Here is a 287095-nt window from a genome sequence, read left to right on the forward strand (position 1 = left end):
TTTAAACAGCTTGGGTCCTTGAATTATTGAGAGGGCGACATGTCTTTAGTTAATTATTTATCTTTGTTCAAAAAGTCCCCATAACCATCATCATGCTGCCATTAGCTCATGATGAATCATCATCATGAAGACTTCCATCATTATCATTATCATTATCACCAGCACCACTATCATCTACATCATCATCATCCTCATCACCATCATACTGCCATTATTATTACCACCACAATCATTATTATCATCATCGTCTTCAGCACAGAAACATCATCATCATCATCATCTAAGTCATCTTCACTCTCATCATCAAAACTACCACTGTATTCCATCATCATCATCATCATCATCATAATTAGCATCAAAACTCCCACCTCAACCATCTTCACTCTCAGCAGCAGCAGCAGTCTTGATCCTCTTCATCATAACATCATCAGCAGCCGCGTTTTTACTCTTTTTACTGTTTCTACTGGCTCCGTTTACATCTTCATCATCCTGCTGCCCCTTTCTCAGTCATCAGCATCATCATCGTCATCGTCATCATCATCATCATCATCATCATCATCATCATCAACAACAACAACAACAGCAGCATCAAAACTATCACCACAACCTTTTTCATCATCATCATTTCAGTCACTATCACCATTGTTAACCCTTCATCACCGTTTCCTACATCAAACCCACAGAGTTCACCCCACCCACCCGTTGCCTATGCATTCCTCCTGTGCACCCTGACCCGGTGCGCAGTCCCTGTAGACCCGGGTGTGTTGACGATCCGCAACCCTAACCTCATCCTCCTTTCCCCGACCATCGGCTTCACAGCCCGCGCGGTCCACAGCCCGGTTCGACTGGGTTGTACCCCTGCAGCTTTGGGTACATGTCACACTCACCGTTTTCCGCCGAGGCTCTCCCTCCAGCAGAAACGGAGCTTCGCTCTGCTCAGCCTGCGCCGGTCAAGATCCCCTGTTTACGCACGTACGCTATTCCTCAGCGGAGAAGACTGTGCGCTGGATGGATAAATGCTTAATTGGAGCGGCGCTGAAGGCGTCTCCCGGACAGGCGAAGGGCTCTGCGGTGTCGCACACACCTGAGAGAGACCCCCGGTGACCGACAGATTCCTCGGCGGTCTCTCCGTCAGCTTAACGATCAGTTTCCGTTTCTCTCCCGCTCGCCCTCCGCCTGATCTAGCCCTGACAGGTTTTTCTGCTCCTTCTTTACGCACGCATGCACCGATCTGTAAATTACACCACCCGCTGCAATTAACGGAACTGTCAAAGTGATTGCAGCTCTCGCTTCACACTTCTTACACTCACCGACTGTCTCGTGTCACGCACACGGCTCAAATGTGACAACCGGAGCAACTAATACAATTGTAATAAAAATGCATAGACATTCATATTCATAACAATGGAAATACACACGTTGTTTGTGTCTTCTCACCGCTTCGGTGCTGTGGAAGAAGCCCAGGAGATCCGTTCATTCATTCACTCACTCATCCCTCTATCTGTTCATCCTTCCCTCCGCTTCGTCCCTCATTCAGCAGCTGAATAAACGTCTCTCCTCTGAAGCGGCGGCGACACACAGCACTTCACCCGCTGGCTCTCTCTCTCTCTCTCTCTCTCTCTCTCTCTCTCTCTCTCTCTCTCTCTCTCACTGGCAAGCAAGAAGATTCTCCCTCCTCTTTCTCTCTCTTTTTCTTCTGCAAAAAAGGGAAGACAGAGAGGAGGAGAGAGATGTGAGACTGAGGGGGAAAAAAAGAGATGGAGGCTGAGGAAGGATGAGCTGATGTGAGCGGGAGTGGGGGGGGGGGGGGGGTAAGCACAGAGCTAGACAGTCGCTATTACTGTGTGTGTTTGTCCCAGTGTGTAAGTGTTTGTTGGGGGACACGGGATGGATGTGAACCAAAGGAGCATGCACTCCCAGCAGCGTCTCCCCAGCACAGTCACAGAGGAGAAGAGAAGAGAAGAGAAGAGAAGAGAAGAGAAGAGAAGAGAAGAGAAGAGAGGAGGCAACAGAATTAGAAGGAGATTTGCTGAGATGAAAAGCAGTGAATGGGGGCAAGAGAAAAGTTTGTGCCTTTCACAAGTTCAGGGCTGCAACCACCAATGATTATTTTCTCAGTGAATAGATTCACTGTTTAGTCAAAAAAAACAAAAAAAACAGTGAGAGTCAACTTTAGATTAGATTTCTCCTATGACGAGTCCAAAAGCCAAACATATGAACTCACAATGATGTAGAATACAGACAGTCAGCAAATTCTCACATTACAGAAGCTGGAATGTTTGGAATTTTTGTCGATGACCGACCAAAGTGGCTTCCTTTTAGAGAGAGTCAAGGAGCCGACCTCGAAGCACAACATCCCTCGTTTGGACCTTTTGTTCCTCATCTCTCTGCAGTTATCTGATTAAGGCATAAAAATGCCCCAAAATAATTGCAAAACAGTTGCAGATTCATTTTCTGTCAATCAACGAATCGTTTCCACTCTGAAGTTAGCAACAAGTTGTTCGCGCCTACATTTCCTGAGAAAACCCCGAAAAAAGGTCAAAGGTCAGAAGGGGAAGGGGTTAAAATTCAGCATACACAAACAGTATCTATTACTTGAACTGTGAGTGTGTTTTTCCCAAGACCCTAAAATGTGGTGTTAGGAATTTACTTGCAGATTGATATAGGAGCTGTTCCACCTCACCTCACCTCTCTACAGAGGAGGAGCCTACAATGAAAGGAGATGAGATGAGCGGGTGAGCAGGCGAGAGTTGGATTAGGGGAGAGAACGGCAGGGAGAACAATGGAAAAGTGGACAGGGAGAGACGAAACAGCAGCGGGGGAGAGGAGGGAGGGCCAGGGAGGAGAAATGAGAAAGGGAGGAGGGAGAATGGAAGGCGACATGAGGGATGGGTGGGGTGGGTGCTGCGAAGAGGGGAGAAGGAGCGGGAGAAGGGAGAGGAGTGCTGGAGTTAGTGTAAATAATGAGAGAGGGGAGAGGAGTGGTTTTACATTATCTGTCTTTTCGACACAGTTGATCAGAGTTCTGTCTCAGCATGAAGCATGGCCCTTACACTGCAAGCTAATTCACACCCTAAGGGGACATAACACATTCACACACACACACACACACACATATATATATATATATATATACACAAACACACACAAGCATGCACACACTAACACTGAACAATTCCAGCCGAACTTCTTACGTACGCTGAGAGAACACAGCTTCACACCCACAACCACCCACATCCAAATGCATTCCGGCTAAATGCACAAGTGCAAATTCATAGCTGGACAAACATGCGCACTTGCACACACGCATGCACACGCAACATGACAAACTACGCATGAATGAACAAGACACATAAGAACATGTGCAGACGTAAAGATGCCAGCACGTCCACCAACGCCTGCACACACGCTGTTCTAGCTCGAAGTCCAGAAATGAACATCCCGGAGTATTCTGTGAATGGCTGTGCATGAAATATTAAAGCGCTTTGTTAATGAATAAGATGGTGGGCTGTGTTTGCACATGGGGAAATATTCTCCTTCAGAATAATTACAAAGGCAAAAAATACTACATTCTCTTTCATCTTCTGTGGTATTTAAAGGATCATTTTCAGCCGCAGATTAATACACATTCAGAGAGGACGGTGCATTAAACTACAATGCCTATGATCACAGTAATGAAGGATCATGTAAGGCGGTACAGTGTTGGGAGGCGGAGCTCTATGAACTGATTCTTTTACTGTGAGAAAAACATAGACCATCATCAGACCTACTGCTGGAAATAAAATCTGATCCTCTACCAGTCTTAACATGTTGGATATCATCAACCTATAATGTTCAGTATCCCAACATTTGTTTCTATTTTTACACTTTCGATGCATTCTTTGTCAATTTTTTTTAATGATTTCCTTTCCTTTCCCCTTTTCATTGACCTGTGGTAATGGCATAATCTTGTTGTCTTCAGTCAAAACTGTCGTGTGTGTAACAACATCTACTGTAAACTAGCGCTGTCATGTAGTTTACACTACTGTCTATGGCATAATTTGGCATTGTTGCAAGCTCCACAACAGATTTCTCCAACAACAAAAAGCTCTTGCCCTTAGATTTTGGAAGGTCAACACCAGAATCTCTTTTGTGTTTTTTTGTTCTTACAGTTCTGCAGTCAAACATACAGAGACCCTACCTCAATATGCCATCATGCTAATTCGGATAGTGAGTTAGAGGAGAAACAGGTAATACACCCGAAACGTACGACAAATGTGCAATAAAAACAAACTTGATAAAAAAAATAAATAAAAATGCATGAACATTATCAAAAGTCATTTTGAAAAGAATGAGAAATACTGTACTGGGATGTGTGTGTGTGTGTGTGTGGGGGGGGGGGGGGGGGGGCAGTGTTTCCTTTAAACGCTGAATGCTACAAATGGTTGATTAAGCATTGAGATAACTCACATCGTTCAGCTGGAGCCGTCAACTTGCTGCAGGGTGAGTCCCAGATGATTGGAATGTACAGGTGAATGTAAAGGTGATACATAAGCATATAGCAGAGGACGAGAGGGCTCATCTCACTGTCAATCATTCAGTCGACTGATAAATACTTGTCAAATAAAAAGTGAAACAGCACACCGAGCCAGATTCCAGGTCCCAGTTTCTTTTCACGTCACTTTAAATCCACCACACACCATCCCTTGCTCCCTAACTGACTCTTCTGTATTTCCTCCTCTCCCAGCTCAGCATCACAGCTTCATGGATTCAGTGCCTATTAACCCTCCCCCATCACCTCGTAGTGCTTGTGTGTGTCTGCCTGCGTCGCTACTATATATTCCCAAACAAACCACAATGATATCTTCAGAGAAAGCTACATGTCTACCCAGTTTCTATGGCAATGAGAGACTAAGCAGAGCCTTCTGTCTTACTACTGTAATATAGCTGAAAACCATGAATATACCACAGTGTATAGGCGTCTTTGAAAGCAGCAGTGTGAGCCGTTTCTGCCTGGAGGATAATCGCTGTTTTCCATGAAATATTAAGTTAATTCTTCAGCGTCACACTTGAACTGAAAACATTGGTTACACTTCTGTTCATTACATATTATTGGAATGAGTCCTGTCTATGTTTCACGTGATGTAAAACATAAATAGTTTGGTTCTGCAAAAACCTAAATATACAGCATCCATCCACACACTCTATTTCAGAGGAGGCAAAATTTTCTAGAAAGCATTTCTCATTTCAATATTCCTACAGAATTACCCTTCTTGTTTCTCCAGGCTAACAAACTAGCTCTAATTAGAGACGCATTGAACATGAGCGATGTAACACTCCGTTTGCCCTTTAAGCTGTCTTGCTGCTGATGCCCACAGCCCAGCTTTGCATTTCAGCAGCGAGTAAAAACAGCCTTTTATCTGAACTCATCACATTGGTGAGGTACATTACATACATACAACAGCCATATGCTATATGGTGCTGTTGGCCTAAGATTCTTTAGGGGGGAATAAATGTACGTTATTTTTCTCCAATTTGCGTGAATTAGTATCATTTCATTAATCTGTATTGACCGATTCTTGAGAAATGAGAATGTCTGACTAATTTTGAGTTGATGCCTGTTAGATGATACCAAGAGGACAGCAGTTTTGCCAACGTGTAAGAAGATATGTAATAAAGCCTGAAGTCTGAAATATTATATCAACAAAGCCCCGATGGAAAAATCAAAGATCAGGGGAAAAAAAAAAGAAAAAGAAATTAAGGTTACCTTTAGTACCACGGCTGCATGCTGTGACACCTGTACTGCATTTTTCAGCTGAGACACTTCTTAATAACCATAGTTTTCAAGCTGCCTTTGGTCTGACTCCCTGGATGAACAATACATGCTGCTCTCTGTCATCTATTTCACAGACTTTGGCAGACTATCAGTTGGCTCGACACAAAAGCCGGTTAAAAACTAGGCTAGTTCTTCTTCACACTGATTTGGCGCATGTTTCTGTTCCCTATACCGGCCCCCTTTGTGGGTGATATAAGCTTCTCTAAACTGGCTGCATTCAGTGTACTCAACTGTAAGCACCCGTGTAGTAACTTCCTGCTGCATTGTATTCCGATATTTAACATGCGTTTCTCATTCAACATTCATTTGCTCTGGTGTATGTGGGATCATTTTGAACATTACTGTGACAGACAAATGCACCAGTAGAGCAGAAAACTGTGGCTGTATTGTGTTCAGCTGTAGTGTAAATAGTAGTGCTTAAAGATATAGTTTGACATTTTTGGGAACTACACTTATTTGTTTTCTTGCCCAGAGTTACTTGAGGAGATTGATAGAACTCTAATGTCAGCATGGTAAATATAAATCTGCCCACAGCAGCCAGTTAGTTAAAGGTTAGCATGGCATCTGGAAACAGGAGCAAACCTCTAGTCTGGCTCTGTCCAAAGGTAACACAATCCATAAAAAGTACCTTTAAAGCCCACTGACTAACATATAACATGTCATTTTTTTAAGTGGTACAAAAATTGAATTGTAAAACCAACGAGTTGTGCCTTTACAGACCCTTGCTGTATAACTGAATCACAGCTTTTCTGAAACTGCAGTTTGGGACTCAGAATGGGTTGCTGTTTTTTCCTCCATCCTCACCCAAGACGCATGTTAATGCCAGCTGTGAACCAGGCCTACGTCATTTGATGTAGGACTAGTGTTGAAATCTTTCTTTCCTCTGACAAGTGAAAATCTATCAGAGGGTTCTGGTAACTCTTCCTTTTTCCTGTGCAAATAAAGGAGTGCTTCAAGCAACTAGCTTATATTTCTTCAAATAAAAGCCATGTTAAAGTAATAATTGACATTTTGTGAAATACTAACACTTGCTTGTTGCCGAGAGTTACCTGAGGGGATTGATACTGTCGTTGTCCACTGTCATGGCTGTATGGTATGAAAATGAAGCGACCACTAGCAGCCGGTTAGCTTAACTTAGCAAAAAAAATAAAAGAATTGGGGGTAAAAGCTAGAATGACTCTGTTTGGTGGTGACAAAATACACCTATGACAGCAGCTAAAACACATTTTTATATTCAATTTATTTTTTAAAAAAGTGTGTATTTACAACAGATGTAGTTTACACTGCTAAACAGTTGCTAGCTGGATAACTGAGACACAGCCAGATACAAGAGTGACCATATACCTTCTTGTCTAACTCTTGGCAAGAAAGTAGATGTCAAACTATTCCTTTAAAGCCAAAATGAACAATAGCCTATTGACCTTGCTGGCTATTCTTTCTTGCAACAGCTTACATATATTTCATAATGACCGTCTAAAAAACATGCTTCTTCTTTCATTCTTCAATAACATCACTTTCACTTCTTGGAATATTCCCATGCTTTCCCAATAGTATCATAAAATATAAAGGCAAAATTCAACCACAAATACTAGCATAGACTGATATTAGTTTGTAGTAGGGTGTTGTTGGAAAGGAACAAGTGTTATTAGAGAAACTACCTTTGGTAAATAAAGGCTAATAGAGGCCAAATTCCCCAAATCCCATTTCAGAATTCTCCCATGTATTCAGCAAGACAGCTCAAATATTGGACATGATTAGACAGTAACCCACTAATCAAGCCATTCTGCTTTATCTCCACCCTTATAAAGCATTGTTGGCTCCTGATTATTCATGAGCCACCTCAGACTCATTGTGTCAGGCCACCGAAGCAATTGTAAGTCATGCTGAATATGGTCCATAGGGGAGATGTGAAACAGCGCTAAATGATGATGAGGAGGATTGCGAGCAAATGAGCCTTGATAATTTGAAAGGGAAAAGATGAGCGTCTCAGCCGCACTACGCTATTTCTCTCTCACACCCGCTGAAATATGCAGGATAATACTGTTCTTGTCTGCTTGTACACACACTCGCACTCATGTCCAGACACATGAAACCACATTCAGAATCCCAGAAACACACACACCCACTGCTTGATTGTTTTCTGTCCACTTATATATAGTGCTAATGGCCACACAAGCGCATCAAAGCATCTGTGGCTGTGGTGTTCTGGCTGTTAGGTGTGTTGTCAATCACAACAAAAATCGATTGCTAAGTGCTTACGTGTCTCTGGGACCAACTGTTATGTGCACCCATACTCACATGCACCCCATGTACAGTAACATTCAAGACTGTGTGCATTCACTGAAACAAACACACAACACACACACACACACACACACACACATTTTTAGCAGATGCATACATTCAAACGGGGTTATTACACACACTAAAGATTCAGATGAGATGCGGACCACCTCCATCAGTCTGCTGGGTTATTGATCAGCGTTGAAATGGAGCTGCTGATTAATCAGGAGGCAGAAACCAATCAGATCCTTGACAGATACACACACACACACACACACACACACGCACACGCACACGCCCGCACACATATAGAATCCCTGTGTATCCTCCCAGGTGTCATTGTGATTTGTGAAAATGAAAATGCACACCGTAGGCCAGATGATGCCTGCATAACCAAAGGTGGCACTGCGCTGTCATCTGCAACTGTCAACAACAAAATGAGAAGTGTTTTTTTTTTTATAATCAATCCTCTATCTGTGACGTAAACCGTCACTACAGCCACGATGAAGTATTTCCTGTCTAACCGTGTCTAAGCTTTCTCTGCACTTCTGCATTTTGTTGCATAATTCTACCCTACATATGAAAAGGGGGGGGGGGGGTTGCTGCAAATGAAACGAGTCATGGTGGGAAGTTCCACTCTACAGTCATCAATGTAACTGTGAGAACATTTGCCAGTTTTGCACAATTCACATGAATTGTTGCAACTCCACCCGAAAAAAAAATCTCAAATCAAACCCAATCATTGTATTTATTTCACCACATATGTCTGGAAGAGATACACACACACATGCGCGTATTAATATCTTCTATTCACACATGTCTGCATGCACCTGTGCTCTTTCTCTCTGTGTGTCTCATACACACCTTCACACGGTTCAATATAACCTGGGGTGTTACACAAAAAATGGTCCAAAAGAGCAATTCATCACCTCTGTCTCCTCTGTTTCTTCTCCCCTCGAGCAACACTGACCTTTCACTGTGATTCATATCACTACACACAAACAAGCATACACACACACACACACACAAACACACACTAATACACGCACATAGACATGTGTAATCCTACAGACACACACATCTTGCATTTTTACATACATGTCTTATATCAACACCTCAATCCGGTGCTTTGTGCTTTATAATTTCCTAGAACTGAAATGTATCCTTGAGTTGATGGAGATGTCCCGCAGCAGCCTGCAGCAGAGACTGGACCCACACTGATATAGCTGCGTTGAATAATATAGTGGGTTTTTAAGGAACAGATGTAAGATGAAAAATACATTGGGTTATTGGCAATGTGTTCCGGTTCCTTTCCTTGTAATGATGGCCATCTATCACAGTCTTTATTTTATTATTTTTTATGCAGATTTGTATTGTTATGCTAATGTTACAGTTACTTATCCCATTTCTGTTCTGCTGACTGGGACTTCCTGGAGCCAGCAGTCAGTGGAAGTTCCCATTAGCATTCAATGGTTTGTTAATGTAATTGTGCCGCTCCCTCAGTACAGTGTTTTACAGCACTTTTCTAACTTTGCTAAAAGTTCAATCAGAGAGAGGCAAAAGTTGTACACACTGTGAAATTGCCAAGTTTAGTTGCTAATGAATTACCCCATTTTACGTCCCCAAACACCACGCAAGTAAAGTCCCAATGTGAAATCACATTCGCCCTAAAAATCTAACTTACTTCTTGATTTTCAGCTCATTATTGTTTCTGGTTAGGCTCTGATGATTTTTGTTATCACCTGACTGAGTCCAACAAGCAGCTTGTTTCTATCAAACAACATCAATTAAACAGGGGAAATGACGCCATCAGCCAGCAAGCTCTACATGAACTAGTTCAGTCAACAACCCAGATACACAAAGGGGGAGGAAAGGATGGGGGGAGAGAGAGAGAAAAGGGAGATGGAATTGAAACTGCAAGGAATGGAGGCAGAGAGAGAGCATGGAGGATAACGGCTGAGGGAAGGGGGGGAAGGGGGGAAGGGGGGGGGACAAACAGAGAAAGGCACAGATGGACCAAAAATGATGGAGGCACAAGGGCAAGGAAATAGAGGAAGAGAGGCTGAAAGAACAAAGGAGGGAAGTGCAGAGAGCTGCATGAAGGTGAAATGAGAGAGATGGGCGAGAGGATTGAGGCAATGAGGGAGACAAATCTACTAATGCAGATACCATGTACTCTCATCTGGGCTGAAAATGCGGCTCGTTTTGGACCGTGTTGTGCCTCTCCATCCAATTTCCTGCTTCTCATCACTGTCAAAACAAAACAAATAAAATCTTTAAGGAGGATGGATTACCCACTCCTCATGAAAAAGATGGAAAGGAAAACAGTGGCATGGAGCAGAGCCACTGAAAGGGTCACCTGACCTAATAATTGTTAAAAAATATATATATATAAACATCATGTGCCATGAAACAGTGACTGTGACAGCAGGTTGACAGGTGACCTAAGGGCACTCTGATTATACAAAAGTAAAATATTATTTATGGCAACAATCACATATGCTATGTCCACAATCAAAGGAATATTACCTTTTTTTATTCATACACATATTACATGTTCTCTATCTACGTATCTTTGTAGAGAATACTTAATTTCATCACTTTTATCCAAAAAACACTCCCTAAGTAATAGATTGCACAGATTTACATGTGCTTGCACCTACCTATGTTGATAAAAGACTTCAGCGTCACAGTATTTTATGATTTAATTGGCCACAAGCACTGGCTGTATAATGCATGACACTGTGCTGTATGGTGTCTTTACCACCATAACTAAGTGAGCCATGAAAATATCTTTTGCTGCAGGCAAAACTTTACAGTAGTGAACATAAACTGATTAGCCAACAAAAACTACATTTATCGCAGACAATTAAAGCAGTGTGTGATAATGCTTATAGTGGGGTAATAGCTAAAGCTTACTTAATGATCTGTTATTTAGTTCCAGTAAAGTGTGAATAATTAAAAACCTGAACTTGTGCACATCTATATTTCAGGATGTACTGAATCAAAGGTGAAAGGTTTAAGACAGCGGACATTCCATTCATATCATGATCTTGTTTTTCCTGTCTGAACCAGTCAAAAAAAAACTACAACTATTCATTAACTATCATTACACAATATAATGACAAGCATGTAGCTACAAGTATACACACCTTAAAGTTCACATATGGCGTACATGTGTTGCAGACCAGCATATATATACATCTACAGTAGCTCTCTGAGCACAAACGCACCACTCCAACCACATGAAAACAGCCCAACTATAATTGATAATATAGAGGGTTAAAAGAAGGCTGGACAAGAGTGTGTGTGGCTTGTATGCTATCTGAGAAGATAGCGAACAGACATGGGTGGGAGTGGGAGTCCTAGCCAAGCCAGACTCATAGTAAAAGACTTCATAATCTACTTTTATAAAGGAGTAGTTTGACATTTTGGTAAATATGCGTAGTTGCTTTCTTGCTGAGCGTTAGATGTGAAGATGGATACCACTCTTATGCTTGTCCGCTAAATGTGAAGCTATGGCCAAGATACAGTTAGCTTAGCTTGTAGCTTAAAGTTTGAGATGAGGAAACAGCTAGACTGGCTCTGTCCCACCTACAAGTACCTCTAAAGCTCAGTCATTAAAATGTTATATCTCTTCCTTTAATCTGTAAAATAACAGATAAAAGATGTTATTTCTGTAAAATAACTAAATAATACCAGTAATTTGCTATTTGTTTCTTGGCAGGGAGCAGTGACTTCTCCATAGCTGCTAATTTTTACACTTCAGTTCCTGAACTAAACAAACAAGATATAACATAATAATTAATGAGCTTTAAAAGTGCAAGTAGGTGGATTGTTTTGACCTTTGAATGGAGCCAGGCTAGCTGCTTCCCCCTGGTCCCAGTCTTTACGCTAAGCTAAGCAGACTGTAGCTTCATATTTAGTGCACAGCAGAGCATGTTTCCCAAAATGTAAAAACTATTCCTTTAACAGTTTGGGCATTTTCAAGCTAGCTCTGAGCTAGTTTCTTGAAATGTGACTTTAAGGAGAGTTTCCTCGATCCTCTGACAGATGTTTCATGTGTCAAGAGAAAGATGAAATGTCCTGTTGAGCTGGACATTTCTGTATTTTTATCCACAAAGCCAGCAACCCCCTTTTAAGGCCCAAACTTAAGTTTAAGAAGAGCTGGGTTATAAGACCAGTAGGCTACACAGGGGTGGAGTGCAGTGAATTAGAAAGCCGCCATATGTCAGCCTTGTGATCACAGAGTTAGTTATACAACGAGGGAGCGGTTCGTATATAATGAGCATGTACTGAGAGCACTGATGAAAGGGCTGGAGTTGAATGAGCAGGCTGAAGGAGTGTATTCACTCTGATGTAGGTTATGTTTTTCTCTTTCCGTGTTCCTGTCTCTTTCACTTAAGACAGTCCTCTGACTTGTGTCTCTCAGATTCTTCTTTATTCTAAGTCAATCTTCCAAAAGCCTTACGTTTACTGCCACCCTTTGTGTTCTTCTATTACCTTCTCTTACTTCCATCTCTCTGTGCACTCTCAGACACCTCTCTCTTCTCCTGGTCCGCCTTCACTTTACATCATCTGTTGCTTTTTCTCTGTCTGCATCTCTCCCTCTCCATGTCTGGAACACACTGTCTGTATTTCAGATGTGCTTGTCATCTTTTTTAGAAACCAAATCATCCTGTTTTTTTCACACCATCCCTCCTTGCTCCTCCCAAAGCTCTCCCACTTCAAATAATTCAAAACCTGCCCTGCATCTTACTCAGCTCCCGCAACAACTGACTGAACCTGGGTCTGCAGAGAGGGGGAAAATATTTGAAAGGACAGTGAGTGAAGCTGCGGCAGTGGCGGCTCACAGGCAGTGTCCTGGCATTGAATTGGAAGGAACATTTCGGGAACCGCTTGGAAACACTGCTGGATTTGCTCTCAAACAGCCACACACACACACACACACACAGACACACACACATACAGTACACAGACACACACACACACACACACACACACACACACTGAGTGGTGGTTTGGAGACAGTGTGGGAGTGCATACGCCTCCGTTTCCCAAAATAACCGCCAGATGAGGGGCAGGGAGGCAGGGCGAGGTTGGTACAGGGAGATATAAATGGATGTTAATTGTATGGCTCCTTCAGATTACACAAACACACACCCTGTCCATGTAAGTGTGTGACAATGATCCTGCTTGTACATGAAAGTGTGTAAGATCAGGTTTTCTCACTCACACACCTCTCATGGATGGTAGTTTTATGGATCTTTAATTCTACAAAGTTGGTGGATAAATGGAGGTGCGCACACACACACACACACACACACACACACAACATACAGATTAAAATGGATAATAATTGTATGGTTCTCAAACTGGACCCAAATCCCACCAAAAGGAGAATTCCAATGTATTATTTCTATAATCCTTCCCAAAATAGAGTTCAAAAGAAGCGAGTCTCAACAGTCATCGTCAAGAGCTGCTCCATTCAGACATCAGTGTATGAAAAGCTGAGTGTACGGACTCTGCTTTGCATGTTTGTCTAAGCTTAGAAACTCACATTACTTCTCTTTGGATGCACTGAAATTAGAAGAAGCTGCATAACACCACCTCGAATGTGTCACAGTTTCCAAAAAAAAAAGAAAAACGTCTGATATAGTAAGTGTCACTTACTGACATTGCAACATGGATTAATGTTGTTTCTTATCAAAAGATCTTAAATCTTAATTCATGAGAAGGGAGAGAGAAGAGTGACGTAGAGGAGGAGAGGAGGAATAGAGGCAGAGCTGGATATAAATGTTAGATAATTACATGGCTGGGTCTCCTGCACTGATGTGAAGAAAGTGCAAGAAAGCAAAGAAGAACAATCAGCAGAGCATATACAGAGCCATGCACCCTATATACAGTACTGCTCTATCGTAAGGATTTTGTATAAATAATAAAGGAGATGGAACATGTCTATCACACAAGCAGTACTCTGTCAAAAACATTACTTCTGCAGTATCATCTTTTCAGGAAATAAAAGCTTTCACAATGCAATTTTCATGCATCCGACCCTGATGTTATGAAAATATTTTTACATGTTGCAAATGATGTTATTAAAGTAATCGAAATTAGACTTTAGGGCTTTTTCCACTTATTTTCCCTTAAGTAACTGTAAAACAATGTGTGACATGAGACAGGAGATGACGCAGTGTGACCAAAGAGGAACACAACTCAGCTGAAGTCACAGCAGCTCAGTTTGTGGTCCTGCCTCCCCACCTGCTGCTCATGCAAGGTATGACAACCAACAGCGTGCTGGGATTGTCCTCTCCTTACTTGTGTCCCAGGACGAAGGAAAGAAGAGAAAAGGAGAGAAGAACAAGAACTCAATGTTGGTGCGCTTCCTCCTTAATGCTTAACATTTCTTACCACATAAATAAATCTATTAAAATCACGTCACTGGATGACTATTTCGTACCATGTTTAGTAAGAGACAGTATAATCTGTGTGTGTGTGTTTACACTTGCAGGACTACTGCCTGGTGTCCCACCCTCTACTTATCAGAGGCCCAACGTCTGCCAAAAGCAAATCTCACAGAACTGTTGTGCAACACAGGTTCTGCCTTTCCTGTCTGTTTACTTTTGATTCATCTTTGGTTCTTATTTTTTATGCTGTCTGCAAATCCTTTCCAGAAAGAAAAAAAAGAATCCTTCAGAAAAAAGATTACACTTATTAAGAAATACTTGTACTTGGGTATTTCCACTTTATGTTACTTTTCTACTTCACAACACTTACGGAGGCAAATATGGCACTCTCTACTCATTATATTTATTTGACAGCTAAAGCTACTAGTAAATTTGCAGCTTATGCAGATTTAGTATTCACATACAAAATACCCATCCATTCATCCATCTAATAGCTATACTACCGCTTATCCTTAGGACGCGGGGGTAAATGTATTAAAGAAGCAATATAAAGGAGCATAAAAAGATTATACAAGTACTAAATTCTACCATTGGATAAAGTGAATGTACCTTTACGTAAGTGTAATGTTGGAAACAGGACATAAACTTCTAATGCAGTATTATCAATCTGTTGTATATTACCACTTTTACTTAAGTATAGTGTCTGAATCGCACCTCCAACAGAAATCAAAACATATAGAAACAATATTTGGTTGATGTACATGTATGTCAAGTCTGAAATCCTGCTGCCCCTCTACCAAGCACATTACGGTAAACCGGTAAGACAAACAAAGCCCCAGCCCAGTCCTAGCTCGCAACAGTGACGTCAGCGCGCAGCGGCGATACAGTGACGCGCGGCGATTGGGTGAGCGCGGAGCTAAACTGTATGTACAGTAAAAAGACAAGACACCGACAATAATAACAACAGCTGCGGCCGCATGAGGCTAACTAAAGACACACTCGCACTTTTCGGGCTCACACGATAAAGATTTCGGGTAAGGAAACATGTCAATAATCTTTATTTTCACATTCGGTGTTAGCCAAGACAGCCCCGCAGCAGCTGCCGCCCTGTAGGAAGTTTCTTTTGTCCTCTTCAGTCAACAACAACACAACAAGCGAGTCAGTTGTGTTGACCGGAGAAGAAGGTGTGCTGGCTGCTTTAGTAGCAGTGTAACAACAAGTCGATAGTGATATCAAATACGAGTCTGTGTTGTCAAAACAAATCGGTTTATCTCGCGGGTCGCTACACTGTGAATACCTTTGGACTGGCTTATATCAGGGGCAGCATAATGAAATAGATAGCCTGCTGGGTGTGTTAGATAGGGGCAGCACCAGCGATACAACGGATGATGCCATTTTATGATTCTTGAATAATTAGCTTATGTGCGGTTTGACAGTAAATCAGTAGCACAGTTGTCATATAGCCCGTTTTTTGCATCTTACTCTATGGTAGGTTCCTTTTTATAGAGATGTATTGGAACTGATGTTGTTTTGGTCATCATTTGTATAAACAACATGCTTTATGTCTGTTTTCTAGTTCTCAGACTGGTCAACACTACTACTAACCAACGGTGGTGTTAATAACATTGAAACTCATTAACATTGACTTGTGTACAGTATGTGCATCAATGTATGGACATTTGTCTGGAGGTTTTAGTGAATCCCTGTTTAAAATCTTCTCTCTCCAGATGTCACAATGGCTGCAAACTTCACCATTTCAGACAGTGAGTCAGAGCCATCGGAGGAGGTAGACGAAGGAGAAATGAGCCAATCACTAACTGGGCAAGAGCAGGAGCTTTCTCAACGCCACACCCTCACCTTGCCTGAACTCCGAGGGGCAGGTAGGAACACTGAGTTGAGAAGGACTCCAAGTACTTATTGCTTCATTACTTCGTGTACTTTTCTTAGCATTTAGATTAATCAAAACTGGTCCTGTCTTTATTTTCTGCCCCAGTTTCTTTTTCTGTAAAAGCTGCTGCTGTGTGGATCCTAGTGTTGCACAAAAATGGATCATTGTTTCAAACCAAAGCAGCAGGCATTCATCACTTCCTCCAACTTTTCTGCTTTTTTTCCCACGTTTTGGTCATGCCTCTTCTTGGCTTTGTCTCTTAGGACTCACTTTGCAGAAATTTGAAATCTGACTGTTCTCACATATGTTTTACTGGAGTGTACTTTGGGACTTTAAAATGAGATCCCGTTGTTAGTTGAAATGTAAGCTCTATTCAATGCAGTAAAGACGGATGTTATTTGTATTCTATCTGCAGAGTTTGATGTTTTTGAATGCACCATTCTAATGATGGGTGGTGATAGGTGATTACTAGGAATTCCTCTGTTCCTGCTTTATTTCCCTATTGCTCCCATTCCTGGTGCTTTATGTTGATCTAATCCCAACCCCTGTTACCTTTCTCTCTCTCCCAACGTAGCGACCGGTCGAACGAGGCTGAACTCAGAGTCCCACACTTCCACTGTCTCCAGAGACGAAGAGTTCCAGGCCAGGGGGGAGGAGGAAGCCGGCACGCCCACCGAAGGAGCTCCATTCAGGGGACGGTCCAAGTCAGCTCCCCCTGCACTGTGGGCGGCCAAGAAATACGGCCAGAAGCTCAGAAGGATGAGCGACGAATTTGACAGCCTGCTAGACAAAGGGGTGAGAAGGAGGGGTCAGGGGATGGAGGAAGGGTTTAAAAGCATTAAAAAAAAGGAGAGAGATCACAGATTGTCTAGTTTCAGTTTATTTGGCATGCTTGGGTGTTGGTAGTAATGGAAAAGGATCGAGTTATGCCAGGATGTTCTCTGTGCTGGGATGACCTAATTCCAATTGGGAAAACAGGAACCAAAACTTGCCTTTACGCAGTTGAACCGATTGTTTTTTTTTTTTTTTAACATAACACTATGTCTTTATTTCGTGCAGGAGATGAGGAAGGTGAAGAGCGCTGGGACAGCCAAACAGATGCACCACTCTAAAAGCTGGTGGAGCTACCTCTTTAGTCACCAGGAGACAGAAGGAGAAAACAACCACCATGAAAACCACACTCACCGCACTGAGTAGGCACTGAGAGCAGAAATAAGGGTGACGGAGGGATCGATGGGAGCGAGAAGAAAGAAATGGGGAAGCCGAGAGAACAACTGTGATGAGAACAATGAGACCTGCTCTGAGCGGGAAGGTTGGTTTGATCAAACAGAGAAAGAACCAAACATAAAGGCATGGCTAACACTGAGGTCCAAGCCTCTAGCCTTGTCATTTTTACACATCATCGGTAACTACGTTTATATACATTTTTTGTATTTTTTTTGGTTGTTATGGAAACACTGTAGGGCACTGTGAAATGGTGAGAGTTTTGGCCATCTGTGTCCCATAAAATAGGATACAAGGATGGACCAAGAGAGGAGAGATGATCTCTTTAAAACACAATGAAAGAATATAATAAGGGGATTTAAAATGTGACCACTCAGTTAACAGATGCTTATCATTTCAGTTGTCTCTCACATCAACACTATGCAATATACTGTAGATGGAGAGATAAATGTACTGGAAACAAAACACCTGACTATTTCGGCCACCTTGAATGCTGTTACAACTTCCTTCCTTCCTCATTTTCTTGAGGAAATCACAGATGTCAGTGTGTTGCTAATGTTTGCTTTGCTCCAAATGTTTGAGCTTAAATTGCACAAACTCACGGAGTATTGTGTGCCAAAATAATCTTCAGGCAACAGAGGAGAGAGAGTATAAAAAAAGGAAGGATTTTTTAAAGTATTCAATTTGGGGCATTTATCCAGCTTCCTGTTCTGCTACCTGCAGGCCAGTACCATTGAAACCACTGTACTCGACTATCATTAACTGCTTTATATCTCAAATTCATCAAAAGAACAATCTTGTACAAGGACAATCTCTGACGATGCAGAAATAATATCTTTTGTACAACTTCAGGGTTAGATTATATCTGAAGAAAATGACATAAACATACATATTAAAAAAAAAAAAAGCACAAACCAATATGAATCTATGTTTTTAAAGCCTTGGATGAGCAAAAAGTAAAACAGACTTTGTAATTTTTATGTGTAAATATTTTGTTAATATTTTATCAAATGGCATTGAATGGGGTTATAAGCAACATGGTTTAGCCAGAATTAAATTTTACGAGTTCCTATTTTACAAGGTTACCATGCTATTTAATAAGTGGACAACCTAGCAATAGGCAGTGTACAATCCATGGCTGTTGTGGTAAATGTTATGTGGATATTTAAAGATGTGGGGATGGGGATGGACTAACTGCTGTACAAGGAGCCAACACACTAGCCTTTGGCCCCATTTACTCAGCACCTGGTGCATGCAGAGGATGGATTTAGAGAGTCCACACAGGTGGAAATTACTAAAAAGGATTTCAACTTGATTTTTCCAAACTACTCGCAGAGGTCGCTCGGGAAAATCAGTTCTCAGTCCTGTAAAGTTTATATACACGTTTGTTTAAATGTGTCCTTAATCTGCATTGAGGTGTGAATAAAATGGGATCTCAATCTATCAAGCCAGAGGTGTAGGAGTGCTGATCTAATGCTAGATTTGCTATTTATGTTATATTCAGGCTTTTGAAGATTGCTTGGCACATACTTTACACAATATGACTTTTATGGAAGTTATTATTATTCATATTAAATTGTTATAAACTAAGATCGGCACTTCTCCTCAGCTTGGTGAATATGATTAGGCTAGTTGTGATTTGTTTATCAATATGTGATTATTGGAAAATTGTAAAAGGTTTGTTCTACTTGTGTCTTATACTCTTCCTCTCGGTTGAGTTGTGAAGTGCTCGGGTGTGCAGGTCGAGGGCTGCGTTTGTATTGTCTGTAAACGAAACTTTATTGCATCTTTTTTATAGCTTTTGCTAAACCTGGCTAAGGACAATTTTGAATCAGAGAATTCCAGACAATCTGAATGACACCACCCTTTTCTAAGTCTACCACGTGTTTTGTAACATGATTGCATTGACTGAAATGTTTTGGCAACCCTTTAAAAATGAACTAGTATCTGGTATAAACCTGACATAATTAGTACAGTTAGACTATGCTGTAAAATTTAAAGAGTGACTCCACTGTTTTATGATATCAGACATCAACAGGGAAATCAGGAATGAGTGTTTAAGTAATTGTGCTGCCACAACAAATAGTGCTTTACATTTTAACAGGTCACTCCTAGTAGATCTACCTATCCTATGACACAAGTAGTAGAGTTGAGTCAGCTGGCAGGGAATATGTGCATGGTGTTGTGAGCTTGGGATCAGATATGAATGCTTTACTCTCTCTTGAAAATATCGTTCAGCTAGAATTTAAAAGAGTATAATATTGTTATGAACTGCCTTGAACATGCTGTAACCTGTGATGTGACACCGCATAGCCAGCCTTGTGTGTTTACCCAATTACCGCCTTAAACTTTACAGCTCGCTGTCACAGATTACGCTCAAGAAGAAGCACAATAATGCCGAGGTGCGTACACTGTCACAACTGCAAGAAAGAACGTTAACACTGCTAAGACAGATTTTGGCTTGAAATGCTGTTTCAGTAGAAGTCATATGACCAGTGATGGTTTTTTGACTTTTAAACATTTGTGACAGTGAACACACCCCAGAGGAAAAACCTGCCTGGGCACCTGGAGTTTTGCAACCATCCTTAGTATTACTTGAATCTGGAGATGTGTGTGGAGAAAATTTAATTTTAATATTTCCTTTTTTTTTTTGTTAAGTTCCTTTTCATTTTTTAATGACTTTTGTAAATGTATTTTCTCTACAGCTGTCAAACTTCTGGTATACGCTGTGCTGAATAAATAATTTTAAGAGTGGTTTTAAAGTGAATCTCTTGTGTAATTCTTAAAAATACTCCAGTACAGAGGAAGCCTTGAAAAGTTTTAAGTCATAGTTTGTTCATTGCAAATTGTGGTAATTTATTATCAGTTCAAATGGAAAAGCCATAACAATAATTTGTATTATGAAACAGCATGAAGCAACAGACTGAAGAATATGGAACAGGTCTTGTAAAGATGGCACACTGACTGATTTGTAAACAGAAAAATACTATTTGGGTGTTAGACAGCAAACCTAAACCTAGCTACTGCCTTAATGGCTCTAAGTGTTTCATGGCATATGGGGCACAATCAACAAGGCAACTAATTGGCCAGTGTTCTAGATGTTAACTGAGGTCTCAGATATCTCATTACATACATCTACCTGAATCCTCAACACATTAACCCAGTGTATTTGTTATGTGAGATTGAATTAACTAAGCTGCATGTTCAAAGCTGCAGCAATGAGAAAAAACACCATGGAAGACAGCTAGTGATTCATCAAGCCACTTCTGAGGGATCCCAGCAGTACTTGTGCCCACAGTCTAAGGCTGACAGTCTGTCCATGTCTGTGTCACTCAGTGTGAAGTCAAAAAGTCTGGCGTTGTCCTTTATTCTGTCTGGATTTGAGGACTTTGGGAGCACTGGGACACCCTGCTGCACAGCCCAGCGCAGCAGGACCTGGAGGTGAACAGAAAACTTAAATGTTTTCCAAGTGTTGTGCACATTTTTATTTATTTATTTTGAACACTGAATAAGTGAGGCTGGCTAAAATAAGGCATAAATCCAAATGCTTTGTATATGTGTTTACCTGTGCAGGTGTGCGTTCACAGTTCTTTGCCAACTCCATAACCACTGGATCAGTAACCAGTTCTCCTTTCCCTAAAGAGGAGTAGGCTTGGAAACACACTCTGTACTCCTCACACACTCTCCTCAGCTCTGTCTGGCATAGCCGTGGGTGAAATTCTACCTGAAGAAAAAAAGCACACACACCGTCTGCATTAGCTTTTTCAAAAACCAAGTGCACAACACTCTTTTTTTTTTTTGCATTTGTGTACAATTTTATATATATCATATGTTCAACTCCCTATGTATCTATCCCTCTCTCACTCTCCTGCATTATACCTGTAGCACTGCAGGAGGGATTTTGCAGCTCTGTACCAGTTCTCTCATGTGTGCTGGTGTGTAGTTGGACACTCCTATGGCCCTCAGCTTCCCCTGGGCATGCAGCTCCTCCAGCGTGGCCCAACTCTGAGCTCGGTTGCCTGGGAATCAAATATTAATCACAATGTCATCATCACTGTTATACAAACACATTGTAGAGGAGGAATGTGAGAAGGCAGCTTGAATCTTATCTCTTAACTTGTGGAGCATTTATTTATAGAACACTCAACATCTGGCCAAAGCAAAGAGTTCGTTTGTAAAATAAATGTACTTACATTCCATGCATACACCAATTATATTTTTGGTGCATAAAGGAAAACTTGATTTATCTGAATTCTTTACCTGGGTTGCGTTGATCAGCCACTACCAGACCCTGCGTGCCAGGCCAGTGGATCAGATAGAGGTCAATGTAATCCAAGTCCAGCTGCGACAGGCTGGTGAGGGCTCCTTCCAAGGCTTTCTCGCCCTGATCCTTTGGGCCCAGCTTGCTGCATTGGGCAGAGAAAGTAAAGCTGTTGAGGGGAAGAATTTGCATGTATACTGTGCCACTAAGAGTCAAACATGAGCTTCAGCACCTCCATGTGGTTACTGAGAAAAAAATCATGTGATGTGGGTATGACACCCCAGCCCCTACAGGCATGCATTGTTCATTTTACTCAGCTCTAACAGTCAATAAAGAAAGATTTTTTAGGTACATTACGATATTGCAAGCGTGTCACACAGAACAAACAGTCCATTGTTATGTTCATCTTCCAGCTTCATTCAAAATAACATGCATGTTCATAGAGGTGCTGGAACAAAATACTCTGCCTTGTGTACTGTAATGCTCCAAAGGTCAATTATTTAAGAACAATCAGTGCTCTTTCAGAAGGCATATAAGCCCATATACATCACCTGGTTATGAATACATCCTCTCTACTCAAGCCATATTTGGGCAGGAGCTCTCTCAGGGCTCGACCCAACTCAGCTTCATTCTTGTAAACGGCTGCACTGTCAAAGGCACGGTAACCAGCAGCCAAGGCAGCATCCACAGCCCGGTAGACATCCTCAGGACCACACAACTTGTAGGTTCCCAAACCCAGAAGGGGCATTTGAACCCCCGTATTTAGTAGTACGGAAGGGTTGGGGGGAGATGAGGAGGACATCCCGTCTGAAAGGAACCTATTTTCTGTCTTAAGTCTATCCAAAACTGTTAAAAGGGGGGAGAGAGTTGAGTGAATCAGAATCAGGAAACGTTATTGACTCCTGCAGGGAAATTGTTTTTTGAGAAGTTAATGACCGATTTCCATGAATATGGTTTGGGACTGGGTGGACATGTTGACAGGTTGCACAGATTTCTGTAGGTTTTCCATTACCCTTCTCCTCGGGATCATTACAGAGGAAGGTAGATATTGGTAGCAAATGAGTACTTTGGTGCGTCAATGTGCAGTGTTAACGTTCAAACGTGTTACAAAGATGCAGTGTTAACAAGATGGGGCATGAAGTGCAATGTTATGGTATATGGAACGTAACATGTTTCATTTATAGAACTTTGGTCGTTACAATGAAGCACAAACATTGTTACAACAATGCAGTTTTAGGACAGAACGCCACAACGTAATAAATAATATATGCAAATGCAAATATTGCAGTTTTAGAACATTAGAACGTCGCACAAACACTGCAGTACTTGAACGCTGGAACGTCACAGTGTTGTGGAAAGACATAGAACTTTATATCACAATGAAGCCCAAACATTGTTACGGTGAACTTCACAATGATGCAGTTTCAGAACGTAACGTTATTTTCGCAAATGGCGTTCTATAATATTGCACTGATAAAAGTTTTTAACGTCACACTGCATTATAAACATTGTTATAGTGATGCTGTTTAAGAAAATGTACATGTTACTGTATATGAGAACCAGCACTCACCTTCTGGGTCCGAGTTGAATTCTTTTTAAGACGTAGGGTACATAAGGAAAAAAATGTTAATGAAAGTAAAATGTAATGAGTTAAAAATAAATGTAACCTTAACTAACTTTAACTGTTGTATAACGATGACTGTTTACAACTTCTGGCTTCTACCACACGTGGTCAGTCAGCTGAGAGTCATGTGACAGTTTGGGCGGTTTTCGCCGTCACCATAGTGACACCTGCTCTGACGCTGCTGATTGGAAGAAGATCTGGCTAATCAAAGAAGCCCAAGCGACCAGAAGGCGGGAACTTGCTCCATCCCGCGAATCTCGGGCGAGTCAGGTGTTGGATTGACACGGTTTTAACTGTTGACGTACTGCTGGAGGGTGAAGTTAGCCTGCTGGACAACATAGCAAATACAGCGCTCGCCATTTTCTGTAGCCATTACGGTAATTTTGAGAGAGAGAGAGAGAGAGAGAGAGAGAGAGAGAGAGAGAGAGAGAGAGAGAGAGAGAGAGAGAGAGAGAGAGAGAGAGAGAGAGAGAGAGAGAGAGAGAGAGAGAGAGAGAGAGAGAGCGAGCGAGAGAGAGAGAGAGAGAGAGAGAGCGCGAGAGAGAGAGAGATAGAGAGAGCGTGAGCAAGAGAGATAGAGATAGAGAGAGCTTCACTAAAAACTCAGTCGCTATCACAGGAGTAAAGATTAAGATTAAACAGCAAATTAATTGTTTTCCTTGCAAGACAGCTAGCTAAACTAACTGAACATTTTCCATTGTAAAGTAGACATGTATGCTAACATGTTGTATTCTTACTTTCTAAGCCAATCAAACCACCACTGCATCAAGTGATTCATTTGTTTATTTTCTGATTTTCTTGGCCAAATCTTTAGGTCAGCCATGACACTGCAGGCCTTCTCCTTCCCTTTCCCTGAAACTCGATTCTTCAAAGCTGGTAGTTTTATCTACAAGTTCAAGATTCGAGGGGGCAGCAGCTACAGGCAAGACTTCACAACTCTCTATTTGTACTTGAAGTCAATTCTTTCTTTTCCCACTGTTGCCCCTTTTTGGAAGAGCAAAATGTATAATATGAGAGCAAGGTATGACCACTGACAAATTAAACTAACCAAACAGGATTAGTGGAAGTGGTGGGCTAGAAAATAAATATTGTATCTGTAGTTGCATATCTTGATGATCTTTCTTTATCATAGTTTATAAGCCAAAATTAAATCATGTAGTTGGTCGTGCTCTTCACCTGTGACCAAATCTGAGATAATTCAAAGTGAAAAATCTACAAGACCTAAAGTACCTTGCAAAAAAGGAAAATAGTTTGAGACCGAACTTGAAACAGGGACTAGACTCTAGATAAGAGCAACAAAAGATGTGAGTAATTATCTTTCTGGCATTCTTGTTTTCTTAGATTTCCTTTTCTTTTTCATATTTTATTTTATTTTTTTCTTGAAAGCAGCGAGCACAAGCTCAAAATCCATATACACCATATACCAGCAAGAGAAAGACTATTGATCATTGTTGCATCCACTCACTGGTTCCTTCCATTCTCCCTTTCCCTTTTCGCCTCAAGATCCAATGCGAAAGCAGTGCAAAACGATCCTCAGTCTCAAAAGCATTGGGCTATAGCTGAAGCATTGATCTTTTCTCTCCTTTTTAACTCCATTCTTTTAATGCTATTGCCTAAAATGGCTACTATTAAATGTTCTGATGTGTGTTACCTAACTTTGTCTTGATATTTTGTTTCATCTGCAAGAAAAGGATTTTATGCGCCTCGGGATGTGTCTGCCTTTATTCAGGGATAAGAGCCCTGACTGATCCTTGAATGTCTTCAAGTATTTTTCCTTGTGACTGAAGAAGGCTCTTTTTATCTTACTATATCAAATGTTTTTGACACTCAAGGCTCAGCAGCATTTCAGCGTTATCGACTTACAGTTTGATATTTGTACTCAACAGTCGAGACTTTTAATGCATGCACTGCAGCAGGAAAAGTGCCTATATACTGTAATCAGTTTTACAGCATTTGAAAAATGTTATAAAAACTGGAACTGCTAATATAATGTGTTTAATATTTGTCATAAGTGGAGAGGAGGTGGTTGGAAATGGCTTCAATCAGGAACTGGAGGTAATTATGAATACAGCTCACCTACTTAGTCACTCTGTCAGCATTCACATTTGTTGTGTTGATTCACCGTTTTATTTGTCAAATTAATTTTCTATTTTCACAGTAAATTGATTCATTCTGACCTCTCATTATTTACATTGCTCATTCTCCCTTTATTTTCCCCCTCTTCAACTTTCTTTTTCTTCTCTGTTTTCAGGACATCATCAGAACTGTTCTCGGCAACCTGGACAATCTCCAGCCCTTCTCAAGTACCCGCTTCAATATCTTCCCTTGTATCCCTCACTGTGACCAGTTTATTCGCCATCAGCGTATTTATTCATCTGTCAGCTTTCTACGTATTCCACTATTCATCCCCATATCTATATCTCTCCACCACACTCTGAGCTTCCATTACTGTTATACATGGGAATGAGGTCCGCGAACACTACTTCATACTTTTGTATGATCTTCAAATCCCTATACTGCATATCACATACTGATCATCTACTTGCACACTTGCCATGTTAAAATTGCTTTTTTTGTATAAGTTGACTGTATTTTGTTAACTGTAGCTACCAGATAACAAGCGGTGGGAGGGACTACCTAAGGTGATGTGCAAACATGGTGAGAAGAAGCTGAAAGCCTACCCTTTTATTCTTATCCTCTACCTGGAGAAAAACATGCTGAATGGTGAGGGAAAACACACCGCGTATGCAGTTGCTGTGATGACACAGTATTCACCAAAATACATGCGGTACTTGCAAAGCGTTACATTTTATCAGTACAAAGACACACATAACTTATCCACTTATTATTGCTCTCATTGTCCTTGTAAACAAACAGAAGCAGATGTGGTTGTGGACACAGGCACACGTGATAACGGATACGTACTGTAATGATGAGGGTTACAGATTGAAACTTTAAATCTATGAACACCGACAAAGCCACACAGTATATCTGAGCTCTGTAGGTGCTATACAGTCGACCTGACCACTCTCCTACAGTGAGTAGGGTTAAAGAACCTGCTCCAACAAAATCCAGTTTATCTGAGCATCAGTATTGCTCCATATAGACAAAGATTCAAGCATAAATAGCTCTATGTCATATAAAACAGATAGTGTGATCTTTGGTAGATAACACAAACAGACACACAGCCTAATGCACCAGATGCAATGATGTCTCACATGTACTACATTTCACATTATCTTGTTTCAGGAAAACAAGCAGAAGAAACACTAAATCCAGTGAGTGTTTGTTCTATTACTCTGTTAAAAAAGTGACAGATTGCAACATTGTTTAACTTCTACTATAAAACCCTTGTCTGATATAGTACTGTATGTCCCCAGCTTACTGAAAGAAAAAAAATGTTGTGTTATTGCCAAAAAGTCAGTACAAAACAGTCTTTGCTAAGCTAAAAAAAATTGTCTTGATATCTTGTCACATAGACTGTAGTGTGTCTACTTGTATTGCATTGCATCATATTGTATGGTGTACTTGATATTTTACCACAGCTCTATATGTCCACTTCTGTATGTATATCTAAAATGCAATGTATACCCTACAATATAATACAGTGTAATATAATATAAGCAGACACTAGGACTAAAGAAATGACCATAGTGTTTGTTCTCAGGAGAAAGAGAGAGTGCAGCACTCCTCTGATTCTGAGCCCCAGTCAAAGCGCTTTAAGACAGATTCACCACTAGAGGAGGCCATACTAAAGGACTTGATGATGGACTTGGAGGCTGAAAACAAGGTTTCAATGGCGTGGTGAGTGCTCTCTGTACGACTGTAGAGCTGATAGCATTCACCTACATTTTCTCTGTTTTTGTCTCATTAACTTTAAGAGAACATTTTTTGGTTCTTGTAATGTTCCATGAAACCACAAATCTGCTTGCAAACACATATACTGAGTAAATTTAAATCAAACAAAATCTTCCTGTGGCAGGTTTTATATTTCCCAAAAAACTTTATTGCAGTTTCAGAGCTGCACAGTGAAGCAAAACTCTAATGTTTAGTCAAAAAATATCCACCCTGTGTTAATACTTTGTGATTGTGTTTGCAAGTGTGTACCTCTTAAAATGCTTATGATAGGTATGAGTTAATATATTGAGTAAGTAAGTAAAGATTATTTATATAGCACCTTTTACAGGCAAAAAAAAAGCACAAAGGTGCTTTACGTCATTAAAAAGTACAAAAGTTCAAGTCGAAGTAATAGGACAATAAAAAGCAATACAATAAATAAAAAGCAATAAAAAAAAAGGAGGACGTATTCAGACAGAATAACCAAAAGCCAGTCTGAATAAAAATGTTTTCAACTGCTTCAAGATTATGTCACATACTAATATACTCATCTCTATACTAGCGTTGTTTAATGTGACCATGAGATGATACAAGTTTGTCAACCTTCAGAGATTTTTTTATACTCTATAGTGTGGTAGGTATCCGTTTTATATCTGGGGGTGTCAGCACATCGTGGGACTGCTTTATGACTGTATTTGATTTTTGTGTGATTTTTAAATTAGAAAACTTCTAAAACAGACTATTTTGTCAATTACTGTATTGATTTTCCTGAAAATGTGTAATATCATTATATATATCGACACAGCAATATGATTTTACGTGTACCATGATAGAATTTTGGATTTTATCCATATCACCCACATTTATATTCTCAAGTACAACGTTCAACACAACAGAGAGGCTGCTAATTGAAGTCTGTAGACAGGCTGCAATAAGTGTAGGAGCCACAAAACTGCCTCCCTCAGCATGAATGACAGAAACAGTGTCTTTGTATCATCATATCATCACCACGGATGATACAGTGTGTAATGTACTGTGTATTGACATAGGTAGGCAGCTGTCATTGCTTTTTTTTATATTCCTCTTCAGTGTGAACAGCAGGTATTGTTGTAAGGGTGTTGATGTGTCACTTAAGGTGATGGGAGAAAGTAGAGGAAGCTTGTTCACACTGGCATCATGCACGTTCGCACACACACCTGTACACACATTTTGTAGAGATGAAAATAAGTGTTCTTGTCCCTAAAACCACTAAACAATCCATTCTGACAACCCATCTGATTCACACACACACACACACACACGCCCCAGTGACTCTTTCAGTTATGAAACAGACAAGAGGAAAACGGGCGCCACCTCAATCACTCTGACAGTCAGATCAGTAGGGCGAAAATTATTATTTAAAATGCACACACACACACACTCACAGTCCCACACACACACACACATACAGAAACTTGTCTTCCACTTAGTTTGTATTTAACTTACATAAACAGAATTGTCTCCTTTATTTAAAGCTTGGGGAACACACACACTCAAATGCACAAACTGAGTAAACATCCCGAAAAAAGCAGGGCCTCGAGCATCATTAGTTCACAGGAAATCAAGTTTCACTGAGCAGTTCTCATTGGATTACATTCACCACATTGACCATTACATTAACATGTCCTTACAAAGGTGCTACAGATCAACACGCAGTGGTATGAGTTCAGAAACCAAGTTCCTGAACCACAATGACTGTGACTGTGACTGTGACTGTGTGTGTACGTGTGTGTGTGTGTGTGTGTGTGTATGTGTCTACATGATGCCCGGGAGAGACAGATGGTTTGTTTTTGTGTTAAACCTGCTGGAAAAATGGGAACAGAAAAGAACGAGTCACAAAAAAAACAAGTGTGGACGTAAGACGGACAAAAAGAAACAGCTTTTTGTTCTTTCTCTGTTCTGCTCGCTTTTCACTGTCATTGAATATGCAGTTAATAACAAAATGTAAAGGTAATACATAATTTTAAATATGGATGGAAATTTCAAGTTAAAGGAATTTTGAAGGGCTGTTGATTGGTAAGGTTGTAGAGGGAGGTTAGTTGGAAATGGTTGTATGCTCAGTTCCTTTGCTTGATGAAAATTGACAACTTCTTCTCAGCAGAACTCAACCTTCTGGGCTTCTTCTCCAGAAGAGAAATCTTGCCCACATGTTAGTCCTGCTCTTGGTCCATTCTGGTGTGCTGGCTGTCATGAAGAGCCCTGAGGAGGCAGGTGCTTCTTTGGCCAGCCCTCACTCTGTGCTTTTGCCTCCTGCTGAGCCAAAAATGTCTCCACTGACCTCAAGGCTTTTTCTCTCTCCTTTATGAGAGTTTTCTGTAACTTTCCCTACTTTCAGGCAGGCTTTCAAAGCTACAGATTGATTCCCTTCTGGTCTGCAGCCTTGGCAGGGCCCTTTTCTGTGGAGCGTTTCGTTCAGTGGTGTAAAGGGCCTCCTTCTCCCTCTCACAGGTCTTCAGCCTTATGGTCCAGCACACCATTCATTGTAGGTTTTTGGAGCTGAAGCTCTGAGGGCTGTAGCCTGTTTCTGGCTCTCTGCAGCCATAGGTCAGGCGTGGGAGATGTGGTTTGGTCAGTTTCAACAAAATACATGAATCATTACACTGATTTTTTTTAATGCTCCAACTAAGTAAGTGCATGTGTTTTAAGCAGTCTTGGGTTGTAGAAGCACAGCTGAGTCACAGTTTCAATGTTCTCAAAGGCATTTTTGACAACTAATTAACCAGTCGGCAGTTCCCCCTCTTCTCATACCCTGACCTGATGTAGATTATTGCATTCGAGTCAGTTGAAAGAAATAATATCTAAGTCACTGGTATATGCAGTTCCATCTGTCTGTCAGCACTGTCAGATTGTCAATATTTTTGACAACATGTAGCTCTTGCAGCTGTGGTGGCTGAATGCACCTCTGATAAGTCACTTTGGACAGTGTCAGCTAAATGTATGTATTGTAATGCATTCCATAGGGTGCATATCTTCATACAATTCTTGTACCAAAAAATATCAAAGAGTAAAGTAAAAAGTTGAACTGTTGTCACAGTCATGCACTTACACTTGTCAGCAATGAGAATCGTTGGTGGTGCCTGCAAAATCAGGCATTTTAGTTTACCAGCATGTAGCTAAAGGCCATGCACTATGATGCACGACACCCACCAACTTGAATATAAAAAAGACATTGACAGACAAGTTTTGATTTTGATACCATATCATTATATCCTTGTATAATCTTTTATATTACAATTCTGATATAGAGAGTAGTGTAAATGCTGTCTAAGTCCAAGAAGCAGGATAAATAGGACTTTAGGTTATTTTAGGTTATATAGGTTCTCTGATGATTACTACAGAACATTATTTTCAAGGAAAATTGTTCAATTCAATGCAAAAGTAATTGTTCTGTTAATGCAACTTGGTCATGTCCAACTTTCAGCAGGCTGCACATGGACAATCCACATGCTGAGGGAGAGGTCAAAGACGATCCTGGACTTGCTGACAAGGTGATACTTGCTCATTCACGTCAGTCTTTTACTCATAACATTTAACTGGTTAACTGGTTTGTCACTCCCTCAAATGTCAAATGAAGATTTCAGCCCACAGTTCTTTCCAATTAATTGAATCCAACAAGTCATCTTCCACTTTCAATCTCCTAACACCCTTTCGTTTCCCTTCTATCACATGTACTAACACACACACACACACACACACACACACACACACACACACACACACACACACACACACACACACACACACACAGACGCACACTTGTAGCATCTCTGCCTTTATTGCAGCCCCAGGCTAACATTAGTGCAGACAGGTAGGATAACAAGTGTGATTAAGGTTAATAATAGCATTACATCAGACAAAGAGTCAGACAGAAAGTGTACGTTTGTGTGTGTGTGTGTGTGTGTGTGTGTGTGTGTGTGTGTGTGTGTGTGTGTGTGTGTGTGTGTGTGTGTGTGTGAGTGATAGAGAGTGTGTGTGTTTCTGCTGATGCGCTTCAGCAAGTCTCTTCCCCCTCTCTCTCTTCTTGTCCATGGTCCTTCATCTCATCTCATCCATTTTTTTAACACTTGTCCACTCTGACATTTCTTTCCACCGTCTCTAGCTTTGCCCCCCCCCCCCCCACACACACACACGTTTCAAGTGGAAAAAATGATTTAAACTAATTATGTCAGCCCATTGAGTTATTTCTTTTCTTTTCTACACTGAGAAGGAAGTGTCAATACAAGTCTACAAAGCTTTAAAAAGGATTACGTTTGAATATTGCAGTGATCTCAAGGTGATTTTTAAGAGAATATCATTCTTGCACAAACAAGTTCAGGAGAAAAATTGTATACATTTTTATAAATTAAGTAAAGTAAGCTATAAGCAAGCTAGCTAACTCTGCGAATTGGATAAAAACTCAGAACAGAAAAGTTCTTGTTTTTAGCTAGCTCATATGCAAAAAAAAAGGTCTTACATATGCATTTCATTTCTACAACCCTAAAGCTTACTGGTCCCAAGTAAAAAGTCAGCATCCATGCAAGTTGATGATCAATGATAAATATGCAGAGGAGCAGCATTGTTTTTGTATTTTGCTGTAGGGTTACTTAACCCTACTATTATAGGACAGAATAAGAAATATGTAATATCAGATGTTTTTCTCTCAAGCAAAATGTCATTTAGATGTTCATTATAGATTATTATAGATTAGAAACCCATAAAAGAGTTACTTGGATAAACTTGGAGGACGAGGAAAAATTGATAAGCTTAGTGGTAAATGTCCCGAAACCAATACAAAGCAGGACAGAGTCGCTAATGTTAGCCTAAACTGAAAAGAGGCATCCAGGACTGGTGCGTCACCGGCTTCCATGAAGTAGAAGTGTCATGTCTTTTTCTATGGAAACCTGTGGCCCCACATAATAATACAGTTAATTAATGATATGACAACTCTTTGCTTTGGATGTAAAGCTAGGTTTCTACCGCAGTTAGTTAGCTAGTTAACCAGGCGTTGCTCTGTCATCATTTGATTTCTTTTAACTCTCTTCAACAGAAAGGGACGGAGGGGTTTGACAAACCCCAGCTGAAATCAGGTGTTGACATGATCAGAGGAAGTGGGACTCCAGGTGAAGTGCAGCCTGGGACATCACAGGACATGAGAGAGGAGGAGGGAGAAAATGCAGACCCAAGGAGGTCTGGGATTCTGACTCGACTGGCCAGGTCAGTATGACAGCACAGTGAGCAGTGAGCAGGTATACTGGTCCTCACCACCGGTAAATAATATTTCACTTTCATGCTACAAACATAAAGCAGATGAGTAAACCTGCACACAGCAGGGGTAAGACTCAGACCTGTGGAGGTGTTTGAGATGTCATCATCTTATCTGTAGATTTAATTGACTTTTACACCCACAGGAGAAACAACAAGAGCTCATTAGTGCTGCAAATCTGCAAGAAAAAAAAGTTGCCAAAGATGATAAAGGATTGGGGAAACCCAGCTAATATGTGCACAAAGATTACAATATTCCTGTGAAATGTCTGTTCAGACAAGCTGAGACACCAGACGTCCTCAGGCAAAACAAAGACTGACAAAAGTAACTCAACATTGAAGGAACATGTCAAACAATCTTACAAATGTAGTCTTATTATGGTAACAATGATTTACAGTAGCAGTTTTATGGAATGAGACCAAGGAGCACAGAGCTGCAGTAATCATGTGCGACTGCAACAGACTTTTAAAGTTTCTCTGTCTCTCTCTTTGCAGCTATATCTTCCCCTTCTCCTTGTTCTTCAGAGACCCCTGAGAGTTGTGTCAGAGAGACAGGAGGGTCTCACTGGTTCCAGTGGTGAAGCCTCACTGGGGTTTGTTTGGTTTCTTCTCTGAGCATAAACATGTGTTTTGATTTCTCCAGGAACAAAATTTTATAGATTTGTTAGTTTTCTTCATCCACGACTGATTGTCTGTCAGTAGAGGTTTTTCTATATCCCTAAGGTTTCTTGTTGTACTCTGATCACACTCGTCGGATTTTTCCCATTACACTGATTTGTTCTAAAATAGGAACTATTGCTACAGAGATGGAGAATCTTTTTTACAGCATCTTTTTGTTGTAGCTTAATAAATAAATTTTCTTCCCCCATTGTTTCTTTTCCTTTCATGCCGAATGTCCGTGAGTGAGTGAGTGAGTGAGTGAGTGAGTGAGTGAGTGAGTGAGTGAGTGAGTGAGTGAGTGAGTGAGTGAGTGAGTTACAACACTGGTCAGCCAAATGCCACATTACTGAGTCAAGTTTCCCCATTGGCCTTTGCTCTGTCAAGATGAATTGATGCAAACAGTCTCTATCAGGAGGATGTTTCCAGCCTGCAGTGGACAAACTGTAGCTACTTTCCATAAAAGAGAGTTGCCAGCATTGTCCCATGAGCAACAGGCACACCTCTCTCTGTGTCTACTCTGTTCAGTGAGTGGCAGAGGCAGAACTGCTGTTTGTTACCCAGACGGAGGCTGTGCGCTGTGTGAGAGACAAAATAAAAAAGATATTCTGTCGCTTCTGTCATCAGTAAATATAGCAGACACCACTGCACAGACTTTATCTTCAATTTATGTGTTTGGATATTGATGTGATTTTGATTTTGTTAGACAACATCGTGGTTATAAAATCAGAATTTTTGCAGTGCAGAGCAGCAGCTCTTTGATTGATTTTTTGTAATTTTTTGTATCATTCTTTTTCATACTAACAACACAACAGCAGCAACAGCTTCTCGTAAAATCTGCTACTTACATGATTTGTGTGCCCGTCTTCTCTCACTTTTCTTTCACACTTTTTTTTTTTTACATTCATAATTATAATGTAAATGTGAATAAGCTCAGTTAAACTGAAATGGCGACATCCCCATGTGGAGACTGTCAGAGTTCACAAGAACACATTCCCAGGCTTTATTCTGGTAATTGTTGTAGACAATGGCAACTCTTTCTTAATATTTCCACTCCTTTGCAAGCGTGTGTGTGTGTGTGTGTGTGTGTGTGTGTGTGTGTGCCCACTGTGTGTCCTCACACCTTGAGCTTCAGTGACTATCACCTTGTGGAAACTCCACTTTCCTCCTGTCAGTCTAAATTAGCTAAGTGTTGTGTGTGTGTGTGTGTGTGTGTGTGTGTGTGTGTGTGTGTGTGTGTGTACGTGCGCATCTCGAGTCTTATGAATTGACTGACTGACTGACTTTAAATGCACACAAATGCACATTTTTAAACGGGATGTCTGTTACCTTTCACAAATATAAAAAAAAAACATACGTAAAACAAAAAAATTAAATGATGTGTTTGATTAACTTGAAGAAAAAGATGTACGTACAGCGTGTGTGCGTGTGCCTGCATGCACGTGTCCATGCTTTCATGCATGTGTTTGTATATGGGGGTAAATGGGTCAACTGGACTCAAACATCATCCTAGAAACAGGAAAACTTTGCCTAATCCTCTCCTTACATTGTCATAGAACCCAAAATAACACACACATCATTTATCATACACTCACATCTACTTACACACTCTGACCACACACACAATATCCTGTCAGACATAATGATACACACAGCATTTGAAATAACAGACACACACAGTTGTGCCATCCCTAATTTTGAACTCAAACACACATCATACACTACTATACAGAGAGACACATTCTTCATATACTTTCATTCTCTCTCTCACACACACACACACACACACACACACACACACACAGATGTACGTACACACACACACTGGGATTAGAATAACAGGGCAGAAGTGGAAGCGGACACATTAATGATATTATAGTTATTCAAGACGCCACAGTTTCCACGGCAGCCGAGAGCGACGGGGCCACTGAGCGATACAAACATCAGTCACCCCGCTGAGTCACACTGCAGTAATGTGTGTGTGTGTGTGTGTGTGTGTGTGTGTGTGTATTTCTACTACAAGAGAGTCTCCAGTTTAACAAAGTTCATTCATGTCTCTCTCTCCCGATGAGGTGCTGTGGCCCATTCAGATGTATAGTATCTTTACCTCTCTCTCTCTCTCTCTGGTTGGCATGGAATCAGAGGAAACACACACTGCGGCCTTCCATGCAACTTACAGTCAACACACTAATAGTTTTGTGTATTTGTGTGTGTGTAGGTGGGGGGGTTTAGCTGATGATGTCACACATTCCGTTTTCCATTGACACAACTGGATTGGGAATGTTTGGGGTAGAGGGGCCGTAAGATGATAATTGTGTTTTCGTTAGAAGGTGTGTGTGTGTGTGTGTTTGAGAGCAAGAGAGAGAGAGAGTGTGGGTATGAATGAATGTGCAGCACTGGAAGCCTGCTGAAAATGCTCCCAAATACATCTATATGGTTGAATAAAGGCTCAGTTATTTCCCAAAATGGCTAGACACTGTGGATTTTAGCAGACGTTACTCAAACACAAGTGAACTGTCCATTTGTTGGGGACTATTTTCAGCTGTGGATTAATACACATTTGGTGCTCTAATGAGTATACATCAGCAAAGAGGTGTATTCAGTCAAAATAAACTATACAGTGTGTGTTAATGGTAATGAAGGAACATGTCACCCAGTGTAACAGTGTGGCTCTCTGATGTGTTTTTAATAGCTGTGGAGCTCTGACACAGAGGTTGAATCTATATGAAGCTCTGACTACACAGACAGGATTAATAGTGAATTAGAGGAATTCATTGTGTGTTTTGTGGAATTTGTTGACAATAAGTCTGTAACTGTAACTGAGTCTTCAAATCTGAAGTGAAAAAAAGCTGCCTGAATAATTAGACTATTCCACCTTTTTACAAATCAAATCAACTTATCTCAAGAATCTCCAAAAGTCAAGACGATTTTTATTTGAGTCTACTGCAGTGACCTACCTTTTTTTTTCCTGTTTCAAAAGACAGACACTCATTTGTAGAGAGTTATTGTGGAAACAGCTCAACATATTTCACTTCCCAAGCAGATTTCTGCACTTACATTTTAACAAGATTTTTTAGTCAAATACAGAGAAATGATTTGATTTCTGCAGGAACGGTCTTGTGCTGGCCCATGAAGACCTGCTGAGTTTGATTCAGGATAGAGGACAAATAGAAAAACATCCACTGAAACGAGGATTACTGCATCTGGAGTCCAAACCAAAGTAGCTGAGGATGAAACAAAGTGAGTTTGAATCATGTGCTCTGGTTCACCTCCAGCTGTTTTGTCGATTGTGATCGTATCGTTTAATGAGTTTCTTGACTTCTTGAATCAGTTTTGATTAATAAGTTCTGTGAAAGACAGAGAGTTAGGTCGTTTATTTTAATGGCCCAGTGTCAGTGGGCTTCAGCGTCTCAGTGGGCTCTGCAGGCCCACAACAGCAGTGACTCCCAACATAGCCCAAACTCTTTAGGAAGACATGGAAAAAGCCAAAAAGTAACCTAAGGGGAGGAACTTTATATAGAGCCCCCCCCCCCTCCTCTGATGGCTGGATAGCTGCTCCAGCAACTAAGACATTTGTTCCTTCACCCAGTTTCATGTGGAGACCCACCAAACGAGAACAAAGGAAACCCATTTTGGGTCTTTGGCAACACTTTTAAAGAAGTAAAACATATGAGGAGTGACAGAGACACTCATCAGTGGTCTGATCTGACCCTCGAGACGCGTCACTGAAGCTTACAGATACTGCGGCAACAAATAATCGAATTAAAAGAATGTCTTTACCCGCTGCAGTTTGGAGAGGGCGGTTGCTAAGCTGACATCCTCTGTTCAAGACAAAGAAGAGGAGAAGCAGAGCCAGGCGTTCCCCAAATATACCCACCATGTGCCAGCACACACAACACACACACACACACACACACCAAGACCTACAATATCTTCTGACCCGACCCTGCCCTTCCTCCTGCAGCCACAAATGGAAAACCCAGGCAGACTTTGTATGTGTGTTTGCGTGTGTGTGTGTGTGTGTGTGTGTGTGTGTGTGTGTGTGTGTGTGTGTGCGTGTGCGTGTGCGTGTGTGTGTGTGTCCGTCCGTGTGTGTGTGTGTGTGTGAGGTCTCCCATTCAGTTTAGTTTATTAGTTAACTTGTAGTGTGTATCAACTGGCAGCCGAGGCCTAGAATATTAGTTTGTGTGCGTGCATGTGTGCTTTTATGCAAACATGTGTGCGTCTCCATGCACGTGCATGCGTGTGAGGTAAAGCTGTGTGTGTTCTTACTATTGTGGCGGTGTGTTGATGGAAAACCTATCTAGTTTTCCTCTGTGTCACAGCAGCGGTCCCCCTGAAGGTTTAAAACAGAGCGCGAGGATGGATGGGGAGGGTGGAGGGAGGCAGAGATGTGAACACAGTCCAGGGGAAAGTACAAAGAAGTTTCAGGCCATTTGAATATTTCTGGAGAATTTCACGTGTTTTGTTGCACAGGTAGAAGGAGTGGAGAAGAAGACAAAGAGGAACCTGTTGAAAAAAAAAAAAAAAAAAAAAGATTCAGATACTCAGCTCTCTGATTGTGGGTGTGTCCAGAGCTATAAGTGCCTTACCTGTGTTACTTATAGCCCTGCATGAGGCTCAGAGGAGACACACTCACACACACCTGTCAGTCCACACACCTGCCCTGCACTCCAGAAGCTGCACTCTCCACTCTACGTCTTCAGGTAAGACCCAGCTCACTTTTACAGCTGGATTAAACTTCAGTTGGTGGAATAGACCTTAAAAGTCTGTGATTTGTCTGCAGGATTGTTGCTTTCTTACAGATTTAAGGGGATGTTTTTTTTTGCATTTTAAAAAAAAAAATTGCACAAGTCAGATTAAGTTGAAATGTTGAGGATTTGAGGGAGTATTTCACACGTCTTTGCATTGTAATTCTGCAGACTTGTATGCTTTTTTATCAGCTGCACAAAGACAACACATTTGTTAACTGTTGATAGTAAAATGTTGCAGTTTGTGGAGAGAGTTTTTCAGGGTTTAGAGGGTTCTATTTTAAAATAACACATTTCTTTCTTACTTTAATGAGGTTTTTTTGTAAAACTAAGAATAAAAACTTTCAGAATATATGTTTAAATATATCAGACAAGACAAAATGCATCAACTTCTTCTTTGGTCTTTTTATAATGTATTTTCCTCTGTTAAGGCTTTATTTATTTAATGCAAAAAGGATGCTTGCACTTGATGCGGAGAGTCCAAACAGCAATTATATAACATCAATTTTAAGTTTTATTGTTTGTATTATATAAGATAAACTGGTCTGCTGCAACTTCCAGGTCAGTACCTGAATTATTCAAACAATGTCAGTTGAATTTAAGACAATGGAGGATGATTTGGAGTTTTAGAAAGGGTGTACGATGTTTTTTTCATGTTTGGAGGTAGTTTTAAATAAAGATCTTTTAGCAGTTTTGAATGGTTCAAAAGATGCATGATCCCAAATCTTTAAGCGCCAGCTCGTGACACTGATGTGAGGATGGCCAGTGTGTTGACTTTGTGTCATAATATCTTATTACACACTCTTTAAATGATGAACAGGCAGCACTGACAACAGGATTTTGAGAATGCGTTTGTGTGTGTGTACAGATTTTTGTTACAAGCACTTGAAGGGTCTTAACTTTTCCAGGGTGTACATATTCTGTAGGCTGTTTTGGTGGTCTTGAACGCCAGCCCTCCCACTGTCACCTCCCAAAGTGGCGTGTAGTGAATTACAACCCACTCTCCTCAAAGACAAACCAAACCTTCAGGCGTGGAAACCCCACATGAGAGGAAAAAGCCGGGCATTTCCCCTGCCCCACTAGCTGACACGGGGGGTTAATGGCCTCACGCACACACACACACACACAGTCCTGACCCGTTAATTTGCTCGTACTAGCAGCGTTAATGGCGTCCCCAGGGCTCTTCCACCATCACCACAACGGCGAGTCCCAGCACTCCCGCCGGAGGGAAACGGAGATGGAAAGAGCCGCCAATTTAGAGGGCAAGGGTCAGGATCCCCAAATTCCCAGGAAAATATGACTTTATTGTTGACACACGTGTTGGAGTGTGAGTGTGTGTGTGTGTGTATGGGGGGGGGGCACGTGAGCACGTGCATGCATGAACACCCATGCCTGCATGTGTGCACGTAGGACATATAAACATGATCATGTGGAAAACACAGACACACACAGGATCCTTCACACCGTCTCTATTCTAAGACTTTTATTCATGGTGATACACTGATTGTGGGAGTTTTCTCATGTGCACAGCTACGTGTACATTCATACGAGTCAGAGCTAAAATTGTGTACATACGTGTGTCAGCAGGTAGCTGTTAAATGAGGCAGATTGAGAAGGTAAAGACGGTATTGTTTTTATTCACATTCGTTCTTACTCAACTGAGTGACACACAGGCAGACCTGCAGGATGGGAAATCACCTTGCGTGGATAAAGGAGGGGGCTCTGGGCAACACAGCAGCAGGTGATCACCCCAGGTTGAGACATGAGTTTGGATCTACAACCTTGAACCATTCATCACAGGCTGTATATGTCCATGAACGTATGACAGCAGTTAAACCGAAAATGATTTTCATTTTTTCAAAGTCTAACGAGGCGTTTGGTTTGTGTGTTTTCTGTTTAGACCCCTCCAGGCTGCCGTCCAGATGTCTCTGCGCATGACCTCGCACCTCTGTCTGCTGGTCCTACCAGTGATGTCGCTGCTGCTGCTCCTCTCTCCAATTGGATGGAGCTACGAAGGCCTCACCCCTGGCTGTCACCTTTACCGTGAGTTACACATGCACAGTGCACAGTTTTAAAAATCACTCACAGTGTCCCCCATTGGCAGGAAAGAAACAGGCTTTATGGGTAATGTGGTCTTGAGAACAGTATCTTCACCAGTTCTTCCGGTTGGGACTAATAACCTTGATGCTGCTGTTTATATGAAAGGATGTGTGAGAAATGACGACAGTGATGTTCCACTCATCCACCCTCGCTCATCCCTCTGTCGTTTCCCTCATCTCCAGCCTTCAACGTGACCATCCGCAGTGACCGCCGCAGCACGTGTAAAGGCACCCATCTGGTCTACGCCTGCGTGGGCTACTGCGAGTCCAGCGCCTTCCCGTCCAGATACTCCGTCCTGGTGGCCTCCAACTTCACCCACAACATCACCTCCGCCTCACAATGCTGCACCATCAGCAAGGACGCCAAGGTGAGGAGCGGAGGGAGGCTGCTGCGCATGAACTACAGCATTCAGTTTCTATTTGTTTTTGTTCACGTTCGCGTGCATCTTGTGTCCCCTCAGGTCAAAGTTCGCCTGGACTGCCCTCGTGGCCGTCACCATGACGAAATCGAGATCCTGACGGCAAAGGCGTGTCGCTGCGACATGTGCCGCAAGTCCCGCTACTGACACATCAGCACAGTAAAGCTGTGTGGCAACTGTTGACCGGGATAAGAACCAAACTACAGTTTAAATGACAGAAATACAAGAGTTTCATTGATGCACCAGTAACTATCTACTTTTTCTATCTGCAGTTTGTCGACCTGTTTTGAATGTTGAGGAAAAATTCACTTGAACTTATTTGATTGAAAACAAATTGGCCTTCCCACCATGCTCCTGTCAAAACCAGGGAGTCCTTCATTTGTTTTCTTTAAGAATGAAAAGAAGCTTTAGAGAAAATGATGGAAAGATAGAAACATCTCTGTAGGACTAATTAAATAATGTGACTGAAATTTTCTACTAAAACCAAGTGAACTTCCTTCAGGCAGAGTGAAATTAGCTCTGGACCCGACACGCGGTACTTTAAAATTGAAATGCAAAATTCAAACTATTGGATGTGCACAAAGACGTGCTGTTTGCGCAATTGTGTGCGTCTTTGCGTGTCTGTCTGTCTGTGTGTGTGTGTGTATGTTTGCATGTTTCCTTGTGTGTGCTTGTGTAAAATGTGGCGTAAGGGTTGCTCTTCTAGAAAACTTGATTGACACGCATTTGTGTTAAAGGCAGTATAAACCATTCTGTCACACAAACTGAACCTTTTCTATATTTTGCTTCGAGGCTTGGCAAACATTTGATTTACTGTAAGCAGCTAGAAATAAAAACACACTTAGTGACTCAGTAGCAACAGAGACTTATAATCAAACTCACTGGTTTCACCTTTTCTTCTATACTTTGAAATACATCAAAATGAACGAGAATAATACAGTTCAGTCATCTCTTCATTGACTCATATTAAACAGAAAAGTCAATATATTGTCAACATTTGGAATCAACATAAAGGTCATACAAATAAATAGTTTCATTCTTTGCAATAACCACTAATCACAGACAAGAGACTAAAGAATGTACAAATTTTATTTATATTTATGAATTTGAACTGAAAGACATTTTGTAAATAATATCTATTGATAAAACCAAAGAATGTTCAATATCAATGAAATGAAAAGAGAAAGAATGCACTGTACAGTTTGTGATGAAATTGTGTTTCAATAAATTTCTGATCTGCAGCTGTTAGTGGTTTGTGTGGGCCTTTCCTTTACTTCTCACTGCACACACATGACAAACATGAACCTTAAACCCATTTAAAGCCTTAAATCTTATAACTTACATTGTGGCGACTTGAATTTTGTCCCCAAAAGGGAGGAGAGTCCCTGCAGTGTCACTGACATTACTTACAACAGCAGTACACACACACACACACACACACACACACACACACACACACACACACACACACACACACACACACACACACACACAGTGTGTGTACTGCTGGTGGAGGATTTGTCAAGCATCCTCTGCTGGCTAGCAATGAGCAGTTATCAGTTATTACTTTTTCACAGTCTGATGAGAATGGATAGAGTCAAATACCGTGTGTTAGTTTCAACACACAGTGGATGATACACAGCACGGCCCTGCTGGGCCACAAATAAGCTGTGGGTCCCAGTTGACCACGACTAGCATTTTTCTGTGAATAATATTGTGTATGTGCCCCGTCATCTTCAAGTACACAAATTACACAGATTTTTCAAAGTAATTTGCATTATGTGAGGACAATATAAACTTATGCCACTATTATATAGTATTAATTTTGTGTCACAGTAAAGCTTTGAGCCTTAAGATTAATACAGGACTCGATTAAAAAAGGGCCATTTGTCATTTCAAATTCAGTTGAAATTGTAATGTTTTGGTGAATATGAGGGCCTGGGGCCCCAGGCAGCTGTTGGTAATTTGGCCATGTTAAGCAGATACAGTACAAATAGTTGAAACTCAGAATGTATGTAACACTAACCTTTCTGATTTTAGATTATAATCAAAGCTACAGTTGATATACATAATAATAATAATAGTTTTACACATATGTCTCTAAATGTTTTTAAATTCAGTGTTAACATTACAAAGGCAAAAGAATCACAGAAGTCTTATTCTAATATTCTGATCCTTATTTTTATTTCATTCATTTCTCCTTTCCTACAGACATATGCTGTATATTGACACACACACATGTTCTTCAGTCTACAGGGGGGATAACTTTTAGTCAAGTATCCTTCATCCAAGGCCTTTTCTAAATAATCTTCTTGCTAACACGTCTCGCTGTCATAACCCCTCAGGAAGTCCCCCACCTCCTCAAATACCTTGATTCCATCTTTTTAACCTGTGTCATTCATGTCAGTGACACACTTTAACACTGTCTGCTGAAAGTGCTGCTCTGTCCCTCAGAAGGTCTCACACTCTGTGTCCTGTGTGGAGCAGATGGCACAGTGGCAGTGCAGGGCCATGGGATAGTGGTAGAGAGGGGACACATTGGGCTGGCAGCCCGGCAGCCGGGCGGTCATGTGGCGGGTACGGCTGTACGTACACACACGGTGGTGTCGCTGGATGTAGGGGGGATCCGGCACTGGTTTCTGCAGGGTTCACACACACACACACACACACACACACACACACACACACACACACACACACACACATACACACACACACACGCAACACTGGTTACAGGTATGACCTTTGACTAGAACTTCTTTCCAATTTACCAACAAAAACTTTTGTCAGTGAATGCAACAACGTTTCTGATATTTGTGTTACAGTGTCAGCACACAGAAAGTCTAAGACTGAGAAAATAAAATAAAAGAAGCAGATAAAAAGCTACATGTGTCTTTTAAAACGCGCCAAATGGATTTAAGCTCTCAGGCAAGAAAAGTCCGATCACAGACTGAATAATGCTCCTCTTTTCTTTCCTAGCTGACATCACGCTTAAAACTTTGAAGGTAATAAACTAAAAGAAGTCTGTGGGATCACAGCAGCTGATGGCACGCTTAATGTGGTGGAGGAGTGCAACCTGAGTGTAACCACTCAGGTTGCACTGACATTGTTAACGGCAGAAACAGCGCAGCATCTAACTCTCACAAACTGTTCTTATCAAAGTCTCTCTTTCTCTTTGTGATAAAAAAAAGAACAAAGTTGCTTCTCAGACCATTTGTCCACATTTTGTGAGCATGTGTTGATTAAATTTGAGCATGACATTTTCTGAAAATATTAACTCAAGGTCCACGTACTGACTTTCCCCTGAGCTTTCACTGCCAGAGCACTCTCTTCTGAGGAAGATTATGAGATGTGGTTGAAAGCCGCAGGAGGAATTAGCCAGTGGGCCTTGAGTTTTCATTTTTTGTTAAATGAGCAAACTCTATCCACCATGGCAGACTGTGTGATGCAGTTAAAGGCTCAGGAAAGAAAGGTAATGAGTGGAGCATGACTTAAGATTTTCTTTTACTATCGTGCAAAGACCATGAGATGCAGTAGAAAAAGCCCTGGAAAAAAGAGTAGTAAGTGTACCTTGAGAGGGTTGGGGGTTTTGTTTGTTTTGTTTGATCAGTCGTTTGACCTCCTGCCATGTGACTGAGTGATCTCTCCTGTCAAAGTCTTTAGAGGAGAAGGAGCTCTGATTCTCTGAGTTCCTGACCCACTAAACTTGGTTTTTCAATCACTCTGAGGTAAAAAATTTGAATCTCTGCGAAGTAGAACAAGTTCAGTAAAAGTTCACTAACCCACCCAACTTGGAGGGATTTGAGCATCTTTAATGACAGTGACATATGGGTCAGAGCTGAGAGTGGGTCATCAGCCTTCTTATGGTTTGGAGTGAATCCTGGGTCATTAATCATTCATTTAAACTTTCATGATTCCAGTATTATGGAAGCTTTCAGAAATAGCAGAGGGAAAAAAAAAGTGGGTCTCCTTCATCGGCTAAATGTAACAGATGAAATGCCTCTTTACTGAGTGTGTGAGCGTGTGTGTGTGTGCGCGTTACCTCCCAGGTGTGGCAGCGCCCCCAGCAGGCCTCGGTGGTGATGCGTAGTCCCTTGCAGCCAGGCTTCTGGGCCACAAAGGAGAACTCTCGCACCGCGCACCCTCGGAAACCGTGGAGTGTGGTTGTCACGGTAACACACACCACAGCTGCCTTGGCAACCAGGAGGAGGAAGAAAGAGAGGGACAGAGGGCGGAGATGCATGCTGGGTATGGTGTCAGAGAGTGAAATAAAGAGAGTAACTTTTACTTTTTATTGTTCAAGTTTTTATGTGCCATTATACTTCAGCTACAAGTGACCTGCCTCAGTGTGACACAGTAAACGTTAACATTGTTAGTGAGGAAACAAAGGTCTTATTTATTAAAGACAATGAATGTTATCATCAATGAATCATTGGGCCTGAAAGTAACTCAGTTCCTGTGTATTAATAACCAAAACACACTTAAATATTCAATTTGGTCTCTTAAAGTAGATAAATGTTTACTTATAGGTCATTTATTTCCAACAGTTCACATCTGTAGGAAGTGCTCAGTATCCAACACAGTCTGACATTCAGCATAACTCACGCCTCCCTCTAGTGTCTGTTTGAGCTACTGCAGCCGACAGCACCACTGACCTGTGCACTGCAGAAAGTATTCATTGGCAAATTTAATAGAATCGCAAATTTAATTTAATTTAAACAAATGAATTTAGAATTTCAATGCAGAACTATGTTAAATGTCAAATCTGACGTGGCGGTTATTTAATTTCACTCGCATGAAAAGCAGCAGTTTCTCTCCTTTTCTTTGAATCAGAATCGAGAGTCATTTCCCTGATGCTGCTGGAGACATCTGCTTAATTATTCTGCACATTTTTCAAGCAAACCCTCTTAGACTGTACTGAAACAACTGGAATCACAGAATGTTTCACTTGTTATAGAAATATAACAGAAATAAAAACATGACGTGGGATACTTACATAAGCACTAAAGCCACAGTGTGTTCTCTGGGAGTACAACGGCTATGGGCTATGAAACTACACTATCTGTGATGTAAAATAGTCCACTAACATAATTATGTACATGCTTTGTTCCTGAATCACCTCAAAGTCTCTTTAAATAATTTTTAGTCAAAGTCTAAAGCTACATACCCGCCCTGACTAACTTAATAGATGTTTAAAAAACACCTCTCACCTTTTCAGCTGAAGATCTTGCAGAGATTTGAGCTGCTGGACTCCTGTGTCTCTCTACCCAGACAACAACCAGTGACTGGAACCAATCTGTCCTTGTTGTTGTTTTTAGAAGGCCATTAGGGCGGACGGACACTCTGACATCATAGCAATTACAATGAAATACCATTAGAGACCCCAATTCCGAAATAATGGATACTCCCTGGAAAATACTGATGCTTGTCTATGTTTTCTTAACCTCAGCTTGTATCTCTCTGTGTGCGAGTGAGAGTGTGAGAGTGTGTGTGTGTGTGTGTGTGTGTGTGTGTGTGTGTGTGTGTAGTTCTTTATCCAACTAGTCTACTCCCAATGATGTCAGCAATGTCAGTGCTCAATCTGACAGTTATTCTGACAAAGGATTGGTCATTTGAATATAAAAACTTTTACTGGACAATTTAAAACATTTGAAACTATAGTTACATATATACAGTACATTGACCATGTACTGTATATATGTATAATTTCAAAGTTAATTTCAAAATGAAGGGAATAAACCAGATGATGTGATCCTCTCCTCTCCTGTTACATGGGCATTCTTGTTCTTAAAGTCCCAGTGTTTCTGCATGTTTTAACCCACTTACTAAAAGGAACTTCTACTATATCGCAGCTAACCATTGAACAAACCTTGCTATTATGTTTTTGCCAATCTTCAGTGCAATCATTGTTTTCTTCCATTCATTGCTGCATCATACTGTAATACAATGAAATCTTCCAAATATGCAGATTAACTGCGTCACAAAGCAACAGTACGGTCACTCTGAGCAGACTTTGCAGGTTTGATGCCAATTGTGATGGATTACACAACAATAATCAGTTATATGGAAATTAATTAAAGTCAGTGGTTGCCTCAAAAAAAAAAAAAAAAACTAAACATAGCATTTGAAGCAGTTTGGTGAGTATTGTTCCCCTTTTGTATAGTCTTCAAAATACATGTGTTAAGAGATTAAACCTGCATGAATTCATCTTTCGACCATTTGGAAGCAAAACAAGATGAAAACATCACACTTACATACCATCTCTTTATAAAGTTGATATGGCTAACATGAAAGCAAACAGTTGACCGTGCACACATCCAGCAACAAAGCTTTCAGGAAGAGTTGAGTTTCTGGACACCTGATGAAAGTAACTCCAAAATTCACGCTTGTTTTAGCTCTGTTTTGGTCTCGGCCGACACCTGAGAGAAATAGCAGGCTCTTTAGCCGCCAACGTTTCACTACGGTCACCAGCTAGCTGCTAACTTTATCCAGCGTGTAGCTCGGTGCTGGGCAGGCGCTCTAGTTGGTTCATCAGAGCTTTTTTTTGCTGATAAAAGCTGCCTGCAACCGGAAATGTGGTGTGATAACAGTGCAGTCTGGGGGCTTAATGACAAAACAAGGAGCTAAAAGAGGACAGAAAGTCATAAAAAACATTGATTACTGCAGCTTTAAGTTATGAACATCATGACTCATGATGACCAATTATCAGTGAGAGGAGTTGGAGTTATTCTCAGCCACAGAGACAAAAAGGATGACACACAAAAAAAAACCAGCACAGACTCCAGGAGTGTTTCTCAAAGTGAAGTTTCATTTTTAGCACATAGTTTTTTTTTTTCTCCATTCTACACCCCCCTGTAATGTCACGTACAGTAGTAAGCCTCTCTACATTCAAACCCCCCCCACCGCTGTGTTGGTCCCCAAAATATACATCTTCTTCTTCTGCATCGTCTTTATCATCTTCTCTAAGGTTTTTCTTCAACACAACAAACACAGACCATTGGGCAGACAGTGCAAATCTAGAAATTCAGTGAAATTGCTACGTAATGCGGTTGTAGGTTTCGGTAACATTATATTTTCATTCTGTTACTGTTGCTCTGACTTATTGCCATTCTATCGTGTCTAACTCTATGTATTTTCTTTCCTCTGTCATTCTCCTCCTCTGTTTTCATCTTTACCTGCTGCTTTCATCGCAGTCACACCTCCACTCTGATTTAAAGCATTTGTTTAAACTCGGCTGAAAGCGGCCGCAGAGAGGAGACGTGACGGTGAATGAGAGCAGCGCTGGATGGCTGTCTGTGAGGCGATACCGGAGCTCTCTACGAACACTCTCTCTTCCCCTCGCTTCCTGTTCCCGGAGCAGTTCTAGAACGGATGACGGGATTCTAGAACTGAGGAATATTATTGATCGATATCATTGAGAATTCTAGAACAGTGGGAGCTGAGGTTCTTTTTTCCCCGAGTCAGCTGACTGACTGACAATAACAATCAAGAGGGTTTGTGAATAAGCTAGCCAAAACAAAATCATAAAGAAAGCTGAGTTTTATGACAGCGAGGTCAAGTTTTGTCTCTTTTCGGTTGTGTTTTTGAGTATGTTTTTTTTTTTTTTTTGCCTGAATCAAAACAACGTTTGAAATCCAACTAAACAGGAAGGTTTGTTTGTTTTGATCTGCAGCCACATGGTGTCTGCAGGTGAAGGTATTGAGGTGTTCACTGCTTTGAGGCCACTATTACACCTAATCCATCAATGCATACCCAATTATTGCACATCTACTCTCCTGTTCTGTGCAGAAAAAAAAAAACAACTAGAGAAAAATTACAGCACTGTGGTACTTTGGGAAAAGAGAGGCATATGTCAGTGGTTCCAAACCTTGGGGTCAGGACCCGACAGGGTGTCATAAGATTAATCTGATGGGTCACAAGTTAATTAAAAGGAGAAGAAAACAAAACAGTTTTATTGTAGTAAGTAATTTATGTTCCTGATTTTCCTCAAATGTTTTTCTCTTTTGTATTTTTGAAGTTGAGTGCCCAACTGGAATGCACTGTTTTTGTTCGAAGGGGTCAAATAGCTAGGAGCCTGTAGAATAAGTGTTAATAATCTTTACTCAGGCTCCGATTTCTAGCTTTCAATCATATGCCACAGCCTTCATCAGCAGATGGAGTTTGCTCAGTTGTCATGGAGATGTCTCATTCTGAACACCAGATACAACATGACCACTGAGCTATGTCCAGGACAGCCGAGCAGCTCCATCCCCTGATGAAGACCATGACATTTGAATGTAAACTTCTGAAAAAGATCAGTGAACCTTGACCTTTCTCGTGATATTTTGTCTGACTGACAAATGTTTTGGAAGTCGTAAACTGGATGTTGGATTCAACACCTGCAATTGAAATGCAATGCAACGCTGCAGAGACAGATGAGGTGTGACCACAGCCCGAACACCAAGCCTGAAACATAAACAACACTCATTAACTCAATGAAACTTAAAGTGCCAAATCTGAGAGCTGCAAGTTCAATGGATTTCAAAACCTTGTTGACTTAGGCGTGATTTGAAGTGAGTGTTTTGAAAAACTGCTGGTCTGAAGAGTTTCTGAATGTTTGGTTACGAAGCAGCCGACAAGTATCTCTGCATCTCAAGCGTCAAAAAAACAATCGATTTGTTTTACGATACATTCGGATTCAAACCCTGTCCTTCAGGAAGGAGAGAAGGAGAGAGAGAGAAAAAGAAGCAAAGAGAGAATAGTTTTCTCTCGTTCTCAATCACTCTATCTACGCACATCTCCTGCTCACTGATTCACTCACTGGTTGCACACCAACACACACACGCACGCAGGCACACGCACGCACGCACACACGCACGCATGCACACACGCACAACCTGACCATCATTTTCAAATAAGGTTACATTTCCTGATCAAATAGAAAATAAATAGCATCAGTATCAGTTTTCCACAAAATGAACAAGATCATACAAAAACCAAGAAAATAAACAACATAATTACAAAGCAAAATCATTTTTCATCAAATAAATTTACACAGAAAGTACCTTTAAGACAATGTGAATATCAAGGACGCAACAGGAGTAAAAACAAGAGTGGGGGGGTAAACATTTGAGTGTGACACCCACTTCTTGTTTAACCCCCTTAAAAACACACAGATTATCCTGAAAGAATGAAAATATTGCTAAAATAATTTTTTTTTCTGTTTTTTTTTCACCTTCTCTTTATCCCATCGCTCTATCATAATAATCAGACAAGAATAAACAGATTTTTGTTGGTTCACACCGAAAAAAAAATGTATCATCGTCATGGTCGCCATCTAGCAGCGTCAGGTCTGCTGAGCCTAAAGGAACAGACGCTCTGGGTTCAGAAATCCAGCTGGACTGTGGTGCTTTTCTTTTGGTTTGAGACACATGTGGTGCGCTTCATTCATCCTCTGGTAACCTCTGTGTTGGGTGTGGGCGTACTGATCAGCTTGGTTTCATTTTTGGTTGTAGGCTGGGGGGCTCTCAACTTCAACTTGATAAAATCAAAGAAAGGCTTGTTGTGTGCCTCAAAATCAAAATTAAAGGTACCCTATGGAGTTTTTAGTGGAGCTATGGAGTGGTGTTGTTATGAGTGGGTCCTCCTTTTGTTTCTATCACACAGGAGCATGCCGGAAATTTGCTTTGGAAATGCATTCAACGCATTTGTTAGGCCTCAAGGATACACACAATGTAACACTGAATGTTTGTTTACAAGAAAACTCCACAGTGCACCTTTAATAAAAAGAATTTTAAAAAATTACATAGTAATGACCTTTAAACGTGGAATGTTTTTGGATTTTTACACAGTACCCCTTTAAGGTCCACCCAACCATGACACCAAAATCCAGAATTTCAAAATAAAAGAAAACCAGCCACCACAAATCCGGCTCATTCCTTCCCCTCTTTAAGATCTGTTAAAGGGGAATTCCGCTGAATTTCAGCACTCACATTATGGCGTCATACAGTTAACATGTGATGTGAATTCAGAATTCGAGCCGGCCTTCCCCTTTATGGTATCTGCTACACTAGTGTTTCTCCCATAATACACAACAGAAATATCCAGAGACATATGTATATATATAAAAACATTATCATCATCATCATTATCAGTAGTACTTAGAGTAGAGTAGTAGTAGTAGAGTAACAAGTAAGAAGAAGGAACATTATTGTACTTTATATCATTATCATCTTCATCAGTGGTTATTTAACCTTGAGGGACTTTAGGCTCGTCCTTTCGTGGAACCCGACAGAATGGGAGAGGAGTTAGCGCCAGAACCAGCTGTGTGAGTGAATACATATGTATGTATGTATGTATGTATGTATGTATGTATGTATGTATATGCGAGTATGGGCGTGTGGGTTTGTGTGAAATATTTTGCTGCATCAATCGGTTGTTGGTGTGTGAGATTTGTTTGACCTGGATCAATCTCTGTAGCTCTGTCTTCTCATATTTACACTAAATATGTGCCTGGATTTGTGTGTGTGTGTGTGTGTGTGTGTGTGTGTGTGTGTGCGTGTGTGTGTGTGTGTGTGTAATTTTGTGTGTGCGTGAGGGTTTGTGGGTCTGGTCTGTGTGGCAATAATTTTGGGACATTTGTGTGAAATTGCTTCTTTTGTTTATTAATGTATTGTGCTATCCACGCATGAAATAAGCATCTGTGACCAAAAGATAAATACGAGGCACAGTACAGACTCGGTTGGTTAAATGTTAAGACAAGTTAGACACATGTTAAACTCGGTTAGTGTTGCACCAAAAGAGAAATTTCATCTCTTATTATGAGGCAGGTTTGAAGCAGGCCAGCTACCGATTTTTGGTACTGACCTGCAGTTTAATAAACCAGCCTTTACTTTAAAATGCCAGTCTGCACTTTTGGACGATATTCATCTTCTGATCTGCAACGTAATGTGTGTACAGCAAAAAGTGAACCAGTTTCACACAACTCCGTAAGGAAAAAGGTACATTTTTTTATCTTGGATCACTGAGTTTGTTCGCTTTTTTCAAATTTTTTTTTTTCATAAAAAGCTCCCTCCTCGATGATACAAGATAGATGAAGATGTTTTGTACCTTTCTCTGTCTCCCAACACTTTCGCCATCAGCTTCTTGTCTTCTCCCTGTCCCCTAACCCCTGTGTTATTCAATCGCTGCAGAGCGGCACCTAGGTGGCGCTCTCCCCGGCTCCAGAGGAGGCCCCGCTGGGTTTGGGCTCGGGCTGGTCGGAGTGAGCCGTCTGCGGGGACGAAGGGGTCGGCGGGTCCCCTCTCTCGCCTCGCTCCTGGAGGTTGCGCTGGTTCCTGGCGGCCTCGGTGAGCATCTGCATCCGGCGCTCCTGGTGCTCCTCCAGGCCTCGCCAGAGGTCTGCACGCTCCCTCTCTCGCTTCAGCTCCCTGGAGGGGCAGGTCGAAGAGAAGGAGAGAGGGATGAAGAGAAAAGGATTGAAAGACCTGATGAACAACCTAATGATGCATCCAATGACTCGTGGGGAAAAAAAATGTATATTTCTCGCCCTCGTCGAGCAGCAGTTGTAGTGGTTGTAAAGACTGTTCAAATAAGAAATGGAGGATAAGGAGAAAGAGAATGGTTTGAGAAGAGATAAAGGTAGAATAATGGAAATGTTATGATTCTTACTACAGCCCTTTAAATTCCATGAAACTGTTCCTTTAAAAGGAGAGGTTTAACATTTTGGCACATTTTTTGCTATTTTTTCCCTATACAGAAAGATGTCAAAATGACAATTTTCAGTTTTTAAATGCTGGAACTTTTTCTTAGCAAACAACAGCAGGGCTCAGTGGCGTCTGCTTTGCCAGGTTTGACACCATTATGCCTTTGGAGCAGTGATGTAACACTCACAGGAGGCTTTTTTCTGAATTATAAGTACTTTTACTTTTGATACCTTCAGCTCGTAACAACATTGTCATCACTGTCAGACAGTTATTTCTTATTAACAATTTTAGTTAAATAGTGGCATTCATGTCAACTTGAAGCTCGTGGGTCATGGAACAACACCCTGAGACATTGAGACATATTGAGCCAGATTTACTGGGGTACCTATGTACCTATGAAAAGCTAAAGTCAGGGAACAAATGTCTCTTGTGCACAGTAAACACCACAGACTATACATGAAGGACTGTAACATGATCGCACTGTTGGATACATATGGGGTAAATCCCTCTGCCCACAGGTGGGTATATACTGTATACCTGTATACTTGAGTATACACATCAGAGGCTAGCTTCTTCCCCAGCCTTTATGCTAAGCTAGGCTGAACACATCCTGTCTCCACCTTCATACTTTATACACACACACACACACACACACACACCGAAAACTGATAGGAATCTCCTAATTTCACTTAGAAAGAAAACACATACAACTTTTTTTTCTCAAAATGCTGAACGTGTCCTTTATATTTCGTTCCCCAGTACTACCCGATACCTCGAGTTTGAAACGGGGAAATGAATAAAGTGGAATCATGATGTGGTCTGTGTTCAAAAGATGACCTAAGCGATACATGCTTACAATGAGAAATATAATGTGATGGATAATGGAACAAACAACCATGACTTAAGAACCTTCTATTTCTTCCTCTTGTTGTCACTGTTGTATCCAGTGACACAAACACACACACACACACACGCACACACACACACACACACACACACACACACACACACAAAGAGAGTGAGTCATGCTCACTTCTGTTTCTCCACTTTGTAGGAGGCAGTGAGGTCATCAAACAGCTTGCTGTTCATCTCCATGAAGGTCTTCAGCACGTTGTAGATCAGAGACACGATGGTCCTGGAGGGACGGAGATAGAACATAATTAATCTGGCCGATCATCTGTCCCGTGGGATTGTGGGTTAGGAGACAGAAAAGCCTGTGTTTTTGGGGGGAGGCTGAACCACTGGCAACCGTATGTGTTGCCTGAATAATAACACATTCATGTATCCCTGGTAGGTTATAAGCCTGTTAGTTGATACGAGGCTTGTAAAGAGTTTGAAGCAGCTGTGAAGCTAAATGGTAAATAGTCTTCCTAAGTATTAGCAGTGGAAGAGAGTAACTAAGTATTTCCATTTCCATGCTACTTTATACTTGTAAAGTACCATAAAATATCACTTGCTTTTAAGTAAATAATGTACTCCAATACATTTATTCAACAGCTATAGTTCGCGCTGCTTTGCAGATAAAGATTTTACTTCCAAAAATATGATCAGTTATAACACAATGATGTTAATCATACAAGTCAGCAGTGTATAAAATAGACACAATTTGCTCCACTTTAACAAGATGCAACATTAGACGGTTGCTAACATGTTAATGCATCAGTAATAATAATCTAACAGGATGCTATTTATTACAATATAACACTCTGGAAGGGACCATTCTCTATAATGAGTGTTAGTGACACTCAAGTATAGTTTGCTGGTAAATGTAATGGAGTATTCTTTTATTATAATAATGATAATTCCATCACTGAGTGTTAGCATGAGCCACCACAATGAATGACCTACAAGGGGAACATGGGTGTTTTTGGTGTCTGTGAGCTAAATAGATTATTTATTGCCTCCAAAATTGGTGCACGTTGCAATGGGACCAAACTGCACAGCTCCACTCTGACTGCGGGGGGCCAGATGACTTTTTTTGGATGCTGCTTTTTTTTTTTTTTTTTCCCCTCACATAAGGTGACCGACAGGCCAATCAAAAACTTGGTGCATTCTTCCTCACTGGTCCCAGTTTGAGCTTTCAGAGGCGTTTTAAGGCATCTGCCAAATGAGATAAGGGTCAGTGCCATGGCTTTTATCCTGATTGGAGCTCCCCATAAAACACATCTCTCCCTCTGATTGGACAGATGAGCGACTGGGAGCGCTTTCAAATGCAGTCATTTTCCATCAAAACAGTGATAGAGCTCAAGGTTACACCCAATTCGACCAAAAGCTAAAAACAAACACTATTAATGGACTTAAGAGTTGCATTCATTTGTGCGTGTTTGTGTTCGTTTGTGCCACTGACTGGTTCCAGTGCTCCTTGGAGACTCTGTAGAGGGTGGCGAATACCAGCGGCAGGATGACTTGACAGTTCTCCTCTATCAGACTGAGGATGTACTCGTTGTTCCAGAAGTAAAGTGCCCGCTCCGCAACCTGAACCACACACACACACACACACACACACACACACACACACACACACACACACACACACACACACACACACACACACACACACACACACACACACACACACACACAGAGAAGAGTTGACTCTCATTTATTGGTACTGACTACTGTTTGCAGCATGGTTTGAATGCAGAAAGGGGGTGTGGTGTTAACCTGGAAGTGAGGGCTGGAGATACAGGCTGCGATCTGTTTGAAGAGCGGCTCCTGGACTCTAATGAACTGAGACGGCTCAATCACATCCAAGATCTCCTCGATCTCCCCCAGGAACATCACCTAAACACACATACACAACAACACACACATTTTATACACAAAATACAAAAAGGTTAAGATGCTCGCAGCAAAGTGTTGGTTTTTTTTAATCTGCCGTCTCACCTCTTTCTGCGTGCAGGTTTTTGGCCAGTACTTGAGCAGCCCTCTGATGATCTGCAGAGAGAATATGAAACACATGAATATAAATAAACACCGCAGCCATTAGCTCAGCAGGGTAGCTGGCTGGCTGGCATCCATCTGCACCATCTCCATTAACTCATACTCTGGCTAGAGCATTATCAAGTATGCTGTTAACTTTGCACTGAGTCTCATTCTTACTGTGCTGATATTGGTCAATGAGTTGAATGACCAACAGTTTACATTGGTGAACTATTTACAGGACTATATTGATTATAATGTTTGATGTTCATGTGACTGGCAATAATATTAAAAATAATGTCAGTTTTTCACAACATGAGTCTTAATTTTGTAGTTTAGTCCATCATTTCTATCTGTAATGACAGCACTACACTTATTAAAATAATTGCTGACTGCTCAGGAAAACTATATATTTTAGATCAAAGTTGAATCAGCGAGCCTTTAAACTGTGATGGATGTTCACAGCAGAGTGTGGGCAAAAGTTTAACTGTTCGAGTGAATGAATATAAGTCCAATATTCTCTCTGATCTGGTCTCCACCACTATGTTCACCAGCGAGTGTTTTAACCGTGTCCGTCTGCTGGTCAGGTGGTGTGTACAGTGGATTTATCAGAGCTTTTCCACTGAAAACAATGGCAAATGTAACAAACCAGAATTGATGAGCAAGTGTTGTAAGTATAGTAAGGTAGCAAATCAGTCTTACATATTCAGTGACTGTAGCATCTTTCTCCATAAACTGCACCACACAGTAGGCCAGCTGTAAGGACAGAGGAGACCATGTTAGAACACACACACCAATGCAACAGCACACACACACACACACACACACACACACACACACACACACACACACACACACACACACACACACACACACACACACACACACACACACACACACACACACACCCTGAAGCTGTCAAGAAGACAATGGGGATCTCAGCACTTATCCCTCAGGATTATACATTGCTAAAGATCGGAAAGACAAGTTTTCCAAAGGGAGATGTGTGTGTCACAAGTGTGTCTATGTGTGTGTGTGTATGTGTGTGTGTGTGTCTAGTCTACATCAAGGTCTTGTCTCCTATTATATGATCTGCATTCATTTCCCATTATTCAGCAAGTGTGTACGTGTGTATGTGTGTGTGTGTGTGTGTGTGTGTGTGTGTGTGTGTGTGTGTGTGTGTGGTGTGTGTGTGTGTGTGTGTGTGTGTGTGTGTGTGTGAGCGCGTACATGTGCCTGTGTGTGTTTTGCGGTTGCCCCCTCCACCCAGGCCGGTTGCCGTGGCAAGTGGGCACCGTGGCGACGGAGACTGTGTGTGTGTGTGTTTACTTCGGAAGGAGTGATGTCACACACACAAAGTCCCTTAAGGGCAATGTGAGATAGAGTTTAGACCTCTTGTCTCTGCCTCTGTCTTTTCTCTTCGGTCCTATTTATACCTTTGCCTTGCTCACATTATTAATGTGCGGGTCTATTTTACAGCTTTCACATAAGTTCATTCGAATGTCAATAAAATAAATGTGTGCTGGATTGAGCAGTTTTTTCTGCGTACTGTCAGATTGTTGATGGTTGTTCTGTATCTTTTTGTAGGACGATCAGTTTTTTCTTTCTTTTCTTTTCTTTTTTTTGTTGTTTCTTTCTTGGTCTCATTCTTGACCTGTAGCTCCATTGTCTGTCTCTGTGTCTGTCTGGCTTTCACATCATCCGAAGCTTTCATCTTTTTTATTTGCCCTGTCTAATCCCCTTTCCTTAGTACAGTGTACCTTTCTTGTTTGTCTGCTCCATCCCTAACTTTCCCGTCCTTCACTCACACCACAACATGCTTACAGACGCACAGGGAAGGAGGGAGCGGAGGCTAAAAAAAGGGACTGGTGAAAGCAGGGATGTCAGGCTTGAATAAAAAGAAAAGCAGGAAAAAGAGAAGGATTAAAATGAAGGTGCTGAGCGGTCAGACTATTTAAAGCATTAGCGAGGCTTTAGAGGAATCGCTTGGGGTAAATATGATGTTGGATTCTGTTGTCAGGCTGGGCTTTGTGGGTGCAGCAGGCCGTTGTTGGGATAAGGATTATGGACATTGTAGTCTTTCAAAGGCTGAGGTTTTACCAATATTGATTTGTCAAGGCTACAGGTCAAATTAGGCTTTGTATTGGGGGGATGAAGTCACTCTAGAGAGTTGGCCTCGCCTGGGAATTTGTGATGACCTGCACATTAAAAAGTAACCTTGCCAGGATTTTACAGGTTCGTTCTATAACTTTGTCAGACACTGTATAAACGTGGTTATTCACAGTTTTATTTGAAGTCAAAATGAAATTTGAATTCTCCTCACTGGAGCACATCACAGATCCCGTGTGGCCTGATACAAAGCGTTACAGATGACTGTTAGCAATTGAAGACATCTGTTCCTTTACATCACTCAGCATTAGGAAGGACCCCTCATGCTGTATGTCACTCAGATAGTAAAAGCTAACAAGCTACGATAACTAGGTTTCACATAGACAGTGAAAGATACTTAGCTTAGCTTGGTATCATTAGCACTGAGTCCCACTCAACATGCTTTTTGTTGGGAGCAGAGTCTGCCGCTAGCCTTTGTTTCAATTGTTTCTATGATAATTTATAACCCAGACGTTCAGGAGTTTTTTGACGGTAATCTGAATCATCCAGAGTTAGGGACCAGGGGATTAGAACTAGTAGAAACACTGATTAAGTTTCATGCTAGAAACCAGTGATTCACTGACGCAGTTCAAAGACACAGGACCTCTCCAGTGGCTGGGAGCTGAGCTGCCTAACATCTCCTCAGCTTTTTTCTCTGATAACTTCAGATCCAGACGTCTGATGTCTAAAATCCTTCATCTGGTTATGATACATAGTTAAAGATGTCCAAGGTGTAAAAAGTATATCTCAAAAATGTAACTTAAAGCTTAATAAAAGTCAATTTTGAGCTTCTGGTGGGATATAACAACGCCAACGCATGCGTGTCAGGGATATGTCGTCATTGACAGCTGCCCAAATGAAAAGGAAGCGTTACCATGATTAAAATCACAAATACAAAAGTGCTAAAATCACAAATGGAACCGAGACATGGATAAAAACGTCAGCGAGGTTGTGTGACCGTTCGAACTGAAGTGATATCATAAACTGCACCAATCAAATTAGAGTATGAACATCATCAGTCACAAAAAATGACACCCCTGGAAAACACTAACGTACGGGGTGCTTTCACAGCAGAGAAAAACAAGGATGTGTTCACCGGGTTCTTAGAAAAGATGAATTTATTTGGAGCCATGATGTGTAACCATGTTGTGTCTACGTACTATAGCTGAAACAGCTGTTATTACAGTTCACTGACCTGACTGCACATGAGAGAGCCCTTACAGCCCTTACTACAGGAGGGATGACTCAAATGTATTTCACAGTGTTGAGAAAGCTTCAAGATTATTAAAAAGGTGCTGCTGTGATATTATATTTTGATATTCAGATCTAGAACTGGGTCACTCCTGCGCAGCCACACCTACCGAGTGCAAAACTGCTGTCCACTCGCGCCGTTTCCCCCGTGACCCCGTCAAACTGAGTGTGTGTTTGAGCGTGTGAATAATGTATGTGTGTGAACCGCAGGGAGAGAGACGGGGAGGAGAAATGTAGGGCACGGTGATGCTGAGACCCAGAATACACAAACACAACCACCCACTCCACCACCCATAAACACACACACACACACACACACACACACACACACACACACACACACACACACACAGACCAATTTGTGGAGAACAAACTGTACCTTCTGCATAATCAAATAATGTGTGACACAAATAAAATGCACAGGCACATACACACACACACACACACACACACACACACGCACACGCACACACACAACAGACTGACTACCATCTGTGTCATCAAATATTTTGATAGCCCAAACACACATAGTCATACACAAAGCACAAACCAAAGGCACACACTCAATTCAAAGGTGAGTGTGTCTCTCTCTGCAGTGTTATCTGTGACTCAACTCTGCCTCCTAGTGGCAGATTTCACACATTGGAAAAAGACACTACCACTGCTGCGGTGCACTTAGGGCTTGATTCCTATGTTTCCTCCTTAAACATGCACGTTGTATTCCAGCCAAATGTTCGTAGACACCGCTAACCGTTACATAAAACACAAACTCTTAACAGGAGATTTTGGTGACGCCTCGGGTTACTGCTAGAAGAAAATACAGGCTCAGAGGTACAGAAAAGGAGCCAGTAGAGCCAATCAGATCCTACGGCAGGTGGTGGATTCTCTACGGCCTACAGTAAAGCATGTTTCAGTCAGGAGAAGAACTGCACACTAAGCTTAAAAGGATGTAAAGTTAATAATCTGGGTTTGATTTAATAGTTTTAGTTTAACAAGATACAAATATAATTTCAGTGGCTCTTGCATCCTGAAAAACACTAGCAAGAGGTTCTTAGATTTGAGATGGCGGAAATGATGTCAGGATAGATACAGCATCAAACTACATCAACAAATTTTTCTGCTGTGTATTTTTTTTTTTTTGTCGTGTCACATTAAACATAAATGGGGGTCAAAAACAATTGGCAAGTTTTCATGGCCAAAGGCTACCAAAGGAAACAGTCTAATGTGTGAACTAAGAACTTTAAATGTTGATGTATTAAGGATTAAATCACCGACCTGTGCATGGAAGATCGAAAGGGACTTTGCCGTGTGTAGCGGGATGAGGACCCGAACCAGGAACTGCTTATGTTCGGCCTTCAGAGGCAGAGCGAAGCCATTAATGATGCTGGAGAGGAGATGAGAGGATGGTTAAAGTTACAGTCACAGTTCGCTTTCATGTTTGCTTTCTTTCAGGCAGAAACAACAATGCGAAGTGTTCCACTCCTGTCACGTTGTCTCTCTTTCAGTTAGAATCTGTCATAAACATGAGACATGATTCAGAGAGTCCTGAGTCATTTCATTATTAATTAACCTTTCAATAATTTTGAGGTCAATCAATGAAACCTTTCCCACAAAGAGACTTAATCAAATTGCTTGTTTTTGTTACAAAAAACAGTCCCACTTAAATTGATTAGCAGAATGGTTGTTGATGAATTTTTGATCAGTCGACCAATCGATTAATCAATAAATAGTTTTAGCAGGTGATCCAGATCAGCCGTTAGACAATCAAATATGAAAGAAAACGTTATGTCATGGCACTAGAAGTCTATTGTAACTTCACGACTAATAATGTAATCCTCTGTGGTGAAGTTGGTATTTAACTCTACAGAGAACAGTACAATCTATTTACATCACATATTACTCCAAAAACTGCCAGTTCACATCTGCTTTGGTCTGTGTGGTGGAGTCTATTCTTGTACTGAGTTCATTTCCTAGTGACTGGACAAATGCGTGGTCTGCTCTGCTCACTACTCCACTGACACAGCGGCAGTTCAGCCTGCAGATAGAAAAGTGTGAGCGGCGGGAAGAGTGGGAACTAAACTTGGAAAGTATGACACTTATCGAGCAGCGCTCGGAGCTGTTTGTCAGTTTGATATCAGTGTCTTTGCATCAGTCAGTCTGAGACAAGACTGTCTGTCTGCGTCTGCCTTCGTTTTCTAACAGCAGCTTTGTCTGTTTATTCCTTCAATAATGTCTCACTCCTGTTGTTCCTCTAATCTGTCTCTCTGCCTCCCTCTCACCCTTTTTCTGAATACCTCTGTCTTCTTGCTCTCTCTCTCTCTCTTTCCCTCTTTCTGTACAACGCATCCTCCGTGTGTGGGAGGAGCTATAAATACCTCTGTTACCACCAACATGAATACAAACCTCTCTCTCTCCTCTCCTGCTCTCCCTCTTTCCTCCACTTCTGACTCACTGACTGTTCACTTGCTCATCCTCCCTCCATCTCTTATCCCTCTTTCCTCACCTTGGATTCATCCTCTCCTCTACCTTCCTCCCTCTTTTCTCCATTAACCTCTAATTCTCAAACCTCAAAACTCCCTTTTTGATCCTTAACAGGTGAGATTGTGGTGATGATGGGTTTGAATGAATGAATTTATTCTTAAAGTGATGAATTTCTTCATCCTTTAAGAATAAAGACAAAACACTCCAGAGTTTTGGTTTATGTTTGACATAAATACAGATTATTGATTGCATTTCTGTCTTATTAGTGTCGAATACTTGGCTCCGCAAACATTATCCAGGTAACATCACACAGCTGTCACTGACCGTGTGGGCTCAGAAATCATCATGCTCATGTAAAGTAGCTACATCTGATGGTTTCTCCTTTCCTCTGTGATGCTACCTATCCCATCTATACATGGTGGCTATCTGTGCAATAGTAAGCTAATTTAATTTATTTACACAATGCAACAGTCGTGTTTACAATGCTATAGTTATAGTATATAATAGGTCACCACTATAGACTGTGTTTGTACATATTTCCCTATAACTGCATTTCCATCTTTATGTTTGCTGTGAGAAACGCTGGTTTCAGTGTCAGAAACAAGTTGTAACCACAGGGAGACACAGGATTCCTTTGTGGGATCAGACAAGAGAAAATATATATAATATGTATATATATATATATTTAAAAAAAATATGTGATATGACATGATGTATTAATATGATCATGAAAGCTACTGGGGTTAAAGTCATGTAGTGTAGCATCATCCTGAATTTGCTGTCACAAGTTTTCACACTTGGAGACGTTTGTAACTGACCAACAAACTTCAGAGCAGCAAACATGATATAGTGGAAAGAATTGAAGAGAGTTAATACAACCATCAATAACTCAAGATTGAGGCTAACCATCAACTTAGTGCACAATTACATAAACCAGCGACTGCATATTAAGCTAGCGTCGCTGTAGAAACCGTTTCATTGCCGTCATTCTCCCAGACACAGAATATTTTCTTGGATCAATTTGTCAATTTCTTGGCGAGACTGAGCAATCAACACAATGTCCTTGAGATAAAAAAAGCGAATATATAGAAAGAATGCAAACAAGTGCACAGACACAATAACTAGCCTTTGCTTTAGCTTCACTAAGATAGCGAGACAGCCGGCTAATTAGCCTCTACATGCACCCCTTCATCAAATAAGATGTAAACAAGACAATGTTCCAATATCCCTTCACCGTTTCGCATGTAGACCGAGTGAGAGAAACAAACTAGATAAAATTACCTTGTTTATACCCAGACTCCATTTTCTCCCTCCCCCTTTTTCTCTTTATTACTGTCATCTTTCCATTCTTGTTCTCATTGATTTGTGTGTGAGCTCAAGCAGAGAGCAAGACGTGTTTATCAGTTGGACTTCCTGCCTTGATCTCTCTTCAGTTCTATCTTCCTCATATTTCTCTTACTGGCCGCAGAGACAACAAACTACACAAACGTCTGAGTCATCTTTCATTTATGTCTTTAACCCGCCTCTTGTTTCTGTCTCTATTTCCCTGCCACCTCCCTCCACCTTTCACTCATTCCCTCCCCTCCTCATCTTTTAATTCTCACTCCAATGGGCTCCACACAGGTGTCCTCACTTGATACGAATAAGGAAGCGATGATGATGGATGAAAAATGAAAATGAATACACAGTGGTTATGCTTTTCCTGTCGTTTTTCATAGTTGTTTAATTCACTGGGTTACTAGCTGTCTGGTGAATAGGAGCAGCTGGCCACATACAGCTGCTGTACGTGTACAAGCCCGTGAGTGCCTATTATTCAATTTTACTCTAAATGCATTTGTCAGGCCATGATATATTACAAAATGTGCGTGTCTGTGTGTGTGTGTGTGTGTGTGTGTGTGTACAAACCTGCCAAGGATTTCCAGCAGCTCTGCGACTCCATTGAAGTGCTCAGTTTCATATATGAACCTGAAATCAGAAACAGCATACACACACACACACACACACACACACACACACACACACACACACACACACACACACACACACACACACACACAAAGAGTGACGTTCAATGATGCATCAGACTAGGCAGCAGTTCCAACTTTCACAATAGTAAAAGCAACTAAAACATATTCTTTGCATAAAGTGAATCCATGCTTCAAAATGTCCTGATGTCCGCCTTTCCTAAAGAACTGATCAATTTCCTGCCATCTCCTGTGTAATCTCTGTGATGCTATCACGTCAGACAAACGAAAGAAAAAGAAGCACAATATGAGCTAATGAAATATGCTTGCCTTGCAGCTGTGAGGAGGCACAAACAATTACACTAAAAGCAGTTAAGTGAAGCAGAAACAGAGCTTGTTGCAGCGTCGCGCTTGAATTATATTGCAAACACAACAAAAGACACCAATTCAGCCGCACTTGGTGAAGGGGAAGAGATGAAACGTGATTGTACATCACAGCACTTTTGTTAGAATTTGATGAGATTTGTGTCACTACACAATGATTCATCTCGCAGCATAAGATGCAGGATGAAGATGCGGGGCTGTCAGAGCAAATGTGCACAGTCATGGTTGTGCATGTCTGTCCATGTGCATAAGACTGCTTTTTTTTTTTTACAAAATACCCCTTTTAGATGCAACGTGTACCATTTGGTGTTCCTACATTTTCCATTAGCCCTTGTCCTTCCTGCTGCTCATTTCTTTTTTCTTACCAGAAAGAACTTCAAATATCAGGAAGTAAAACTTATAAACTAAAATTAAGGAACTCTTGTAGGAACCAAAAGTTCTTTCAGCGCACCTTTTTCTTTGTTTCTATTGTGTCTGAAGCCCCACAAAGATTAGATAAATTGGACGGATGGCACACTGAAAAGGCAAATGCTATTTTGGAAAAGATTAGCTCCTCACCAAGCTGTCAGCCTCAACAGCCGATGATAGCCCTCAGTAACAACTGGTTTAAAGTCGCAAATTGTGTGTCGTTTAGCTTTTATGCAGGTGATATAAAAATACATCGAAAAGGTAGCAGAGGCAGTTTTTCTCCCTGTTAATGGTCTTTCTTTGTTGACTAATCTTTGATGTTAAAATGCTGTATGTACAGCGCCTTTAAGTCCTGTGCGTTGGATGGGTAGATCGCAGCCTGTTACCTGAGGAAGATGTTGTTGATCTGTTTGCGGATGTAGGCTCGGAGGCCCAGTAGTTTTCCATAGACACGGTGCAGGATGGTCTTTAGGTACTCCCTCTCCCTGGGGTCCTCACTGTCAAACAGCTCCAGCAGCTACACACAAATAAGATAATTACACACACACAAATACAGTATGTTTGTACAGTATGTCTGCACTTGTGCCTGCATTCATTCGCTAACCTCCTCACTATAACACCCAGCTCCTCCCACACTGATTTCAATATCTGAATAAACTCTTATTTTTCTTTCTCTTGTGAGAACATTTCATCATCAGAAATATATTTTTACTACCCACACAACAAAATTAATATTACATGAACTGTTTTTTCCTCATAATATCTATAACAAGAACTGTGACATCTTTAAGTCAGTTTTTTATGCATGCCCCCAAACCTAGATACCAAAACTTAAGAGCACTTGAAGAGTACAAGTAGGTGTGTTTCAAAAAATAACCTCATTTATTTATATCTTCCCATTTATTCAGATTTTAGAAACACCTTAGAGCTTTGAATCTGACAGCATTTTTCAGCAGACAAACAATATTTTTCAAGGAGGGAAAGGAGAGAGGATTACCTGCAAGACAAACTTCTGGTCGACATAGCGTTTGGCCATGGAGGGCTGGAAGTCCGGGCTCTCCAGGAAACGCAGAAAGAACTCGTACACGAGCTGGCAGAGGCAAAAACAGCAAAAGATTAGACATCTTGTGTCTCTGTGCTTGTCTTAATCATTAGTTAAGCAATTCTGAAAAATAAATCTACAGTGTATGCTTCCTATTTGCTTTGTACACATAATTCCCTATAACCGGATGAAGCTAATGGAATAAAACATATTAATTAGTAAGGTATAGTAAGACGGGGTTATTTTACCTCTGGTAGCTGTTTCCCCATGTTTTCAGGCTTAATGCTAAGCTAAGCTAACAGGCTGCACCCTGTGGCTTTATATTGATTGGACAGTTGTGAGAGTGATACCAATCTTCTCATCCAACTCTCTGCAAGAAGTCGAACAAGTGTATTTCTCAAAATGGTGCATTTTGTTTTTTAAAGCTGCTCTGGGCAACATAGCATGATTCATTCATGACTGCTACCAATGGCAACAAGAGGTGACTTCATGGAAAAATCTGAGCTCTAGAAGCCAGAAATCTTCATCTACTTATGGAGTTTACAGACAGTGACGCTTTATACCAACAGAGTGAGAAAAGGAATTGATTTGGTTTCATGAGACAGAGTGGACTTTACGCTTATGTATCGACTCATCTCTTCCTGAAGGTGCAGAAGTGACTGTACGCCACACCCAAATGTCATCTGGGACAGTCTGTTTAGAAGTGCTCCATTTTGTGATTCAGGCTGATGAAACTGTTGTGTTTTGCTAAAATCTCGCTTTAAACAGCTGCTTTAACCGATCCAAACGACCTCACTGTGTGTTTATGTGCTGATAAATGCTGAACGCTGCATTAGGAGCAACACCTGGTGGGAGCTGTGTGCATTATGGCACTGTCCGCCCTCCTAAATATAGTATATAACTTACAGTAGGGCCCATTTTTCATGGTACTTATACTGACACTGCATTGTGTTTCGCTTAAATAACAAAGCAAGTGCATCACAATAATTCCCAGAAAGGCCAAAGTCAACACATTTTGCTTAACATATCCTTTCCAAGAGCGACTGCCCTTTTCTCCCTTTACCTCAGCGAATTATGAAATTATGTAAATACGGTCATAATCTTATCATGAATTTGTGTATACGTGATGTGATGTACCTGCAGATGCGGCCAGGAGGCCTCCAGTGTTGGCTCATCTTCCTCAGGGTCAAACTCTGGATTCTCGCTGGGCGGGAGAGTCCGGAAGATATTTACCGAGATCTGGAAAACCACAACCAAGGAGGAGGAGGAGGGAAGGAAAGTAATGGGAACAGGAGGATGAAAAATAGGGTGGAAAAGATGAATGTGTGTGTGTGTGTGTGTGTGTGTGTGGGGGGGGGGTGAAATTAAAACAGGTCAGAGAGAAAAGTGAAGTGAAAAAGGAAGGGGTGGAGAGATGGAAAGAGACATTAGAACATGTCATTCCACTAATTTAAGGATAGACAAGACCTGTATTATAGGGGAAGTAAAGTGGTGCAATCAGCTGGATCAAGTTAATAAAATAGGTGTGTTAGGTGGCAGTGTTGCACTACATAGCAGGTGAAACTGTCCAGTCAAAATAAGAAACTGTTGCATCAGGTAAAAAAAAACCCAAAAAAAACATTATTTTGAAATTGTGGTTTTCACTAACTGTTTTTGGTTTCTGCGCTGTCATACACAAGTTAAGCTATTGTCGGCCATGTTTGATGCTGCTCACAGACTGTGTTATGAGAACAGCTAATAAGTTATGCAGCCTGACTGCTCGCTACGTCATGATTAATTCAACTAATGCATTTCCACTGTTTAAACGATATGGCAAAAAGCAAACATGTTAAATCCCAATGCCCCCTTTTATTCAGCAGCATTTCTCACTGTCCACCTCATATGTCTGTATTAATTAAACTTCTCACTGCAGGAGGATATTGGCTCATTTCCTATGACCATGTAAACCTCAGTTTGATTTACAAAAGGTTCAAATCTTTCTGCAACTCTTTCCTTTCGCTACGGTTAATACACCGTGTAAATACTCTCTTAACCCATCCCCACTCCTCACCCATCCTATCATGTTTCCATGCTCATTCTTTCAGAGCTTCCTAACTCACTTTCCCTCCCATCCTCCAGTCTGCCTCTCACCCTTTAGCATTCCTTTCATTATTCCACGCACAGTATCTCTTTTGTTTCTAATGTTCATGAGGTTTCATGTTCAGATTACACTGACACTTAAAGCTGCAAATAGGCCTATGCTTTTGTTGTTTTTATCCATGCTAGCCAGCGGTGGCATTGTTCGTCTGTCAGTCGGTTGGTTGGTCCAGCACTTGTGCACTACATATGTAAGTGTGACAGCAAGGTGAAAATAGTAAACAATATACCCTCTAAACATCAGCGTTGTTGTTGTGGTCATGATAGCATGCTGATGTTAGCATTTAGCTCAAAGCACTGCAGTGCCAAAGTATAGCCTCACAGAACCAATAGCACAGCTACACAGTCCTTCCTGTTTGGAGGAAAAGAACTACTGTTGTGTTTTGGTTGGTATGAATTATAGTCAATATATAACATAGTATAGAATGTAGGCCCTAATTTCCCTCTCTTTCCGCTATATTACATTCATTCTGTGGTGCTGCACTTTAGCTATGCATTTACAGTACTATCCACTAGCTCCATTATTGGTCACCTAATAATTTAAGCTTTTTTTTTAAGCTTGTGGCCACACATTAAACCAGATTCTCCTTCCTCCCCATCCTCTGTCTTATCAGCATTTTCATATCCTCTGGGTATCGTCGCTCCATAGCATAAGCTATATCCTTCTTTTCTCAATCCCTCCTTCCTCTCCTCTTCTGTATATCCTCTGGGATCTGTGGTGCTCTCTGTTGGTGTCCACACTCTCTACCACACACTCCACTCTGTCTTCCCTTTCCATCCCTCTCTTTCTCACCATCTGTGCAGCCCGTTGCTTCTGAGCACTCTTTGCAAACACTCTGTCTCTCCTTTCCTACCTTTATCTATCCATCCCTACGTTCCTCTCTCTTCTCCTCTCCTTTGTCACCGCCTTTGTTTATAGCCTCTGGAGACTCCATCACAGCTCCTCAGCTGTATACCACACTGTCTACCTTCTCTCTTTTCCTCCTTCATCCTTCCCTCCCTGCCCACCTCCTCTCTTCATCTCTTCTTGCTATGGGGTCGAGCCACCAGGTGTTGCATTTGATGAGGATTGATTCACCTGTGGAAATGTATATCTGGCTTTCTATATTCCTTCTCCCTCCATCCATTTAGCTATTGATCCACTTGCTCATCTACCACGACCGTTGTTTGTCACTGTCTGTGTTCAGATGTTCAGTTTTTGTTTTTTGGCATCTGGATACTTAGCATTTACCCATTTGTCTTTCATCAATCGTCCCAACCCCTACCCAGCCCTCTCCTCCCCTCCTACCATCTTTATAGCCTCTGGGTAGAGAGGCTCTATGAGGACTCCTCTGCTCGTGGCCACACTCTCCACCAGCTCGTTGAGCGCTGCACGTTTGATCTCCTTCCCCTTCAGGTCGGCCACGCAGTCCAGGAAATCAAACAGCACGCAGCACTGCTGCAGCTTCTTACAGAACAGGTCGTGTAACTCTGCCACCGGGGCATCTGGATGATTGAGAGGTAGGATGAAAGAAAGAGAGAGAGAGAGAGAGAGAAAGAATTAGACAAGGAGGTTAAAAGGGCAGAAAAAGGCAATACAGCTCAGCAAAATCCGATGGCGTTCCTGAAAGGAGCTTTGTGTTTGGTAGTGAATCGTTTGACAAAGAGAGAGAGTGAGAAAGCAAGCTGGAGTATACAGAGACGTATTCTACAGGCTAGGTCTTCTCTCAAAGGTAATGAGGGAAAGAGAATAGACTATAACTCTACAAACACATTTGTAAACACCGACACACACAGAGGCTACCATCCATACACACACACACACACACACACACACACACACACACACACACACACACACACACACACACACACCTTCCTCCAGAGGGCTGTGCTGTATCTCAGTCCTATTACCTGTCAGATTCGTTCTCCAGACCTGTTCATCACAATGAAACAACCTGCTGCCGGCCGTCAGATTAAAACCTTGTACCTCTGAAAACTCCACTTTTCACAGATGTAGAGAAAGTGGCTGAAACCCATGGATTACTGGACAAGTACAATGAGCTTTAAATTGATGCCACGAGCCTAAAGGGGCGTGGAACTCATCAGCTCAGCCTGTAAGAGCATCATGCAAAAAAGTTGTTGTTTTCAAAAATGAAATAAACACCATAATAGACAGTTACAGGTTTTGACAGCAGCCAAATGGGAATGCTTGGTTCTTCTTCTGGGTAACCAAAGGATTGATGACTCAATTGCTAAATATAGCAGTGAAATATCCAAGATTTTAGATCCTTGTATGATTGAGATGTATGTGAAGCTGGTAACATATTATATAATATATGCTCTATATTTAGATAAATGATATAAAAATACACAAAAAAAGAGCTTGAACACCTTTGGCCATCATGTTAGTGTTTTGAAGGTGCACACCACGCATTTAGAGAGACCTGGTAGCAAAGAACACTCAGACCAGCCATAACCAGTGGAAAAATCCTGCACGTAAACTGAAAAACAGCAATGATTGGCACAGCACTGACAGCTAAATCCAGCCTCTACCTAACAAATTTACTGTAGGTAAAGCTGGGATTCAACAGTATCCTCCAGTCTGCATGTCAAAGTCTCCTTGAACAAGACGGTGAACCCCTGAACCGCCCCTGATCATCAGTGTGTGTCAGATAGAAAATGTGCTGTGTTGAATGTGTGTAAATGGGTGAATGTGTCTTGTAGTGTAAAGCGCATTCAGTGGTCGATAAGACTAGAAAAACATTATATAAGTGCAGTTCATTTACCATTAATAAGAACACCTTGTGGGTTCAGCGGGCATTTTCACAACCTAACATCCCAAACGTTGGTCTTAGTAATGCTGTGTAACTGATGTATATGGCAGGGCAGAAGTTAATGATGTATTAACCATAAATAAAGCCATTAGTTACAACTTTTAAACCCTTTAAAGGGCTGCCTTGTTTTTCTTTATAGCACTGGAAATGTTCATAATAAACAGTTTTAAGTGGGAAATAAAGAGTCTTTGCAGCTCTAGGTCTGTACACGAAACCCCTGTTGAGGTTTAGACAGAGTTTTTTCAGATGATGAAGCCATTTGCTCATATTTTCAGTGAAAAGTATGAGGGCTGCTTTAGGCTGTATAGGTGGACCTTGTAACTCAGTGCAGTTCTAGCCTTGTGCAAATAATCTCCCTCTGTCAGAGCAAGACAATGGAGCTTTACCAAGAGGATACAATGGCTGCATGGGAAGCAGTCTAGACTAACTGTGCAGTTGGAAGGCGGATGATCCAAGGCTCCCTCAAACACACACACATACACAAACATAGCAGGAGCGGATTAGATTTAACCCTTCTTAACCCCTAGGTGGGAATCTCAGGAGGGGTAAGGAGGTGGGGGGGGGGGGGGACGACTGACTGGTGATGCAATACCTGTCAAAGCTAACCTCCCTTTTCACTCTTATACATGTGGACACTTGCATCAGGGCTTACTGCATAATAATTATACATTGTATATTTGGACATTAAAAAAGCTTTAAGACATGTTATCTGGTAGTCGTTGTCAATGTTAATTGAATGTAATGTAAGTGATTTAATGTGTTAAATATAGATTTTGCTACGCCTTTCTTAAGAGGAATAAGTATTCTTACATGGTGCCGAAAGGCTCAAAGTAGAAGCAAACGAACAAAAGACGAGGACTGCCCTTTGCTCGATGTGTCGAGGCGCAGGACACACGCTCTTTTGAGACCATTGAAAGTGGCTTTTCTTCTACCAATTATGACTAACAATGCTACTAGATGGTGATGTAGCAAAGATTATAATCCTCATGTTTTGACCAGTTCATGACATGACCTGCATAAACTTTTCTTTGATTTCCTTTAAGCCCATTTTAAACCCAGTGTTGACGTCCATGAGCCGCTTCATCGAGTTGCGCTGAGCAATAAAATCATGCAAACTTTTTGGTCACGCAGTCATCAAAGAGTTCACACGATTTTCTGAGTGAAAAGTTAAAGAGGGTGAACCATTTCTCCTGACTTTGCGGGGAGAATAAATGTGAGTCTAAAATGTGCAAGGTGACCACAAACCCCCTCTGTAATCATGTCTTCTGGCTGTTGAGATAGCTGCAGCCTCAATCTTTTCATCCTCCTCACCCTCCATCACTCCTCACTCTCTTTCTATCATTTTCTCCATTCTCTCTCTACCACTCTATTTTCCCTTTCCCTCCCTTGCTTTGCCCCTTCCTAATCTACTCCTTCACATCACTTCGTCCTCTCCTGATTTCTCAAAGCCCCCCCCCCCTTTTTCTCTGTCTTCTGCCCTCCCTCCCTCCTGTTCTCCATCTGTAGACAGACTGTGAAGGTGAAATCTAATCCATTTTTAATGGAGAGTAATTGTATGAAGATGTGCCGTGCTGGGACTGAGAAAGAAGAACAGAGCGAGGTGAAAAGAAAAAGGGACAGAAAAACTGCATATGAGCACTGTGTGGAGAAAGAGAGCGAGATAGGAGGTGAGAAAAAGGAGAGGGCCGATGAAGGGAATGAAGGGACTTGCTGGGTCATGTGAGAGCAAGTGTGAGAGAGTGAAGGGAGAGAAAATGAAAGACACAGACTCACATTATGAGACAGTGGAGAAACCAAACTGAGGTAATACTGAGTGAAGTGAATTTCAGGTTTCCTTTTGGCTGCACTATCATTAGGTCAACGCAGGTCGCTCCAGACTCATTCATTCAAAGCAGATTTTAATATCATGTCAGTGCAGTGATTACAATATTAACTAAGAGCTTAATCACACTGAGCGAGTCACTGATGACTGAGCTATTTTCATGTTTCTGACAATCCAAATTAGTATTTGGAATAACTGCCGAGCTGTGACCATAAAACTTAAAATGCGACATTATATGCGCGCAGTTAAATTTTACGTCTTTATTTATTTACTTTTATGAACTCCGAAAGTCCCTTGAGATTTAACATGGCTCACCATTACCAAAGTTACATGACCACAATTATAAAAGCATGTAAAAACAGTTAGGTACAGCAGGCATACAACACACAGGGCAGCCTAAGAAAAGCAATTACATTCGTCATTTAATTTATTATAAACACTAATCAGTGCTAACACAAAGTGGCTGGAGCTGTGTATTATTGCTAATGTTCTTCGATGACAAGTGTGTAAATAAACACACACACCTAAAAAGTATAATTTATTACGCTGTTTTTTTCTTTTAAAAGCTGCGCTAATCAGTTTTTGACTCAATATCTTTATTAACAATTAATCTAAAGGTCACTCTTACTGACAAACTCACAGGGAATGACCACCCGACACTGCAGTCCCCTTCCATTCTACAGAGCGTTTTAGCTTCTTTCAGCTAATTGCTTTGGTTTTATGGCCCTCAACTTTAAAGTTTACTGTCAGTTCACCGGCACCTCTCTCATCTGTTTTGAGTGAAAAAGCTCTGATAAACCCATTGCACACTACGTGTCCAGCACCAAACAACAGACAGCCAAAGTTATTCACTAGCTAACTTTGAGACCAATTAGCTAAAGCAGCTAAAAGGAGAGCGAACAGGGGACTTACATTCACCATGTGGAGAGAAACATGACTCGCAATGAGTGGTGATGTTAATCCATGTCTGCTGCAGATGTAAACTGTAAACTGCTCGCTAACACATTCCCCACATCAAGTGTAGAAGGTGATACTATATGAATTTTGTGTTTAGAGCTGGAACTTCTGCCCCCAAGGGCAAATATATTAAAGTTGAATATATGAATGCTACTTAATACTTTAATGTAACTAGCAGATTTCATGATAAGATATACAAGAAAAAAATAAGTTAGAAAATAGTAATATCTTCACTCAAGCAATTTGTTATGTAGATGATATTGTGTAATTCTTGTGAAGTATTAAAAAGTCAACAAGTATGTTTTGCTCACAGAAGGCCAAAGATAACTCCAACCTGCATGTCAAGTTATGTCAACCTCATTTTATACTGTATAACGTAGATACAGTGTATCGTTGGGAGCTCCCCTCTCCACAGAGGGCTGGGGGTGCAGTAGAAGGTGGAAGTGGGCAAAAAGCAATTAAGAAATGTCATGCAACATAACATGACAAAAAAGAGGTAAGTCCAACAAAACGGGGCTAATAAAAAGTCTGAAAGAAGTCCTTCACATTGTTTAAAGACCAATGGGACACAGGTCACAAATGCAGTCCAGAAAGCTTCTTTTCACTTTAACTTTTATAGATACATAAGTGGATCTGAGGAGTGCTGTATGATGTCATTTGCTAGTAAATAACAAAATATTAAATTGGCAGATTTTAAGTGGAGTCTGGTGAGAAAAGATCTTCCCCTGAATGAACTGTTTCAGATTAACAGGCTACTTTTCTTTCAAAACGTCAAATAATTGAGATTTGAAATGACAAAATATTGCATTTATACCATTTATAAAAACCATCAATGTGTTTTTTTATTAGTTTTCTTTTCCAATTTTGATACTCTGTGGCACTCAGCCCCAAGCCCATTGGTTCCTAATAATGATGTAAACCTTTGAAAATGTATCAAGTATATATTTCCATTATTTTTTTATTTTTTTATTTTTTTTTTTTTTAAAAAGGATCAGTAATTTCCTAAAACAGCTAGGCACTAACTCCTCACAAGCGATACTTGAACAGGAGTAAATAGTGCATTTGTTGGGACTATTTTCAGCCGTAAATTAATATACATTTGGTACTATAAGTGAGTATTTACAGCAGCAGGACAGTGTATGTTTATGACTATATTCACAGTAATGAAGGGACATGTGATTTTAATAGTTAGGCTCAATGGCACAGAGGAATAATCGATATCAGGCTTTGGATACACAGACAATACTTAGTTTTGATCTTTCAATGGGATTTGTTGACCAATCAGAAAAATATAGAATATCTCCAGACTCATCCTTTAAACAGACAGAAAAGGAAAAGATAGAAGATGATGAAAAAAACAAAAAGACGACCTTTAACACAGAGAGGGAGAAGACAGCATGTGATGTAGAAAAGATGGTGAGAGTGAGAGGAGAGCAGAGGGGTGGATGGATTTGGTAAAAGGAGCAGCAACATATACAACTGAGCGGTGCCAAGCAGCCTGCATCAAAACACACACACACACACACACACACACACACACACACACACACACACACACACACACAGCTGCACAACTCTAAATATAGTCCTGCTGGAAAGAGACACGGAGAGGAGAGGGAGAATCTGGGGAGGAAAGAGGAGGGAGGAGAGGGGAGCGGTATAGGGTTAAAAGATGACATCATGCCCCTCCATCACGAGGAACCTCCCTTCTTTTCCTCCCTTGCTCCCTCTCTTCACCCCCTCCATCTCCTCCACCCATCCATCTCTCCGAGGCTTTTTTTTTTTTTTTTTTAATGAGCAAGCACCGCTCTAGTCTTTAAATAACAGTTATTCTGTTTGGGGCCGAGTGTGTGACTGAGCGAGAGACAGAAAGAGAGGAGGACAGCTTCTGTTTTAGCTACCATCCAAGCCGCCTCTGCACCTCTGTCATTAAGCACACACTGATGCTCAATGCACAGATACAGTGACGCAGAGAGGGAGATGGGAGGGGAGGGGAAAGGGGAGAAAGAGGCAGATAAAGAAAAGAAAGACACAGTTATAAATAGTAGAAGGAGCTACAGCAGCCATCAGAAGTGAGACGCCATGCAGCGTAAAAGTCAGGGCAATATAAATATCACCTTAAGGGGTTTAAGTCACACGCTGTGAGTCCATCTCGAAATAATCTAATCCTCCTGAAAACACACGATCTATCCACCACACGACAAACTGTCTAGGAAACATGTACAACCCATTATCCATCACCCTGCTCATAAACAGCACGATTAGAAAGAGGGATGAGGAGGGATGTTATCGTGTGTGATTGACTACCTCCTCCTCCTGTCGCCCCATCTTCAGATTTTCAAGAAGACTGAGGAGTAAACAGCAATTTACCTGCTGAGAAAGAACAGGACGAATCATCCTGCTGCTTTAAATTAGAGCAGGAAATTCTTGGAAGTAGTCACTTGGTGATGGTACTGAGAATAGGTAATGAGACCGGGCCGGGGATTAGCATATGACATGTAAATAGAGCTGTACGTTACTGATAATCAAGTCTATCCTGCCGACAGAGCAGGAGAGAAAACGAGCACATTTTTGGACAGGTTTGTGTTCTGTGCTGAGGATGTGGTGTTTTATTCCGCTCAGTGAGCTTGTCTGTCTGTCAGCGGGAGATCTCACCAAATTATGAACAGATTTTCATGACATTTGGCGCACGGATCGGTCCCGCACCAATTCATTATATTTTCATACTTATCTGGATGTGGATATTTCCGCTTTACTTGAGTTTACTTCTACAGGATGTTTGTAAGGGTCAAATTAACCTCAAATAAAATTTTTGGGATGAGACAAAATATTGGGCGATTAGTGATTATTGCAAAACTCAGAATTACATTCAGTGACAATGTTTTTATGGTTATTTTGTCAATACCAACTACATACGACAACTACAGAGTGGTTCTGGTTAAGGAAACATTCTGGATGTGGCACATAAACAATGGTTAAGGTTAAAGCTGCACTTATCAATATTTTATTATAACAATAGATCAAATGACTGTGTGTAATGTGAAACGGGTGAAATTATCAAAAGGAACCTGCAGTTCCGTAGTTATATATCTCAGGAGTTAGTGGAGACCAATACAGAGCTGAGTGAATATTGGATTAATAATTATCAGATGGAAAAAACATGACTGAGAATGAATGAAAGGCCCAATCCCAATGTCCCCCCTCACAGACCCACAGACCTGGAGGCGCGGTCACGGTACATTCGTGAGCCGTCCCGCTGTCAAACCATCCAGGGCATGAGGGGCTCCTCTTGCAGACATTTTGAGCCCTTTATGCACACTTTCCCTAAGTCCGCATTTCTGCAGACTTTGCCCGAGGAAATTACCCAAAGTTCATAGCGTTGTGACATTAAACACGGGCAAACAACGACCATAAAACGCAAGAAGTAATAAGATAGAAGAACGGTTAACAAACAAGCATGAAAGGAACGAACCCTAATGTTAACATCACAGGAAAAATGACAGTATGAAGACAGAGCTCACTGTGATTCAGAGCCAGAACTGTGTGAGTTATTTGTCCTATGATGCCATGATGATGAATTCCAAATATCCAAATTGGATCAGATCTGTGTAAATAAACAACTTTTTGCTAACAAGTTCGCCATATTAACTTTATAAAGATGAAATGGCCGGAAAAAATCAGTTAATACAGCTTAAACTCAAGGTCCACTGTCTGTCTATCAATGCTTTCAACTGCATCTCATCGTCCTCATCACCAAATTGAAGCTTGGCTCAGTTGTCTTCACGTCACCCGAGTGTGGAAGTTCTGTCATGTGATGGCAACGTGAGGAAAACATAATATAACTTCACTTCGCGAATGAAAACTGGGAGATTTGGTTGACAGCTTAAAAAAAAAAAAAAAAAAGTTGAAGTGTTTTTTCTTGAAGATTATTCTGTGACAGACAGAGACTGAATTTCAAAATGCTGCAGGATGTTTGCAGGGTCAATATCAATTGCACATAAAATTACAGGAATGATGTTCTCGGATTCAGTGTTGATGGACAATTGTGCTTACTGGCAAGCTTCTAGTTTTAAAGAATGTGACAATTATCTTTTTCTCCTATTTTTCAGGCCAAAAACACTGCGATGAAATTCTGATTAGCATAAAATAAGACATAATTATAAAGCCACTCTCCTCAATTTTTGATCCTCCCTATTGAGGAGCGCCACAAACCGTGAGTTTTATTCCAAATTAAGATGTCGACCATCTGAAAAATAGAAACGATTGAAGTTAAGCTCGTGAATGAATAACAATGAAAGTGACAGCAACTATATCTGAGGACCTTTGCTTAAAAACAGCACTGTACTTAGATGGCAGTGAATTTCAAAAACATGGCAGAAAGTTTTTATAGGGTGCGTAGACAGAAAAGTCTGAGACAAAGGCTGCAAGAGAAGCTAAGTCATGGGAAAAGATTAAGTGGCGCACTAAACCCATCTTTAAATAATCCCATGTTACTAATTATACACATTTCCAACACACAGCATAATGAACAGAGACCAGCTGGGCGTTACAGGCTGTGGTTCAGATCTATTGTCTGGGCTGTTTTTGTCGCTGACTCTACCTATAATCAGCTGAATCACTATCAATGAATAGATTTTCCATTAATATCAATAAAATCTGAGCATTTTATCTGAAAGTCCAGAGTCTCCTTGACCGCAGGGTGGCTTTCAGGAATTTAAGATATTAAAATTCTCCTTCGAAAGCAATATTTGCCGTGTGAGATGTAAACACAAATTGGAGACAGTGAGTAAACAAATATGGGAGACGCTTATCCCAGCTGGAGACATCCTCAACATTTGATTAGCAGCTTTGTACCCCTCACTTGTTGAATAATAATCTGTTGATTTGCTCTAGTGTATACATCAGACATGGTGCTTTTCCACGCTGTGCTATGTGTCACAAACAGGGAAATGTGATAAATGGAGAGAAAAAAAAAAAGAATCGCACATTTTCTTGATTAAGCATGTTTTGTTTTGTTTTTTAAGATGGTTCTGATTTATTGCAACTGGTAAAAAAAAAAAAAAAAAAAAAAACACCCTGTCCAGCAAATATCATTTCAATATCCCATCTAAAACAAGTCTTCCTGCACAAATTCCATCAAGACTGAGTCACAACGCGTCACCTCTGCATGTCCTGTATTTGATTGTCTTTGTTTTCTCAGCTTTGCACTGCCTCAGAACCACAAGAGCATATTTAATAGTGAACATCTGCGAAGATGAAACTTGCTGGTGATTGAATCAGAGAGCTTATTTGCCCAAGCTTCAGTCTACTCCTTCAAGAATCATCTCTTTCTTCGGTGACACAGCAGCAGCGATTGTGATGATTGCATCGCTGGCCGTTTCATTACACTCTCTCCTCAGCAATATCCCAATATCCTCTGCCTTTATTTTTTTTTCTTTTTCTTTTTTATCTCTCCTCCTCCCACTGCTCCTCCTCCACCTGTCAACATAATGTTCAGTCATTTCCTCTTTCCTCATCCACTCCATTTCTTTCATCACGCGCCTCACTTTCTCCCCCACTCTCCCGCTTAATTGATCTGAGACAGTCAGAGCAAAAACTACTTTGTGCCTTCTGTAACCTAACACCAGGCCCATCCACCCAGCCTCTCCCTTACACACACACACACACACACACACACTCATTCAATCTCTCACATACAATCTGTGTGAGAAGGTGGCTGTTTTACAGTAAACAGCACGTTTGAAACTGGGCGTGCCTGACATTCATTATTATATCATAATGTGAACAAACACATGCTGGACAAATAAAAATAAAAAAAACACACAGATTAATATGCGGGATAGCTCATGGGAGGTTCAGTTACATGTTGCATTGACAAAATGTCCTTTGTGACAAATAACAGCATCTAAGGAAATGAGAGCAATGATATCTAAGCAGGAAAATACACCTGAAATACACCAGGGTCTCTGTCAGACACAATAACATCAGTTTTTTACCATGTGCTTCACCATGTCTGCAGTGTTTCACTGTTGCATCATAGAGTACACTATAAAAGTTTTATCTTTTGACATCATTACTCACTGTTCTTCAGGAGGAAATTTTAGTTTTAAAATCAAGACAGTCTAATGTGGAAGGTTTGCAAAGTGTAGGTACAGTACTGCTGTATAACGGACATTACTGGACTTTATGACTCTCCTCTACTAGTGCTACAGTTACACTGAGCACTGACCGCTATCCCATAATCACTAATTGGCATAAGTTCACTTTTACCATCATTTTACTGTAACAGAAAACAGTTAGCACTTGAAACCAACTCCTCAAAGATTTTCTTTTTATCAAATTAAAGCATGGTCTTATCACAAAGTGGCACAGCAAAATTCATTCTTGCATCTTCACACATCACTACAGCTTTCAAAGCTAAGTAGCTTGCTAGCTAGGTTGTTTTGCTTGCTAACTGTTGCTGCCAGTTAGCAAGCGAACATCAGTGCAATGAACAGCACAATGTATCTGATGTGCAACAACAGCTTCCTCTACTTCAGCAGTACTTAAGCAGTACCCCCCCCCCCCCCAAAAAAAGGTCAGCAACATACCTGAACTCGACACAAAACACTCACAGATTTTGCTCCTTGTGATGGCCGTACCCACAAGCACACAATTTAAATAGATTACGGTAATATTCATCCAGTCTCACCACACTTACAAACATGCAAACTCAAACAGGTTTCACATACAGCCCCACAGCATTATCACAGGTTTCTTTGCAGTCACTTTAAGTTACATAAAACACAGTTTGTTTGGTTTAGAACTTGGTTTATTGTAATATTTTTGACCCCACACCGTGCTCTAAATGAGGCACGCACAGTCGGTTTACATTGTTCTGTCATTACCAGTTCGAATAAGCTGAATTAATTCAATTGTTTGTCTTTGAGTTACCGTGTCTGCTGTGTCAGTCCTCCTTCCTGGTTTGGCCAAAAGAGGTGGCTGAGGGTGGAGCCCACTTAAAAACAGAGGCCAGAGAAATGGAGCAGACCAAAGGCTGCATCAGCATTTGGGGGGGGGGGTTGTTTCTGGCTATTAGGTTTAGTTATTGCCTGTGTTGTTTTCCCCCTTTTTGTTTTCTAATGAGCTGATCAGCCACTATATGTATCCCCTCTGTCTCATTCTGTTAGGTCAGTTAGTTGAGTTGAGTTTCTGTTTCGTTAGCAGTATTTTTTGAGTATCTTTCTGTCTGGTTGCCCTCTTTTAAGGGCCCAGTTATTTACTGAAGTTGCTTATTTTCATTCATTTGTATGTTTGGACATTTTGGGTAAAATAAAACCCTTCTTTTGAAAAGGGAACCTGTGCTCGCTTGTCTTTTGACCCTAACACAAATCTATCCAGTGCGGTGACATTGACATTTAAAAGCTTTCTTCACCACCTCCTTGTACCTTTACAAGGCTGGTGCTGTATGTCCTTAACCTTATAGTCCATTCTCTCTCCATTCGGTCTTTAAGATTTCATAATGTGCATGTCTGACGGCATGTTTTGCTTCTAATCCCTTCTTTGTTAGTGAGTACATTATGAAACACAAGCAGCAGTGTATTTTTGTTCTTTTGAGAACAGCACTGGGAGCATTTTAAATGCATTTCCTTTTATTTCATAGAAACAGAAGGATTGCAAATGCAGCCTCTGACGTGGTAAACAGCATCCAGTGTGCTGATAGCATAATCAGGCAAATGTTTAGGTGTAATACTCCAAGAAAGCCTGGTTACAAAAAGATGGACTACTTGCTGCTCTGCAATGCAGATCCTTATTTCTTGTTTTAAAAGGGAGTATGAGCTCATAAACTGATACTTTACATAACCATTTACCTTAAATGTGTTTTAATTCTTCCTATTATCCCACCCTGCCTCAACTCACCATCTGTTACCCTGTGCAACAAAGCCTTATTCACCTACATTCTCCACAGTGCTTGTCTTCTAACTGCAGGGTGTTTCGTGGTTCTTACAGAACATCTTAAATGATGACGCCAACCAGCAGGATGGGTTTTGTGCAGGTACAGGAGATTCAACACTCTCTAAGCTCACACAACATCCTTAAGGTCCTGACAGAGTTATCTGAAGCCACTCAGCAGCCCTTTGAGGAGCCGCTGCTGCTCGCAGCCACTGATGGAAATGTCAAGGACAGGGAACATCATACGTGGCTATTTTCTTATTGATATTTGTATTTGCATGGTTCAAATAGCAATTAGAAATGCTAGTTTGCAGGAAGGGTGTTTGCATAAAACATCTATCTATTAATTACTTGATGGGGGGTGCTTTCCTAGTAATGATTTTTTGTTGAGCTGTTCCGAGGATTCAGCACCCAGATAAACGAACTGGAGCTGCGTGTTGATTCATTTTCAAAACAGCAATTAGGCCTGCTGCTGCTCTGCAGCTCTGCTGCTTTCACATTGGTGTGGGAGATAATAATAAACAAGTAGGTATCAATTTTTGATGAGAAGAAATCCAACACCACATATGACTGTAAGGAACAGCTGTGGTAAAAATTGGACTCTTTAATTTTTTTGGCTTCATCCGCTCCTATTTTCCAGATCAGATTTTTTCTTTTAACTAGGACGACAAAACTAGAGCCTCTCGTGACACACAGTCTACAGGAATAGTTATAGTATGATCAGCTTGTGACTTCCAAATAAGGAGGCATGTTTGCTAATGTACCATTTGCTGAAACCCTTCACTGTCATCAAAAATGCAACGTGAGCTTAGCAGCAGTGTTCAGCAGTGAAGGCTGGCACAACGTGCTGCTGGCCTGAGCTGAGCAGGAAGTCTGTTTTGTGTATTTCTTGTGCTCCCGCTGAGGTAGCTGCTGGCAACAACCATGTTCCTCAAGACAGACCAGAAAATTTCCCACGACCATCCTGCTCCTGTACGTACATGCTTTAACATACACATACTGAGGCCTTGATAAATACTTTAGGACTACAACATTTTTAGTAAGATTTGATCCTCCCTCAGCTCAGAATAGAATCACTGACCTACTGAATAGTTAAACCCTCAAAGGTCAAACCTGTTCCCAACCTACATCGATTACCAGGGAAATGATCACATATATCTACCTGCAGTAAAGGTGTTTTACTCCCAGTGAATGTACTTATATGTCAGCCAACTCTTTCTTTCTGCTTTCTACTCACTATGCTGATATTTCTACACACAGCAACACTGCCTCTACTGTGATGTTTCTATGGTAATAATACCTGTCATCATGACACCTACATTTTTACCTCTGGTGATGATGTTTCTGTCCTTGACACACCACCTAGATGACTCACATTTAGTGTAAGTCACATCAAAATGCAAGTGGTCAGACAAAGCTGATAGTATGCTGGTTGCAGTGCATGCTGCGTGTATATGTAGCATGGATTAACCAGATAAGAATAAGATGCATTTTGCATTTTAACTTGCATTGTAGGCAACGTGGGGAGAGCAGCAGAGGAAGAGGAGGAGGAAAAGTCTACAAATTAGCTAAAAGGGGAATTGACAGAATCTATCTCAAGGTCAGAAGAAAGGAACCGCATGCAGCAGGACCCTGTGTTGACTGATAGAGGTAGTTCAACAATCATCCTGTAACACATTTGTGCAACTTCTCTTTGGTGTGGTAAAAGGGCATAAATTACAGTCATAAGTTTGTTTATCCGCTGACTTGATGTCGGGCAGGAATGTGACCTTAGCCTGGTTAGCCTGCCAGCAGCAGCACAACACCCGTGACCAGGAAGCCTGACTGGTGTCTGTACCCCCAGGGGAGAGCATCGCAGCTGGGGAGGAGCGCTGAGCTAACAGCCTGCTCTCTGGTCAGACAGAGCGCCGCAGTGTAACCGAAGACATGGAGGAGGACAACGAGGAGGAAGCCAAGGACCAACTTAATAATCAGCTCTGATGAGGCTCTTATATGATGGGCTATGATAGATAATGGAGTTTACATTACTCAGGCAAATTCATGTGATTATGAAAGAACGGCTCACATCATGGCTGAGTTTTTTCAACACTACCAACGTGCAATTTCTGCAAAGTATAACCCGTGACTTGGCTTCAACAGTAGCTCAAGTTTGTCCTCTGCCTTTAAAGCCTTTATTTTTGCTTACTTGCAGTCTGTGTCTGATTCTGCGCTAATGGAAACAGAAAGGAGATGATGACAGCCAGTTAGCGCTACTGGGCTAATTTCCAGAACCATTAACTCCCAGCCCCGTCTTTACTGGACACCACCATCCTTGAGTATTTTATTATTCAAAGTGATGATTAAAGTGTAGAGAGAGCAGAAAAGGGAATGCTTCCACCGTGTCTGAAAAGATTTTTGGTGCCCATCTGGTGATCCTCTAACTGTGTGACAGCAGATATTAAATATTTTAATTTGCCTGGGTCCCAGAGAAACAAGCCCTGGCGCCTCGGTGCGACTTAATCAACTTCTTATTTGGGGCTTTTCTGAAACATTTCACTGCTAATAGTGACAAAACCAGTGACCAGTCTCAAGTTTTTATGAGAATTTAAACTAAAATGTTTCAGTATCCAAAGAAGCTTTTACTAGAAGGCTGTTGTGTTTTTATGAAACAGACCCTGAAGTGAAAACTCACTATAAATTCTGTTTCAAACAAGTATATCCATTTATATAGACCTAAACTGTCCCCTGCAGGACAGTGCAGCCACTTTGAAGTCCAGAACTGGTCCAAGAACACAATGAGCACAGAGGAGTGAGTTGTCTGTGTATGTGTGTGTTCGTGGACGTGCATGAACACACACTGCAGCCCCGTGGCCAAACATGAATACACTGTAAAAGGGATTACGGGGACCCTTTATCCTTCACCCTTCTGCTGTGGATTAATTGGTTGCCTTGACTATCCCTGCTGCTTCTTTATTGGTCAGTTCAGTGTTTACTGGAGCATCACAAGGGGAGTATAGTCATCTCACCTCGAGATCGACCTATCCGTCTCTGTGTTCTCATGTTGCTATAGATATCTCTGAACATTTTGTTTACTGAAAAAAATCCTTTAAATATCAGCGGTTCATCTGCAGCACGTTTCTGCAGTGTCTCTGACGCCGTAACCGAGCGCTAGAGGAATATTAGCGACGGTGGTTCAGTTACCAAGATGTGACTCTCTCAGAGGTCGGGCTCAGTTACAGAACAGCAGCCCTAAAACTGCAAGCAAAAATCGCTGCCTGGCTCGATGACTCTTCAGCAGGGCAGCTGCTTTCATCACTGCGCACGGTGTGAGCAGACTGCTGCGCAACCATGGAGTTTCAATTATTTTCACATATAATAACCCTGCTTACAATTAAAGTTAAATGATTACATACTACTTCATGGGTTTAGGCCATTTTTCAACCCCACGCATTGATTAAAAACTCTAATTAAAACTCTTTGAATAGTTTCATCTTAAACAAGAAAAACAAGGATGAGAGAGTTTATCTTTAGGAGATACATGTAGGACATCAATGTTAGACAATTTTGCATAAGGTCATATTATACCAGGTCTCTTTTTCATCCAGTGCTGCCGTTAAAAAAGTTCTCACTGTCTTCATTACCTGAGTGTATCAGCTATGACGTGGTTTAGGTTAGGGAATGACTGTGTCTAAGGTAAATAAACTATGGTTAAGGTATCTTTAGAATTAGGCAACTAGAAGACTTGGTTTAGGTTTGGGAAAGATTGTGGTTATGTTTAATAGAAAGATGAAAGTTAACAGCAAACTCATCTGCCTCGCTACAGAGAGGAGACTCTACTTCCTGCACAGGCACTGGAGGGATACTGGTCTGCATTTAGCAGAGGAATTAACCAATGAAAAGTTTTGCTTTTGTTCTTCAAAACTTCTTTAAACCTTCCTCACACACTCGCACTACAAAAAAAAAGTCCCAGTGTGCCTTGTCCTGTTGTTCCTACTACAAACGGTTATTTTTAAAAGTCGGTATATTTCACACGCTACCGATGACAGATCTGCACAGATGCAGGCTATGACCGCATCGGTGGTCGATTGAGGATATTGTTGATGGGGAAATCAGTATGTCAGGATTAGGTAACAGCTACAGAGGCTGTGCTGAAAGCTTTACAAGATATTATAGCACATGCATAATACACGATGGATGCACTAAACTTCTGCAAAGGAACTGACCGATGAACTGGCCTTTCTCAAAGACTTAAACCAGTCGGCTAAAAAAATCCTCCAGCACTCACTGAGCGACATGAAAGGAAAATCCACCTCCACTGCTCTTTCACTGTTAGAAAATAACTTATGATGTTCAGTTCAGTCTAAATTGACTTAAACCTGCGTCATGTATTTATACTACATTAGACAACTCACAACATTTTTTTCCATGGGAGATTTTTCAGGCGCAGAAAAACATCTGGTTGTTCAAGGTACAAAAGATTTGTTTTTTGCACACACTGTTGATGACAGCAGTTGTGATTGCATTGCATTGTGGTCAACTGAGGCTAAGAATCAGAATGTCTCCCTGTTCTCTGATGGATTTCTTGCTTTTTTGATTGTTGATATTCAAAATATTGACACACTTACTCTGAGACTAATATCTATGTAAAAGTATGTTGACTGTTGATCATTTTAAATATCCTCTGTTATTAATCTGCACTGGCTAGCCATGTGATACAGCACCAAACTACAAAATGGATCCATAAAAAGGCAGTGTTCACCCCGGCGGCTGTTTTTTGACAGTGTTTCAGGGTGGATTTTACACTGCTGCTGCTTACCAGCTTTTTCTTTCAACTGTTACACGCCATGTCTTTCTGTGTTTCATATTTCAGGCTGAAACTGGGAGCCAGAATCGAAAGAGATGTGCCATTGTTAACAGGAGTAGTACTTCAAATTAACAATGGGAATGTGATTCCCTGGAGGACAAAACACCCACAAGTCTGTCTACACTTGGCCTACATACTGCCCGTTACAGTCTTTCCCACACCAGGCTTTTCTCCTGCGCCGGTGCTGCAGGATCTTACTATCAGTTCCTCCTGGGGATCCAGAAACAGTGCCGCAGCAGTGCAGCAGCCATGTGATAACTGGGACTTGTGTCTAAGAAGGTTACGGCTAGTATGCACACAGAAGTCTGAACCAAAGGTGCTGTAAAGACACAATGGAAACCCTCCATCTCCATCTCCTCGCTCTCGGGCCTGAGAGGAAGTGAACACCGCGGAAATGAGGTGTGAAAACAGATAAGGGCATATGCACAGACACACCCACCTCGCATCCTCTCAGCACAGAGGGTTAATGGGAAGCAATTGCAGGCTACATGAGAGGGGGAGTAACCTTATAAAGAGGGGTCAGAGGCATATGTGACGACTGACAATGTGCCCTTGTATTACACACATGGGTAACATAGACAAGGAAAGAAGACGTACAAGGTGAGGAGGAGGTGCAGATGAAGAATATAGAAATAGAAACTATATAAAAATCATAGGAACATGAAGGGATAGGTCTTGTTGACTGCGTGACCCAAAAGAAAAGGCAAAAAAAAAATATTGATATGGACACTATACTCACTGGCTAATCAGTCTTTCTGAGGTCAAAGCAACTGTTTAACTTTTACCAAACAGGGACAACTGCGGCCGCACGAGGCACTTACATGATAATGGCAAATGCTAACACGTAGCGTAACAGTAGCACATGTACAGAAAGGGCCATAATGTCAGTGAACCGACTCAGAAATGTCTGTTGCACAATGACATCGAGCTTAAGTTTGTTTTGTTCTGAAAGTTGCTCAAATGTATCCAGAGCCGAAGGTGAATGACGTCTGAAAAATTCTTGTTTTGTCAGTCAACAATCCAAAACTTTAAAATATTCAATTTACATGATATAAATCAGATCGTCACATCTGAGAAGCTGAGTCCAGAAAACATTTGGTATTTTTGCTTGATCCGTTTCTCTAAATCCGTTACTAAAATTGCTACCGGTTAGTTTTTTGTCAATCAGCTAATTGATTAATCATCTAATCATTTCAGCTCTTGTTTATTAATTTTGCTCCTCCTATCCACTTTCTCTAATGGTATCACGCCAAACCCCACCCAGGCCTGTCTGCGCAGGTGGAGCAGGTAGGTGTATAGGAACTGCAGATGGTGCTATATTTGAAAGAGAAAGCCAATGGGTCCTAGATCTTTGGATGCTTTCATATTGAGAGGACTCTGAACAAGCTCACATATCAGCACAGATCAAAGTGGCCTCTGTGTGGTAACAACAGCTCTGGGATTAGAGCTATGGCAACAACAGACCTGCAAATGGTGCAGCTCTGACTGCCTGCATGTGCATGTTATTTCTTTCCTTCCAAAGCCACAATTTGAACAAATGGGTTTTTAATTTGGTGCATTTTTGTTTTCAGGTTCGATTTATGAAGGAAACTCAGAAGCATGCTCCACAAGCTGTGTCCTGTCAGGGGGAAAGGCCTCCTGATGATGGGATGATGTGTTCCTCATCAACCACTCAAGGAGACAAGCAGATGTTGGATGGTACTGTGTTTTAATGAGTTTGTAAGTAGGTGGTCAACGCCAAGCTCGTTGACTCTGAATACATGAATTTGAACTTGAAACCCAGTCCAGTCCCAGACCCCTGTGTAAGTCTTTCAAAAAATACACAATATTTCAATCAACTACACTACAACACAAAAAATACTGTCTACGTTGTAAACGCTTTTGTGGACCCTGCACCTTGAAATGATGCATGTTGAGTTGATGGTTGTTTGTAAAATTTGAACAGAATTATCAGAACGAGAAATCTGAGATCATCGCCTTGGACAGTGGGAAACTAGGAGGGACATTTCAACTTCCTTTAAGAGTTAATTGGACTAAATGCAAAGTAATCAATCAGATTATTCAATAATGAAAACAAGTGAAGAATATTCCAACAACCGGCAGGTTCCTATCAGTCCAATAAATCAAAGGCATTGCTGTCACCTCTGTCAGTCAGATAGTCAGAGGACAGAGAGGATGTGTATCAGTGGACACCTAACAATAGGAAAAGACCTTCTCCTCAGCACTGATTAAATGGGTATATTATGTGAGTGAGTTGATGGCAACCTTATTGGACTCTCCACCCTCATGGTGTTTCTATATTACTGGCTGGATGGCTGCCACAGTAAATCAGTGTCTCACCTTTGAGCAGGGGCAGAGGGGTGAGCTCCACCTGGGAGCTCTGGTAGCGGAACTGGGACGAGCTGTGGGACCTCCTCTGCCGGGCTCTGCGCATGGACCTGCGCGGGAAGCCGTCCACCTTCTCCGCGGACGGCACCGAGAAGCTGGTGGTCGGCGAAGACGGGCTGGACGGAGGCAGCTTGGTCGTCTCCATGATGGCTGTATAGATGGCGGTGGCGGTGCGCTGGAGGTGGTGGTGGTGTTGATGGAGGTGGTGCGTGCCTTTGCGCGTAAGAGTGCGTAAGAGAGGCGTTTAAGAGGATGTAGGGGTGAATGGATGGGAGGAGAGGATGGAGGAGTGGGTGGCTTTCTGAATCACAGATGGATTATCAATTGATCAGAATGAATAGACGCTCCAGGGGGTTGTGGTGGTGGTGGAGGAAGAGGAGGAAGAGGGAGCAGGTGGAGAGGGGTGAGAGATAAAGGGGAGGGGGGAGGGAGAAAGGTGCAGAGGCGGAGGAGAGGTGAGGAGATTGGATATTTTCTGGTTGTCCAGTCCCGTGCTGTGCGCCTCGCTGTCTCTATCAGAGCCGGACTGGAAATGGCAGCAGCAGCAGCATCAGCAACATCCCCGGTTCTTCTGGTTTTCACGCACAGATGAGAAATCGCTTGTGTATCATCCCCGTGGAGGAGTAGCCCTGTACAGCTACCAGATGATGCTCAGACAGGCGCGTCTCCTCACACACACACTCTCACACACACACACACACACTCCCTCTCTCTCTCTCTCTCCCTCTCTCTCTCTCTCTCTCTCTCTGCTGCTGCTGCACTATTGGCGTCACACACAGACTAAGTCATGGGCCTAAATCAGGATATATATTTCTATAATTGATCATACAGCTGAAGAAAAATCACTGCAATCAAGCACCGATTAACCTCCTCCTGTTTATCCACATCAAAAACAAACACAGGGACTCCAGGTCAGTTTATAGCTTATTCTCCTCGATGAAGCTCCTTATCAATAAAATCAGTGATCGGTCCTGGCGGTGGATGATGATATCATAAAATCATCAATCTGGGCCCACCTCGGCTGCCGCATCACTGTTGTCCTTCTCGCTCGTTTTAACGGATCTTCTTTCGACCGTCAAAACGGCCGCACCTGCTTCTTATTATTATTATTTTATTCTTCTTATTTATTTTTTCTCGGACGTTGATAATGTCGATCTCGTCGCGGTTGATGCCCCTCCACACAGCCTCCTCCTCTTCCTGCCGTCCTCCAACCGTATCAGGGCGGGGAAACAAACGGTCCCTCACCGCGCGGACATGTGCAGGTCCTCCGCCAGCGGCCGATGCAACACCGAGCCCCCGCCGCTCCGCGCCGTCTCTCCCTCCGCGGTGGGAACAAGAAAGAAGGCAAAAATGAAAGAGAGGAGCCGCTCCTCCTCGTAGCGGCAGCCCGGAGTGAAAAGACTGAAGGCCTGTGTTATACAATAGCACCTCGTCTATGTCTGTCAGACTGACGCGTTTTGCTCCTGTCCCCCTTCTTGGTTCCCGTTATCCGGTCGTCCTACGGCGCCTCAGAGAGCTGCGTAAAGAGGCTCGCAGTGAGTCAGGAAGGCACAGGAAATGAGGCATCCTTGCTTTCAAAATAAAATAAAGGATAGCGAAAATAAAAGTGTTGTGATGTATAGAAACTGACGCATGGTCAACTTAAAGTAGGTAAACATGAGATACATGGGTCCAAGACGGTGGTCTATAAATATGCACAAGACTGTAAAGGTCTTAGACTACATTTATATACAGTCCCTTCAAAACCAGACTCAAGAGAAAGTTTCCAGTGTGTCCCAGTTGGTAATCCAGCATTGAATCAGACTAATTAAAAGGAAACAAATTAAACAGACAAACATTTGCTTATCAGCCTGAATCACAAATTATCTTCCTTTTACAGCTAGTCATGCTACTCGTACAAATACAACTTTGGTGATATTAAAAATGCCCAAACAATGTTTTCAGACAATAGTAAGTAAGCACTCTGTCCAGGGAAATTTGGATATGCTCTCTAATTCCTCTGACCTCTATGAGCTTAAAGTATCCCTGGGCAGGTTGGTAAACATGGGCTTGCAGTGTAGAGTTCAAAATGAAAAGATTTGGTTGGAGTTATGAGTGTCCTTCCTTTTACAATACTTCTTGTATCACCTCACTATCAGAATGTACAAAGCTATTTATGAAAACAGCTCTTTTCTTTTCACTGTCCAGTTATTCATTCTTCACCTTAAGGCAGATTCTGCATCTAACTGCATGCAGTCATATAACAACAAAGCACCAGCACCTGTAGAACTATATCTCAAGAGACAAATAAAGACAGAGAAAGATTTGTTGATCTGAATTCTTAGGTGCTCCCCCTGTATTGACTGATAAGGGGTCAAGGTCATCTGCCTGTTTGTTATGTTTTCTATATAAGTGATTTGCCACTCTTTGCCATGCCTAGTTGTTTCAGTGAAAAATGTTCCAAAGCAGGTCCATCAGTAAGGGTTTTATTTTGAAAACTGTGACCGGATGTTCTCTAATCTCACTCTGTCTGCCTTGAAACGGTTCCTTAGCCTAAAGGTGGTGCAAGGAGAGAGAGGAATGAGGCTCCTCACTGCGGATGACGCTATGGGATGGATTTATTTAATTATTTGCCTTTATTTATGTGGCCTGGCCGCGCGCTCCTTTAAACCCGCTTCATTTTCTACAGATGCGTCATTAGTGTCTCGCGCTCCTCCGCTCTCACAGCATCACCTCTGCTGAACCTCTGTTTCATCCTCTTATGAAATATTCGCTCCTGTGCGCCGCCAGCTCACCGCTATCACTGTTTCTGTCTGACTCCCCCCCCCACAAACCACCACCACCACCACCACCACCACCTCATTCCTCCCCTCCCTTTCCCCCATTTTCCTCGCTTCCTATCTTGAGGTGAGCGCGCGCGTGTGTTGTTTGGGCGTGCACGCGGGGTTGTAGTTGGCTTTCAGGATCAAGTCCCATCTATTGTTCCTCTTCCCACTAAGCCACTTGTTCTCTCTCACTGTATCTCACACACACACACACACACGCACACACGGTGTTTGTTCAAAAGCGTAATTATCCACGCGCTTTGATCTCCCTCTCAAAGTCACACCTTGGCTGGCAGTGAATGTGTTTGCGCTGCCAGCCTTGAACGCTTCTTATTGCTCCTCTCACCATAAACACGCTCCAGCCTCATAATCCTATATGCAGGACAAGGACGTGCGTAACAGCGTGCGCCTGCGCCCCATTCCCTCCTCCTGTAGTCCTCCTCCTTCTCTTCCTCCTCCCTGTGTTGTGTCGCAGGTGAGCTCAGCCGATTGCTTTCTGGGAAAAACACCGGGGGAGGGTGGTGGGGGTGGTGGTTGTGTATAAAGCAGTAGGCTAAATGGCTGGCAGTTGACGCCAGAGGGGCGCTGCTGGTCTTCTCTACTTCACATTTGCTGTCATCAGAGGGGATTTATACTGGCCTGTTGAGGAAAGACAGAAATCTACAAACACTATGGTTAGCAGCACTTAACAATTACATTGTACTCTATAACTGTGAGCTCATCAATCAGAAACCTTCTACAACATCTACATCCATGCTCTGTGATATTGCAGCAACTTTGAGCTGAAGAACATGCAGATTCTACACAGATGGGCCTATAATGTTTGCCATGAGCACCATCTGAAGTTAGCATGTAAGCTGCTAAGATTTGTTAACTGCAGATATTGTACAGTATTTGGCCATGAACCAAAGTACTGAGCAAATTAAAATTCTGACCTAATGACGGGGCTGGAGGAAAAGTCAGCAGATCCCCAAAGTTATTTCAATTCTTCCTGAAGGTCGAAATGAATGTGTGTGATAAATGTCATGGCAGTCCATCCAGTAGCTGTTGAGACATTTCACTCAAAAGCACAAAGGTCAAGCTCACTGTTGTACAAGAGGAAACGTCAAGGATTCACAAAAATCACAAAAATCACAAAAATCACGAAAATCCCACAGCAATCCATCCAATAGTTGTTGAGATATTTTAGCATGGTCAAAATTTGTCTAAATGTAAAAAACAATATGTAATATTGTTCTACTAACAACAGTCCACAAGCTGTTAAAGTGAGCTGGTGTTTAGTGTCACATGTGGCCACATAACATTTACAGGACAATGTTAAAATGCTACAATATAGTGTAACAGGTGAATGAACTGATAGGATTCCTCAAGTTTAGAAAGTCTGTAATGTCAGTTATACAGTAATAAAGCTTGCTAACATTAGCAACCATAAGCTAATGAACATACAGGACCAAATGAGGCTATAGCAGCAAAACTTTGGAGTGTATTGATGTATTGATACTGACCAAGTGTGTGTTTTATTGTGAATGAATTTCCTTTGTTAGAAGAGTGTGTTATTTCAACTTCCATTAATTACACAGTGTGACTTTAACTGTAGACTGGATTTTATATTAGAAAAGCTTCATATGTTACAGATAGAGCAGAACTGTAAAATGAACAAAAGCGAAAAAAAGTTTTAATAAAACATTTGTAATTAATGTTTTATTGCAATCCGTTTTATAGCATAAATATATTAATCTAATGCATGATAAATACAAAATGGTCATAACACACACACACACACACACACACACACACACACACACACACACACATAACTCTCAGTCTAAATCACAAGCTTCTATCACCTATTTCCAACATTACTATAGAGATACTATGTAAAAAGCAGATCGATTACATAAATCATCTGAAAAACCAAACTCGTCATTGTAATACAATCACAGTGCATAAGCACAGCTAAAAATAAAGAAAAATAAAATCCATTTCTTTAAAGCAGTAGTTCCTATAACAGATTTTAGCAGCCTTTGTCCTCTTATAATCAGTTACGGGGAATGAAAAGGAAAAATGAATTTATTTCTCTCAATAATTGAATTGAGAGAAATATCAATCATACAACAATTTCTCATCATAGGTTTAGACTCTCGGGGGTGAGGATTTTGGTGGACCACCAGACCTGTGTCTCCCTTGATAACCCTCATCACCATCGCCATGCTTAATGAAGCCGTCCCTGACAACCTCCTCAGCTCATGCTGCTGTTTACTCATTTTCCCTGACAGATCAGTACAGGCCTGCCGCTGGTGTACTGCCTGTGAAACCAGCTCAGTTTGTAAAACAGACTGGTGAAACTCAACATTACTACAAGTCCAAAAATATGTGATTTTTTTTTGAATACACATTTAGCTGGTTTTGGTCATGTAATTACTGCAAGTAAGGATAGGGTCCTTACTTGTGGTTATTTAGTTAAGCACAAATTTGTTTCAGAATATGCACTTTGACACCAGCAGATAAGCAGATAGAGCAGCAGACAACAGATAAATACTACAGATAACAATGAACAAACAGCGAATTGATCATCAGTAGCAGCAAAATATATTAGACTGTGAGGAGAGTGTGTGTTTTATTATGTACTTTCAACATGGTAAAAAAAAAAAACTGCAGTTCCAAGCAAAAAATTTCTCCTTAAGACTTTTGCATGACATTTCCATTAAGTTAGAAGGAAGTGTCCACCCCACCCTGTCTAAAATTACATTTGAATTAAGTTTCCAAAGCTGAATCACTCATTCAGGAATAACTGGCTATGAATAACTAAATGTCTTTTACATATTCAAAGCTGTGAAAAAGTTTCCACTGCTGGATTTTAGTTGGGTCACATTACAACTAGAATGGCTTGCACTCAAAAGTCGCTCAGTTACTGTACAAAGTTTTGGCCCGTTGTCCAACAAAGTGAGAGGTTTTAGCAGCTGCAGATAAGGAGTAAAACAAGTATGTGACTCCAGTCTCTGAAACCTTAGCTTGGCTTTTACAAAGTCGTCTGGGTTCTTTGCTGTTATGAAAGGGAAACTCCACCGATTTCAGATGTAGACAACAATTTACTAATCACGGGGACTGTTACTCAGTTTGTGGAAACATTTGTATAATGTCTTCTGTGTCATTAGGAACTTGGTCGAATCAAATTTATATCAGAAAGCCTGTGTTACAAATTGGAGGCACAGGGTTTGAAAAGTATTGTTTATTTCCCCAGGCTTGGAGGGTGTAATAGAACATTCTGTTGGGGAGCATTATGGGAAATGTAGGATTGAGCATTGTTGGAACTTAACCCATACTAGGAACTAAACATCAGGATACTGGGCCTGTGCTGCTTCAGTTTTGGCCATTGTTCCATCTCTTAACCTTATAAAAGTACAATACTAAATCACTGTAGTATCCCTTTAAGAAGAAGCAAAAAAGCTGAATAACAGCAACAGCCCAGACATTTTGTTTGGCCATTGATGCCAGTTTTCCATGAATAAGTACCAACTTAATGCCAGCTGTGAAAATCTGTCTGTAAAACCTTGCAGTTTACAGCTGTTGCTTTAGCTGGTCTGCATCATATTTTGACTCCCAACAAGCTAAACAGCAGATCTTTTTGGACACAGTCTGAGTCCTAAATCATCAGAGTTCAGTTAAATAGTTCAAAACATTTTGATGTAAGGACGCTGGTCCTCTTCTGCCGTGTCTCATGTAATGCTACTGATCACTAGTCCCGCTTAGGATCCAATCATTGACCTCTAGCAACTCAGAAAGGGAAAGGTCGCTTGTGGGATCAGCCAATAGTGTCAGTGAGGGCGGAGGTTGAGAGATAAGTTCGTCAGAACTGTTGGAGGTGGTCTGAGAGATGTCCAGAGGGCTCGGGACAGTGAGGAGGGAGAGCAGAGACACAGGATTGGGAGTCATTTGTTGTCTGTAACTTGGCTTTAAAGCAAAGGCGGGGGCAGGAGACGGCTCCAAGTTGGCCTTAGGTGAGACTGTAAGGGACTGAAGAGCAGGATCTTGAAGAGTTGAAGGTAAAAGAGAACACAGCGGAGTTGAATTGTTTGGATTTCCACTGTACTGACCTGGATGATGCTGGGGCACATTCATGGAATAACCTTGCGTTAATAGACTTTCATTTTCTCCCGCCAAACGGGAGTAAGGTGGCACCACATTAGATGACGCAGTTAGAAAAGATGTTTGGTTCATTAAAAACGCATCCAGAGTGTCAGAATGAAGCGTATTGAAACACGCATTCGCTGGCACTGAAGAGGTTTTGTGGATGGTGTCTTGCCCAGATTGAGGCTGAGCAGCTGTGGTGAGGGTACTAGAGGGATTATGGGTTGAAACAAGGGCAGTGCAGACAGGCGTAACATTTGTCGGCCTTGAGTTGATTGGAGGCTCTTCACTAAACAAAGAGTGAGGCGCTGGGAGAGCGGAAAATGAGACTGAATAAGGAACAGTCACGGGGCTGGAGGAGGAGGCCATGCCAAGTTCAGTAGACGAGCCAGAAGACGAGGATAGTGTTGTAGCTGTTGGGGCAGAAGCTGAAGGTGAGGGATGAGAATTTTCAACACAGCCAAGAGTCTGAAGACCCTGGCTGGAGGTTAAGGAGGTAGAGATTGAAGGGGCAGTAGCCAAAGTGGAGCTTGAGGTCTGAGGAGCAACCTTAGGAGGGCTGGAACTGGTCTGACACTTGGCTGAGGGGGAAACTGAAAGGCGGCTTGTTGAGCTGGAGCTGGACCCAGAAGCTCTCAGGCAGCAATAAGGTTCATGATGCGCCAGAGCTGTCATGTAGCGGTGGAGGTCTTTTTTCAACACCGTGATCTCCTTTTGCAGGGTTGAGTTTGTCCGCTCCAGAGACTGAAGCTCCTAAAGAGAAGAGGGTGAAGGGTAAAAGAGTAGTAAGGAAGAGATAAGGGGGTAGAAAAAGAGAAATACAAGCGACATGAACATGAGTGGAGAAAAGAAACCACAAATAGTAAATGTCAAGCTGAGTCAGGTATATGTTTATTATCCCTCGGAGTGGCACTCATCAGCCATAAAAACAGATTAACAACATACATCAAAAGACAAATACTAAACGCAATCACATCCCACCCACATAATATCACAGCACGCCTGACTTGTGCTGCAATAAAACACTAAAGCCAGGCAAGACTAATGACACACTTCTTACGGAGTCTTCTCGAGCACTGTAATAGAAAGTACAACAGCCATAAAGGGGATGATGTGCGGCCAAAGTCAGAACCCCAAAGGAGAACTGAAATATCGCTGTTCAGTGACAGTACTGCAAGTTCAGCATGAAAGGAGGAGGGTGGAGAGGGCAAAAAAGGTGATTCCCTGCCGATCATAGCAGAGTTTAGTTGGAAAGATATCCAATTAAAATGTGGCCGAACATCTTTAAAAATAAACCTCTGCCTATTTATAGTATCTAGAGCTGTTTTCTTTGAGTTTATCTATTAACTAAACCCTCGCTTTTATGGCCCAATTAAGTTTCAGTGCAGTCTGAAAACACTTATCCTCCACAACAGCCAGTGTTCATCGCCATCGAGCATCAGTGTCCACAAGTGCACACTCGAATATGCAAAGAAAAATAGTGTTTCTCCTCAGTAAGATTCAATGTCTACTTTACTCCTCTTAAGGTCACTGTCCATTAGTCAGTCAAAGACACAGTAGTATGCAGCTGTGTGACACATGTGCTGACCCTTTAAACCATGGACTGCTGACACAGAAGCTGTACTTTTGGTAAGTCAAACTTGTGGCAGCGATGAGTCTTCAAAATTAACCTGACGGACAGACACAGAGAGCAGAACCGAGAAGAGGAGAAACAGAAAGTGAAAGTCTGCATCCCCTCCATATAAAAAGACACACACCCATTCACATTTTCAGTAAATGCTCAGAGTTAGAACAGGTTGGATGTGATATAGGCGGTACATAAAGCAAAGTGTAATTAGTATCACAGAGAAACGTCTTCAACCACAAGACTAGGCGCAGCATAGTGAACTACAGGTTTGGATGTCATGTGAGAGTGACAGTTTATGGGTGTGTGCATCTAGACGTATACATAACCTGAAAGTACATCATGTGACAGTTTTATAAAAATACGATTTTCACTTTTGTTATGTTTATTGGGGAAAAAACACCATCTGATTACGGACACTACTGTATGTTTGACTGCACAGAAACCCATTAGACAGGAAATTTGAATATATGGTAATCAATATTCAAGAAAGACCACACCCTCAAGTAGTAAGAGAATTATAATACTTCACAATTTTCATAAATGCTGTTCAAGGGTAATGTGCCCGATAGATCGATACCACTGTCATACCTGTTGATTAAATATGGAGCTACAATTGGTGAGTTTAGCTTAGCATAAAGAGTGGAAACAGAGGGGAACAGCTAGCATGGTTGAAAAGTAACAAAATCTGCCTCCCTGCACCTGTAAAGCTTGCTAATAAATATGATATAAGTGGCTAGCTGTTTCCCTCTGTTTCCAGCCTTTATGCTAAGCGAAGCTAACTGGTTGCTGGCTTTAGCTCTATATTTAGCGCACAGACGTGACAGTAGCATCAATTTTATCATCTAGCTAATTCTCTGCAAGAAAGTCAATTTGAGTATTTCCCAAAACCTCAAATGCTTATTTTAATATGATTATTAATTTTCTTCTCATGAGAAACAATTAACAGGAAATTTGTTTGTTTTTTTAAGAATACCACTAAAGATTCAGACTGTTTGACATGCAACAGTCCCTAAAAGAAGTGCATCATTCCTTGCTTCTCCAGAGGGATGGCAGTATTTTATGATGATATAATTATGTCTAATTTTAAAATATATACATAGTTTCCAGTGGTGCACACGTATTGTTGCATCACATCCAATCAGGAATTCACGTCAGTGTCTTAAATAGCCCCTAGTGTGTGTGTGTGTGTGTGTGTGTGTGTGTGTGTGTGTGTGTGTGTGTGTGTGTGTGTGTGTGTACAGGACAAAGAGGAAAGGGAGGGGCCAATGGGAGGGCAAACTACAGGGAGTGATAGCCCTTCTGCTAAAGCAGACTATTTACAAGAAACGGCTAGGAGCATGCTGCCAGATTACACAAGACACACACACACACACACACACACACACACACACACACACAACAAACACCAACACACATCACAACACATCCATCTCATCACCACTTCACACACACGCACACACTAGTTACACAACCTGCCCATGTGTGAGATTGAGAGGCAGATAGAAAGTGGCAGAGTCACAGGATGACGGTTTAAAGAAAGGGGGAGGGAAAGGAGAGAAAGAAAATAAGGAGTGCATGTTTCAAACCTCATGAAGTTGGTCCGCTCTCTCTGTTTGTTTACGGCGGGTCTTCCTTGCCGCGTCTCTGTTCTTCTCTCGTCTTTTTCTCCCTGTGCCTCCCACCTGTTGTCCCTCTCCTTCTCTCTCCTGTGAATATCAATGTACACACAGCTGAGCACAGTCATTACAGTACACACTGACTCTGTGCGTGACTTTCAAGTGCATACTTCTCTTTGGTGACCTTTTAAGGAGCACATCTTTACACAAGGCAAATATCAATAACTTTTTAATATTGCATAATGTTTTCAAAAATGTCACGGTTCATAAGGTCAAGAGACAAATTTATCACATGCACTGCCTTGTGGTCTCTCAATTCAAGCAGGTCAGTAAACAAATAATAGTCCGGGACAGGAATTTGTGGCACATGATTGAGGAGCAGCGTTTCCAGGGGTCAAGTTGACAAATTGATGACCAACAGTGCAAGGTTAGATGTGAGAGTAAATTGTTCTTCTCCTGACAGCTGCATCTAAAAACCACTTCAGTTACTGTGTTTCACTTTTATTACTTCATGAAATGGACCCAAAATGGGACCAGAAGCACAAATGATTATCTCTATATCAAATGTTTGTTTTCTGCAATGAAGACAAGAATACAATGCGTTCATTTGTTAGACATTTTTGTTCAGACTCAATAGGAACAGGAGCTTTATTGTGAAATTGGAAGTGCATCCCTCTCAGCAGAACAACTAAAACCATATTCATTGCAGAGTCCATATTCATTATACAGGGTTTTTTTAAAAAAAAGATTTTACATTACATCCACTTTTTCTTTACTAGTATGAGAGGACAAGTGCACAGCAGCAAGGTTTGAACAAAAAATAAACATATATCAGTCAGCACTCACTGAAATGGGAAACCTGGCTGAATCCAAGTGAAAACCATTACAATTAGACAAGATAAATGCTGGTAACTATTGTAACAGTGCCATATGTTATGAGGTGTGAAGACACACTGTTATTTTGTTATTTATTTGTTATTGTGAAATAAGTTTTGTGAAATGCTACGGTGATGGTATGTAAATTGTTTCCTGATATAAAATCACTTGTAATAGTCCAGTTACAGGGAATTTAAAGTGTGTCTGTGGTGCTCAGTAGAAATCATATTGATTTTAGAGTGAGTGAGTTATAATAATACCTTTATTTATATGTTGTTTTTTTGAAGTTACAAAGTGCTTTACAGAAGACACAAAACAGGGGGGTCTACATTGTCCAACTATTGTGCAGTAAAAGAAAACATAAAAACCAAGAAATGCATGGATCAGAGTGAGAACAGCAAGCAAGTGCAAATAAGTGCAAATAGTGCAAAGTGAAAATAAATAAATATTATGTGGTCATGGTTTTGGACATTAATATCCATCAAAGGTCAGATATGGTTGTAATGACATGACATGACATGATGATTATAGTCTATTGATGATTGATTGATTGAATGTTAAAGATGAGAAGGAGGACTCACCGATCCAGCTGTGTTGCTGTTGCTCTCCTCAGCTGACAGGGAGCCTGGGCTGTTGGGATCGTACCCGGTGTCCATGAATAACGGGGACATCTCTTCCCCTCCTCTCTCTCCGACGCAGCACGCTGGCTGGCTGGCCGGTCGGATGGGTGACTGCTTTTCCACTGGCAGGATAAATCTTCAACCGAGCATCGTGCCCATCCAGTGAAAGCACTGACGTTCAGATTTTCGCTGCAGCTAAGACTGAACTACAAATGACCCTGGATGGAAAGGGGAATGTAAGCTGGTAAACATGCAAATTCCGTAGTGCACACTAATGCCCGGTGGTTGCTTGGTGACTTGTTGATTCTGTAGCCTAAGTGTGTTGCCTGAAGTGAAGCTGTAAGACGGCGTGTCTGGTGGGTTTTGAGCGCAGGAGGTTTGGCATGAAAGAAGCCGGTGATGCAACATGATGCGATGATTGCTTTCAGTTTCTCTTTATTTTAAACAGACCCTTTGCGAGTTAAAGGTGGTGAGACTGTGCTGCCTTCAAGTGCGGTATGTTAGTTGAACTATCCAATCCTTTGTCGGTACACTGAATCGGTTAAAAGGTTTAAACGTGGACGCGGTGATAAAAAAAAGTAGCCTTTTCAAATGGCCACTGTTTTTTTCCAGCGATATAAAAGCAGGCTACATTGTTCTATTAGTATCAAACAGCTACGTTGTCCGATTGTGAATGTGTGGTCAGCTACAATATGAATCCCAACCGAATATTTTCGATAGCATTTGAAGGCATCATGATAAATGAATGGGAAAATGTGGTTTTGGACAGGAACAGCTTTGAACTGATGACCATATTAGGACTACCGGTGCGTCCCCTTCACGTGCAGGGAATTTCTGAAGTGCCTTTGCCAGGAAATTAATGGCCAAGCCCCCAGACAGCAGCCAACAGCTTTTACCAGTTCCCAGCAGGAAATTATGTCACTTCAGGTCCAAGTATACTTTGAATGAAAATTTAATTTTTTCTCAAGAAAGGCAAAAACAGCCCACACTCAAAGGTTTTAAAACGATACACTGCTGTGTTGTTGGTACTAAGTTTGCTGACAGTAAATGTAAAATACATAGGATCATACTGGAAGAAATCCTTAATACATTCATTTCGTAATTGCCTTTATTGATTTACATTAGGTAAGTACCAATGTTCTGCTAATTTAAAAAAAAACAATGAAACGTCTTACCAATACCAATTACTAACAATCAAAATGAACACTCTTTTTGTTGACAACTTCTCAATGAACTAATTAAGGTGAAACAGTCTGTCTTCTAATGTTAAATCATATAGCCTATGTAAGACAAATTTTGCTAGTTTCTTGTAGATCGATATTCCTTGATATTTCTTTTGAAGCTGGGGTGTAACTTATTCTTGTAGCCTACATTAACAAAGCTGGCAGTGGTATAATACATCACCCAAACATGTTACTCTCCCACAGCTGTACCAGATAGAGAACCTCCTGTTTTATGTATGAGTTTTATTTTCAATTTTAACCCTATCTCTGACACTGTGTAAACTAAGATGAAAATACATGTGAAGGATGAAAGTTTTTTTAGAAAGTTTAGGATTGCAGGATGTTTCCTGAACCACAGGACGGGGTTAAGGGAAATTCTTCTAAAGTCAATGCACTATTATCTAAATATTATTTCAGTTTCACTGTAGGGTATAAAGTTTATCGTCTCCGCTGATGAACTCAATCTTGCTGCACTCTGTAACGTAATAAACTGAAATAAATTTCCTGACTAAATTTGATGAAATTGTCCAAATAAAAAACATAAAGTCCACTTATTAGCTTTTTCTGAAGCAGACAGAGGCAGTTGAAAACTCCAGGGGAAAGGGTTAGGGGTATTATTGTTTAGTCAAACTATTATTTCCAAGGTTGAAAATTAAATTAAATTTTCGCACCCTCTTGCCTGCACAGCATGTTTTCTGTTTCATGAAAATTGTATTAACTGCATCCTGCAAATATTCAGTTTTTATTTTTGGAAATACAACCGTCTATATTCTGTATATTTTTGGAAACTAGCTCTGACATACTATTGGACAGGAAATCTCCACCCTGCTTATTAAATCTGTAATTCCGACAGCAGACAGACGGGGGCGCCAAAGACATACAAATGCGCAGTGCCTCTACAGCACGACCACACCTTAGAATGGTTACTGACCAATCAGCCATTTTAGAATGTTTTCCAAAACCAATCAACGTTCGCTCCTCACCAAACAGACCAATCGGTTGCTACGTGAGGCGGGATTAGAATTACAATCGCTTCCTGCATCGCAATGCTGCTTATGGATGCCAAATATCTTTCATATTAAACCCTTTATCTGTAACAAATATATATATATATATTTGTAACAACAGCAGCTGAGCGACACAGTGCCGCGATGGGTTTGTTGACGATTTTGAAGAAGATGAAGCAGAAGGAGCGGGAGATGAGGCTTCTGATGTTGTATCCTCTCTGTAACAGTTTACTAGCTTAGATGGTAACAAAGTAGCATCCATGCACTAACGTTATTATAACTGTCAATAACATAAAAACCACGAGCAGCAGTTTATATCTGTATGTTTAGATAATAAACGGTGTTATGCTTGTGAAGTTTGTTTTACGTATTTCGTGCTGTATCATGCTAACTTGCTAGCTATGAAGCACTAGGCTATAAGATAACTAATAGTTGGTGGCAGTTTAGCCCGCAGCATTTAACAATTAAATACTCTGGTGTGTTAGTTTATTCTTTAACCTGGCTCGTGCAGAGGTCTGGACAACGCAGGAAAAACGACCATCCTAAAGAAGTTTAACGGAGAAGACGTCAGCACCATCTCCCCAACCCTGGGCTTCAACATCAAAACACTGGAGCACAGAGGGTAACACAAACAGCGGAGCTACAGCATGATATGACATTTATTCATACGGGTATTGTTTCTTATATACAACACGTACTGTACAGTCTTTCTCAAGAAGTCATTTTCAGTGAAGGCATTTATACATAGTCTAGGACGAGCACAGATGTAATTCATACAATGATTCATGGTAGAATTCTTTCTAGCTGCTTCAGTTTCAGGGTCCTGGTTCTGTGCATGCTGTCACACTGGGAAACTTAACACTTCTCAATCTATGACAAGTTAAAATGCCTGCTCAGAAAAAGATCTATAGCTTAAACACATTTTCTGAAATACAGATTCAGTTCCTAAAATGTTATGGGCGATTAGTGTCCTGTATTTGTCTTTCAGAAGCCCCTCACACACCCCATGAGCATACAGTACTGTGCAAAAGCTTTAGGTATTAAAGTCAGTTAACCTAACACAAAGTGAAGTAATCAGAAAAAAACCTAAATCAAATCAATATTTGGTTTGACCAACCTTTGCCTTTTAAAACAGCATCAATTCTCCTCAGTACACTTGCGCTCCGTTTCTCAAGGTACTTGGTTGCAAGCATCTTGGAGAACTTCTTGTGGATTTAGGCTGTTTCAGGGTCTTCTGTCTCTTCATGTAATCCCATACTGACTCCATGGTGTTGAGATCATGGCTCTTTTGGAGGACTCATGTTCTTCTCTCTCTGAACACAGTTCTTAATGTCTGGCTGTATGTTCAGGCTTGATGTCAGGCTGCAGAATTAATCTAAGCATCTAAAGTGCTGAAATCTTTTGCACAGTACTGTAACTCATGAGTCAAAAATCTGGTTGAGTATCAGTTGCTTTCTACATAATTTTTCTTTTTTTTTTACAGGGCTTTCCACAATAACAGGCTGTATTTTTCTCCACATTCCTAATGTTGTCCTCTCTGTTTTTTCTAGGTTTAAATTGAATATTTGGGATGTAGGAGGTCAGAAGTCACTCCGTTCCTACTGGAGGAACTACTTTGAGAGCACAGACGGGCTGGTGTGGGTGGTGGACAGCGCAGACAGACTCAGACTGGAGGATTGCAGGCAGGAACTCAGTTCACTGCTGCTGGAGGAGGTATACTGAATTACACACACTGGTGTTATCACAGCGTATATCTGCATGTCTTGAAAAGTTTTACATAGCACTAAATTCATTTCCTCATTTCCTCCAATACGCCTCAGAAAGTATTAAGAAGTGTCATGAAGGATTTTTTTCGTTCCTGCAGTAGACTGTAGACTGTAGTTAGATATTACTTTCAGCTGTTGGGGGACAGTTGCCTGGAAGTATCAACTCATTAAGTGTTGATTTTAGTTAAAACTTAAATTAATAATTTTATTTTTAATTGGTAAATGTGTGTGTCAGTTTTCTCCCCATCAACTGGATCCAGGCATGACAAGTAAAAGGCTCTAAAAGCCTGAAAGACACAGAATATGTCTTTGTGGTCATTTTGTCTCTTTGGGATAATTTGTCCTTGTAGACTTGTAACTGAGCTCTATGACAAACAAGAAATGTTATCAGTGACTGACCCCTCGGGCCTGTTCATTAATGGGTAGAGGTCGTGTTAATTGATTATTCATATTGCAAGGAAGTACTGTTACACTGAATTGAGATAGAATTGCTTTCTATGTGGTATTTAAAAATTCTCAGATTGAATTTTATTGTGGTTGCAGTATCTTTTAGATCAGAGAACTGGGTGTTGGAAACAAAAAACTGGCAGTCACTCACTAACCCCGAGGACCAGTCGGTTAGTTAGCTGGTTAGTCAGTGGCATGTTGTCTGCATCTCCATAAATATGACACTGACTCGTCTTTGAACTTTGCTGTGTTAGCAGATAAAGATTTCATTGTCGTGTAACAACACATTAAACTCTGAATTTAATTTGACTAACATGTCTTATTCCTCAGAAACCAGTGTTAAATCCAAACAATACTGTATTGTCAAATTAAGGAGAGTATCGGGCAGCCCTTAGCACACGTCAGTGATTATTTATACGCAACACATTTGGTATCATGCTCTCTTCCTTGTCCTTTCCTCCCTGCAGAGGTTAGCTGGTGCAACACTGCTGGTTTTTGCCAACAAACAGGACTTACCAGGAGCCCTGTCCAAAGAGGCGATACGAGAGGTGAGATTTACACTCAGTTTACAACGATTGCTTATGTATTTCAGAAATGTCACGGTGAAATATGTCTTAATAGAGCCGTTTAAATTTTTTTGTCATATTACACTTGAATTATCCGGAAGTTGTACATCACCATCTGTTTTTACGCTGCGTGTGTTCACTCCTGCAGGCGCTGGCTCTGGATGAGATTAAAAGTCATCACTGGTGTATCATTGGCTGCAGTGCAGTAACAGGAGAGAACTTGTTATCTGGAGTGGACTGGCTATTAGATGATATCGCTGCGAGGATCTTCACTGCCGACTGAGCATGACCACGGAGTTCAGAAGTATCAAAAAAAGAGCTCAATATTTTTTGTTCCATCAGCTGTTTGCAGTCTCCAGAGCCGACTGTATCCACGATCACCTAATGCACACACAGCTTTTATTTTTTTTCCTCATTCTCTGTTCATGTAGGCAGTTGATCCAGTTATCTTGGAGGGAGAGTGATCAACAGTGAGAATTCCTCAAACTGATTTCAAATGTACTGAAACCTTGAGTTTTGTTTACACACAACTGTATGTAATGCCTCACTGAATCAAATGTTTCTAATAAAACTTGATGCCTAATGAACTGTTGCTGTTAACCAGGTTAAAATTTACCCTTGAATGTCATCTACTCATGTAGAATACTGCAGTTAGCTCATCCATTTATTTAGTGGCACCACAAGCTGTCCTAGATGATGTCCTGCTAATTTTAAAGTGTCCTCTTGACTAACTAATGTTTCACTGCCTGAAACACTTTGCAGTTGTAATGTGTGACTCCATATCTCATGTAGGTTGGATGAACTACAGCTGGTAGATCTCCCACTTTTGATGCACTAAAAGTGAGCAGAGAATCACCAAGTGATGTTTTATTTTTGGACTGATTTGATCTTGGATTACAGATACAATTAGTCAACTCTTGATCAGTTTGATTTCAGACAAAAAAAAAAAAAAAAAAAAAAAAAAAAAAAAAAAGGATGCAATTGAATGGGGTATCTGTAAAGGTAAGTGCCAATTTATAAAATGGATACAAGTGGGCAAATACCCTATATGCCAAAATTGCAAAAGAAAGGCTTTGCCACCACTAAAAAGGTGACAGGATCAGTGAGACACTACAAATTTGAACCACACAAAAGAGCTTGAACTGAGAAGTTTATTTGAGATTTCCACAGCTCAGAAGGTAAAACCTTGTAATAGGTCAGTCAGCTGGATACATTTTAATATCACACAAACATTTTAATCAGATATTCTAAGCAGCCAGTTGAACTCAAGAGAAACTGCAGCAATCTTGGAGAATACGATGCCGTCCAGGTTCTGTCCCAACTCTGCAAAAATAAGACAGACTTAGAACTGGGTGCTAAAAGCTGCATTAAGTTCAACTGAAAATGTTTTTATAGTTTTGATCAGAGGGGATACCAATCAGTCATGAATTTTCAGACTGGGGCGGTAATAAAGAACTCATCACTTCCACATTGAACATTAATTGAAAATTTAACTCTTACCATACATGCCAAAGCAGCAGGCAGCATCCCAAGAAGACTTAGCTTGACACCAACCTGAAACATGAACACTTTGTAAATGACAAATACCAAAAGGCAAAGACACCAATACAGAGAAACTAAAGCTTTTAGTCTCATGATCAGAGGGGATACCAATCAGTCATGAATTTTCAGACTGGGGCGGTAATAAAGAACTCATCACTTCCACATTGAACCTTGATTAAAAGTTTAACTCTTACCATACATGCCAAAGCAGCAGGCGGCATCCCAAGAAGACTTAGCTTGATGCTGACCTGAAACATAAACACTTTGTAAATGACAAATACAAAGACCAATACAGAGAAACTAAAGCTTCTAGTCTCACGATCAGAGGGGATACCAATCAGTCATGAATTCTCAGACTGGGGCGGTAATAAAGAACTCATCACTTTAGCTTTCACACTTAATTGGGACATATTGGTTTCAGGACATGAAACTGAAATCTTCCATTAAAAAACACTCACCAATAATCAGCTGATGCAGAGAACTGTCTGACCTGGGAGGGAGGAGGGGAGATTAAAAATTAGGAATTTAAGTCAAACCGTTTTGAGCAAACTATAAAACTAAATTTTCAACTGTACAAAACTATATGCATTTAGCCTTTGCTCACTTTCAATCTTCAGCACTTTATTGTTGCAGTTTGATTAATTTACAAAATTGTCTTTGAAGCCACATCATTAGTGGAGAAATAATGGGCTCTTGAGCTGCTAATGTTCTGGGGTAAGCAAGTATGCATTCTCAGGTTCAAGTTTTTAACTGCCTTACTTTAATAGTTTGCTCAAGTTTATTTGAACTCTTATAACTGCACTTGTGTTTAGTTGCAGCATATTTTCCATCCTTTTGTCTACAACTCAAAAGCCTTTCTTGGCAAGGACTCTTGAGGTTTACAAATGACTTCCAATCCAAAGTTGGAACAGTTCAAACAAGCACATTGTGGTCCCATGTGTTAAAATTCAACTTAAAGTTTAATTCAGCAGCTTTGTGTTAAGATACAGACAGTTACAAAGCAATTCAGTAAATAACACACACTGATTAATGACAGATGAACAGCTTATTTCCTAACTGTTCAGATTAACCCCCTGTACATACCAGAAAGGCCAACTAAACACTCATTTACCTGCAGCACAGCCCCAGGTGTTGAAGAGTCAGACAGCATTTCCAAACCTACAAACAGGTGAAAAGTGTCAGTCACTCTAGCTTCATTAGTGTGAATGACAATTTCTCAACTCGTGTGATCAGAGGGGATACCAATCAGTCATGAATTCTCAGACTGGGGCGGTAATAAAGAACTCATCACATCTACTTGACAATAGTCAGCAACCGCACCAACCAGATACCTACCTCAACTCTGGAATAGTCTCGTCAACCCCAGTGACTTCAGCTCAGTCCTAATGGAACAGACAAGAAATTCCCGTCAGACGATGCAAGTTCACTTCAGATGATGCACCAATTGTTACCTTCAGTCAAAACAAAAGCAAAAAAACAATTAAGATGGCCTCTAGATCACAAGATTTCTCATCTGTGTTTAGCATGTTTCCATTCAGACTGTTGGTAACCCCAACAGGTCTTCCCCTTATTGCCAAGGTTACACCAGTGGGTTCACCTTTTCAGGTTCTGGCATTGACACAAGGCGTAAGACTTGTGCGGGTGTCATCATGAAGGAAACTGGTGTTAACACTGATAGCTGAGCTTGGAACTTAACCTGGCTTCACTACTGACAGGAGTCAATGCATCAAGGACTCACCTGGACTGACACCTTTGTCTGGGAGAAGTTGAGGGCATCTTCCAATACCAAGCACCTGTAACAGACAAGATACTGTCAGGTCCGACTACAAAATGGCAACAAGGTTTATACATCAGCTGTTGACCTTCAGATATCAGAGATTCCATTTCTCAACAGGATTTCAGACGAACGAGATTCCAAATATATCTCATCATATACAGCAGGTCTGGGAATAAAAGCTACTGGTAGTATTTTAGTTGCAACAAAATTTTACCTTCAACTAGAGCACTTCCATCATGTTGCTGAAGCAGTCGATGAATCACCTGGTGACAAGACAAAATTTAGTTTACTCCACATCAAAAGAAACCCTATTTTGCATTCATTCCCAAGTTGAGCTTAATATTTTAGTTGTGCAGATCACTGTTGATCAAGTTGCTATGGTTACAGCACACATCACAGCATTATAAGCCAAATTTTATTTTTAGAAAGTACTTGCGATTTAAGCGCAATCAAGACAAAGTTAGCCGAGCAAAAAAGTTTATACATAAATGCAGTTGCTCAGATGTTCGTGTCGTTTCACATTGGATCAAAGTGAGCTAAGTTTCATCATCATTGGAACTGCATTATAAACAGACATGAAGTCCTTAGTCACTTTAAAATAAGATGCAAGGGAACAGGAGGAGGATAGGGGGGGAAAAAAGTACCATGTGACTTCCAATTGGTGTCTTCCTCTTCCAAGTGTCCACTCAAGAGGCCCCTGCAAGACAAAGTGGCTCTTCAGCACAGTTCAACTGGAACCTTTTGCAACATATCAAGAGTCAATGTTTGATCAGGGCTTTGGTGACAAATTGCCATGTGACATTAGTCGTCCAGGTGTTTGATGGGTGCTACCCCATGTCATCCTTTCAAACAGTCAGAAAAACCTTGCCATTGACATAACATTGTTGGGAACTAACACTTAATGCCAAAATTAAATGCAGTGATGAGCTGAGCTCAAGTATGTTGAAATTTGCATCTGTATTTAAGATTTCTGTTCACAATTTAAAGTCATATGAACTGGAGACATGTTTAAGTGCAGGAAAGGCTTTTCTTATGATTACAAATCACTAAAACTTATGTAGAGACTTACATGTTCAGATGTTGAGGGAGCATCCTTTCTCAGACTTCTAGTCAAACTCCTAACAAGCAAAGAAACTCAGTAAATCACATGCTTAAGTAAACATTTTCTATTAGTACAACTAGGGGTGATCAGATTATAGGGTGACATCACTGTATTCAGGCATATGCTTGTCTTTAATTGTAATCATCATGTTTACACCCCAATACTGAATAACCTCTTGGAACAAAGATCTTTTACTCACCTCAGTGCACTTTCCAGCTACTTTGACATAAGTGAATGAACACTGCAGGCCAACCTACAAAGAAAACCAGTGGTTAGCCATAAACAGGAAAATCTGAGTGTCAGTATTCAGCAAGGCTGAAGACATTTAGTAAAAAAAAAAAAAAAAAAGTCAGATTTCATTAAAGCTTGTAAAGTTTAACATGACCAAACTACAACTCTCTGATCTTATGAAAAATAACCACAACTGCAACAATTTGGATGTTGGAGCCCATGTGCTACTCAGAATCTGGTAAAGTAGTTTCTTCAAAGCTGATTCAGTAAGAGAGAGTTCAGGGAATCATCACTGCAGCACACAGAGCTCCTCAATTACATGAGCCAACTAAAGGCTGATCTGTAAATAGATGACTGAAATTACCTTCTGTGGATGATCTTGCAACATTCATCACACCTGACCAGGGGGAAAAACAACAAATATAAGTGCATTTCATGGTTTATGGGGCAGCTTAATGTGCATACTTAAAATAGCAGCTTCATGCTACTCAGTATTTTGAGAGATTAAGTTTCCTCAAAGATTTTCAGTGAGAGAGTTCAAATAGGACATCATTGTAGCACGAGGCTTCATGATATGCCATGCTATTCAATTCACATTAACTATTTACGTTGGCAACAAGTCATGTGCAATCCAACAGTGTTAACACATGGTAGAAATTACCTTTGCAGCAAACAGTTTCTGGATCTCCCGCCATCTAGAGGAAGAAAAGTGGGCAGAAATTATTGCATTAGCATGCTATAGCTAGCAGGTATATTTCCTCTGGTCGGCCAACACGTGACCGCTCCATTCAACATGTTCAGGCCCACATAGGTCGGTAAAATATAGTTTAATAGCGTCTCACATCAGAGTAATAAAGTACAATCACAGTCATTCAGTACAGGTCTGTGAAAATTCTCATCATTGAGAGACACTACCAACCACGCCAAACAAGCAGCGGCCATTACTATGAGTCGTACAAGATTTCACCTTGAGTTTTCCAACAAATATTACGTGCAGAGTTTAGAAAACATATTATACTTAATGTTTACAAATATGTCAGATAACATTGATATGTTTAACTGACGGATGAGTAAGGATTGAGTACAGCTCTAGTCGATGCTGCACCTTACGTTGCTTGCTAAAATACCACATTAGCTTTTAATATAGTTTGAAAAGGACAAACTGCCAATGCATGTGTATTATAATAGTACAACACTGAACTATCACAATTGCATGTTCAACATCGTAATGTAAAAGTTTGCAATTGAATGAGCGTTGACAGAAATAAGTCTCTTACCTCGACCAGACGAGAGAAGAAAGTGGAAGAGGAAGCGGGTCCGTCTGCTTTTTATGTCCCGCCTGAAGGACTCCTCCCACCCTGTAAAGCCGGGTGAAAACCACGTCAACATTTCCATAAGCTACGTGTAGCTTTGCATGAATTAAACCTGAAGAAGAAATCAATTTCACACTTATTAAACTCACCGTTTAAAGAGCAAAGACTTTGAAGAAACTTGAAGAAAGTGTAAAGAGTTTATTCTTTGCGTCACTTCCGTTAAAGAAAACGTAGTACAATTTTTACATCCACAAGATGGCAGTGACGTTATGTCCCCCTGTAGAAGCAGAAACATGTCATGCCCACATCCATTAAACAATTTTAAGATTTATCAGCCATTTATTTTGTGGAAATTAATATCGAAATGATCGAAGTTGCGCTTATAACAGTGAAGAACAGAAACCACACTCCCTTACTTATGCTGTTAGACCAGTTCCTGTTGAGTGTTTTCAAAATAAAAAGTTTCTGTGACTACACACAGTTAACACAAACATACACAGATAAAGAGACGGTCACCTTAAATCCTTAAATCATTTTGATTTCTACTGGGAAACTTAAACTACTTTTAATGTGCATGGAAAGAAATAGTCTTAAAGAGGCAAAACTCCAGCAACATTTGTATTACACAGGCTTAATCAAAATATGTTGGTCTCACAATAAAGTTATTCATTGTACTACACTGACATATACTTTATACTACAAGCACTGCAGTAATTTTGACCATTTTATCTAAGCTATATTTTTCATGTTTGAAATTAATAAAATAATAATTAATTAAACTATACTTTGAGCTATTGCATTGTGGTAGGTATTATGTGCACTATAAAGGCCTTTAAATAGTACATTTGTTACTTCATTTACTGTATATAGAGCACATGTCCTCGTAGTGAATATCTGTAAATATACCATAGTGTATGGTATATTACAGTTAGTTTAGATCATAGCTGAGTACAGTTTTTCTAAGGGCCAACTGTGAGTTCAGTGCATAAAAGTCACATCTTCATGTGATTTTTGTATTTTCTTCAGCCACCTTTTGATGCTATCCATTGTTTCATGGTAACCGTTGCCATGGTGTTGACTTATGATGGTGTGATGCTGTGTTTGACATCTCATTCACTCTGATTCATCCATAGAATAATAACTTCGACGTCAGCTACTTAAAATTCAGGAAGCTCAGTTGATATTTACAGTGACAGTTTTACTGTAAAAATGAATATAGCCAGTCGAATAACTTCAGTGTTTATTTACCCCCAGAAAAGTGTTTCTTATTATGGTTTCAGACTTCAGAAGCTTTCATGAGGATACAAAAGGATTTTTTTATAAAAATTAACAAATTTTTAAGATAGTCATTAAGATGATAAGGAGAAGTTTTCTTCTGCAGCCTATTGAGTCAGCTCTTCATGGACAACTCAGTACATTTGAGGTAATATAAAAACCAAATACATAGTGAATAACAGAAAATTACAGCAGGTGTATTGTAAACATGTTTTACATTTTAACAAGATTCAGTCATTATTAACTCTTAAATACTGTTTGAGATTTAGGTTGGCGTACTCTTTTCAAATCAAAACATGAAACATGATGCGGCTTCAATCAAACAATCAGTTGGTGCTGTTGCAGGTTCATAACCAGACTATAAAAACTGTTGCTCTGTCTCAAACACAAACATGCAAACACTCTCCTGTCTTGTTCCATCAGGTTAAACAACCTTCACCAGAACACACACAGGGATGAACTTTATCTCATGAGGAAGTCAAACACTGTCAAGCTGGACTACGTGACATCTCTTGTGTATTTCTGTGCACACACAGATGGGAAAACCCCATGTTAAAATAGGTATTAACCGCAGTTTCTCCATAATTATTTAACATACAAATGTGTGTTAATGTGGCTCACAATGACAGTGTCTGTAGACACTGACTAGCTGGATGCATGTGTCTGTCATTAACCACAGCTGATTACTGATTAGCTGCCAGACAGCAATAAATGGCACTGATTACCAGACAGAATTGTGAATATTATCAGGACAAAAGTCAACTAATAAGTCATCACTACTCTTTGGAAATTTTCCATTCCCTTTGCTTACACATCAACACTTAAGTTTCATAGTGCTAAATCAAAGGGGGCAGAGATTATCTGTACTACAAGCTCTTAATAGTGGGCTGGATGTACGGAGCTACGTTAAGATATGTTCAGACATTCCTCCGCCTCTGACTAAAATCTGAAATTAGCAACATAGAAAAGGGGAACTAGAATCAGCTGAACTCAGTCACATAAAGACTGAACTTTAAAATTCAAGTCAGTCCCATAGACTTCAATGTAAAATCAACAGCTTGACCTCCCCAGCTCCTTTAGTAAAAGTATAAGGTCTGCAGTATGTGTGCAAACTAATGTGCGCCACCATATGATAAGGCAGTACACTTGATGTTAAGTAATTAAGACTCAGTAACTAACATAAATAATTGATATTTCTGAGGCTTAATGAATGACTCAAACACATCATGCAGCTATAAAGGTCCCCTCTGTTGTCCATCACTATTCAGCATAATCATGATTTGAACAAATTACTTAATTTGTTTTAATCGTCCATGTCAGTGTCCAGTACTACCGAAACTCAGCCAATACAGAGTTGTCGTGTTGCTGCTTCTTTGACAAAGGTGAAGGTGGCGATGATGATGTCACAGGTGTGAGCGTGACACTGTAGAGGTTGGTGATGAAGGCCTCCCAGCCGCGACGAAATGCTCGGTCCAAGGCCTGATGGGAAGAAGAGGGTAAAGGTTAGTAAGGTCAGATATAGCAATAAGACTGGACCTGAAAATGGTCGCTACATATGAAGCAGAAATGTGATTTATACAGTCACACCTCATCATTACAGTTTTGTACAGATACTAAAGACATAAATAAGAACTGTTCCATTTAAACCCAAGTAAATACTCAGTCATGACTCCTTTATCCTTTTATGCCGCATATGTGTTCAATTGTTTGCTTCCTTGCAGAGGAAAGTCATGTTTTTCTATGTTCAGCTGACCTGCTCTTGACTCACTGAAAGACTATTCATTGGAAATAGTTCAAGTGTACAAACTGACTGTCTCTATTGTCTCTGTAGGTGGTGTGAAACTACATAATTGTTTCAAGGGAACCTCCCAGGAAATTAAAGATGTTTAAAATAAAGTGTTGATCATTTTGTGAAGCAGGTGTTCAGCTGTATTAATTATCTTAATTCCATCTGGAAAAAAAAACAAGTCACTGGAAAATTAACGCAGTTTTGTCTGGAGCTACTTGGTCTCACATGTCACCGGGTGGTGGCAGTTCAACAGAAAATAATCTGTCTCATGTTGGTGTATTTGAAATCTGTTTAGGGACCTGATGATATAAAACTACTGCTGTATAACAGCAAAAAGAAAAATGTATGTAGCAGAGCTATAGTTTCTCAGCATTCTTGCCTTTTTATCCTCTTGAGACCGCTCAGATTTATATTAGGACCCCCTGCTGAAAGCCTGTTGCTATAGAAGCTGGTGATTTTTGTGCGACTCAAGAAATCTCAGCCAGCACTTTTCAGCTTGCTCGTTTTTCATTATAAAATACAGGTATCTTCTCTACACCTGCCCTTATGCACAGAAACTAGCTGTGTTTTTGGTGTGATTGCCTTTGAATCTACCAAGAGGTCAGCCTGTGATGCCTGAGGGTGCAGCTGATTGGTTAAACAGCAGTGGAATGTTTTCATGGTGTGGGTTTAGTAGGCGGGTCGCCGCTGCCGTACTTCGTTCCACTGATCAAAGGACATGATACACGGGGCACAGGAATGTCACCTCTGTGCATGTGTTTCCATGTGAGCAGAAAAGCTTCAAGAGCATGTGAATCAGGTGAGGGTATACGGTGCAGGTACACCGCTGCTTGTTCACATGCACAGCTAAAAGCCCGTCAGTGAAACCTCTGTTCCAGCTCAGTGTTTTCATGTCATTAAACATGACGTAAAGGAAACATCCTAACAGAGGAGGTTGCTTAATGTTTTTGGTGACATGCACCAATGGCTGCTGTACCTTGACCCTACTGGTCTGTTATTAAGGTGATATGATAGTCTCCATGGTGATTAATAGCCCAGTATGTGAAGGATGGTGAGAGAGAAGTTTACCCTCTGTTCCACAAACTCCGAGGACACGATTATGTAACCTTCAGGGGATTAAAGTTTAACCAGATGGGGTTAGGCTGGATATGGAATTTATGTAAATGTGAGCGACAGAAAGCAGAAGTTAATAAGTGTGCTCTTCTGCAATATGCTGATAACAAATTGATAGAAACTACACAAGGCTCTCACTTTGTATCTATTGTCTGTTTTCTCTCACCTTGCGGTAATTCTTCATTGTGTTCCTCTTCACCACCTTCATCCCCTCCTCTTGCTCTCTCTTCATCCTCCTCTCCTCCTCTCCCTCCTCTTCCCTCCCCCTCTTCTTGTCTCTGATGAGGACCTGGTCATCCTCATCTTCCCGGACCGGGAAGTGAACAAGCGCGGGCTCATTCCCTCTTCCTGCTTTCTCCTTCTCTTCCTCCACCTGCTTCTGTTTCTCCATCTCTACCATAATCATCACCCTGGTGCCTTCCAGGTCATGGGAGTCAACCAGACTCTCCTTGCCCAGGCTGGGCCTCTCGTCTCGGGCTGCATCCTCCTCGGTTCTCCCCTCCTTCTGCTTCCTCCTGGAGCTTCTTCTCCACCTGCTGCTGCGCCGGCTGGGTTTCCTGCGCAGGAGAGTCTCGCCATCGTCTTCCATCAGCCCTTCATTGAACTCAAATGCCTCGGCTTCATCCACCTCATCTGCCCCTGAATTGTTCCCCACACTTGTGGCCGGGCTGCTCATGGCTCTCCCTTCTCTGCTGGCATCCTCCACCCCATTCCCTCTCTCCTCTACTTCGTTTGCCCTCACCTCCTCCCCTTCTCCGGTGGTCTCAGGCTCATCAAGTCGACCGTAGAAGCCGCTGGATTTATCCAGAAACTTTGGGGCCCGGATGGAGCTCCTGGTTGAGCTTTTCCTGGAGTTCTTGCCAATTGTCATATCGTTTCTCGTTGTGTCTTGTTTCTCTTTCACTTCTTGTGTCCTCTGCCGCACTCTTACTTCTCACACACCTCTGAAAGAGAAGGGGCAAGTGAGATTAGCTTAATGCCATTACATAACCCTGCTCTCAGACTCACTCTTTGGGTCACCGTTGTTCACGCTCACAATCTTTTTCAAAATCTTCATTTCATAGTAGTTGCAAGAGATTTTCATATGAGTCAAAGTTCAGGAAAAGTGATAGATAATACAGATGAAAGAGGAGATAAATGGCATGAAATGAGACCAAAGATGGAAGATAATTCAGATTCTATGTCAGTGTCATGGGTTTGTGTGATTGCCTACATGTTTTATGTGGATCTGCTGCTGCGGACAGTCTGCTGCTATGCAAACACCACAAAATGTTTATGGAGGAAAATAACAAACTATCCTCTTTTGGTCATAGTGTTTCACACTCATAGTTCTACTTTTGACTTGACTATGGCTGAGTACATATGTGTGTGTGTTCGAGACTGGAGGTCAGAGTCAATGTTATCAGGGTTGTGGTGATAACTGGATGTCAAAGATGAAGACAGAATGTACTTACAACTGAAAATAAACACACACATGCACACAAAGAGTCAGACTTTGACACTGATCTAACCAGCTGAATGCTGAACAGCAGCCAAAACCAATGACTGCTTATCTCTCATTGCCAAAGTCAGCCCAACTTTTGTCTTGTACTCAGTTTTTGTTCAAATTATCAGACAAAATTCACTAATTTCAACAAATATGAGAAGGGGTCAAAACGCAACTTATAGAGGGGGCATCAGTGAGGTCACAGCAGCTGTTTTCCTGCTGTGACATCATTGATTGGGTTTTCACCAAAAGTGAAACACGCTTAATGGTTTCTGCCCTATAAACTTTATCACCCTCCAACCTTACGTCACAAATATGCATAAATAGTGCTCTGTTGGCATGCACTTTTGTCATCTGACTTTTCGTCTATCTCACCTGTCAGTATCTACATTTCACTACAATCCACTGAAAAGACGCATATTTGTTATTATAATTTTCCCTTACGTTATTTTATCTTTCCCTCTGAGATGATGATGAGAGGGTGAATACCACTAATATATCTGCATGCTTGATGTGAAGTTGGCTAGCTTTGATTAGCTTAGCTTAGCTTAGCTTAGCACAAAGACTGGAAATAGATAGATAGATAGATAGATAGATAGATAGATAGATACTTTATTTATCCCTTAGGGGAAATTCATGAACAGCTAGCCTGGCTCAGCATTTCTAAAGTTTACCAGTTACAATGTTATATTTAATTTTTGTATAACACATATAGCTAAGTAAAAAAGGAGAGTGATTAAGATAACAGCATTCTGTGGAAATGTATGTTAAGCAGGTTCAGATATGACAGGTTCGGGTAGCATCTCACATAATCTGAAGAAATACACAGCATCTGCCACTAGTTCAGATTACAAAGTTAAACTGCAGATAAGTATAATTGAACATGAGGAAAATAAAAAAGGAAACAGAGAGTGACCAAAGATGGATAAAGTAGACACCAGCAGAGCAGCGTTTTAAAATTCAATGACATAATGTTGAGAATGTAGAGAAAGCAAGTGATTCATAGAGCAGCGAGCAGGTTAACACTGAGAAAATCAGAAAAACAAGACTGAAAGAATGAGAAGAAATGAATTTAACATCCTGCCATTTATTGGAAGTAGAAGCAAGGGAGCTGTAAAGTGAAGTTTCTGGTATAAAATAATATAGACACGTGACATTTACACTTAAAAGAATGTGACAATGTAGCAATGAGCAAAATGTTTTGTTTTTTTTTAGATAAAGAGGAACAAGTCTTACCTGATATGCTTCTGTTGTCTCCTGTCCTTCTGTGTGTGTGTGTGTGTGTGTGTGTGTGTGTGTGTGTCTGAGCAATGGTGAGCAATACCTCCTCTGTGTATGAGTCTGAGTGAATGACTGAGAGCTGGGAGCTCAGCACACTCCTCTAACACACAACGTCACACGTCCACCCTGCCCGAACGTGCAGGTCTCTCTCTCTCTCTCTCTCTCTCTCTCTCTCTCTCTCTCTCTCTCTCTCTCTCTCTCTAACCCGACACACCCCTCCTGTACATAGTTAAACACACATTGACTTAACGTTATGATTTAAAATCAGTAACACAAACAAGAGATAGAGGGACAAATATACCCCTGCCTACACAAATCTCACACACATAGAGGCATACTCAGCAAGGACTAAAATATTCAACTCACAAATCATCATACCAGCAGAAGCCAAACATCCCATTCTGATATCAGCAGCCATCAATCATTAACCATTAACGTCCTCAGCTGTCAGACATACACCTGCAGAGTACAGATGTGACTTTCAACCCAACTTTAACCTCTGATAACATTACAGACTGAAGTCTTCTCCTGTATGAGGTTTTATATAAAGGTGGTATTTTCCCGTTGCAGCTCAATGAGACTCATAATCATTAACTTCTCTTTAATTTATGTCAAACCCCCTTAAAGGATTACATATGGTCACAATTCTTTAAGACACAAATTGAAAGCATCCAAACAAAAATGTTATATTATATTTTTACTTCCAAATGTTGCCATTATTCTCAGGAGTCCAGCATGGGTCAAGGTGTAGCCAACATATCATCAGCTGGTTATAGCACCTCACTGACATGCTTCTCAGTTTAAAGGAATGTCAATAGGCCCAATAAAAGGACAAGAAAGTGATTAGCTTTATTTAATAGATCCAATTGACTTCACAAATCAACCCTGACATTCTTTAATTGTCAAATTGACCAGTCAAAGAACATTTACTGGACTTTAAAAGACCTTTTCACAATGCTAACCCATCAGTAATCCTGCATAAGTTCCATACAGTATCCCATACTAGCATACCTCATTTGGAACGCACAAGCTCATTTATTTTATCTTGATTTAATAACAAAATGATTAACATTCAAGAGAAACAATGTGTTTTAGTTTGAGGCGTGCGATATGTGACCCACGTTCAAATGGCAGCCACTGGTATAAAGTCAGCTGCCTTCTATCCACATCCACTAACGTGTCTAAATCACTATTGTTTACTGATAAGCAGGTAAACCTTAATGGAAAGTATGTGTTTATACAGATAGAATGAATGAGCTTGGTCACTGAATGTTATCCAACTGTTTGGATGACAAACACTGTGTCTGGGTGGGACAGGGAGTGGGAGCTACTCAGCTATGTGTGTGTGTATGTGTGTGTGTGTGTGTGTGTGTGTGTGTGGTAATTATCTACATGCCTGTTTTATTTAACCTCAGGATGTACAGTACACACACACACACACCTTCTTGTACATGCACACACATGCATACTGTGCAACTGCGGGGACACACCAAGATCAGGAAAACACACACACACACACACACACACACACACACACACACACACACACACACACACACCCACACACACACACACACACAATAATGGAGGTGATATGTTATTAATGAGTGACAGTTAGAGTGAAGATGATAGTTTAAAAGTTAGACAGGAATTAAACAAGTCACAAGTTAAGTGTAGCCAATAAAAGCACTTGAATGTGTGTCTGTGAGTGTATCATCGCGGTTAAAATATGGTGTGTGTGACTTCCACTCCTCTTACTCACCTCCCAGTGCACCTTCATCTTACAAGCCCTGTGTGAGTGTGTCATGCGATGAGGTAGACTCACGCCTCCGTATCACTCCATATATGGTCACGAAGCCGACAACTTCCCTGCAGAGAGGGTGTTAACAGCTGTCAATCACACGGGCCTGTAAAAACCTCAGCTGTGTTGAGGTGAGAATCCCCACCTGCGTGGGTACTCACTGATGACGGTGCCGGACGCCGGGAGCAGGTTGCCATGGTCACTGTCAAACAGGTACAAGTTTTGCTTTTTGGTAGCTGTAGTTAGGCGGCTAGTGCTGATTTTGATGTGGTGAAACTGGAGAAAAACAAGTCTGTAAAGTGTGACACGGCTAAGTCACAGCTCTGCCTCAACCTGACACACTCAGAGAACAGGTGTGCTGCTGGCTGGGTTTCAAATAAGGCAAATTAAGCAGATAGTCGTTCAACTTCTCAGCCAAGTCAGCATTTCTTAAACAAGTTGGTGTCAGAATCTAAAATGTGCTGCAAAAAAAGGTTTATAAATACAGGAGAGGGACAAATGCTGCCAACTATATGCACTAAAGTGACAAGACATTTCATCTGCAGCAGGACAGAAAAGCAAAATGTGTTCTTGTTCCTGTGTGGCAACCCTGTCCCTTTGTGCTGCTACTGCTTCAACTTGCAGTGTCGCAGTCTGAAAGGGCGCATCATAGCAGACCATTTTAAACAATTATCTATGAGCAAGATGCAAACTAGGTTTTTACCCTTTATTGCAACCATAATACAGCTTTTATTTTGGCGGTGTGGCTCTCTTCATGAGACACTGTATAAAAAAAATTTTTAAAATGTGAGCAAGATTGTCACAGACTGTCCCTGAGCTCACAAACATTTAAACACATGAACTTATATTCAAAATTCACAGAGACATAAATGCTAATAAACAATTTCAATTCAATTCAAATGTATTCATAGAGCTCATTTAAAAACAGCAAATGGCTGACCAACACCATCAAGAAAAAATACAATCAACACAGAGAATCAAACATCAACAGACAGAAAAACAGCAAAACATACAAGCAAACCAAAGGAGGGAGACAGCTTGCCTTCAACGCTAATGAGAATAAATATGTTTTGAGCTGAGATTCGATAGAGTCGATGGCTGGGGAAGATCTGATTGATACGGGCGGCCTATTCCATAGTCTGGGGGCTCTGCATTTAAAGTTGGCACGAAGGAGGGTCAGAAGGCCCGTGTCTGACGAGCTGAGGGCCTGGATGTGGACTTACACTGTAGGACTGAAAAGTGAGTGAAACAACTTCTGGCCTTCATTTTGTACTGGGACTACCCTCCTGTGTTGTGTCTGACTTCTGCAGAAGATACAATCTATGAACTTCAAAATCCCTCAGCTTGTCATCTGCCCAAGGAATTGGTCCACCTGTATCCAAATCCCTCCCTCTTATTGATCACACATCCCCATACGTGAAACATAAACCCAGAGTCTGAACCAAAAGCTATTGCACTTCAGTTCATTCACCAGATTAGCAGCGTCACGTTGCAGGGACATGGCAGGGGAAAGTAAACTAAACATAGTGTCTGTGTAGCTGCTGCATCACTGCATTGTACCAGGTTTTCCATTTTTCTGCTGCCGTAAGTTCACGAGAAAGTTCAAAGTCAGTTCACAGGTCAGCAAGTATCTCTAAAGTTTGAAAAGAGACAATGGCAAAATATGTTTTACATTAACTAGGTTTATTTTAAGACCAGGGACAGACATGATCACATTATACAATGTAAAGAATATTACAGTGATAAATACTTTATACACCAGTAAGAGAACTGACTTACAGGCACTAATTACACATGAGCAGGCACTAGCTGTTTTTACAGTATCATACAACAGCAGCTGAGGAGCACTTGTTCGAACTTTAACGTTACTTTGCTCTTCATTCTTCTGATTTCTGAGGATGTTGTGACAGATAATCAAGCACATACCGAGTAGTTCAATTTATATTTGAAGAGTTTTTTTCAAATATAGTTTTGAAATACTGCTAGTGCTAAATACCAGGGGCTGTTTTTGTCTATTAAAGGCAAATTGAAGTGTTGTTCTCAGTGGAAATGTAGCATGAAGGCCATGTTTTGTATTCTGTTTGAATTTACAGGAGCGTCAGTAGTGTTGTTCCCTTAATCAAAGCCTCTAAATTGATTCCACGAACTTTCTAAAAAGCATCACTACAAGGATACACATTAAAATGCTTGTTGAACTAGTTGTTGTTGCTATCACACTATTGAAAACCAGCATTTGCGCTCTGAGCTGTATCACTAAAGCTACACTGGGTGTGGAATCATTGCATCTCGGTATTTGTTACGCCTGTGTTGCAGCATAGTGTCACCAAGTTGTACTAGTTTTGTGTGTTTTTAACACAGGTGCATGAGAGCATGATAAAGGCAAGGCAACTAGTTGCTAAGGTTTGTTCCCTGTTTGGCGTGTTTTCTGGCTGCTGTTTATGCTATGAATATTGTTTACGGTGAAAAAATGCACTTTAGTACTATCTTTGCTCCACAATACTAAATAAAGACTATGATCATGCCTCTGATGATGATTAAAAAAAGCATCTATATGGCTGAATACAGACTTACAGACACTTAATATCACAAAAACGGAAGCCATGCATGAATAAAGTGCTCCATGGCAACTGCATCTCGGTCAGAAATCAGTCAAGAAGTCGGTGGTACGGATCAGAAACAACTACCAGAGGGAACATAGACAGGAGATGGAACCAGTCTTGGTGTAACTCAGACATAAGAAGACATAAGAATATCTAACTGCTGTCAGGAATGGGTTACACTGCAGGATTTCCATTGAGCACAATATGTACAACCCTACGAATGATACAAGTATGCGAGTCTGTAATAAGACGTGATTGTTCCTCCAGCTTTAAGCAGAAATGTACTGGTGGTGTAACTGCATGGCTTCACAAAATTTTTGATCTGGCGCCCCCATTAGGCAATTGTTAGAACTCATCCCCTGTACTGCTAAATGAAGACATCTAACTCACTAAAACCAAAGAAAACCCTGATAATTACACTAATATACAGTCAGTACAGTTACCACAACACCCACACTCACTCAATATATACACACACGTACATTTACTACCTGACACAAGAAAACAAACAGTCATAACCAGGTAAATTTAAATGTCATCTCCAACAGATAGTTTTCTGTTTTACAGTATTTACAACGCAGAGAACCATATGCAGCATTTAACAGCAGAATATGCTTTACAGTGTGTGTGTGTGTGTGGTGTGTGTGTGAATGTGAATGTGTGTGTGCAGTGTGTGTGTGTGTGAATGTGTGTGTGTTCCTCAGACCTCCACAGCAGGGTCTGAACCCAGTCCCTGAGCTTGCAGAGCCTCCTCTCTCTTCATCTTCGGTTTCTCTGTCCGTGTGTGCCACACCAGCACCTGCAAAATACACACACACACACACACACACACACACACACACACACACACACACACACACACACACACACACACACACACACACACACACACAATGATTGGACATACAACCAAATACTACATTTTGCTTTACAATATACTGCAACTACTAATTCTATCTGTCACTGAATTCAAAAAAGAGTCGCCAAAGAACATACATGCATTCAACACATTTTGGCCTTGGCTTTCGCTATAGACGATTTACAAATTTCAAAATAGGGTCATTCATACTTTAGAGCAGTTGTCCGCCTTGGGCTCCAGTTCGTCCATGGTAACCAATCCCTGGAGGAAGCTGCTTTCTAGGAAGCCCATTGGTGCCTCTCCATCAAAACAAGCCTCTGGATTGGCCAGGACCAGTTTGAGGGACACAGCAAAGCCGGCCATGTCCATTGGGAAGGGGCGACTGGGACGCCAGCCGGTATGGAAACGAACAACCTTAGAAGAACAATCAAAAACATTTGTTGTTGGTAAGAATTCAGTCGAAGTGGCTTATAAAACATTAAAAGAAACCACTAGGGCTTTAAGAGAAGATAGAAAAGAAGAAGATAGAAGATCAGTTTTTATATGTTGTACTGGTTTGTGTAACTGTTTTTTAAAGAAAAAAAGAATGAAAGAAAGAACAGCTTCAATGACTATGAGTCGGAAAAGTCACACAGATAGTCACAGTTTATCAAATGTCATTTTATATTTGCTGGATGATATAAAATATAAAAAAAAATATAATAAAATATTTTCATGCAAGTTGATTATTTTTCAGCAGTAGTTTGACAGAAACCTATCAAATCCGAACACACAGTCTATTTACCACCATTTTCAGGAGCTTTCCATTGCATTTCACAGCCTTCCTCGGCAGATCGGTTCGCTCAGTTGTCATGACGTGAAGGTCTATATTTGGGTCACATGATAAGTGATGGTGCAGTTATCTGCATGACAACAGAGAACTTTATCTGCTGAGGAAGACTGTGAGATAGTAAATAGACCTTGGCTTAAGTCAAATCACATATTAATATATGATGTAATACATCACAATATAATATTACTTACTTGTATAATCTTTTTAATAGTTGAGTATCTCATGATTCAATATAAAAGACACTAAGCTCATTCAGGAGTCACACAAAACATATTTTTGCTGTTAGTAATTTGTTTTTCTTCAGTGAAACAGTGAGAGTGAGCTCTTTAGTATCATCAACCCTGGAACAGTTCCTTTAGTTCCATTTGAGAAACCAGAACACAGGAAGCACCCACCTTTCCTCCCTCAACCACAGGCCTTTCATATTTCATCCCTCCAACCAGCCCCACTGGCCACACTGAAACTCGCTGGGTACTCCTCATCTGAAACAAAACAAGAGGTCATTTGTTTTTCTTGTTCAATCATGGGACATTTAACACACACACACACACACACACACACACACACACACACACACACACACACACACACACACACACACACACACACACACACACGCTTTCACAGTTATAAACATTGCAGACATCATAACAGGCTAAACAAGTCCCTTCTGAGAATAATAAAAATAAACACATTCACAACACCCACCTCTTCAAATATCTGCAGGCTGTATGTGTTGTCATCATCAGCAAAGTAAACCACCCCCTGCTGGTTGTCTCCACCCGGCTGAGCCCTTCTGTCCTCTCTGAGCCACCGTAGACCCTCATTCCTCTGCTCGACTCCACGAGGCTTCAGCCAGCTGGGGTCACCCTGTGGTGGAGGATGAGGATTGAATTAGATTGGGACCAAAGACGACAGAAATGTAGACAGACTAATTTGACTTTGTCTCCACAAATCACTGCCCTTTCTCTACCCACCTCCTGGAGTTTGCGGTCCTTAGCAGTAGGCATGTGCAAGTGTGTGTAGGTCAGGCCACTCTTTACAAGAAGGTCAGTCACTAGTGGCGTCTTATGAGGCGAGTCTTCCACAACAATCCAGTGGAGCTGAGGAACATGGAGGAATGTCTGGGACAAACGAGTCAGCTCGGCCTTCTGCACCAGCCTGGACAGAGACGGAAATCAGAGAAACAGTGGGTTTGTATCTGAAGGGAGATGGCGAGTAAAAGAGGAAGGAGGAGATGGGGCAAGGAAGGCTACCTTGCGTATGTTGGGGTGATCACAAATATGGTGGGCAGAGAAGGCTTGGCTGCAGGTTTCTGGGGTTGTTTGGTTGCCTCTGACTTCCTTATCTGCTCCTGAAGACGGTGCAGCTCCCCCCGCAGTCGAGATATGGTGCGGTCTTTGGGCATGTCATGTTCTGTGCAGTCGCAGCGTTGACCTGCAAAGCATCAGGGACAAAGCAGAGAAAGGCAGCCTTAGGTACAAAATCTGCCAGAGCGTAATGACTCCAAAGGGTATTTTCACCAAGATGTAATCAGTACATCTATATCTGTGTTTCCCTGAAGTTCCTTGACCCTGTCACACAGACTTAAGCTTATGTACTCATGGGCACTTTTTATTACAGCGATGGATCAAGTTTCAAATAAGACTGCATGCTGACCACTCACCAAGCTGCATCAATGCATAGACAAGGCCCAGGAGGGAGACCATGAAGTAGAGCACAAACACAGTCTTCAGCTTCAGCTTCATCCTCGTTGCCATGGTACCCTGACCAGCTGAAAGGATCACAGTATGGGACAAGTAAAACATCAACAGTCACAATGTATTATTGTCATTATTGATTATTCTTTATTATCAGAAGTGATTTTTTGTCTGTGAAGATTGTAAGTGACACCTAATGATGTGTAAATGTGTTAAACTGAGTCAAAATTCAGTTTCTCAACTGGCACTCAACATTTAGCTAACAAGCTAAGAGGGATAGCATCCCTATTCAGCAGCATTAACAAACACTGTTGGTGAGGCGAATTGTAAAACGTTGAAGTAAAAAATGAGCTTGTGTTCGCTTTTTCTTGGAAGGCCGGCTGACATGAATATGCATTAAACTTCATGATAAATCAGTGTAAGCTAAGCTATGTTAGCCTGACAATTTGTTTTCACAAAATAGCTCGAATGCCATTTTCATGCACTCACCAGTGGCGGGAGTTCGTGGAAGACAGGAGCGAGAGGGTTGAAATATGAGCTTAAATGTTCATGTCATCTTGGAGAGATGTGAGCAAAGGCACCTCAGTGCATCACAGCATCCATTCATTCGGTTAAGCTAGGACATTTTTTTTTGCAGAAATGTACCAACAACTTCCGGTTTGAGTGCAACACAGTAAATAGTCCCCTCACAAAGTGGGCATTCACTGATAGTTCCACATAAATCCGAAAACCGCCATTTCCCAAGTATAATGTATGAAAACATAACGGTCTCTACTGTGGAAGTCTGCACCAAGAAAATTAAAAAAAAAAAGAAAAAAAAAAGAAGATATTTTTAAAGTTAAAGTTGTGACTCACCTTCTCAAAAACTTTAACTTAGCAAGTCAAATAGTTAACTTGACAACTCATAGTTTTCACTCAGTGTCTCATAATTGACTTAATACAGTAATCAGTCAATATATATATATATATGTGTGTTTTTTTTTTTTTTTTTTTTTTTTCATCATTATATTTCTTAAATTCCTTTTGGAAGCAGGCTTCTATATATATTCCTGTTTAAAATGAAAATGACAAAAAACAAAAGGGCATCTCTTGAAAAGTCAATCAACTTTCCTTTATTTGTAACATACAAATAAAACACTGACAAGGCAGAATGACTTAGTTTTCCCTTTCATTGTCATTTGGACAGGACTTTAACACTCACTCTCAAACATGGAGGTTTCATTTTTTAACATCATGTTTAAAAAAGTGTTTCACCTGTATAAGGCCAAGAAATGAAAATGAATATGGATCCACAACAGCTTATATATATACATAGAGAAAAGACCAAGAGAAGGATCTGTGATTCTGTGAGGGTATGTAACCATTTTCTAAAATGAAAGTACTCACTGACTTTAAAATAAACTTGTTAAGTTTAGGCTCACTTACCAACTTAAGATTTTTTCACAAACGCATTTTTCGTTCAAGTGAGCCTTTTTTTTTTTTTTTTCTTTTTTTAAACACAGCCCACCTGTCTCGATTGAATGTAACCACTGAGCACTGATCCAGAGTCAGTTCAAACTTTGTGTCATATTTACTTTCAAGACATTTTACATTCCCAAGCCTTTTCGTTGACTGTATCATAACATAAAAACTAAAATCTCATGAAAAGTAGCGTTACCACTATCTTAGTTGTGGTAAAAGAAAATTTAGATAAAGTTTTTCAAATCAGAATTTCTTTAAATATGATGGTATGACACAAAAACTGACTCTGGGTCAGAGCTGTGGCCAATCCAATCCAGCGAACACCAAACTGACAACATGGCTGTTAAGTAAAACAGATGAGGTTTGATTACGTTTGATTAACCTGAGAGAGAGACTGTCAGTCGGTTGATATACTACCACTATGTACAACATCCTCTTTTTACTGTAACCTATGCAGTACAAAATTGAATTACTGTACTTATCAGAAGTCAGTCTAGAACTAAAACAAGCAATATGTTGTTTAATCATTTTTGTTGTTCATGATCAGAGTTCAAATAAGCATGAGACACCAATATGTCGTCTACAGATGCTGAATATTTTTTATATGAATATTTCATTGTCTCCACCCAGTCTGGAAACAACCAGAAACTTTCACCCCAGGATCTGGACTTAATAATCCACAAGGGTTTTTGTTGTGATAGTAACATCTTTGTTCTTGTGTAACACAGATTATTTCAATATTTAGGTGGTTCTAAGAAAGTATCTGTCTACTTCACATTTCAGTCTCCCCTTTTTCACATATTTAACCAGGCAATAATCTGTATGAAATCTCCAGTCGAGCCTTAATGATATGACCTGTTTTAAAAAAACATTTCAAACCGTACCAACTTAAGGCCCTCTCAGCCACATTAGACAGAGGAATATTTGCATCTACAGTAGCGTGAAGAATTATCTTTTCACTCCTCCAGCCCACACATAAAATCTGTACAAGCTGACTACAGTCCTGGAATTAAAGGGTTTTATGGTGGTTTCTAGATAGGGCATCCAACCCAGCCGACTAGCGCTCGAAACGGTCCAAAAATACCCTGAAGGTTTTGTAAACAGATATGGAATTAAAAAGGTTGAAGTGGTTACAGCAGCCTTTCTAGGTTGACTAGTAAAGTGGTATCTAAAACCCTCAGTGGAACTTCTTCAGGCATCTCAGTAAGATTATTCTGGGACAACAGATGTGCAGTAGAACTTCACCCAAACCTTACAGTACTGACTTTGTGCTAAGATGCTGTCAGGAATACCAAACCACAGCATTATCTTTACATTTCACGCAACTCTCCCCTTCACAAACTTCTAACATGCACAGATGTTCATGGGAGATTTGTATGAAATATTAAAGTAATGCTGCTATAACCATGAGGACTTTAGATACAGATTCAAACAGTGCAGCTACAGTTCTGAAGCAGCATCGCTGTTGTGTAATCCTGATTTTAACTACAAGTTTTGTTAAACATTTTTAAATCTTGTCATGCAAGCTAACGACAGTGGGCTGGGAAAACACGTCACGACTGAGGAGAAGAGGAATAACGACCATAAAAACGCCTTCACTGCTCTTTAATGACTTCTTTCATCCATCCACCCATCCATTCATCTATGTTCCTTCCTCCAAGTTAATAGCATTCATCAGCTTCGAACGGCCATATAATGAAGTGGCGATGTCTATCAATTTTCATCCATGATAAATCAATATGATTTGCTCATGCTAACAAAATATGTAAGAGAAGGGATGGAGGATGGTTTTAGTAGTTTTTAAATACAGCTAAAAGTAGCGTCAACATCAATTTGTTTATCATTAGTACCTCTTGGAAACAAAGTGAACTAAGAGGCAAGCAGGAGCAATACATCTGCACAAAGGTGACTAATGTTGAGAGCAACATAAATGTCCGCTGTCATCATTCAGCACCTTTACGACATGGAGAGAGAACGGAGGCACAAACGAACAAAAAGTAGAGAAGGATGTGATATTTCTTCACACAACTGAAGCATGGGAAGATGTGGCATCAGGACGTGAATCTCCCATTTGTGGGTATAAGCATGGAGGTGAGGAAAAGACGGCGAGAAGAAAGGGTGAAAAATGAGCGAATGATGCAGTGAAACAGAATTAAGGTTTCAGTTCATGACATGTACCTCTGATTAGGATAGATGGGGTGGGGTGGGGTTGGGGGGGTTTACAGCAAGCTGAATAAGCAAGAGGATCATACTGGGGGTATTTTGTGGATTGGATGCAGATTTACAGCAACAGATGAGAAACTGAGGTTTTTTTTTTGTTTTTGTTTTTTTTACTCAATTCACTGGGAGAAAGTAGAAGACGTAATAAAGAGAGAAAGAAAAAGGCAATCTCAGACATCTTGTCTCATAAGTTAGAACAAATAAAAGCAGGGGAGACGTCTAAACATTTAGGTATCACCTGAATAGAGAAGATGGGTAGTGCTAATGGTGTACTGTAATGATGTAACAGTAGTATCATGGGCAAATGTGGTTAAAAACAGTGCAGTTGCTGCTAGCTGCAGTGCTTACAAGCCATATGTGCATATAACTTGTGTTACAACAACAGGTAATGTTACAGTATTGCAGGGCTTCTCAGACTGTTTCCAAGGGGACCTACACTTGAGTACACTCAGCCTCATCCTGGGACCCTGGTTCAGTGAAACAAGCTAGCAGTCTCAGAGGGAGGTCCTAAGGAAATCAGGGGCTGTATTATATCACTGATCTTACCTGCTTAGTATCAGAGGTAATTTGAGTTAGAGCATGATTTATCAACTTAGCAGAATTTGACTTTAGATAAATTCTGTCTTAACCTTAAGAGGTTCTGACTAGAGGTAATGAGTTTCTGTAACACAGCCCAAGGCCAGTATCCAATTTTAGGTCCCACACCACAGTTTAAGCAGCACTGCAGAATGATTCGATACAGTATAGCACGTTAGGAGATGAGAGCAGGATGGGATGAGGTTGACTTTGGTGGTAAATAATGGCAGCAAAAAGCTTCTTCTTTGACTGGGAAACTACTAATAGTCATTAAGTGGAACAAGAGAATGAGAAAAGATGGCTTGGACATTGAACCAAGAAGTAGGAAACGACAAACAGGAGCTATGTGTGAAAGCTCACACTGCATACTGCTTTTGTAGCAGGAATACACAAAAGACACACAAATCTCAATCCATAATGCAACATTAATATCTGTAGCCAGGTATTCCACCATCGGTTCATTTTTAACAGCCGTGGAGACGACCGTTCAAACTCATAACGTTTGCAGAAGAGCAGGCAGCTCAAGCTTTCACACACAGCCATGAAAGTTGCTGGCTTTTAACCAATCATAAGGTCTAACTGAAGCTGAATCAGTGGCAGCAGCCCCCGCAGTGACCGCCCCCGTGGGTGTGTCCCGCCGAGGCCTCGCCATGTTTGGTCCGCCGGCTCAGGATCTCGTAAGAGCAGTCGTCGCCGCAGCAACCGGACATGCTCGGCGAAGTTTCGTCAATCTCAAACCTAGAGGCGTGGAGAGAGGGGTTTAGTTAACAAGGACAAAGGAGGCTGGAGAGGTTGTATGAAACAGAACGGGTAATTTTTGGAAATGTGCATATGACATAGGGCTGGGCAATTAACCGAAAAAGTATCAAAACCGACATTTAGAACCCCTCACCAACTTAATGTTCCTTATGTCGGTTAGTTTGGTTAATACTTTCCCAAATGTGTGCATTCGTGAACTGTCACTGACCGTGAAAAATAAATAAATAAATGAATAAATTAAATTAAATTAAATTAACTTAACTTAAATAAATAAATACTATCTCATGTTGCCTCCACCCAATCCAGCTAATGTTAGTCTGTGTTCACTCAAAGTGAAGCTGGCGATATGGATATCATGAGTGCAAACAATGGGCCTCAAGCTACATCCACACGCAAATAATAGTTATATTGATTTGAAGTCATATTGCCCGGCCCTCATACGAAGGCAGCCATCAACACTTACAAGTTCTTACTTCTGTTACTGACATAATATTGACTGATTTCATTCCCAAAGGTTGGATATCACTGCTCTGGAGGAAAAAAACTGAGGTTTGAACATGTTGCATATCTGTACATTAGATCACAGTCACCCTTGAGTTTGTCCTATGTTCTTTACGCATCAACAGATATTTTGACAGCATGAAGATTCCAGTTTTTTCACATTAAACTGTTCAGAATGACTGATTTGAGTGTTATAAAATGAATGACAATGCAAGTCTCTCCTTAAAGTTCTCCATTAAAGAAAAGAAAAAAAAAAAAGACAGTCTTTGTAGACCCAGTATACTCACTGTAAAGCTTCTCTGAAGAACTGGTAAGCCCCGTGGTTGTGTTTGAAAACTGTCAACATCACTTTCTTCATCTGTGTGCTGGACAGAAAGAGCAAGAGAGCAGAAAAGAAAAGAAACATATATGCTTTAGTTTCACATGCCTGAAGCGAGTGATGGACATGAGGTTATTGTTTACGTTCAGTGCTTCTCAGTGAAACGGGTTTCACAAATGTGCTAAATTGTAAATATTTTCAATCCTACATTGCTTGAAACCACTTTTGCTAGTGTGAAATCCTGTAGTAAATGATCCAAATGTAAATGTAAACAGACTTTCGGATATCAGCCTTAGAGGTCATTGCAAAGTCTTAAAGAAGTATTTTTACAGTTATTGGCAGAGAATTCATCCAGTTTCACAAGGTTGTGCGTCCACACCCCGGCCCAACAGCATCTACACTTTACACAGGGTCACACTGCTGTAATGGCAGCTGTAGTTTTTACCTGTTAGCAATGAGCTGTAGGATCTGGATGAGGAACTTGCCGAGTCCTTTCCTCCGCACTCTGCTCTCTAACTGCACCTCATAGCTGGAGAGTCGAGACAACAGGTTAAAAAAGGTCAAATTAAAAAAATAGAATCTACTGCTAGACTTTTCTTGCAATCTACAAACTCATGGATCGGCACGTTACCAATATAAAACCTCCTCCCCGCACTCCACATCGAATCGGAAGTGAGAGAAGGCCACGGGGGCGGAGTCGCCGTCGCGGGCGAGCAGGTACCACGCCCTCTCGTCGTTCATCTCCTCCCTCTTTTCCCTCTCCTTCCAGCCCCACTCGCTCTGCTCGTACCTACAGCACAGCAAAAAAGAAAATGGGTCGACTCAAACGTGACCTGACACACTAATTTTACCCTCGCATCCGCATTCTCCCCATCATCCGGCTGCTCTGGCGATGCTGCTCCAAAAGGACCTGTTTTCTAAATGGAACAAATTAAGTTTCCACTGACTGGGTGCCATTTGCTAAATTGAACACGAGTCAAATTCTGGCAAAGTGAGAGAAGATAAATTGTAGTAATTTCTCTGCCTCATCTCAAATCCATCTGTATTGCCTCTGCTCTCCTTTCCTCAGGCTCCTCAGTGTGTCTGATCTAATTCATACTCATAAAAAAAAAAACACTGATCCACATCTTATTCTGCTGCTGTTTGATGTCACTCTCCAATTCCGCCGCACACAAAGAATTTCTGGCTCGTCTGCGCTTCTACTCAGCTCTAATCTACCATTCACATCTATGTGAGTCTGTCCATTCAATAACGAGTCATTTTGTTCCTGAACTACACCTTTAACCACAGGAACAGCATAGATTGGCCTTCTTACAGTGTCTGCATGTTGCCTCTGGTGAGTTCGAAGGCCCACTCCACAGACAGCGGGTTGAGGGAGGTCACTCTCTTACACTCTATCTGCAGGTTCAGCCTGGATGGGAGGACAACAGGGTCAATAACATCAAGAAAGTGTGAAAAAATGGAAACAATTCAATCAAGTATTGGTCAAAACGGTTATTTCAGATAAATATGGATAGTACACAGAAAGAAAAGTACTACTTGGTGAAATCCCTTTTTTTTTTTTTTAACAACGACTTCTTTTTTTTATGTGGTTTACTAGAATCAACACATCTATAATTATTGCCTATTTACTTCTGTGATTTATTTGGTCAGTGGCTTTGTATGTGTATTTGTTAGATAAATGTCATACGACAACAGTCACTTTAATTTCCTTTGAGGAATGGATGGACTTGAGGTGATCTGTACTTGCTACCCTTTTCGTGTTTTCTTTGTACGCCTCTTTCGTCCTGGGACTATTGGGAAAGTCACCTTTAACACAAAGCTAACTCCTGATAACATATGAGCTGTGTGGTGTTGTCCCTGGTGACCTGTCTGATCAGTTCTCATGTGCATTTGTGCTCCACTAGAACAAAATTTACAAAAACAAAGTATAAAAAAAAAGTATGTGTGAAAAATGTATTCTGAGTGGGAGACAGACAGAAAGAAATACCACCGGCAGACCAACTCTCCCCTCCATGTAGCAAATGAAACAAGTATGTATTTCATGAAACACTGAATAAGTCCTTTGTAGGCATACAAAGCAATGCGTACCCATTTCTGTCGTACTTCTTGAAGGCCGGGAAGGCAGCCAATGGGTCATCCAGCTGGGAGAAGGAGGGACAAAATTAGCTGAACAGACTTTCAAAAACATAAAACAGACTTTTCCCCTTCCGAAACCAAATCTTAATACCATAAACCCCATAAAATGACTAATATCGTATGTTTTTTTTGGTTTTTCATCGACTTATATGATATAAAAACAAAATATATCTGGGTTTTCACCCGCTGCTTGGACAAATCAAGATACTTGAAGTGATCTTTTCTCACTGCTTTCTGATATTTTATATGCAAACCACTTCATCAATAAAATGATTGGCAAATTAATTGTATATGTATTCTTTGCAGCCAACACTTTTGTATTTTCAAATCAAACTCAATCATTTACTTGTGAATTCAGTAATTCCACAAAAATAGACAGTAAAAGTAAATTGCCCAAATGGGGCTCATAAAGGCAGGAAAATTACAGGGCTATTAGTGTTATAGTCCCATTAGTGAGTCATAATAAAATCCCACAAAGTCATCTTTTCCTCAGCCCTGAGTACACATAATCTCAAATTAAGAAAACCCCTTTTCTTGGACAGATCATGAGACATTGGGGCCCCTAGGTGCAGACACTTAAACCACCCCCCTCCTTTCTACCAGGTCATCTTTTCCCCTCCTAATCTGCAGGTTGACTTTTGACTCTAAAGTTCTGCTGTTGGCTGAAACTGCTTTGTTCATTTTTAGACCTCAACAATTTAGTTAGATTTAGTTCCCTTCCACCACACAAAAAATGTGTAACAGGTGCTGGCTGGGATTTTTCCAATATTGTAAAGTCTCTCCACATGACAAGCATGCAAAATGACACATTAAACTATGAAATTTAAATGTTTAACAAAATAAACTGTTACATTGTTATGCATTACATGAAACCAAAACCCTTTACCCATCTAAAACAAAACCTAAAAAAACCTAAAACTAAATGACAAATTTTGTTATCTTTTATTGCAATTTGGTTGTAATCATTTGTATAATGATATAGTAATAAGCAAAACAATATTATGGCCTAGTATTCCATGAACACCCTGGGGCTATCTTCAACTTAACTACATCTGTAATCACTTGTTTACTTCCTGAACCATTATACCTTCAGGGAAATCAGTGTGTCAATATGATTTAGGCACCAATTTAAAATTAAAGTTCAAGTGTAGCGTTCGATATAAAATTAAGAAGTTTAAATAATGTAGCGCTGTGGATGCAATGTGCCGCTGTATTAGGGGGAATTAACAGAAGTAAATATCCGTTCATACTTGGCATAAGCAGTGCTCAAGGATCAGAAAACATGATTGAGACATCCCTACTTTTGAATGAGGATTTGACTTTCGAGTGACAAATGTTTTTAACAGTCACTTCAAAAACCAGGATCAGATTTTCTGCTGTTTTTTTAAAGCAATGAATTCACCATTTGTTTGTTTAAAACAAAAGTACAAGTCAAAATTCATTACTGCTGGCATAAAGTAAAAAGACATAAACCAAAATAAATGTTACTGGGGGGGGGGGGGGGGGGGGGGGGGGGGGTTCTTGCATTCCTTCTCTGTTGGCACATCAGCAGTGGAGAGGATCGGGAGAGAGAACAGCATGAAACACAAAATGCCCCATTTTGGGACAAAGTGACACAGAAAAATAATAAGCCCAAGCAGGCCTGTTCACGGCTCAGCTCGAGGGGAGTGCGAGAGCTTTGTTCTCCTCCAGGCTTCAGTACAGTTTACTAATGCTCTATCCCACCTCCAGCCTGCAGGAGCTGTCTGCTGTGTGTTCTGCTAGATGGCTAGGATTTAATAATGCTTATTAATTATGCATAAAGAAACATATGGCACCGAGTTTGGCTTTTCCTGTCATGTGCATATCAATTATGGGTATAATTAGGGCAGGGAGGGCATCTCCAGCTTTTGGTCTATTACTGTAACTTAACAGAGGATAAAAGAAATCACAGCTCACAGTGGATGTTTTAAGTGCTGTGCTTGATGCATTCTGAATCCATTGGAAAGCCTGAAACAGCATGTAAAAAGGGCCAAGTGGTGGGTGCTTTTATGTGAAGCATTTACAAATACAAAGAGTGCATGTATTATTAATATCAATGCAATGCCATTATCAACTGCCAGAGGTACACAACCAGAATATTTCTGTATTTGCAGTTAGTGAGCAGCTAACACCCGAGCCTATTTTTCATCACTGAGATTATGAAAATAAATAATAAAAAATAAAAAAATACACATCCACTTCCAATCCCACAGTTCCCTAAAAAGTAATCCAAGTTGATGACAGTTGCCTTTCTGTGACCAAATTACCTTATTGGCTGCGTCCACCTTAGCACAGACAGCATCCATAGCCGCCCTCTCCTCCAGACGCCGGGCTTTCTTCTCCTTTGCTCTGTTAGACTTCCTCTGGAAACAGGAAATAAGGACGAGATAAATGGTGGAATATGAAAACCAGGCATGGATGAGGAAGGATAATGTGTACGACAGAAGGATTGAAAGGAGATAGGACAAGTGACGATGAGGGTCAGAGGGAGAGAAAAGGGAAGCAATGGAGGAAAAACAAAAGCACGAGGGAGAAGCTATAAGACAGATGTGTCAGAATTACATCATTTCCTCCCCACTACTCCTCGTTCAACTACTATTGCATCAGGCTACTCCGCTCTGACAATTATACGTGTCTAATAAAAAAAAACGTAAAAATAAAACATAAATCCGGTCTGTACTTCATAATCCTCCCCCAAACATGTTAGCCAGTACAAAGTACAAGAGACAAAGTACTGTCATATTTCATTCATTTAATTTACTGAGAATCTTTAGCTTTTTCTGTCACTTAATCAATCCCCTTCTCTATTTCATATAATCAATTATACATTTAAACTGATCCTGTCCGAGTAGATATCCACTGTGGGGCTGTAAGTATAATTTAGTATTCACTGGCTGTGGTTTGGTGCGATACCATTCTTCATTGTGTCTTTAGAAGAATCAATTTGAGACACTACAAGTGTGTAAGTGTGAGGAATTTCAGTATTGTGACACTAAAGCATGTGAGGAGTTAGCTGGTCAGATAAAAAGACATCACCATAAAACCTGGTGACAAAGATCAAAGAGTTCCACCCAGGTCCAATGACACAAGTCCAGGATTTAGCCAGGGTTCGACTGTGCTTTCATCCAACTCACAAAAATGTCAAATGTATTATTAACCATTCAGCTGTTGTTGTTTAATGCACTTTGAAGCGTGATTACACAGGAAGGAATGTCAGTTTTATGTTAATACCATTTATGTAATGTAAAGTCCTTGTTAGAGTCTTAACTTCAGGGTAAATTTAAGGGGGAAATAAAAAGAAGTATGAAAATGAGTTGCACCTGGATTTAGCTGCTTCCACCATCCAAATATAAAATTACCAGTAATACCGTGTTTTTGAGTGTGTGCAAACCTCATTTGCAGCAGCATTTTATCACACAAACCAACATGACAACATGCACTAAATGACACAGGAACACACAACAGACCTCAAACCACAAAAAATCAAGGTCAGCCATGCACAACAACATGTACCACTTACACAAAAAAATAACTTATTACTGTTATAAACATGATTATCCTGCCTATAAAAACAGCAACAGGAAGATAACAATAGTACAGTAAAAAATAAAAATAAAAAAAGGAGCATTCATATTCACATCAGTAGCTTTTCTGAGCACCACTTGTCAATGCTGTGCGAAACAGTGGAGTGTTTATACCGCTGATGGTGCATATTGCTCTCGGCGTAGGATTATAGTATTGGGAAAATTCTCTGATACTGATACTCTAATTTAGCCAGCTCTTGGCTTGATGTCCGATGCTAGTATCAGCAATGGTGCAGCCATAATTCACACAAATCACTCTGACTGCATCTATGCCTTGCAACAGAGAGAACACACACTTGAACAGATGCTACAAATATATTTCTACCACGACACTACACTACCCTAAATAGGGATAATTAGTTGTTTTTAATTATTAACGCTTGTAATTTGTGGAGAAAATTAACACTTGGCTGGAACTGGCTTGATAAGAACACTTAATTTAAAAGGTTTTCAGTTGGAGAAATGAACCTGCCTCCTGACATAAAACAAAATGTTCAACTACAAATAATGATGTTGCACAGCAGGATTCCCCATAATGTTTTATACAGGAGGTGGACCACCTCACCTGAAATAAAGACATAAAAATCACCTCCTTAAAGGTCATAAAAAATGACCATACTTGAAAATGAAATAAAACATTTATATTTAATGAGTGTGGCTATTGTTTCAGCCATCAACAACACACTAAATTGATCACAAGACAAGATGTGTCAGGATCTAGGTGGCTTAACACCTCTGCTGAACTAAGTCCTGGGGCATTAAAAGGATTAGTCAATGAATCAAATTAACAGAAAATTTAAAATAAAACTATTCTGATAATCTACTAATGGATTTAGCAAAAACACTGAACATTCTCTGGTTCCAGTTTCTCAAATGTGACAATTTGCTGGTTTTCTCTGTTTTATATCACTGTACGTTAAATATCTCTGTTATGGACTGTTGGTCAAACCAAAAAGCTATTTGAAGATGTTCTCCTGTGCTCAGGGACATTGTGATGGCAACTTTTCTTTATATTCTGTCATTTTACAGACTAACTGAAACAATAATCAGCTGATTAACCGACAATGGAAAATAATAATTAGTAGCTGCCATGTACTGATAGAATAACATTGTTAAAAATTGCATTACTGAGCTTGGGAAATCCCATCTATTTGCAGTACGTTAATCAAGTTTTCTTTGACATGTTTACAGTGCAGAAATGGTAAATTGATGCTTCACGGACAAACAATGGCGAGTGACAAACATGCAGGAATTCGCTAAATTCCTTCATTAGATCCAGACCTGAACAGAAGAGGTAACAATTATGGGAAGGAATGCACTGAATTGCCAACTGTAGCTCAGAGTATTAACTCTGTACCAAGCACAGATAGGCTGCAGACTGAGCTGGGACTGTGCAAACACGTGGATTGGTTTATCTGGAGTGAAAGTGGAGGATAAACTCGAGTCTGCTTGCAGAGACTAGCTAAAGTTATGGAAACTAACTCCGAGTACAGGCCTGGTTGGTGCTGTGTACATTACTCACATCCAACAAGCCTGAATATATTATAACCAGGTGGGCCAACACAGCACATTCTGGCTTGTTGGTCAAACGTACACACAGAGAAGTGATTAGCATTGATGGCTAGCAAAGCACTCGTCATTAATATGGCATTCCAAAGTGGCTAGCACGGTTAGCACGCTAACAATGTCACAGCACACACCGGGAGAAGTTAACTGTGCACAGTGAAAAGGACAATGCGGTAATAATGCCGAGAATGCCATAAAAAGCTGTGAGTAAGCAGATGCTAACGTTTCACTGCTACCGAGGCTATCAGGAGGTAGCTAAACGGCTAACCAACACCTTGAGCTACATCCATCCACCATGGTCTCTCTTCCTTTCCCTTCATCCCTCCTTCCTTCTTTCTTTCTCTCCCCTGACCACCATGTATTCACCAGCCCAAAACATCCACCTTCAATTACAACACCGTCGCACCGAGACATGAACAAAACAGACAAAACTCACCCCCATTTTGCCGCTGTGTCTTATCGGTCCCCCAGGAGAAACACGCCTCTATTGTCCCTGGTGCTGAGTTATTAGTATCGTGACTACAGACAGAGAGAAGGGGGCCAGATTAATATGACAATGATAGAGAGTATGCTGTCGAGGCTAGCTAGCTAAAGCACCGAACGATGGCTGTGAGAGGAGCAGCTTAGGCGCAAATTTGATTAAAACAATCAATGAAAAATTCAACTGTTTTATTTCTCTTTAAGTCTGATTGGCGCCAAGAGTGCGAGGCAGAATTTATTACAGGTCCCTTCCTTGCCCTTTTCTTTCCTCTGCTCTCCGTCGCGTCCAACTATGCTGCATTCACGTGTTCCTCGTGAGCTCAGACTTCTGAGACACTACTGAGTCCGAAATGGACTTTCAAGAATTTAAGTGAAGACTTACGCTAAAACTCCGCGTAAAGTAAAAATTTTCCAAATATTTTGTGTATTTTTTTAGAAATACACACATTTGACCCTTTTTTAACGTTTCTGATGTACTTAATGTATAATTTTATACAACGTAAGTGTGCCTTTCCCGAATGTTACTCAAAGCAGTGGAAGAAAAAAAGAATTTTCTTAATATCAAACAAATGTATTTGTATGTAGCAGAATAACGCCTTGTGAGGAGGTATATACTATATATATTTTATTGCATTTTAGTGTTTACTGTCTTGTCGATAGTTTAACTATTTTACAAGGATGTGTAGTCTATTCCATAACAATGCATCATCTTTTATTAGATTTTGTGTATAAAATCTGCAGAGTGACTAACTCCAGCTGTTAGTTTAATGTGAAAAAGAGTAAAAAGTACAATATTTCTCTGAAATATGGTTGCCAAGAATAAAAAATAAATAAAAATAAATAAAAATAAAACTCCATAAAGTTGAACTACCTGATATACATTTTATGGAGGAAAATACTATTATGTGGTTTCAATGATTGTCCATATCACCCCGCAATACATGAGAACCACATGTAGCAGCACAGCGTTATCAATGTCTGCCTTATCGTTGCCATGTTGCTCACGCAGATTTTGGCGTCTTGCCTTTCCAACATGTCGACTGCTGTTATAAGTACTTGCATGACCCACAGACAACATTTCATTTGATTCCCACGGAAAAGTTTCCTGGCAGCGGTGGGATTCGAACCCACGCCCCCGAAGAGACTGGAGCCTTAATCCAGCGCCTTAGACCGCTCGGCCACGCTACCTTGTGTGACGCTGACTATCTGTTCGTCATTATTCCGACAGCATTTGAAAGCGCCACTAGTTTAGCGCGAATGTGGTTTCCTTGTTTGGAAAGTCTTGACCCTCGTGTTTGACTTACGTGTTTTCACGTTGTTGGAGGATAATCTTTGGCGTTTACAGTTATTAACTATGACAGAATATTGTTTAAAGTATTATTAAAATAACCCATCATAACTAACAGTGATGCAGGGAGCTGAGAGTAACATATTATATGTAACATAATTACAGCAATTTGATTACATCAAGCTCAGTGAGCATTCTGGAGCCCTGTACACCCTGCTAGCAGTCAGATTTTTTTTTATTACATTTCACTATAATCTTTATAATCTAATTTTGATATAATTTCTTTCAGATGTTTTGTCAGTCACTTAAAGTAGGCTACTCTAGAATATGTTAACACTGGGATGATGGGATGTATTTGGATGGTAGGACATTACAGTAAATTTTACAATCTAGTTTTTATGTGTATTTGTCTTGCATTTATACTTGGCATATGGGTATGTATGTATACCATGCAAATGTCTGCTGCATAGATTTCCATATTTCAGTGTCTGCATACTGTTATATTTTGCTGCTCCCCTGTACAAGGTTTGAGTAAACATGAAAATATCCGTAAATATGGATACAGTATGTACTGAGAATCATACACAGTTGGTATGACCATGTATTACAACAGATCAAAGTTAAATATTCTTTTGACCCATGTTACATATTATTTTGTAATTACAAAACAATAAACACTTTGTCACATAAAAATGGCTATTTAAAACAAGCAGTTACTTGATCTCACTGCCTATGTTGCGCTACACTAAGTTGCATTAGCCATGATGATGTCATTTATACTCTGTCTGTGGATGCGACTTTGATATGACAGTCCCCTTGCTTTTGGTAAACTGAAATAAATTCTAATTGACTGATGAGTTAGATTAAAGGAAACTGTACTGTAATAGAGAATTTACATTGTAATAGAGAATTTACATTGATTTCCACTAATCCAATGATTTGTAGCAATGCACAGAAACTTCTGCCTCCTAAACTGCTCAATGCTGAAAAACAGGGTATCATAACCTGATTATATAGGCATCAACAGCACTCAAGTTGCTCAACTAAAACTGAATTGGAGGTGAACTCTGCTGATTGACATATTGGTACATTTTGTTTGAATCCAGGGCTTCCAGCTGAAATCAGACAATAATCACCATGGGTGATGTCATGGCATCCAAGCAGCTGCAGTTATTCATTGTCCAGGGAGCAGCTCCAGGATTCCTCTCTGTCTCTGTCTCCACATGACATCATCATGACTAAAATGTACAAATTACAATAAAAGCAAGCTCTATATATTACTGAAATAACTGAAGCACACAGAGGTCATGTCCTCAGGATTTTTATCTGGGAAAACTAGAACCTGAAGTGTATGATTGTTAAACCTGGAGGGTTTTTCGAAGGATGAAACCAGGTTTTGTTTAGATTCTTTTGGCCAAAACTTTGTTAATTAAAATGAAAATTAATAAAAAAAACTAATAGCAGATTTTACAGAACAGTCAGGTCCCTTCAAACATGGTGACTGAGGAGCTGCTTTGACCCTGAAACTACCTTTTTATTTCCTTAACAGGTTATAGAGTGGGGGATTTTTAGTTTGGGGATTTCCAGTAGCTACTTGAAAAGTTCCTGAGGATCCATTTTATCCGATTTCAGTCTCTTCTCTGTTTCCTCTGTTTTCTCTTTTTTCTCAGGTGCAGGTCCATGGTCAAAGAAGACCCCATCTCCTGCTCATTGTATGAAATGATTTTAATAGAAATCCCAGAAATCAGCTCCAGGCAGTACATGATTTCAGAGGCAGTCAGTAACAGTGACCACTAGGTGGCGATGTGGGGTATGAAATCACCCATTTCATATTGTTGCTCTTTATTTCTTCCAAACCTACAATTAAAGCTCCAGACAGGATAAATTAGGAGACACTATAGAAAATATAGTCTTTTATTTTAACTTTTACTGCCTTGACTTCCATTTTGAGCAATCTTTTACCCTTGACACCAGTTTGTACAAACAAACCAGTAATTGGCAGGTTAAGTTTAAAAGTCCCTCCAGCACAACAGATAGGGCTGCATACCCTTTCCTTATGAAAATCAACCACAAAAATGTAAAAGAATACTTGGCCTATATCAAAGTCACACTACGCCCCTGTAGGAATGTTATGCAGCACATGGTGAGAGGAGGTCATAAAAGGATAATGTGAGCACGACAAGGTCACCACAGACAAAACATACCACTGAGGACAGGAAAGCAATTTTTCTTTCAAATACAGAAACATAGTAAGACATGACCGCATCGGTATCAAAACGGCACAACACATAAAATTAACAAAGAAACACTTAAAAGAAAAAAAGGAATCGTAGCACAGTGCTTCAGTCAGTCGGATGTAAGAACACACACTTACATATTGTGATATTTCTTTGGTCAAAAACATGACATCTTTAATTTGCACATTCATAAATTCTGCAGTAGAGCTGCAACTAATGATAATGTATTATCTTTGAATTTTCCAATTATATTCTCAATTCATTCATTAATCACTCGCTAGTCTATATAATGTTTAAACATACTGGGAGAAATGCCCATACCTCGTTTCTCAGAGTCCAAGGTGCAATACTGAGATTGTTTGTTTTGTATGACAGTCCAAAAAACAAATTCCTCAGATATATCACAAAGAAAAGTCAGTTGCTGATTAATTATTTGTTAATCAACTTATGGACTCATTGTTTCAACTCTAAACTGGGCAGACATTTTTAATGTCGTTGACATGTTTGGGAATGTTCCTGGAGACCTGGGACCTCTTTAAGAGCTCAAAAACATATTGGTTTACCAGTTTGATACTTTTATCAAAATTGCTTGTAAACATTTTGAATTGATCAGTTTTTTTTGTGGTCTAGAGACCCTCACTGTAAAACATGTTGAAATGGAATGGATTTTCATAGGCTCTATGTAGATGATTGGAGTTGACAGGACATTTTCTGTAGCACTACTGCTCCAAATAAGTCTAACTGGATTTCTGGAGATTTGCTCATAAGAGGTCTAACAAGGAGACCTCTCTGGGGTCTACGTGACAACAGCATATGCAGACATAACGTCACATAGGATGACAGACTGTGCATTTCTTTGTCTGTGACTTGTCTTGTGGGAAACAGAAACAATACACATTTCTTCATGCAGAGCTCACATAACACATATTTCCCTTTTTGATGTGATAACAAGGTATAATGTTCATGTCCATATTGTGTCACCTGTTATCAAAGGTTACCACATTGGGTTTAGCTGATAATGCCAAAAGAAAAGAAACAGGAAAGGAGAAGATTTCGCATTTTTCTATTTTGCATTTGCAAAATGCAAATTTTTACATAATCTGTGGGACTCCAAAATAAAACAACAGGGTTAAATATTACTAAAGAGATCGCTGGTCATGAGTGTGAGTCCTGGATTTGGTGGGGTGTGAGATGGCCACCTTCACAAGCCTACCCACTTTTTCATAATGCAAATAAAGGCCTTGTATAGGGGGTTCTCACACAGCAGCTCTCCCCAGCACGCAGATGGCCCAGTCTCTAAACCCCGCCTACAGTCTTTTGTCTTCAGGGAATCTGTCTCTCGGTGTGGTAGAAAAAACTATTTATTTCATACGTCAGTAGGGGGCGCGAAGAGGGACAGAGAGTTGATGCACAGGCCTGATTCTCATTGTATAAGTGTCTCTGTCTCTGTTTTTGCATACAGCTGAGACATACAGCCAAAACATCAACATTTCAACTCGTTCTGCAGAGGAGAAATGACTCTTTGTCCTCCTAGCTACATTTTTGTCCTCTGTCTGTGAGGATGTAAGTATATAACACTTTTCTCTATATTCTCTCCAGTGTGTATTTGCTCGCAGGACTGTATAATGAAGCTGCCCCCTCCCACCTCCACTCACACATATACTGGCATACACACACACAGATACACACACATACTGTACTGTGTGTGTATATATATATATATATATATATATATATATATAGTTTCAGCTCAGCAATGCAGACCAAAGAAAGGAGATTAGATAGATAGATAGATAGATAGATAGATAGATAGATAGATAGACAGACAGACAGATAGATAGACAGATAGACAGACAGATAGACAGACAGATAGACAGATAGATAGATAGATAGATAGATAGATAGATAGATAGATAGATAGATAGATAGATAGATCAAAGAGGATGCAGGGTGTGCTGATGAACAGCAGCGAGGAAGAGGAGGGAGAGGATGACAGATGAAGCAAAGGAGGGGGTAGATAAAGAGGAAAGAACGAGGATGAGAGAGGAGAAGGAGTTAGAAGGAGGGAGAGACACGAGTGAGAGAGCAGGAGGGAGGAGAGAGGCGAGCAGGGAGGAGGATGAGAGAGGGAATCAACAGATGCAGTGTGGAAAGAACCAGAGGAGAATGGTGGATGAGGATGAGGCCTCTCTCAACACAGAGAGCCCTGCAGCACAGAAATACACAACATAGACTGGACATCCTCTCTGCATGCTCCAGCTGTTCTGCTGTGATGAAATGTTGCTGTTGTATACATTTGGCCTGGATATGTCTGTTATCTGTCTGCTGTAGCTGTACATTTATATCTGTGCAATAATTGTATATAATTTATGGCTGATTACATTCAAACTCAGTGGAATCCTATCAAACACATGGGCCTTACAGCTTTCCTATCTGAATTCTGCATGAACCAAATCTGCATCAATTCCACTAAAAACCCAGAAAGAATTGAATTATTCTGGATTTAAGTGGAAAGTTTTAGCCTTTTCATCCTTTTTCATAGACTTGTATGTTCCAATAGCACAGAAAATAGCCTATTGAAAATAAATAGTGCTTGATTATTGCATTATGGCATAGCTGAGCACAACCATGCTCCCAAGGATGAGCCCTTTCCATTTTTTTTACACCCCAGGAGTCTTTCTTAGCAACACTCTCAGAGCATAATGTCAAATTTGCACACAAGATATCTCATAAGCGAACAGGCAGATTGCCGTGGGATTTTCTAGATACATTCACACTGACAAGTGGACAAAAACAAATGATTGTTGTGGCTTCTCCTTTAGCACTATTTTACAGCTGTTACGAGGCTAATATGGCTCAAATAGAAATAAAAAAAATTGGCAGTGCATTTTTTATTTTCTCCAACACTTTTGTGATGTGGGTTCTATTGAACACTGCAGCTACCTTCTTAACTATTTCCATGTTAATTCTATACATTATGCTCTACATACTAAATGTGTTAGTATACTGTTTTTACAGTTGGTACACATACTTCACCTGTTTATATACCTGACAGCAACTGTACCAATGCATGTCAATCAAACAGCTATTTTGTAAAGTCACTCCCAGTTAAACTTTTCAAATTATTCAATAGTTGTTTTTTATTTCCTCATTTTTTTTGTCTTTTGTCTGTTTTTTTTGTGCATACATTTTCCCTTTAAAGATTATAGGCCTTGAGACTAAGGAGAAAAAGCTATTATGTAGGAGACACAAAATAGCAAACACACAGTTGTTTAAGTTGTAACTTCCACCAGATGAGAGATACAAATCAGTTCAGTGATATATTAACATTTAGATCCTTACCTAACTTACATCCATTATAATATATAATATATATATATAATATATATAGTATTATCCATTTAGGTTCAAAATGACTATAATGAATCATATGTTGTATTGCAAGGTGATGATCAGTGTGCAAAAATCAGAAAATTATGTAAAATAATGTCAAACGACATAATTTCATTGTACCTAAGGTGAGTATTTCATCATTTAGACGTGCATGGTGGTCCTTCAACTATGACTTAATGAATGCAGCAGGAGGAGTTCATTCTATCACATCTGATTCTAGACCATGCATAACAGAGAAAGTCAGAGACTTCGGAGGAGGGAGGGAAGGAGGGAAGGGAGTCAGGGTGAGGTGTAAGGGAAGAAAGGAGAGTTATGTGGAGATGTGGATAAAAATGGGGAAATGAAGGAGGGAGACAGCACAGGAGACAGACAAGTGAGAAGCGCAGACAGCCAAGAAGAGGGAATGAGACAGGTGGAGAGAGAAGGGATGGTGGGGATGGGGCGGTGGGGTGGGGGGTGTAGAAAGAAGTGAAAACAAGAGTGAGCTAAAGGGAGAGTGGGAGGGACACTGAGTTCTGAAAGATCGAAGAGAAACCAAGCGCAAAGAGGAGGGAAGGGAAGAGAGAGAGACGGAGTGACGAATGGAGAGGAGGACAGAGGAGGAGGAGGAGAAGAGGGGAGGACAGAGAAAGAGGAAGAGGAGGAGGATGAAAGGAGAGAGCTGAGAGGTGAAGGGAGAAGGGGAGGAGGGGAGAGATGTAGCAGTTGTTCATTAGTGAGGATGTGTTAGGGACTGGAGGACTGAGCAAGAGGAGAGACAGTGGAATGGTGAATTTCATGGACACTGACTAATGAGAGGAGGGGAGGAGGGGAGGAGGGGAGAGGAGAGGAGAGGAGAGGAGAGGAAGAGAGGTAGTGAGAGATGGTGGCGGGGGGGGTGGCAGGGGTGAAAATGAGAGTGGTGGGAGAGGAAGAGGAAGAGTAGAGGATGGGGGGGCTGGAGGTGAACGAAGCGAAACTGCTTTACTGTGTCACCGTAGGGGGAGAATGGGGGGAGGGGAAGGGAAGAATTTGCACGTACGCACACACACGCACACACACACACACACACACACACACACACACACACACACACACTGTTCAAATCGAAAGCGACATTAGAGAGACAGGAAGGAGGAAGAGGAGAAGGAGGAGGAGGAGGGGTGAGGAAGGAGATGAAGGAGGAAGGACGAGGGAGGGAGGGAGGGAGGGAGGGAGGCAGGAAAGACACAGGAGAGGAGTCATCACTGGAGAGAGGAAGTGAGGGGGGGTGTGGAAGAGCAGGGGAGGGAGGGGGAGAAATATGAAGGAGGGGAGAAAAGCGGAGGAAGCAAAGGAAATGGATGGGCAAAAAGAAGGGAGGTAGGGGAGAAGAAGAGAAAGGAGGAAAGAGGAGGAGAAACAAAAAAAATCAGACAGAGGGAACAGAAAGAGAAGAGAGAGGAAAGGGGGGAGACTAGGAGGAGAATTAGGGCAGATATTCAGGAGCTGGAAAGAAGGGGAAGGAGGGAGGAGGCAGAAAGTATTGGAGAGGAGAAAGACAGAGGCAAAAGGAAGGAGATATAAAATAAGTAGGCAAATAGGGGAGGTACAGAGAGGAGCAGGAGGCAGAGGTGTGGAGAGGAAAAGGTGGATGACAAACAAGAGACATCACAGAGGAGATGGAGATAAGGTGGGAGAGGGATAGAACTGGGATGATAAAGAGGAGGTGGGGGAAAATGAGGAGGTGGTGATGCCAGGAGAAAGTAGGGAGAGAAAAAGCTGGAGGAGTATGTAACAGACTGTTACATGTCAGCACCAGGCACTTGTGAAGGTAACAGCAGGCTGTGTGTGTGTGTGTCGTGTGTGTGTGTGTGTGTGTGTGTGAGAGAGTGTGTGTGTGTGTGTGTGTGTGTGTGTGTGTGTGTGTTATTGTGGGGGTTATTGTGCTTATTGCCAGCATCAGGTGTGAGAAATTCTGCTTCAGCTATCACTGAAAAACACTCCCTATTCTGCTCACACACACACACACACACACACACACACACACACACACACACACACACACACACACACACACACACACACACACACACACACACACACACACTGTTCTACCTGTGCACTCACACACATATGCACAGACTGATGAACATACACACACATAGAGACACCGGCAGAACTCTATGAATTGTTCGACATTTTAAATAAAAAAATAAATAAGCAAAGTACATTATTATTATTATTTATCTGAGTCATTGTCAGGTCATGGGAAAAGTCACGCACGCTCTTGAAGACACGTGCACGCTCTCACACATGCACATTCACACATACACACTGTTCAATTATACCCCACTCTCCTGCCCTTTTCTCCACCATGCATACATCAGTACAAGTCTGGACAGCCTGGCTCAGCACGGAGATGCACAGTTGACGAATCCCTCCGCCGACACACTGGCAAGTAGTCCCAAATTTATGGGATTTTGATAGATGGCAGATTAAGAGTCTAAAACAGAGAGCGTTTCTATGAAATATAACCGCGTCTTCTTTCTCCTGCTATTTAAAGGAGATTAACTGTAAATACTAAGCATTGTGTGAATTACCAGGTATACAGATTAAAAAGATGATTTTGTTTTCACCAAAGCTTTTTATTAAGGGGAGCTGGAAAAAGAATTGGAAGATGTCAAATGACATGTTTAGCAACAAAATTTCAAAACCAGGAGTAGGCTACACTTAATAGTTTTGCAGAACTACTTTTTGTCAATCCAAACGGCTGGTTGGGAGAGGCGAACGCATCCGAGCGGACGTCCACCTCACTTTTCTCCGGGTGTTGTCCGGCTCCCCGGCACACACTCGCACTCACGGCTGCTTCCATCTATCCATGCTGTTCACTTCATTGTACTGACTGTGTTCATCAATTAGGCAAGAATTAAGCCGTTTTAGGTTCAGTAGTTATCTTTTAGCACTTCCGAGGGGATTATAAACGGCGACCAGAGGCGCAGATAAGTTTTGAGTGCGGGAAAGCGGAGAGAAACGAAACACAGGTACAGTGTGACTGTTATCTCGACTTCCAACTATTAACGTTACTAATGTAACGCGAGGGTACTAGCCGCAAGCTAACTGGCTAACGTTAGCATCCCAACGACCAACTGGGTTTGAGTTCAGATTGCACTTTGGTGAGCAGTGAATTGTCGCCCGCTTCTTATTGTTCAGCCACCAGAAATTATTCGGGGCGTTCAAAGTGAGGCAGTTTGCAGCTAAAGGTCCTGAAACGGACCGCCAAGTAGAGTTATAATAACCTAGAGAACGAGTTTTACTCCATGCCAGCAGCAGCAGACAGTAGCGTCAGTAGTAGTAACAGCAACGTAAGCGTGGGGAAAACAAAAGGACTTCAAAGTCTGACACACAGCACACAGATAACTGCTCAGAAAAGCTATGAAAATATTGATTTAGTTAGCAAACATAGCTCACATAAAACGCCTTGCGCAAATCCACCACCTCATATTTTTTCTGAGGTTTTATAATGAACTTATTTATTGAAAACCAATATTTTATAATTACATAGGAGTGCTTAAAACTGAGTCCCTATAGTAATGTTACAGTATTACCTTTACCAGATACAAAAATGCCACTGTATCTCTGAGACTCATGAGCATACTATTAGTCACTTAGGACTATTATTGTCAACGTTATTTGTCAGTATGAGTCAAAGATGAGGCATCAAAGAGGAGACGCGTATCAAACTACCCTTTTAGAAATGTATATTGTAGCAAAAAATTAAATGTAATACCTTGCACTTAATAAACAATGATTGATGTTTTCGTCGTTTTGCGTACCATTTTGCACAATAGAATCCGATTTTCCTAATATTGAAGTCAAGTGACAGAAACTTAGAAAAGCTTTCCTTATGCTGGTCAGAGGTAGTGGAAATTAATCAGGCTAGTAAGCACAAGTGGGGGGTTGAGCAATACTTATTACTACAAATAGATCTTGCCTAGCCGAGTTAGCAGTTGTGTATTTTTGTGTTAGCTCGTATAGCTCATAAAAGTTGATTATTCTGGTGGACATCGAGGCTACCGTCGCAGTGTCCGAGGCTACCACAGCCCCCCAAACTCTCCCTGAAAGTGAACCTGGGCGGGATTATACAGCTCTTTCTCCTTGGTAGCTGTAGCTTCAGCGATTTACCAAACTCTAATACATCGGGATAGACTTAAGTGGACAAAGGTGGATCTAGGTTTGGAAGATGTGATTTTCCAGTGAAGTTAGAGAGGACAGCTGTTGTAGTTTTGGGGGGCACCGGGAGCGACAGACAAAGACCCCCAGAGAGCCTCAGACAGTTGTATTGTCTACCCTGAGTTTGGTATATGTGATTTAATCTCTCGGGTTTGCCCTCTACCCCCTCCAGCAGCATAACTGCTCATGTTTAATATGAGGGATTGAGCCCGTTTGTCACATAGCTGCGCGTCCCTGCTTTGTTCTGGCTGCATTTCAAGTTAGTAAACTGGAGATGAAGTTGCTGATGTGGTGACGAAAGAAAGCAAGTGTTTGCAATTCAAATTCGTTGGACGTAATTGTTGTTTATACCCTGTTCTGTCACAGATATCGATGTCTTTGTTTGTGGTCAACTGTCGTTTGTAACCGCACTGTTTGTGTAGGAGGAAGCAGCTTTGGTGGGATACTTTTTACCGTGTGGAGCTGTGTCCTGAGCTGACCGTCTAGTCTTTTGTGCAACTGTAGGACTCACTGGGTCGGAGATGCAGAGAGAGAGAGAGAGAGAGAGAGAGGGGAAGAAAACGAGGCTTGGACACGTAATGATATAGCACTGACTGTAGATGACACTTAAAATGAGAGCCCCCTTCATGAAGGAGGGCTCTCATGTTATCCATGGCACGTTTTTTCCACGTTGTTTTTCAGATGCTGCCACTTGTCAGTTGCAGTGTGCAGTTGTGTTTGTATGTGTGCGTGCGTGTGTGTGTTTGTGTGTGTGTGTGTGTGTGTGTGTGTGTGTGTGTGTGTGTGTGTGTAGATGCGTGTTTGACAGTTTTTAAGGCTTTCCCTGGCTTTTGGAGGGGTTCACTGTGCCGGTATGGATTTCCTTGACATGTTTAAAGAGGCATATGATGGATTGCAGCTTGATTTTTTGCTATACATACATGTTCATATTGGAGACTCGAAATGATGCCAGGCTAAAAATAAGACACCACATTTGGACTTATTAATAGTGTAATTGAATATGCATAGACCTGTTCAATATGGGGTCAGGTCAGGGCAAAGCAACATCACTATTTTTGTCTTTTTCACATACACAAAATTTTACAACTAAAGACCATTTTGATTTTAGATTAAATTTTAGCATTTTTGCTTAAAAGAATAGTTTTCTGTCAGTTGAATAATCGATTAATCAACTAATCATTTCAGCTTTGAAAATGTTAGAGTGCTGGAAAAATCTATTTGTTTTTTATTGTCAAAATTTGTCAGATTCACTGTTACTAATATTGCTCTGAACAGATAAGATGTGTTAGTGTTTCTTAGGGCTTATTTTCTTAAATAATCAATTATATTGTTTGGTGTGGTCTATAAAATGTCAAGAATTAGTGTATAATTGCCAATAGCAATGTCTCTTCAAAACCTGAAGATATTTAGTTTACTATCACGTAAGACAAAGAAAAGCAACAAATCTTCAGCAAGAAGCAGAAACAAGGGAACATTTGAGATTTTTGATTGAAAAATGACTAAAATTATTAATCAAGTCAGTTATACATAAATTAAAGTTTCTCTATCAATGTCTATAAAATTCATTGTTGCTGCTATCCGTTAAATTCATTCACTGGAAGCTGTCAACTCAGCTTTTAGTGCCACAGCCGTACGTTGCCTCATGTTACCTTGCATAAAAATGATTCCAGTTCCATGCAGTGAGGTTTTGGAGAGTTGAAATATGTGAAAAAGAGAGCATTGGTAAGGGATCAGTGCTCTGTGTCAGGTAGAAACCCTGAGTTGAAGTACTGGAAGTTGTATCAGGGAAGAGAAAGTCAGATTGGAGCATCCCTAATTGTTTATCAAAATGATTGCAGGTTATTTTCTGTAGATTGATTAGTCATTTTAGCTCTCATCTTAAAACCAAAAACATGTCTTAAACCATGGTCCAGCTCACTGGCCCTGTTCTGTTTGTTGGTGGTGCCACCATGACAGGAGCGTGCTTTTAATTAGTCAGAATAACAAAGGAAAAAGTGAATGAGTGATCAACAAACTGAAGAAATGCCTGTGGACTGTGGGTGGTTGTGCTCTTGAGGTCAATACTTGGCAGAAGAAGATGAGATCTTAAACTTGAGCTGGAACCTAGAGATTAGTAACAGATGTGTGTCAGACAACAAATAAAGGCCATGTTGTGGCATCTTCATCGCCTAATGTCCCACTTGTTGCCAGTGTAAGGTCCTTTTGATTTGAGAGATACCAAGTTATTAAGTGACACTGAGAGCTTTTGAATGATAATGAGGGTCAGGGAGAGATAACTGAGTTGTTGAGTGGATGAACGAGTTCTCTTGTATACTGTATGTACACCAGTGTTTGGAAAAATAAACTCAGCTCAAGGGAACATAATGGGAATGCTTCCAGGGTAGCAGCATAAGGTGCTGTTGTACTTTACAAGAGTGAATGAAGTTTTATAGGGTTTCAAGTGAAAACACATAGGAGCCAACTCATTAAAAACAGAGTTAACTGATAGATTTACAGGATGTTGAATATTGAACAGGGGTGCCAGTGGTGAAACTTAATATTTAAGGTTTGTGTTTTGTTTTTTTGTTTGTTTGTTTTTTGCAGATATGCCCTCAGTGATGGAGCGCTCGGGGGCCGGGGTCCTGTCCAGGAGCAGAGCCAAGACTGTAACCAATGGCAACAGCCAACCACACTCTGAGGAGGAGAGCAGTGATGAAGAGCATGCTCATGGTAGAGATTTTCAACACGTTAAACTGAAGTATATTATACTGAGTTGAATTCTCTCCCTAAGTTGAGAATTGATTTAACATGTAGCTACTGTGTTTGCTGATCTAACATGAAGAGTGCACAAAGTGTTCTTACATGCAGACATTTCCATTGTACAGATACATCATGGCAGCTGTTCCGGTTGCATTCAATGCATTGCTGCAGTGTTTCTTCAGTCCCTGCACACTGCTCTTCTCTGTCGTCCCCTCCTTCTCTCCTCCACCCCCTTCCCACACTCTTCCATCCTTGTCATCCTCTGCCCACATACATCTTTCCTTCCTCCATTCTCTCCTTCACCCACTGACTTGCTGTTGATCTTTTCATTTTATAACTATTATCTCACCCTGCACATGGACCTGGGACACATTTTTAGATCAAACACAGCAGTACAACCGGAATAGTTAGGGATTGTTCTAAAGGCACGTCACTACCCATATTATTGCAACCACCACATTTATCCCCACCTCCACCTCCTCCATCCATCTTCAGTCTTCCATTTCATTTCCTCATCTTCCTCATCAATTGGTCTCATTTCTCCCTCATTTTTTCTCTCAGCCAGTGTCTCCTATCCTGCCTCCGTCTTTCTTTCTACCCATTTTTCTTTCATCTTTTCTGTTCCCCTTCCTGCCTCTCCCCACCCATTTCTTACCATCTACTCCAGTTTCTATCACCCCCTTCTCCTCTCTTCCTGTCCTCTGTCCCTGTGGAAACAGTAATCTGTCTCTTCCTCCTTCTGGTCTGCTTCCTTGCTCCACTTGTAGTCTCTCTTCGTTCCTTGCTTTCCACCCTCTGTCCATCTCTTCTGATTCTCGCTAGCTTCACCACAGCACTAATTACTTAATGTCTGCCATCCACTATCACACTTCCTGTGTGGGTTTATTTAATTTGGATGTTCTCATGATAAAAATATCACAGGTAGTGATACTTTCACGTCATATGCTATTTCTGAATTTTAATTGTTCTCTTGTGTAAAGAGACAAGTTATATGCTGTGACTGAGAGCTTCCTGCTGTCATGGTAGAACCAAACAAAAGCCCAAATAAGTAGAACAATATATTAAGTATAGCGAGCAATTCTTGATCTTATAAAACCATTAGAGCCATTGTATTTCAGTTTTTTGATTAAAGGAAGTCTCTATTTGTGGAAGTTGTCATCCAAATGTGTTTTCCATCCTTGACCTGAAAATGTTTGCAGGCAGTGTGTTTCTTAACATGAGGACTTCAGAATTGTTTGCGCTGTTTAAAACTAATTACATATCCTCAGGGTTTCCTGCAGCGTTTTATGTCCATGCCTTGTAGAGAGCTGTGGAATTCCACTGCACCAGTGTTAATTTTGTTAATGAAAACTATGACAAAAAATATTCGACAATGACCTGTTTTTCACAAAATACAGACTAAAACTAAATAAAAAGTAACCTTTGAAAACAAGAACTATGATGAAATATATTACGTTTGTTAACGAATAAAAACTAAACAATAATGAGAAAGACGGACAAATTGACATGTTTTAATGCAAAGTACAACAACCTGCAGGCCTCATGGGAGCACACACTACATCTTCTGATTAGTAAAACAGTTTCCTCCACAGTTCAGACGGTGATTTGGCTGCTTTATCTGTTGCACTATTAACAATAACAAACACCTTGCAAAGTTATGTGTCTGTCAGTAATGTTATCTGATGTTACCTGTTCTTGGAAGAAACCGATTTATGGAATAAATTCATCCACAATCCACTGAGAATTAGACAATGAGTGGAAACAAAACAGCTAAGTAAGTTCCAGGCTTAATTTCAGTGGTCCATCTAAATCGTCCTTTAGATGTTTGCTAAACAAAGATCACAGTATTGATGTTAAGCTACAATATAATGTCTTCTCTCAAACTAAAACCATAAAATGAAGAGTATTTTAGTGACCAGATGAGTGAATCCAGCTTGTGAGTGACTCACTGCTCTGCAGTGAACAGCACAGGTAGCTGCAGTAACACCATGTTAACAGGAACAACAGCACTAGCTTAGATTACAGAGATCTGTTTAAACCGACAGAGTTTGGAAATGCTAACTGGATTGGGACATGGAGACCTTGCGAGACACCTGTAACTATGGTAACTGGACTCATAGATGGCATCAGCTTTAGCCTCAAAATGCACTGAGGAAATAACAATAATAAGTGTATGATGAAAATGAGATGGCGCTAACTAAAACTAGACTAAAGCTTAACAAAAATCAAATTTGACTAAAACTAATAAATATTTCAGGACTAAGACTAAATCAATACAATTTGCTTAAGTTAACACTGCACTGTACACCTTACAAGAAAATTATTTAGCTGATACAGTATTTTGTCATTGAGAAGAAATTAATTGGATGAAACTTCAGTTCTCAGAGTTCATGTGTAGTTCTCTAACGGACTTTGATATTGCAGAGGCAGAGACTTGATTCGGTAAACCAATACCGAAGTCCATTAGATGGCTTAGCACATCCACAATAGAAGATGCTTATCATACTCTGTTGTTTATTCTGTCGCCCTATAGATGGCTCTCCTCCTGTCTGATCTGATATCCTTCTTCTTATGATCCAGTCTATCCAGCTCTGCAACTACTAGTGAAATTTCTGCCTTGTTACTTGAATACTAGTCCCCCATCCCCTTTACCACACTTTATCTATCTCTCTTTGAAATACTGTATAAAGTCATGTTCATCTTGTGTCTCCTTCTACAGACAGTATGATCAGAGTGGGAGGAGATTACCAGGCTCAGATCCCAGAGTTCAAACCAGGTAAGCTGGCATAAAGGAAAGAATGGGAGAAAGGGAAATGACAGAGAAATAAAAAGTGAGTTCATCAGAGAGAGAGGGGGAGGAAATCAGGGCTGAGAAGGAGACATAGAGGTGACTATAGGACATTGAAACGGAGGAAGGAGGGGAATGCAGATGATGAGAGAAATGAAGGTCAAATGACCAGTGTTACTGTGGAAATCCAGGAAAATGGAGAGGGGAAGTAGAACTAGCAAAATGTCTGAAATGATATCTCTCTGTCTCCCTGTTTTCTTCCAGATGTTTTACCCTACCTGCTTAAATGTTAGATCACAGTTTACACAGTTTAATGTGGGAATAAAATTCATCTCATGGTAATAATTTTCAGTTACTCAGTCATTCAGGCAGCACAGAATAAGGTGGGGAAGTGCAACAAAAGTTAGAAAGAAATTCTAGCAAAATTAATGGGATTAAGTGATGCAACAATAATTACTGACTAATGGGAACCGCAGATATTGTGACATGTAACACAGGACTGATACTTCCTCCACACAGCTCAGATTGACAGGTTTACATGAATGCTCAACGTATCTGTGTATTAAAGGCCTTAAATGAATCCAATAAAGATGAAGTAGAAGTCTTAAAAGTTAGAAAATGTGTTAGATAATTAGAATTGCTTGCAACACCGCACAGTCAAGGTCTCTGAGGTGGGTGTGAAGTCTTTGTTTAATAAATTAAAGGGTTAGCTCTGCAATATTTAAACCCTTTATTTTATTTATCATATCTGCTTCGGTAAACACAAATGAACCTCAACTATTTTTTCTTAAATTTCACAAAAGTGTAGCCACGTTGGATCAGAGTAAAGTTAGGAAAGGTTTAAAGATTCTGCAGCAGTGCTTAGTGAGATACACTGATGACTTGTATGAGAAGTAGAAGTAAAATGGCTGAACAGTGGGAAAACAACTACCATAATATCCAGAGAGAAAGAAGAAGTTGCCCCACAACAATCACATTGCACCAGAGGAGGGTAGGAGCAGTTAGACCTACCTCCCTCTTAATGTCTTCTGGCACGTCACTGTCTCCTCCTCGCCTTTCTTCCGAATGAAGATGGAGCCGAAGATGTAGTGTAGGCAGGATAACACATGCAAAGAAGAGGGAGGAAGAAAGTAAAAGTTAATAAAAGGTACAAATAACTGATGCGACTGAGCGAAAGAGACTCAAATATAAGTGTAAGCTCTATGTCACGATCTAGTGTCTGAAACTGTCTGCTTTTGTTTTCATTATAGACAGTCCAACCCGCTACAATGAAAAGGACCAGAGGAGCATGTTGGTGTGGTGTCCCAACAGTCAGCTGTCTGATGCAATGTGTAAGCTACACACACACGCACGCACGCACGCACACACACAGACCTTACCTCAGATTCACTGGAACAATCTTAACAACTTGACCTTCAGTTTAGTGACTATATGCTGACAGAGGAATATAGTAATTAAAACCTTCATTCTGTCTGTTTATGTGCACTTTCTCTTCACCTCCATCTTTCTTCTCTCTCCTTCATTTATGCACATTCTTTTCCTTAAATCTTGACCTTCTCTACCTGGTTTTCCTGTGTAACCCTCCCCATCATGCTATACATGCATCGTACTATACCCCACTGCCTTTCCTCTCTTTTTCTTGCTCTTTTTCTCTTCATTTCTCCTTCTCTTACTGATCTTTACCCCCTCTTACTTCCTTTTAAACCCATTTTCTCTTCTTCTAGTGGATGAGTACATCCTGATGGCTAAAGAGAAACATGGGTACAACATGGAGCAGGTTAGTTTCATCTTTCCATATTTTTCTTAAAAACTTAAACGACATAGATAGTGGTATATTTAAAAGGTCTAGCCTAATATCACCTACATTTTACAGCAGCTTAACTTTTTTTACCTGTGTTTGTCTTTTTTTGCTCCCTCCTATGACACACTCCCCCATTTCTTCGCCATCCCTCTGTCCTCACCGTTCCATCAGGCCCTGGGCATGTTGCTGTGGCACAAACACGACGTGGAACGCTCACTGGCCGACCTCGCCAACTTCACCCCCTTCCCAGACGAGTGGACGGTCGAGGATAAAGTGCTGTTTGAACAGGCCTTCAGCTTCCATGGCAAGAGCTTCCATCGCATCCAGCAGATGGTGAGAGACTGGGAAGATACCACATACGCACACACGCACAAACACGCACACCCAAGTATATTTAGTATAGGAATTGCTGTCATTTCATTTCATTTTTTGATAATTTAATACTCAAATTTATTGATTGTCTGTGTTTGTGTGTAGCTTCCAGACAAGCTGATCTCCAGTTTGGTAAAGTACTACTACAGCTGGAAGAAGACCAGGACCAGGACCTCAGTCATGGACCGACAGGCCAGGAGGCTGGTCAGCAAGAGAGAGAAAGATGACAGGCATGAGAAACCATGAAACTTTAATAATAACCCCAGGGGGAAACAGAGAATGAAGGGAGAGGAGAAAGCTGGGATGAGTAGAGGGATGGACTGAGGGAAGAGTGACTATTAGAGGAAGGACTGAGCAGAAAGGAAACTTTAAGTTCTCCCAGAAACTACTCACCTGAGATCTGACATTTACAAAACGCTTTTGTTAAATGACACTTGATAAGCATGTCATCCTGGGGAAACAAGAGCCTCATGAATATAAATGAGATGCTTTTGATATTATTTCTTGTCATTTTCAGCTGACATTTTTGAGCATTTCAGGAATAATTTTGGATTATATCAAACATAGTTTTAATTTAGACAGCTGGATGCGGACAAAGCCGAAGCATGCGGTGTGTTTAGTTTAATTTCTTCTTCTTTTTCTTGCAGTAATGATGAGCTGGAGGAAGGAGACCCTGGCAGTGACAGTGACTTTGAGATTGACAACAAGAAAGAGGTGAGCAATGGAAAAATTAATAGTGGTTGTTTGACTGACAGACTGTGTGTGAATGCTTATATAAACACACTTTAGTTTTTTAGTCATGACTTGCCTGAGGAAATCAGCCCAACCAAATCAATGCTCGCTATATCCTTCAATTTCTGCTTCATTTATTATGCATAAATGTAACGCTGCCGTCATGTTGCTGTTGTAAAAATGTAATAATGTGCCTGAAGCTCATTTCTAATATTTGTGTAATTCCTCTGTCGACCAAGGCAGTGAAACAGAACCCCAGCAGCACCAGCTCTGACAAGGCCACCCCCAGTCGCTCTGGGCCGATAAAGAAGGAAAGCATCGGGGCTCAGTACCGCCACCACCCGCTCAGAGCCCGCCGCAGGCCACCCAAAGGCATGCACCTGGACCAGGGAGACATCATGTCCCTGTCAGCCTCTCACGATGCTGGGGTGCTAACTGTACGACAGCTGGACACGCAGTTGGTGTCACTCAAGAGACAAGTATGTTTTTAATCTGGCCTTTTTCTTTGGTCATCCGATTGACTGTAAAGTGTAAATGCACTTAAAATACACTTATAAGATCTACTGTTACTGGTCACATTTTAAAACTGCATCAGCAACAGCAAGACTTGTGACACACTATGTTTATGTACTTTGAGCTAGAGGTTTTTGTTATAGCAGCATCAGTGCTATCAGTCAGAAAACTAACTTACCACACTGTCCCCTCTCTTTCTGTCCCTCCACTCTTTCTCTCAGGTTCAGTCTATTAAACAGAACAACAGTAGTGTGAAACAGAGTCTAAATGAAGGTGTTGACGGGTTCAAACCTGCAGAGGTAAATCTTTTTTTTTCTACATTTTCCTTCTTTTACATCCACCATCTATCCCTGCTTTGATCTTTGTTTCCTGCCTGTATTCACTTTTCTCCGTCTCTGATCTCTCCAGTTTGTCCCTCTCCTCTTTCATTTATTCACTCTGCCCTTCCCCAACTCCCTCCAGATATTATTTCACCCCTTGTGGGACTGAGATTAGTCTTAATCTGCTCTTTCCTCTCTTGCTGTCATTTTCCCCTCTCTCTCCTCTTCTTTCTGACCACCCACTTTACCCCCCTCACGCTCTAATCTCTCCCGACTCTCTCCCAGCCTGCCCCTAAGATGAACTCTCGTTGGACCACAGAGGAGCAGCTCCTGGCTGTGCAGGGTGAGTGAAGGCTGCAGCATCATCTTCCTTCCCCTCCTACAGGTCACCTCATGTTACTAGCTCTCCTCTTTCAGCCTCACATTCACAGGCAGAAGTCAGATTGTTGGACACATTCATATTCATATTGTCCACACACAGGAACTGTCTGTACTGCATGTGTTAGTATTGTATTCATACATACATTGCATACAGTATCTCTCCTGAATTATTGCACCATCCATCCATTGCCTCCACCCCAGGAACTTCCGCTGTGTTTTGACTGGAGAAATCAGTGAATGACATTTTGCCAATAGTATTAATATTAGGATTGATTAGGACTAAAAATGTTTATTTAGGTTAAAAACAAGACTATAAGTTATTATGGTGAAGTTCTTTACTGGTATAAAGACAGATAAGAGGAACAGTTTGGGAACGAGAGCTGAAGAACAAAACTTAATTTGCTCTTTGAGTCAATGCATTTATGTTCTAAAGCAGAAATCAATAACAGAGACACTCAGCAGATCATCTTCTTTGGAGACAGTATGTCTCCGTTGCATTCCTTCATCATATCTCCTAAAATATCTCTGAAATAATGTGAGATAAATGTGTCATCACCTGGTCTGTGAAAATAGCATTTAGTTTTTAAATCTATTACCTGACTAATTTATCTCATTTTCATGGTTTCCAAGATGCAATGGAAATAAAAACAAGTTGTTTGTGGATGTAGTTTCTGTGTTCAGTCAGGTCTTAGTGCTTCGCTTGTGATAATCTGATGCAGCTGGAATACATAGGAGCTACTGGGGTTCAGATTCCATCTGTAACGAGAGTGAATTAAAGCTATAGGAGGTGTAAAGCTGCTTCTGTTCCAGCTCAGTGTCCACAGCACTTTGTCAGTTAAACACACACACTTGTCGTATAGAGGGGCATTCAGAGGAGGATTCATGGCTCATGAGGGTGGGTATTATTTGTTGCTATGGACACACAGTTCTGCCTGCCGTGGCACCCAACAGCATGAATGGGTGTTAAGATCTGAATGACTGATTTTATAATTGCATTTACTTGCAATTATGACCAGATGTTATGGTTATAAAACACATTGAATCTAATTATTATTATCATCATTATGGCTATATTTTCAATGACACTGATCCCTGTTTAGAAATAATGCAGTGATTTACATGAACACATTTGATGAGTTGATGATGTTGATTCTGATGTCTGTGGTGACGGTGGTTGAGCAAAGGTGTCAGTCAAATCTCAAATATGATGAAGTCTATTTTGCTCTTGGGTTCAGCAGGTAGAAGGAGAGTGTTGTGTCTGTTGTATCTGAAAACCCTGGCAGTTTGAGCAAAGTTTAAATTATTCATAAGAACAAACAGCAACTCATTCATGGAACATGAAGGTCAATAATTGCCGATAAACAATTAAAGATTAGATCAGTTGAGACCATTGAGTTAACTTAGTGGGAAAACGTAGAAGTTACAGGAGAAGAGATTTAAACCTCTAGTACTAATCCACTAGTCAGGTGAAATTAAGATTAGATAAGAAAACTCTCCTCTTTCCTTTCCCTTAGCAGCTGCAGGCAGTGTGCCATCCCCAACAACTGCAGCTGTGCAGTGCAAACAGTAGACGAAAGCACGGGCTGAAAGATATGAATGTGTGAAATGATGTGAGTGTGAAGCAGGTCAGGCCTGTAAAAGAGCAGGTGCACTCAGTCAGCTGACCTCAGATGAAGGTTAACAGAAAACACGCATCAACACGCCAGCTCACTCTACATTCACTCTTCTGTTTCCTCTGATACACACTGCACCATTTCTCTGAAACACACAAAGCAAGCAGCTGTTCCTGCAGCTCTTTAAGGGCAATGAAATGAGTGACGCATAGACGCAACATTAACCTGATGTTTTTCCTCTGTCCCCTCTCCAGCTATCCGTCGTTACGGTAAAGACTTTGCAGCCATTGCAGAGGTGATAGGGACGAAGACACCAGCTCAGGTGAGCATCATCTTTCTCAGGTGTTGAACTTGGGGAAAGATTTATGAAGATCACTTCTCTCATCTCTTGCTGTGACCTCAGTCTCACCCTCCACCCTGCAGTTTACACTGAGTGAGCTGCCTATCAGCTCTTCATCTCTTTTGCAATTTCTCCTTCATCCCTATGTCTAGATAAGCATTTTTCTTTATAGGATAACTATAATCTCCATTATTCCTCCTTTCATTTGTCTTCTGCCCTCCATTCTCAGCGTCCATGTCCTTGAATGCGGCACAACTTTATGTCCTCCATCATTTCTTCTCTAACTCTCCATCTTTCTCCTTCGGTTCAGGTGAGTTCGTTCTTCGTGAGCTACCGACGCAGGTTCAACCTGGATGAGGTGCTGAGGGAGTGGGCGGCCGAGCAGGTGGCCACCAGCCGAGACCAGAGAGACCCCAGGAGGAGCGGCGAGGAGATTGCGGCAGCTACAGATGGAGGCGCAGAGGAGGACGAGGTGAGGCCTGATCTGGACACTGTAGTTCTTAAGAAATGTTACTCAAACAGGAGGAAACTGAGCATTTGTTGGGGGACTATTTTCAGCTGCGGATTAATACACAGTTGATGAACTAGAGGGTATCTGGGGCAGCAGGAAGGTGTATGTGGGACTAATTGAAAATAACCTACAGTGTGTAATGAACATGTCACCATTACAACAGTGGTTTTTTGATGTGTTTTAAGATGTATGGAAGGATAAGATGCATCAGGTCATAATTAGGATCAGATCATTGTTGGTTTGGATCTTTTTATGGAATTTATCACTAAGAAAAATATAGATCAAGTTTATCCCTTATTAGTAAATATTATATTTTGTAAAAACTATAACACAGTTTAGCAATGAATGATGTAGACACAAAATGGCTGTTCAGTGTCTTGAGTCTGTACTTAGCTGTCACACAATACAATATATTCAAAATTGAGTCAAAGAGAAACTTTAAAGTTAGGAGGTAAAACTCCACGTTGTTATCAGAACCAACACTTTCCAGGACTCAGCTTCTTCAGAGCTTCAGATCCTCGTTGAACCGCTTTATCTGTTCTATATGACTAATGTGAAATGTATCCATCATATGTGATGAGAGTGTTTGACAGAAGGAGCAGGTGGTTGTAATATTTAGTTGTCCTCTGTGGCGTCTGCTGGGGTTTAAAGCTGAACATGTGTCTCCTCGTCATCTATCTCTTTTTACTTTTTCCCTCTGATGTTTCTGTCTCCGCCTTCTCTCTTGTTTTTTCCCACAACTGCATCCAACTGTCTTTCTCCTTATCTCACTCCATCTTGTTTGGTTGCCTGCTGATTGTCCTCCCCCCTCCTAACTCCCTCCTTCACCTCTGTCTCCTCCCTCCCCTCAGGTCAAAATGGAGGACTCTCCCTCAGACGCTGCTGGCAGCTCCTCTCCCCCCTCTTCAACCCAGACCCCATCTTCTCTCTCCCAGCCTCCTCCGCTGCTGCGCCCAGCGCCTCCCTCGGCTCCCCCCAGCCTCCTCCGTCAGCCTCCTCCTCTCCAGACACGCCCGCTCCAGAACCGCGCGCCACACAACCACCCGCCACCTCCGCTCATCCGGCCCGCAGTGACTTCCTCCTCTTCCTCCACCGGGGGCTCCAGCCTCAGGGCTTCTCCTCCCAGCTCCTCCTCCACCACTGCGGCAGGGCAGATGCCTCCGTCGCTGGTCGGGCTCAAAGTGGAGCAGTCCAACTCGCACTGATGACACACACATGTATGAAAATAGGGGTAGAAACACACACACACAAACACACACAAATGAGCTTTCAGACAAACACAATGCTTTCTCTCTTCTCAGAGAAAATTCCTACACCCCTGTAACTCTATCGCTCCTAACCTTCGCTCCTGAGACCATTACGCATCACATGACCACATGATCGATTGAACACGCTCAGGTCCCTATGGTGACGTCACAGCTCGTAAAATGTGGCAGGAAGAGTGTGAGGGCCCCTCAACAAGTCCACTTTGTAAGGCAGTGAACCCCTTTACTGTACTGACAAACACCTACCTCCAGACCATAGTTCTCTAGACACACACACACACACACACACACACACACACACACACACACACACACACACACACACACACACACACACACACACACAGGGAACAAAAGGAATACAATCCCTGAACACAACAAAAAGAGACACTGGATCATCAAGCTGTTGAAGAAAGCCATGACCACAGAGAGAAAACCCACCTGCTTGTCTCCATGGCAACTGTTGAACATCTGGATTGCAGAGGAGTGTGGTTGAACACACACATATATATATATATATATATATATATATATATCTGTACTGTAGGTGCGACCGGGCGGGTATCAAGTCATCCAAACAGCCTTCAGGAAAAACAAATGATGAATTAAACGAGGGAAAGAAAAGATGAGAATGGAGGGAGAGTTGCCCACATCTGAGCCAAACCTGCTCCTCCTGAGAGGTCGTGTAGATTAGAAAATCGGAATCGAAAATGAGAAAAACAGGCGGAAACGTGAAGAAATCCACCTTTTCGTTGGATCTTTGCTTTAAAACTTGGCCCCTCAAAGAGGAGCGAGAAGGTACAAAGAAACCGAGCTTTGTAATCAAAGCTGTGAGTTTCTTTCTTTGGCTTTTAATAGTTGAAATTGTTGGTTCAGATTTGGGCAAAAATGGAAAAAGAAGAGCAGGAGATCACAGCTCTCTCTTCTCTCATAGCCATGTATTACTAGTATTTACTGGAGTGATGTTTTCCTTTTTTTTGACTAGACTTAAAGGTGAGCCCTAGATAGACAGTTAGTTACTGTAAGTAGTTTAGATAGTGCATACTTTATTATTATTATGGTGATAATTATTGACTCAGCACTAAGGAGAAAGGGAGCCTTTTAACACGTGTGGTTGGACTGTGTCTCACATTTCAACAGGACATTTTGCCACAGTTTATTTTCACTGGCCCAGTGCTATGTCGCTTACTTCTGAGGAACATTTCCAGTCGTCAACCCCAAACACTGGTCGACACATTGGCTCCTGTGTGTGATATGATGGGATGACTCTCTGACCTCCTACAGATTTGTGTACACTGAAAAAGAAAAAAATGTTCTGCCAAAGTCTGTTATTGCTTTAAAAGCACACTGTTTGTCCATGTCTCCAGTTAGCTGTTTTACAGTGTTGGCTACTTGCTACATGTTAGACACAAGAGTGCGACATCACTTTCATGTCCAGAGTTAACTAGATGGCAAGACTCTGTACAGTCATTATGAAGCTACCACCAGCAGCCGGCTAACTTAGCTTAGCACGATGGAAACAGCAGCTCCCCTGGTTCTATCCAAAGGTAACAAAGTCTGCCTAACAACACCTCTAACGCTGCAGTCAACACATTTCTTTTGTTTACTTTGTACAAAAACAAGTTTACTTTTTTTTGTGGCTGGACTATTTCTGCTTCTTTCCATGAGTACCTGGTTCGCTGGTTGCCAGGCAACTCGTCCCGACCAAGAAATAGTCCAGCACCTGCTAAATCCTAAAACAAATGGTTGTGGTTTTGACACTTTAAGGATTATACAAATGAAATACAACATGTGAATTTGTGGGTTTTAGAGGAGCTGGTGGGAGGATTCATTACCTCTGGACAGAGGCAGCCGGAGTGTTTCCAGTCTTTGTGCTGGTGGAAGCATCACTTAACATACGGACATGTCAGAGTGAAGTTCTCTCTCTGCAAGACAGTGAATAATGTCAAAGTATTCATATAGGTCAACGTTTCTGTAGGAGACACAAAATGTCAGTGGTTGGTTGAGATGATTTCAGTTCAGTATTCTGTTCGTCAGCACATGGTAGGAATTTACAAAGACGTGATGACAGCTCTGTGACGCCCTGTGAGTCCAGTCAAGGCAGCTTTCTCTGTGGTAGTCANCACACATATATATATATATATATATATATATATATATATCTGTACTGTAGGTGCGACCGGGCGGGTATCAAGTCATCCAAACAGCCTTCAGGAAAAACAAATGATGAATTAAACGAGGGAAAGAAAAGATGAGAATGGAGGGAGAGTTGCCCACATCTGAGCCAAACCTGCTCCTCCTGAGAGGTCGTGTAGATTAGAAAATCGGAATCGAAAATGAGAAAAACAGGCGGAAACGTGAAGAAATCCACCTTTTCGTTGGATCTTTGCTTTAAAGCTTGGCCCCTCAAAGAGGAGCGAGAAGGTACAAAGAAACCGAGCTTTGTAATCAAAGCTGTGAGTTTCTTTCTTTGGCTTTTAATAGTTGAAATTGTTGGTTCAGATTTGGGCAAAAATGGAAAAAGAAGAGCAGGAGATCACAGCTCTCTCTTCTCTCATAGCCATGTATTACTAGTATTTACTGGAGTGATGTTTTCCTTTTTTTTGACTAGACTTAAAGGTGAGCCCTAGATAGACAGTTAGTTACTGTAAGTAGTTTAGATAGTGCATACTTTATTATTATTATGGTGATAATTATTGACTCAGCACTAAGGAGAAAGGGAGCCTTTTAACACGTGTGGTTGGACTGTGTCTCACATTTCAACAGGACATTTTGCCACAGTTTATTTTCACTGGCCCAGTGCTATGTCGCTTACTTCTGAGGAACATTTCCAGTCGTCAACCCCAAACACTGGTCGACACATTGGCTCCTGTGTGTGATATGATGGGATGACTCTCTGACCTCCTACAGATTTGTGTACACTGAAAAAGAAAAAAATGTTCTGCCAAAGTCTGTTATTGCTTTAAAAGCACACTGTTTGTCCATGTCTCCAGTTAGCTGTTTTACAGTGTTGGCTACTTGCTACATGTTAGACACAAGAGTGCGACATCACTTTCATGTCCAGAGTTAACTAGATGGCAAGACTCTGTACAGTCATTATGAAGCTACCACCAGCAGCCGGCTAACTTAGCTTAGCACGATGGAAACAGCAGCTCCCCTGGTTCTATCCAAAGGTAACAAAGTCTGCCTAACAACACCTCTAACGCTGCAGTCAACACATTTCTTTTGTTTACTTTGTACAAAAACAAGTTTACTTTTTTTTGTGGCTGGACTATTTCTGCTTCTTTCCATGAGTACCTGGTTCGCTGGTTGCCAGGCAACTCGTCCCGACCAAGAAATAGTCCAGCACCTGCTAAATCCTAAAACAAATGGTTGTGGTTTTGACACTTTAAGGATTATACAAATGAAATACAACATGTGAATTTGTGGGTTTTAGAGGAGCTGGTGGGAGGATTCATTACCTCTGGACAGAGGCAGCCGGAGTGTTTCCAGTCTTTGTGCTGGTGGAAGCATCACTTAACATACGGACATGTCAGAGTGAAGTTCTCTCTCTGCAAGACAGTGAATAATGTCAAAGTATTCATATAGGTCAACGTTTCTGTAGGAGACACAAAATGTCAGTGGTTGGTTGAGATGATTTCAGTTCAGTATTCTGTTCGTCAGCACATGGTAGGAATTTACAAAGACGTGATGACAGCTCTGTGACGCCCTGTGAGTCCAGTCAAGGCAGCTTTCTCTGTGGTAGTCAAAAGTCCTGTCCTGTCCAGGCACAGAGCAAGGAGGCCTGAGAGGTCAAAGGGCATCTGGAGGAAGTTTCTGCTGTAACATTAACCCGTCGATTAATTCAGACGGTGAACTGTCAGGAAATGCTGCGTTTTCCTTCCCAGCCCTACCACAGTCAGGTTTCTGCCTCCTAAGGTTTGATATCAGGCAACTTCACGAACAAATGTAGATGACTGAACAACATTTTCTATGGTACTTTCATTTTTCTTTTCTTTTTTTTTTTAGACATAACCTGTTAGTCTCATGCTGAATCTAGCCTCCCTCACATTCCAGTTGTTTGTCTTTCACTGCCTTCTGAGTCATGTATGAACCTTTGTTTAAACTGTGTTTCACTCAGTCTCACATCACCTGCTTTTGTTAGAAGAGGCCTCCAGTGTCGACTTGAACGCAGCACAGAGGGAATGGAAGCAGCCTGTCGTCACTACATTTGGCTTTAACGTGGCTTGCCTTTTGACTTTGCTTGGACTTGTTTTCTTTGTTTCAAAAACTGCTTGTGTGTACTGTATGTGAGAAGTTGTTTACATTGTGGAAACTGAACTGTTTGTGTTTGACTGATGTTTTTTTTTTTTAGAATAAAGAAATGACCAAATATCACTTTGTCAGTCATTCATTTTGAAAGTTTATCCAATATTGATTTTTTTTACTCAATCTGAGCTGTAATATCGACCTAATTTACTCTGAGTGGATAGTGTGCAACTGCATTGTGTGAGCTTCATGTGCACATCATCTGTTCCCAAATGCCAAATCTTGTCAAAACACCATCTGTTGACTCCCAACAGGTTGGACCACCTGCAGCTCCCACATTCCTGAGCGGGGCTGGGGACACTACCTGTGCACCAGCGAGGGAATCGCCCTGTTTACTGTCGACAAACAAACAAACTGTGAGCAGAGAGGAGTTGAAATTATAAAGTTTAAGGTGCTCAAAAACTTAAACATAAAGTTAAACATAAACCGGTGCTTATGAGATGGTACACAGTTATTGAAACAGTTTCTTCTCATTAGGTCAAAGAAGGAACACCGCAGCATTGGCTGCATCAACATTTTTTTTTAGGAAACTGGCAGGAAATAGAGCCCATAGAGAATCCTGTCTGACACGTCTGCAAGTTTTTAACAATTTGATCATTAAGATAAATAATGTGGCTGTTCACAAAGGCAGATTATCAACCAGGCAAAGCAGCGACCCCGAGTCAACTCCAATTTCATCTGAGGGTCATCCTGTCTTGTAGACGAGCCAAACTTGTCTGAGATTTTAATACATTCATTGTTTTACTTTATGTTGTGCATATTCTTAAATAGTTTGTTCATCAATTTACTACTAACTAACTGACACACCTGGGGGCAGTAAGGGCTAAAACGAAAGTTATTATTTTCATTATTGATGAATCTGCAGATTATTTTCTTTATTAAGCGATTAATTGTTCGGTCAGAGGTGACATCAAATGGCTTATTATATGACTGGTCATCCTTAACCCTAAATGATTTATTTACTACAGTGAGGCAAGTAAAAGCAACAAACATTCATATTTTGGGGATTTTTGCTTAAAAAAAAAAAAACTTGAAAGATTCATTTATTATCACAATAAAGAAAAAATTATAAAGAAGGACAAGTGATCAGTGTGTAGTTTCAGATCTGACGCCCTCTGTCTCGAAGACTTTCTGAGGAGCCAGAAGTTGGTAGTAACTCTTACCTGCTGGGTCAGTAGGTGCCTGGAATATGTTTATGCAGCTGTGGTTGCTCAGAATGATTGATGCTGAGTCACATTGAGTATAGACTGTATATCTCCTTTAAAAGATCCTACACCGGAGTTCCTGTTAGAAGAGTGAGATTGTCTGATATTGTTAAACACACACACAAAAACAACAACCGTAATATGTATAATATTCACACAAAAATACTTTTTACACACCTGGAAGTAGTTTTCATTCACTTACAAACTTCAACACCTGCACAGGGAATGATTGATTTTCTCTCACAGCGCCCCCTTGTGCAAATCTGAGGCACCAGTAGATGCAAACTGAGCATGTTTCACCTTCATTATACTGAAACTAAAACACAACCACTGTCCATTTCAACTTTCAGCATGTGAGAAATACATGGTCGCACATGACAGCAGTACTGTGGGAGACAGATTGGATATGTATAAATAGTTGAAAAAAAAAAAAGAAGCCATTTAGCTGCTATTCTGGAGCTTTCAGTCATATCACATGATCTCTATCTGCCAGTGTAGGTTTATACATCGATGAAGAAGATAATGGAGCTCTGAACAGTTTCTCTGCTAACCTAAGATAATGTGCTGATGAAGGTCATGTGGCATGATTGAAATATCCAGAAGTACAAAATGAATCTTTGGTGAGTTTGTTGAGTCAACTGCTTTTTCCAATGAACTTTGAACTGCATGCTCAAAAAATCTGCAATCACAAAAAAAAAATATAATAATAATAATTTTCAAACGTTTTTTTCAGTTGTATTCAGTGTGTTAAAATGTAAACAGGAGTGACTGACGTGAGTTAACCCGGGTTTATTCTGACTCATGGGCATAACAGAGGTCTGGCATCGGATCAGAAGATCAAGTGAAATGACTGAGAACCTTACAACAGCTACTAAACGGACTTGAAGGAGAGAATTTTTCCTTGGAGAACAGGTTATGTAACTTCACACTTTCATCTTGCTTCTCATATAATGGATTTCAGAGTCACACTATCATTATATCATTGTTTTTATTACTATCATTGTAATTTTTCATCATTTTGTCTTTGCACAAAAAAAACAAACAAACAAATAATACATTTTTCAGGAGTTGATCACCCCTCCCGACCCCAAAAACCCACCACTACAGTTACAGTTTGCTCAAAACACATTTAAAATCAATGTAAATTACAGCAATGTAAAACGAAATAATGTAAAATAAAATCAACCCTGAAAGAGATAATATAACAGCAACAGCCAGAATAATAATTAGAATCCAATACCCAGCACCTTAATACAATGATCAACTTTTAAAGAAAAATCTGACGTATTAAAAACTGAAAGAAAATAACGACAGTGAGTCATCGTGAAAGAAAGAAAGAAAAGTGTTAAGTTAGGTACAACCAGCTGACGGGACTCAGTCGTGCCCCCGTTCTCTGACCCCACGCACATGTGTGTTTTTTCTTCTGTTGCGACAATCTGGAGGATCAAAACGCACTGGGAGAGAGGGAGAGAGAAAAGGAAGCGACTTCTTCTGGTTTGTGGTTTTGAACGCGAACATGTGCTCTGATATGAAAAATGTTTTGACAACGAAGTCTTTCCTGCTTTCTGTCTCCGCTTCAAGCCATTCTGGACCGATATGGCCTAAAAAAAAAAAAAAAAAAAACAATCTAGCAAAAAATAAAAAGATATGAAAAACAAAAATGGGCAAAAAAAAATGAAGGAGCAGTAGTCGTCACCACCACCATCATCAACATCATTAAATACATCGAGAACTCCTGCACTTTGGGGGGTTTTGTGTTTGATCCGATACACTACGAGCTGTGTTTGGATGTTAAATGTGTGTTTGTGTGTGTGTTAAAGGTGCACTACACCGAAAAGGCAGCAATGATATGATCCGACATGACCCCTCACACCCCCCACCCCCCCTGTTCCTCCCTCCCTCCCTCCCAAAACAAATCCTAATCTGTACAAACCCAAAATTTCAACGACACAAAAATATATTATCAAATCAAAACTAGCAGAAGAAAATAATTCACCATTCGTTGTCGTCGTCGATTCTTTTTGTTTCTTTTTTTTTTTTTTTTTTTTTTTTTTTTTCCAGTGATCTTTTATAATTAATTCACACACACACATACTGTTTGTTACATACTCCAATGACACCTTTTTGTTGTGTGTTTGCTCTTTGGGAACATGTGTAGCAGAGAGCGTGATGAGGGAGGGAAACAAAAAACAAAAAGAAAAGAAAAAAAAAAGAAAGAAAAGAAATGCGTCGGTTCAGGGTTGACATTCTGGATATGAAGGCGTGAAGCCAACCAAAGTGATACCAACATTTCAAAAACAAAAAAATACAAATTAACTCATCATCATTGGAGCATTTATGTGCAGACATATGCAACAAAAACAAACCCCAAATTTAATTCTTCAAAGAAAGGCAACATGAAATCCATCAACAGCCCCGTCCGTGAACTGTCCTTCCCTCCCCAGGTTCCAATATGCCCCCCTTTTCCAGTGCACAACTCTTTTTTAAAAGCCTTAAAATAAGAAGAAACTAAATAAAAAATAACAAGTACGGACTCAAAGTTGCAGCCCGTATGATCAATGATGACATCAAGTCTTAACTGGCCTCCTCGGACTCGATGGCGCGAGAGAAATTAAAAATGAGGAAGAAAAAGGGAGTGATGAGGTGAAAAGATGGATGTGTTTGTGCTGAATTCAGTCTGAAATTAGAGGAAGAGAGGGAGGTGAAGAGTGTGAGTGTGTGTGCGTGTGAGGGGAGGAGGGAGGTCGTGGAAGGATGGATCAAAAGTTCATTTCAGGGCGGGAGGGGAGGTTTGGGCGGGCAGGTGGAGGGTGGAGAGGGTCCTTTAACCAACGACAGCAGAGTTTGTCCATCCAGAAAACATGTGTCGGTGTGTGTGTGTGTGTGTGTGTGTGTGTGTGTGTGTGTGTTAATGTGTGTGATAGTGGGCTTCAGCAGCCAAAGTCCTGGCTCAGTTGGAGTCCATTCAGTTTTGGAGGAACAATCAGAACAAATTCAATCAAAACTCTTTTGAGTTTTCCAGCAAAATAAGGCTCCAAACTTTCTGTCAATCGTTCAGAGAGAAAGTAGAGCATTTTTTTTTTTCAGCATTCCTCCGCTTTCTTTGTCCTCCATCCAACCCCCATTTTCACCCGGTGTCCCCCCCTCCCTACCCCAAAAGACCTGGCAGCAGAACCGTGCAGAGAAACGGAATAAATAGCAGGAAGAAGTGACAGGAGTGGTCAAAGTGATCAAAGTGTGACTCCTAAAAAACAGAGGGAGCAGATCGGACATGCAGAAGAGTGGAACGTCTAAGTAGAACGTGACAAAAAAAAAACAAAAAAACAAAACAAAAAAAACCCCCAGCAGGGAGAGAAGACCTCGGTCTGTAAGTACTTCACAACTCTGAGCAAATCAGCTCAGAGTTTCTACTCGCAGGGCCTCAAGAACTGAAGGAACAAAACTTCTAGAAAAGGAGAACGTTTTCTAGTCTCAGAGAACCAATAGCCCTACGTCAGACCTTTGTCCAGATAACAATCGTGTTATTTTTAAAGTGATCCCACCCTTTAGCTTACCTCCTGACCTCCACAGTGCCCCCACCCCACCTACAGCATCATCTTCATCCTCGCTATCACCCCCTTCATCCTCCCACCTCCTCCTCCTCCACCCTTTAATCTCATCTCTCCTCACTGCTCCTCCGCACTCACAGTTTGAGCTCGTTGGCAATCTTTGAGGCAATGTTCTTGAAGGCGATGGACGTGCCCGAGATCCGCTTGAAGCGCACGCCGTTGAGGGAGAGCCGCGGCAGCTTGCACACCTCCATCTCCCACTGGACGAAGTCGTCGCGCGCCGGGTTGCCCGAGACGCACAGCAGCATGTAGCGCTCGCGCAGCTCGTACTCGCAGCTGTTGGAGTCGAGCACCTTGCGGATCTCGCGCATCATCTCCATGGGCTCCATGGACGACGTGGTCTTCATGGACCAGGTGAAGCGCAGCGAGCGGGGCTTGGCCGAGTCCTTCTGGCTGGCGATGGCCGGAGGGGTGCCGGTGCCACCTGCGGGAGAGGAAGGGGTGAAGGATGAGCAATAAGGAGGCAGGACGGAGGAAGGATGGAAGGAATCGAATTCAAAACCATGAGAGGGGATGAGCATTAGAAACATTTCAATATAATCAAGTCTAGGATGTTGATATTAAATGAGTGTTCACAAAATACTGCACGTGACTCTGACGACCTACCGGTGTTTCCAGATCCTGGTGAGGAGTTGTTCTCATCGTTGTTGGAAGAGGAGGAGAGAACGCCACCGGATGTCTTTTCCGACTTGTCCACTGTACTGCTCAGCATGGACCTGAATGAAGGGGCGGGAGGGTGGAGGAGAAGGAGGAAAGAGAATGAAAGAAAGGACGGATAAAGAGGAGATAAGAGAAGAGGGTAGGGGGAGAAAAAAGAGAGGGAGAGGTGGGGAGAAGGAAGGATGAGGGTGGAAGTAAACAGGCAAGAGGGAAGAAGAAATGAGCAGAGAGAAAAAGAGGAAACGTGTCAGAATTGTTTTAAAAGGTAGAGACAAAAAAAGGGGGGAGGAAAGGAGAGGAAGGATTGAGAGGAAGAGAGAGATGATGAGGTTTTGGAATTGAATGAAGACAAAAAGCAAAATAATTTTAAGTACCCCTGTGTGTGTTTGTGTGTTCACATGTCTCAGATCACAAAGATGTGTATGAATTTATATGAGTGTGTGTTTGTGAGCATTTCATGTGTACTTGCACACAAACACACATTTGGGTACTTGGGTTCTGATTTCCCCCCTCTCCCTCTCTCACACACTCACACACTCACACACACACACACACACACACACACACACACACACACACACACACACACCACCATGCAGGTCAACCTCCACACCATCACTAACTCTCTGGGATGCTACCATTCACTGCTAATCTCCCGTCCCCTGATTGGTTAAACCGCTATCACCATCACCAACCAATTATACATCCCAGCTCCGCCCCCCTCTCCCAGCCATTCACAACAAGCTCAGAGATCATCTACTGATTGGCTCCAGTCTACTGATTGGCAGGCGGTTTTGGTAGAGCCTGGGGGTTTGTGGGGGATTTTCGGTTTTTCGGGCTGTTCTGTATCTCACCTGCTCCCCTCATCCCGACCCTCTCCCTCATACGGACTCCTCGAGAAAAATCAACACAAGTTTAGTCTTTTTTTTAGGGGCAACATCTGCACTCTTAAACAGATAGTAAATCATCTGGCTGAGCACAGTCCCGCTGCTCGCCATGCCTGACTGAATGTTCCAATCCGACCACTTAAAGCCCTGACGCCAAAAATCTAATTCCACTCCAGCTGCTCGAATTTAAGCCCAGAGCCACCTGAGGACGTCACAGTCCACAATGCATTGCTACGGCAGCTGCTTAAGGTTCCAGTGCCAATCCACTCTGTGCGGCCACTTTCTTACAGCTCCACCACTCAGCAGACAACATGAGAGCTGAACGGTTTGAAAAGATGAGAACAGGATCGAGCTGAACCAGCTGTTTGTAAATCCATTACTAACATTCATGTGTGAAGTCCATCCAAAGCTCTTCGTTACTACCGGTTTTAACTAGTTTTGCTACTTTCAAATTTCCAATTTAGTTACTTGCTAAACTGGCTTGCACCATTAAAACATAAAGAGAGTCTTAGCTACATACATCTTCAGCTATGTGTAAATTGGTTGCTAGGTTGTAGAGCCATCAAATCAAACAGGAAGTCACTGTAGCATCGCAAGCTACATGTTTCAGAGGTAGAGGTATTCATGTGGTTTACACTGAGACACCTAACTGACATTATTGTTCATTTGGTCTGACATTTTTAGAACTTACAAAGAGCTGGTGCAGCCAGCTCCAGGATGGACCAGAAAAAAATGATGGATGGATCAGAACGGCCTGAATTGAAATGGAACCAGTTTAGAAAATGAGCTGGTCAAAATTAAATGGAAAGAGAGCTCAAAATGTACTGGTTCATTTTAGAGCGGAATTTAAGTACAGGCCAACAGGCTGGAACCGAATGGAATGGCTTGGAATGGAATGGAATGTATTCCAACAAAATGAAATGATGGGAACAAAATGTGAAGTGGACCAGGATGGAATGGTTTGGAACAGAATGGTCAGCATGGTGAGGGTGGGTCCTGTGAAAACCTTTATTAGTAACACTGGACCTCCACACAGGCTGTTTAACACACAGACACAGAGACACACACACACACAAAGACACAGACAGGCACGCACGCACGCACGCACGCACGCACGCACGCACGCACGCACGCACGCACGCACACACACACACGCACACACACACACACACACACACACACACACACACACACAATTTTAACATTACTTTAGCTGCAGCCTGTGTAACACTAATCAGCAGACATGTAAAACGAAGACAAACTGAAGGGAAAAAAAACAACAACAACATAGAAACACAAAGACAGACAACAGCAAAACACATGCAGACGGTGGATGGACATTGACACACACGACAAATTCAACAGTTTATGGAGTTTATGGTCTTAAATTCATTCTGCTGAGGGAAAAGGGATCATTCCTGTTTTGCCCCATTAAAAAAATAACCAAAAACATCATGTAAAATCCCTCCTGCAACAGAAACATGGTTAAAAATGAGCACATGGAAGATGACAAATGGGAGAAGTGGGAATAAGTTATAACAAGGCTTTCGTAAATAATAATAAAATATAGAGGTAAACTGGTGAACAGTGTAAAATAAATCATTTGTGGCATTTTGCATGTCCGGCTGTGACTTAGCTAAACATGAAGGGATGCAAAATGGCTCCCAGAAAGGGGCTTTGTGACATAAAGGGAAAACAAAGTACTGATAAGATGACTATTTGATCTCAGTTATACCTCACATACACAGTCCACTTCAAAGAATCTATTCTTTTACTCAGTTCCATAACAACCTATTCACCCTGCATTTATAAATAAATATTGTGTCTCTCATATTTCAAATCAAATGATGTACAAGAATCTTTAAATAACCTAAATGTATTGTTGCGTATATAGAAGAACTGAAAGGTTTCAGAACACTGTGAAATTAATGTAGTATTACAACTTCCAACCACCAGGTGGAGCAATGGTCCAGATTAAAGAAAATTGCTCTACCTGCTGGTAAGAAGAAGCCAACACACTCAAAAAGCAAGTGTGTGTGACACATGAGGGCGTGAGATGTGTGATCAGCGTTCACATATATAAATGTGATATGTATCAACATGTGTTTAGCATCTGTATATAGTGCAAATATCTACATGAGCATGGTGGAAATACTGTGTGTTTATGCAAATGTCTGGGTGCGTCAGTCCAAATGTACATTTATCTGCATGATGTGTCATCCGTGTGTGTGTGTGTGTGTGTGTTCACAGCATAAAAGGTCTTTTCCAGCCAGAGTAGGTCAAAGCCATCCAGTTCTGTTGCTGCTGCTGTTAGAGCCAGTGCCAGAGTGAGAACAGAGCGATGGAAGAAAAAAGAGTGCAGCCTCCAGAAAAGAGTGCAGCCTGAGAAACACTGCAGCTCCGTCCCTCCTGGGTCCTGTCATCCTCTCTACATCCATCCACAACTAACAACTACAACCAGGGACTTATTCTTACACAGCACACTACCTTCCCAGTGTAAGCTACACAAACTTTCACAATAAAAAAAAAAAAACTAAAAACTAAAAACAACTTCAGTGTCTATGGCTGAGGAAATTTAGTTATGGTGACCCAACTGATGAAGGTGAGGTGGGTGATGGTTTGGTAGGTGGCGTTAGCAAGAATGATGGTTAGCAACATTAAACAATCCTGGGTGATGTTACATAACTGGGCTGACATGAAAACACCTGATCATAACAGACACCTCCCATCCTTGTGCTTCGTTTATCTTTCATATGTATTAAAAACCGAATGCAGGAGTTTGGTCGATGGGATGACATTTTTTACCATTACTTCGTCAATGTTTAAGATTTGGAGAGAGAGTTCTCTATTAGGCTGAACAGAAACACATTACCTGCATCTGAAACTAAGACAAGGAAAGGGTTAAGACCAGGAAGGGAGCAGTTTGATCTATTGCACCATTACAACTTGACCTAAATCTGGGACGCTACAGTTGAGATACGAGCTCACACACACTACCTCGCAAATAAATGGGGAAAAAAAAGGGGTGGGGGATGAAGAAGAGGTGGGACGATGGAGGGACGAAGAGGAAGATGGTTGAGGTGTTATTGTGCCGCATGATGATGGAATGAGTGTGTTAAATGCGTGAGTGGGTGAGGGGGAAGTTAGTAAAAAAAATAAAATAAAGAAAAAATATAAGTGGGCCAAAACACGGCACTCAAAACCAGAAGGCTCAAAAAAGGGGCCAACCACAGAAAAAAAAGGAGGAGAAAAGATAAGGCTCAAGGCACAAAAGGAAGATTTCAACAAAAAGCCGCACAAAACACCAAAAGGGGAGGAATATATATATATATTTATATATATGTGAAATATATATGAAGAAGAGAATATACGTATATATATCAAGGGGTTATATTTAACGTTGGGGATGTTGCCTACCTTCTCGGAAACCTGAACGAGAGATTTCTACAAAAACAAAAGAGGGATAAAGAAAGAAAGAGAAAAAAACGTATAATGTATAAAACGTATATATTTATGACTTTGCTGTAAAAGACAAGCTGCCCTCTGAGTAGCAAACGTCAAACTGTCAGAAATAAAAGTGAACCAGGTTCACTTGGAATTGAAGCAGGAAGCACAGACCAACATTAACATGAACAAGACAAAAAGAAAATCAGTGCCATCAACTTTCAGTCTCAATGTGTTTAAATGTGGGGATTACTGGTGTGAATGTGTGAACATTATTAAACGCACACCGGGAGGAGCGTAGGAGCCCACCTTAGGGGGATTTAATGGGCTCTGTGGGAAAATCCCATTAGGAGACCCCGTCTGAACAGTCAACCCCCCCCCCCCCCCCCCCCCCCCNCACACCCCCCCCCCCCCCCCCCCTCCCAACATGAAATTAAGTGCTCCTCAACATACAGAGCAGTCCGGGGTGATCCTGAAAAGAAGTGTTTGGTGTGGTGAATAGTTCAAATATAAAAACTAAAAAAATAAATAAAAAAGATAGATAGTAACCCACCTCTTATACACAGACAGACACATTTCAAATGAGAAAGTGCAGGTTAAGCAACAACTTAAACTTTAACACACTTAAAACACTCTTTAACACACTGAAACTTAAATCTCCTACACACACAACACACAAACTCGCAAACACACCAATGTATTTGAAGGACGGAGAAACATCACTCTCCAGACCAAGCGAAAAAGTGCTGTGGTGAGGTTATATGATATGCTAATAAAATACACAGCTTTAGTGAATGTGTGTGTGTGTGTGTGTGTGTGTGTGTGCGCGTGTGCAGTCAAACTGTACAAATGCAACACAATCTCTCTGTGTCCACCACCTCTACTTCCTACCAGCAAGCCAAGTTGAGTGTGTGTGCGCATGCATGTGTGTCAAGGTGTCCCCACTAGCGGTATTTATAGTTGAGGGAAAAGTGATATCTCCGGTGTAACCATGGATACTGCCGCCACAGAGCTACAGTATCTCTGAGTGGGAGGCCTGGAGAGTGCCTGTGCCTGTACCTCCGCCTCTTCCACACAGACACACACAACACTAACACACACACACACATGCTGGCAAGACACTTGATCATTCTCAATTCCTGCCTTGTTTAATCTGACTAAATCACCAAAAATACAACCGCACTCTCACTTTCTCGCCCACATTTCAACAGCTGTATTCAAAATGAACCTCCACGGCTGGTTGGCGACACAGGTGCAACGACGAAAATCTCGACCTTACCTGCTCACTCTGCTTCTCATCCTGTCATTGCTCACTTGGACCTCCCTTTTTCAGTCCTCATCGTTCCTGCCACCTTTACACCCTCACTTCCTGTCACCTCCTCTCCTGCACACCTGTCAGTCTGACTGTGGTCTCTGATATTAATAAACCCCGCTGCTCCTCTTCTCGTCTCTTCTACACTCTTGTCCTTCTCTCTCATACTGACTATGTACAGACTTCATCACCCTTCACACATGATTTGGGTAAAACACTGCCAATTATTTACTAAATAAACAATATCTTAAGTATATGCCTATGAATTTATTTTCTCCAGCCTTGTTGCATAATACAATTCACCATTTTCCTTTTTAAGAATCTGCTAATCTGCTATTGACTCATCTATCTGTAAAAAGTTATATTTTAGTGCAATGTAATTTAAAGGACAAGTCAGGTGCCAAAAAAAAATCCATGAAAAGACAAAAAAAAATCTTATAAAATATCTCACTCCTCTGTGTCACAGAGCTCCATTGTTGTCCAAAAACTATTGAACATGGGCACTGTAATTTATTTTGAGTCACTCCCACACTTATCATCGTGCTGCCGTAAATACTCACTAAAGCACTAAGTATGTATTAATCTGTATGTATTAACTGTATTAATCTGGTTTTGAGTAATGTTTGCTACAAACCACAGAGCCCAGCTATTTATATTATTATTATTATTATTATTATTTGACCTTTTTTAAAAATCTAATTACAGTGGGGTCCAAAAGTCTGAGACCAAATTCCCATGAATGTGAAAGTGGTCTCAGACTTTTGGACCCCACTGTATATAATTGTGGTCTTTTTATTTATAATTCCTGTATGTATGGACATGGCTGAATGCCACAGACAGAGTAGAGAAGTCATAAAGTCTTGAGAGACTAACTAATAGATAATTTGATTTTGGTCTTTTTATAGATTTTTTTTTTTTTTTTTATGGGAAATGGGAAGAAAATGTAGAATAGCATTAGTTCATCGCTTAATCATTGAAACCCTAATTTTCCAATAAAATTACCGCCTGTAAATAATATATTTTCACTAGCATTATTCAACATATTTCCTCAATACAAATCTTGTTGTGTACTTCAAGGTCATTTTGGCATCAGCACATATCAAATTCAATTCAAACTAACGCCAATATTTATTTGTCAAAAGCCAAAATAAGCTAATATCAGTCTAGCTTTCCCTTCCACTTTTATAACCACAATGTTCTCTTTCACTTCACTGTATTTACACAGGGAGTTGTTTCACTGCTACAAAACTGACTTCACTTCCAGAGAAAATTTAAAAAAAAACCCATAAATAAACAACTTCAGTTTTCATTACAAGCTGTAAGAGTAGTTTAACTGCTGCAACCTGCACTAGAAGAGTAAGTAAGTGAAACTGGGCCAGACGTAGAACCAAAACCAAAATTACTCCTCAGTCACCACAGCTCCAAACAAAATTATAGAGAAGACACAGCTGTTCCCTTCCTCTCCCTTTCTACTCTCAGCAGACTTACAGATCGGCACCAGTTTAGTGATAGGGATGAGGATGAGATCAGCCCTTTAAAGAAATACTCTGAAAACCAGTGATGACATGGACATACAGTATAACATTCCTGAGAGGAAATGAGCACATGAAGTGACTTGTAATGTAAACCTAGTCATTTTCTGCTTCAAGCTGAAACCTCAACACTCAGAAAAAGCTTCAAACTGTATTTAAGCTACAGAGTAGCTGGATAATAAATAGAACAGTTGCTATCTCAACTGCTTTGCATTCATGAAAATACAAGCTCTCTTTTTCTGACCCATATCCTCTTCTGTTTCACTACTTCCTTTCTCTGCTCTCACAGTGTAGCCACAAAAGTATAATCTGAACTTTTCACCCTTCCCATTTTCCCATGCTCCTCCACCACTCACCTGCGTACAAACTTGGATGTGAACTTGCTGAATATCCCTGTGGCGCCATGTGTCCTCCGGGCCTGGCTGTTGCCGTGTGAAAGTGATGGGGAAGCAGGCCCGCCAGGATAGGCGGAGCCTTGCTGGTCCCGGGCACCTCGCTGCTGGCCAGCGTGGAACGTGCTGCGGATGCCCACCCCTCTAGAGAAGTTGGTACGGTCTGACACGGCAGCGCTGCTGATGTTGTGGGCAGATGGGGAGGCACCGGGCGCCCGTTGAGGTGGGGCACTATGGAGGAGAGTTGAAAGAGAGAGGGGAGGAAAATGGAGGGAGGGAGGAATGGTTAAGAAAAGGTGATAAAGAGGAAGGTGTAGAAGAGCAGACAGGTGGATGTAGAGAAGAAGGAAGAGGTGAGAAAAGATTGGAGAGATGATGGGTTGGAATGTGTGATAGAGGAAGAGGCAGAGAAGAGGAGGTGCAAATGAAGAAGAATTCAGGGTGACGAAGATGGGACAGGAGAAAAAGCAAGAAATAAAGAAAGCATGACAGAGGAAGGATGGGATGAAAAGGGAAGGAAAACAAGAGGTAGATTAACAAAGTGACATGTTGGAGGTGATGCAGGAGGAGAGAAACACAAAGAAAGGAAGACGACAGGCATAAAAAGAGGGGAGAGGAGTGAAGAGGAGGGGTGTGGGAGAAGAACACACAGTTAGACAAACACCAATAGAAGAAAATCACTTCCTCTTAAGTGCTACTTACCTGAGTTTAAGGTCATACAAGTATCTATGTCTGTTCAACGTCTGCTCGCCCTGATGTTTCTTATAATCCCTAAAGTCCACCAACTCAATATTTGGGGCCACATCAGGTCAGTGACACATGCACACACTCTCGCAGATACGCAGTTAATCCTCTTTGCCTCGGCCTAAGGGCAAAACATTACAAACCTCTCTCTCCCGCACACGCACGCACACTGACTATTCAATCAGCTAAAAGCTTGCATTTGCTTTGTGAGCATGTGTGAGTGTGCATCTTTCATGCCAGCGTGTGGCACTAGCACACCTGCACCAGATGACAAGATCACAACAAACGGAAATGGCAAAAACACAAACGCAAAGTGCACACAAAGAAAAAAGACAAGACAGGTGAATGAGCGGAATAAATGAAGAAACAAATAAACAAAGAAATTCACTGTAGAGATTTGCAAAGGGACCAAATATTTTCCCCAAGAGAAATTCTTCTTCTCTCTCTTTCCCACTCAAATCTCTCATTCTAGAGTAGTCACACTGACACTTACATTAGTAACTACCATCTGCCATCCCCTCTAATCTATAACAGCAACAGTATCTCTGCTGCTCTTAAGTCTAATTCTTACATAATTTATGTTTTTATTTCTGGTAAACCACATAAACTACCAAAAGCAGGGACCAAACATTTTATCATCTGCTACCCCTGCCTCAAGTGGGACCTTTTTACTGTCAGTCATATTGCATAATGAAGCTTTTTTTAAGTTCATATCTTATAAAATGCGGCTTATCAAACAGTTCAATAACTATATTAACATTTTTTGATGTATAAAAGAAATTTGCAAAAACACCTTACATTAAAAAGAAACTTTTATATGCAGCAGTGGCCAAATTGCTGAGATGGTAGTGATCCAAATTGCTGTTATTGGGCAGGTGCAGTTGTAAAAAAAAAAAAAAAAAGGTCCCGTGCAAACCTCTAGCACACTCAACACTCAGAAGAACAAAACACATCAAGAGGCTTTTCATTCGGTGTAGCTGTGTGATGAACAGATTAAGCATATCCTCTAATTCAGTGTGGTTGTGCTCAAGTTGTGTGCTGTGGATGACAGGTGACCTACACACAAACACACGCAAACACAGCTCATCTATAAAAACAGATGCAAGGGAAGAAAGGCTGGATCCGGCCGATCAGTGGGGACCAGTGTTGTACGTGTTGATATTTATGAAGATGATTGTTTTATTAGGAAGCACTACATAATGCTGAGATGAAGAGAGCTGTAATATTTTACAATTTGTTTCAACATATGAAAGGTTTTTCATTTTCACTTCCAGATTTAAGGAGAAGTGTAGTGATGAGTGTGAGCATTTAAAGACTGTGTTACAAAGTGGATTCAGGCTGATGTGTCTATATGGCACAGATATGTATTTTAATGTTAGGCTAGGCTAGTCTTTATTTGCCTACAGTAGACTGCACCTCTTTATACAAATGGAGCTGCCTGTGTGCAGCATGGCGTGCTTCATTGCAGCACATGAATTCTGGTTGTTAAAAGTAAGAACTGTATTTAAAAAGTTCATCAGAAGGGTATTCGGGGACAGCTGGATAAACAGGAATAAATGGGAATAAAGGACACAGACTATGTTCTGAGAAAAGGTGCCTTATCCTCACTCAGGGTACAGTCTATGTGTTGGAGGGGTACCTTCTCTCCAGCGTTCCCAACCAGGTTCTGAACAGCCCAAGCTCACTGCTGAACGACGCATGCAACAGAACAAGACTTCAACATAGAGCAGACAAAACCACATACAGCCAGAGGGCCACCTTGACATTTGCTCTGCTGGAATTTTAGCCTGACATTTGTGGGGGTTTTTTCCAAGAAGACAAGACAACTGTCACAAAGCGGGGTGGGGGTCTCTGTCTGAACAAGTGGCATATCAGTTCAGCCTCAGACAGTATTTAAGAAAAACATATTGAAAGACCTTTCACCCTGTATTGTGACACATGGCTGGCAGGGGAAGGGAGACGACTAAAACTCCAAATATCAAAGCAGCCCTTGAGACAGACATGGTCAAGCAGGGGAGCTAGCCAACAAAGCAACACACCCAGACCAAGCACACAGACAGCAAATACACAGGCACACACAAAGACACACACATAGACACACACACAGACACAAAACAAGACACACTCCATTTCATTCATTTAACCAGACCTGTCACAGTGTAGTCAAAGCTTAATAAACAGAGACGGGGTTTTCCCAGGCAACTTCATAACTGAGGTGAGTTTACAGAGCATGTAGAGGGAGCAATTAATAACCCTTGAGAACAAAAAACAGACACTGTGGGAACCTTAAAATGGACTCAACGTCCTTAACATGGGACAGAAATCCACTTCTCCCAGCCAGGGAAAACCCCACTGTCAGTACAACATGTAAGAAAACCAGATGGAGGACAATCATCCACACAGGGCATGCGACAGATTCTACATTCTGAGCATTTGCACTTTTATATTTATTTATCTTTTTTTTTTATAATAACCCTAACTAACAGAACATTATAAAGCACTGTCCCACATACAGTCTCCAGGCAGACTATCCAGGCCTGCAGGATTCAGGGAGGAAAGTTCATGAATCAACGTACTTATTAAAGAGATGATTCACCCTCTTTATTTGTTCTTTAAAAATGTAGTGTTGAAAACAGTAGGCGCTATATAAAACTGTGTTTATTAGATATTTGAAATATAGTGTGCGCAACCAGCAAAAAATATGACCTTTTTAGATGCTGAATATGGTTCTTTTCCTTCAATATCACTTTTTTGACAAGTCTTTTTACAGTTATGCAATAATATTTTGATTGTGGTTTATGATTATGACACAGAATGTTATGTTGTGATCTTTCTTTGTTGTGATGTCAAAAAACAACATTTTACAACATTAAAAAGCACCCAGTCTCAGTCTCATGAAGGCACCACCCATCAATGCATTTACCAATATCTGTGCTATTGCCTATAGATCTAAATAGATGGAAAACGTCTCTGCAAACAGTCATTTAAAACATTCATTTCAAGAATCAAATTTGCATAAAGTAATAACCTGCATATTTTTAAATTAACATGACAGTGCCAATGACCAACATCCAGACAGCAGCATACGACATTGGCTCTCACATATGCCATTTTGTAGGCTAGACAGCTGCTTAGCTGGTTAGCTGTAGTATTCTGAACAGCCTGAAAACTTACCTGCAGATGTCAGCGATAGTCGTTTTAGATTCTTAGATTAAGTGGTTATTTCCTTCAATACCACTATCATTACTGTCTCTTGTATGCTGCAGTTACCAGAGTCTGCTTATATTGTGCACTGACGGCCGAGTAGCTAAGAAGCTAAGGAGGCTTTTCTGCATATATCACCAAAGACTTTTTGTTCCTTCTTTTTCCTTTCAATAATAAAATAATATGAACAGTAAATTAATTAGGGCTGAGATTTGTGATGCGTTAAAGCTTTCAGTTGTTCCATAATGCCTACGATGACAGCATATCACACTTTTATCCTGTCATGTCAACAGAGGGTTTCCAGGAAACAGCAGCTCGTTCAACTTGTATTACTGATTTATTTCTTTGACCTAGAAGTTAGATACACAGCACATCTAATTATCAAGCCAGCCAATAACCAAGCTTATATAAAGGGTTAGCCTGCACACAGTTTATAAGCTACTGGGACCTCTGTGCATGGAAACCTAATCCTTGCTGGTCCATAAACATCTCTTCTATAAATTTGTTTGAGTTTTTTTTTTTTTTTATGTTTTCTTGCCAGGAAACAAAACTAGTAAAAAAAAAAAACCAAAAACACATCTGGTCTGTAAGAGGTACGGTATCGTGAAAAACCTGCTCTTCTTGTTCTCAAGCTCCCGCTGTTCAGCTATGGTCCGCTGGGTAAATGTGAGGTTTCAGAGGCACTGATTGGCCAAGGACAAGCTATGTCATCAGGTTTAACTTGTACAGTTTTCTACAGCTCCACCATCTACTTTACATAACATAGCTTCCTGATTCTTGTTCATTTTTTAAATTTCTCTGATAAGAGAAGATTCAAAAACTACACGTGTTTCTAAAACCGTACACATTCTAGCCATCATAACAAAAAAATTAAAACAAGTAACACATTTTCAAAGGTCAGACCTCTGAACTTCTCATTGGTTCAGCAATTTTCCATTTCAGAAACTTCTTAACCTCTTCAATGTGTTGACAAATACAAGTCTCTATTACTTTGTCACTTCATTTTATATTTTTTTGTGTACTGTAGCTAACGATTTTAGTTGACTTAAAGACAATAACAATATAGAGACAATATAAAGGCATTAAGATATTGGAGAGTATATAAAATACAGATATTGTATAAGTTAGGCAAACTTTGCTAATTTGAAGGTGTAGGTGTGTGTGTGGCTGCTGTTGGCAAGCAGAGCAGTTTATGTTGAATAAAACACCAACTCTTTAGGGAGGAAAATGTACCTCTTTGATCGCTTTCACAATTTTGGGGTAAAAATATTGGCACACAACACACAGCTGTGTGCCAGGATTTGTCACTGTGTGATTCAAAGGTAATCATCAAAGAGTTGTTTTGTTTTCCCCCCCAAAAAAGTTGGTGCTTTCCCTTTAATGTAGCAGCGGTGGAAGGTTTCAGAGCCAACAAATCACTTCTTCTTCACCTTTTTTCTCTTTGTCCATTGCGGGCAGGATGATGATCTGTGCTGAGTGAAGTGGTACATGCTGAGGGGGCTGAGGAATCTGTGTGGGTGTGTGGGTGTGTGTGTGTGTGTATATATATGTGTGTGTGTATATATATGTGTGTGTGTGTGTGTGTGTGAGAGAGAGAGTGAGAGACTTGCCTGGGCCGTGGTGCGTGCAGGTCAGAGGGGCATGGATGATTGGAGGAGGACAGGGACTTGTGGTGGCGGGGACGCGAGGAGGAGGAGGAGAGGACGGCAGCGGCCGAGGCAGTAGAGGCGCGGGAGCCCGGAGTGTTTAGGCTGGGAGGGAGGAGGGGGGAGGAGGAGGAGGAGGAGGAGTGCCCCGCCCGAAACACACACACACACACACACACACACACACACACGTATATGCAAACACACCAACAAACGTGAGCAACACAGGAAAAACACGCCAATCAAACATACACACCAGCACAACACAAACACACACAGGCAAACACAGCGGGCGGGGTTTGTGTGTGGGTGGGCGGAGAGGTGAGGTGGAGCATGGTTAGAAGCAGCACTTATCGAACACACTAAGGGTGGGGCGGGTAGGAGAGAGAGCAGAAGGAAGTAGACACAAAAAGACAGAGAAAACACGTAGAGCAAGAGGATGTGAACAAAGAAGAAAAGTTGGTCTTTTTTTGCTGTTGAAGTCGCTGCTTTGTGGTTTAACAAAAAGAAATCACAAGCCAAACTCAGTGTATGACTGTGTTGCTGTGCCTTCATCTTTTCATGTAAAATCTACCTGACACAAAAGGCAGAGCACAAAAGACCAACTTTAACAAACACTGTTCTGTTAGCTGAGACAGATTGAAAACACACTTAAGATAATTTATGAGGATAAAGACAGAACATAAAGACTGAGGACCCTCTAATATTTTACTGATGACTTAATCTGCCTCTGTTACAGGCCTCCATATTGGAAAAATACTACCAACAGTTTATAGTGTTTAGCTACTAATTAAACTTGACCTCAACCACCACTTTTCTTAAAATCTTTTTTTGTTGCCTTAAAAAAAAAAAAAAAAAAAACCTTTCTGCTTTTTAAATGGCCCCATTTTTGTATGTATTTTTGCCTGGATTTAATCTTTTGTGAAGCACACTACCTCACTGTTTTGGAATAATCGTGCTACATAATTCGTAGGTATTATTATTTTCACTTTTTTATTATGACAGTGCCTGAAAAACAATTTCATGGTTCTTGATCATTTGTAATGCTGCCATTTCATCTGTCTGACCTCTTGAGAAGGAGGCTAGAAACATGCCTAATCAAAAACAGTTGGGTTTCTGGATTAAAAAAAGAAGGATTTGTGGCTTGTAGAAGAAGATACTAGAGCTAAAATAATCACTTGATTGATACACAAAAAAATTATCTGCCACAGATCTGATAATTGTCATTTTTTTTAAGAACAAATACCAAAAATTCACAGATTCCATCTCCACAAATGAGACTGTTTCTTGGTTTTCTTCGTCTTCTATGATGGTAAACTGAGTGTTTATGGGTCCTGGATTGTTGGTTTGACAAAATGAGTGATGTGAAGAGGTTACTTTGGGTATTGGGACATTTTATAAACTAAATGTGTAATTCATTAATCAAGAAAATAATCTGCAGATTAATGAATAGTTAAAATAAATGTTAGGTGCAGCCCTTAATAACTGTTAGTTGTAATTTAATTCCACATTAAGATCAATTAACTTGCTCTCTTTTTCAGAAGAATGTGCAGGTAAGGTGCCAAGTTTCTATGTAGACAAGTAGACGTAGGGCAGGACATAAAGCTGTTTCACTGTCTTGTTATGAGATGATCACTCTGACCCACAAGCTTGTAGTTTTATAGGTTTGACCTGTCTTGCGACTTCTGTCTGTCAAGTGCTTGACTTCTCCTTTTCAAGTCTTCCTGTCCTTTTAAACTGCACACAATCTAAACTGTATCAGGAACAAGGATTACTTGTTTTACTTGAGCAAAATGGCACTGGCTATTTCCTGAACCCTCTCTTAATCAGGTTGCTACGGGCTACAAAGCTCTGCACATTACTGACAGCTCTAACTTGACTTTTTCCACACATAGAAACAAACAGTAAGAGATAGGGCAGAGTGGTACCACAGAGAGACGGACAGATAGCTGAAGAGAGCAGAGGAATGAGCAATGAGAGAGAGAGGGACATTTACAGAGGTCAACCAAACAGCTGCTAATTACAAAGAAAACAAACACATAGCAGAGAGAAAAACACACATACTCTCTGACAGGGATTAGCCCGGCTAGTGATGGAAAAATAACCACATTCATTGGATAGCCCAATGTGTGGCAACCGTTTGAGCATGTGTGACATGTATGTTTAAGCTTGTGTGTGTCAATGAGTTTGTATGTGTAGAGCCTCAGTGCGTGTGTGTGTGTGTAGATATTTCTGTGTATGTGTAAGCCTATTATGAAGCAAGTACAGGGACCATATAGTGTTACTAAGAGTTAATATTCCATCACAAGTCTTCCTAATCTCCTTAGAGAGAGAGAGAGAGAGAGAGAGAGAGAGAGGAAAAAGAAGAAAGATTAATATAAAGACAAGAAGCTGGAAAGAAAAAAGAAAAGAAAGGAGATGCCAAGAAAATGTGAGTGACTTAAGATTCAGAGGGACAAGAGCTCAGACACAGATAAGAGGAGACCAAACGAAGAAAATTAGGGGAAAAAGGACAGAAACAATTGGGGAGGGGAGAGGGTCTAGCAAGTACAAAAGCCCAAACTTCAAAGCATTATGATGATCAAATAAAGTAACTTTAAAATCAAAGCAGATGACAACCACTAGGTTAGCAGAGCCTATCATGGTTAACAGGCCCACAGTACTAAAAAAGCAATGCTGTCTCAAATGACCCCTTCGTCACCAGTGTTTAGGAATAAACAACAGAATCTTCTCAAAACACATCAGATTTTACGGACTAGACATGGATTCAATTAAATTATTTTTATCATGTTTTAGGCAGAATATCATTGTGGGGACAAGGGGGTCATTTGAGACTGATACATGAACAAGTAATAAAGCAGTAATGACAATGACCACTCCATCATAGTAGGGATTATGGTTTGGCTTAATGTTGAATGCTTTTGAAAAAGCACACAAAGCATATGGCTGGTTAAAGCATGAGTGGTGTTCGGGTAGTTGAGTGTGTGGACGCGCATGAGGTGTTTGCACTCCCGGTCGACTAATACAGCGGCACAGACGTCTTAAATCGACAACATTGGTTGTGTTTTTACGGCTTTAGATGGAAGACAGGAAGTCCACAATCAAGCAACTCCAATGTGGCCAAAAGACCTTTTTGTCCAGAGTGAAGTTGTTTAATGTGGTTCAGGAAGAAAGGAGAGTTGGAAGGATGAATCACGTTTATGAAGGACAAATGAGAAAGGGTAAAAGGAAGGGAATATCACACTCTGAAATTTCAATTCAAGGAAATAGAGGAAAAGAATGGAGTTTGACTTATGGCTAAACCCAATGGTACACCTTATATCATCAAAAAAAAACAGAAATCCTGCTTTTTTATTTACTAATATAGGATTATTAACAGTTCAGGATTTTAGCTGTAGTTTAACACCTGCAAACCCTTAACCTCCTATCAATGGTTTGATTTTGGACAAAAACTTCCCGTTTAATAGACTGCAATATTGCTGGCGGTCAACATTCATTTTTATCATAAGGGGAAGAAGAAATCTTTATTAACAGAAGAGAAAAGAAAGAAACGTTAGAGTATAAAGAGAGAGAATGCGGGCGTGCGTGTCCACGCTGTGCTCTGACTGGCAGGCTTCCATCAGACCATCTCGGGTAATCTGTAATCTACTGGAGGTTTGGCCTAAATACCCAAGAGAGCCTGATTTCCTTGTCCAGGAGGGCTCACCCCACCCTGGGGGAAGGCTGTGGGCCTCCCTGAGCCAGCTGGCAGAGCTCTGGAGAGTACCAGCCAAGGTCTGGGATTCAGTCCCTGAGACAGCTGTGGGACTGCTTCATTCACAAACCATAGTGAGTGTGTCTGTATTAAGTGTGTTTTAGTGAGGACGCAGTGCTGCCTTACAGCAACTAGTTGGGTTGTCGATGACGAGAGAAAAAGGGTGTGTGTAGGAACAACTGCATGTGGGTGTGCTTGTCCTCCTCTTTTAAAAACATCCCTCTTTTGTAACTGCGCATTTGTGCATGTACCTGTCCTTGCCGTTCTGGATGCCCTGGCTCAGCGTGGCTCTCTCGGTCAGAGGAGAGTTCCGACTGCGACCAGTACCGGTGGACAGGATGCTATTCTGAAGGGAGAGAGGAAGAAAATGAGAAAAATGTTAGCAATATAGAAATGATTAAGATTGAGGGCACAGTTATAGATGGTTAGAGATCAGTGCAGCAGAGGGAGGATGGACAAGTGACATTAAGGTACACAGGTGACCAATTATTCCTAGAAACAGCCTTGAGGAAGCTTTCCAATCAGCGAGAACGACTGACTAATTACCTGAAATCTTCACCAAATTATGCCTCAAGAGTATTCGCTGTAACAAATTCATTTTTCATTTAAAGTCTATGCACACCTGCACGTGTGTTTCAATTACCCTGACAGATAAGCTGCGATCAAGTTGAGGTTGGGCGGAGCAGAAGTCCACATACTAAGAAAAAAATTGTAAAAGTTGCCCTGCCCTAACAGGTGCAACCAAAGTAAGAGAGAATGAGAGAAATGTCAATAGAGCATAACATTCCTACACAGCCCTGGGGAAAGGTGTAATAGGAAAACTTCAGTGAAAACACCTGTGTAGGTCAACACAGGTGTGATGGGATTTTTAATTGCACATATTACAGTCTAAGCAAACTCTATGGGACAATTTCAATAATGAAGGAGATTAAACGTTTTATATTGTAACACATTTTCAAAATTTGAAAGATCTGACAAAATTAAGATCGGTACAACAAGTCTATTCCACATTACTATGCTGGCTGAAACTGCTGACACTTGTTGAATTAGTTATAATACAACCTTATTATTCTCAAATGGTGCCAACTGAGTGGATGACAGAATAGAGTCATTCATTATTCAATTAGTAAAAACACCTGTGGTTTCCCTACTATGAAAAGTGAGAATGCTGTGAGACAGGCCTACACTTTGCGTCAAGACCAGGATAAAAACATGTTAACTATTATTTCGGGTGTGTATATCTAATGCACAAACTAGACAATTCTAATAAGCTCAGAAATTGAATCACTTAACTATAATGCAGTTGTAACAATAGAAAAAGACGACATGGAAGATGACCAAAAACAAACGCAGGCATAACCCTCAGGATTTACACTTCCACTTTCTTATTACATGGAAGAAGACCTTCATAGTTATATAGCCATGTATTTTAACATGTTTAATTAGTAACTAGCATTTGATTTAACCTTTGGTCCACAGCTTAAGATAAAATATGACTGGTGCTAACTTGCACGGAAAGTCATTGTTACTCTTCAAAGTACAAGTCAGCTTCTGGATTCCTCTAAAATTTTCCAGCAGATGTGTTTTTCTACCCCTCACACGGAGAAAGCTGTTTATTCACTATAACCACAGTGTGTATTTAGTTTGTCTTTTTACAGATCTGTGTTTGTATTTGTTGATATTAATAAAATGTTGTGTAAGCGGCGTGGGAGTTTGGTCTTACGGTGGAGGGCGTGGCGCTCTTCTTACGGTCAGAGGAGACAAGAGGGCTGGCCGGCACCTTAGTAGTGGAGCTGCCTGACGAACCCTTCCTCCCAGAATCCTCCCCTGCAGTCCGGTTGTCTGCTTGACCCCCCCTCTTAGAGTACGAGGAGCCTAGAGAAAAAAAAACAAAACAGAGTGCATCAGAAAGGCTGTCACTTGTTGTGCTCAAGCCTTTGACATTTTCCCATTTCCTCCAATCTGGATCATCTTCTGCTCTTCCACTCACTTGTCACTTTCCTGTCATCACTCTATTAGACATCAGTCTCACCCTCTTTTGTGGTTTTCTTTGATTCAATCTTCTCTGCCAGGCCTCCACTTAAATCCATCTCATCTTCCCTATTCTTTCTACATCATCACCACACCTCTCTTACCTCAACCTTTATTCGACATATATCCAGCCCACTCCGGTCCATCCGTTTTACTCTTCCTTTCTGTCCACTCTCCCTCCTCCCAACATGGCTACTAGTGTCTTCAAAATAAATGTGTGAGGCTTATTTTCAAAAACTGAATCTGATCCCAATCTCGATCCATTCTTCCTTCTCCCAACACGCACCAGCTTCTCCCCTTCCCTTCCAACACACACCAATCTCACCCTGGTCGGTAGTTCTGCGGTTCTGAGGCTTCTGGTTGGACGAGACACTGCGCTGTACCTTAGAGAGGCAAGATGGAGACACATGTCAATATGGCATTATTTATGTCAGAGGGTGTTTACATACATTGGGATGTAAGTATGCAAACCGAGAGCTATGTTTGCAGCCACTCCTCTCTAGTCCATAGGGCCGGTCACACATTAAACCAAAAACACTGCTGGATTCAAGCGTCTAGGAAGGTATTGGTTTCTGTGGATCACGTGTATGTTGGTCTACAATCAAAAATCGAATAAAAAAATAATAAAAAAAATATGTGGTCACATTAGTGAACTTGTCACTGGCTGGAGTTGGGAGACCTCATTATCTGTTAGCAGAAGATATTATGTGTTCTCATTGTACCTTATGAGGCGGGGAGGGGGCGTTTATGTTGCTTACATCACTTCCTGGTCGAGGCTTGATGCAACCTTCATCCAGCTGAAGAAGAAAAAAACAACACAGCTCTGATTACATGTGCATCGGGAGCAGATACAGAGAGACTTTGGCGTGTGTACAACAAACACAAAGGACTAAAAATAGTGCTTTTATACATCGTACTGTTGTGAGAATAAGCAAGTATTTTGAGTATAAATATATTTGGTGAAATTCAGAGTTGACAGCAACTTGTATTTTCTGAGACCTTGAGTGAAAAATATACAGACAGCTGACAAATTAAAGGAAAATCTTGAATAAATGAGTGGAGAAACAATGAATGCAAATCCTTTTACACAGGTGCACTGTATGGTACAATTACGCAGTTAACATCCAGTCATGCTCTATGGCAAGTATAAAAATGCTGAACAGGCCCAGCTGATTCTGACTTTGTATCAAGATCACAAGGGGAAAATATCTATAGACTGCTCAACTGACTGGTTTCAATGGGAACAATGACTTAAGTGACATCTGCATTTACACATATGGGAAAGATGTCAGTAAAAAGGGTCAATAGCATTTGGTGACCGTGATGCTTGTGCTTTAGTGCATTAGATGCAGTCTCCAAATGAGTCTGATTCTTCTCCTGGTGACTGAGACACCACGAGAGGAGTCAGACTGTCAGTAAGAACGGTTTGTTGACAGTTACATAGGGACGTTATAGTAGGGTTGCAGTGCATAAACCCCTCATTACAAAGATGAATGTACACTTTAAATTCAGTGGTGTGAAAACCACAGACATTGGTCTCAAGAGAAGTGATATGGTCAGACGAGTCATCGTTCACCATATTCTCCACAAGTGGGGGAGTGCACGAGTAGTGTACACCAGGAGAACGGTACAGGCCTGAATGCTCGAGCCGCAACAGTGGCAGGTTCTACTGGCTCTGTTCTGCTGTAGGGGAAATTTTTCTGGCATGGTTTGACTCCACTTGTCCCGTTAGAGGGAAGAGTCACTGCAAATCAATACAAATTTGTTCTGAGTGATCACCTTTCTGTTACGATGAAACATTTCTGTCTTGATGGGAGTGGCCACATTCAGGATGACAACGCCCCCATTCATAGGACACGACGGGTCACTGAATGCTTTGATGTGTATTAAAATAATGTGAATCATATGCTACAGCTTTCTCAGTCACCAGATCTCACCAAATTGTGGGAGATTTTGGATCGACGTGTTAGACAGCACTCTCCACCACCATCATCCACCCCTCCATTAGAATTCACAGACTTGTAGAATCAATGCCAAGAAGTATTAAAGCTGTTCTGGAGGCTTGTGGTGGCCCAACACCTTACTAAGACACATTTTTCCTTTAATTTGTCACCCTTCTGCATAGAATAATATATAATGATGAACTCACAAGAGCTGTTTAGTTTGACAGTTTATTGTATTTCATCACTATGATTCCATAAAAGAGCCTCAACCAACAGCTAATAACTGCTATGGTATTATAGTGGTGCTTTCAATATACTTTGGTATTATTTACTAAAACGTAGGCTAAATAGATGCCAGGTCTGTCCATTTATCACCGTCAGTTAAAAGGACAGCATGTGGGTGTTATGTGTGAATGTGAGAGAGAGAGAGAAACGGTGTACCTCAGAGTTCCTATAGTCCAGTAGCAGGTATGTAGCCATTACATCATTGTACTTCTGGTTCACCAGCGAGTCCTGGATCTCCTCCTGAGAGAATCCCATCTGCAGCATGATGTCTGCACACACACAGCAAAACAGTTAATAATTAGACTGGTGAGCTAACTGTGATGCCATAATGCTCAAAAACATAAATTATCTTCATGTGAGTGGAAAAAAGAAACATCTGTACTCAAGTGTGCCTGAATGTGAGTAAAGAAAGAAATACATTTTTCTTTGTTTTTCAGTGTGTTCCTGTGCCGACCTGTCCTCCTGGGGTCCTTATAGTCTGGCTGGGGTTCAATGTAGGGTTTGAGTTCTTCCTCCTCGTAGCCCACATTCATCCACCGGTCCCTCATTATCTGCTGCTGGGAGCAAGCCAAACAGACAGATACAGGGAGACATGAGATGTCAAAGAGGATAAAGGAGCAGAAAGCAGAGGAGGGGGTAGAGGTTAAGGAAATAGGGGAAGAAAAACAAGAGGAGAGTCCACTAATACTCTATTATTTATTTTCCTTCAGCAGGGTTTCTCTCATGGATGAACCCTCATGTATTTATTGTTAATATGCAAATAAAGCTTATAAATCTTCCTTACCAACTGAACCATTATATTTTTAGACATGGCTACACTGATTAATCTGTCAAAATTTAAGGATAAACTCCTTAACATAAGCTATTTTGTTTTAAAATGTGTACTCATAAACATAAACATGGATGATGATTAAACTGATTGTTTATTCAGATGGAAATTCAATCAACCTCGGTCAGCAAAATGCACACTCCCGATCTACACAGACAAACTCTAAAGCAGGTGCAAATGAAACAGTCACAGGATTGAATTCTGACACTAAAGCTTGAGTTTTCTTTACAGTATTTTCACAGCGCTGTTTTAACATCTGGCAGGTCAAACAAAGACAGGATCAAGCAAAAATCACTGCATGTTATTAAATGTTAAATATAACATGGCAAGGCAGTGCAAGCAGAAAACATTATTTATTGTTGTCCTGCTGTCTAACTAATATCTTCCATTTAAAACAGTCACCATTCATCCACCTTTAACGCAACCAAATTTAGTAACTCATGAATACCAAACTGACAAGTATTTACTATACCTTTAAAAAGCACCTTACACCTGAGCAACAAACTCACATATAGCTGGTGAAACAAGTCCAGGTGTGACACACTTTTACAGTGGTGAACAGACTAATTATTTACAAAATCAGGTCTTACTATTATAAGATATAGGGCTTTTTTCAGTCTACATGTCATAAATATAAAGAGTTTAACTCTTGTTCAATATGAGAATAAAATCAAAAACCCCCCCCAAAAAACACAATTTGAGAAGCATTTCTAAAACTACCCAACACCACTATTACACTATATGCAACATCCTTCAGTGCTTGATCTCTAACTAGTCTTATTAATGAGTTATTTGGGTTTCCTGTCAGTATCTTGAGCTTTGTGTATGTGTGTCAATGCATGTGTGTACCTCGAGGCTGCCTCTTTTAGAGGGGTTCAGGATGAGGAACTTCTTGAGCAGGTTCTCACAGTCGGTAGACATGTAGAAGGGGATCCTGTATTTACCACGCAGCACACGCTCTCTCAGTTCCTGGAGATGGGGAAAAAGCCACAGGGTAGTCAAAAGCAGTCTCCAAATATCTAGCTCTGAACACACACACATTCCTGGTCTCACAGCTTTAGGTGTTGTAAAAGGTAGGCCTTGACTTTTCAGAATTTGATTAGTCATCTTGATCTTTTCTCAGTTGTGTGTTTGAAGAAATACTCGACATTTTTGGGTGCGTTTCAAAAAGAAATCTGTCTCATCTGTATGCAGCTCGTAAAGTCTCTCTTCATCTAGTTCAATAAGATAAGGCTTGAATTAGCTGCGGTTACACCCCCAAATGATTAATAGTTTTGTTAAACAAGTCCCACATTCATCTAACCAAAAGCTGGTTAGTATTTCAAGAAGCTACAATTGAAACACACTGGTAGTATAGTATGTGGGTGATATTAGGAAACAATTATATCCACACACTTTCTGGCTTCCATACAATCCATAAAATGTGTGATTAATTCATGATAATGCAGTTGTTAACAAAAGCACTGTGAGTCACCAGGCACAAATAATCAACATCACAGTACAGTGTTTGTAATCTACTTCAGTGGCCTTTATTGATCCCCCTGAAGGTTTCTCGTTAATTATTATTTATTCAGAAACATAAGGATAAGTGCAGTGACAACTTTTAACTGTTGTAAAACTACACAATGAGACATTGATTGTGCGTAGAAATCTATCAAATAGCAAAACCGAGTCAAACCAGATCTGTGAGCATTTTTAACTCAGTATACAACAAAATGTATTTGTATTTTTATTTGTGTGCTTTATATTTGTAGTAGTGTATTGTGACTTGTAATGTTTTTTGTTTTATGTTACCTGCCTAGGTTCTATGGATGTAAATGAGCATTTTTGCTACAATCCGGCATGTTTACATCATGTATTTTGTACAGATTTTTGTTAATATGCCTTGTCTCTATCAAATAAACAAACAAACAAATAAATAAATAAATCAAAATGTTAGATTAAGCTGAAACACTGATGTAAAACAATTTTGTCTGTGCACCAGTATCACACATATAAAAAAGGACTACATTTTATTACAGCTACAACCCCAGCACAGCACAAGGGAAGTTAGAAGACAGTGAAGCTCTCTGTTAAATAAATAGTAAAACCAGTAATGTAGGTGTTAAACAAAACTCCACACAGCAGGAGGTAGTGCAAAGGCATATTTGATAAGCCTAGATGGTGTTTCACTGGCATGTTGATATCAATATTACCACATTCAATGTCATATCGCCCACCCAAAATGTGTCTGCACTTCCAGAGTGAGTCATGTGGGTCCGGACTGAATGCATAGTGCGACAGGTGGTGTGAATAAGTATAGTTCACAGAATTAAAGGCTTAACTGAAAAAAGTTCCAGGTTTCAGTGTATCACACCACAAAAACCAATTTAAAAACAAAGTGCTTGGGTTGGCATTTGATCACTTTACACATTCACTCTTTGTTGAGTTCAGTTTCTGCTTTCGGTAGGGCAAAGGGAACAGAAACCAGCATGACAAATACTACAACCACCCACAGAATACAGACATCTTCTTATGTAATGCACTTGAACACACACAAAAACACTCTCTCCTCTTCCTGACCTTGAGGTTCTGTCCATCGAAAGGCAGCGAGCCGCTGACCAGTGTGTAGAGGATGACCCCCAGGCTCCAGACGTCCACCTCAGGCCCGTCATACTTCTTGCCCTGGAAGAGCTCTGGGGCTGCGTAGGGCGGGGAGCCACAGAACGTGTCCAGCTTGTTCCCCAGAGTAAACTCATTACTGAAGCCAAAGTCTGCTATCTTGATGTTCATATCTGCATCCAGCAGCAGGTTCTCCGCCTGCAGACAGACAGTGTGGGAGAGAGAGGAAAGAGACAGAAATAAAGACATAATTATGATGTAGAGAGCAGGAGGATGTGGAGTAAAACTGGGAGAAAGAGATACAGGATTATTAATGTGCTGGGATTTATCCTTTCTTGAGTATTGCATGTGCCAAGAAATGAAACACAAATACTTGACTAGATTTGCTTTGTGTGATCCGGTACTGTGATATCTTACTTTCCCATATGGAAACTCTTTTTACACTTGGTCAGATTTACACAAACTTTATAGCAGAAGAACCGAGTTTAACAAATAGGCCACCCTGACATCCAGTGTCAGTGTAACAACGATTTTCTCTGACATGCAAATCAGTTTGAAGACAAGACATTCCACCTCGTTACAGACAGACTGTCTGAAATACACCTTTCTCTGGGAAAAAACTGGGGTGGGTGAGGGGGTTTTCAGAGTAATGGCCTGGGGCCTACAAGAAGCACACAATGGGCAAAGTGAGCTACCACAGTTTATTCTTCTGTGTGTGTGTGTGTGTGTGTGTGTGTGTGTGTGTGTGTGTGTGTGTGTGTGTGTGTGTGTGTGGGTGTGTCTCCTAAAGTGAGCCAGTGAGCAAGGAGGCGGGGGTTGCCTAGCAACAGGTGCGCTCTCCTTTTCACTTGCTCTGAATACTCTGCAGCTTCTGTCTGTTTGAGTGTGTGTGAGTGTGTGTACATTAAATACAACACTGACATAATGTTTAAGCTCTGACCTAAGAAATACATGAACACTGCCCTCTTAGTTTTTGTCTGCGGATTTAATCATCTACAACTAATTAACATTAACATTTTAAGTTGGCCAAACAACAAAATTTTACTCTTTGATGTTCAAGAAAAAGGAGCAACCACTGTAGTAGATACAGCAGTATAAACCTTATGCAGAGTGTGATCGCAGCCACACTGCTGTTTTCATCTTGGGACACACGGAGTGTAAATTTAGATTTGCTGTGAAACGCAGGCTCATCAAAATTTGCTCTTGCAGCGTAGGACCCACTTGAGTTAAGCCTGTGCCAGATTTTACATCGCAACCCCCAGATCAAGAGTGATTAGGGTAATGTGCAGGATGCTACGCATTACAATAATGAAAACTGTCTGTCCTCCAGAGACCCCTTATTTCCCATGCAGCCCTTTTTGTAAATGACAACCATCATTATCTGCTTAAAGTGTAGAAAATGTTTCATGACCTTGGTCAAAGCAAAAAATGTTTATTAAAAAGCCGAAAATACCCCTGAGTGGGAAATCAACTTTGAGATGAGGCTCCTGTATGGTTACTGTAACAGTAATCATGATAATGTATTTGCTACAGGTCTGCCTGCTGGCACAATAAGAGGATTTACAACTCTGCATAATACTATGAACCAAAATGACCTGGAAGAATTAAATCTGTGAGTGTGTGTTGTATTTCATTTTTGGCAAAAAATAATGTGAATCGAAGACTGTAAGGAAATATAGATAGAGTGTGTGTGCGCTTAAGCCCTAGTACTCGAAGAGAGACATTATATCATCTTTGTGATTAACCTCTAGCTCGGCTGTTCATGAAGAGAGAGAGAGCGAGAGAGACTCAGTGTAGTTCATCAGTGGGTGTGTTCTCACCTTGAGGTCTCTGTGTACTATACACTTCTGATGGCAATACTGCACCGCTGACACAATCTGGAGAGTGAGAAAGTGAGTGAGGGAGAGAAAAAGAGAGACAGGGGGAGGGGACAGAAAGAGACAGGGAAAGAGGATGACAAGATGAAAGAGGTTGAATTGGTTAGACAATTAAATAAAAAGACACAGAGCTCTTCATTAGGATTTCATCAGGAAACAATCATGCTGAAGTACTAGGAATGCTAAATTAAACAACAAATGTGTTTATTTATATAATTGACATTAATTAGTTAGTGGTAACTAATGTAGGTTAATTTTTTTAATCATAAATTAAACAATGTAAAAATGATTCCTTCTGCTCCCGTCCCACCTGCCATTATTCAACAAATTCAGACAATTGTACGCTGGTTATGCACTTTTAATCTCGGCCCAACTTAAATGTACACAAAAAATATACATGCATTAGCATAAATTATCTATACAGAATTACACACACAAATAGACATTTTTTCCCCAGCACACACACCTGTCTGAATTTGGCACGGGCTTCTTTCTCCTTCATCCTGCCATGGGCGACCAAGTAATCAAAGACCTCTCCTGGGAGACGAGAGAAAGAAGAGGAGAGCAGATCTAGAGTTAGAACCTGATACTTGTCTCCTTAAAGCCAGAGTATTGGGTCAAAGGGACATTGACCTAATACTCCTTGAGTATTGTTCTTTAAAAACAAAGTATGGTGACATCAACCTAAAGTGGTCATTATTTACTACTTTCTACAGACTTAAATGAAACAGAAAAACTGACAATCTATTATTTTCCTCATTTTCATGTTTTCTGGGTAAATGATTACTGCACTGTTTAACTAGTAACAGTGTAACAGACTACCGTCATACATAATTTCCCTTTCATGTGTCTATACCAGGGGTGCTGAGTACAAGAATACAAGAGAAGGTTCATACAAGAGTGGCCATCAAGCTTCTTTTTTTAAATTTATAATGTCAACAATGTTCTGTGCAAAGAAAATAGAGATGGTAAATAAGAGAAAAAAACAGGAGATTTCTGATAACATCTCTCTGGAAAACTGACTGTAGAGGCTGTACATTAGGGGGAAAAAGCATTTTTTGTTTGTTGGGAACCATTTGATTCTAAGAGAGTACCGAGCCTCAGGGGGGAATGATTTCACAGTGACACGCACTTACCTCCACTAGCGTACTCCATTACCAGGTACAAAGTCTTCTCTGTCTCTATCACCTCAAAGAGCTTGACTGGAGGTGGAGAGAGAAAGGCAAAAGCAGAGAATTGGAGAGGGAGGGGAAAGTAAAGAGATGGGGCAAAAGACAGATAAATTGAGAGAGGAAAGGGAGGAGCAGTGGAAATACGAGAGTTGAGCAAGAAAAGGGCAGAAAGAGTGAAAGCAAAAATAAAGAGATAAAAGCAGAAGGATTGTTATCATTTGGCTTGAATACATAACCTTGAAAGACCATTTACGCCCTGTTCTCAGTGAGTGACGACAGAGTGGAAACTCACGTTTCATTGTGACTCACCTATGTTGGGGTGATTCAACATCTTCATGATCCTCACCTCCCGGAAGAGCTGTGAGATACAAGCCACACAGAGTGCTGTGTCAAATACACCATCAGATGTGGGGTGGTGTTGTGAGTTACATTTATACTCTACATGTATACTCGCAATATTTGGTGGACAGGACAGAAAATTTATTTTGAAATAGAAAAAAAACTTCACTTCAGTATTGCAATATCCTATTTGTGTCATTGCAAGGGAAAAATGACACTGAAAACACAAACATTCACTTCCTGTTTATGAACATGTGAGTCGAATAACTTGAAGGAAAGCAAAAACAAACGTTGTTAGTGATGACATAACGCTAGAGATTCAGGCAATACAGGTTTAAATCCCAGGTCTGTCACAATTTAGGATCTCAGAGTTAAACAAACATAGAAAGTTTGCTTTGCCTTCAGCTGCTTGTAAACTCTGAAAAGACAACTCAAAGTACGGCGTACAAACCAAAGTCTACCTCAATGCCATCCGGTCTATTCCTGTGTTAAAGGCATGAGGAGGCGTCATTCACTCATTATGAATTTATTTCCTCTGAGTCAGCAGATAAGGTCAAACTGTGCTTACTGGATGATTTCGGGGCTACAGACAGAGAGAAACCTGTGAGCCTGGAGCTATTAATGTGACACACAATTCAAAAGGCAACACTGCAATATTCACTCTGTTACAAGTATTTGCTCCATTCCAAAACATCTGGTGTCTTTGAAGGTAATGCAATCCACTTTTTCATACATAACTTCAACAACGTACATTTGGCAACTATAGCATTGCCAATGGTGCAGCTATGGCATCGTTATGTACAGGCTCCTTAATGCACAACTACAAGTCTGTCTTAAAAGATAAGACTGGTAATATTCTTACTTACATTTATCTATTGACCTGTATTGATTGCCTGTTTAGCTAAACTTGATATATCTAATACCTCTGTACCAAAGAGCTCCTTTGTTGTCCAAAAGCTATTAATAACTCATTGATCAACCACACTGCTGACATGCTCCCTCATTACCATCAACACACACACACATTTTGAGCCAAAACCACATACGCCATCCTGCTGCTGTAAATACTCACTAGAGCGTGAAATGTGTGTTAATCCGCGGGAGAAAATAGTCCCCAACAAGTTCCAATTCGGGTTTTAGTGCACATGGATTTGCATTTGCATGCTTCCTGACATTTGATGTAAGGGTGGGTGAGTGTTTCGAATTTACCACTGGATTTATGTGTTGGCCCTGTCAGTGTCTTAACATTTTCCTCGTCATGTGCTTCTCATGTCTGACTTTGCACACAAGTGTGTATTCTATGTCTTGTGTTTGGTGTGTGTGTGTGTGTTCAGTTGACAAGGACACATGGTTAGAGAGTGTGCGTGTAAGTGGACAGACCCCACCCTGCCACGATCAAAGGAAGTAATTGCAGCTTGTTTCCTGTAATTAAAACTCTCTCTAAAAACTAGACCACTTCAGAAAGAGAGACAGAGGCAGAGAGAAACTGACAGAGAGTGCAAAAGAGAGGAAGAGAGAGAGAGAGAGAGAGAGAGAGAGAGAGAGAGAGAGCTAAAGAGAAAGACATGTGGGGCAGGAAGAGTGACTTCAAAATGACTTCTGAAAAAAAGGGATAAGAAGGACTGAGGTTTGAATTTCTTGCCCGTGTCTGAGTGTGTGTGACTGAGAGAGAGAGAGAGAGAGAGAGACAGAGAGAAAGAAAGAAAGAAGAGACCCACCTTCTGCAAACTGGAGGAGTTGAGCTGTGTCTTATCAATGATCTTTACAGCCACCTAAAAGCAAAACAAGAACGTGTTCATTTATTAATACACTTTTATTCATTAATTACACTTGCTGCAGTGACACATCTTGCTTACACAAACCTGCACAGCTACAGGCCTGTGAGCACAGCAAAAACACACAGTGCTATCTTTTTGGAAGCATCACACACACACACAAACAGACAGAACGATACAATCTTGCAGCATTAAGTGATAAAAACACACAATCACAGCGGGCGACAGTTGCATAATAGGGCAGAATACAAAGACACACACAGAGCTGAACATGGTTATAATGAGGTCTATAGTTCATAATCCAACAGTGGACACCAACATGGGGAACAGAGAGAGATAAAAACACAGAAAGGAAAAGAGAGAGAGAGATAAAAGAGAAGCTGAGGAAAGAGAAGAGAAGAAGAGAAAACAAGACATAGAGAGAGAAGGCAAAGAAACAAAGAATTATCTCTCAACAAGGACACAGGAAAAGGGAGGTCTACTACACTCTCCCCTTTCTGTCTTTCACTGTCAATTAACTCCTTTCTTCCACTCCTCTTTTTGGTAGTCTGTGACTCTTTCATGCCCCCTGATTCTCCCTTGTTTTCTTTGTGTGAGAGAGAGAGAGAGAGAGAGAGAGAGAGAGAGAGAGAGAGAGAGAGTGTGTGAGCCAGTCACATGGAGTGTTATCAGGGTGTCAGGCACAGGGCTGTCACACATTGACAGAGCCCGCCTACCCCTGGCTCTCACACACAGGCTAAGAGTTGGCTTGACTGGGCCTCAGACAGAGCCCAGCATGGGCTCACTGCAGACACAGCTTCTCTCTTAAAGGGACAGACCACCACGTTACATCACATCTGGAATTCACAGTAAGCCGGAGACATTTAGGCTTCTCTATTCAAGCTGACAATGGTGATCTAATCTCCTGCAGCAGATGTACCGTCTCCAAAGCCATGCGAGCCTCAGATCAGACCAGACCTACTGTGTATCACAGCGTGAACCCTCCCCTATCCACAGAAACCAGGAAGGAAGATTAACATTTAGACATTAGCTAAACGTTTATATTGTTTTTCTACCTTTTACCACCTTGGCTGGTTAAAAACATCTGAGGCTTTTCTTTCTAAGTAGGTTTTGGTGATTACAGTCACTTCCTGAAAACTGCAGTCCTCTTGTCACTTAAACAAGACTTGCCAACAATTTCTCATGGCAGTTTGTCACTTTGTTTTAAGCAGAACAGTTAAGGCAGTTGGGTGTAAGATTTACTTCATTTTCCACACAGGGTGAAAGACTTAATGTTTCTTTATTTCTTCATCCATAAAAACGCCTTTCTTAACCTTGCTGTTTGTTATTGAAACACTGACAAGCCAACTTTTAGATAAGTAAAGAGTCAATAGTAAAGCATTTTTCCAGAATGTGACTACAGTGGCTAAAAATAAAAGGCTAAAGTTCAGAAAGTCAGAGTGATTCTGTAAGTGAAACCAAAGGATAAGATTAAAGATTTCGGTCCAATCTACCACATGTGTGCATGCAGGCCTACCTCTTTTCCGGTGAGGACGTGTCGTGCCAGTTTGACCTTGGCGAAGTTGCCTTTGCCGATGGTTTTGAGCAACCTATAGTTACCAATGTGTGGCTGTTCATCTGATGTGGTCGTTGCGACAGAGTTCCGACATCGCGGCATGCTGGACCGGCCAGACTTGGACTCCTGGAAAGAGAATAGGCAATATATGTAAGCACAAGAGGACAAGATGACTTGAAGGAAGAAAGTGATAGAAAGGGACAGTGAAAATATGACTGATCAAAAATGAAGGAAAAAATTTTACATTCAAAAGAGGTATTATTCCAGCTGTCCTGAACACTTTGTATGCATGGGATATATAATATAAAGACAGATAAGGTTTTAACAAAGCATATTATGTGATGCAAGTTAAGAAAAAACAAATTTACAATATGTATATGTATATGTGAAAGAAAACTAGGTTGGCCGATTCTGAGTGTATAGAGACAACAATGCTTTTTGAGAAGCAAACCTAATCTCATTCAAATTCTCTTTTAACATCAAATACTGTGGCAATGAATCTTCAAAGCAGTCAGGTCAGTGCTAGCCATAACAGTGAAAAGTGACACTATATATAAAATATATCTAATACATTACAAATAGTGGAAAAGGAGCTTCATTACAAACTCCAGACACATTGTAACAAAGTTTATGCAGATTTAAAATGTACAAATAGCCAAGCTAAATTATGGACAAGATTGCCTCTAGTCTTCGGCTTTCAGGTGGGGCATTCCATATCATAATGGCCCAAATGGCCTTCAGTTTTCATTTTGGATTGGAAATTGTGCCTCCACACACCAAGTAGGGTGTTAAAAAGTCTGCATTATAATCTGGTGGCAAGATTAGAATAGATTGGGAATAGACAGCCAACACTGATCAGGATCCCCCAGGCCTCTGGAGAGATTTACACAGCTAAATGAAATAGGTGTGAGTTCGATTTTTAAATTTGATTTTAGCAACATTAAAATTTATAGTTCTCCTTGTAGTGTTTGCTTTAACATTTTAAAATCTTACTACTTTGATATGCAGACATTTCAGTAAGAGCTACTGTAAATTGTTTGATAAACCTGGTTCTCTTTTGTTCTGTCAAAGTAATGGTGCTGTGACAGTCTTGATTTCCTTTTGTCACTGTTTTACTGTAGGTTAATATTTCACACTGTAGCCAGTTATGGCCCACACACAATATTACTAACCCCTGCTTTTGTGACTGGATCTCCAGCCAAGGCCGCTAATGTATAAAGTTATTTTTAATAGCCTCTTTGCTTCACTTCGTCTTTTAACACACAGTAGGTCTTTCGAGTTATACACACACCCAAGAAAAGAAAACAAAACCTTGCTGTGCTGGCAAGTTTTGCATGGTTGGCAACTGCGATTGGGTTTCAACTCCAGGAAAGGGTCACAGCAATTGTGTGTGTGTGTCTATGTCCACGAGTGTGTGTGTGTGTATGTGTGATCTGAGCGGACAGGTGATGGGGATCAGGGTCAGAGGAGAGGACGACTGGCTCCAGGGTGACGAGACGCAAACACACACAGGCTGTGGCACAAACAGCAGTGCAAAGACACAAGAATACACACTCAGGCACACAAAAGTACACAGTCACGCACGCGGGCAGCACAAATCACACACACACACACACCTCTCAGAGATTTGACACCAATGAGACAGAGACGGTCCAGTGAAATTCACACTGTTGGTGTGGAGCGCAGAGCTTCACACAAATCATCTCCTTCTCTTGTTCTGTCCCTCCAACACAGACTAGTCATTTTATTCACCTAATTATCTCCCCTTTGCTTGAACAAATTAGAAGCTCACTCTGTCTCACAAATTACCCACAGACCACATTTTTATCAACATCACCCTCCCATATCTTCCGTCATGGGAAACACGGAAAACCATGATTACTTCATTGTGTTTGTGTGTTTCTTGCTCCAGATGGTATGATCTAATGTCTGTATCCCAACCCGCCCCCCCACCCCCCACAACCTCATGCTGACACTGCAGACCTGCATGAAGCGTAATAGGCCAGATTAAGCTTGAACACAAGTGGAGAACTGGGATTAAAAACAAATGACAGTTACATTAAACCCAGAGGACAAGGGAAGAGCTTTATACGGCCTTGTGTGAGGGGGAAGCAAATGATTTTTATTTTTGGATCATGTGGGAGAGGGGGAGAGGGAGACAGACAATATGTCATATGTGGATACAATTTGAGACAATGGGACCCAATCTGACCGCACAAAGCTGATTTCTCGATCAGCTGTGCTGTCCTCACAGAGGTCTGTGTGATCTAACACCCTCTGTCACTCACTGAGCTTTGCATTGAGCTCACCAGAGTACTGCTGTCCAAAATAGCACATGCAGGTCAACTTTTGCCCTCAACAAAACATTTGTCTCTCAAGGTCTTCTAGAAAGTTAAACAGCATCTTATTTGTTCTGTTTTGATGTTGTTTAAAAGGTGTCTGAGAGATGATAAATTGTTGAGTAACCTGGTTTCTAGTGAGCATGCAACATGCTGACTGACTGGAAGAGCTGGCAATGAAAACACTAACTAAAAAAAACAGTGTACATGACAGCATGAAAAAAAATAGGGCCAAGTATATGGAATACAATATAAACATCATGACACACATATGCTGACAACATGAACATCAACTTTACTATTTTGATGCATGCGCAGTCAGTGTGGTTACTATATCGACATTTCGCACAGTCTTTAATTTCGTGCTATGAAAGGGTCTCGTGGACTTGGGAAGATGACAAAATTTACATCACATGGAGCCTCACAGACACGGAAAATATGAATTGGACTTAAAACAACACTGATGTTAAGTTTTTAAAATGTAAAACATTCCGTGATTTGGGAAGCTGCCAATATTGGCAAGCGAAGATCAGTCTGCAATGCCGTGGACTGATCTAAGACAGACAGATCTAAGATTTGAGATGTGTACATGCCCTTTGAATCAGAGAGATAAACTGACAATGTTCGAAGACAACTATTAGGGCTGGGTTGTGAAATATCGATTTTCAAAAAAACAAGAGAGACAAAAACATGGCAGACAAGGCTCCATTGAAAGCAGTGTTAAGTCTAAAAGCAGATGTATAGCATTTCGGACTTAAAACTATGAATGCAGCAAAGAGATGGACAAAAGCAAAGCAATCTGAAAGATGTGCAAGAAGAAGCCAATAGAAGAAGAAGCCGTGTGTACCTGTTGGTAACACTGTAGTCAGAGCACCAGGATACATTAGCAACGCACATTACTTATCTACCTGTTATTTCTCGAGAAGTGTGTCTAAACTGTTGGTCATTTTAATTAAAAGTGCATTCCTGTAACTGCTTTGTAAACATTAATACTTTTAATAATGCACCAGGTTAGAGGTACAATTTACAGCATTAGGTCTCAGACAATCTCATTCAAATCTAAGCAAAATTGGTATTGTAACTGAAATATCTCCAATTTAATCAATATTGAATCAAATCAAAAACTGCATTGAATCGGGAGATTATTGGCAATACCCAGCCCTAACAACTATACAAATCACTACCGTCAGACCAAACCAGTGTAATGAATGGACTAACCAAAAACCAACTGGGGCTTTCCACAACAGCATACAACAGCAAACAAAATAAAAACCAATCACAACAGAAAAATTTAAAAAATACAAAGAATAGGCTGAAAACATACTGTACACCCATAACTAAAACACAAAGTGCAACAAAACACCAGAGTTATAGCTTTAAGGATGTGGCATCCCATAGGTGACGTTGCTGAGCTATTTGCAATAGATATTCAAGAATCAACAAGTCAATACAGTAGCAAAGCAGATGCTGGCTTCCTGGAAAGTTTCTAATTATGACTGCTTCAATAAAGTGTTAAATATTAACAGGAATGTCAACATTTATGTTCTATCCAAGATGGCGGCATGAGACATTCACACTGATTAATGTCTGGGAGGTAACTTTTAGACAGTTTGCCATTTCTCTCTAAAAAGCAAGTATGCATTGTATTTCAGAATTTAATATAGCGTATAGAGTTTGGATTGAGTTTACTTTGAGGAAGCGAGACTCCTCCATTAACCTGTTTTAGCTTTTATGAGTGTTGTCCAATATTTACAGTACAATCGTCTAGATTTTCTCCAGAGTTTTAATTTCTTGAGTTTTGTAAATCTAATTTAGACATTCCAGTTGTTCCAGAGAGGGTGGAAACAAAATTTAACCAGCCAACCAAGGCTGTATAATACAACCTTGGTATAACTATACGACGACTGACATAAAGGTCAGTGGACAGAGTTAAGCTTTTCATTCTTTGGTTAATTACTGCTTTAATGGATCCACCCAGGAGTCAGTAGGCCCAACTTTTCAATAATGTCAGTAGACTACTTAAGTAGTAGTCTACTGACATTATTTTGGAAACACTGCACAAAGCAGCAACTTAAAATTCAAGCGTGTCTCCTCTGAGTTCTTTGACTCGTCCACGGTCCTCATCTCTTCAGTCTTCCTTCTCTCCTATCCTCTTTCATGTCTGACTATTTTTGTCTTCTGATTCTTCCTTCATTTTTGGGCAGCTGCAGGCTAAGCAGAACACCCTCCCCCCCGCCACACACACATAGATATAAACACACATACACATACCCACCTCTCCCCTCAGTTATAATTATAGACGTGTTGGAGGACAATAAGTGACATCATTGTTTTGTTTTTACATTACTCTGATGCTACGTGTGACTCATGAATGCTAACTTGGAAATGCTAGAATTCGCAGTTTACCAAAAACTTTACTAAGGTAGCTTTCTGTTGTGCTCCTAAAGAAATCACACCAGACATATTCACAACAGCTGGAGGACTGCACCTGAATACTGAGTTGAATATACACTCTGAAACTCTGGGTTGGTTAATGACATTCACACCTGATGAAGGGACAAAGACACATGATTGTAATCAATCACATGACATTGTTGACCATGTAAGGTGACCCAATTGAGGGCAGTAAGCAAGACCAAGCAAAAAAGGGCCATTCTGTGTACCCTACTGTGTAGAAATCAAAGCAAAGTGATAATTTCTATGTAAAAACACTAATATTCTAAAACATACGACAGTCCTACCGTTTCATTTAATGACTGTTTAAATACATTTTCAACTTGGCAGCCGTCTAAATTACATTTTTGCCACCAAGCTATTTACGATTTCTAGGCCCAATTTGTGGCCACTTTCGACAACAACCATAATTCACAAAGTGCAAAAGAGCAAAGCGCAATTTTCTCTGAACCCGAGTTCATCGGCTACCGCGTGTCAAGCCTGTTGCATGGGGGCAGACCTTTTTTGTCCTTTGCCTACCGTGTGGAGAGACCATTAGTATAGTGTTTATATCCGGCCCAACAATTCAGACCCCCTCCCAACACACACACACACGCACACGCACACACGCACACGCACACACACGCGCACACAAACGCACACACACGCGCACACAAACGCGCACACAAACACGCACACAAACACGCACACACACACGCACACACACACGCACACACACACGCACACGCACACACACACAGAAAACTTACTGACAAGATGTTTGCAGCTGAGAGCCATTTACTGCCACACTGCCAACACAAGCATGTGCACATGACCAAAACACACAAAGCAGTCATGTTAATCCAAGGCAGTGCTGGTTGTGTTTTGACTCAGGCCTCATTATCACTGACCTTTACTAATCTGAGTTCTAGGAGGAAGCCACTCAGATACAACCAGATGGAATTTTACACAGTACGGTTCACAAAGTAACCCTAAAGAAGGGTCGCACACGAAGTGAGTGCTACACAATACTATCAAGAGACAGCTGAACCCTAATGCGAGATAGGCAAACATAGGCAAAAACGTCACCAATAGCACAGAGGCAAAGTGCGGGTAATAAAAGGAGAGGTGAGCTTAAAAAACACACTGTTTGGAAATCAACTACAATTCTTCCAGAGTTCTTTTATTCTGCTTGTTTTACCCGCTAAACACATTAGCTGACCTTACAATACCTTATTCTGCAGTCTGTTAAAAATCACATTTGTCTATCATTTTTTCTGTTTCTGGGCCTTATCAGAAAAGCTGAGCCAATTGATTTTAGTGGGGAACACAGAGGAAAAAAGAGCGACCCAAAAAATAAATCAGTGTTGTGTAAAATATGTCAAACCATTTTTGTATGTGCTTTTAAAATATGGGGTATAATCACTCAAACCCATTATTACTCCATCTATACAAAATAAAAATATGACAACTTTTCTGCCAACCAACAAACTGGTAGCTATTATTATAAGCTGATTTTGCGTATCGCTTTTTTAAAATACCACATCACAACCTGCTGTTAACATTTAAATGTAATCACACTGTTCCCGCTCATTTGAAATAATTAACCACAAATTAACTACTCTGTCCCTTCCTGTCCAAGGACAACTTGACTTTGTAAGTGTAGACTCAGAGGAAGGGCTCAACAGAACATTAGAAAGAGCAGATACTGACGCACTACACTGACTCTATGCATTTCAGACTGAAAAGTGAAGTAGTGGCTGGCAACAGGCAATTATAACCTCAGGGGGAAAACCATATAAAACTAAATTCAATTTAACAGGTAAGAGCTGAAAACAAATTTAAAATGTTACACTCAAAGTTTTGCACACTTTCAACTGACAACGACCATTTTACCCCATTTATTATTGCATTGCAGTGTTTTCCCCACAAGGTGTGCACGTCTTCTGTGGGGATGGAGGGGTGGTCTGGGTTGAGGGCTGCTGAATAACAAGTTAATTATTCATAAAGCTGTAATGAAGGCACATTAATAATAATTAATAATAATTATCATAACCCGTTCGAAATAAAGATGGTCATTAATGACAATATACATCATTTAAAACTGATTATGCATATATTTCTCTACAGAAGGCTGGGTAATTTTGACATAGTTCTAACAAAATTAATTAAAGCTCCAAAAACCTGTGTGATTCGTCCTCCGATAATTAAGTTGCTTCAAGATAAACACCTTGTCTTTTAAGGCATATGGGATGACAGAACTGAGAAGGTTTTGACTAACCTGATGGATAAGAAACCATTTACACTGACATGTAGTCCTAATTAGAGGCCTGTATATCCAATCAACTGTAAGATCAAGATCCACATATAGTTAACATCAAAAAGATATCCATTTATCTATTAATTATATATAAAGAATATATTTCTGATCCATTTCTACTCACTAACCAAAGCTATAGAACAAACAAGCTCAGAACAAACGGGGTCTTTATCGGATACATAACACAACCACATACAAAAGCTGCTGCATTATACTGAAATTTGTGGGTGGGAGGACACACACACACACACACACACACACACACACACACACACACACACACACACACACACACACACACACACACACACACACCTCCCGACTCTAGGTCGTGATGGCTGTGTTGCCATGGAGATTTGTCGCTTGCCGAATCCTGCCCTCTATCTCAGTGTTGGTTTGTATCTCTTTCATCCTTCCTTCTCTCTTTCTCCCTCCCTCCTTCCCTCTTTCCCTTCATTCTTTCTTCCTACCCTGCTTTTCATATGTTTATGTTACTATTTATACTCTTCTTTAATGTCAACATGGGTTTCCAGAAAATAAAAATGAGACTGAGAGACAGAGTTTGTTGTCTTTAAACAGGAGCATGCAGCATCCTATTATTACCATACCATGCCAAATCTGAAGATGGTCCAAATTAACACAGTTGTAGCTTTTAAGTTATGTTTTAAATTGCCATATTTTGATTGCCATATAGTAACCCCTACATAAAAGTCCAAGTAAGGCTGCAACAACAGCTGCTGACTGGATCTACTTGCTAATTACAAGCAAAACCCCCAAAGGGAATAACTTTGGGAGGGCTCATGTAAAACAACCACTCTAATGAGAGGGAAATTAAAATGAGACAAGTTTAAAAGCTGCCAAATGACTGGTAGATATGCTACTGCACCTGTTTGACAGTTCTTCCTATTCAACACATAATGGAAAGCTAATTATACAGGACCAGGGTGTACAGTTTTGCATTAATATATGTTTGGCACAGGATGACGGATACAGCAGTTTTTACACTACAGTCACACACATACAACGTACAGAAAGAAATTCTGAATCTGTCTCAGTTTAGTAGTGATCCAGTTCTTTATGTAATGAAAGTAAAAATCTTAAAAGGCATGTAGTCTTACTTTGCCTTTTTCCACCACATCCAAAAAGTTAAATTTGCAGATCTTGTTTATTTCTTTAACCACCTCTGTTTATATAACCTAAACTTCCTAAAAACAGACAGATCAAGTTTGTAATTTTCTATTATTATATATGCACTTAAGTGTCACATCTGATGATTACGCAGAGGCTCTCATTAGGTTAGTTTAAAGCTTTGAGGAACAGCAAAAATAGACGTCTGTAACTCACAGTTTGTCAAAGTCTTTTGGTGACAATGCACAACATTTTTTCCATTATACCTATGTTTCCATAATCAATGAAAAAGATGTAACCTACTATAGATGCATTTAATATTTCATGTACCCAAAATGGGCTAAAATGAATCACAATCCTGTCTAACACCAACCATTACAGCTTATCTGCCACCAGTAACTATAAGATTATAACATACAACATTAGTGTTGTTGTGTGCTTCCATGTGTACTGGCTCCAGCGTCACTGCAATGCAAGACAAAAGGTAATTTAGCTTTTAACTTTTAAATTAACTTAGTAATTTTTTTGCTTGCATGCTCCTTCTTTGTCTTTTCAACTCTGTAAGGCGATATCTAATATACGGCACAGCTAGCATATGCATAATAGCTATCCACCACACACACAAGTAAATTTGTGAGAGGCCCCTTACTTTAGCAAGGTGGTGTCACGCTGGGTCTCAGTTTGCTGTGAATGTAGTGTTGTGTGTGTGTTCTCTCGAACTGGATTACCCTAACTCCCTAGGTATGTGTGTGTGTGTGTGTGTGTGTGTGTGGGTGTTGTGTGTGTGTGTGTGTGTGTGTGTGTGTGTGTGTGTTTCAAATCAATTCAAGCTCCTGTTTGCTCTGTTACTGTCACAGTTGGGACACACTGCACAGCGCTTTCTTGCATGCCGTTGTTCTGCTGCTATGCAACTCTGTGTGTGCGTGTGAGCAGTGCATATGAACCACATAAGGATGGGGTCCATTTTGGATCCGGTTCCAGAATGGTAAAATACCGGGATTCATTAATCTGCACAGCCAATGAATTCCTTATCAAATCTTTCATTCGCATTTTCGGTTTAGTTAGTCTCTTGCCTCTTTCTAACACTACAAAAATTTTGGTGTATACAACTGTGTGATAACTCAGCACTTTGGTAAACGAACATGGCAGACTGGCTTAAATGTTCCAAAGTAAATGAAACAACTTCCAGAGGGTACTCATGATGAAGGGGGAACAACAAATCCTTTAAAAATCCTTAAAACAGAGATATGCGCTACTAGTCAACAATTACACATTGCTAACTTCGCTAGTTGACACCAGAAACACTAATTGGTTAATCAGTCACAGAGGAGCCTGAGCAAATGAAAGTGTTGAGCACATCTTAACAATAAAATAAGGTTTTAGCCATTTGAAATAGTAAAAATATTTTCTGTTCATTATGAAACTGTAGCAAGACTAATTAGACTGTGTCAGAGAAGTAGGTGGTCCCTCAAAGAGACACAGGATTTGCATTTACACTGCTAAAAAAGTGTGGCCACATGTCCAAGACCAATACAGAATGTGGTCTGAGCAATCATATCTCAAATGTGCCCTCAATGCATCTTGTGTGTTTTCACGCCTGTACTTAGAACTGTCCAATTGTGATCGGCTCACCTGACACTGATGTTAATACCAGATCTGATAATATTTTTATCAGTTTTTAAATGTACCTATTTTCATTTTCCTAGATATCAAAACACATTAGATTCATGGAAAGAAACCCAAGTATTGATAGGGGACTGATATCAGATGACTTAACAGAAAGGCCACATTACATCGAAGCAGTGAGAGAAATCCACACACCTGAATGACGTCAAGCCCTTCAAAACGCAGGTCTACAGTTAGCTGCCACACCTACCACTCAGCTCAACTGGAAAGGCCTGTTCTACCCTGCTCCCTCAGACAATCCAACACACACACACACAAAGCACTGAACTTCACTACATTGTTGGTTCAACACCTAGGTAGCACCTGCTTGTCCTGTATTTATGTGTCCACTGGAACTCCAGGTATAAATGACTAACAGAACTCATTAAATCAAAATGTAATTCCAATCCAATTAACAGCTAACTGCAAGTTTCGGTGTGATGGAAAAATGAGGGACTGCTTGTGTGTGCAAGAAAAAATGTGAATATGAAATATGATGGAGTAAATGATCATCGTAATGTGTGTGTGTGTGTGTGTGTGTGTGTGTTTGAGTCAGGTTCTCTGTTGCTAGGGCCCTTGCTAGCTTTGTCTTTCTGTTCATCTGCCTAGTGACTGGTCTGGTAAGGAGAGAAGCATAATTTATGGTTTCCTGGGCATAACAGCAACGTTTACGTGTGCATGCGTGTTTGTGCTATAGACTGCTTACAAGATGACTCACTCATGGGGAGCATGAATGAAGGACAGGCAAAAAGGTGAACACCAGAATAATAAAAACACATCTTGACCAACATACCTGTGTCAATGCACTCACACATTCAGTGTCTATTCTCTTGTCTGTATTGAATTTCCAGCTCAACAGCTTGCTGGAAGATTCTCTGCCAGGCTTTCACACTCCAAAGGTGTCAGGTGAAATACATCAAACTGTGCTCAGCAACACTCACACTTTCAAAAACTGTGCTTGCTTAATCTTCTATTGCTGTGTTGCTTGATGGTATTTTGAATCTGCAACCATCACCACCTCAATCCTGGTGCAGGTTACAAAGGTCAAACTAAAACAGACCAAAAACATGGGCGGACAATGACAATTTTTTTTTTTTTTTATGATTTTGACTTAATGAATGTTTAAGTCATTACATGGATATCAGACCTTGCATCTCCACAGGCCTACAATCAAATTAAACATTCTAGAAAATGAGAAAAATGGGGAAATTGTTGACTAAAATCTGTAAATTTAGAGTTAATTTTCCTAATCAAAAATCAAGGCCACCTGATAACAGCCCAGCAAAGTCTGGGGATTCATTGAATTTACAATTACACAAATTACAGGTATACTGTTGATTTCTCCTGCTTCGATTTTGATGTATTGATTAATTGCTATTGGGAGCAGCAGAATAAAATGTAATAGTCCTCCAATCCCACAGGAATCCCCCAGAACTCATCCCCATCATCCCTGCTTGATAAAGTAATATTCAAGCAGGAAAGTGCTCTGTAGGTGGAAGTAAGTTTATACTCGTAGGCTGAATTAAATGACAGCATTCATTAATTCAGTTTAAAAACTTCAATAAGAAAGGGAACAATTTGGCCTCCCTTCTGTTTTATCATTATTTATTTATTTATTTTTTTTTTTTTTTGCAGGGGGGTCCATGCCTTTACTGAAGGACTAATGTTGAGGGTGCCATTTAAAATACACCAGGTGAATAAAGGAGATCTTTTATGCCTTCATATGGGCCATCTTGTGACTTTTGCTTTATTTCCTTGATCCTTGTTTTGTTTCCTTTTGGGTTGCAGCATCCTGCATAAATAAACCTGGGATAAACTCAATGTAAACATTTAAGTCAAGTCCTAAATGTACTTTAGTTTCTAGTTTTCCCTAAATTACTTCTACAGTGAGTAAATGTTTCACTTGGACAAATTCATGGTTTAAATCCATCACACCTCAATGTGGGGAGGATCCAGCCTGTTCAGTTAGTGAGCAACTACTCAAACAATGAAATGGAGGATGAAGTAACAATTGAAGAGGCAGACCAGTATTTCTAGCTGCATTAGTCTGTCTTTTCAGAAGACGTGGCTAAATAAATAGACATTGTAAAACAGGAAATCAGACAATCAAGTGATCATGTCTGGGGAAGTGAACAAAGAGTACAAACTGCAGCAAACATTTTAACAAAATAAGTAGCCCCATTTTGAACTAACCTGATGCAATAATCAAATATAAAAGAATTTCAGACATAAAATATATTCGGCTTTGTATTTTTAATTAACCCTCTCTTTCACCTGATAATGTACAAGTTCTAGGTTTTCAGGTTGCTGTAACACTGATAAAGAGTGTCATATTCAAATAAGTTCCTCAAACTAACAGCCATTACCAAACCTTGTGGAACATGGCAACATGTCAGCTCAAAGCCACTCAACACATCTGCCATTTCACACCGTCAGAAAGATGTCACAAGTCACTTCTCTACATTTGACAGCTCTCTTATGATATGTGCCCAGCAACTGTTGATGATGACAGGATGGTGATCTGCCTTGGTCAGTAACTCACTCCCAAACCTCCCAGACTTTTACAGCCATTTACAGCTTAGTTTGCAACTAGTGTAAAAAGGCCGTGCTTTCCAACTTTCCAACTTTCCAAGTCAAGTAAATCATCATAAAGCTAACTTGATATAAAATAATAAAATAAATAGCTCCATTCCAGTCAAGCAGTCTTTCTGTAGTAACAAGCTGAGAATGAGAGAATATCTGCTTTTGGCAAAGAGCATGTTCACTAATCAGATCAAAATATACACTTTCTCTGACAGGAACAGAGGCAGTCATGTCAACACTCAGTCTGTCCTCATGTCCGGTGCCATTTTGTCCTGTATCTTGAGACCCGACACCAAAGGCTTTCTATACATGGCCTTTAAAACAGACCCCGTTTGTGTGGACATATCCATTCACGACCCTTGGCCTACAAACCGAGTTAAGCACTTGTCATGACCCCAAACTTTTTTTCTTCTGCCCCTAAATCCTCCCTAGATGCTGTGGGATGAGTAAAGGCCCATTCATGACCAACAACAGCACTACAGTGTAACAACACATGGGGCTGTGTTGGTACAGGCGCGTTGCTAAAGGGTACACAAACAAGGCATACTATGAAGTTCAGTTTGAGGGTTATTAATCACCAAGATACTGCATTTTGGTTTATACTCTTATGAGTGTACAACTGTGACAGGTTACCACTGCAGGAGTTTATCTCTCTTCCATCTTCATGTGGCTTGTGGCACAATGCTGCACACTACACACTTCAAGGTATTCTACCAGATGTGTACAAATGCAAGTATATGATTGGCCAACACAATGTGTTGTTGAATTATGTTGCACTGTGCTGTGGCAAAATTACAGGTAGGTCTAACTTTTTTTTGATAAACTACTGTTTTTACTTGCCAAGGTGCTCTGCAGAGGCCAACACAGTGGTTTCATTGAATTGAAGTCTGCTTATATCGAAGGTTAGTACTGTATGTTTGTATAAGCTTGTGTTATACCAATATGTCCCGTGTGTGCGCACATGTGGGGAAGATAGTCAGACTTACATAATCAACAGTATTGTTTCTGACCTCTGTTCCAGGTAAAGGTGTAGCCTTAAGAATATACATGTGTCACTTTGTGTGTGTGGATTTATTTGCCCACACCCACCTACCTACGTACCAGTCTACCTGATAATTTGCTTTCCTGTACACTCTAATGGAAGCATTGATCCACGGTGTGAGACTAACCATCACACACACACGCACTGACACGTGCAATGAGATCATGGTATAAACAGACAACTTCCGTCAGCATTTTATTTTGTACAAGGAGCAATAGCAGACAAAATCTTTTAACCTTTGAGTCTCCAACACCAAGAGGTTTTCCTATTGGCTGGTGAGAGCAGATCTACAGTCAGCTTGGCTTTACAGCTGCTGTTTACACACCTGGGTTAGGATTTCAGTGTTTCAGGTACAAAACAGTTTTGGTTTTGACAAAGTGGTGCAGCTCTTGTGACAGGTTGAAAAAAACAAAACAAAAAAAAACCAGACTCCCCACTTAACTTTTATTATTTTATATTTCTTTAATAGCCTCTGTAAAACTAATGTTAACTAATTTTTCATAAAGGTTTTAGCCAAATGCTTTTCATGTGTTTAAAATTGCTTTATTTATGCTGCTACAGTCATCAAAGCTACTGACCAACTGCTAAAACAATGTATCACCACAGCTACATTAATATACCTATAGACACTCAAGCAACACAAATATAGAAATGGGTTAAGCTCCACACACGCACTGAGAGCATGTACTGGCTGCACTGTCAAGATGTAGCCGTATAAATTTTTCCATTCAATGGTATAGGAGATTTTTCATTTAAGGAGACATACCACATGATGCTTGTCAACAGCTGCCCAAGTAATGCAAGTCATGGTCTGCATAGGAAACTATAATGGTTTGCATGTGCACATGTGTAGCGTCTTCACAATTACAGCGAATCTACAAATAAAACTGTCTACAGAATTAAGACAGATACTGTAGTCTTGGAAGCAGGGGCTTTGTCCCAGCTTTCTGATAATGATTTACAATGCACAGCCAAGGGGTTTCTTTGGCTTTCAAACTTTTAAGCATGCTACAAAAGCATTTCTGTATTCAACTGAATGGAAACATGAAACTCTGAATCTGCTTGTTTCTAAAAATTCTTTGCAATTTTGACACATGTATTGATGAATCAGTATTTATAGTTTGATTAGGAGGCCTCTGGTCTGTGGATATCATTAGTTTTAGGGCTAATAAAGATGTGTGCTGTTTATATGTGCCTTCAATGCCTGCTGAACCCAGAAATGGCAGCTCCAAGTGAACATCTGGGAGAACATTTGAACAACACATCTGAATTTAAGTCTACCTCAGTTCTAGGAGTGCTCTAAACCTCTTTGTGCACAATTTATTTATCACTCACTGAACAATAAATTGTGTTGCTTACACCAAAAACTGAGAAAGTCCATTTTCTATGATCACACAGCCACCAGAGCTTCTTCATAACAAACACAAAGCAATAAGTTGCTTTGTGGTATTGTGATGGTTCCCATGTTAAGACTGTTCAGCTCAAAAGCAACGCTTTCTCTTACAAGAGACCATCACTGCAGATTTTAAGACCACACTTCTACTATAGAAGTTGCAAATCAATATTATAATTTAAAAACCAATTCACACAAAGTATCGAGTCGCCAACAAAAGTCAACCGTGTTTTCTCTTAGAAAAAGAAAACTTCTCAAACACCACTACATTTTATTTTTACAAAGGATTATCCATATTACCTATGCCCAAAGGTACTTAAAGAACACATCACACTTTTGTACTGTAGTGAGATAATGATGCATCAGACTAATATGTGTCTGCTGGGCTTCTGTATTGTCACCTATATATAATCAATGTGGAACTGGCTGACAGGGCTGTCTCTATTGCAACAGGTCACAATGAAGAAAAGTCAAGCAGGAGGACATGCCCCAACACACAGACTAAACAGAAACCTAAATGTGTTCTCCTTGTCTGTAAGGAGTGGGAAATCCAGTGTGAGTGCGTAGGCAAGCTGGTGAATCACTGCTGTGTGGCAAAGACAACAGAGACAGAGAAAAAGCAAAGAGACATCCAGAGACTGTGGAAGGCCAAACAAGGCCTCTCTCTAAGGCAGATGAGAATGTAATACTAAAGTACATTTATAGGTATATATATATAATAACATTATTTGAGAGAGGTATCTTAGAAGTACATCTTACCTGTCCAGTCGAATTCTCAATGACTTGCACCAATGGGGTCCTTGTTGACATTTTTGAAAGACTTGGGGTTGCCAAAAAGGGGAACGGAGCAGTGAAACAAGAACGATTCTTCAGTGTCTATTGTGCATTTAAAACTTGGGCAGTTGGTGGCAGAGGGAAATTTCCAACAGACATCCAGTGCTAGCCAGCTAGCAGTACGACAAATAGCCCGTGAATCAACAAGTTGAATCCCACATCAGCGGCTAGCCGAGTTAGCCAGCTAGCTAGAAACTAGCTAGCACCAACCGTACGTCCCATGTTTGTCAACAAGCAGCAAAACAGGAAAAAGCAAATGTCTTCTTCAGCTTCGGTCGCGGTGTGAAAACATCCAGTTCCCAATTAGCATTTATCAGCGTCGATGGTGGCCAGCGAGCTAACAACCTGATGCTGTGACGTTTTGGTCAGCTAGCTACTTGGGCTAGCTAGAAGAAAAGTTGGGCAATGGTTGTACTGAACGAGACAAGGTTCAATTAGGTGGCTAACATGCTAACCTGTAAGGTTGCTAACTAACGTCTGAGGAAGCCCCGACTGTCGCCGAAATCTACAACAAATGTACATCCAGCGTCGTTTTCATAACGCAGTTGCGTCGTCTGTCTTTCTCTTTTTGTGTCTGAGACGTTTCCTTTCAGCTTTGAAACCAGGTCCGGGGTCTACAAACTTTCAGGCCAAAGTTATTCCCGGCGAGGTCTCGACCTTCCCAACTCACGCAAAACAATTCAAAATGTTCCCAGCGAGACATCCACGGTAGGGTATCCGAAAGAATAAAAGCAACACCATGTAAAATGGTCACATGGCAGGTGAGAAACACGAATTAATTTGTTGTGCTGGCTCACTGGCTGGCCGATATTAGCCCATGTAGCTAGCTAATTCAGGGTTTCTTCGGAAGCAGAGCTAGCTAGTTAGCTTATCTTCCAGCGGCCGCAGCGGCGGTGACTGCCACAGAGCAACCCACAAAACTCAAAATCCACGGAAATCACCGGCGCTCTTCCTTCTGTTGCGTGATTGGAATAAGGTCGTTCACCACTGCTGCACTGCAGTGAGGCGATATACCAGTTCGTCCTGTCGGTACACCGACTGCTATTATTCCTGTGACCAGCCGACTGAAGGAGGAATCATCAAGTTGTAAAATCCATTATCGGTATACTGGGGTTTTCTTGTTCGGAGGTGCGTGCCACGGGCGACAGGGGGAGAGAGGCGAGGAGCTGCGCCCGAATGCAGTCTATGCGCACGATCCTGCCCTGATACCGGAACAAGCTCGCGGCAACATGGCTGCTTGCACCACGACTGAAGGAGGAGGATTGGAGAGGGAGGGGGGTTCGTTCAGTGTTCGGCTCTACTCGAGTTTTTTCCCGAGCCTTTACTGTTGACCGCGATTCTTCCAGGTTGGTAAATGGCAGGTGCAGTGTCGCCAGGGAAAACTCCTGCATTTCATAGTCCTGCACAGTATCTGCACAATTTCTACAGAATTCATTCACAACTAAGAGACACTCCTGAGGGACTTTTTTGTAAAGTATACACTAGCTTACTAAAGATAAGCCCCCAGGGATTCAAAACCTCTAAATTCACTTGTTTGACAACAATGAAAAACCTGTAGTAAATTTGACATACTGATGTCACATGTAAATAACCAAAAAGCAACAATACTTGTGTAGCATTGCTGTTGCTGGTGGGGTGAGAAATGGTGATGATTCAAGGCGCCAGCAGCTGGAGAGTGCCCACATCTCAGGGGACACAAGAACTATATTCTTACAGGTATGCCAGGATCTCGAACAACACCCCTGCAAAATAGTGTATCTCTGTTGAGAATTGTTTCATTTACAAACATGCACAAACACACATCTTCTTTTTCCTCTCTCTGTATCTCTCTGGAAACTCCTGTTCTGCAGGTGATGTTCACGTGACAGCCTGTCTACAGGAGTTGCCAGATATTTTTACAATGGAGTCACATCCCTGTTTCCTTTCATCTGTCACATACTGAGTTTTTTATTTAAAGCTCAGAGAATTCAGTCCTCTTCACACAATGTTTGAAGCAACCTAAATCATGACACAGGAAAAAAACAGAGAAACAACCAACTTCATTGTTTTTTAGATCCATTCATTAAGCCACAGTGTTACACCACAGTACAAAATGTATGGAGAATACACTGTTGGCCAACAGGGCATGGCTCACTATTTTTGACTGTAAAATAGTGATTATATAATCAAGTGTTACACAAATTCAGTTTTCAATTTATATGAGTTGTTTAGCTTTACAGTGTATTTGATGAAACTTTATTTAAATATGAAATAAAACACAAAAATTGACATTTTCACTCCAGAAACACATGTAACACCCATAATACAACTCAACAAATACATATTTTTGTACACATAACTGAGGGGTCTTTCCAGTTCATAGGGTAGTTTAATCATTACATCATCATTTTCTCCTTCTTTTGTTAACTACAGAGAATTTGGGAGGAAATAATATAATTTTTTCCCAACAATCTCTATTGTTTTATATAATTTAACTGAAGCTTTAGTCAATTATAAATAAATATAATAGAAATAAAGTGTCCTTTGTAAATATGTACCCATGCTATCCATAAGTGTGACTGTAAGGTGCTGACAGCTTGCATAGACATTTTGAAGTTACTTAGCAACAGCCATGGACTGACAAAGATAATATGGCTGCTGTTGGAAGTGGTGGTGTCTGAACTCTGTCAGTCAGGAGGCCTGCAGAGACTAGTCACAATACCAAATATTCACCATTTACACAATGCGAGGATGTTATGGAGAAAATAAAAAAGAAATCAGGAAATGAAGGGGTATGAGAGGCTCGTTAGCAAGGACTGGGAGAGAATCCAACTGGCAGGATTTCCCGATGAATCAAGGGGAAAATCACACCCTGATGATGGAAGGAGTGCACTCAAGGGTCCACACACGGTTACAGGAGACAAACACCTCTGTTTTCAGTGCATAACAGTGTGTTCACCATCATTACTAATCTAGTTACTGTACCAGAGAGAAGCACCAGACCTTTCTTGTGCCTTACCTATCACTATATACTTAAACCAATCCAATTGCACTTTTTCAGTGTGTTGGAGCACGTCCAGTTTGATGGGGGGATAACAGGAGAGTGGATGTCACCCACACTGTGGGTGTAAAAATGAATGAAATACCACAACAAGTCATGTTGTGTCATGATTGATAAGTCATGATTGATAAAATCATGATCACAAAATCGTGATTATGTGAACTCACTGACTACATTTTTCAAGATTTGCTATGAGCTGTTTGAGTGAGTGTGGTTTGTTGCTGGGGCAAAACGTGCTTAAGTGTCGCCATCTGCAGCATGCAGAATATATTACAGTATCTATCATGTGTAACAGACTAGTTCCTCCTGTGAGTTCCATAAATATTTGGATGGATTTTTTTTTGGCTGCCATACTCCTATTTTGCTTTGGTGAAGAAATGACACACTGAGTAGGAGGTTGAACTGCAAACTGTTAATTGCAGCTGATTTGAGGGTATTTTCAGTTTCACTGGATGAACATTAAAAAAACATACCAGCCTTTTTATCTCCTCTCTCCTATTTAAGGCTGCCAAATGTATCTGGCCAGATTGAGACTGCAATAACTGTTGTTTTTAATATGTAGCCAATGATTTCCTCTGTAGAGTCTGGCATCCTGCACACATCACCACACCTTATGTTCTGGTTTTTGCATTTCAGTTCATCTCCACATGACTCCACGTCTAACTCTGTGGCCGTGTGCAGAGCTTGATTACTGTGACATCCAATGAATTAATGAATTAAGACAGCATCCTAATCTTCTGTGATATTGTCACACATATGATTTAAGTGCACTGGAACATGAACCACCCAGCTGTTGCCGCTGACTTCACGTTCAGTGAGCCAGATATTGAACAAAGTCTGAAAGTAATCAAAACAAGTCTAAGTAATTATTCACATTTTGTTAAGCAGAAATGAGCCCAAAATACTTTTTATCCATATTTTCCCAAAAAAATGTGATTTGGTGACATATCTTAAGAATCTGATAATAAAGGCATCTTGTTCATTAATTCACAAATCTTATTTTGGGATTTTCTGGGGAATCCACAAAGAGTTTTGACTTTATTGCCTTCATCTTATTTTCTACATTGTCAGTTTTCTTACTTTATTTATTCATCAATAAAAGTAACTTAAAGTTGAATTCTCACCCTGTTAGTGAATTCATCTTTGGAGATTAACCTACTGGAATTGTAAGTATTTGTAGATATACTGGGGAAGGGGAAATTGACAAAATGTAACTTAATATCCCAATAATGATTTATATAATTTTCTGGAAAATGAATTGAGAAATTGTTAATGGATAAAAAACATTAGGAAGATGTGTTTTTACAGTCTGATCTACTGGCAACTAAGCAGCTTTGCTGCATTAACTGGGGGGTAATGGATGTGCCCTTTCACTTCCTCCATCCAGAATGTGCGGGTCGACTGCAAAGCAGCTCAGCTGATTTGAAAACAGAAATGATGATTTGATAAAAACAAATAAACCCAGATATTTGTGTTAAAGTGGAAAATAAACAAAGAAATAGTAATAGAAATTGGCAAAAAGGCTGAGCCTTTTTAATGGCCTGAGAATCTTTCCTTTACCTGCAGTTTAGCAGGTGCTGACACACAGCGTGGGCAAAATTGGTGAAGAAATTAGAGACAAGGCCAAAAATAGGCTCTTGTACCAACTGTGCTACAATCAGAGTAAGTGCAACATGATGTACGTTAGTAATTAAAGGGCTGAAGACTCTAATATAAAAAAAAAAAATGGTTTCAACCACATTACCTTTAATTATGACAAAAGTAATGAAGACTTACTTTACAGCCCATTAAGAACATTGCATATTTTATGATTTGCAGTGAAAGAATCAAGTGAGAACTCGCACATATCCTCAAGTCTTAAAGGGAAACAGGGAAACTGATTTTGTTTTTGACTGAATATTTTGAGGAAACCAGGCTTCCTTTGCATCACCAGAGGAAATACCACGCAGTAGGTGAAAACAGTATCAACTGATCTCGTCGGTCTGATTTCTAGAAAAATACAAAAATGGCAGAAAATAAATATGTTGTTCTTTGACTCACATTTTTCAAGTCTTTTCCTGGATTTGGACGTCCTTGCTTCTGCTGAGGTGAAGGTCTGGAGGTCACAGTTAATAACTGGCCACAGTTTTGTCCATTCAAGATCTTCTGTCGCAAAGATCATGAACACTGTCATCCTTATATGACGGATTTCACTGAACCTGAATCCTTTATTTATTTATTTTATTGCTTTAATTGTACCAAATATAAGTTTAATAATTATAAATTATAAATTATAATTATAAATAAATAATTTAATATTATTATAACTAAACATACTGGAATCAGCCTAAAAAACGCATCATATGTAAATTTGTAACTAAATATAACCTCCCCATATTGGTGTTTTTATTGAATGATTTCTGTTCTGGGGATGAACAATATATAAACACAGAAACATTATATGTGTCACAGATGCACAGGACCTCCAAAGTAAGTGTCCTCACATTATATAAGTGGGAATTTACTGACTTGTGTGAACCTCCTGGAGCTCTCTGCATGACATAATCCAATGAAAAATATTAAAGTTAAAAACCGGCCACATTCATGACACTATTATCAGCCATTCGGCGGAAACAAAGATAATCCCTCTCGACTCTACTAATCTTTTATTAAAACGTCTCCATTTAGCTCTGGCTCTTTTGAAGACAGCATCAGTTACTCTGCTAGTCTGACATTAGCTAATGTTAGTGTTGAGTTACTGGGCCAACAGGGGTGTTATTAACAGGTCTGTCTGTTTTAAGTGTCAAACCTCATTTAATTTAAATCAGTTTGAAACCACTGACACATCTTAAATGGGTCAATTATTCTGCAAATGGAAAAGGTGGTAGACTGAGTCTAAGTAGCTTTAACCTTCTCTGCATCTTCATAGGAATATTAATGTCCAGAATAACATTATGCATAAGAGACAGTTTAAATATTCAAATGTTTATTAAGTAAAGACAGGAGCCAAAATGGAACAGCACAGTAGCATGAATAGATTTTTAGATCAGTTTGAAGATGATAACTTTCATCACAACAAAAAAACAGTTTATGCATTTGCAGTTATTCAGAGGCAACATATTCCAAATGATCAGGGCTGGTGAAAAACTCCATTACACATAAGAAACAGAAAAAGATGCATATTTAACCTATCAAATTAAAACTATACATTTTACCTGAGGAAGAACTTGAGACTTTAAACTATGTACATAAAAACTGATATAACATCCTTGATGATTTAATCTGCAATGTTTTATGTTTAAAACAACGATTATTCTTATTATGAAAAAAAAAAAATGTTAAAAAGGAGAAAAGTATCTTAATCCTGTTTTGCACTTGATTGGAAATATTTGTCAATATTTATTTTTAAATATCTGTATTCAACAAAATGCCCAAAATGTACATACAGTACACTGGTACTTACATGCACATTTTCCAAAACTGAAACTGTAAAACCCTTTAAAAACACAATTGAAAGAAGACAGGAATCATTCAACCAAAGTAAAAAAGGCAAATGATAAGAATATAAATAATAAAGGGCAAAGTGGGGGTGTGGAAATAGCTTCACATGCAGTCAGGCAGTGAGGATTCACCTCTGACTCACTCTCTTTATATAGCACTGAGAAGTTCCTCCACGGCGACAGTCGTCAGGTCAGAGTAGAAGTTGCCCTCGTTGTCTCCGCCTCCGAACACCAGCAGAGTTCTGCCTGCGTCCATATCCACGTCTTCATCCTCCTCTGAGAAAGGGTGGCGACTGACTGTTTCCATGGTGATGAGGGAGTGCCCCGCCCTGGGGACAATGAGCTGAGGGAGCGACACCTCTGTCCAGCTGTTTGAGTCTGAAGCGACGAAAAATAAACACAAAAATTCATCATGTAACAAGAACAATAACTGGTTTGTTTGTTGGGACGTGCACTTTTTTTGCTTCTTTGATGACAGTTAGATGAGACAATCAATTATACTCTCATAGCTGTCTTAAATATGAAGCTGTCAGATAGCTTAGCTTAGCATGGAAATATCAATTTAAAATAAAACAATGGACACTACATTAAAGATCCAAGTCTCAGCTTTAATTTCAGTAGGTTTAAATCAATACAGAAAGAACTGTGTGGGAGATATAGTCCTTTTAACACATAGTGGAAGTGAAAATCATCAGATCAGCTGACAAACTCAACCAGTTAAGGATATTCCCCCTCTTCACCCTGAAAAGCTCTTTGGTTTAATGTGGCTGTACGTTTAACCCTGGCGTTGTTTACATCAAATAATCCGATTGTGAGAATCAGCTACTTTCTATAAATGTAATGTAATGAGAACCAGGCAACAAAAGGACTTCGAACCATCTTTCTTGGATGCGCGTGTGTGTGTGCGTGTGCGTGTAACAGTGAGCTGCCTCTCACCTATATCAAAGATGAAAGTGTCACTGAGTGCGTTGTTTCCGTTGTAACCTCCGTGGATCAGAAACTTAGTGTCTGAAAGCACAGCGCTGCCATGCCAGCTGCAACACACACACAAACTTAAGTTAATTATATATACAAATAAGTGCTGCATCTAGGACTTAGTACTGTTTAAAATTTCTTGAAATATTTAATACCTGAGTGTTAGTACTGATATGAAAAATATATTCAGTACCTTATTTTGAAGCAATTCGAGAAGTATCTGATTGGTTATTGACCGTTTATGATAACTGGAGACATTGAACACATACTGACGTTCAATACCAGTGCCCTAGCTCCAACTAGATGTCCAGTATTTGTGTTTCTAGTTGTGTACCTTCGAGGAGAGGGGGCTTTCCCAGTAGTTTTCACAGAAGAAAACTCCATCAGACCTAAGAAACACAAAAACATGTTACATTTTAATTATGGGTCTCCAGATATATGTGCACCGTGTGTGTGTGTGTGTGTGTGTGTGTGGGTATGTGCAGTCTTATAGTATATGTGCATGAAACCGTGTGTGTGTGTGTGTCTTACCGAGGTCCAACATGTACATGTCATTGTAGCAGACTGGAGTGTCCCATCCACCAAATACGTAGATCTTCCTCTCCTGCATCACACATGCAGAGTGACTGAAAGAAAAAATAAAGAGGGAGTCAAAGAGCTGGACAAAATGATGTCTTTAAAACGTGCGATGGTGTAAGAGAGAAAAGACCGCCGGCCAGATCGAGCCATCTTACCCTGAGCGGGGGGAGGGTTTGTCTCCTGTCACAATGGGTTCGTACCAGATGGAGAGGTGGGGATCGAAGATGTACAGCGAGTCGCTGCAGCCGTCGGGCTCCGGGTTTGGACGAGGGAACACCCCTCCCAGTACGAAGAGCTCACCTCGAAACATGCTGCAGCTGTGGTAGGCCAGAGGAGGAACCTTACCTTGAGCCTGACGGAGAGAAGAGGACGAGGACATGGATAGAGAGAAGGAGGAGTAAAAAAAAAAAAAAAAAAAATGTCCTCACAGGGTGTGGACTTGTAGTTAAATCAAGGTACACACACACACACACACACACACACACACACACACACACACACACACACACACACACACACACACACACACACACACCTCCACCATGGTCCACTTCCAGCTCTGTGTGTCCAGGATGTGAACGTCGTTGAACCATTTCTTGTTTTTAGAGCCTCCAAACACAAAGATCCGCTTTGAGTTGGGGTCGTAGACGGCTGTGTGGCCAATCCGGGCCTCAGGGGTCGGACCCTCTGCCAGAGTCTCCGCAGCCACCCAGGACATGTCCTCTGTGGGACAGAGAACACCGACTGTGACACGGACCCACAGGAAAAAAACGAATTGATTTTGCGGTTGTGTTGTATGACTGACCTGTGCACAGCTTCCACATGGGATCCTTGCAGAACTGCATCCTGGCTCCCTGTCCTCCAATCAGAATTGCTGTCTGAGCATCGATGGGACACAGAGTCTGACCCCAGCGACCTGACGGGCTGATCAGCGGGGCTGCAGGAGAACCACAGATTTGACATTTCATGTGTTAATCGTCTCACATACACCCCTCAGTATAACTATGTGAATGTCGACACAGACAACAAAATCAAATCAAGTTTCAAAACTCATTGATTCTGCTCACTGAAGCTTTTTATGCCCACAGTGAAACCGAGGGGATCGATCACTACAGATACATGACAATCACATTTCACCTAGCGTGCAAGAGGGGAAAAAAACACTTATGTGCAACACACACCAGTCGAATCAAGCAGTGTCTCATCATCAATCGACAGCCATGACAGAGACCGGACGTGGCATACAGAAAAGATTTCATTAGGGTATAGAGGCAGGGATGTGGTTTCAACTGCTTTTGCTCTCCATCAGAGAGGAAAAAACATGGGTGGTTGCATCCTGGCACCCGTGTCTTTGAGTTGGCATGGATTAATACATTAGTGAAGAAGGAAATGCATCTGTTCCATAAAGTAGACGAGTGACTGATGTCGGAAATGCTGCTGACTTGAACTTAAACGTGACTTTACCTCCTCAAACTGTAATACTGACATGGTTGACCAGAGAGAGGTATTAGGCTTTTCGTCTAACTGTCACCAAGAAGGCAAATAACCATATTTTCAAAAGTATTAAACCTATCCCTTTAATGCTACCCATTTAGCTGAAACCTACATATACCTGGATGGGCCATGGAGTGTGTCTGAGTCAAATTTATGTTACGTTCCTGCACTGAAAGCTTCTCATGAGCAGAAAAAGACGAGCAGAAAACATCATTCTGTGACCTCAGGTGGGCGATGTGCATCAACGGAGCAGCCGAGGGACCAGAAAGTGAATAAATATGACAGAAAGTAAAGATAAGATGGTATGTAATGTGTATTCACAAACTCACCGGTCTGTGTGGGAGTCTTGGCCTGCCTACTCTTCGTCCTGGCTGCGCTCTGAGGAGGCGTTCTTCCCACAATCCCCTGCGCCTCTCCCGCTCCATTAGCTGTAGAGAAGAGATTTGATAGAAGGAAACCGTGCACATAGAAAATTATTTACTCCTCCACACTGAGCCACAGGAGTGTCTTCAGTACTAATTATCACTAGCAACACTATTCTGGCTTTTACACTCGCACAGGCAGAAAAACTGTTCACAAGGAAATAAACACACAGGAATTAAGACGTCTTTTGGGTCAAATTCCATCCATATAACCCTTTGACCTCACGTAAAAACTATTCTTTCTGATTTGGTACACAGTTATTGAAAAGTCAAGGGTTTTACAAGACACAGCACCAACAGACAGTGTCTCTAACCTGTTCCCTTCATCTTTGTTGCATCTCCTCCACTACCGAACAGCTTCTGCCCCGCTTTGGTTTGCCCTCTGGCTTTTCGCACAGGTGTGGTCTTCTCCAAGGTACCATTGGGACACACGTTCTCTTCTTCCTCTCTTTTCGTCGCCTTATTCTCGTCACTGTCTTCCTCTGCCACTCGTCCTCTTTTCCTCTTGCTGTTGAGCTCTCGGGCTGCGAGGGGAGCCGTGGTGTCCTGGGACAGCGCAGTAATCATTTAACAAAATGCTTGAAAACATGTTGATGTTGTGTGAGGTATTGTGGGAAATGAAGGAAAACACTGAAGTACACAAGTCAACACACATAATATCACCAATTCAAAAGGTCAACATATATTATATTGCACTGACAAGTATTTATAAAATACATCTAATGAATCTGAATGTTGTGACTAAACAGTTTCTGATATATTTAGTAACAGTACATCTGTATCAGATTACCTTTGGTGTGTATTCCTTCACAGCCAGGATGAGTTCTGGTTCTGACCAATCTGCTTTTGTCTGAGAAAGAAATGTACAATATAAAAAAGGCTTGAATGGAATCAGACTTTTAGTATTTACTTTTTTAAATATGATAACAAAGACAACGTATATACGTAACATATCAAACTATTGTCATTTCCTCCCAATGTTGCTTCCATTGAAGGTGACAAGGGATATATTCAGTTACAGCCCCAAATGCACGGTGTAATACTTATATATATAAACTGTCAAAGGCTTGGCTATTAACTGGAATCAGTTTGTTTGCCTCTTTCCAGCATTCTCCTTTAGTCCTGAAGCAGGGAGATTTGTTTGATATTTACCAGGCTTCCTCCCTCCAGAGTGATATTGAGTGTTACGTTGTCTGTCCAAGTCTCCTCCTCCCACTGCTCCCATGACAGACACCTGGAGGACATCAGGTACAGTATTCAGTGAAAGGTTACCAACTATTCTGAAAGTTGCAGTGGGCAGCACCTAGAAAAACCATTGCACATTAATTTTTTTTTTTTACACAAAAACGGTCTCAGGGTCTGACTCAGGGGATAAACAGCATTTTCAACTCTCTCGTCTCTGAGACAGACTCGACCTACCTATTGTAAGGAGTCAGTTTGCCGATAGTGATGGGGATCCGGTCAGCATCGTTGAGCTCCGCGTTGACACAGATCCTCTCCCCCCACGGCCCGCTGCTGAACAGCACCACCTGGCGGACAGTCGAGGGAACTGCAACACACACCCTGCACGACCCATCGGCACTGACACGGGAAAAAGGAATAATGAAATAATGGTTTGTTGCTAACCACAATAACTAGGCTAGATACGGAAAACTACTTCTTGGCATGTGTTTCACTATAACAGAGAAGCTAACCGACGTACCCTCCGCTGTAAACACGGCTAATTTAAAGAGGCGCCAATGCCGGAGCAACAGATAAAGTTTATGGCATGTGGCGTGGCTAGCGCATATAAACATCGTAACGTTAATTAACAAAACTTGAGCTGCGGTTCAGATACACGACGGATTGCAGATATTACGTTTCAATGTGAGCAACTAGCTAAGGTTAAAGCCTTCAACGGTTGTCTTACCTTAGCAGCCTTTGAGGCGGACCGTTCACTCCGAAAATCGCATAAACTCCGAAATCGTCCATCTTTGCGTTTCCCTCCAACAAAGGCGTTTTCTGTCAAAACTGATTCTGCTATGCTACTTTATTCTGTCGCTTCTTTAAATATCAAAACAACGACGTTTCTTCTGTATTTCTCTGTTCAACATCTCCCGCCACCGCTATGTATACAGTTTCTAAACTCCGCGCGACTTCTGGGTCACAGATTGTGTGCGCATGATTTGCTGTTTAGGGTATATTCACAGGCGGAGTCTGTGCTGTCGAATACATTGCCAACAAACGAGAGCTGCGCCCGTACGGCATACCCTTATACATACATCGAGTACACTGTAGTTGGTGACTCACAAACTATAAGCCAATCAGAGGCCTGCAGTCAGCAGCCCCTGCGAGACGTATGAGAAGCTGCGTTCAAGAACACCTGTCACCACTTTTATTCGGGCCTATAAATTCATTGTTCTGTAAATCCACTGCTATTTTTTATTAATTTATTATATCTTATTCGATTTTAACTCATTTTGATTTGGTTTGATTTTAAAAATCTATTCATATGTTCCTTTTTGTATTTCACGGTGTTTATTGTATGCGTCATCTTATGTAAAGCACTTCCCCTTGTTGTGCAAGGGTGCCATACGAAGTAACTTGCCTAACCTGTGAGTGAGAACTTTAGAAATACATTTGCAAGAGTGTGTAGAACAAAAGCCATACTATCACGCAATCAAATGTATCATTGAAATGGGGCTGGTTTCGGATAGTTTCTTGGGACTGCAGCCTGTTTTATCCTCTACTATATATCTGCATTACCAAGAAATTATCTGAAACCAATTGCTTTTCACTGGCTACTGTTTGAAGGGGAAAAAAACACTTATGTACAGTAAAGACAAACTTATACATAGATACAGTACATATATCATATGTGTGCAGTCAGACCACGACATATACATAGCTGGGTTACGCCATTTTCATGCAAATCTACACAACGTCTGTCATGCTAAATATTTGTGAAGGTAGTCTCATTTCCAAACATACCCTCAACCTAAGCAGCAAACTCAGCTGCCCTCAGTGGACTACTCGACCTCCAAATTGAAAGGTTTGTTACAGCTACTTCATAACATATTCATAATTTGTAGATAAATTATGAACAAATATGAACATATAATACTATCATTAAGAAATGTGGTGGCTCCAGGTTTTTTCAGTTTTTCTTTATACTGAGGAGAATAATTTCTGGGGGAAACTGTGCAGGTTAGAGATAATCTAGTAATCTGAGCAGATTTGATGATTTACTTTCCATTCTTTGATTTCTTATCTCTCTCTCCAGCCATTGTTTTTCGCCTGCAGTATGAATGAATCTTCATCCTCAGCTTCAGGGTATTTCTGGACAGAGTGCAACCAAAATGATGGTAAATTAGTAGGAGCTTCGGCAGGCCTCCTCATCCTCTTCACCACCTACTCCTTCGAATTCCTTGTTGGCACCCCGTCAAACCTTTGGCTCATCAGTCACATCCTCAGGAAAATGTAACGTAACGTTGTGATGCAACATGTACAGCAACTTTGTCCCATAATGCAGCTTCAATTGAATGATCTGATAGATAAAGAATAGAAAGAGAGGGCAGACATTTTTATGATTTGAATGAGTCATTCTGATGCTTACAGCTTTATTTATGATTTGTTCAATTTAAAGGTCAAAGATTTCTGGTGTCCTGCCTGCAGACTTCTTCCCTCTCCACCTGGCCCTCACCCAGCTCTCCTTCTACCTGGTCATGCCTGTGCTCTTTATCAATCACTTCCTGTGGCAGAGTAACTTTGTGCTGGCTGTGGTGACCTTCCTGACTTCCATGGTGCTTATTATGAAGCCGCTGCTCCTCTGTCTGGTGTCCGTGCAGAGGTACATGGCTGTGGTACGACCCTTCCACTACCAAAGGTAAAAACTACATACAAAGTACATGTCCGTACACATGTAGAAATTTGGTTTTTATAACAGTTATAACTGGAATGCACTGAAATCTCTTCTCCACACATGCCCTACCTCTTTGCCCATTTTTAATAAATGAATGAGCTTTATTTATATAGCACCTTTCATGCAAACAATGCAGCCCAAAGTGCTTTACAATAACAACACAGCCTTGAAAACCACACACATACAAATGGAAGGTTTGTGCATGCATTTTCGGAAAAGCCAGGAGTTAGGTGGAGTCAGAGGCTGCCAAGATGGCGACGGTGGAGCCTGTGTTACAAACTCATAGCCTCTGATTTACCATCTGATTTGAAAGGGTATGTGATGCTGTGATCATTGATGCTCTTTGTTCTCTCGTGGTCACCCATGATTTGGCAGTGCTCAGAATCCAGTGCACATTTATTGTAGTTAAAAATGGTAGAAAATAGACTTAAAAATGAATATGCTTTGGGTTGTGAGTGCATGTTACAATCAGATTTGCATTTTCACTTGCAATTTGCTCAGGAAGACTTTTGACTTGATTAGAGATTTGATGTGGTTGTTTGTGTTGCCTGATCTGTCCTTTTTCCCTTCCCTTTCAGGTACAATGCACCTCAGTACAGATGGGGCTGTTTGGGTGTCTTGTGGTGCATTAATATCCTGATAACGTCAGCTTCTCTTGTTCAGCGCTCTTCCATCACAGTGTGTGTGGTGTTCCTCCCTGTTCTAGTCATAGACACCTTCTGCAGCCTGTCTGTTCTCAAAACGCTTAAGAAACCTCCACCAGGGGACAGAAAGATGACAGAGAAGGACAGGAAACCTGAAGAGAGAAGAAAGACTCACAAAACCGGGAGACAAGTAGTGAGTGAGGAGAGGGAAAAACAACAGAGCAGCCAGAGGGAAGAAAAGGTGAAGGAAGTTGGGAGAAGTGAGCTGAGAGGAAAAGGAGAGATGAATTCCACAAAGAGGAAAGCCTTCATCACCATTGTCATCATCCAGGCTGTCCTCACACTCAACTACCTCCCCTTCATCATCTGCCTGCCTCTGGGTGAACTGGTTTCAGCTCGTGCCCTCAAGTGTCAGTATATGGCCATGGCTTTAGCTGCTGCAGCCAGCTGTAGTTCTCTGCAGCCTCTGCTCTACCTGCACAGACTGGGCAGGCTGCCATTTATGACCTCACAAAACACTTGAGATACTTATTAGCCCAGTCATTTTCTGACTGCAGGATAAATGCTTTAAACACATTTCTTCAATATTTTGTTCAGCGGTTGAAGGAGTGAAACGCAGATGGAAAAATTGAAGGGGTTTGTGGGAAAATGTGATTATAATTTGGTAAATACCTAACCCTTATTTTGATGCTTTCCTAATTCTAACTGAAAAATGTTAAAGGGGCGAATATAGTACATAAATTAAACACAAATTATGATGTGTTACTCAAAGGTTCCAACATTGTAACTTTAATAAAAGGGTTTCCTGAATGCACATTTTCATTTATTTAATGGCTTTAGCAGCAAGTAGTAAAATGTCATAACACTATATGCTCTTTGTTATTTTCAGAAGATTGCAGTACAGTGATCCATGTTGAGACGATGCTGTCAAAGGAATGATAATAAACATTTGGGCTGAACTGATTTCATTGAAACGCATGATCCAAAATAAAGTCTGTCACTAAATTTATTACTGTTTTTTTTTTTTTGTGGTAGGATTGCCTGGGGTTTTATATCATTTATTTCTGCTTTATATTGTTATTGTTATTGTTATTGTTATTGTTATTGTTATTATTATTATTATTATTATTATTATTGTCTGCTTTATAAGAGACAATAACTGTGACCCTATGAGGCCCAAAAGTTGTAAAGGTGGAAATGCTGCAATGTTTTTTGCAGCAACAATCCGGAGTAAAGCAAAAGTAAAGACACATTATTTTTGGTTTTATGAATTTGGCTAAATTTCAAAATTCAAATTCAAACATGCATTTTAAGTCTAATTCCAACTGGACTTGACTGCAATTATGTGATATAAACATTATTGAGACGTGGTAATGTGAATCCAGCTTCCTGATCTGCGCTTCAATACACAGGGAAAACAATACACTATATAACAACATGCAGAAGCGAAAACGCCACAGTGGAATAATTATACAGTTGGATAATACTTGTTATCTCATCCTCTACTAATGCACTATACAACAGGATCATTGTACCTCAAAGAAATGCAAATTTTCTCTGCAATGTTTTTTTTTCCCCAGCACAGTATGCAAAGACAGACTGCGTATTCAATATGTCATGTTAATGTATATGAAAACTATGCCATATGAGCATCTCTGTGCATATGTGTGTGCTGAACTCTCTATACATTATTGCGTTACTTAAGCAGTATGACACAACCTACAATGTTATGTCACATTGCTTTAAAAAAGAATCATTTTATAACCCACAAGGAATTAAATATACTAACATAGGATTCTATTTGACAAAAACAAACACAAACCTTAATGCTGATTAAATGTCAGTACTTTAGGGACATTAATTGGAGCTTTCAAAAGATATCTACATACAGTAACATTGTAAGAACCAATCAGTAAGCAAATTGACTAATTTATTGTCCATTTAATTTATTTTAATGAGAAAATCCCATCATTGATGACCAGCAAAAATAATATTTAAGCAACATCCTGATATTACAATGACCAAAATCTCAGAGGATATCTAGTCACAATACCATGATGTCAATACATGACAATATACTGTATCATCCAGACCTTTATTAAGAATGCAATTAAACAAACTGTGTGTATACCAGTGTATGGAAACCCTGAAATGCTCAGTATTAAATGACAAATATTACTATACATAAATTATGGAAAATTGATAATTGCAACAATAAATAAATGGAAAGTGACACGATGAAAAAGACATTTATGTTGAAAGAAATTTTTCAATAAATTAAGAATCAAGAAATAACATTTAATAATAATGAGCTATTATTATTTTAAAATGTATCGGTTCATTTATGTATTTCAAACACATGATTATTTGTTCCATAATGTTTATTTAATAATGAGCACCTTGAGACTCAATGCTCGTGATTTTTTTTTAAAACAGCATTTGATAGCACAATTGAAACTTGTTTGACAATATGTCTGTGTTTTATTTCAGAAAATTTCAAATCGTTCACTAAATATTGCAGCCCTGATCTTGAACGCACCCCCAGCGGCTATCGCTTTCGAAAAGCATTGTGGGTTGAGTTGCCGGTGGAAAGCTTCTCGAACAAACTGCAAAGATGATGGTGAGTGAGTTAGCATACATGCTCCAAACTCAAACTTACAATCCACGTCCATCGTGCAGTTCGTCTGCCAGCATTTGAATCTGTACCACTCTCAGTTTAGTTGACTATCTGTTGGCAGACTGGGGAAGCAGTTATTTTGTGAAAATTATATATTGAAAGACTTGATTGTTGTCCAGACTGTGTTAGCATCGTAGGAATACCCGGTATCAATGGGCGTATACGATGCTAACGGTGATGCTAGCTAACATATCAGCAATTACTGTATATTAAAGAAACTATTCTCAGTTGGTTACAGTTTGAACTTGTATTTTAAGAACAGTTGATTGTATTTTTATGTCGTAAATCTGAATAGCGTCTGTCATTGCAGCGGTGTTAGCTTGTGGGTGAGTTAGCTGTAGTATAGTAAGTCTCTTTGTATGAATGGCTGCATTGGAGACATTTCTGTTTTACTGCTGAAGAGCAAAGAGCTGTCCTAAATAGACCACTGTCTTTAATTTGTTGCTATGGTTGTTTCAGTGTTTGGCTCGTGATTGAGCATCTTATGATTGATTCTGGATGATGCAGAGTCATAGACAAAGGCCTTAACAATACAGAAGTTAATAAACTGTGTAGCTCTCATTAGCAGAGATCTACCAGCCAGTTTTCTGAAAATAGTGATGTGTAATGTAAGGCTTTAAGAAGGAGCTGAGACATATAGTCTGCCAAAATTAGCAGTGTAATATAAACTGTAAACAGACAGCTTGCGTTTGACAGTGGGTAACAAAAGCATCACACCTTACAGCTACAGCAGCAGCCTCAGCATGTGTGGCTTTTACCATTTTAGGTCAAATGTTTGTGCTGAAGCACAGTGAAATGCCTGAATAAAATATAATTACAAAATAAGACTGATTTTTTTAGACATTGTAATGTATCTCACAATATGGCAATATTTATCTATTATTCAATGAAGTGTTTGCTTTGTATTCATTTGCTATTTACAATTCAATGATTAGATTAGGATTTCATTGAAGGATGATGAACAGTAATATTGACTCAATGCTGGACTGTAATATTATACCCTTTACTCTATCTATATTTGTACTTCAACTAAACTTTCATAGTCAAACTTTTCACTGATACCTCTGCTATTCTGTGTTTTGTGATGTTCATGAGGAAGCTAACTGTGGCTGCATAGGTGTGCAAGTAATATTGAGTTTTTTTAATAAATTTGGATTAAACTGTTGGATCGTTTACTTTTTTTTCTGTGAACTATCTATTTCCTCTCACTTCATTTATCCACCTCTCCCTTCCAGCCCACACCGGTTATCCTGCTGAAGGAGGGGACAGACACGTCTCAGGGCATTCCCCAGCTCATCAGTAACATCAATGCCTGCCAGGTCAGAAAACTAGCCCTTCTCTCATTGATTGTTTGTATATTTATTAATTCCTGTTTGTGGCATCATTTAACTCTGTCATTATATCTTTTTAAGTGTGCCTGCTTTTTTCCTCCCAGGTAATTGCTGAGGCTGTCAGGACCACCCTGGGGCCCAGAGGGATGGACAAACTGATGGTGGATGGCAGAGGTGAGGAGAGACGGTTGAACAATGAATGGATTTCAGGACTCGTTGGTCTACAACTCCTTTATCACAAATGTGTGAATGTTATGTTTTCCAGGTAAGGCCACAATCTCCAACGATGGAGCCACCATCCTGAAACTGCTGGATGTGGTTCACCCCGCAGCCAAGACCCTGGTTGACATCGCTCGCTCCCAGGATGCTGAGGTGAGAAGTGTGTGTGTGTGTGTGTGTGTGTGTGTGTGTGTGTGTGTGTGTGTGTGTGTGTGTGTGTGTGTGTTTAAGGTTCTGAGTCAATCATGGGGCGTGGACATCTGCAATCTGACACAAACTAGAAATGACAACATCTTTGTTTCCTTGGCACCATCCTCAGGTTGGGGACGGCACCACCTCTGTCACTCTCCTGGCTGCTGAGTTCCTGAAGCAGTTGAAGCCGTATGTGGAGGAGGGTCTCCACCCTCAGACCATCATCAGAGCTTTCCGCACCGCCACCCACCTCGCTGTTAGCAAGATCAAGGAGATTGCCGTCTCTGTGAAGAAAGATGATAAACAGTGAGTGCTCAGTTTCACTGTGACAACTTATTTGCGTGGCAGCCATGTAGTGTTTGAAGTTTGATCTGTACTAATATGGTATCCTTAAGTTGCAGTTAAATTGAGCTTTAGAAACTGGTCTAGTTATACATTTTCGTTTTTCCTCTCAGAGAGCAGATGCAGTTGTTGGAGAAGTGTGCAGCCACAGCCCTGAACTCCAAGCTAATTGCTGGTCAGAAGGAGTTCTTCTCCAAGATGGTGGTGGATGCTGTCATGTCTCTGGACGAGCTGCTGCCTCTGAAGATGATTGGCATCAAGAAGGTCCAGGGAGGAGGCCTTGAGGTTTGTACCTTGAGTTCAGCACTTAGAGATATGATTCTTGATGAGAACATTTTAAAATGTGGTTAAATATTTAAAGAAGCAGCAAAAAAGTAAGGATAATCTCCTCTTCCCTCCCCGTTTGCTCCTTGTTAATTTTGCTATTTCAAATTCTTCCTCCTCAAATTTTCTATATTCCATCTGTACAGGATTCCGAATTGATCTCTGGGGTTGCGTTCAAGAAGACCTTCTCCTACGCTGGGTTTGAGATGCAGCCTAAGCGCTACGAGAATCCAAAGATCGCTTTGCTCAATGTGGAGCTGGAGCTGAAGGCTGAGAAGGATAACGCTGAGGTCCGCGTGAAATCTGTTGAGGTATGAAGACTGCAACACAGCATCAAACATCTACCTGAAAGTCTGTATGTGGTGTATGAGTTTTTATTGTTTCCTCTTTTGTCTCCGTTTCTGCAGGACTACCAGGCCATCGTGGACGCAGAGTGGAACATCCTGTACGACAAACTGGAGAAGATCTATAAGTCTGGAGCCAAGGTGGTTTTGTCAAAGTTGCCGATCGGTGATGTGGCCACCCAGTACTTCGCTGACAGAGACCTGTTCTGTGCCGGCAGAGTGCAGGAGGAGGACCTGCGGAGGACCATGGTGGTAAGTCTCACACAGACATACAGTATAGGCCTTCTGTTGCACATTTTGATGTTGATGTTGAAAGAAGCTTGAAAAATTAGTGATTGACTGTGTGTAATGTGACCTCCAGGCCTGCGGTGGCTCCATTCAGACCTCAGTAGGAGCTATGACAGACGACGTCCTGGGACAGTGTGAACTCTTTGAGGAGGTCCAGGTCGGAGGAGAAAGGTAAAGAGGCGCTAGTTAGGTTTTAACAAAGGAAACTGTGAATCATTTCAGTCCCACAGCTCACACCCATCATGTCTGTGTCTGCAGGTATAACTTCTTTAAAGGCTGCCCGAAGGCGAAGACGTGCACCATCATCCTGAGGGGCGGCGCCGAGCAGTTCACAGAGGAGACGGAGCGATCGCTGCATGATGCCATCATGATCGTACGCAGAGCCATCAAGGTCAGTTGACATGTGCAGCGTATGTGAGCAGCTTTGCAAGAAGGCTCATTATATGAGAACACAATGCTGTTTATTAATTATCAGAACTGTGTTACTGCTCATTCCACCTATACACCATGTTGTGTTTATTAAGATATATTTGTGTGAAATGTAAGTCTTGTGACGGTACAAAAGTGATCTGCAGGTTTTTTAGTTTGGGTTTTGTTTATTTTATTCTCCACCTGATAATTCTTCCATCCTTGATGCTAAATTTATGGGAACGTGTAGTATATTTAAAACAAAGCAGGGAGATTCAGGTTCGATCAAGATTTGTTACACTATGATTTTGTTTTACACTGTACATTTCGTGTAGTGTGAGTTGTAATTGGCTGAGCTAAATTAAAAAAAGAAAATGGCCAATAAAGATCATTTGATTATGTGAATCTTGGTTCGTTGGCCACATAATTCAACATTTGCGATACTGCAACATGGGCACAGTTGTTGAGAATCAAGCAACTTATTGTTTGAGCCATTGCCTGTGACCAGGCAAAGTTTAGTTAGTAACATAAGTTGTTAAAGTTCATTGCCATTTCCGGCTGGTGTCATTTATTAACATCAGATTTTATGCTAATGCTAGATATTTGCCATAATGTTAAGAATTCAGTGTGTGTTGCACATGGTGGACTCTGGCATTATTGGGTAGAAGTGGATAATTAGGAATGTGATTCAAGAACCAGTCAGGAGAGGGGTGCATCACACAGAGATCACTTACTTAGAATTTTCCCCAAATCTGTTTAATTTTTGATGAAAATGACAGATTTGGCTCAGACGTGGTTTAAATCAACATAGCAGTATGCCTGACTTCTAAATCACTTTTTTTTTATTTGGATAAGCCTCATTGTTTGGTCGATCTTTACAATATGTATTGGATCTAGAACTTTAATTCACCGAGGGCAGTAAGCTGACTGTATTTAACCACTGTTTCCAGAATGATTCCATTGTAGCGGGTGGAGGAGCCATAGAGATGGAGCTGTCAAAGTACCTGCGGGATTATTCCAGGACCATCCCTGGAAAACAGCAGCTGTTGATTGGAGCGTACGCCAAGGCCCTGGAGATCATCCCCAGACAGCTGTGCGACAACGCCGGCTTTGACGCCACCAACATCCTGAACAAACTGCGCGCCAAACACGCACAGGTAGGACATGAAAACACGCATACCTAATCCTAAAACACTTGGGGGAGGTGAGCGTTGGCATAAGGGCGCTTTTATGGCCTTCAGTTTGAAAGGTGTAGCTTCATCTCTCTTATCTCACTGCAGGGCGGTATGTGGTACGGCGTGGACATCAACAGTGAGGACATTGCAGACAACTTTGCTTCCTGTGTCTGGGAGCCGTCCATCGTGCGCATCAACGCTCTGACAGCAGCTTCAGAGGCAGCCTGCCTCATCCTGTCGGTCGATGAGACGATCAAAAACCCCCGCAGCTCTATGGACGGACCTCCAGGTGGCGGCAGGGGCAGAGGCCGTGGGAGACCCCATGCTCACTAAGAGGAAGCAGGAACAAAACCCCATTTTAAACTGGACTTAAAATCTAAATGTAGATCAGGTTACATTTAAACAAAGATTGCGTTGAATGTATCTTGACATGTTTGACCTGAATTTGGATTTGAATTCTAGATAAAATGAGGTTTTCTAACCAGTCATAGACACATTACAAATGGCAGGTGTAGTGAAACAAACAAAACGGGGGAAAAGAGAAGTTCGTCTAGTAATTTCAAGACAGATTCTTTGGACTTTGTCAAAGATGGCTGACATTTCTTGTGTTGTCCTTGTTTTTTTTCTTACTGAAGCTTTGACTTGCTAACGTCTGTTTAAAATTTCACGCGCTGTTATCGTTCCACCTGTGATCGTTTTACTGAGAAATGATTCTGAAATACAAGAAGAATGAGATCAATCCCCCTTGGTTTTGAATTAAACACACTCCTGTCCCCTCAGGGTCAGCTCTTCCTCTCTGACCTGAAGGAGCCGTCATTTCTAATCTGGTTTTTTTCTGTTACGTGACAAACTATGTAACATGGAGAGTAAAGCACTGATAGGATGTTGAGCAGTTCTGAACCGTTTGTCATTGGTTATGCTGTGTGAAACTATTTATCGGACCATTCTTATCAATAAATTCGCAGCTTAAATCACACTGTGTTGACTGATAGTGTATCAATACACTCATAGGTCATATGTTTTATGATATTACTTTATACATAAACATGGATACAGTTTAATACAGTATACACATAAAAACATCATTTCCTGACTTAAACATGACAGGGTGATGACTAGGTGGTACAATTGATAACCAACACTTTCACCCATCCACCTTTCTTCCTACAGAAACTCACTTTAAAGCTGCACTAATCAATATTTTATATTATGGATCAAGTCACTAATTGTAATGACAAAGATGTCACTCACTGCTCAACCAACTCTATAGTTCCCCAGGAATGCCAACAACTTGATAAGGGTATATCAATGTTGCATTTACAGCTTGATCCATTGCCCCTATGTGGCCAAAAAAAAATCTAATAATACAGCTTTAATGTTGCAGTAGATTTTGAAACATTTGAAATAAAACAACTGTTGTACAGTCTCATCCTGATATGGACAAAAGAAATCAGATAATCCCAAACATGTTCCCGTGTAGGGTAACACAAATGCTGAAACTTCTTTTAGACGTGGATGTGGGTGAAACATGACTTTCTAAAACTTCGTAAGTTCAAAGTATGTAATAATGCCACGGTCCTTCCCAATATATGCCTCTTTAATGTGTTTTGATTTTTATCCCTGGAGTGTTTATATTCCAAGGTGCTTTCTCAGCTAGTAGTTCAGTCTTTTCACCACTAGGCGGTGCACAATCATCGACATAGGAGAAACAAAGCTGCAGTCCAGGTCGTAGCATCAATATATGAACATCATATACATCATATATGAAGGTTGAAATAGGATTTAAATGAGGTATCATTAATTATGTGAGGGAAAAGGCAACATTCCTAATATTTAGCACTGAACATACACGAGTGAGTCTCACTCTAGGTAGTTTGCTGCTTCAGGTAGAGTCTCTCCAGGTAAGTGTTATTGAAATACTCCTCAGACAGGTTGAATCATTTGATGGTACCTGTTTGTCTCACTGCACTACAGATTTGTATTCAGCCCTCTGCTTGCATTTGGTTTCACACATGTGGTACTCAGAATATTTTCTGGGCAGGAAATGCCTGTGACAGCATTTATATGGCGTGACATGACAAACTCGCCACTGAAGCCAGACAAATTCATTTCTTCTTTCCCATGCAGAGAGGGCACCCTACAGTTCAATCGAATATAAATTCTTTTTAGGACTTTCATGATTTTTTTTATGCTCTAATGATTAAATGTAAATCCTAAATGTCTGAATTATGAGGTGTGAGTTTCTTCTATTAATGCAACGCCCCCGTCCTTCCAAAAATATTTGAGCCCCACTCCCAAAGTACCGCTTTTTCTAAGATTATCATTCTTGGAATCAGTTATTTCTGTTTTCAGATCCTCGTCTCCACTTCCTGCTCCTCCTCAATTAGACAGGAAGTCTATGGAAGCCCGGACGCAGCGGTTAGACATGACGTCAACAGCCGTGACTTTGATCTCTGTGTCTCCAAACTGCATGGTCGCTCTGATCTCCCTCCTCTCTGGGCCTCCTCCTCCTCCTCCTCCTCCTGCTCCTCCCACTGCTCCCGGTAGTGGTAAAGGTTCTGGTAGGTCTAACGTTATCGTCCCACATTTCCTGACACCGGGGTCAGAGATGTATGTAACATCGTCTGTGATGCTGCAGTAGATGTTGATGATGATTTTCCGTTGGCCCAGACGAGCAGGGGTGTAGCTGCGCCTTACGACCTCGCCCAGAGCCACCGACTGGTCGACAGAGACAAAGCGGTCGAGGATGTCGGTGCACCACTCGCGGCCATCTTTGATAAGGAGTTTATCTCGAGGGTGGCGCCCCTCCACAAACCGGTTTAACACGCCAACACCGTAGGTCAAGGGGCATCGGCGCACTCGGACCTGTTAGAAAGAGATTGTTAGATCATGTGTTAAAGACATACTCCTGCATTAACTAAGGTAGCTTACTCCAGAGCCCTCACCACGGTGGGATCCAGCCCGAAGAGCACGGCACCCTTCAGTATGGTCAGGCCAACATCATGGGGGATGATAATGCGGCACGTCCGCCCCAGGGCCTTCTGGACTGCTTTCTGCAGCATGGGCGACTCTGCAAAGCCTCCAACCAGGAAGAGGAAGCGCACACCGCACACCTCTGGCTTCACCATCAGCTCCTCTGTCAGGGGGAGAGGGTGGGAGGGAGATCTTTAAAAGAAGTTCACTTTTTTTTGTGTGAGCAAAGTGTTTACGTTCATGTGAAAGGAAAAGATGGGGAGTAGTGGTACAGTAAGTGTATCATGAGTCTGGATGTTTCATGGGGGAATACTGATTTCTTTAAAGTTATTTTTTGGTGGCATTTTTGCCTTTATTCTGATAGGACAGTGAGAGATAGACAGGAAAGTCAGGGAGAGAGGATGACCTGCAGCGAAGGGCCATGGGTCGGTCTCAAACCGACCCATGGCCATTGCGGTTAGGACTAAGCCTGTGTGATACCAGGTGAGCCATCATTACTTCCTTTCTATCAGCTAAACTTGGTATTTTTTCAACTTAAAATGTGTAAAACTCATTTTTTTCGCCTTTCACTCTTTGTCTTATGTTTAGTCAGTGAAGACCAGCAATGCTAAATGCTGGAAAACCGGCCCTTGGTTTTAAATGCACCACTGGAATGTGAGTGATTTAAAACAGACACTCTCAGTATTTCTGTCTTGTGTCTTGACAAGGCTGTAAAAAATGAGGTCACTGTCATCTAGAACAAGATACCAACAAAGCCATTATGACTAAATTCTGTTTTGTTTGTCTGAGCTGTAGATGAAAACTGCACTATGTGTTGTATTTTTGACAGTTCTGGCAACTCCCTGTGACATTGGACAGAGACAGTCAAGACAGACCCAGTTCCCATCTCTGTAACTTACAGCTGTACTAATGAGCAGCTATCTAGTGATTAGTGGAGGTTTAAGTATGATGAACTTGTCTTCACAGGTTAATTTCACCAAAAGGTTGGCATCTCCCTCTACCCATATAAACTTTGCATTTTGGGGCTGTGTCTTCTTGTGTGTTTCTCACCAATGTGTTTGACAATGTTGACAATGGTGGGCTGGAAGAGCTCGGTCATGGCTTCCTGTGTCAGTCGCAGCATCCCCTGGGACGACCACTTCACTATGTTCATGCTGACACACACACACACACACACACACACACACACACACACACACACACACACACACACACACACACACACACACACAGGAGAGAGTTTGAATCTTTACTGTGACAGATGCTGCACAAAATCACTCCATTGTTAAAACTGTTTGCTCACCCACTCATCTATCATCTCTGTCATGCACACACACACACACACACACACACACACACACACACACACACACACACAAACACACAAACACACACCACATTCCTCCAGCCCACACTCACTTGCTCCTCCTCAGGGCGGCCTCCACACTCTGCCCTCTGTGTCTCTTGTAGTAATCAATGAAAGAGAAGGGCAGGGAGATATTGAGGGCGTTGGCCCTGCCCGGCGCCGCCGTCCGCTTCCTTGCCTCGAATGCAATGGTGAGGTCCACCCAGGCCGCCGGACGTTTGGCTTTGAAGCTCTGGATGAAGTCCTCGCCGAAGATCTGGCACAGCATGGCTTCGAAGGCCAGGTCTACACCGACAGCCCCGTACGGGCCGCCTGGGAGAGAAAGTAGAGCGTTGGAAACTGCTGGAAATTTTTGTGTTTGCAAGATTGCAAAGAAACTGCACCTGAAGCCTTGTAGAGCTCCTTCAGTGTTCCCTGTGGCTGCTCGATCTGATGGACAGTCAGGTCAACAGTCCCTCCTCCGCAGTCTGCAACAATATACCTGTCCCCTGCGCACAGAGAGCACACACACAAATTTAGTTCATTAAATCTGTTGTTCTTGATAAAGCTCATCAGTTTGAACCCATTGTGAAGGATAATGTGTCTTAATTTTTGTGGAATGTTTCCAGTGTGTGTGCGTGTGTGTTTCCCCTGAAACTCTTCAACCAGCGGACTCTCTCATAAACAACCTTCAGGCATCTGTGATCGCTGCACTCCCTCTGTGAGTGTGTTTGTGTATGATACGATCAGCAGTACAGGCTGCTTTTACCCTGGTACGGCTGACCACGCCCTAAACTCAAGAGCATATAAGGTCGTATATGAGCGGGTGAGAAAGAGAAAGAATGGAAGGAATAGATGAACAAAAATGAAAAATACAAGAAGGGATGAGAGAAGAAAATGGAGGAGAAGGAGAGTAAAACAGGGGTTCTACTCCTTTGGTTTACTTGCAGTGCAGAGGCAGAGAGTCCCATGGGCTGGGTCCTTCCTGTGTGTGCATGTGTGGGTGTGTGTGTGTGTGTGTGTGTGTGTGTGTGGACAGGAAAGGGAGCAGAAAGGGTCAGCAGGGACACGTGGCTCCTCAGATTTTTGTCATGGTTCAAAAGAGAGAGAAAAGTCTGTGTGCAAAACCAGCAAAATAGATGAGTTTGATTGTCCCTAGTTTGGAATTTATCATCTCTGGGAGCAAGTTTTATGGTTGTGAAATAGTCGTGTTTGGTTCTGTAGAAACTGGCTGAGTAAAAGTCCTTTCTTGAAAAATAATACTTTATTGTATTATATACTTTTTATCTTTTTCTCAGAACATTACGACTTCATTCTCAAAATTGGCTCTGTATGGAACCTCGAGTGTACCACACAGTAAGAGCGCCAGGAACTGTATTTTGATTTACATTTTTTTTTCTTTTCCAGAGCTTTCAACCAAAGTTCACTGTATTCCATTTGCTCAGTTGTCATGGAGTTTGAGAAAGTTTGGGAAAAGCTTGTAAGTGGACCTTGAGTTGCTTTAGCCTTATTAGTGTTTCTATAGGCAATGGCATTTAAACGTTTGATTATTAAATCATCATAATTGACTTTATATGTAATTTAAAAATTGAATAAAATGTCTGATACTTTCATTTTAGAACTGTTAAACTGTATAATATTTTTGTGGCACACTGCAGACTCCATGCTGGTACTCTCTATGACATTTTCATTATAGTAAAGTGTGGCAGGTTGGTTATGATGTGGTTAAGCCAAAAGGCAAATAGCAACTGGCTATTTAACAAAAATGTGGTTTGGTTTTTGAATACAAACAACCAGTGCAGATATTGTAGATAAGGAGTCACAGTGACCATCCTGAACGTAATGAAAACCCAGTGAATGGAGGAGAAAGAGGAGGTGATACTTAGGAAGGAAAATCTGAGGGTTAGTAGAAATGTGAAAGTAGGTGTGGCTGCTTCTCACAGACAGCCTGCTGGGGTTAAAGGTCAAAATCATCAATATCTCCGACATGTGGGGTCCTTCGGTCTCTCTTACACACACACACACACACACACACACACACACACACACACACACACACACACACACACACACACACAGGGCCTTACCAGTCTGCAGCTCTGACCACAGCTCTCCAGTTCCACTCTCCACCAGGAAGGTCCTGCTGTGTCTGGATCGCCTCAACTGCTCCCTCGCTACGATACACACACACAAAAAGCTAAATACACACAGGTGCACAACATACTTCGGTTTTGGATATGATCTTTGTTACACACACACACATATATACATACAAAATCATTTATGTTATTAAATCAGTTCAAAAAGTCACAGTGAGGCAGAAGTTTTGTACACTATGTTCAGACAGGAGGCAAGGTGAAATTTTACTTTAAGCAGTGTAGCTGCCACAACAACATACAATATAAGCAGGATAAGCATTTAAACCAGATATTATGATCTAAGTAATCATTTCAGATTTACTTCATTCTTGTTCATTCATGTATTATGTATTTTCTTAGATTCATATTGTTGGTTTTACATAACTTTTTTAATGAAAATACATTTTCCGTCCTGTAGATACAACATTTAGGGAAACTCTTATTTTCTCTTTACTTTTTTTTTTTCAAGTGAGAGATGAGAAGATTGATATCGGTCTCAGTTTTACACTTTAGGTATGGAGCTGGAGCTGGGAGTCGATTATTGTAGTTTAGCATAAAGACTGGAAGCAGAACAACAACGACAACAAATGACTGCAATAACTGGACTCTTGTAGCCAGTGAGGTTACCAGGGCCAAAGCTGGAGATGCTGTTTAAAAGTACTGGGAAAATGGACAATGGAACTGTTACACAACTTTAGCCACTATGTAGTGAGCCAGGCTTGCTGTTCCCGCTAGTCTTAATGCTAAACTGGGCTAAACTAAGTGTAGTGGTTTGGAAAGAGGCTACATGTTCAGTTTTATTGAAACATTTTCATGTACTCTTTATATTGAGGTAATGCACATTTCAGTCAGTAGAAGGTGCTGTTGTGGATTTGCTAGAGGGATTATAGTGACAGGCTCTGCACATGCGCAGCTCAGAAATAAACGAGCTCTGGCCTGTGCGAGACGCAAACCGTGGTCCTCTCTACCAATCCACAGGTACTGTAAAACTCACTTTTATTTTCTTTTACAGGCTCTAAAACTCATGTAGCACTGGTAGTACTTGTCTGAAGTGTGTTCAGAGAGTTTTGAGGTGTGTAAGATTTGCAGCGAGTTTGTTTTTGTACTAGAATGTCTCAGCGTGCGTTGCCATGCTGACGGTAATGTCACAGGAACGTCAGTAGGCACCGTTGTTTTATTAGTGTAAGTACTTGACGCTAGTAATCAGTGTTGTAAATGTTGTTAGGATGTTAGCCAGCCAGTAGCGAGTAAATTGGGAAAGGAGAAATCCCACATTTCGACTAGTGTCACCTTCGCCGCCATGCTGTTCGCTGCCGCCACGGTGTGCAAGTGTGAGGGAGTGTGTGTGTTTGTGAATGTTGTGGTCTGTGGATGACTTTTGATAGTGTTGAATGAATGTAAACAGGATTATATTATGCTAATGTGTCTGGCACAGGAAGAAAAGGGTATAACAGTTTTGAACAATTCTGAATTTATGTGCACTTCTTTTTTTTGTCAGAATGTTTTGTGTCACTTATTGTTGTTTTGGTTGTACCGTTATTTGTTTTATTTATGGAATATGTTAGTTTTAATATTCTTTGTACCTAGTGAGAATGTGGAGATTGTTAAGTAGCAAGTGGATGAAATAGTGCTCAGAAATAAACAAGCTCTGGTCTGTTCAAGACGCTAACTTTGGTCCTCTCTCTTTCAATCTACAGTCCTTTTCTTTATATTGGCTACACAGTGCTCTCCCGCCTGTGTGCTGCTTGCTGCCTGTCCAGATTTCCCCTAGGTCTGGTGCCGGTAACATAAGCACCTACCTGTTTCAGCCTTGTACTTAAAGTGGCTATAATCAGTATTTTATATTGAGGATGGATCACAGATATTTCTCTCATGAGTCAAGCGAGTCCAGAAACAGAACTTCAAATGGATGCTAAAGCGTATGCTTCATGTGTAAAAAGGCAAGTAATTGTTAACAAGTTCACTAATATCAACCTAAAAGTTGCTAATATGTCAGTGTGTTTGCAGCTTGTTTGTGCTGCCCCCTAGCAGTTCAAACATGAGATTAGGCCTTCAAGATATGAGGAACATTTGCGATGTGCAATGAGACTGTTCAATTTTGCACTGATGATATTACTCGTCATAAATAAACAAATATTGAAGTGTGCATATACAGTTTTGCTGAGCGAAGCTGAATAAAGAACACAGACAAAGGTCACTATCAGTCATCTCCTCCATCCTCGTCCCTCCGCTGCAGGTAATGTTGCAGGTTTCCACTGCCGCCTCTGAGCTGTCTACTATGCCTGAGTGAGAAGCTGCAGCCCGACACCAAAACATGGTGGTTTTTTTTCCTGCTCATTTGGCTCAGGCGCTGCTTGAAAACCCTATGACTGCATAGCGTGAGTAAATAAAATTATTGTTTCTAATTCATCGTTTCAGTCAGTCCTTTACGATGTGTTCATATCGCACTGATCCGATCACAAGTGGACGGCTCTCAAATCGTCAGTTCACACCTGACTTTAAAATGCATCTCCACATGCGTCTTGGTTGACCACTTGTGATCGGATCTCACTTCTCACTTCATATAGCGCCTCCATACCCCACTCGCTCTCACTCGCTCGCTCTCACACACACCACAGACTGTAAATCAAGATTAGGTTTAGCCTCCGTGACGTCACCCATAGGTTTCTTAAGAGTGGTTTTGAAGCTCAGAGTGGGCTGTTCCGACATCGCCATCTTGCCAGTACCTGACTCCGCAGAACTCCCGGATAATCCATAAATGGGCAAAGAGGATGGGCGCGTGTTGAGCCGAGACCCGTCTGTCACTCAAAGCGGCACACCCTCAATTCTGCAGAACGTTATGCCTTTTAATAAAATTTAAACGATTTAGTAGTTGGTCATACCACCCCCCCTTCTCGGTTGCTGCTTGACACACACACACACACAAGCACATTAACAACGGCCCCGTTTGTTGATTTGCTAAAAACAACAACGCATACCTCTTTATTTGCATATAAAGCGGGGAACGGAGATCCGATCACAAGTGGTTAATCAAGACGCATGTGGAGATGCATTTTAAAGCCAGGTGTGAACTGACGAACAGAGAGCTGTTCACTAAGTGATCGGATCAGCCGTGACGGATGCTAACACCAGGGCTGAACAGGGCCTATGAAACTGTGGCGGGACTAATCAGACTGTGTCGGAGGACGTCAGTAGAGTAGGCGGTCCTTCAATGTGGCCCAGTACGCATGTGCGTTCACACTGCTAAAAGAATGTGGACACATGTAGCCCAGACCACCTCCGACTGTGGACTTAGTGCTCAGATCTCAAATGTGTCCTCAATGCGTCTCGTCTTGGGAGCATTCACACCAGGGTTGTGCCGATGGACGATGGTATCAGTGATCGACGATCATTAGAATTATCGTCAGTCCTTTACAATGTGTTTATTGCACATGTTCATATCGCGATGACGATGGAAATAAGTTAAATCGGTCAGCTCTACATGAGAGTTATATTTTCTAGAAAGAAAGTGACCTCATTGGCTTTACTGTGACAATTCTACTCAAACTGAAGCATTTCAAATCAAGTGAGCCTTAAGTGACATTGTGTCTATCTTTTTAATTTTGCCATCTTTTACAGAGAGCTTTGGGGCATAGTGGGGATTTCTGGGCCCCTGGGGCACAAGAAGGAAATTCAAGCCCCCTGTAATATTGCAATGGGCCCCTCTTTTCTAAATGAAATAATTTCATGGATTCTCTCCAGCTGCGGGCCCTCAGAGACATCACCAGCTTTCACCACCTCGCACTGCTTTGCCTGCATGCAAACATTTTTTGGTCTTTTTCTGTTAACATTGTAGGGTCAGACGCTTTAGCTTGTTTAATATTCAATGCACACTAGCTTAAACAAAAACAGAAACATCCCCACTTTCATCTTAATGAAGATGAATGTTTTTCATTTATACTACATATAATAAGGTTTAAACAAGTTATACAAGAGTATAATACAAAAAAGTCTTTCAATCCAAGTAAAACAAGAAAAACATACCAAAATGAGAGTCATAATGTTTTTGCATGACAAGAGTAATTTGTTGGAAATGAAGAACACTCTCACTTTTCAGCTGTATTCATTCTCGACTGGTGGGTTAAGGGGATGGATGGGGGCCAGCAAAAGCAGAGCACACTCAAACACATCTGACAGAAACACGGAATATACCTGACAGCCTGTTTGACAGAGCTGATGCAAAAATACACCTCCATACATGCGGGTGAACACATTAGATGAGACGTAATGGCTTGAAGATGAGAAATAATTTCAGCTCAAAGAAGTGAGAGGAGGAAGCTGGCATAAAAAACAGGTTCTCTGGAAGTGCTGTAAGGAGAAGCTGTGGTCCTGATATACGAATGTGTGTGTGTCATAAGTCATAGGTTTGACAGTCTGGAGTGAAGTGTTTATGTAATTTAGGTGAAAGTGGTTTTTACTACGTTCCCTCTAACCCCATGAGTAGAGAAAGAAAGAAAGAAAGAAAGAAAGATTGGCTGTTGAGATTAGACATTATTGAGCAGCAATGTCCTACAATGTCTTGAAAGCAAAGTACTCTTACTGTTGTGCTAAAGCCCTGAATGACGCAGGAGGGTGTGTGTATGTGTGTGTGTACGTGTACATGGTAAATGAAGCTGAACAAAGAACACCACAATCATAAAGGCCTTGATTTCATCCGTGTGTGTGTGTGTGTTTGTACGGGGGTGATGAATGGAACGCAAGTCTGGAAACCATTTACATGAAACAGAAAAGTGTGTGTGTGTGTGTGTGTGTGTGTGTGAGTGTGTGAGTGTGTGAGTGTGTGAGTGTGTGAGTGTGTGAGTGTGTGAGTGAGTGTGTGAGTGTGTGTGTGAGAGAGTGTGATTTTTTTTTTTTTTTTTTTTTTTTTTTTTTAATGGCTCCCCAGTGCTATCTTTGGAGAAGAAATGAGGTGGAAGAAAAGCTAAAGATAGTAAAAACCATGACCATGATGCCAAGCGTGTGTGTGTGTGTGTGTGTATGCAAACATGTCTGCTGAGTGTATATGTGTGCGGGTGCGTGCGTGTGTGTTTGCAGACTCCATGCAAAGAGTACGACCTGGCAAAAGAAAGTTTGAGAGAGAGAAAGAGAGTGAGAGCAAATGCTAGAACGATGGAGGGAAAAGAGAGAAAGAAAAATGAAAGTGAGTGAAGGAGAGGGAGAATGACAGGCCAGGAGGGGGTGAGATCATGGTCTCACTGCACCTTGTTCCAATTACAATATCCTGTGTATAGTGTGTGTCTTTGCGTGTGAATGTCTTGGTGTGTGTGTCACTGACTGCATATGTATAAGTGGGCCTGTGCAGGGGATTTTGGACGGCATGTTCGCTTGCTGAATTATGCATCAGTCTCCTTTTTCACAGTCTGAAATCGGTCTTTGTTCCTTGCTTGTAGCTGAATTGTTTCCATGCAGCGTTCCTGTACGCTAATGACAATACATCTACTGCTCAGTCAATATAATTTTTGCAAGCTGTCACTTTTATCCTTTTATTGTGAAAAGGTGTACTTTTGGCAGATAAGCTTTTTGATGCATGAACTATAGAGCTGCAAAGTGAAAGGAGCTGGAAGTATTTTTCCTCTCTGCAAATTCTCTATTTGATTTATATATATATATATATATATATATATATATATAAAGCTGCACAGTTAAAAAATGTATATATATGTATGTATATTGTGAAAGAAGTCACTTGTAATGACAAACCCACAGGGAATTATAGCTAGATGCAGATCCCCTCAGCTCTATGGAGCATTTTATTGTCTTTTGTGCCATTGTTGTGGTTTTAGGGTCCCCAGCTTTACTCTTTTGCTTCAGTCTCACTGCTACAAACAGCGTTGTTTTCAGCTACAAAGCCAATATTTCCCCAAGTAGTTGTTGGAGACCAAACCAGAGCTCTTTTTTTTTTTTTTTTTGTGGTTCAGTTCCAAATGAATCCTAATGTTTTTCTGTGTCTGTTGAATGTGACATAGGAAACTGTTGCTAACACATTCACGTCAACAACTTTATACAGTGATAATATGTCGTTGTTTCTTTTTACAGCTTGCTCTTGTGTCCAAAAAAGATTCATTGTTGTATATTTTGCCATCGCTTTGACAGACAGCTCTAAACACTACAATACTACTGAGTCACTGTTGCTATAGAAAGAGCCAGATTGAGGTGCAAGTTAGAGCTGTAGCAAATGCCACAATACAGAAGAAATATGTTTTTAAATCGTAGTTAATTGGCATGATGTGTTTCTACACACAATTTATTAATAGTTTAAATGCACTTTCTTTCCTTATGCGTCCTCACAATGCTAAATCAACTCTAGTGTAGCCTGTTTTATGTTGTTGTGTTTGTTTGTTGTTTTCTGGTGCTGCAGGAGCAATACATTTCCATTGTACCTCTGCAACCTAAATCAGAAGACGGAGTCAAAGTGAGTTTCTTTGCTAAATATTGGACCCTCAGAAGCTGAAGACTCTCACAATGTTTCCCTTCATGTGAACTCCTCCCCCTCTTTCTCCCACTGGTCATGTTTCCATCTCATGACACATATGGCCTGTCCAAAGTCATATGTGTCTGTGTACAGCTCCACACACACAACTGTAGGTCAGCTGAGGCAAAACCACGATTAGTATCAGTTCTCTCTCCCTCTCTCTCTCTCTCTCTCTCACTCACTAACACACACACAGATTTATCGTGAGCAAAGACCACAATCCCCAAGTGAAATCAAACAACAATATTTCCAGGAACACAGTGTGGTTTCATGCTTATGCTAATGACAAAGTCTACAAGGAGACACACGCACACACACACACACACACACACACACACACACACACACACACACACACACACACACACACACACACACACACACACACACACACACACTCTCTCTCTCTCTTTCTCTCTCTCTCTTCTCTACCTTGTCTGAAGCTGGAGTCGAAGGGCCGGGACCCGTCCAGATCGAGGCCGTTTGTGATTGGCTGCATGCTGAGGTCAATCACCTGGTGGAGGCGGAGCTTGCGGCAGTAAATGGACGCAGCCTCTGGTTCTAGAGCGATGAGGAGCTGCTCGGGACAGTCAGGAGACACCAGACCAGCCTGGAGAGGACAAGAAAGACACAGAGAGAGAAACATTTACAAGCAGAATTTAAGTATCTTTTTTTTCTCCCTGTTTTATAGAGACACTGAGTTGCACTGTCATTGCATTGTTGTTAGTTTTATAATTGGAGTTGATTTTAAGACTTTTAGTCGAAGTCACAGGTCTTCAAGACCAAGCTACAAGTCGGTTAATTTGCCGGCAATTAAAACTGTTTCCAGGTCTGAAGTCAAGATCAAGTCCTGCTAAAGTCTCAAGTTGTGACTTTACCAGGTCAAAACATGGGACAATGTTTTTGCCAAGTTCAAGTTCTGTTTTGCAGTCAAGTCTCAAGTAAGTCACGACTCACAGCAGTCTACAGCTCTGTAATGAGAAGAGACAAAACTCAAAGAAAAAACTAAAACCACAACTAAAGAAAATAGCTCTGTCTGCTAATACTTAACCTTAACACAGACAGAAAATCGACCTGCTCAAAGAGTTTGATTGACAGGTGGAGTGTTCAGTGAAGATGGAAGATGTGCTGGAAAGTATTTATTCCTTGAGATGCAAAGTTTTTCCCTCGCACAAGAAAATAGGTAGATGTAATAGTCACCCATGTCTTACAGTAATTTGAGACCTTTATACACACTAAGGCAGCACACTGTTGTATTTTGTATGTTTATAGTTTTCTCTTTTGTCTACTTCTTTCTATTCTGTCTTTACTATGGCTCATGGACAAAAGAAAGAAATTTGTCAATAGAAAACAAAAAAAAGATGGTTACAAGTTTCATAGAAAAAGGAGAAATTAAAAACGAAATAAAAGTAGTTGTTCAAAGATTTTCCAGGTCAAACTGTATCATTCTTTATAATGATTTCATGATTTAGTAACCTTTTTTAAGATGCCGTACAAAGTGGCGTTATTTAGTTTAGGATGAGATTTGGATGAAGTGCAGGACAAGTCTCAGAAGGCAACAAAAAAAGATGAGGAGGAAAAAAAGATGACAGAAGAAGACTCATGGAGTAAAACACACACAAACTGAAGGACAGCTGTACAACATAAACATATGAAGGAACATAAAGGGAGAGAAGATGATGTGAGCTAAGGTTTCTGTGTTGGGATAAAAGACGGAGGAGAGGAGAGGAGAGGAGAGGAGAGGAGAGGAGAGGAGGTACATAAGCATTAGTCCTGATGTATTGGGAGTAAAGTTGATATGTGTGTCTGTGTGTGTGTGCGCAGGGTGGGGGTCTGGACTCAGCTTCCTGTGTTTGTACGCCGGTCTCCCTCATTGTTCGCTGCTGATGACATCACCAGCAGGAAGCACACACACCCTGACGGCATCAAGCCAGGAGCCAGCACAGGGTGTGTGTGTGTGCATATATGTCAGCGTTCATGAGAGAGTGTGTGTGCATTAGACTATTTATGTATGTCCCAGAGTGAGTGAATGGCAGACGGCTGATAATGACTACGTGAGCGCAGGCAAATAAGGGAAGCATGACATTAAGAGTAGAAGGTCATGTACAGTCTTTCCCATGGAGTGTTGCATATGCTCTGCACAACTGGACTCACACTCACAGACACACAGGTCGGTCCATTCTCATTGATGAGTATTGCAATAGGACCCCCTGCATCACTGTACACACTTCCTACAAGTCATTTTAACATGTACAGTACACCAAGGAGGGGCCGTGTGTATGTGGGTGTGTTCGTGGGAAGATGTACCAGGAGAGAGGCAAAGGACCAGTGTTATTTCTGTCTGCATGTGTGTGTGTAAGTGATGTTCCATGGAAACATTAATCAGACTGCCTTTATCTCATGCTTTATACACTTTCTTTCCATCTCCCTGTTGTTCTTCCTCTTCCTCACACGCACGCACACACACACTGTGAGTCTACTGGTACCCTCTGCGTGTGTATGTACGTGTGTGTGTGTGTCTTGAAGACTCAGTCAAGGTTGTTGAACCTGTTAAACCCACTGAAACTCTTTAGTCATAAAACATGAAACTGTTACAGATACTGGAAGCTGACAATGACGACACTTTGGACAATTGTTATCCAGTGAAAAACATGTATCTCCAAGAAAAAGGATCAGGTGTTACTTTGCAGTATCTTAAAAAAAAACAAGTATGATAGAGATACAAAAATTAGGAAAATAAATTAAAAAAACAGGGAAACTACACCATAAATCAACCCATAAACCAACTCCATTAAATCTATATACAGATTAATAGAAATAAATTTAGCCTGAGGTGTATGAACATTTTCTCCACCCATGAGGCCACGTTTAATCCTTCAGTTTATCTGGAAATCTAAAAATCACTAAACGTGCAGATGTAACTTTCATTGCATATGTGTTATTTAAACATTAAGCATAAACTCTGCATGGAGCCTCTTTAATACAAACTGTTTTAGACTCTTTAAGTATTAATGTATGTAAAATATCTGTCAACGCGTGCGTGCGTGCGTTGCTACCAGGTATGCGGCCTCTCTCATGAACTGTTTGGCAGGTTGCCTCCACACAGCGGGAACAGTGATCACCCATCTGATCTCCTCTCCTTCCAGCACTGATGAGGACTGGTCCTTCACTTCCTGGAACACAATCCAGAAAAATACTGTCAAAATTAAGTCCAAACATCTCCAGCCGATTCTTGATTTACTCCATCTTGTATTTTATATCACTAAATATTATTTTGAATTTGCTAAGAACACTTACAGTACAACACCATATGACAATACATCAGCTAAAACAGTTCTGGGTTAAGATTTGGTCTCAACAGCTTGGTTTACAAAGCACAAAATGTGTGTCCATATATACTGTACATACTAGATTCACACACACATACTGTATTGAATGTGTGACCATGTGGGACACCATACTGCAATAATTAAGTGGAGCTTTACAGTTTACCTTTAGAGCATGTTCCCTGAAGAAGTGCAGGGCGTGAGCGAACACCTCGATGGCCCTGACCCTCCGTCCGTTGACCGCCTCCAGCTCTGTCTCCATGGTGAGGTCCTGCATCAGACACAGTCACAGCTTCTGAAACATCGTCTTCCCTGATGCTTAAATAGGAACTTAACAGCAGTTAAATCTTGTTTCTTTTTAAGCTACATTGTTTTTTTTTCTTCTCATCTTGCTGCAGTGATGTAAAAGTGTACTCTTGAGTGATAGAACATCATGACATCACTGTTGGGTGTGGTTACAGGTACAAGAGACTTGAAACTTTCAGCTTTTCAGCCTGGTATTAAGTCACTCTTTAAAGTCTACATATATTATGTGCACTTCTACCCTTCTATTTTCACCCTTTTCATCGTATTTTCTCGCTCTCTTTCTTACACTTGTGCTGTGGATTTTCATTTTGAATTTATCGAAGTAGAGCCAGTGCCGGGCCTCCTCCGGGTCCAGGTCGTGGTAGAAGTCCCGTGCCGCGAAACCAAAGCTGTGGAACCGCAAATCGGGAGTCAGCAGCAGACACGTGGGGCTCTTCTGATTGGCCACTCCTGGGTCGCCGCCTTCCCAGCGCCTGCATGGGTTGGAGGAAGAAGCTGTCAAGAATAGAAAATAGAAGAGAATAGAATTGGGGGGGGGAAATCCCATGCAGACAGACTCTTACTTCATCATGTGTATGGCCTCTGAGTCCTGTGTGAAGCTGAACGCGTAGCCGCTGGACGTTGTCCCAAAATCTATCGCCACGACAACAGAGAACGGACAGGCCATCCTGGGTCTGACCTCCACCCTCTGGGAGAAAGAGACAGAGGGAAATTTGGGTTTGTACTAACAAGAACAAAACTCCCCCTCAATCTCTCCTGAGCTCATTTATCTCTTTCTTTATGTTTATATGATGTAACACTGAACAGGAAACACCCAGAAAGAAATCCAGGCACCATATACAAACTGTAATATTCACATATAAAATAAAACACATTTCTGTTGATTTATGAAAAGAAACAAAGAAAACAATTTTTAAAAAGCCCATGTTCTTTTCATACTGTGTGACTGTCTACAGGCAGAACAGAGTGCATGAGCTATTATGGGCTATTATTTCTGTGTGGACAGGAAGCATGGGTTGGATTTAAACCAATGTCTTTTACGGGACATATAATTACCAAATATTACATTACATTTCAGAAATAACTAGTTTCTATGAGTGAAAACAACATGGATTTAGGAGGTTGGCTGTTTTTCCACTCCTCTCTTAACTAAAGTTCCTCAAGTACTTATGGAAGTTCTTAATTTTTCCTATATATTTCTTCACCACAGATTGTAGCCTTTACCGGGTCCTTGTTTCACATCTACACTTCACACTCGTATAAACCACTAATAACACTGTGAAGTGGATGTGGCTTTTCAGGTCCTGTTTAAGAGCTCTATATAAAGAAAAATAAGTAGAAAGAGGAAAGGGTGTGTAGGAGTGTCTGTGGTGAGTGTGTGTCCAAAGTTACTGGCGAGGGCGAGGGTGTGAGGGGTGTGATGCTGCAGTCATTTCTCGCCGTGGCAGGCGACGAAGGGGCTGATAAATTATCACCTGAGAAGAGAAGAGAAAATTAGAATCTCACTATAAATTGTGTTTCAGCGTTGTAAAAGCACCACACATACTCCACGAACAGAACAGTCCAGAATCAGTGTTGTTTAAGGTGATATGCAGCCTTGGGAAAACTCTTATCAAAAGGAAACAACCGTTACTGGACTGTCATGTCATGCTCATACTAACATACAAGTACACATGCAGAAAACACCTTATTTTTCACTGTGGAGATGAGCAAGGGGGCGTTAACACACTTGACCCGAGGCTCTCTAGATGTGAGATTGAATATCTGTAATGAACTGGAATGACTGGAATGTCACTGGAATCTGATGTGAGTAATTTAAGTGGGAGGGGGGCATGGAAAGTTCAGAATGTTAACACTCCAGGAGATAAAGGAGGAGAAGTGAGTCATTTTGACCTGGTTGCCATAGTAATTAAGTGTGCGAATATGTATGTGCATCTCACCCGGTATCTGCAGGCTGTTTGGGTCTGGCTGCACCACGTCAGCCATCTTTACAGGAGCCAGGGTCTGCAGAGAAACAACATGAAGCATATGGAATTACTAATATAGGAAACTCTGTTTTGGTCTCCACTTACTCCTGAGGGAAATATCTGACTCTTTTGGTGCTAAATGTTTATCAGCTAGTTGCTAACTCTGTCTATCTGTTGTTTGGTGCTGGGCAGGTAGTGCACTGGTTAGCGTGGTTTGTTCAGAGGTTTCATGGTAACAACAGCTGCCAGGAAATTAGGTAGATGGGAGTGAACCATAACAGTAAAGTCAGCCGATAAACCAAAACGATGTGCTGACAGACGTCAAAATGCTCCACAGGGCTGAGGGGAGCTGCAGAGTCCAGTGATAATTATATGTGAGCTCATCACTACGAGTGATCTCTTTCAGATTACACACAGGTAAGGGAGACATTGTTAACATATAAAATATTGATGAGTGGCGTTTTAAGTTATTTATTTCAATGAGTGGCAAATGGTAAATGGATGTAATAACAATAGTCTCGTATGGCACATTATACAGAGGTACAATAAAATAAAAGTGATAGCTCAGAGATAAGAGGGTGTGACCAGTGTGTCCAAAATCACTCTCTTTGTTCACTAAATTGCCATCTCTGACATAAACACTCAATAATATATTCTATTGAGAGCAGTAAATTCAACTTTTGGACACTAATGAATTACTGTAATTTTGTCCCTTGAGTAAAGTGTGTGGCTCATATTTTACACTGAGAATTCAGACCTCAAATACAATGGCAAAAAAATAAATTTACCAAATAGAGAGCGACTTTAGACACAGCAAAGACATTTGTCAGACAAGGAGGGGAAGTGAACGAGACACACCCCAACAACAGCAACTGTCACTGCGCACTTGAACTTCGAACTTGCAGCTACTCCAGCTGCTCAGAGGTCACTGAGTGACTGCAGTGTCAAGATTTCAGGTCTCATTTTATGGATCAGAATCTCCTCCGAATAACACGTAGGCTACAGTATGTTACTGATATATGACTATGACATAAGACAACATTTTATCTGGGTTAAACAAACAAAACAATATATGGATGAGTAAGACAGTTAACAGTAGCATGAATGATAATGTGCACTTATTCAAAATACTCTCACATTTATACCTGACGAATGTGTGCATTTCAATTGTTTTTATTCATATAATCATCTAATTAGTGAGTTGTCTGTATGTTGTGTGTGTGTGTGTGTGTGTGTGTGTGTGTGTGTGTGTGTGTGTGTGTGTGTGTGTGTGTGTGTGTGTGTGTGTGTGTGTGTGTGTGTGTGTGTGTGTGACTGTATGACTGTATTGGATTGCAGCACTGGATCAGTCTGTGATCTAAGCTGGGAGCAAACTAAACAGATGAGTGCAATCAAACAAAGCTGTGTTTGTTTAAATCTCTTTCTTGTGCATGTGTGTGTGTAGAGAGAGAAAGTGAGAGAGGCCAGAAGTTGGTTTGACATCCTTCCTTTGTGTATACGCATGTACAACAGCTGTGTGCATTTATTCAAACTTTTGAATATAATGTGTGCTTGTGCATGTTCGCATCAAATTTGGCATTGTCCTCGCACTGAATGATAAAACCAGGGAGAGGATGAAACTCCACGTCCCTCCTCTGCTTCATCTCTCTTGCACATATGCTGCACTTCTCTCTTTCTTTCCCTCTTTCTGCTTTCTCTCTCTCATCCCCCTCATCTCTTAACTCTCAATGTGCAGTGGATGGTTTACACCCCCTCGCCCCTCCAGTCTCTCTACTTTTGTCTCCCTCTCTCAGACGCACGAGCGGAGTCTTGCAGGGGATCAGCAGAACAAGCAACTCCAACCCCCCAGAGATGTTACATTAGAGACACATTGTGCAACACACTCCACTTTCATGCACCATTAACAATGAGGCTCTCTCACTTTGAAGTATATGGGGGAATTTTGTGACTATTACTGGTAGATTTACTAGGAAGACAAAAGCTACACTACACACTACAAACATGCAAATTTATAGTTGAAAAACTTCGTTCAAAATAGCTTTTAAAAAGTGCAATCAACTTCCATAGGAACAAGAGCTACATGTCATCAACAATTTAATGTTAACTCACCTCTGTATGCTGTTGCAACACTATGCCCTTGTCCTTTTTTGCCTCTGCAAATGTATTCCCAAACCCTGGAAGTCAGCAGTCCGAAGTTTGGAATCTGCCTCCAGGGAAGAGATGGAGATGGAAAAGAAAGAGGAGGAAACTGTGAGGATGCTTTTCTAGAAAACCCCTTGTTGAGAATGGAAGACTTTTCCACTGACTTGCAGGCAGATTTTCCCAAAATTGAAATTCCCAAATCAGCGATCACAACAAGCTGCGGGGATCGGTTTTTCTTCTTCTTCTTCTTCTTTTGAGAAAATCCTTCCGAGTTGGATTCGTAGTCCTGTCTCCCTGCAGCCGAGCTCACCGTCTCTCTCTGCTCTGCACAGGAATGTCAGAGAAAAGTGGTGACACACGCACACACAAACACACACACACACCAGTTGCAGGAGTGGGAGGGCTGTGACAGTGCATAGGAGGGGGAATACTGGGGATTTACCTCACTGGGAAACTGCTGAGTGTGTGTGTGTGAGGGTGGAGTAATCTTGAGCAGGCGGTGTATCCCAGTTAAGTCATCTTGCCCTTTCTCTCCCCGCCCACTCCTCCACATCTATCCTTCCTCTGTTTAATTAGCTCTTCCTGTCTTCCTCTTTGCTTCTCTTTTCATCTCGACCTCCCTCCATTTCTCTTTCATTCCCTTTTCTCCTCACATGCATGTTTTGCGTTTTCCTTTCTTTGTCTCCTTCCACTTCTTTGCCTTCATCCCTTCACTTCATTTCACGCTGTAGCTTCTCCCCTTGACCTCTTCATAACATTTAAGCACAACTTTCTAATGTTGCAGACAAAAGCAGGAAAGAGCCAGGTGTGTTCAGTCAACCCAACACAACACTGAAAACCGCCCAGCGTTTTCTGTGAGCACCTCTGAAAGTGTTTTATAGAGAGAGAAGAAAACAGGTGAGTCACTCCAAATGTTTCAGTCAAGTTTAAAGGAATAGTTGGGCTCTTCACTTTCTTGCTGAGACTTGGATCAGAAGTAGGAGAAAACTCTCATATGTGACCATTTAATATGAAGCAACGTCCAGCAGCCAGTTAGCTTAGAAGAAAGCCAAGAAAGCAAATCATGTAGGCTGTCCTCCAAAATGTCAAACTGGTCCCTTAATGAAAATCAGTACAATGCTTAAACCGTAGATAAATGCATTTGCTGCACTCTAGCCTGATATCTGTGAGTATGTTTTCTTAGTGTGTGTGTGTTTGTGTGTGTGTGTGTGTGGCTCTTGGAATCCACATCAGCGCTGCAGGGATCTGATTTCTCCCCACTAGAGCTGTGATTGAAAGCACACATTAACCCCCAGTGCTTGTAATACACACACACACACACACAGTGAGACTAGCCGGCCCCACTCCCAATGGGCAGAGGAAGTCAAACCTCTTGAGTACGCAAAAGAAAAGGCCCCTGGTATATACAAACACATCCACATACACTCAGTCTCCTTGTCCTGTCAGATTTCTAAATCGAATTAGTGTGTGTGTGTGTGTGTGTGAGAGAGACTGAGTGAGTCTGGAAGCCATTACCTGGCATGTCTCTCCTTGCTGCCCAAAAACCAAGAGGCCCCATATGGATCCTGCCATCACCTCTCTTTCGCTTTCTCATTCTCCTTCTTTCTTTCATGTTATTGCCTCTTTTATTGTTCCCCTTCATATCTCCATTCCCTCTTTTATGAGGCATTCTTCTTTTCTTTTCTCTTCCTTTGTTTAATCAATTTTATTTGATCCCTTGCCCGCATTCATTTGCTCCAATTCATTTTCTAATGAGCAACATTAGCACTCTGGCGGCAGCATTTCAACAGCTTGATGAAGCTATGAAATCTGGGCTTTTCATGATTTTGGGCACTTGCCCGACACAGCAATCAGCTGCGTCCTTATCTGCATTATACGGGGGAGTGGGTGGGGTCATTCAAAGCTCCCCCATCACCTCAGAGAGACCGAATTATGAAACAGAACCTGAACCGCTGTCGAGACGCAGCTTCACCCTTCTCCGTGGAGGTCCAGACGAAGGAAGCCCAATGCAGGAAGTGATGGAGTCAGGTGACAGGAAGGAACCCCCTATGCTGCATTCTTCTCATGAATTCCACATTATCTCTGGGACCCTGGAAGTCCTCGAGCAACGGAAACACACCCATAACATACACATGCAAGCACGCACACACGCACACACGCACACACACACACACACACACACACACACACACACACACACACACACACACACACACACACACACACACAATGTAAAACACTGTTCTTCCTCCAGGTCCTCTAAATAGCCACAGCCTGAGAGAAAACCTGTTACTTCCCCACCAGATAGCATCACATGCTACACTGTTGTTGATGATATTGTGTTCACCACGACATATGTTTATGTCAGTGCATGTTAAAGCAAATGGTTTAATTCTTCAGGCCGGAGGCGGGAGAGTATCAATATCCTTTTAACTAAGTGTGTTTCCCCAAAATGTCAAACAATCCTTTAACAGAAAAATATGCCATCATGTGGAGACTTTTAATATTCATTGACTTATGTACAACTTATGGATGTGGGAGCCATTTTTAAACATCTGACCTGACAAAGATCCGACTGTCTTGGCGTCTGTGTGCTCTCTTTCCATCAAAGGCGGTCCAGTTGGTCATCAAAAACAATCTCAGCTAAAAATCCACTTACTCATTTATTTTTCGCATATCACGTGGAGTTTGCTCATTTGTCACGGAACTGAAGACGCTCAGCACCTCTTGGACTTCTCATCCATGCCGGCTTAAAAGTTCAGCATGAAAGTTCATTCATGACCGTGTGATGTGTTTGATTCTGTAGCTTTCATCCCAGTCACACAACCTTGATTCGTAGACACAGTTTTAAATCCTATAGGTGCTCAGAATAAGGGGAAAGTTTGAGTCTGAGTCTGAAAGACTTGAGTCTGATATGGCCAAAAAACTTCAGAAAGCGAGTAAGTGGACCTTGAGCTGAGATTTCAAACTAGAGTTTTGTGATCTTTTGACAAAACAAAGTGTAAAATGTGCTGAACAATGACACGCCATTTGGAATCAAGGTGAATAATGGTCACGAACATGCAGACTTACACTGCGTTAGTATTGTTTGCGATAAAGTGTTAATAATTATACAACTTCTCCTACAATAAATCTCCTTGTAAAAATACTGCATGACTTTTTTTTTCTTTTTTTCTTTTTCTTTTTCTTTTTTACACCATTTTTCAAGCCAACACTTTAAACAAACAAGGGGCCCAGAGTCTGGACGTGTGAGGGCCACAGTGCGAAACACTCAAGAGGGAATCACAAGAGGAGGGGAGGCTGAAGCAGAAATGTCTGCACCTCCTGACCTCTTGTTTTCTTAGAGGGTTTCTGGAACAAATGTGTAGCAGGAATATATTTTCCGTGTTCACCAAAGTCCTTGTTAGGACTGACCATACTGCGGGCCTGTTGCTTACTGCAGGCGGAGTGTTAACAGCACCCCAGTGGTGAGTGTTAACAGGACCTGGGACTACAAGCGCTTGTGCGTGCAGGGATACTTAGTTTGCACAGAAAATAATGAAGGCAATATTGTAACTTTGGGTGCGTATGTGTGTGTTAACGCGCCGCTTCCTGTTCGTGTGCATGTGAGGGTGTGTCGTATGTTCCAGTGTGTGCATATTCATGTGAACGTGTATGTGTGTGTGTGAGTTGCATTGGACAAACTCACTGGTGCAGCCAGTGGGGTGGGGACCCAGGGTCACAGGAAAGGCTGCGGTAGAAGATACACACACACATGCACATGCACATGCACATGCACACACATATTAAACACGACTGCCCTCTGACATAAAGTCTGGGCTATTGTGTAATAAAAAGAAAGGGGGAGCAAGAGAGAAAGAGGAAGGGAATTTATGATTTATGATTGAATAGCAAAGACAGGGTGAAATTTATAGCAGAGGGGGACTGAGGGAGAGAGAGGAGAGGGAGGGGGGCGTCATGTAACATCAGTGGGGGAAAAGAGTTTAAATGGAGAACCTCCTTTTGTCCGTAACTAAAGAGGGAGTGTGAGAATAGTTGTGTGAGTGCATTACATTACTGTACGCTCTCATGACTTTGTATGTGGGTGTGAGCTGTCTGTTAAATCTCTGCACCGTGAAGTGTCTTGAAGTTTTTATCAACCAAAGACTGGTGACAACTGCCTCAGTCATATGTGAACTGAGCAGAAACCCCAGTTTATGAAACAGCTTTGACTACATTTGGCTTCTGTTTGGATACAGATTGTCTTTACATGTGTGTAATCCCAGTGAAACAAGCCTTTCCTGCATTTCCAAAACAGAAGTATTACAGGTCAGTGTGGATGAAGCAGCTGCACACACGCACACACATACATTTAAGATGACACTCTGAGGAACATCTGGCGTACTTGAACAATGATTTAACGTCCCTATCTCCTTTTTTTTTTATATATGAAGAAAACTGCCTATCATTGTGTCACATGCTTCTTATGTTTCTATGATGTGCCTATGTTTTTATGTAAAGCACTGGACTGTAGCACTGTGCTCAAGACGAAACCTCCCCTCAGGGACACAATAAACTTTACTTTACTTTTGCTTCTCAATACATGTGCACATCCACGCATCTTGCCTGCAGATGGGGCAATGCAGAAATAATGTAGCAAGCTGGAAATCTGTTACTGTGATGGTTTGTGGTGATGTGGAGCTTCTCTGTTTTCTGTTAACTACAGAAAGACCAAGCAGTGGTGTAATGCTAAATATGCACAAGAATATAAAATATATCCAGCGGCCATTGAGTGTACGGCAGTCAGGTAGACGGATTGTGGTCACTTCAGTCTACACTTCAGCCACTACAGACATTACTGGGATCAGGGTGCAGTATTTACATCCTGAGCTCCAGCTACACCACTTAGATCCACATTTAGAGCAGAATAGTAACGTTTCTGCCAGTGGACTCTCGCCGCCCAACAACCACACTGCGTGCTACAGTCGCCCTCCACTGTAATTTCCGGGTAATGCACCCTCATGTTTACTGCTGACTGAGAATGTCTCAGACGTGTGTCAGACTTGCATGAGGACCTTGTAAGAGGATGGCAGGGTTAATGCAAGTGAAAGCTGTCATCACATATTGTTAATTTCCCTAAAGTTGAGCAGCAAAGATGAGCAGTTGCAGAGGACAGAGGAATGTAACACAAAGGAGGGATGTATTCTGTAAATAGCTGTTACAGTTCAAGCTTAGAAAGTGTTTGAGTGGCAAAAAGCTAAAGAGCTATAAGGTTTTACTGGCTGCCTGTAAGTTGAGGCCAACCTGACAATGGCTAAATTAAGAAAGTAAATCTGGAAATTTAAAGTTACAATTTCCTTAAACTAAATTTTTCAGCAAGGCTGTAACATGGCAGCATTATACCAATCCATGGTAAAATAAAACATTTTTAAAAATGGGTTGGGAACCGCAAATCTCTCTCTGCATATACGTCACTTTCACCATGCTGTCTATGGGAAACAGTGTTTGAGATCCTGATGAGCTGTCATTACTAACACCACTCCCAGCTCTGCTAGAGAGGAGGCAGGTGAAGAGGAGCTTTTTGGCTTTGACCAAAAATAAGCAAAATAACCACAGAGACTATAAAAAGGATCTGATGCAAATGAGGTGGCTGCTCTGAATGATCAGAATAAATAAAACATTCCCTCTTTTTGTAGGTTATGCCATCATGGCACAACTCACTCCTCATTTTCTATACTTTGAGCAATTTTACTGTCAGCTTAGGTCTCTGTGTAGCGCAGCAGCTGGATCATCATGTGACGTGTCACTATCCTGATGTATAGTAGTTTTTCCCTGAAGGTGACAAAATGTTAGACACTCAAAAAACCGAAGTTATGCTAAAATGATACATTCATCAGTAATGTCATCGGTGCATAAAAGACTGAAATTCACCGCCACAACAAAAATGTAAGAGCATCCTAGATGAAGACCTCCATCAGCCAACAGAGCGCCATCATAATACCACATAAGGAACACTGAGCCTTTGAAATGTTAAAATTTAAGTGCTTAATTTGGACTTTTTCTTGCAGAAAACTGAATCACAAAACACAATAGCATATTTGGCCAGAAAATACTACATTTCAGGTGGTTTTATAACTCTCTTTTATTTAATTGTCCATGCAAACAAATATCTGTCTTACAGAAAATCAGATGTGACCTGAATGTAATGATACTAAATGAGGCACAAACTGATGGGGGGTATCCCCGCCCTTGAAAAGCCTGTGCCCGCCACTGTTCACACTTACACATTACATTCTTGCACTGTTCCTCTCCTTGTCTGCTCATTTCTCATCCCAAACAGCCTCAACAAACATAAAACTAGAGCCTCGTCTGTAAAAGAAAGGTCAGTCCCAGTTAATACAGCCGCACTGTCAAATATTAACTGGTTATATTGATTGCAAAAAAAAGGGGCAGCGAGAAAAAATGGGTTATATTTTGTTTACTTACGTGAATGGAGAGATGGGGCGGGGCCTGTGGTCATCGGGACCAATAGCATCGTTAGGAAGCGTTGAGTGACGTAACTCCAACCAATGACTAAAGGGTACAGCTGGACAAACGCGACCACGACACAACGTTCTTTAGTCTCCGCGTTGAGGCAGAAAAAACAGTGGATTAATCCGTTTTTTTTTAGCTAATAACGCGAACAAATTGACAAAGGAGACAAATGTTTATTTATCGTACTGAAGATTAGTAGAGGAATTTCTTTAGTGTGTGGTTTTCTTGTGACATCCGGGACCGGAAAAGACCCGTTTTCCCCCCGACAGCTGGTTTGTGGATCCCCCACTACTTGCACTTGAAGTTGTGTGGTAAGTCTGTTGTTATTGGGGGAGTAAAAGGGGGGATATGGCAATTTGCCATTGAAAAGGGACGAAGAGGGAAAGAACGAGCAGCGAGAAAGCAACGGTGTTCATTTTAAAGCAATTAACTTGTGTTACTTTGTGTATTACCGCCTTTTTAAATAGTTTTGCAAACATTTAACGCGGGCTGACATTAGTTACCGACTTGCACCACTTAAGCTCTCAATTGTGAATGTCAAAAGATGTAAAAAATGTCAAAAATTATGAAAAGAAGGTGAAACAACTTGGCTACATTATAAATAGTTGTATTGTGATAAGAGAACGACACAGGAGCACTGTCAAACTCATGAAAATATGCAGTCTTCAAATGCTGGATTTATACATTTACTTAGATCAGTGATATTGATATAAGGGTCATGCATAAACACTGATTTTAACATCAGACCATATCATTTAGTAGCCTTTTGTTCATCGTTACAGTCATTTAGTCCTCCTTTTAAAAGACCATTAAAGTGTGACTTGGTGGATTATTTGTAATTTATCGACAGAAAAGCTTTTATTTTCGAAGCCACGCAGGCATTTGTGTTTTGGAAGAGAGTAAGCAGTGTAGTGTTGGTGTGGGGGAGCTACAGGATGTTTGTTCTCATGCTGCATTCACGTACCCACTGTGAGTCCCGATTTTCGATTCTCAACGTTACTGCGACGTGTATTAGGCTACTGAAAAGATTAGTCAATTATTTTTGATCAACCTGGATCATTGGATCCCAACCTTTCTTGGTTCATGGTCCGGTAAATGATCCTGTGTCTACGTCTTTTAGCTGCAAACAGTTCAACCAAACAGTGATGCTTCTTTTGCAAATCGTTATTTCAATAGTTTTTAGGAGTACAAAAAGGCAAAGCTATACAGTGTTTTATTTTTCAGTTGGGTAAGTTGAGTCAGAACTGATGGTCAACTTCATTGTATCAGTTGATTGAAAGCCATTTTATTTGCAGCAATTTTGATATTTTCTCTGTTGTTAAAGTCATTTCTCAACCAGAAAATGCTAATGCTAACTGGCTTCATAATTGAAAATTTAATATTTTGGGGTTTGGGGCTGTTGGCCGGAAAAAACAATCAAGTCAAAGACATTGCCATGAGCTCAAAAATTGCAATTATAGGCTATAAATGGTTAATCTTTGAAGTAAAGCAACATTTTTCTGATTATCTCTAGACACTTTACAGGGTAAGGTTGAGACCTTAAAATATTATAGAGAGAAACCCACAAACAGTTCCCACAATGAGTTGGTGCACTTGGTGACAGTGGAGTGGAAAAACTCCCTATAAAGAAGAAACTCCTGGTGTTAAGGGATTCATAGCAGTATGTTCTTCAGTGTAAAGCTGCAAATTATAAGCGTGTGGCTCACACTTGACTTGCTTTGTTGGCTATTAGCTTATTGTAAGAAATTGTTACAGGTAAAAGCACCAGGCTCATGCATGGTTTGCTGCTAGGCAACCACAATGTCAAATGCTGTCTGTCACCCAATTAGCGTAACTAACAACATTAACTACTGGACCTTCTAACCAGAGAAGAAATAAACATAATGTCTATTTCTGGTGGTGATGCTGGGAGCCTGATGGTGTTTGTTTCTCTTGTGATCTTTGCTGTTGATCAAATAGGATGGGTGAAAAACAAACCCACCATATTTGCTCCATTTTTCTCAACATAAAAAAGCCTGGCTCTTTTTCATCTGAATGGATATCAGAGGAAAAGGGTCAGTGATTTACAGTGTTTTTCTGCTCTGAGTGCATCGAAGCTGGATCTTGTTCAGTCTTGGGATCCATCATCTAATCATGCACTCTTAGCCCCTGGGGGGAATAGGAAAGGAAAAACTGCGGTGGGATTTAACCAGATGTTGTGGTGTAGCTGCTTGCATATCTGGGCTACATCTGTTTCTTTGCATTTCTGCAAATAGTTTTTTGCAAAATAAACAAAACATAAATTTTTTTCTAGACCTTTATTTTTCATCTGTTCTTCACCTGCACACCTTTGAATTCAGTGTTAATGCTGGTCATCCCGCAAATACAAATCAGCATGTTCTGAATGTTGTTGCTTGCCCATTAATTCAAAACATCTGAACTGGGGCTGGTTGACATGGTTGAAATTATTAACACCATATGAATAAGTATATTAAGTATATTTCCCAGTATCAGTGTAAATCCTGATGTGAACTGTATTCCACTGTAATGGATTACATGAAACCAAACTCTTTGAAAAGCTTGAATACCAAAATACCATTAGTTTTTAATTAGTTTATTCAAAACCATTCTGTGGACATCGGAAATATGAACAATATGATTCCACTTGAAGTTAATAAACAAAGATATTGAATTATTCCCCACCCATAATTGGATTTAATCTGATCCGATGAGAATGAAGGATAAACAGTGGAAAGGTAACATGCTGTTGTGCAGCAGGACTACACAGAAGATGTCAAAACTATGAGAAAACTCAAAAAATGTGTAATGACGGAGCTCTTGTTCTGTAAAATTACTGAAATTCATGTTATGAACTAAATTCTTAACTTATCAGCAATATTTTAGACAAGTGATTAATAGTTTGTCATATGTAATGCATGCATTGGATTTTAGTCAATTTTCAATTTGGAGAGCAGACTTTTATAAAAAATTGAGGAATTGCAATCAGATAAATGCAAGACCAGTTTGCCAAATGATCAAAATCCATTAGAAACATTTTAAAAAGAGCCACCTCCTATGGTTTAAAAGATAAGATAGGTGGCATTTTAAACATGCATTTTTACGTTTGCATTGCGTTCATGTTAAAGTTCACTGTAATTCCCCACATTCCCGAAAGCCTACGAATGCAGCACCAAACCACGTGACCAGCTTCTACCGTTAGCAAGGTGGCTAACAGGATTTAGCTAACTTGAGCTACGTTGCATCGCAGCACGGAGAAATCCCCGCTGGTGAAACGACGAACACGCACTCTTCGCGGTGTAGTTGCAATAACTTTGTGTAACGTTACACTTTGAAGCGAACACCGAGATCACAATGCCAGGTAACTTTAACCTCAGAAACCTTGAATTTCAACGGTTTGTCTTGTTTGTGTGTTAAGGTGTTGTAATCCCCGGAGCGGAGGCTTGTTTTGTTGACCTGCTTCAGTGATGCTGCCATGCTGTAGCAGCGTGCTAGCTGGTAGCTGAGCAGCCGACTTTGTTTGGCCTCAAGCATCCAAACGGGAAAGGAGTTTGACCTCGGTGTGTGGTTTACGTGTTGCAATAGCTTATCGTGTCTCTTTTACTCGGTGCAGTGTTTGCGTTTAAGCCGTTTTCATGCTAATACACTTTTCCACTTTGACGAAAATAACTGTTTTCAGCCACCCAGCCCGCTACCCTTTGTTGTTGCTGGGATAGCTTTCACCTTAGGCCCGTTCATTGACAGCTATGTGTGTCTATCCATTTGCAGCCACTGCAAACTAGCCACTTAGCATTACCTCGGCTAAAACCGTCCAATCCATTTACCAACTTTCCAGGTAGGCCCGGACACCTGGTTTAGCCCGTTAGCCGTGTGGAGACGTTAGCAGGCTGTAAGCCACGACGACGCTCCCATTACATACAGTACACTAACTGTTGCATTACATAATCTGTTATGAAGCGCTTTATCCTGTGCATTTCTTAGCATCTGTTATGCTCAGTTGGTGGAGTTGCACAAACATCTTTGCTTCGACGTGTCCGCAGATTGAATCTGGGTTTGTTTGAGATTTTGAAGTTTTTCCTCGCACGCAGGACACGCAGTATTTTGGGTTTCTCTTTTTTAAAAAAAAAAAAAAAAAAAAACATCGAATGATAGTTTGACAACAGACTGACCGTACATTTCATGTGTGGAATTTAATATTTTGAGCTTTTAAATTCCTATTAATGCTATTAGTACTTAAGCTTATTTGTTGTTATCCCACTAATTTGAGCCTTTTTATAAAGTAGTTTACAACAGAGGTGAATGAGGTGACTTGGAGGCATGTCAGTTAATACGTAATTAACTTTTGTTTATGGGGCTGCTACTAAAGATTTTTTTTTATTATTGATTTAGTTAATTATTTGGCAATTCTCTCAATTAATTGTCTGTGAAGTGTGAGAAAAGTGGAAAATGTCCGGTTTTCCACAGCTCAAGATGTCGTCAGATTTTTCAGTTCAAAACCCTAAAAATATTCAACTTACTATAACAATTTACCAGTGCATGCATTATATATGACATAAATGATTAATCACTTGTCTAAAATGTTGCCGATAAGTTAAAAATATAGTTCATAACATGAATTTCAGTAATATTGCAGAGCAAGAGCTCAATGATTACACTTTTTTTGAGTTTTCTCATAGTTTTGACATCTTCTGTGTAGTCCTGCTGCACAACAGCATGTTACCTTTCCACTGTTTATCCTTCATTCTCATCGGATCAGATCAAATCACACTCAGCTTGCAGGCTAGGAGGATGGGCCAAGCTAGGCTCTAACTAAATATTACATGGTGACCAACACATGGTTATGCAACATGAACATGCTAAGTGCTTCATGCAGTTCATAATGGCACAGTGCTCGCTGTCTCTATTTCTCTTTCTTTATTCTAGTTCACCCGCCATGCGCTCTTGTGGCGTCTGAGCATAGGCATGTTGGCAGCGACTTTTGGCGAGTGTTGGAAATTGATATTAGGGTGGGGATTCACATGATTTTTCTTAGTTTTGAAGAAAGAGCTAATAAAGAAAAGCAGCTAGTGATTCTTTTTTCAACTGAGAAAGAAATAGTTTACTCTGTAAAATGTCACCACCTCTTAAGCCCAAGCTGACTGATGTCTTCCAAATAGCTTATTTTGTTGACCAACAGTCCAAAACCCCCAAAATATTCAATTTAAAATGATATGACACAAGAGATGCTTGGTTTTTTAAAGCAGACATATTGAATTAAATTAACACATTTGAGCACCATGCATTTGTTTGACGTGTATCCAATAAACTTTGGCAGTTGGTCTTGGAAGTCTGTGCTGTTTCGTAACACCTCATAGACTGCTGTAAAAATGATCATGGACACCCTGGCATACTCTCACATGCACGCGTCAGACTCTTTGAACATTTGCTCAGGTAGTGCAGAGTTAAATTGAAGTCTGTTGTATTCTCTTGCAAAATGCTCTTTCAGACCCTCTCACTTTCCATTGTGTGTATTTTAAAACTGTTAACTTGTGTAAATCGCTGCAGTGAATAATTAGACTTTTTTATCATTGCCCACAGATACAGACACACCTCTTCTTAGTCTACTAACCTACTTAGATTGTCCATGTTTATTTGAACTCTACTGAGGGACAGCGTGTCTGTACTGTCGCTGCGTAGAGTGAACACCAGTCTGCCCCGGGTCAAACTCTGCCTGCGTATGTTGATTTTTATCACACTGACCAAGATGGAAACGGCAGGAACAGGCGTCAAAGTAACATTTTGTCCTGAATATGGAAATCAGGTCATTACATGGGTGAAGTTTCTGCGACTTTTTGGATGTAAATCAGAACTTACAAGTCAAACATTTCAATGGTGTGTGTGTGTGTGTTTGTGCGTGTTTGTGTGCTTTAGGCTGACCCTAGAGCTGTGTGCATGGCTCGGTTGAGATCATCGTTTTACCCCCCCCCCCCCCCCCAGTATTCACCGGGAGGCCGCAGTTGAGTCATGACAAGTCTGTTGGAGCTGGCTGGCAGACTGAGGATTATGTCATTGTAGTGGGCATGTCTCATCAGAGCGGTAGTACTGTCTGTGTCGCAGAAACAGGGATAGACTCAGACTGTCTAATTTGCATTTTTTTTCATAATTAAATGTACAACACCTCAATATGGAAGTATTAAATCTAAATAAAGTTAGACTGTTAGAGAGCTTTCTTTCTGTATTGGCAGGATTCTTTGACAACCCTGTTGCTGTGGTGGGTGGACTGTCATATTGTCGACAGTTAGACTTGTTAAAAAATAGCTGAAGCTGCAGGTGTTGAGGCACAAAATCATTGCAATACTGGATCTTCCACATCAGATATACTGATGGTAATGTGTCATGTTGAATTGTGATTGGAATTCGTTGTGGTGTTAGAGACATCCAGCTACAATCTGCACAAGCAGTGCAGAGAAATGAGAGGAGTAGACCAAGTAAAACAGAGAGCATGGGTGCACAGTATTTTCAGGCGGGTAGGTGTGGATGCACAGCGATGTGATCTTGTTCAATCTTGAGCAACAGATTTTAAATCCAGATGGAAAGGTCAAGTGTAGCCAGGGACTGTCCCACTGATGGAATAAGGAAGTATCTGGACAAGGTTCAGCATTGATTTGTAGTTGTGGAGAGTTTTCTTTTCACTGCCTCTGCACAGATCTCCAGTCGATTAAGAGATTCACATTCTCACTTCTTGAATCCCAGGGGCCTCAACTGCTGAGATTGGAGAGTCTGGAAACATTGTGGACTATGTGCCAGTTGTATAGAGAGTAATTGAGAGTCCTTTTGTTACTGGGTGATACTGTGTACTTGCTGCACATTTCGTCTTACACTCTCTGATGAAACATCATCATTATCTGTCAAGTACAAAGAGAGAGCTTCATTTACATGGAAGTAACTTCCTCTCATTGTGCTTCTTCTCCCACCTTTGTGCCATGCACGTAGCATTGAGTGTAAAAAAAAAAAAAAAAGAAAAAGAAAAAAAGACAGTAAGCCAATACAACAACAAAAGCACTAACTTAATGCAGCAGGTGTGCCAATCAAGTTTCTGTAGTACTTCATCTGTATAGCTCAGGAACACCTTGAAACAATTCCTTCAGATTTAGTACAAACATTCTCTTGGACTCAGGGATGAACTGATTAGATTTCAGCGGTCAAAGGTCAAAGTCTCTGTGACCTCACAAAACATGTTTGGCCATAATTCAAAAATTCATCTGCTGATTATGTCAGAATAAATAAAGTGATGACCTCTTTCCCAAAAGGTCAAAGGTCAACTTCACCCAGATATCAGTTTTCTGAAGAAAAAAAAAAAACACTTTTCTGGCCATTATTCAACACTATAACTCAAAAACAGAAGGGAGATTGTGACCATATTTCACATTTGGTTGGATACTTAATTTCTGACACTAATCTCAGGTGCCCACTTTGAAACTGTGGTGATTGTATAGATCTTCTGTGTCTGGACAGACATGGATATAAACTGCAACTTGGCTGGTCATTGGAGGTGTACAACTTTGAGGCAGTGATACTAGTTTAATGAATGAAGCTGTTTGCTGCCTATTTACTGAGTGTTACAGTCTTCTGAATCTGAATGTGTGTGTGTGTTTGTGAGTGAGTGAGTGTGAGACACCTGCAGCCTATAAATTGCGACATGCAGCACCTTAACGATGACTCACTCTATTTGCCATGATTAAACCATGTGCAGCCAACAGCCATCTTTTGTGCTTCTCACCACAGATTGGTTGTTCATTTTCTCCTTGTGTTACATATGACAGTTTTGAGATGCACTGAGCAAACTGAGGAAAGTTCCTGTTCTCATTACCATCATCTCTGCAGTTCTCTCCCTTATGGATTTCAGGGGCCAACAGCCACAGGGCTTCATTAATTCTTTCCAAATTGTCTGGCACTAAATTTTAACTCTGAACATGTTTTTTAGTGTTATGTTGTGGTACAGCAGAGAAGGGCTACAACTAATAATTATTTTCATTCAGCTTTCTTCAATTTAATAATTGATGAATCGTTTTAACATGGATGTTAAAAAATCTACAATTTCTTCAAGACCATGATGATGTCTGTAATTTGTTTGTTTTAGAGTAATAGTCCAGAATCTGAAGATACTGAATTTACTGTTTCTATATGACAAAGAAAAGCAACAAAACAAGGATTATTTGGGATTTTTGTTAGAGAAATGATGAAATGATTAATCAGTGATTTCAGCAAGTGATTGTTGTAGCTCTACAGCAGAGTTGTGATTGTAGTAGATTTTGGTCCCATTTTATCAGGGTGAGATAATCAGGTTATCTTTGAGAAAAACCTGAAATTCTTTCATGTCATATTAACGGCATTATTATTATTACCAGAAAATTTGTCAGCTGATATAGTGGTTTTATATAAGTATTGCTACAGTCAGTTTGGGCAGCAGTCTTATTATTTGTATGTAGATGTAATTCGACGTAACCTTATAAATCACCCCATGAAATAAAGGTTATGTGAAACTGTGCTGCACAAATTAAACTTCAACATTTAACATGACATTAACACATTTTAATTCAATCCACTAATGCAAGTCCCACTTTAAAAGGCACATGCGCATTTTGGCTACAGATTTGTAACTTCATGTTCATACCTTCGCACTGAATCTCTCTGATGACAAATCATTTTCTGACTTGAAGATGCCAGTCTGAACATGTCCTTTCTATTTGTTGGAATATTTGCGATCTATCATTGACTGTAGAGTGATTGGCTGAAAGGCCACAAAACTGTTTTGTGTGTTTTGGCATATATACAGAAAAATCCTTGTTTGTAGTTTCCCAGTTAAATGGGCGTTAAACTCTTTCTCTGGAGTGATTTACTGTCTCAACTGTTGTCTTTTCTACTCGTCTTCATACTTTTCCCCCATTTGTTTTCTGCTCCGCTACGTCTCCTGCTTTTGCTTGGATTTAAATCTTATTTGACTTCCACACACTGAAACTAAGCTTGGTAGGAAAATGAGGAAGTTGTGACATCATGTTGTATTTCTCTCTTTATTAGCATAAGTTAACAGATTTAGCACCCTGGGTGTTTGTTTGCCTGTGAATGGTGCTGTATGTCTTCATGATGTCTATCCGGGCCTGTGTTTGTGTGTGTGCTTAATAATAAAACACTGTGGCCTTTCTCCCGGAGCATTGCAATTCACCAACCTGAAAAACTATTGACTGCTGTCGTAAAATGCCAACGACTCTATTAAGCCCCCATACTCATTTAGGTGTTTGCAGTAAGAACATTTTCAGAGGTTTGGAGACACAGAGCAGGATCAGTCCCAGTAGGTGTTGCAGTTTTCAGTCTGTTTCTTATTCTGATCATGAGATATGGAAACGTGTTGGTCTGTGGTTTTATTGTTCATGAGGACTGAGACTCTGAGGACTTCTCTACCCATGGGAGCAGTTTTCCAGCTGTAGCTAAAATATAATTGAGACACATAATTTGTTCAGTTTGGATCCTGGGCAGAAACGTTATGGTCTTGCTTCAGACGAGATAATGTAAATTCAACAGTAAGATACAGCTGTGGCCTAATGAGCAGGAGATGAGCCAGAGTTTCCTGGCTTCAAGAACGGAAGAAAATGAAGTGCGCACTGTGTTTGATTTGGTTTTTAGGAGCCAGTTGTGTCTGATTTTCAAAAATATTTTCAGCATGGATTTTCAAGTGAATGTTACCATGCAGAATTTTGAGTTTTTGTGATTTACTAACAAGTTCCAGTGTTTATGACTTCGCCAACGATAACACTCATGTAACTGTTCTCTTGTGCAGAGCCGGCTGAGATGAGCGGTCCAGAGGTGGCCAAGACACCGGGAGGCGGAGCTCCGGGCAAAGAGGGGAAGGAGCCGGTGGCCAATGGGCACGCAGGCGAGGGCAACGACGCCAACCCATTCGCCGAGTACATGTGGATGGAGAACGAGGAGGAGTATAACAGACAGGTGTGTACTCGCGCTTCATGTATTGTGGGACGTTATGAGCACACATCCCTGGTGATGACTTTCCAGAGTTGCCAATAAACCGTCACCCTCATGGATTTATTACTACAACTAACTGGACTCTGGGCTGTATTTCATTATTACACCAAAAGCAACAAACCCACAGCAATGCAAGTTATAGCTGGCGCTTCTCACCAGCATCGCCTCCTCTTTTCTTCTTCCAGTGTCTTCACACTCACTTACAAACCCCTGCACTTTAAACTCTGCCGTGTTATCTTGCTTTCTGCTGTCCTCCACCCTCTGTTATCATCTCCCCATCTGCTCTCGTTTCTTGTTTCCCTATGATGAAGGTTCTCAGGGCAGCTGATAATGTCACAAGTTAACGGACCTGTTTGCCTTCCCTGCTGCACCCACTCCTCCTTTTTTTTTTTTTTTGTCCTTCACTTCTGGCTCTTTTGTCCACCCCCCTCCTCTGTGATAGAAATGTTTTTCTTCCTTGTAAATCGGAGGTTATTTGAACCCAATCTTAAAGACTTGAGTTACAGGGTTAGTGATATATAAGAAGAAATGTGCCATTTTCAGCTCACTGTATCTCGACCTCAAGTCTTTTTCTCTTGCTCGGCTGTGAGTCATGTTTTAATGCCACCACATGTCTTTTTAGGAAACCTTCCACCTACTTGTCATGCAAGTAATCTCAAATAACCCGTCCTCTCCTCCTCATCTGTCCATTTATCCCCGTGTTCTTTTTTCCCTCTAACTTCTCTGCCCTTTGGTTTGGCTCTCACTCATGTCTCTTCTCTCCCACGTCATCTCCCAGGTGGAAGAGGAGCTGTTGGAGCAGGAATTCTTAGAGCGCTGCTTCCAGGAAATGCTGGAGGAGGAGGACCAGGATTGGTTCATCCCTTCGCGTGACCTCAACAACCAGGGGGTGGGGCAGCTGCAGCAGCAGCTCAACAGCCTGTCCGTCAGCGATCACCACAGCAATCTGGAGGAAGTGGCGGTGAGTCACAGATGCATCTCATTTCACAAGAGTCTTCTTCTTCCAAAGCACCCTTAGAAATTCATAATGAACACATGGGTTTAGGTTAACTGGAGCGTGTTCTCACTCATGTCTTTTCCTGCAGAGGAAGAGCATCTTGAATCCCGAAGCGAAGGAGTTCGTCCCGGGGAAGAAATACTAGGAGTCCCCCTCACCCCCATGGAGCCTCCACGTGCACACAAACACACACACCAGTCCTCACATATTCTCAGAGACTCTGGCGGCCACGACCGCGCACACACTGATTCTCACACACACACGCATGCACACACACAGACCTATACACACTTGAAGTCAGTGGCGTGCTGGCAGGCCCAGTCGGGGGGTGGGGGGATTTCTTTTTCTTTCTTTCTCTTTTCTTTATGTTTCTTTAATCTTTTTATTTCCTGTTTGTTTCTTGTAAACTGAGGGACATTGGGAACAGGGGTGGGGGAGGGGTGTAATACCAGCACCGCCCTACTGCGGGCGCTAGCTCATCATTGCATTTCAGATGACGCTGTTGATGTCTGCAGAGTATGCAGATCTCATTGAAGCCCCCTTTTGAACTGAGGCAGCTACCAAGGAGTGATGCCAGGACAAAACTTAAAATCCAAAACATCGAATAAACTTAAAATTACTTCACATACTTCTTAATTTGTTTGCTGTCAAATTGGAACAACATTGCGTAACATTAAGTTGAGGGTTTCCAGGACAGAGAGGTTAGAGAGCGACTAATATTTCAGGGGACTTGATGGGTGTCTGCCGCTGCTCTGTGGAGTCATCGCGCTCAATCAAACCCGTTAAGGTTAGCTCCTATGATGTCATAAGCTCCCTGTGACATCACAGCGCATGTGCGTCTCGAGATGCGGGTTGTTATTTGTATCCGCAGCGGCTCTGTTCCAAACCAAATACAGACCCCACCCTCCCTGTACACGTGTGCGATCAGTGATCAGAACATGGACAGGCGTAATCATGGATGAATTCTTATTTTTCCCAATTTATGTGGAAGTCCATGTTTATCTTTAGTCCAGCTTATAAGAACAGAGGTGTGAGTCGCCCAGTCATACATCAAGTCGAGTTCAGCAAGAAAAATGTTATAACAGAGGGAAGGTCAGAGCTTTTTGAACCTTTAAACACTCGGTTATTTTCATTTTTGTGTTCACAGTTTCAGTCTTTGTTTCATTTTGGATTCATAACATTTATTGAACAACCTTGTTACAGGGGAGTGTTTGGTCTGGAACTCAGCCACTGCCTCTTTCTGCCGGAACAACTTGGTTTGTCCAGCATCAGATCAAGTGTCCATATCCAAATCAGGTTTTCAAATAGCCTCTCCTCCTCTTTTTTTCTTTTTTCTTCATGTTTTTGAGGATGAGGCGTTTTGTGTCTCTACTGGGTACAGTAGCCTGTGGTGTCCATTCAGTCCTGTTTGTAGGAGGAAACCTGAGGAGACAGTATTGTCACAGCCAGTCAGAATAAAGCAGTATGCGACACGTGGCCGACAGTATGGCCTCCTTGCTGTTCTTCTCTTTGTAGGTTGACTTTTTTTGAGGAAGTTCTTCCCTTTAACCATTGATTTCTGTTGTGGTCTGGCTTTCCCTGAAGCATCACCCCTTACTGCAAGTATAATCTTCATTTTTAAGTTGTGCACCAAAAGGAAAAGGTTTTCAGGAAACCCAGATTCTTATTAACAGTTAAATACATTTTTCTTATTCTCAGCCAGCTTGGCTTGAAAATCTGGAGGCAGTATTGACAAGAGGAAACATCATGTGATCTGAACATCAATCCTCCTCATGCCACTGTTCATTCATGGTATTAACAGTGACATGTGTATCTTACTCTTAGGGTTAAGTAGACAATTGTGCATTTGTTACTTGCATTTAGTATCTAACAGGTGAAAGCACTTCTGTCCATCCAAGCAGCTTTTTAGAATTTTCACCCTATCGAGTCAACTCAAAGTGTGTTGTTAAACCGCAGCAGAGACCATGAGTATGTGGTTAAAAGGGAACTTCCTCACACAGTGTTGGACCACAGCTGTCAAATGGCACCCTGGTGAAGCCAATAGGAATGTCCGCCAGGTGGATTGTACAACATGAAATCATTTTTGGTGATTTTGTTTGAGTTAGATGACAGAAGCCGTTTAAGAAAAAGAGGTCCAAATGACACAGAGTATGAATTTCAATACAAATAAAAATAATGAAAAAAGACGAATAAAGATGTTAAAGACAAATGCCTTGTGTCAGCCTTTTGTCACACTTTGATACAGTTGATAAAGACCCCTGATGAACCCATGTGGTTTGGTTGTATTTATAAATTCAATATTGACTAGCCCTTACCCAATAATATAAACCAGACTCAAGTGAAAATAGATTCTATTTCATAGTAAAGGATCCAGATCTTCCCCAAAATTTAACTGGTTCTTCCCTGGCCCATGACCCATCCCTCCACCAAGATCAGTACAAATCAGTCCAGTGCTTCTTGTGTAAAACTGCTTACAGACGGGTGAAAACATAACCTCCTTGGTGGCAGTTAAGACAGTAAAGATGCAGCAGGTTCTGTCATGTAATACATGTACATACACGCAGCCTTTATAAAATGACCAATGACTCATTTTATACACTTTGACGCACAATATATTTTAGTATAGAAACTCTAGGTTTTAAATTGAACTATGCTACTGTGAACAAATTAAGTGTGTGTGTGTGTGTGTGTGTGTGTGAGAGAGAGAGAGAGAGAGAGAGACGAGAGTGAAATTTTGATGGTAACCCTGTCAGAGTAATGAGGTCATTCAGCTCTTACTCTTACATTAATAAGCACTGTGCAGAAACTCTCCATTGACCAGCATGTGCAGAGGACACATGAAAACTGCTGGAAATGTATAAGTAGATAAAAAGACTTAATACTCTGCCTTACATTGTGCTTTTAGCTAAATGCTAATGCTTGCATGGCAATGCTAACATGCTGATGTTTAGCAGGTCTAATGACGTTCAGTATATTTTGTCATTCTAGTTTAGTGTGTTACCATGATATCATTTGCTAATTAGCATTAAACACATTGATTAGAATAGCATTTAGTCAAAAAAGAAAAAGTTAGGATAAACTTAATCACTCTGCTGAGGGGAACATGAATGTGTCTAGAAACAGTTGTTTACATATTTCAGTCTGGACCAATCAACCCACAGACATTATCATCCACAGAGCCATGATAAACACAAGACTAAAAATCTACATCTGTCAAAATACACACAGTGTGAAAGAGTGGAACCGGTCCCGTTCATAACGATATGGATTCGAGATGATTAAAAATGAAAAGCTCACACATTAGTCTGATTCTTCCTAATGTACATATTAACACATCTCTTTATACACTTTATTAAACTGATGGAAGTCCTTCCTTACTCTCGTCATGAATCTCGGGTTCCTTCCTGAAAGATTCATTTGTATATTGTACAGATATATATATATATATAAATTATATTCATCTCCACCCAATTCAACTTGTGTCCTTCATGTTATTTACCACAGATATTAAAATAACTTCAAGCACCAAAGTCAGTAAAATAATAGAAAACTATCACTTTTTTATATTTAATAGTTTAAAAAATTGGTTTCTTTATAATCATAACAGTTTAACAGTAGTTGCTCTGTCCTTATACACAAAGATGAATAACCAAACACATATCATTATATGGCAGGACTTTGTCTGCAACACAATTCATGAATATTGCCATGTTGATATTTTCATACATTATCACTCAAAGTGATCACACACTCCACTCACCAATGTGTCTGAGGGTTCTGTCAGTTTAACACCAAACATACAAATATAATACATCAAGCACGAGACACCACTGACCAGAAACCTTCCCAAACATACATACACAATGTCAAGACTGACGGTGACTAAAACAATCCCACCACAAGGTCCATTAAGAAGCTGTTCTGGAGCTTTGTATTGTTTCACAGGATCTTCCTCAGCAGATGGATTTTGCCCAGTTGTCATGGAAATGGACAGTAGATGTTTAAATTTCAATTTTTCTGAAGAATTACATCTTTGAACATCTACAATCCATGATAAATCCATGTCCCGAGGAAGATTTGACTGACAGTGAACAGCTCCCCAGTGAACCGTGTGGTAAGACCAACAAACCAGTGTTAACCCACATCTGAACAAATGGAAACTCTAAGAAGAAGAGAGACGTATTTCATAGATATGGAGCTTGAAGTTGAGCCAGAGCAGACTGCTGCAGGTGTGTTATCTGTCAGTGAATATATCAAATTTTACTCTCAGCATAACTGGCATGTTCTCATTGTTATTACTCTTAAATCAATGAAGAATTGATGACTTTTAACCCAAGTTGTATGAATCTTGTGTTGTTTGAATCTTGCATTCAGGAAGGCGGCACAACGTCACACTGTTCATTATCAACTTCAGGAATCGCCGCCTGACGTCTGAGAACCTGGACACTCTGTCGGCGTTCATGCCCACACTGGAGCGCCGCCTCACTGGAGAACCTGAACCGCCTGCGTCGCTGATGGCGAACGTCAGGACAGACTGCCTGAGATCACCCTTCACTTACAAAGACGAGGACGTGGAGAATGATAGACTCTGTTCTTTGGTGGCAAAACCAGCACGGGTCATGATGACGCCTGCAGGCTTTAGGTAGCTCAAATATACTGTCCAATCATAATGAGACCGTGTGGTTCATGTTTTCATGTTTAAATAGAAGTAAAACTCGTCCTCCAGGCTTCCTGCTGGCAAACTCCTGTCTCCAACCCACCCAGACAAAGTTCACATCATGGTCCTGAAAGCAGACCGGAGGAACAGCATCCTCACTTTGGAGTGGGACGGCGTGCCTTTCAACAGGGTCGTGTCCCCCGTCTACAGGGCTACAGAGGAGCAGGTGAAGGGCTGGTTCAGGGTGTCTGACTACACTCAAGATGGCCACATGACACTGTCAGTGTTGTGCTATTTCCCCATTGTGGAAGAGGAGGATAGGGTGCGACGGGAGGAGCCTCAGAAAAAGAGGGAGAGGGATGAAGAGGATGAGAGCAGCGCTGATGTCCCTAAACCAAAACGCCTCAGAGTGTAATTGCCTCCGCCGGTGGGGGGGGGGGGGCCACCTCAAGTGCCTTAATGTGAAGGAGCGTCAAGAGATTCTCATCCTGTTGGTTTGGCTGCAAACCATCCCAGTTTGAACTGAAGGTCTCAACTGATGAATCGTAACAGACTCTGTCTGCTCCTCAGCTCAGAGAGTGTGTTTGACTTTGTACAGCCAGAAAATTTTATTTTCATGAATAAAAAGAGAGAAGAGAAAAGATCCTGTTTTCCTCATAATTTCACCATGGCTAACGCTTTTTAGTGTGTTAACATATAGATTTAGACTATCACTGATTCTTGGCTGAGCTTCTACCAGGATCTGAAATTGACCCCTGGGGACAAATAAAGTTTATTGAATTGAATTGAACCAGGTTCTTCTATCAGATATAACTGTTATCTGTTACCCATACCCAATACACCACAGGAGTTCACCTCACAGAACCAGTCCTGTTCCTGGAGGTTCAATCAGCCTTGATGTCACAGATCAACAGAAATCTGAATGTATTACTTTGCAGATGAAGATTATGAAAACAAATCAGATCAACCTATAAAATGTGGTGTGTCAGATTAAAGTACACCAGTCTGTAGTTTGAATAAAGTTTTTAATTTTACTTGTTGAGTATTTTTTATATTGTTTATATCTTTCCTCCACTGCACTGCTGCATGCACATTTAAACCTCTTCTAAACAAGAGGATGAAAACAAGCACACACACACTTTACTGTTTCCTTTGGGTGCCTGCCAGTGGACGGTTTACTGCTGTGTTATGACTCATCCTCGGCTTCTGTATCCTGAGGCATGATAACTGAGAATCACAGACACACACAGGCCTACTTCGGTTTGGACGGACCGCTCATGTATGAGGTGGATGGATGATGAAGAAGCAGTGCAAACTCACTGGTTCATCATGTTTGACTCAAAAGACTGACAATGATTTTCTTTTTTTTTTTTTTTAAACTGCTGTGTATTGAGACAAAAATTGAGATTCAGAGTGAAGAATGAGGATTCCAGTGACAGGGAAGATGATGATGGTTATAGTCTCTCAGCTGGATCTTAGGCTGGGGCCACTAGGAGGAGAAAATGAAGGGGATTTATACATATGTAAGATTATAAAACAAATGGACAGGGCTGCAGTGTGCTGATCAGCACACACAGGCATTCTCTATCCTCTCCTTACCTCAGCAGAGTAGCTGGCTTGGTACTCTGTCAGCAGTGGCTCTCTGTTGGGCTCTGTGCAGGAGACAGTGGGCTGTATATGGGCCAGAGGCCGGGTGCTGCCGTGAGGGATGTGGGGTGGGAGGGTCTGCATCTCAAAGCAGCAACTTTTAGGGCGCTCAGTTTCCCCAGCAATGCTGAGAGCGAGAGGAGGGGAGAGAAAATGTCATAAAATAACACATAATAGGAAGTCATAAAAAAACGTCATAGTATAGAAAGTCATAAAAACAACATGGTATGGTAAGGCTACTATACTATGGCGTTTTTATGCCTTACTATACTCTGGCATAAAAAAGTAAGGCATGAAAACGCCACAGTGTAGTAAAGCATAAAAACGGCATATTATAGTAAGGCATAAACATGCCATAGTATAGTAAGGCATAAAAACGAGATAGTATAGTAAATCAAAAATACCATAGTATATATAGTGAGGCATAACAATGTCATAGTATAGTAAGGCATAAAAACGTCATAGTATAGTAAGGCATAAAAACGTCATAGTATAGTAAGGCATATAGTTTTGGTAGAGCACCGATTTTGTAGGGGAACTGCAGACCCCACCATTTCCAGGTGTTAAGGTAGTTATAGCTCGTTAAAAACACTTCATCTGTGTTCTCTATGGAATCACATGACTAGCTTGCACATTAGCAAACACTCTAATCAGAAGCTATCATGCTAGTT

General features: G+C 40.9%; 18 protein-coding genes, 1 long non-coding RNA gene and 1 other non-coding gene across 26 annotated transcripts; 8 read left to right on the forward strand and 12 right to left on the reverse strand.

The window, feature by feature from the left end:
• The first annotated feature begins 15398 nt into the window (after positions 1-15398).
• On the forward strand, positions 15399-18525 carry bad (BCL2 associated agonist of cell death). Its single transcript, XM_022758368.1, has 4 exons — positions 15399-15539; positions 16233-16385; positions 16968-17188; positions 17453-18525. Exons 2-4 carry the CDS (start codon positions 16241-16243, stop codon positions 17588-17590), a joined length of 504 nt encoding a protein of 167 aa, XP_022614089.1. The 5' UTR covers positions 15399-15539; positions 16233-16240; the 3' UTR covers positions 17591-18525.
• Positions 18526-20491: 1966 nt separating this feature from the next.
• LOC111231314 (uncharacterized oxidoreductase YtbE-like) lies at positions 20492-23624 on the reverse strand. Of its 2 annotated transcripts, none has more exons than XM_022758367.1 (6): positions 23449-23624; positions 22430-22724; positions 21878-22023; positions 21533-21636; positions 21183-21341; positions 20492-21052 (listed from the first exon to the last, which is right to left on the reverse strand). In XM_022758367.1, exons 2-6 carry the CDS (start codon positions 22678-22680, stop codon positions 20873-20875), a joined length of 840 nt encoding a protein of 279 aa, XP_022614088.1. In that variant the 5' UTR covers positions 22681-22724; positions 23449-23624; the 3' UTR covers positions 20492-20872. The 2 variants fall into 2 exon arrangements, with proteins under 2 accessions (XP_022614088.1, XP_022614087.1); XM_022758366.1 differs by having other exon boundaries at positions 21497-21636.
• Positions 23625-24323: 699 nt separating this feature from the next.
• On the forward strand, positions 24324-33257 carry majin (membrane anchored junction protein). The gene is made up of 9 exons (XM_022758331.1): positions 24324-24424; positions 25515-25557; positions 25754-25829; positions 26116-26226; positions 26380-26423; positions 27170-27306; positions 30800-30866; positions 32405-32571; positions 33115-33257. Exons 1-9 carry the CDS (start codon positions 24324-24326, stop codon positions 33152-33154), a joined length of 786 nt encoding a protein of 261 aa, XP_022614052.1. The 3' UTR covers positions 33155-33257.
• Positions 33258-39949: 6692 nt separating this feature from the next.
• gpha2 (glycoprotein hormone alpha 2) lies at positions 39950-40692 on the forward strand. The gene is made up of 3 exons (XM_022758414.1): positions 39950-40070; positions 40310-40494; positions 40588-40692. The coding sequence occupies exons 1-3, from the start codon at positions 39950-39952 to the stop codon at positions 40690-40692; spliced, it is 411 nt and encodes a 136-aa protein (XP_022614135.1).
• A 2012-nt stretch (positions 40693-42704) lies between these two features.
• LOC111231353 (glycoprotein hormone beta-5-like) lies at positions 42705-45817 on the reverse strand. Its single transcript, XM_022758413.1, has 3 exons — positions 45756-45817; positions 44588-44789; positions 42705-43184 (listed from the first exon to the last, which is right to left on the reverse strand). The coding sequence occupies exons 2-3, from the start codon at positions 44786-44788 to the stop codon at positions 42996-42998; spliced, it is 390 nt and encodes a 129-aa protein (XP_022614134.1). The 5' UTR covers position 44789; positions 45756-45817; the 3' UTR covers positions 42705-42995.
• A 5339-nt stretch (positions 45818-51156) lies between these two features.
• ppp2r5b (protein phosphatase 2 regulatory subunit B'beta) lies at positions 51157-87998 on the reverse strand. The gene is made up of 13 exons (XM_022758355.1): positions 87676-87998; positions 68254-68450; positions 65967-66068; positions 64785-64877; positions 64174-64304; positions 62937-62996; positions 59826-59934; positions 55854-55907; positions 55116-55166; positions 54894-55013; positions 54577-54704; positions 53263-53364; positions 51157-51953 (listed from the first exon to the last, which is right to left on the reverse strand). Exons 1-13 carry the CDS (start codon positions 87866-87868, stop codon positions 51725-51727), a joined length of 1569 nt encoding a protein of 522 aa, XP_022614076.1. The 5' UTR covers positions 87869-87998; the 3' UTR covers positions 51157-51724.
• A 4221-nt stretch (positions 87999-92219) lies between these two features.
• On the reverse strand, positions 92220-99759 carry LOC111231317 (cell wall protein RBR3-like). The gene is made up of 3 exons (XM_022758371.1): positions 99356-99759; positions 97869-97988; positions 92220-95408 (listed from the first exon to the last, which is right to left on the reverse strand). Exons 1-3 carry the CDS (start codon positions 99443-99445, stop codon positions 94254-94256), a joined length of 1365 nt encoding a protein of 454 aa, XP_022614092.1. The 5' UTR covers positions 99446-99759; the 3' UTR covers positions 92220-94253.
• Positions 99760-101634: 1875 nt separating this feature from the next.
• arl2 (ADP ribosylation factor like GTPase 2) lies at positions 101635-104991 on the forward strand. Its single transcript, XM_022758372.1, has 5 exons — positions 101635-101833; positions 102136-102246; positions 103175-103337; positions 104305-104385; positions 104552-104991. The coding sequence occupies exons 1-5, from the start codon at positions 101769-101771 to the stop codon at positions 104684-104686; spliced, it is 555 nt and encodes a 184-aa protein (XP_022614093.1). The 5' UTR covers positions 101635-101768; the 3' UTR covers positions 104687-104991.
• Positions 104992-105540: 549 nt separating this feature from the next.
• LOC111231333 lies at positions 105541-110370 on the reverse strand. 3 transcript variants are annotated; one of them, XR_002665489.1, is made up of 14 exons: positions 110333-110370; positions 109717-109750; positions 109420-109452; positions 109024-109077; positions 108792-108840; positions 108367-108419; positions 107937-107985; positions 107696-107738; positions 107281-107327; positions 107057-107103; positions 106404-106435; positions 106140-106193; positions 105904-105957; positions 105541-105726 (listed from the first exon to the last, which is right to left on the reverse strand). It is a non-coding gene; the product is annotated as an uncharacterized LOC111231333 (long non-coding RNA). The 3 variants fall into 3 exon arrangements; XR_002665487.1 differs by having other exon boundaries at positions 107684-107738; XR_002665488.1 differs by having other exon boundaries at positions 107281-107396; positions 107684-107738.
• Positions 110371-111591: 1221 nt separating this feature from the next.
• LOC111231325 (cilia- and flagella-associated protein 251-like) lies at positions 111592-117370 on the reverse strand. The gene is made up of 3 exons (XM_022758380.1): positions 117268-117370; positions 114712-115489; positions 111592-113122 (listed from the first exon to the last, which is right to left on the reverse strand). Exons 2-3 carry the CDS (start codon positions 115414-115416, stop codon positions 112973-112975), a joined length of 855 nt encoding a protein of 284 aa, XP_022614101.1. The 5' UTR covers positions 115417-115489; positions 117268-117370; the 3' UTR covers positions 111592-112972.
• Positions 117371-120795: 3425 nt separating this feature from the next.
• Positions 120796-125728, reverse strand: b3gat3 (beta-1,3-glucuronyltransferase 3). The gene is made up of 8 exons (XM_022758356.1): positions 125594-125728; positions 125071-125178; positions 124661-124841; positions 124382-124565; positions 124113-124274; positions 123800-123886; positions 122783-122986; positions 120796-122512 (listed from the first exon to the last, which is right to left on the reverse strand). The coding sequence occupies exons 2-8, from the start codon at positions 125162-125164 to the stop codon at positions 122414-122416; spliced, it is 1011 nt and encodes a 336-aa protein (XP_022614077.1). The 5' UTR covers positions 125165-125178; positions 125594-125728; the 3' UTR covers positions 120796-122413.
• An 844-nt stretch (positions 125729-126572) lies between these two features.
• Positions 126573-139008, reverse strand: naa40 (N(alpha)-acetyltransferase 40, NatD catalytic subunit). 2 transcript variants are annotated; one of them, XM_022758405.1, is made up of 9 exons: positions 138687-139008; positions 135368-135463; positions 133032-133084; positions 132256-132351; positions 131572-131730; positions 131386-131469; positions 130909-130986; positions 130584-130650; positions 130021-130099 (listed from the first exon to the last, which is right to left on the reverse strand). In XM_022758405.1, the coding sequence occupies exons 1-8, from the start codon at positions 138690-138692 to the stop codon at positions 130623-130625; spliced, it is 600 nt and encodes a 199-aa protein (XP_022614126.1). In that variant the 5' UTR covers positions 138693-139008; the 3' UTR covers positions 130021-130099; positions 130584-130622. The 2 variants fall into 2 exon arrangements, with proteins under 2 accessions (XP_022614125.1, XP_022614126.1); XM_022758404.1 differs by lacking the exon at positions 130584-130650 and having other exon boundaries at positions 126573-130099.
• An 828-nt stretch (positions 139009-139836) lies between these two features.
• Positions 139837-139918, reverse strand: trnal-aag. Its single transcript has one exon. It is a non-coding gene; the product is annotated as a tRNA-Leu (tRNA).
• Positions 139919-152424: 12506 nt separating this feature from the next.
• Positions 152425-163154, forward strand: rcor2 (REST corepressor 2). The gene is made up of 13 exons (XM_022758411.1): positions 152425-152548; positions 155298-155354; positions 156617-156697; positions 157091-157143; positions 157339-157500; positions 157645-157769; positions 158187-158253; positions 158511-158750; positions 159006-159083; positions 159390-159447; positions 161353-161420; positions 161749-161910; positions 162801-163154. Exons 1-13 carry the CDS (start codon positions 152425-152427, stop codon positions 163152-163154), a joined length of 1629 nt encoding a protein of 542 aa, XP_022614132.1.
• Positions 163155-172394: 9240 nt separating this feature from the next.
• mark2 (microtubule affinity regulating kinase 2) lies at positions 172395-221214 on the reverse strand. Of its 2 annotated transcripts, none has more exons than XM_022758344.1 (18): positions 219980-221214; positions 204279-204443; positions 202706-202759; positions 200958-201006; positions 200613-200678; positions 199943-200013; positions 199420-199476; positions 197561-197797; positions 195848-195967; positions 194624-194723; positions 194326-194438; positions 192700-192738; positions 192267-192324; positions 191634-191785; positions 190162-190256; positions 180527-180793; positions 172942-173051; positions 172395-172759 (listed from the first exon to the last, which is right to left on the reverse strand). In XM_022758344.1, exons 1-18 carry the CDS (start codon positions 220028-220030, stop codon positions 172410-172412), a joined length of 2154 nt encoding a protein of 717 aa, XP_022614065.1. In that variant the 5' UTR covers positions 220031-221214; the 3' UTR covers positions 172395-172409. The 2 variants fall into 2 exon arrangements, with proteins under 2 accessions (XP_022614065.1, XP_022614064.1); XM_022758343.1 differs by having other exon boundaries at positions 192664-192738.
• A 4831-nt stretch (positions 221215-226045) lies between these two features.
• LOC111231337 lies at positions 226046-232244 on the reverse strand. The gene is made up of 13 exons (XM_022758394.1): positions 231953-232244; positions 231463-231624; positions 231196-231277; positions 230834-230893; positions 230358-230589; positions 229951-230049; positions 228933-229064; positions 228663-228850; positions 228283-228479; positions 228080-228174; positions 227883-227937; positions 227510-227607; positions 226046-226951 (listed from the first exon to the last, which is right to left on the reverse strand). The coding sequence occupies exons 1-13, from the start codon at positions 232012-232014 to the stop codon at positions 226722-226724; spliced, it is 1692 nt and encodes a 563-aa protein (XP_022614115.1). The 5' UTR covers positions 232015-232244; the 3' UTR covers positions 226046-226721.
• Positions 232245-237143: 4899 nt separating this feature from the next.
• On the forward strand, positions 237144-242864 carry cct7 (chaperonin containing TCP1 subunit 7). The gene is made up of 12 exons (XM_022758350.1): positions 237144-237208; positions 238501-238584; positions 238701-238770; positions 238862-238968; positions 239135-239313; positions 239463-239634; positions 239820-239984; positions 240081-240269; positions 240379-240476; positions 240564-240696; positions 241664-241870; positions 241994-242864. The coding sequence occupies exons 1-12, from the start codon at positions 237203-237205 to the stop codon at positions 242219-242221; spliced, it is 1638 nt and encodes a 545-aa protein (XP_022614071.1). The 5' UTR covers positions 237144-237202; the 3' UTR covers positions 242222-242864.
• A 78-nt stretch (positions 242865-242942) lies between these two features.
• hspa12b (heat shock protein family A (Hsp70) member 12B) lies at positions 242943-262912 on the reverse strand. Its single transcript, XM_022758351.1, has 15 exons — positions 262761-262912; positions 262564-262657; positions 260428-260491; positions 259880-259962; positions 259051-259175; positions 258774-258960; positions 258348-258452; positions 257912-258028; positions 255288-255465; positions 248294-248380; positions 246611-246715; positions 246281-246539; positions 245912-246015; positions 244834-245024; positions 242943-244753 (listed from the first exon to the last, which is right to left on the reverse strand). Exons 3-15 carry the CDS (start codon positions 260471-260473, stop codon positions 244268-244270), a joined length of 2073 nt encoding a protein of 690 aa, XP_022614072.1. The 5' UTR covers positions 260474-260491; positions 262564-262657; positions 262761-262912; the 3' UTR covers positions 242943-244267.
• Positions 262913-269175: 6263 nt separating this feature from the next.
• Positions 269176-282329, forward strand: paip2b (poly(A) binding protein interacting protein 2B). Of its 2 annotated transcripts, none has more exons than XM_022758354.1 (4): positions 269176-269420; positions 278921-279087; positions 279902-280084; positions 280209-282329. In XM_022758354.1, the coding sequence occupies exons 2-4, from the start codon at positions 278932-278934 to the stop codon at positions 280263-280265; spliced, it is 396 nt and encodes a 131-aa protein (XP_022614075.1). In that variant the 5' UTR covers positions 269176-269420; positions 278921-278931; the 3' UTR covers positions 280266-282329. The 2 variants fall into 2 exon arrangements, with proteins under 2 accessions (XP_022614075.1, XP_022614074.1); XM_022758353.1 differs by lacking the exon at positions 269176-269420 and adding an exon at positions 272326-272467.
• A 1748-nt stretch (positions 282330-284077) lies between these two features.
• LOC111231300 lies at positions 284078-285775 on the forward strand. Its single transcript, XM_022758352.1, has 3 exons — positions 284078-284349; positions 284495-284762; positions 284847-285775. The coding sequence occupies exons 1-3, from the start codon at positions 284274-284276 to the stop codon at positions 285190-285192; spliced, it is 690 nt and encodes a 229-aa protein (XP_022614073.1). The 5' UTR covers positions 284078-284273; the 3' UTR covers positions 285193-285775.
• The last annotated feature ends 1320 nt before the right edge of the window (positions 285776-287095 follow it).

This window comes from Seriola dumerili, unplaced genomic scaffold, assembly GCF_002260705.1.
Source record: "Seriola dumerili isolate Sdu_G_001 unplaced genomic scaffold, Sdu_1.0 BDQW01000295.1, whole genome shotgun sequence".
NCBI lineage: Eukaryota > Metazoa > Chordata > Actinopteri > Carangiformes > Carangidae > Seriola > Seriola dumerili.

Excerpts from the sequence above, each read along its gene's own strand:
- LOC111231353 (XM_022758413.1), bottom strand. The coding sequence starts at position 44,788 with ATGCATCTCCGCCCTCTGTCCCTCTCTTTCTTCCTCCTCCTGGTTGCC. Across the intron at positions 43,185-44,587 it reads GGCGCTGCCACACCTGGGAG|AAACCAGTGCCGGATCCCCC; the intron begins GTAACGCGCACA and ends TGAACCCTGCAG.
- b3gat3 (XM_022758356.1), bottom strand. The coding sequence starts at position 125,164 with ATGGCAACGAGGATGAAGCTGAAGCTGAAGACTGTGTTTGTGCTCTAC. Across the intron at positions 124,566-124,660 it reads ATCACCCCAACATACGCAAG|GCTGGTGCAGAAGGCCGAGC; the intron begins GTAGCCTTCCTT and ends GTCTCTGTCCAG. Across the intron at positions 124,275-124,381 it reads AGGACCGCAAACTCCAGGAG|GGTGACCCCAGCTGGCTGAA; the intron begins GTGGGTAGAGAA and ends CCTCCACCACAG.
- mark2 (XM_022758343.1), bottom strand. The coding sequence starts at position 220,030 with ATGTCAACAAGGACCCCATTGGTGCAAGTCATTGAGAATTCGACTGGA. Across the intron at positions 192,739-194,325 it reads TGGACTATAGGAACTCTGAG|CTGGATGAAGGTTGCATCAA; the intron begins GTACACCGTTTC and ends TTTCTTCTTCAG. Across the intron at positions 180,794-190,161 it reads ATCCAGAACGGCAAGGACAG|TGCCCCACCTCAACGGGCGC; the intron begins GTACATGCACAA and ends TCTCCTCCATAG.
- LOC111231325 (XM_022758380.1), bottom strand. The coding sequence starts at position 115,416 with ATGACAATTGGCAAGAACTCCAGGAAAAGCTCAACCAGGAGCTCCATC. Across the intron at positions 113,123-114,711 it reads CAATGAAGAATTACCGCAAG|GCCTTGGACCGAGCATTTCG; the intron begins GTGAGAGAAAAC and ends TCTTCCCATCAG.
- bad (XM_022758368.1), top strand. The coding sequence starts at position 16,241 with ATGGCTGCAAACTTCACCATTTCAGACAGTGAGTCAGAGCCATCGGAG. Across the intron at positions 16,386-16,967 it reads GCCTGAACTCCGAGGGGCAG|CGACCGGTCGAACGAGGCTG; the intron begins GTAGGAACACTG and ends CTCCCAACGTAG. Across the intron at positions 17,189-17,452 it reads ACAGCCTGCTAGACAAAGGG|GAGATGAGGAAGGTGAAGAG; the intron begins GTGAGAAGGAGG and ends TATTTCGTGCAG.
- majin (XM_022758331.1), top strand. The coding sequence starts at position 24,324 with ATGACACTGCAGGCCTTCTCCTTCCCTTTCCCTGAAACTCGATTCTTC. Across the intron at positions 24,425-25,514 it reads CGAGGGGGCAGCAGCTACAG|TGGAGAGGAGGTGGTTGGAA; the intron begins GCAAGACTTCAC and ends ATTTGTCATAAG. Across the intron at positions 27,307-30,799 it reads AACAAGGTTTCAATGGCGTG|CAGGCTGCACATGGACAATC; the intron begins GTGAGTGCTCTC and ends TCCAACTTTCAG.
- arl2 (XM_022758372.1), top strand. The coding sequence starts at position 101,769 with ATGGGTTTGTTGACGATTTTGAAGAAGATGAAGCAGAAGGAGCGGGAG. Across the intron at positions 101,834-102,135 it reads GAGATGAGGCTTCTGATGTT|AGGTCTGGACAACGCAGGAA; the intron begins GTATCCTCTCTG and ends TGGCTCGTGCAG. Across the intron at positions 102,247-103,174 it reads AAAACACTGGAGCACAGAGG|GTTTAAATTGAATATTTGGG; the intron begins GTAACACAAACA and ends TGTTTTTTCTAG.
- LOC111231300 (XM_022758352.1), top strand. The coding sequence starts at position 284,274 with ATGGAAACTCTAAGAAGAAGAGAGACGTATTTCATAGATATGGAGCTT. Across the intron at positions 284,350-284,494 it reads GCCAGAGCAGACTGCTGCAG|GAAGGCGGCACAACGTCACA; the intron begins GTGTGTTATCTG and ends TCTTGCATTCAG. Across the intron at positions 284,763-284,846 it reads ATGACGCCTGCAGGCTTTAG|GCTTCCTGCTGGCAAACTCC; the intron begins GTAGCTCAAATA and ends CTCGTCCTCCAG.
- rcor2 (XM_022758411.1), top strand. The coding sequence starts at position 152,425 with ATGCCCTCAGTGATGGAGCGCTCGGGGGCCGGGGTCCTGTCCAGGAGC. Across the intron at positions 155,355-156,616 it reads GATCCCAGAGTTCAAACCAG|ACAGTCCAACCCGCTACAAT; the intron begins GTAAGCTGGCAT and ends TTTTCATTATAG. Across the intron at positions 159,448-161,352 it reads GCAGCTCCTGGCTGTGCAGG|CTATCCGTCGTTACGGTAAA; the intron begins GTGAGTGAAGGC and ends TCCCCTCTCCAG.
- LOC111231317 (XM_022758371.1), bottom strand. The coding sequence starts at position 99,445 with ATGTCCCCGTTATTCATGGACACCGGGTACGATCCCAACAGCCCAGGC. Across the intron at positions 97,989-99,355 it reads ACAGCAACACAGCTGGATCG|GAGAGAGAAGGAGAGGGACA; the intron begins GTGAGTCCTCCT and ends TGATATTCACAG. Across the intron at positions 95,409-97,868 it reads GAGCGGACCAACTTCATGAG|GAGCTTCAGTCTCTGGAGCG; the intron begins GTTTGAAACATG and ends TCTTCTCTTTAG.
- naa40 (XM_022758404.1), bottom strand. Across the intron at positions 130,987-131,385 it reads CTACAGCTCATTGCTAACAG|CACACAGATGAAGAAAGTGA; the intron begins GTAAAAACTACA and ends CTTTCTGTCCAG. Across the intron at positions 130,100-130,908 it reads TTCTTCAGAGAAGCTTTACA|GTTTGAGATTGACGAAACTT; the intron begins GTGAGTATACTG and ends CCACGCCTCTAG.
- cct7 (XM_022758350.1), top strand. Across the intron at positions 240,697-241,663 it reads TCGTACGCAGAGCCATCAAG|AATGATTCCATTGTAGCGGG; the intron begins GTCAGTTGACAT and ends CACTGTTTCCAG. Across the intron at positions 241,871-241,993 it reads TGCGCGCCAAACACGCACAG|GGCGGTATGTGGTACGGCGT; the intron begins GTAGGACATGAA and ends ATCTCACTGCAG.
- paip2b (XM_022758353.1), top strand. Across the intron at positions 279,088-279,901 it reads AGGAGGAGTATAACAGACAG|GTGGAAGAGGAGCTGTTGGA; the intron begins GTGTGTACTCGC and ends GTCATCTCCCAG. Across the intron at positions 280,085-280,208 it reads GCAATCTGGAGGAAGTGGCG|AGGAAGAGCATCTTGAATCC; the intron begins GTGAGTCACAGA and ends CTTTTCCTGCAG.
- ppp2r5b (XM_022758355.1), bottom strand. The coding sequence starts at position 87,868 with ATGGAGACGACCAAGCTGCCTCCGTCCAGCCCGTCTTCGCCGACCACC. Across the intron at positions 62,997-64,173 it reads ATCAACAACATCTTCCTCAG|GTTCATATATGAAACTGAGC; the intron begins GTAACAGGCTGC and ends TTCTGATTTCAG. Across the intron at positions 54,705-54,893 it reads TCTCCAGCCCTCACTTCCAG|GTTGCGGAGCGGGCACTTTA; the intron begins GTTAACACCACA and ends TGTGTGGTTCAG.
- LOC111231314 (XM_022758366.1), bottom strand. The coding sequence starts at position 22,680 with ATGTCCTCCTCATCTCCCCCCAACCCTTCCGTACTACTAAATACGGGG. Across the intron at positions 22,024-22,429 it reads GAGGATGTATTCATAACCAG|CAAGCTGGGCCCAAAGGATC; the intron begins GTGATGTATATG and ends TGCCCAATGCAG. Across the intron at positions 21,053-21,182 it reads GTGAACGCACACCTGCACAG|GTCCTGCTGCGCTGGGCTGT; the intron begins GTAAACACATAT and ends GTTCACCTCCAG.
- gpha2 (XM_022758414.1), top strand. The coding sequence starts at position 39,950 with ATGTCTCTGCGCATGACCTCGCACCTCTGTCTGCTGGTCCTACCAGTG. Across the intron at positions 40,071-40,309 it reads CCCTGGCTGTCACCTTTACC|CCTTCAACGTGACCATCCGC; the intron begins GTGAGTTACACA and ends CCTCATCTCCAG. Across the intron at positions 40,495-40,587 it reads CCATCAGCAAGGACGCCAAG|GTCAAAGTTCGCCTGGACTG; the intron begins GTGAGGAGCGGA and ends GTGTCCCCTCAG.
- hspa12b (XM_022758351.1), bottom strand. The coding sequence starts at position 260,473 with ATGGCTGACGTGGTGCAGCCAGACCCAAACAGCCTGCAGATACCGG. Across the intron at positions 259,963-260,427 it reads AAACAGCCTGCAGATACCGG|GTGATAATTTATCAGCCCCT; the intron begins GTGAGATGCACA and ends TTCTCTTCTCAG. Across the intron at positions 259,176-259,879 it reads TCACACCCTCGCCCTCGCCA|AGGGTGGAGGTCAGACCCAG; the intron begins GTAACTTTGGAC and ends TCTTTCTCCCAG.
- LOC111231337 (XM_022758394.1), bottom strand. The coding sequence starts at position 232,014 with ATGGACGATTTCGGAGTTTATGCGATTTTCGGAGTGAACGGTCCGCCT. Across the intron at positions 230,894-231,195 it reads CTCTGGAGGGAGGAAGCCTG|ACAAAAGCAGATTGGTCAGA; the intron begins GTAAATATCAAA and ends TTTCTTTCTCAG. Across the intron at positions 227,938-228,079 it reads CATGTACATGTTGGACCTCG|GTCTGATGGAGTTTTCTTCT; the intron begins GTAAGACACACA and ends TGTGTTTCTTAG.